General features: G+C 48.0%; 12 protein-coding genes, 3 long non-coding RNA genes and 1 other non-coding gene across 47 annotated transcripts; 8 read left to right on the plus strand and 8 right to left on the minus strand.

The window, feature by feature from the left end:
* Positions 1 to 1489: 1489 nt before the first annotated feature.
* Positions 1490 to 58559, minus strand: LOC135241315 (ecto-NOX disulfide-thiol exchanger 1-like). Its single transcript, XM_064311572.1, has 12 exons — positions 58419 to 58559; positions 19950 to 20084; positions 16831 to 16998; positions 16242 to 16448; positions 15476 to 15709; positions 12668 to 12880; positions 10259 to 10365; positions 8533 to 8671; positions 6715 to 6899; positions 6368 to 6475; positions 2760 to 2859; positions 1490 to 1506 (listed from the first exon to the last, which is right to left on the minus strand). Exons 2-12 carry the CDS (start codon positions 20002 to 20004, stop codon positions 1490 to 1492), a joined length of 1533 nt encoding a protein of 510 aa, XP_064167642.1. The 5' UTR covers positions 20005 to 20084; positions 58419 to 58559.
* Positions 48383 to 57231, plus strand: LOC135240675 (coiled-coil domain-containing protein 122-like). 5 transcript variants are annotated; one of them, XM_064310496.1, is made up of 5 exons: positions 48383 to 48552; positions 54826 to 54938; positions 55304 to 55702; positions 56401 to 56517; positions 57074 to 57231. In XM_064310496.1, the coding sequence occupies exons 3-5, from the start codon at positions 55394 to 55396 to the stop codon at positions 57098 to 57100; spliced, it is 453 nt and encodes a 150-aa protein (XP_064166566.1). In that variant the 5' UTR covers positions 48383 to 48552; positions 54826 to 54938; positions 55304 to 55393; the 3' UTR covers positions 57101 to 57231. The 5 variants fall into 5 exon arrangements, with proteins under 5 accessions (XP_064166566.1, XP_064166565.1, XP_064166564.1 ...); XM_064310495.1 differs by lacking the exon at positions 48383 to 48552 and adding an exon at positions 50632 to 50747; XM_064310494.1 differs by lacking the exon at positions 48383 to 48552 and adding an exon at positions 54178 to 54261 and having other exon boundaries at positions 54797 to 54938.
* On the plus strand, positions 57281 to 64010 carry lacc1 (laccase (multicopper oxidoreductase) domain containing 1). Of its 8 annotated transcripts, XM_064310486.1 has the most exons (7): positions 57281 to 57863; positions 58067 to 58599; positions 59142 to 59320; positions 59656 to 59821; positions 61747 to 61972; positions 62307 to 63317; positions 63517 to 64010. In XM_064310486.1, exons 2-6 carry the CDS (start codon positions 58074 to 58076, stop codon positions 62494 to 62496), a joined length of 1287 nt encoding a protein of 428 aa, XP_064166556.1. In that variant the 5' UTR covers positions 57281 to 57863; positions 58067 to 58073; the 3' UTR covers positions 62497 to 63317; positions 63517 to 64010. The 8 variants fall into 8 exon arrangements, with proteins under 8 accessions (XP_064166556.1, XP_064166554.1, XP_064166555.1 ...); XM_064310484.1 differs by having other exon boundaries at positions 57281 to 58599; positions 63498 to 64010; XM_064310485.1 differs by having other exon boundaries at positions 57281 to 58599; positions 62307 to 63297.
* A 19352-nt stretch (positions 64011 to 83362) lies between these two features.
* On the plus strand, positions 83363 to 87713 carry serp2 (stress-associated endoplasmic reticulum protein family member 2). The gene is made up of 3 exons (XM_064311244.1): positions 83363 to 83618; positions 85801 to 85873; positions 86485 to 87713. The coding sequence occupies exons 1-3, from the start codon at positions 83535 to 83537 to the stop codon at positions 86523 to 86525; spliced, it is 198 nt and encodes a 65-aa protein (XP_064167314.1). The 5' UTR covers positions 83363 to 83534; the 3' UTR covers positions 86526 to 87713.
* A 3579-nt stretch (positions 87714 to 91292) lies between these two features.
* On the minus strand, positions 91293 to 131383 carry LOC135240466 (TSC22 domain family protein 1-like). Of its 11 annotated transcripts, none has more exons than XM_064309936.1 (4): positions 131162 to 131383; positions 128517 to 130665; positions 93940 to 93991; positions 91293 to 92696 (listed from the first exon to the last, which is right to left on the minus strand). In XM_064309936.1, exons 2-4 carry the CDS (start codon positions 130640 to 130642, stop codon positions 92457 to 92459), a joined length of 2418 nt encoding a protein of 805 aa, XP_064166006.1. In that variant the 5' UTR covers positions 130643 to 130665; positions 131162 to 131383; the 3' UTR covers positions 91293 to 92456. The 11 variants fall into 11 exon arrangements, 9 of the variants coding, with proteins under 9 accessions (XP_064166006.1, XP_064166014.1, XP_064166013.1 ...); XM_064309944.1 differs by lacking the exon at positions 131162 to 131383 and adding an exon at positions 120918 to 120985 and having other exon boundaries at positions 128517 to 128652; XM_064309943.1 differs by lacking the exons at positions 128517 to 130665; positions 131162 to 131383 and adding exons at positions 120918 to 120985; positions 121178 to 121295.
* A 3482-nt stretch (positions 131384 to 134865) lies between these two features.
* On the plus strand, positions 134866 to 136107 carry LOC135241316 (adhesive plaque matrix protein-like). Its single transcript, XM_064311573.1, has 2 exons — positions 134866 to 134987; positions 135681 to 136107. The coding sequence occupies exons 1-2, from the start codon at positions 134866 to 134868 to the stop codon at positions 136105 to 136107; spliced, it is 549 nt and encodes a 182-aa protein (XP_064167643.1).
* A 3280-nt stretch (positions 136108 to 139387) lies between these two features.
* On the minus strand, positions 139388 to 149738 carry nufip1 (nuclear FMR1 interacting protein 1). Its single transcript, XM_064310346.1, has 10 exons — positions 149359 to 149738; positions 148839 to 148912; positions 147648 to 147749; positions 147435 to 147497; positions 146455 to 146531; positions 145461 to 145553; positions 144873 to 145033; positions 144225 to 144362; positions 142132 to 142364; positions 139388 to 140533 (listed from the first exon to the last, which is right to left on the minus strand). Exons 1-10 carry the CDS (start codon positions 149585 to 149587, stop codon positions 139550 to 139552), a joined length of 2154 nt encoding a protein of 717 aa, XP_064166416.1. The 5' UTR covers positions 149588 to 149738; the 3' UTR covers positions 139388 to 139549.
* Positions 149739 to 150027: 289 nt separating this feature from the next.
* Positions 150028 to 155942, plus strand: gpalpp1 (GPALPP motifs containing 1). The gene is made up of 8 exons (XM_064310348.1): positions 150028 to 150208; positions 150479 to 150620; positions 150861 to 150977; positions 151181 to 151328; positions 151750 to 151881; positions 152728 to 152892; positions 154304 to 154405; positions 155633 to 155942. The coding sequence occupies exons 1-8, from the start codon at positions 150130 to 150132 to the stop codon at positions 155849 to 155851; spliced, it is 1104 nt and encodes a 367-aa protein (XP_064166418.1). The 5' UTR covers positions 150028 to 150129; the 3' UTR covers positions 155852 to 155942.
* A 59-nt stretch (positions 155943 to 156001) lies between these two features.
* LOC135240737 (uncharacterized) lies at positions 156002 to 158612 on the plus strand. The gene is made up of 2 exons (XR_010325767.1): positions 156002 to 157863; positions 157894 to 158612. It is a non-coding gene; the product is annotated as an uncharacterized LOC135240737 (long non-coding RNA).
* Positions 158613 to 170447: 11835 nt separating this feature from the next.
* Positions 170448 to 173564, minus strand: LOC135241097 (BTB/POZ domain-containing protein KCTD4-like). The gene has a single exon (XM_064311232.1). It carries the CDS (start codon positions 173221 to 173223, stop codon positions 172447 to 172449), a length of 777 nt encoding a protein of 258 aa, XP_064167302.1. The 5' UTR covers positions 173224 to 173564; the 3' UTR covers positions 170448 to 172446.
* Positions 173565 to 187661: 14097 nt separating this feature from the next.
* On the minus strand, positions 187662 to 191871 carry LOC135240732 (uncharacterized). Of its 10 annotated transcripts, XR_010325765.1 has the most exons (6): positions 190286 to 190954; positions 189977 to 190023; positions 189192 to 189376; positions 188758 to 188858; positions 188494 to 188638; positions 187662 to 188124 (listed from the first exon to the last, which is right to left on the minus strand). It is a non-coding gene; the product is annotated as an uncharacterized LOC135240732 (long non-coding RNA). The 10 variants fall into 10 exon arrangements; XR_010325763.1 differs by lacking the exons at positions 189977 to 190023; positions 190286 to 190954 and adding an exon at positions 191634 to 191871 and having other exon boundaries at positions 189192 to 189400; XR_010325759.1 differs by lacking the exons at positions 189977 to 190023; positions 190286 to 190954 and adding an exon at positions 191634 to 191803 and having other exon boundaries at positions 189192 to 189406.
* LOC135241469 (small nucleolar RNA SNORA31) lies at positions 188273 to 188402 on the minus strand. Its single transcript, XR_010326000.1, has one exon. It is a non-coding gene; the product is annotated as a small nucleolar RNA SNORA31 (small nucleolar RNA).
* Positions 191872 to 191978: 107 nt separating the features above from the next.
* LOC135240733 (uncharacterized) lies at positions 191979 to 208927 on the plus strand. Its single transcript, XR_010325766.1, has 5 exons — positions 191979 to 192660; positions 193729 to 193813; positions 202628 to 202815; positions 205572 to 205694; positions 208512 to 208927. It is a non-coding gene; the product is annotated as an uncharacterized LOC135240733 (long non-coding RNA).
* Positions 208928 to 216388: 7461 nt separating this feature from the next.
* Positions 216389 to 223693, minus strand: vgll3 (vestigial-like family member 3). 2 transcript variants are annotated; one of them, XM_064311152.1, is made up of 4 exons: positions 223114 to 223693; positions 221323 to 221644; positions 219664 to 220143; positions 216389 to 217202 (listed from the first exon to the last, which is right to left on the minus strand). In XM_064311152.1, the coding sequence occupies exons 1-4, from the start codon at positions 223231 to 223233 to the stop codon at positions 217162 to 217164; spliced, it is 963 nt and encodes a 320-aa protein (XP_064167222.1). In that variant the 5' UTR covers positions 223234 to 223693; the 3' UTR covers positions 216389 to 217161. The 2 variants fall into 2 exon arrangements, with proteins under 2 accessions (XP_064167222.1, XP_064167223.1); XM_064311153.1 differs by having other exon boundaries at positions 221323 to 221641; positions 223114 to 223688.
* Positions 223694 to 225957: 2264 nt separating this feature from the next.
* LOC135241317 (keratin-associated protein 21-1-like) lies at positions 225958 to 228306 on the minus strand. Its single transcript, XM_064311574.1, has 3 exons — positions 228072 to 228306; positions 227735 to 228021; positions 225958 to 225987 (listed from the first exon to the last, which is right to left on the minus strand). The coding sequence occupies exons 1-3, from the start codon at positions 228304 to 228306 to the stop codon at positions 225958 to 225960; spliced, it is 552 nt and encodes a 183-aa protein (XP_064167644.1).
* A 13799-nt stretch (positions 228307 to 242105) lies between these two features.
* chmp2ba (charged multivesicular body protein 2Ba) lies at positions 242106 to 258531 on the plus strand. The gene is made up of 6 exons (XM_064310614.1): positions 242106 to 242339; positions 247442 to 247533; positions 251225 to 251419; positions 255004 to 255106; positions 255445 to 255551; positions 256201 to 258531. The coding sequence occupies exons 1-6, from the start codon at positions 242306 to 242308 to the stop codon at positions 256312 to 256314; spliced, it is 645 nt and encodes a 214-aa protein (XP_064166684.1). The 5' UTR covers positions 242106 to 242305; the 3' UTR covers positions 256315 to 258531.
* The last annotated feature ends 2194 nt before the right edge of the window (positions 258532 to 260725 follow it).

Here is a 260725-nt window from a genome sequence, read left to right on the forward strand (position 1 = left end):
GCAGGAGTGAAGTCCAGGTCCAACAGCGGAGTTGGTTCTGTTCTGGGCCAGCTCACGGTGGACAGACAGGATCTTCCAAAAGGTCCACATGCACAAGCATGATTGGCTGGTGTATGTAGATTAGCTAAAGCATGATTGGCTGGTGTATGTAGATTAGCTAAAGCATGATTGGCTGGTGTATTTAGATCAGCTGAAGCATGACTGGCTTTCCCGTGAGGGCTTGGTGGGCATAGCGCTTATTGTTCATAATTTTCATAACAAAAACAAGGAAGATGGCTGAAGAAAGGATCAGAAGAGATCTGTTGCTAAGCAACTGATGCACACAGTTTGGCTATTTTAGGGGGATTCAATGCGAAGATTCTCTCTGGTCTTGGAGAATTCACTTCAGATGTCTCAGTGCACTTCAGTGGCTGGCTGGTTGTCAGTGAATTTGGTCTCACGCACCAGTTCAGTACATTACTGTGGTGATAAATATTACAGCATTCCTGTATATTAATGTGTGTACTACTGTGAAAAGTGGCAGAACATGGACCAAAAATACAGCCACAGAAAAGCCAAAACGGCCCCTCTGTACTGCTCTTCTGTGAGCAGCGACTCGTAAGGATATGAATTGAGTGAGAAACTCAGCAAATAGAAGCAGGCACTTCTGCTTTTCCTGCTGTCTCAGTCCAAAGCCCCCGGCTCCAGACCGCACACAGCCATCAGGCTCCAGCCCTGTAATATTACACCACAGCAGGGCATTTAAAGAAATGAGAATCACCCTTTTAAATGTGCCTTTCAAACTCCGAGGCCCAGGGGAAATTTGGCAGTGTTCCTCTTGGTTTTTAGGGACAAGAGCCACACAAGTGAGGTGGATATCAAGGGTCAGACACGGATTTGAAATGGGCCAATGAGAAGCGTACTAGTGCCTGTATCCATAGTGACAATGCATCCATGGGGTCATAGGTCGAACCCGCCTTCCTGAATCACTGGGGGGAAAAGGACAGATGCTCTTTTCCCTCAAAAGAATCTTATTTTTTGAAAAAAATAAACAACTGATTTACCAGCTACTCCAGCTGCTTAAAATAAGCCTAAGAAAGTGAGAGAGACTGACAGAATGTAGACAGTGAAACAGAATATTAATAATTGCATTAATGATAACAGAATGTGTATCGTAAAACCCTCAAACAAAAAAACTGAAAAAACCTTGTCTAAACACTCCTCACATTTGCGTTACGATTGGCTGGATCCCATATACGCTGTGACACGAGTCCAAACAGGCCTGTGTCCTGTCAGGGTAATGAAGACAGAATGGCCGCCAGACCTCTGAGCACATCTGTGCAGTAAATGGCTGCTGGGGGGGGGGGGCTGTCCAGCCAATCGCTGCGGAGGGGGGGTGGCAGTCCAGCCAATCGCTGCGGAGGTGGCCTGATAGTCGCATCACATGGATTCCGTCAGTCTCCAAATGAGAGGCACGCTCGCACCATCTGCGGGACAAAGCCGGCCTTGCTCACCCCGCACACGCCCCTGCCCCAGCCAGAGAGGGGACAATGGGGGGAGGGACCCAGAATGACTCTCCATTTTGTTGTGCAAACTGTCCATTGTGCCGTTCAACAATGCAAAGCCATTCGCCGTTTCAATGGCTTACCAAGATGAATGCTAAAAAAAGAATGCAGAAAAATACTGCACCCGTACCCACAATGCAACTCCACTGCTGCTGGTTACGTTCTCAGCGGGAGTTTGAAATGGGAACGTTACCGCCTCAGCTGCTGACAGACAGACAGTCAGTCCATCACTGACAGACAGACAGAGTCAGTCCATCACTGACGGTAAACCCCCTGCTTCCTGATGATTCGGTTGGCCCCTTTTAAAAAGACTAAAAATATTTTTATTAAGACTCTACTTTAAGGGCGCTTCTTTTCTGAGCCGCTTCAAAATGGAAAAAAGAAAGCACAATGGGGAAAGGCAGAGAGAGGGAAAGAGAGAACGCTCTTGGAGTGAAGGAAACACTTGAACAAACTTTTGCCCAAACCCTTTAGAATGCAGTTCATTTTACAGACACTTAAGTGAATAGAATATTAAAGCCGATAACCATATGAAACAGAACAGCACAGGAGCAGACCAATACAAAGCCATCGGTTCGCCCCGTGCAGTCCTGGGACCTGGGCAGTTACTAGAGCAGCGAGAGGTGTGTGTGTGTGTGTGTGTGTGTGTGTATGTGTATGAATGCGTGTGAGTGAGTGTGTGTGTGTGTGTGTGTGTGTGTGTATGAATGCGTGTGATATTGTGTGGCTGTGTGTGTGTGTATGAATGCGTGTGTGTGTGAGTGAGTGTGTGTGTGTGTATGAATGCGTGTGAGTGTGTGTGTGTGTGTGTGTGTGTGTGTGTGTGCATGAGTGTGAGTGTGTGTGTGTGTGTGTGTGTGTGAGTGAGTGTGAGGTGTGTGTGTGTGTGTGTGTGTGTGTGTGGGGTGATGGTGTGTGTGTATGTATGAGTGTGAGTGTGTGTGTGTTGATGGTGTGAGTGAGTGTGTGTGTGTGTGTGTGTGTGTGTGTGTGATGAGTGTGATGTGTGTGTGTGTGTGTGTGTGCATGTGAGTGAGTGTGATGTGTGTGTGTGTGTGTGTGTGTGTGTGTGTGAATGCGTGTGTGTGTGTGTATGAGTGTGATTGTGTGGTGTGTGTGTGTGTGTGTGTGTGTGTGTATGTATGAGTGTGATTGTGTGTGTGTGAGTGTATGTATGAGTGTGATTGTGTGTGTGTGTGTGTGTGAGTGGTTCACAGGTCAGGTAATTACCCAGCAGCACTGCTTCCTTCTCTGACTGCAGAGGCACCGCCAGCTCTTTACCACCGCGGAGCACCGCTGTGTATCCGTTCAGCCCCTGTAAACACAGAGAGTCATCACACACACACACACACACACACACACACACACACAGTCATCACACACACACACACACACACTCTCACAGAGGCATCACACACACACACACACGCATTCATACACACACACACTCACTCACACGCATTCATACATACACACACACACACACACACACACACACACACAGGCATCACACACACACACACACACAGGCATCCACACAGGCATCACCACACACACACGCACAGACACACACACAAACACACACACACAGGCATCACACACACACACACACACACACTCATCAACACACACACACACAGCATCACACACACACACACAGAGGCATCACACGCACACACACACACACAGGCATCACACGCACACACACACACACACACACACACACACACACACACATACACACACTCTCACAAACACACACACTCGTACACACACACACACTCACAAACACACACACACTCACAAACACACACACACTCACAAACACACTCACAAACACACACACACACTCACACACTCACAAACACACAAACACACTCACAAACACACACACACACACTCACAAACACACACAGACAGGCATCACACGCACACACACACACACACACTCACAAACACACACACACACACTCACACACTCACACACTCACAAACACACACACACTCTCACAAACACACACACACACACACACACACTCGTATACACACACACACACACACACACACACACACTCTCTCACAAACAAACACACACACACAAACACACACACACACAAGGCTAAACTGGTGTGTGTGCATTCTCAGCTGACTCACACACCAGTGAATGAGTTTGACTCCATGGAAACAGAATTCTAAATGATGGCCACTTCAGAAATTCACATTCTTTTGAGAGATCATTCATTTCTACTGGCTCAACATTTATAACAGTGGAAAAATGTAAGACCTGCAACCGAGACGATGGGGCATCATAGCGTTCTAGTATTTCGCAAATATAGACCAGTTGCCTTAATTCACCATTACTTGTGGACAACGGGTAGATTTTAAAAAAAGCAATAATGGGCCTGTTTGTCATTGAGCCCAGGAAATGAGCACAGCCGTATTTCAGCAAAATGAGACATGCTTTTAAAAAATATATTTCTCAAAGCACTGACCCCCCCCCCCCCAAAAAAGTAAATAAATAAATAAATACAGCACCCAACCAACAAAATTCTGAACAGAAAGAGATGGACAGCATCTTGTTGGGTGAACAGATACAGACACAGATAAAGGTCACTGCAAACGCAACTACTGCAATTCATCAAACTTAAATACCACATTCTGCTAGTCTGTCTTTTTTTTCTCTCACCTTTCTCCTGCTTTCTTATCACCATCATCTCTCTCCAGATACCTAATTACTGCTGACCTTTACGTTAACTCTTCCTCTCCACTTCAGCTCAGATCAGTAGTCTTTGTGCACACCCTCGTCACCCTCGTCCCCACAGATTACGATCTCCTGCTAGACGGGCATCCCTTCCCTTCTCTCGGCTGAAACGCATTCTCACCTCAACATACGCCCCTGTGTGGGAATAGAGCACTCATTTAACGCTCTGCTTTGCTGTTAATTATTGATTCGGTTAATAATTAAGGCCAGAGCTGAAACTGCAAGTATTAAAGCAAATACAGTTCTAATGATCTGGTGAACATATATTATTCAGTGCAGACCGGCATATAGCAAACACAGCAGCTGCTGTGATACGCAGTACCTTTCCAGCTGACTTACCCGCTAGTGCTAAATTTGCTAGCTGGTTGTTTGCTAAATATGAAACACAGATACAGAACAGTGTAGACAATCAATTATTTGTTTCCTTTTGAAATATTCCCAAAGATATCAGTCCAGTGTTTCTCATTGGTCACTAAGAGACCGGCCGTTCCCCTGCAGATAGCTGCTGAGGCCTCCTACTGAAGGCTATTAACACCACAGCTCAGTTCTGGCAGCACGGTTATGCTCCTGTTAAACAGAATGCTTATGCTCCTGTTTCTCCCTGGATGGAGACATCCTGCCAAATACAGCCCTGCTCAGTTGTTAGAGAGCAAAAAGTGTAAATATTTTACCAGTAAAAATTTTTGATTGTTGTTTTTGACTGATTTTATGCATCAGTGCTATTTGCAATGTCAGCCCAGCACTGCTTGTGACAACAATCATAAAAGTGACTTAATTAATGCTGTTAAACTTAACAGTCCGCAGGTAAAATCGGTTATGCAGTGCTAGATATGTAGAGAAGGTTGTTATTAGCCTGACTAGTAAAGGGATAAAAGCTCAACCCTGTGTGGATGAGGATGCACTGCATCACCCCCCCCCCCCCCATCCACTCTGCAGACTGCCACTGAGTCTAACAGTGTCCAGCACCCCCACCCCGACCCCCCAGAATAATGTGTGAGAATGCAGAGGGGGTTAATACTGGAGGCCGGACTGAAGCTCTGTCTGCAGGAAGTGAGTTCTCACAGATACAGCTACAGTGGGATACGGGGGAATATCAGCAGGCCCCAGACCCACAGACTCCCTACAGCTGGGATTTCAGGACCCTAATCACCCGGAAACAGACTGCCCGCTCCCCCCCACCCCCCAGCTGCCACCCCCAAGCCCCAAACACCCCCCCCCTGCCCCCAACACTGTGACTGAGCTGTTGCACAGGAAGTGCCTACACTCTAATGTGCAGCCACATCACATTACATTACATTACATTATAGGCATTTAGCAGACGCTCTTATCCAGAGCGACGTACAACAAGTGCATAGGTTTCAAGATGTAGAGGCGCAAAAGAAACACTAGAGTGAAGTAAGGATCGTAGTGCCAGAAGTGACCACATCGATCAGGACTCCAACCCTGTAGGTCGGACTCCAACTCCAACATCACTCAGTAGCTATGAACACACACGCTCGCACTCTCACACACACAGTGTGCACACGCACGCATGCACTCCCTCAGTACAGGAGCAGAAGGGACACACACTCGCACTCTCACACACAGTGTGCACACGCACGCATGCACTCCCTCAGTACAGGAGCAGAAGGGACACACACTCGCACTCTCACACACACAGTGTGCACACACACGCATGCACTCCCTCAGTACAGGAGCAGAAGGGACACACACTCGCACTCTCACACACAGTGTGCACACGCACGCATGCTCTCCCTCAGTACAGGAGCAGAAGGGACACACACTCGCACTCTCTCACACACAGTGTGCACACGCACGCATGCACTCCCTCAGTACAGGAGCAGAAGGGACACACACTCGCACTCTCACACACACAGTGTGCACACGCACGCATGCACTCCCTCAGTACAGGAGCAGAAGGGACACACACTCGCACTCTCTCACACACAGTGTGCACACGCACGCATGCACTCCCTCAGTACAGGAGCAGAAGGGACACACACTCGCACTCTCACACACACAGTGTGCACACGCACGCATGTCTCTCGCCTGCTAGCCTCACCTTCTCCTTCAGCATGAGGAGCTCGGCCTTCAGACTCCTGCTCTCCTCCCGGGCGAGCTCCAGCTCCTGCTCTCTCCTCCTCAGCTCCTCCTGAAGCCTCTGCAGTTGCTACGGAGACGGGAGATGGGGGACAGGGGATGGAGAGAGAGCAGTTGACAACAAAAACAAGCAAGGGCTGCCTGACCTTTGACCCTACAAAAAAGTTATATGGCAGTAACTGTCAGATCTGCTGTCTGATTGACAGAGTTATGCAGCGGTCAGTACTGCTGTCGGTGCTGGCACAGGAGGCACATGAGCAGGAGGTGTGTGAGAAGGTGTATGAGCAGGAGGTGCATAGGCGGCTGTACCTGCTGCATGCTATGCAGGCTCTGCTGCAGGAGGCGCAGAGATGGCTCCTGGACGTGGTTCTCCTCGGGCCGGCAGACCCTCCCCTGCTCCTGCTTCAGCAGCTCCACCTCACTCCGGCAGGCCTCCAGCTGCCAGCGCAGGCTGCCGTTCTCCTCCCTGAGTGCACAGGCCTGCACCGCCAGCACTGCACCAGAGAGAGGCGTTGACTCACACAGAGCACAGCTACACACACACACTCACACACACACACACACTCACAGAGCACAGCCTGCACCGCCAGCACTGCACCAGAGAGAGGCGCTGACTCACACAGAGCTCAGCTACACACGCTCTCACACTCACACACTCACAGAGCACAGCCTGCACCGCCAGCACTGCACCAGTGTGAGGCGCTAACTCACACAGAGCACAGCTACACACGCTCTCACACTCAGAGCACAGCTACACACGCTCTCACACTCACAGAGCACAGCTACACACGCTCTCACACTCACAGAGCACAGCTACACACACACACACACACAGAGAACTGTTACACACGCTCTCACACTCACACACTCACAGAGCACAGCCTGCACCGCCAGCACTGCACCAGAGAGAGGCGCTAACTCACACAGAGCACAGCTACACACGCTCACACTCACACTCAGCACAGCTTCTCTCACTCTCACTCTCACACACACACTCACACAGAGCACAGCTACACACATACACACCTCTCACTCTCACACTCAGAGCACAGACCTGCACCGCCAGCACTGTACCAGTGTGAGGCGCTAACTCACAGAGCACAGCTACACACGCTCTCACACTCACACTCACAGAGCAGAGCTACACACGCTTTCACACTCACACACTCACAGAGCACAGGCCTGCACCGCCAGCACTGTACCAGTGTGAGGCGCTAACTCACAGAGCACAGCTACACACACACACACACACACACACACACACACACACTCACAGAGCAGAGCTATACATACACGTACAAGCACACTCATGCACTCCCACTCCTGATGCTCTCACACACGTATACAGCCCACAAGCACACATTTACAGGTAAAATTCATGGTAAGCCCAACCATGCCATCACAAAAGCAAACCTCACAAACAGTGTACTCTTAACATGCTCCTAAACCCTTTCTACAAAAACCCACTTCCATTTCAACCAAAAATCCTTCCATCAGTTTCCCCACAGGAGTAGGAGTAGGAGGAGGAGGAGGAGGGGGGCATCCCCCCGATCCCCCCGATCCCCCCACCCCCCACCCCCCACCCCCATCCTTTCCATCATCCCCAGAAGCACTGCCAGCATAACTGTCAAAATGGGCCTGAATATCTGTCATTTTATAGGACACAGATATGCGCAGTTTGGGGATTGGGCCAGAATTGATTTGGTGGTCTGCTGTGGATGTTGGCTGCTTGTAGCCAGGCACACAAACACACATCTCAAATGATGGATATCCTTTCTCTGGTTCCTCCTCACAGACTCCACACGTGAGATGAGTCACTGAGCACAGCTCAGCAGAACAGCTCAATAATAATCATCATTTGGAGACCAGCTGGTGAAAATAAGAAAACTAAATCAAACTTTCATTTTAAGTGTGCTTTAAGAAGCTGTTTTTTTAAAACAGTATTATCAGTGTTGAGCTACGCAAGTACAGAAGCACTGAGGCTTGTTGTTTTGTCAGCAGAGTTCCTGTACTCCTGTAATGGTGTTTAATTTAGGGAGCTGAGCTGCATGTGAAGTCAAACACAGTGCATCAGTCAGATGAACCGCGTCACCACGCCGCGCATGGCGACCCAACGTCAGCGCGTACCCGAGTCGTCCGTGCGCGTACCCGAGTCGTCCGTGCGCGTTCTCTTGCGGACGCCTTCCTCAGAGTCGTCGTCGGACATGTCCATCTCCTCCTCCCGGCGTATCCCCATGATCTCCTCACTGTGAGCGTTCCGCAGCTCCTGTGACACCACAACCACAGACAGCGCCCCCTTCAGGTGCTCAGCAATAACTCTGCAAGACCTGCCAGTGCCTGAAATCTTAACTTAAACTCTTTAGGGACAAAACAAAAGAAGAAAAGGACAGCATAATACACAAGTATGGATTATGACCCTAATCCCAAATATGGCTCTAGAAAAATAATGTTCATAAACATAGTGTCTTGTGACAGAATTGTATTACTCTTTGGTATTATTAGTACAAAATAGTAAAAGATCGCACAGCACAATTTTTTAAAGAGCTAGAAGTGCACTCAGAGAGAGCAAGAGAGCTTTTGGCAGTATATATGGAGACATTTGCTGCAATCTCTCCAGAAGAAAAAATAAATCACATGACTCTGACTTCAAACAGCAGCGATGGGCTGATAGGATGAGCTCAGGAGAAATTTAAAGCTGTTGGTGTGAAATCTCTCAGCTCTAATGAAATAAACAGCCGCTGACGCTGCGGCCGGGCCAGCAGGAAAGGCGCGAGGCGGGATTAGTTATCTGTGAATAAAAACACTCTCCCTCTCGACCGGGAGGCGCTTTATTGTTCTGAGCGGTTTCCTGAAAGCCCAGACAGCATTCCGACGTGGTTCGAGCGCTTCGAGCTAACGATCACTTACGCCCACATCTTTATTTCCGAGCGTAAGCTCAATTAAAGCCGGGCAGATAATGTCTAAACGCACAGACAGTTACATCTTTATCACACGTGGAAATAACCCTAAAACCTGCGCCTGAAACGACAGGCCGTTTACTACCCTTTCTTCCATCCCCCCTTCCATCACTTCATTCAGGGAGGCAGGGCTGTACATCGAGCTGAAGCTCAGCATTTAAGGGAAGTTCAGCCACTTCCAGGTTTCCAGGTTAAGCTCATCCTGGAGGACTCTGCCAGTCAGTAAGCTCATCATGGAGGACTCTGCCAGTCAGTAAGCTCATCATGGAGGACTCTGCCAGTCAGTAAGCTCATCCTGGAGGACTCTGCCAGTCAGTAAGCTCATCGTGGAGGACTCTGCCAGTCATTAAGCTCATCGTGGAGGACTCTGATCTTCACCCTGTGAACTGCTGTTGGCATGGCGTTGATTTCCAGGAGGCAGCAGTGAGAGCAGTAGACTCCAGGCAGGCTTTGAAACTCGAGGAGAGACTTTGAGATTTTAATCTGATCCCAGATCAGTTAGAGTGCAAAACACTGCTCTGCCACAGTGATCAATAAGCTGCCTTCTGCTACTGGCCTGGGGGCTGAGGTTGATGCCATTGGTCAGAAGTGTCACTAGCCCACATGCATACATGTAAAAGTCAGCTCACGTACACTTTACACATTACATATTTAATCTGCTGAAATATGGTCCCTCTAACCAGAATAGTAATGAAGATCAGAGTCTGCAGTGGTCCAGTACCTTCATTTACTACAGAACTGAGGCACAGGCACTGGCCCGCTGCAGGTACAGGTACAGGTAGCTGTTAGCCATAAGAGTACTCAGCACTTTCTTTCACATAAACACTTGCTTTATGGGGACCTGACTGAGGAGTCAGGTGACAGGAAATGAAGAGGAAGTGACAGGAAGTACCAACCTCGCACTGCTTTCGCCACATGTCTATGTTCCTGCGCTGTGCTTTTGAGAAATGGTCCCATGCCTTTTGCTTGGCGGAGGCGTTGAAAACGGCCGTTATCTGCTCGACTTTGGTGGATAAGGGGAAGTCAGACAAGACAAGCCATTTATGTAGCGCTCCCGCACACCGCCGGCAGACTGAGAAAGGCGGGAGACGGCGGGAAGCTCAGCGCACAGCGCCATGTCGCTGGGCTTTCCGCGCAGTCCCCGCAGTACAGTACTTACAGATCACCTCCCGCAGGTTCACCCCCCTCAGGACTGAGAGAAGCAACGTTTTACAGAGCCGGGCTCCGGGTCACAGGGACTGCTGCTCTCCTGTGGACTCTTCCTTAACCAGAGTCACTGCGTGCGTTTCATACACTTTTACTTCTATATTTTTAATGTTTTATGTTAGGCTACTAACACTGCACAATTTCAAATGATGATGACTACTGTAAGGATCAATATACAGCATTGGGCCCAGCGAGGAATCAAATGCACCACAGCCAATCCCAGCAAGGAATCAAACGCACCACAGCCAATCCCCGGCCCTACAGCCACACCTCTAGTAAAATGTTGCTTTCCAGATACATAACCGTCTTGATGGCCTTCAGCCAGCATTGAAACTGTTGAGTAATCTTTTGTTTCCAGTAGACTGTGGCCCATTGAAATCAAAATATGTGCTTCCCCCTTTGCCAAATTCTTTTTGCTGGAATAATTTGCCAAACTATCAGCACATTCTCCGCCTCCAAATGTTTAAACACATAATTTTGCCAAACCACTCATGTTCCTGAAAACAAATTGGTCTTAAAAAATGTGCATCAAGTACTCAGAAAATGAACTCTGGCTTACATTCATCATCATGTGTAAAAAAAGAGCTATTTTATTTCAAGCTCTTGCTGGAATTGAAAGCCATTATCTTGCTGTTTTGAAGAGCATTCTGATGAAGCTAAAGTGCGTGCCTCACACGTTACACGTCTCGGAGCACTTCAGCATTCAAATCGCTGTGAAATTGTCAGCATTGTACCCAAGTTTCACTACAACTACATTTGTGCCACAAATTTCCTGTTGCAAATGACAGCGAATTTCATGCATATTACAGATTGCAGAGTTCTACAGAGAAATGTGTGCTAATGGGGTAAGAGTCAGGTCAAAAGAGGGAGAATTAAAATTATATTCATACCTGAGAGAACTGCAGTCCAGGAGGCACCTCTCTCTGTCTCACACATCACCCGGTTAAATTGTACTTACCCCCAACTGAGCACGAGCGTGTGCATGGTGCTGTGGGCTATAGGCCACGCCCCACAGTGCACTAGTGGCCACTCCCACTTTCTGTTATTGACTGCTCGACGGACGTGCCTTACACACTGAGACAGAATCCCCAGGTGGCTTTGTACCTATCCAAGCTGGAACTAAAGTGCGCTGAATGGCGGTGAGCTCTCTGCAGAAGAGTGTGCATGCAATAAACGGGACATGGCTTACCGTTCGGACGCACTGCAGCCGGACTCTTAAAGGGACAGTTCGCTTTCTGGGGTTTTCATGTCCAATGAAGGATATTATATATACTTACAGAATTTCATGGACGAACAGCCAACTTAACAATGGCTGTCATGGGAGAATTCGGAAGTTTGAGGTCCAGAGCAAGTAAATACACGTTAAGTAAAGCAGCTGGCAAGGTGAAGTTATGCTTCCAGAGGCCATACATAAGAACAGATTAATTTAACAGAATTTATTTGCAGTTATAAACATAAATATCAGCTTTTGTACAGTGCCAGGACTTCCTAATGTGCAGCAGTCTCAGGTTGCATGCGCCATGGGAAACAATTCCAACCAAAACTAAGTTTAAACATAATTGTTAATGACCGTTCACATAAATAATCAGGGAGTATCCATGTGCACAATCATATTTTACAGCAGTATATATTTACAGAGTCGCTGTGAAAGCTATTTTGGAGTTACCTGAAACATTTTCTTGCACTAGACCACAAACCCATGAATGGCCCAATACTTTCCATGATAAAGCCAGCCGGCCATCAGAAACTTCTGTTAATGTCCAACGTGTCTTTCATCGCACACAAAATGGACTGGGCGAATCTAAAATTTACACTAAAACTGAAATAATATTTTTTAAATCCCAGAAATCAAACTGTCCCTATGAACAGTCTCCTTGCATTTTTAAAATGGTCGTTCAACAGAAGCAAACCGAGTCGTGACTCAGTTCTGGGCCACACACTGACGGAGCAGGGCTGATTCTGAGTGGAGTGTGCTGGAGGGCGGGGTGGGGGTGGGGGGGCGGGGCGATGGGGGGGGGGGGCTGCCGGTCACGGATCCGCGGCGGTCGCGGTGAAGACGGACGGGCGTGGCGGACGGCGCGGCAGTGGGCGGGGCTTACACTGCGTGAGGATGGCCAGCATGGCGTTTCGGAAGCGCTCTTTGGCGAGCTCCGCCTCCTCCTCGTGCCGCGCCCTCTCGCTCTGCAGCCGCCGCACGTGCCCATTGGCCGCCTGGATCATGGAGTAGAAGAGGTTGGCGGTGCGGCGGCTGACCTCGCCGCGGTCCAGCCAGGCGAGCAGCACCGCCGACGCCGCGCCGAACTGGCCGTCGTCTGCAGGGAGGAAGCAGCAGGGCGCACACGCAGAAATCAGCTTCAGACACCTTTCCAGGACCAACATGCCTTTTCTGTGTGAGTCATTTCTGTGTCATTGATTTGAATGTTACATTACATGCATTTAGCAGACGCTCTTATCCAGAGTGACTTACACGACATTATACATAGCATCCATTTATACAGCTGGATATATACTGAACCAATGCAGGGAAAGTACCTTACTCAAGGATACAAGTGTGTCCAACCTGGGAATTGAACCTGCAACCTTTAGGTAACCAGACCAGCTCCTTACCCATTATACTACACCGCACTGTATGTGAGTGTGCATCCCTGATGATGGGTAGGCTAGCTGAGGACAGTTACAGCTAACCACACATCCTAATGGCTCTTTCCAAGAACACTCTGGAACAATAGGATGGATTAGGAAAGAACTAGGGTGAGGACAACTGTAATCACCACAATATGTTATCAGTCCCTGTCCAAGCTCTGGACTTAGTGATTCTGTCTGAATAACTGTTTTCATGTTTCGCTGGATGAAGTGAGGTTTTTCCCCTCAGTTAGGCACGTCAACTCCTCTTCTCTACATCCTTCCAGAATGTAGTAATGTTTATCAGTACAGGCCAAAGCCAGAGTGTAGTAAAGGCCAAAGCCAGAATGTAGTAATGTTTATCAGTACAGGCCAAAGCCATAGTGTAGTAAAGGCCAAAGCCAGAATGTAGTAATGTTTAAAGGCCAAGGCCAGCAGGGCCATACTCTCAGTGTCTGCTTTGCACGGGTTCATCTCATTAAATTTTAAATCCTCACAGCCTCACTGAGCCACTATACTGTTATAGGCAAAATGAGACAACCCCTCCCCCTCCCTGTCTCTCCAAAATCTGCAGTCATTGCACCAGCTAAACAGCGTGTGTGTGTGTGTGTGTCGGTGTTAGAGCCAGAGACAGAGAGAGAGAGAAAATGAGGATGTGAAGTGGTTAGAGTATCTGCATTAATTTTTCTAATGCAATAAACATTTATGATTATCATTAACACACCAGAGTCACACACAAAAAAGCCCTGCTAACCAGACAGTATTCATATGATTAAGAGCTAAATGACTGCAAACATTCAGAGGACTAAAGGACGCAGTAAAGAGGACTCCCAGAGTAACAGCACAGAATAGATATTAACTTATTTCCTACGAAAAAAACATTGGACCTGAGTCTGAACACAGTTTACTGCACACGTACAGAAGTGAACAGAACTGGCCTGAATCTACAGGTACTGAACTTCATCAGAATTCTGATGCAAGTGCATAGAGAATTAAAGCCTCTTAGCACTAATAATCCTCTCCAAAAACACCGAGCCAAAGCGTTCAGAGGGGTGCTGAAGAATTCATGCTGTTTTGCTTTGTGTTGTTTTTCATTTATGCTGGAGCTGCACTGAACATCGATCCTGGCTCTGAGAAAGAGCTTCTGCAGTACAACACGCTTCACGCCCGCAGATTTCAAACAAGCCGCCTGCCACAGCACTACTCTTCTCCACATGACAGATCATACTGCTGAAGACATTATTCAGATAAATATAATACCATCACACTGGGAAATTGAATAGACAATTAAAAATAATTTTTAAAATGGGGAAATAACATGGAATTAAATTAAATATCTGTGGTATGCACAGAAGGTCCACACATGCTTTAACGAGCCACAGCTGATTAAATCAGTGTGTCTGCATATAAGATCCAGAGTGCTTCTAGCGAACGCACTGTTACGACCCCAGAGCACAGACAGTGGCTTGGGCCTCGAGTTCACAGTCATGTGTTTGTTAGTCTCTATTCAGCGCTACTCAGTGCTCACCCTCACTAAACCGTGAGCAATCCCACAAATCACTCAGGGCTCCTGGATAAATTCTTCATCAATTCACACTGGCTGTAAGCAGCCGAATCTGTCCGCAACGTGTACAGGCTTTGTGCCATTTCTAGATTAGCAACAGCTGACCGGACTCACGTCCCAACATAGCCAGATGCATGCGCTCTCTTTCTCCTGAAAAACACTTCTAACACCCCTATCTTCAACTGCCTCAACAAACGAAAAGATTTACTGAAATCTTAACCCCATACCCTCATACCCTCAATTTATACCCCCATTTTACCCTCATAGCCCCATTTTTACCCCATGCTGCAAGCCACAGCTGGGACAGCACATGTCCCGTTCAGTGTACTGTATAATCACCCTGACGCAGACAGAGGCACCCTGAGAACATGCCTGCTCATCGCCTGCTGGTCTCTGGTGCCCAGACCCCAGCTGCATCACTGCAGCAGACCACAGCTGCTAACGGTCCTCAGAATGCAGGTGCGTTTTCAGCTCCAGTCACGCATGCATGAGTGTGTGTGTGCATGTGTGTCTGTGTGTGTGTGTGTGTGTGTGTGCGTGTGTGTGTGTGAGAGAGAGTGTGTGTGTGCATGTGTGCGTGTATGTATGTGTGTGCGTGTATGTGCGTGTGTGTGCGTGTGTGTGCGTGTGTGTGCGTGTGTGTGCGCGTGTGCGCGCGTGTGTGTTTCTGAGGTGCACTGAGAGAGAGGCTGGCTGCGGTTTTGGGTGAGAGGAGCGCTACCTTTCATCCTTTCCGCCAGAAGCCCCGCCTCATGCTCGGAGTAGTGCATTATGGGAGGAGGCGACGGCGGCCGCAGCTGCTGCTCCTGGACCTGGCGGTGGTGGCGGTTTTCGCGGGCGAGCAGCCGCTGCCTGCACTCCCACTCGTACAGGTCGTCCCGCGCCTGCGCGAAGTCCACGTGCATGCGCCCCGAGTCCTTCTTATCCGCGCTGGAGCCGATCCGCATGCGGTAGCCTGGGCACACACGGACACGCCGCACACGCGCGCCAACACCACACGCACGATCACCAGGTACAGGGCCTTGTCCTACGCCCGACAGGACAGCCTGTCACACGCGCGCACACACACACGCACGAGACAGGTACAGGGCCTTGTCCTACGCGCGCACACACACACGCACACACACACACACACACACACACCAGACAGGTACAGGGCCTTGTCCGCACGCACGCACGCACGCGTACAGGGCCTTGTCCACCACACACACACACAACACACACACACACACTCACCAGACAGGTACAGGGCCTTGTCCACCACACACACACACACTCACCAGACAGGTACAGGGCCTTGTCCACCACACACACACACACACACACACACACACACACACTCACCAGACAGGTACAGGGCCTTGTCCACCACACACATACACACACATACCAACAGTACAGGCTGTCCACCACACACACACACCAGACAGGTACAGGGCCTTGTCCACCACACACACACACGGGCGCGCACACACACTCACACTCACCAGACAGGTACAGGGCCTTGTCCACCATGAACTCCTCGCTGAAGCGGATGTGGCAGAAGTTCTTCTTGCTCTTGCGGACGGCGATGATGTCACCACACGGGTCGAACACCTCCCGGATGATCTCCTCGCTGGCGTTTTCGGGGAGCCCCCCCACAAACACAGTTTTGCACCCTGGGGGCCTCTCCCTGGTGGACGGGGGTGGAAGATCTGCAGGGGGGCAGGAAAGGCATTCCCCTTTCAGCAGTGTCGCCCAGCCACACCTCAAACACTTCACATACAAATTCAAACACAAATACCCACAAGAGCACCAAACAGGGTAAATGGGGTAAACAGGGTAAGGGGGTAAACAGGGTAAATGGGGTAAGGGGGTAAACGGGGTAAACAGGGTAAACAGGGTAAACGGGGTAAACAAGGTAAATGGGGTAAGCGGGGTAAGCGGGGTAAATGGGGTAAGCGGGGTAAATGGGGTAAACAGGGTAAATGAGGTAAATGGGGTAAACAGGGTAAACAGGGTAAATGGGGTAAATGGGGTAAACAGGGTTAACAGGGTAAACGGGGTAAACAGGGTAAACAGGGTAAACAGCCTTACTGGGGTTCTGAGGGAACAGCGTGCAGCTCTCATAGTGAATGATCTCCTTGACAAGCGGGAGCTCTGGGGGTATGGGAGGGGGCGGGGCCAGACTAATCCCCGGCATCATGGCGCTTATAGGAGTGATGATTCCCAGGCTGGGGTCGAATCCTGGGATGCAGATGGAATCTGGGAATGATTGAGAGCGAAGAGGGGCAAAAAAAAGGATCTAATGAGCGGCCATCTACACGTGAAGCTGAACTACTGAGCCACGAAGCAAAGGAATCCTTTAGTGATGGAGCTGTAAGACTTCTGTGTTGGAAAGAGTCTGAAATAAACACATTCTGCCACAGGTTAAAAGATTTGAGCTCAACAAAGGAACGCTGAAAAAAACACAGAAACAGAGCAGTAGGTCGTTGGTTTTTACGCTGTACATCTGCATGAACCCAAGAACCCATGAACTTCTGTGGATAAAAAAAATATTTCACTGGAAAAATATTCCATAACTTGATCTTTGTTCTGAGTTCCTGGATTCAGTGGCATATCAAATTAATGTTCTGGAATTCCTGTTGAAAGAAGACAAATGAAAATGAATCCAGAACCACTCCATGTGTTTGGCACGGGTCATTATCCCTTGGCCATGCTCATCAGGAGTAATGCTATACAGGGAAGGGAGCGGCACATTTTTCAACAGAAATATGAATCCTCGACACACTGGAGGGACTTTCTAATGTAGTGTTCTGGCAAGGTTACCCAACACGACTTCTCACTTCATGGATATAAAATAAATCCTGCAATGTTCAGCCAGATATGAAATTCAATCAGGTTATGTTCCCGGGAGCATTTTAGGAAAAACCTAAGAATGATCTGGTACAGTGTTTGTACCATAATACATAAATGGAGAGAATCCATAACAAAATCCACAGGGGGGAATCATAGGAAATATGAGACACACTGGGTCTTCATAAAACTCATTAAAACTGAAGAGAAACAGCAATAACAAGTCATTTACACATTTAAGCATCTCACATTCATCATTTACTCCAGCAGTGTTTTCAGTGAAAAACTCTGTTCTTCACCTTCAGCCAGTGCAGTCTTAGCCCTCCTCCTGTCTCTCTCTCCCTCCCCCTGTCTCTCTCCCTCTCTCCCTCCCTCCATCTGTCTCTCACTTTTCCCTCTGTCTCTCTCTCCCTCCCCCTGTCTCTGGCCACCGATGGGCGGGGCTCAAGGCCGCAGATGGGCGGGGCTCCAGGCCCCAGGGGAGGGCAACAGACCTCAGTCGCCAGCGTGTGAGCAGCCCAAACCTGATGACTGGTTTTCTGACTCAGGCTCAGTGAATTTTCACTTTTGACTACAGCCCTATTATAGACCTGCCCACATCCTGGTCTACATATATCTCCACCCAGTCACATGTTCTGGTTGATGTACCTAACAAAGACCTTTGAGGTCGAAACGTTGTACTATTAAATCACTTTGGGAGCAGAGAAAATAGTGTGTGGATATACTCTCTCTTATATTTTTTTTTTATTCCCCCAGACTGCATCATTTCGCCTTTAATCAGGCCCTCCTGAAAACAACACACTGCATTTCCCTCAAGAACCAATCAAAATCAGCACGTATCAATCCCTCAAGAACCAATCAAAATTGGCACGTATCAATCCCTCAAGAACCAATTAAAATCTCACATATCAATCCCTGAAGAACCAATCAAAATCAGCACATATCAATCCCTCAAGAACCAATCAAAATCAGCACGTATCAATCCCTCAACAACCAATCAAAATTGGTACGTATCAATCCCTCCCTGAACAAAGGGTCAAAAAGAGCAATCATTCCAAGGACCAAAAAAAAACAAAAACAGGAGGCCTGCTCAGTTTGCACAGATACGACGGCAGCATAAATATGTATGATCTGCCAATCTGCTCATGCATTTTAATCTGCGCCTAATTTGCCCCGATCCTCCGTCACGTCCTCGTCCTGTGCGGGGGTAACAGGAGGCGGTCCCAGCTAAGGGCTAAGACTCTATTTGCATGAATACAGAGACAGAGCAGCGTTAGAATATTCAGACAGACACGTGCAGCTGCACTGCAGGGAGCTCGCTCTGCTGGTCCTGTCTGTCTCTGAACCCCATTCTTTGTCCACAGGCTCATCTCCCACGTCTGTGACAGTGTGTGGAGCAGCGCTAACTAGCAGACCGCGCGCAGCCCAAAGCCCACACGCCAGCAGAACCGAACCGGGACTGACCGTGGCTGTGTGAGAGTCAGACCTGCTGCCATTGCATGAGGGTCACTGCCATGGTGGATGCAATGTGGATTTTTAATTTTTCCTCTTCGTTTGCAGCCCCTCAGACACAAGGGGTCCCAGACAACCGCCCTCGTGTGCTAATCCAATACCCAGCCTGAGTGAAACAGCACAACCAGGGCCAAGGGGGGCTGACATGCCCAGCTTTGCTGTTCTCGTTTGTGTTAGTGTTAAACAGTTTAACCTTCAGGGTCCAAGTTGAACTATGCGGTTGTTCCCTGCACTTGGAACGGTACTTCTCTCTAGGGTTTTTGTCATACTTGTTCCTGGTTATGGTTATACACTGATTGTACGTCGTTCTGGATAAGAGCTTCTGCCAAATGCCTGTAATGTAATGTAATGCTTTGAGTTATAAACTCCCATCAGTCCCTGCGCTAATTTGCATACGAGCCATTCGATAGGCCACTGAAGGCAGCACTGAGAAAACACAGCTGTTCCCGAGCAGCAGCCTCCGGCAATTCCATGAGATTATATGAAGGAAGGCCAAGGTATGTGTAACACACACACACACACACACACACACACACACACACACACACACACACACACACACACACACACACACACACACACACACACACACACACACACACACACAGATGGAGACAGAGACAGACACACACACAGACACAGACAGAGAGAGAGACACACAGACAATTTATAAAATGCTGAAATGGAAAAATTTATCCTCAAATGAGAACCTTGAGGGTGGGGAAGTGTGACAGGCAGTGCTAAATGAAATGAATGAAAGGTATTTTTGGGGTCAGACAGAGGAAAACACCGGAGTGTTACCCCCCCTACAGAGGAGGAGAGGTACTGCACCCAGCGCAGAGGCTCACCTGAGACCAGCGGATGCCCGCTCATGCCCACGGGCACCATGCCCAGGCTGTTCATGGCCGGGACCCAGGCTCCAGAGTCAGCAACGGGCACTGCCAGGTGGGTCTGCTCCTTACCCAATCTGCCTAAACCTCCCGCTACAGAGAGAGAGAGGAAGGGAGTGAGAGAGAGAGCAAGAGGAAGGGAGAGGGAGGGAGTGAGAGAGAAAGAGGGAGGGAGAGGGAAGGAGAGAAGCCAGTGTCAGCAGAGGCACAGCTCAAATCTCACTCCTCGGTCAGGAGGTTGTGGTGTGCAGTGAGGCATGCTGGGATAGCGGTGAGGAGCCGTGGTGCGGATCAGTAGAGCGGGGAGGAAAGGCCGGGCCTAGGTCCTGCTGTACCGCGTTCCCGCCTCCTGCTGGTCTTGTGTTGCGTTTGTAATCAAAGCCCCCCCAACTGTACATCCAGTCTGAAGCCTGGGTTGAGTCCCACTGCCGTCATGAAGTACAAATGCTCCAGGATCTGATTTAGAGCTGAAACCTGTCCAACACCCAGACTTCTGAGTCCATTCCTACAGATCAAAAGGGTTACAGCACAAAGCTGGGACAGGCTTCAGATCAGCCACACTGATCCACAGCACAAAGCCGGGACAGGCTTCAGATCAGCCACGCTGATCCACAGCACAAAGCCAGGACAGGCTTCAGATCAGCCACGCTGATCCACAGCACAAAGCTGGAACAGGCTCCAGATCAGCCACACTGATCCACAGCACAAAGCCAGGACAGGCTTCAGATCAGCCACACTGATCCACAGCACAAAGCCAGGACAGGCTTCAGATCAGCCACACTGATCCACAGCACAAAGCCGGAACAGGCTTCAGATCAGCCACACTGATCCACAGCACAAAGCCGGAACAGGCTTCAGATCAGCCACACTGATCCACAGCACAAAGCCAGGACAGACTTCAGATCAGCCACGCTGATCCACAGCACAAAGCTGGAACAGGCTCCAGATCAGCCACACTGATCCACAGCACAGCCAGACAGGCTTCAGATCAGCAACTGATCCACAGCACAACCAGAGAGGCTTCAGATCAGCACACGATCCACGCACAAGCTGGACAGCTTCAGATCAGCCACACTGATCCACAGCACAAAGCCAGGACAGACTTCAGATCAGCTCTACTGATCCACAGACAGTCATCCGCTTCAGCTGATCAATATGTTTGCACGCACGCACGCACGCACACACGCACAACTGCATTCGTATACTACAAGACACCCACATACTCTGGAGAAGGAAGCAAATGTCATAGAAACAGTACTGGCATAACCTCAGATTGCTGCAAGATACCCTCCCCCCACCCCTCTTAGTGCCCCACTCCCCTCCACTTGGACACCAAACCCTACGGGGCATCTAGAATCACTTTCACACAACATTAATTATTTATTCTGTAATCTGTGAAGTCTCAATCATTCATGAGTGCGTCTGACATCCTCCAAACCCTGTCCTGCACCTCGGGCAAAGGGAGTGGGGCTGGGGGGGGGGCTGCTTCAAATAAGAAAAAACACAAAAACGTTTACCTGCACAAAAGTAAAATGTGTGTGCATACACACGTGCACACACACACACGTGCACACACCCGAGACCTGAGATGATTCCACATGTTCTGGAGATATTTATGGCAAAAACATATCATTCATCATAATAATCCATATGGTTCAAATTCAGTCAGCGTCTCAGGACGATGATCTTTACGCCAGGATCGGGATGCGACCCACAGCATTGCTCAGCGAGACTCCTGTTCTTATCCACCCTGTGAAAATGTTTTCCACTGAACTGGTCATGAGAGCAGCGCAGGTCTCCTCGCCCCTGAAAGCAGGAAACCAGCATTGCAGCAGATACAGCGCCGTTAGTCTATTTACAGCATCACGGCCCTGTTTGTCTCTGTACAGAGGGGCACAGGTTCACACAGCCCTGTCTGTCTCTGTACAGAGGGGCACAGGTTCACACAGCCCTGTCTGTCTCTGTACAGAGGGGCACAGGTTCACACAGACCTGTCTGTCTCTGTACAGAGGGGCACAGGTTCACACAGACCTGTCTGTCTCTGTACAGAGGGGCACAGGTTCACACGGACCTGTCTGTCTCTGTACAGAGGGGCACAGGTTCACACAGACCTGTCTGTCTCTGTACAGAGGGGCACAGGTTCACACAGACCTGTCTGTCTCTGTACAGAGGGGCACAGGTTCACACGGACCTGTCTGTCTCTGTACAGAGGGGCACAGGTTCACACAGCCCTGTCTGTCTCTGTACAGAGGGGCACAGGTTCACACGGACCTGTTAGCCACAGTTTGATTCTGCATTCGGTTTCACAAGCGCAGAGCAATTTGTCTCTCTTATCAGCTGAGTCCCGAGTGTTTCAGGTGAACGAGCGGGGGGGTGCGGTGGGGGGGGGGGGGTAGATCGAGGGAAACGCTTCCCTTGAGTGAAACCAGGGGGGGTCACGACCACATTATCAGTCACTGTTTAAAGAAAACAGCAGCTAATGATGCCTTTGGAAAGGGGCCATTTGACACGTGTTCACTCATGAAGAGAGAGAGAAGTTAACAGCACTGTGGTTCTTCCAGTGCCAGGATTCATTTCAGCACTGCGCTTTGAAGTCCTCTCTGGGCTTGGCTTGCTTTACACCCTGAATAACTAGTTTCAGATACACAAAAAAAACAACTTGTGAATATATAAAACTGCTTTAATCAATATGTCCAGTTCTAAACCTAAATCCTCACCATTTTCTTCATAAGCCATTACAGTGTCTGTACAGAAACCAGTAGCTTCTGGATGACAGGAGATTTAAACTGTGACTAAGCTTTTCAAAAAAGAGAAGAACAGCAGAACTGTTAGCCAGAAGAATGTAACTCAGATCTGATGCAAGTGTTCAGCCAGAAGAACGTAACTCAGATCTGATGCGACAGATTATACACTAGTATTCAGCCTAAATAGTAATTAACACCAATATGACGGGACGCCTAAATTCACAGCTGTGCAGCGCAGCTTTAGAAAAACAGCCATTTCCTCGTTTGGCTTCTGGCGTTTATCACTGGAGAGCTTCCAGCTTCCAGTACGAACTGCGGGGCGAGCGGCGATGGAGCACAGGACTCCTCCACCCCTCCCCTCCCCTCCCCTCCCCCTCCCCCTCCCCCTCCCCCACTGTGAATGCAGGATGCAGCAGTCGGGACTGGAGCGAGAGAACGATTTTGAGTGTGCGGAGGTCTGTGAACGCTAACAGGCTCGTTGTGATTAAGCGTCTGACGGACACGCCTGGCACATGGGCTCACTCACATCGTGGAAGACGCACATTCTGAATTATCTTCTATGGCTCTCCCAAGACTGAATACCTGTACAATCAAACCACATGCTTCATGATTCAGATACAGTGGTTTCAGGCAGGTTTCCTGCAGTCTGTGCAATAATTGTCTTTACGTATTAACCTGTGCGCAGGTTAAATGGACTGTAAAATGGACTGCATTTATATAGCGCTTTTATCCAAAGCGCTTTACAATTGATGCCTCTCATTCGCCAGAGCAGTTAGGGGTTAGGTGTCTTTCTCAAGGACACTTCAACATGCCCAGGGTGGGGTTTGAACCGGCAACCCTCCAACTGCCAGACAATCGGTCTTACCTCCTGAGCTATGTCGCTAGGTTACACATTATGACAATTAGCCAGAAAACACCCAGATCTAAAGACATTAGGGTTAATAAGAAATATCTGTAGTATGGCCATAGATGCAAGCATGATGTGGGAAAAGAAATGCATGTAGAACCAGGGGCAGATGGGGTTATTCTTAAAGGGGCGGGGTTGCTGACAGATGCACATCTCTGATTTGATGATAATGCCGAGTGACAGCACGAGTGACAGAGACCGACGGTGTCTGTGGTGGGACTTCATTATGCGTTTCCCCCAGCAGCCCAAGCTGACAGTGACTGAAGACATCGATGGCAGGTTCTATTCTGCCGCCGTGTAAAATAACGCAGCTGTAAAAATATCTATGAATTTAACACAAACTTAAACTCTGATCGTAATATTTAATGTAACAGTGCGACAACATGACCGAGTATCAGTTGCTGTATTGTCCGTCTAAACTAGCAATCATCTTTCTTTTTAAAATCATATCCAAACAGTGTCTAGTTAATGGCGTAATGATTCAGGATAGTAAATACATTCATCATCTATATTACTGCATTAGAAAAATAAAATAAATGCAGCTTTCATTCATTCACAAAGGACCAACTATCCCATCCCAACCATCCCTTCACCCTGAGGAATACCGTATTTACATAAAAGCAACTGAGAGCTTGTTCTTATCGTAGAATTGCAGACATTTAGCAGACACTCTTACCCAGAGAGATCTACACAGCTCTTGCATTTTTCCTCAGAATCCATTTAAAACATAATGGCTGTGTCCTACTTGGGAAACAAACTCGCAACCTTTGGGTTAAAAGCCCAGTTCACTCACCCTGATACTACACTGCCAGAGAGGGTGGACTGTGGAGTGAGCGGGTTACTCATCGACTCTACAATACAAACTACGAAGGGCCAAGATGCAGTTTAAAAAAAGACTGAAACAGTGACGCTCATCGCAGGCGCTGAGGTTTACTTTGGAGCACGCAGGCAAGCATGTTTCCTCAGAACTACACAAGCTTGGTTCCTCCTCACTCTTCAGTCTGGCGGACTGGGCGATGGGGGGGCCGGTTCTGCACCGGTCCGGCAGGGTGCTGGCCACAGTCGGCATGGGCACGGTCCGGGAGTGACACCAGCCTGTGAGGCCCATTGCATTAGAACAGTGTCTTAACACGATGAGCCACCCAGCAGCCCTAATAAATACTCAGCATAACCGCCTTGCCTCTGTTTTCACAGAGAGCAGCTCAAGGCTACTTATCTTTCAACGCACAGTTCAAAGTTCCTGTTTGGATACAGTTTCAGGGGTTTAAATCCTTCTCAGGGAAAACCAGCCACTCACAGTCATGCTCACCACACAAACAAAACCACAGAATATCAGCGACGCGTTCCAATGCCGCAAGGGCTTGTTTTTGTCACATAAACAACCCGGGAAGACGAGGCCATTAAGGAGCCGATACCGCAGGATGTGAGACTAATTAGCGCGCGTAGCCTAGCGTCTCGGGCTGTGCGGCAGAGAGACAGCGAGCCCAGAGCCAGAGAGCACAGCTGTGGGGCTGTGCGGCAGAGAGACAGCGAGCCCAGAGCCAGAGAGCACAGCTGTGGGGCTGTACGGCAGAGAGACAGCGAGCCCAGAGCCAGAGAGCCAGCTGTGGCTGACGAGCAAGAGACAAGAGCCCAGAGCCAGAGAGCACGCTGGGGCTCTTTTACGCACGCAGAGAAGGAGCCCGACCAAGCACAGCTGTGGGCTGTGCGTCAAGAGACCACGCAGCCCAGAGCCAGAGGCACACTTTTGGGCTGTGCGGTGCAGAAGACAGCGAGCCCAGAGCCAGAGAGCACAGCTGTGGGGCTGTACGGCAGAGAGACAGCGAGCCCAGAGACAGTGAGCCCAGAGCCAGAGAGCACAGCTGTGGGGCTGTACGGCAGAGAGACAGCGAGCCCAGAGCCAGAGAGCACAGCTGTGGGGCTGTCGCAGCAGAAAGCCGCCAGCTTAATGAAGACGAATGAGCCCCACTGTGACACCAGAGACAAAGAGACAAAGAGACGCGCGACAGGAGCCGTCCCACCATTCTCCCCTCCCCCCCCCGCCCCAGTACGCTGCCGCTTAGCGCCTCCCTGTGTACACACGCCCACGTCAGAGAGGGGCTCCTGCCAAACGCCAAGTTCTTTCAGGCTCCGCCTCCACTCATCAATGTCCCCCCCTCCCCATCTGCTCCCACCATCAACTGCCAGCTTTCCTCTCTCTCTCTCACTTTCTCACTCTCCTTCTCTCTGCGGTGTAGCAGGTGAGAAGAAAGAAAAATAAACAGAGAGACAGAAAGTGAGGGAGAGGAAGAGAGAGAGAGTGAGGAAGAGAGAGTGAGAGTGAGGGAGAGAGGGAGAGGATTCTGACCACAAGGTGTTCACAGAATCATGTGTGCGTCCGCTCTACCCAGGCCGTTGGCTCCTCCCACAGGTCCCTGCTTCCGTACCTCAGCTTCCCTCTCGCCCCCTGTCCCAAACCCTAAATTCCCAACCAGGCTCTCTCAACCTGCCACCTAATCATCTCCCAGTTTCATTGGTTAACAATTAATCTCTCCTTCTCCACCTTAGCTCATGTGTGCTGAGCGTTCAGCTGCAAAATGGCTGCCGTGCATCACCCAGGTGGGGGCTACACATCGCTGTAAAGCACTTTGCATTTATATTGTGCTTTTCCTGATGCTCAATGTTTCAGTCATTCATCGACTGCCCGTTTCCCCAAGGCGTTAAACACAGAATGAGAAAAACAAACATTGTTCAGCAGAAACGTGCAGCATCCCACCACACGGAACGATTCCTGGAACACTGCCATTACCTGGCATTACAGTGCCCCAGGGGCACCTCTGCCCTGCTGACAAGACTGCGTACAGTATGGGGGGGGGGTGGACGGGACCAGATGGCAAGACAGCGCCAGTAACCCCACCCCCCTCCCCCCCCGCACTGTGTCTGAAATGCCTGTGCAGTTCAGAAGCAGCCAGGGTTAATTAGCATCTTGCTGAATTTCTCTCACACACACACAGACACACACACACACACCCCACAGTTCTTGCTGTTAATGACATCACCTAAACTCTGGAGGGAAAAGCTAAACCGGTCAGGAAATGATCACCCCTGAAAAAGCTCCAGAAAGCTTTCACCGAGGCCATTTTTCCCTCCCTCGTCTGCCGATTCATGGAAAAGTCGATAGATTTCTGAAACGAACTCTGAGGGAAGGTGGTAGAAATGCTCTACGCAGACACAAAGCCCCATTATTCCAGGCCCAATTCTCTGCCTTGGAAGGGCCAACTCATATTTTTCCCAGGGTTTATTCTTCTGTAGAAGCGGAGTGTTTTTTAAAAGATCTCCGTAAAGCACTGGGCTTGTTGTGGGTCCACACAGCATGATTGTTGCTGAAACAATGAGAAGCGCTTCAGAGAAAAGGGCAACGGCATTGGACCTGCTCAAACGGCGGCTGCAGTGAAAGCGGGGCCCGCTGGCGGTGTTGTGTTTGTGCTGAACAGGCTCCTGACCTGTTAATCGCTCTCGCAGCTGTGCCGACGCGCCGCGCCGCAGCGGGCGAGCGGTGACAGAGCGCCTCTCTCTCCTCGCAGCGCACGTACGCCCCAGCGCTCCAAACGCAGCTGCGCTCTGGAGACTGGCCAATGAGAGGCGAGGAGGGAAGGAGGCCGTTTACCGAGCTCTGCCAGCGCGCTCTCACACCTTCCACATCGCCCTGAGGGAGAAGACCGCATCACAGAGCTGGTAGTACCTGTCCTCTGGCTAACATAAGCCACCGATGCCTCTGGGTAACGTATGCCCCCGATGCCTCTGGGTAACGTATGCCACCGATGCCTCTGGGTAACGTATGCCACCGATGCCTCTGGGTAACGTATGCCCCCGATGCCGGGACAGAGCCTGACTCCAGCACACTGCTCACACACCCACAGTGCAGAGCTGGTACACACCAGGGTACTTACGGTGGGTGTTTCTACACAGTGCTCTGCTGTGGACATGAGCATTATGACTTCAGGTGTGGTAATGCAGAAATATGATCAGCATTATCAGCAGTGCACAGAGCCCGTTTCTCAGCAGGGATTTCTGCTCCCAGGGTTCCCAGCCGTAATAAACACAGTTTAATCCTCTGCCAGCTCAGATCGGAAAGAAACCAGCTCTGACAGCAGCTTTGTACATTGTATGTTATTATGCATATTAAATATTATTTCATCCAACAAAAATTCATGAACATCATATTTGTATTCTACACATGTACATTGCATCAAATACACATTAATAAATGTTCAGTTTTTTTTCTCTGCTTTTCAATCATACTTGCATGTCTACTGGTAAAATACTGGGGGGGGGGAGACGTCATAATTACCATCTAAATGTTCAGTGCTCTGCTACAGATAAGTCCTCAGCCTTCATACTTCATGCTCTGGAGCTCATGGCAAAGACACTAAACCCCTGGGCTGTGCTAGCCTGTGCCACCCACCCAAACGCTGTGCCAGCCTGAGCCACCCACCCAAACGCTGTGCCAGCCTGAGCCACCCACCCAAACGCTGTGCCAGCCTGAGCCACCCACCCAAACGCTGTGCCAGCCTGAGCCACCCACCCAAACGCTGTGCCAGCCTGAGCCACCCACCCAAACGCTGTGCTAGCCTGAGCCACCCGCCCAAACGCTGTGCTAGCCTGAGCCACCCACCCAAACGCTGTGCTAGCCTGAGCCACCCACCCAAATGCTGTCGTACCCAGTAAGAGCCGCCATCTTTACAAGCTCTCGCGCTGGCACCAAAGGCGGTCGATTAGCCGGCGAGCGGTCCGTTAGCCGGTGCACCCTAGCAGACAGTGAAGAGAAGCGTATGTTCGGGAATGCTCTGCAGCTCGTCAAAGCTTCTTTCGCTAGCGCAACCTCTGGAAGTCCACGAGCAGGGAGGGAGACAGGGAGGGAAAGAGGGAGGGAATGAGGGAGGGAGACAGGGAGGGAGACAGAACTGAACTGATGATGTGTGCAGTTGTTTTTCCAGGACCCCTTGGGGAGGGAAAGCTGCTTTCCTTGGAGCGGAGGTTGGGAGGACAGGCTATTCCTGTGTCAATGTTCAGCTCAGAGTGGCTCAATGATTCCAGATGCCAGAATTAATCCTCGCTAAAATTCTCAAAATCCCAAAATCTCAAAAACCCCAAAATCTTCAGCTGACTCCCATACAAATTTCTCAATTTATCCCCCCATACAAATCGCCCCTTTTTAATACCCCTATCATTGACTCACAAACATTTTTTGCTGAAAAACATCCCGGATTCATTTTTAAAATCCCATACATTCAGGGGAGCCTGGCAACCCTGGCATGGCTAGATGTACAACAGGAGCAGGGAAAAGAACTTCTCCCAGGCCCTGGCCGGTGATTGGCCTGCTCAGTTCCTCTCCAGTACAGCCATTTCCTGCAGCATACGAGCTGAACTCTCCAGGTTACACTCCAGCTCCCAGCAGCTGCTCTCATCCAGGCCAGTTCACACAGATCCCGTTTCCACACGCAGCCCGTTTACTCACTGAAGCGGTTCAGGCTCAGCCCGGTGCTCCAGGGCACGACACCCCCCAGCTGGGAACCGAACAAACAGCCTTTCAGTTACGACCAGTTCACCCGCCATTGCTCAACTCTGTTTGGCTTCAGAATTCAGAGAATAAACAAAAAACATAATGCTTATAAGATAAGCATGTGGTTGTTGACCCCCTAAAACAGACAGTCGTCTGTATGGGTCAGTGAAACAACCAATCTACAAATAAATCTGAATTTCAAGTGGAGAGATACAGTTGAACACTAACATTCAGTAACATTCACATTTCTAAATCATTAGGATGTTTATATTTTCTCCGAGCTAGAAGGCGTTAAGCATTTTCTCTCTCCTCCACAACTAGGCACAACAAACTGCCCCAGAGGTTTAAAAAGAACCACTGTTGCACGGAAACACTTACTGTGAAGGCAAACTGTCCATCTGCATGCGGCATTCAACCAATTACACAGAGAATCACTGGGGAAAATAAATGGAGAAACCCGATAAGGGACCTTTATTCCCCTAAATACACAGCTTTGCCTTCATAGAGGCAGCCGCAGGACAACATGGTCTCATTTCCATACCGACAGGGGAATATCAAAGTGCAGCCTGACGCAGAACACAAGCCTTCAGACCGAAACGCAATCATTCAGAGAAGGAACGGAGACTCTGAAGCCCGCTGTGGTCATTATGTTCAGATTACAGCTCAGGAGAGAATGCGTCCTGCAGACGCACCTACAGGAGAGAATGCGTCCTGCAGACGCACCTACAGGAGAGAATGCGTCAGGCCCCGCCCAGGCTAGGAGGGTTAGGGGTTAGGGTTAGAGGGGCAGGACCCCATGCATCTGTATCTGAGCTATCTTCACACTTCTCCTGTGGCACTGCTCACTACATCTCATCCAAAGAAAGACCCAGATATTCAAGGCACATTTCCTTAAGCAGGATTCAGCAGTGTAGTGCAATGGTTAGGGAACTGGGCTTGTGACTGAAAGGGCTGCGGGTTCAGTTTTCAGCTGTGGCACTGCCGCTGTACCCACGAGCAAGATATTTTTTTTTTTTTATTTAACTTTTTTTTAACCAGGAAAAAACCCCACTGGGATCGAAATCTCAATTAGAGGATTTAACCTGAAACGTTTCAGGAAAACTATCCAGAGAGAGAAAGCCACAACTATATTCTAAATAATGAAATGGGACGATTTAAAATGCAGCAGGGGGCTGTTTACAGAACTTGCATCTTTGGAAAGCCCCAGTCTGCCCTCCCTGGGACTGACTCATCAGTTATCATCTGCTTCTGCTAGTCTTCATGTAGACAAGCTTTCAAGGGCCAGTCTCCTCTTCGATGAAAAGAACGATTACATTCCTCTGTTTAAGAAAAAAGGAAAAGCAGTGGGCTGCTGCAGATCAGGGTCAGTGCTGTCATTAAACAAGCCGCCAGAGCAGCGACCTCTGTGAGGTCACAATCAGAGCACGAGCCATCACCAGGGCTGGTCTCCATAGAGCAGTGACCTCTGTGAGGTCACAATCAGAGGTGAGCCATCACCAGGGCTGGTCTCCATAGAGCAGTGACCTCTGTGAGGTCACAATCAGAGCACGAGCCATCATCGGGGCTGGTCTCCATAGAACAGTGACCTCTGTGAGGTCACAATCAGAGCACGAGCCATCGTCAGGGCTGGTCTCTGTACAGCGGTGACCTCTGTGAGGTCACAATCAGAGCACGAGCCGTCATCAGGGCTGGTCTCCATAGAGCAGTGACCTCTGTGAGGTCACAATCAGAGGTGAGCCATCATCAGGGCTGGTCTCCATAGAGCAGTGACCTCTGTGAGGTCACAATCAGAGGTGAGCCTTCGTCAGGGCTGGTCTCTGTACAGCGGTGACCTCTGTGAGGTCACAATCAGAGGAGGAGCCGTCATCAGGGCTGGTCTCCATGGGCAGGAGCTGTCAGAGAAAGCTCAGAACAGAGAACAGAACCTGAGGCTTCAGCAGGGTCTTCTCACAGAGAGAGAGCCCGACTCCGGCTGGAAGAAAGGGTTCTTTAATATACTGACAAAGCCAACACAAGCTCTGTTAGAGGAAGGCTTTAATGTATGGGCAGTTCAATTTATTAGACAAATATTCAGCTCAATGGTGTTTAGCCACAGGTGGGTAGCAGTAGCAGACCTCTCGCTAACTTATGTCTTTCTAACCCATCATTACGGTTGCTAACCCATTCATCATTACGGTTCTGTTCTGCTTTGTGAGGCAGTGCTAAGTTATGCTTTCGTTTGGCTGCATACGAGTCTGTGGATCGATATGAATCACGAGAGGTACCACGCAGGAAAGGGTTATTCACCACAAGGACCACAGCCCAATCAGAGCCAGGCCATGTGACCGGCGGGTGCAGCCAGGCCATGTGACCGGCGGGTGCAGCCAGGCCATGTTCTTCTGCTCTAACAGACCTGGGAGCAAACAATGTCATTCCTCATCCCCCCCACGTGCAGAAAATGCTTTCCCAGGGATATGGGAGCTGGATTTCCCCATGTTGAGCAGGAAAACCCAACAGCAGGGAAACTCTTCACTGCAAGAGCTCAGATTCCTTTCCCCCCCCCCCCGACCCCACCAACCCCCCTCCCCCCCGAACTCGACCGCTGGTTCACAGACAGCGTGCAGAGAACGTCTCCAGACCCCTGAAAGCTGGTCTAGACATGAGGTCATCGGCACAAACCCTGACTGGGTCATTTCCCAGGTGAGGCACTGCCTTGAGTGACGTGCTGAACCTGAACTGAAGATAAGCAGCTCTTTTATAGAGCTTCCACTGCTTGTATTCATTAAATTTGCAATAACAATATAGGCAGTAGAAACCGTGGAAAAAAGCTGCATATGTTCGGTATCTACATATCTGCATGTCTGTTAAATGTAAAGTAATGCAACACCAGAAGGCCACCTGACCATGAGCTTTTAAAAATTATTTAAATCTTAAGTGTGTATGCTTGAGCTTAGACTCTCTTTCTCTCCATCTCTCTCCCGCCCTCCTCCTCTCTCCCTCCCTCTCTCTCCCCCACACGCACACACATTTACACACATATGTAAAGGCTGTTTTGAGCGGCTGGGTTTTCCGCTCTCTCTCTGCATGCCTGTTTCGCGCTGCAGCGGCAGCTCCAGAAGGGGCTCGCGGGGGACCGAATCATGCGAATGATATTCCCGCCCCGGCAGCACCACAAATCACACGCGCCGCGCAGGCAGAGATGGACGAGCTCGCCCCTGACCCCTCGCCCCGCCCTGCACCCTGTCAGTCGCGCTCCCGCGGTCGATGCCGCTCGCTAAAAGCCAGAGGGGCAATGGCAACCGCGCCAGAAAAAACAAGTCATCAAGCGTTTACTCCAGCGCGCGACAGCCGCCCTCTCGCTGTCCCCCGGCGTTTCCACAACACCGCTTTACGTCTGGTCTGCATTTTAACCTCCCTCTTCCCCCGTCTTATCTCTCTCTCCTCCAATATATCAAAAAGATTAAGTGGCCGTAGAGTGACCATCTCGCGGTTTAATAGCGTCCGTAAATCAAAGCAGGTTTAGCGCAGCACAGCCGGGGGAGAAAGCAATTCGTCAGGAGGAGGCTACAAGAGTATCCTCATATATCAAGATGTAAATTCTGAGCCTATTACAGCGTCAACTTTTCCTTGTCCTCTGCGATAAAAAAAGGAAATAAGAAAAGCTGTGTAGCAGTGTAATGAGATGAGGAGTTGGAGAAATATGCGAACAAAACGAAAGCGAGCCAGTCTGCTTTTAAGAGCTCTCTCGCCAGCGACCAGTATCTGCGCGAAAAGTCAAACATCTCAGTCCTGTGGCACGCGGTTCCCGAACGTGTTCAAAAAGCCTCCATTTCTGTGCTGTTTTATTTTGTCCAATTAAGCTGCATCATAAAAGTCTGTGAACCTTTCAAAGACAAACAGCCATGCACAGACAGCTGTGAAATTGCTTTCTGTTGGATGAAATTATTAACGGCTTCATTGGAAAGATGACAACAACCTATATCAATTACAGAGAATGTGACTAAAATCGTGTGACAGTGCTTCTGGGTACTGAAGTGTCATATTCATAGCAACAGGAAAACATATTTCTGAAAAAGCCCAAAATGCAAAAATTTAATAGTCCTGGCATTTCTGGTTTAACATCTGTGTGAAAACATTCCTGGTGGGAGGAACACAACTTCCTGGAGAGAGAAGACAAATTAAAATGTTTATTTTTTTATATAAACTCAACAGATGTTTATAATGAACAAAAATGCTAGTGTTAATCTGGGTCCTTTGGCTGGAGGAGAGTAACACATCAGCCTGTATGATACCTGTGATGTCATCATACTGCTCTAGGACCACAGCCCTCCCTGGGCTGGAGAATTAAAGCTTTAAATGCTTTTTGGATACATTTGAACATTATTCATAGGGTGCATCATGGGCTACACCTCTCAGTAAACGCAAACGGATATCAAACTCAAATATCTGGGGCATGTACAACAAACGGTCTCACCCAGATCTCTGCCTAAGGCCTCAGTCACCAACTACAAACAGACCTGCAGCTAGCAGCTAGGCAATGGTCTGAAGAGAAAAGTGCAGCCCAAACCTTTAAACCCCCGGGTCCCAGTGTACAGGAGGAGAGGGGTCCCAGTGTACAGGAGGAGAGGGGTCCCAGTGTACAGGGGGAGAGGGGTCCCAGTGTACAGGAGGAGAGGGGGAGAGGGGTCCCAGTGTACAGGGGAGAGGGGGAGACGGGTCCCATGTACAGGGAAGGATGAGGGTCCCAGTTCAGGGAGAGGAGAAGGGTCCCATGGTACAGGGAGAGGGAAGGGTCCCAGTGTCGGAGGAGAGGTCCCAGTGTACAGGAGGAGGTCCCAGTGTCAGGGGAGAGGTCCCATGTACGAGAGTGTGGAGGGTTCCCAGTGTCGGAGAGGGAGAGGGCTCCATGTCATGAGGAGAGGGTGAGAGTGTCCCATGTACAGGAGGAGAGAGAGAGGGTCCAGTGTACAGGAGAGAGGAGAGAGTCCCATGACAGGAGGAGAGGTGAAGGTCCCAGTGTATGGAGAGAGGTCATGTACAGAGAGTCCATTGGAAGAGAAGAGGTCCCATGTAGGGAGGAAGGAGGAAGGTCCAGTGTACAGGAGGAGAGGGGACGGGTCCCGTGTATGGGAGAGAGGGTCCCAGTGTCAGGAGAGGTCCCATGTACAGGAGAGAGGAAGGGTCCAGTGTACAGGAGAGAGAGAGTCCCAGTGTACAAGAGAGGGAGAGGGGTCCCAGTGTACGGAAAGGTGAAGAAGTCCCATGTACCCGGGGGAGAGGGTCCAGTACAGGGAAGGTCCGTTTGGAGGAGAGGGGGAAGAGGTCCCATGTACAGGAGGAAGGGGAGGGGTCCCAGTGTACAGGAGGAAGGAGAAGGGTCCCAGGTACAGGAGAGAGAAGAGGGTCCCAGTGTACAGGGAGAGGGGTCCCAGTGTACAGGAGGAGAGGAGAGGTCCAGTACAGGAGGAGAGGGGAGGGTCCAGTGTACAGGAGGAGAGGGGGGCAGATTACAGGGAGAGGGAAGGTCCCAGTGTACATGGGGATAGGGGAAGGGTCCCCATGTACAGAGAGAGAGGAGAGGTCACAGTGTACAGGAGAGAGTAGAGGGTCCAGTGTACAGGAGAAGGAGACGGTCCCAGTGTGGGAGGAGAGGTCCCATGTACAGGGGAGGGGCCCAGTGACAGGAGGAGAGAGAGAGGGCCAGTGTATGGAGGAGAGGGGAGAGGGTCCTGTACAGGAGAGAGGAGAGGGTCCAGTGTATGGGAGGAGAGGGTCCCAGTGTACAGGGGAGAGGGTCCCAGTGTACAGGAAGAAGGGGGGGTCCCAGTGTACAGGAGGAGAGGGGGAGAGGGGTCCCAGTGTACAGGAGGAGAGGGGGAGACGGGTCCCAGTGTACAGGGGAGAGGGGTCCCAGTGTACAGGGGGAGAGGGGTCCCAGTGTATGGGAGGAGAGGGGGAGAGGGGTCCCAGTGTACAGGGGAGAGGAGAGGGGTCCCAGTGTACAGGGAGAGGGAGAGGGTCCCAGTGTACAGGGGGAGAGGGGGTCCCAGTGTACAGGAGGAGAGGGAGAGGGGTCCCAGTGTACAGGGAGGGGAGAGGGTCCCAGTGTACAGGGGGAGAGGGTCCCAGTGTACAGGGGGAGAGAGGGGTCCCAGTGTACAGGGGGAGGAGGGGTCCCAGTGTACAGGGGAGAGGGGGGGGTCCCAGTGTACAGGAGGAGAGGGGGAGAGGGGTCCCAGTGTATGGGAGGAGAGGGGGAGAGGGGTCCCAGTGTACAGGGGGAGAGGGGTCCCAGTGTACAGGGGGAGAGGGGTCCCAGTGTACAGGGGGAGAGGGGTCCCAGTGTACAGGGGGAGAGGGGTCCCAGTGTATGGGAGGAGAGGGGGAGAGGGGTCCCAGTGTACAGGGGGAGAGGGGTCCCAGTGTACAGGGGAGGGAGAGGGGTCCCAGTGTATGGGAGGAGAGGGGTCCCAGTGTACAGGAGGGGGAGGAGAGGGTCCCAGTGTACAGGGGAGAGGGTCCCAGTACGGAGAGGGGGAGAGGGGTCCCAGTGACGGAGAGGGAGAGGGGTCCCAGTGTAGGGGAGGAGAGGAGGAGAGGGGTCCCAGTGTAGGGGAGGAGAGGAGGAGAGGGTTCCCAGTGTAGGGGAGGAGAGGAGGAGAGAGGGGTCCCAGTGCACGGGAGGAGAGGGGTCCCAGTGGAGAGGAGGAGAGGTCCCAGTGTATGGGAGGAGAGGGGTCCCAGTGGAGAGGAGGAGAGGGGGAGAGAAGGGGCCCAGTGTATGGGAGGAAAGGAGGAGAGAGGGGTCCCAGTGTACGGGAGGAGAGGGGTCAGCCTGCAGCGGACGTCCTGGGCGTGGAGGCATTACAGCACTGTGAGAACATCTGACAGCAATTTGAGTTTGGTTATGTGCAGCTGTTTATAACTGCGATATTGAGTTTCACTACAGAATAAATAACAATTATCCAGACTGACTGCTATAAACCAAGATTTAATTTGCTTATAAGTCAACTAGGACGGCATTTTAACAGGACAATTTCTTCCCAAGACAGGATGGCATAGGCATTATCTTAACAGATTTTTTTTTTTGATTGCTGTATTCCAGATTTCACTCTGCTGAAAACCGTCGTAATGTACAAATGGCACTGATGAGCAGAACCTGAAACCACAGGAGAATCAGCCAGAACCTGAACCTGAGCTGCTGATCAATGCGCCGCTTCAGAGTCAGACTGAACCCTGAAGGGATTATTCCAGAGGCTGCCCAGGCTCAGCAGGCAGGGCTTAATCGAACGGGACGGGCGGAAGTGGCTCTCTGGCTGATTAAGACCCGCGCTGGGGACGCGCTGGGGACGTGCTGGGGCGTAAGAATGCAGGCAGGCTCTGTCCTGGGAGACGCGGCGGAGTCGGGGTATTATGGGAGAACAGGTGTAACGGAGGGAGGCGGTGTCAGGGGCAGACCTTACAGATTCGGGAAGGGTGGGACAGCCTGACTGCAGAGCGAGCTGCATCGCAGATATACCAAACGACCTGCGGGACTCCAGACCCCACAGTCCCAACACTGAACCCTACAGTCCCAACACTGAACCCCTACAGTCCCAACACTGAACCCCTACAGTCCCAACACTGAACCCTACAGTCCCAACACTGAACCCCTACAGTCCCAACACTGAACCCTACAGTCCCAACACTGAACCTTACAGAACCAACACTGAACCCTACAGTCCCAACACTGGACCTTACAGAACCGCTACAGTCCCAACACTGAACCTTACAGAACCAACACTGAACCGCTACAGTCCCAACACTGAACCTTACAGAACCAACACTGAACCGCTACAGTCCCACATGAACCTAACCACACTGACCTAGTCACCTGACCCCTACAGTCCCAACGCTGAACGCTACAGTCCCAACACTGAACCCTACAGTCCCAACGCTGAACGCTACAGTCCAACATACCCTGTCCAACCTGAACTCAGTCCCAAAGGGACCCTACAGTCCCACGCTGAACCCTCAGTCCAACGCTGAGCTACAGTCCCAACACTGAACCCTACAGTCCCAACGCTGAACGCTACAGTCCCAACACTGAACCGCTGTACTTTCACTGTCATAACTGTAAAGAGGACCACAGAGCAGTGCAGTGAACTGGCAGTATCAGTGCCAGCTCATAGACACGCACACGCGCGCACGCGCACACTCATTCTAAAATAAACAAATAATTTAATGTTATTACAGAAGACACTGCTGTCTGAATAATGATGATTCACTATAATCAGGAAAAACCCCAAACCTGACATCAGCTATAGGGCCAGCTGTTCTGTGCCCTCCATTTACACCCCCGTGCACCAGTGCCCTTTAACCCCTGATCCTGCCGAAGAGCAGCGTTCTCCAGTCAGGCGCTGTCCTGGTTCAACTGCTCACTGACCTCCCTACAGCAGCAGGGCTTCCACTGCGCTGTGGAGATGGAGGCAGAACCAGTGGCAGCCTTCCAGGAAGAGGGCAAAGAGGATCTCACATCTACACTACAGAGAGGAGAATACACAACTAAACCAGCGAGAGAGAGAGAGAGGCTCATCCCCCTTCTACACTACACTGCATTCTGCACCCTGGCTGTTCATAACCCAGCACCCTGACTGTTCACAACCCAGCATCCTGTCCAACTGAATTCACAAGCCCTGCTTTTCTGCAGTAAGGGGACAGATTTGTTTATAATCAATCAAGTCGTGAGCAGGACAATCTGCACCTTACGGCTCTGATAGTGAACATTGTGTACCCACACCACACCTTTCTGCACTGCCCATTCCTCACTGAGCGTGCATATAAATCACCCGCCCTTCCCGGACCCATTACAGCCCCCGCCCCTCCCTTCCCAGACCCATTACAGCCCATTCCTCACCAAGCGTGCATATAACGCCTGAGGATGAACAGCCCAGTAAGATTCAGACCTCACCCATTCCTCACTGAGCGTGCATATAAATCACCGCCTGAGGATGCAAAGGTTCGTCAGAGGTAAAGACTCATTTAGATCAGGGCTGCCCAACCCTGTTCCAGGAGATCTACTGTCCAGAAGGTTTTAATTTCAACCCTAATTTGGCACATGTAATTTCACTGATTAGCAGCTAAACAAGCTGTTGACACCTCTAGCTGTTGAATGAGGTGCTCTTTGTTAGGGTTGAAGTGAAAACCGGTAGCACAGTAGATCACCAGGAACAGGGCTGGGCAGGCCTGACTTAGATTAATTAGAGTTTGCTGCGGTATTCGTGAAAGGGCAGATAGAACATAGAAAAATGCCACTTGACCAATTACTCAATGTATGTGCCGTTCGTGCAGTTCAGGAAAAGAGTAACTGCTATTTGTCTTGGTACAAGAAAGATGGATCCAGAAAATGAAAGTGGTTTATTTTAAGGATTACTGTCCCATTATAAATCCTCAAATTCACACCAAACAGTAAATAATGGTTCTGAACTTGATGGGTGATATTGTGATTTCAAATAACCGTACATTTCAAACTTCCTTCAGTGATGTTTATGAACATATCACTTTCAATTCAGCTCCTAAAATTTTCCATCCAATGTCCTTTACACAAATGTGCGACACTTCTGGGAAAGCCATCTGCACTCATGTATTTATCTGCTTGGAGAAGCAACAGGAAGCTTGGAACAGGTCAAGCATTATATTTATTCATTTTAAGAATGTTCATCCTGTCAATCAGAAAAAAATTATAGCAATGGGACCAATCTGCTGAAATAGCAGAAAACACCACTGAAGCAACTGTAATTAGCCTCAAACAGGCTTTTTGCTTCACGTGAGCGTGCCAATACAGAAGAGATTGTAAAATAGCACTGAGCCCCGTCAACATTGGGTCCCGGCAGTTCTGCGCCTCTTACACAAACCGTGAGCTCAGTGAGCTCAGCCGACTGGGAACACGTTCTGAACACACGTCCTCTTTTCGTCCTCGTTTCCAGACTTTCATAAGCATTCAAACATAAGGCCGGCATTCAGAGACCGCATTGCCTCATCTTCCCAACATTCACTTCTAATCCCAGATGCGCTGTTTTCAGGCTAAAATCCAAACTATAAAAGATTTGGGACGGGGAGTAACATCTACTCACTGCTGCGGCAGTAAGACTGTTAAACTGGAATCACAAGGCCTTTTTCTGGACGGACTGACTGAAATACCACGCTCTGATTTAGACCTGCAGTAAATCCAGTATGTGCTGGGGAGAGCTGTGCTGCTTCTTCCAAATTTCTTCTTTTCCATTATTGTGGTGCTGCTGATTCCTGCATCCCACAGTTAATTCATGCAGACACAGGCCAGACATCAGTATATCAAAAGCCTTCAGAATCGCTTCATATTTTTCAGCGTTAAAATAGTCTCCAAGATGTCCTTGCACGAGACCCTTTTATCTAGACATGCATGGAACCACGTTTATGCACGCAGCTGAAATAAACGCTTGTTGGAGGATTCGGAATCAGTGCGGGAAAACGTGTTTTAAATATTTCATATCTCAGATCCAGGCCTTAACCCTGGTCTTAACCCTCATCTGATTATCTTTTTATTATAGGTCTCCATCTAGTTCTCCAATCCATAATTCATACAATCAGTTTCAGTTGTCAAATTTTACTTATTCTCACTTGCTGAGCACACATCAAGTAAACACATAAATATGAATATTACTGTAAGTTGAGGTGCTTATTTACCATATCACTTTGGCTAAAAGCTAAATAATCAGATTGTAAATGAACAGGTCTCACATTTATTATTTCTGAAATGTCAAAATATTGAATAAGATGTTGCATAGAAACATGCGCATGGTTTGATTTTATTAAAAATAAACAGAAAGCTTTGTGTGGACGGAGTGTGGCACAGTGGGTAAGGAACTGCGCTTGTAACCGAAAGGTCGCAGGTTCGAATCCCGGGTAAGGACACTGCCGTTGTACCCTTGAGCAAGGTACTTAACCTGCATTGCTTCAGTATATATCCAGCTGTATAAATGGATACAATGTAAAGTGCTATGTAAAAAGTTGTGTAAGTCGCTCTGGATAAGAGCGTCTGCTAAATGCCTGTAATGTAATGTAATGTAATGTGTGATAATGAACCATCATAAAACAATATGAAATCAAGCAGTGATGTAAGCCTCTATGCATCACAGTCATTATTGCTTAACTGGCCATTTGACCACAAGCATTACTATGCCATTGGATGCAATATGTTCAGTCAGTAAAAAACTCCAATGTGACATCAGCCTCAAAACCTCTAACCCGCACAACTGAGCCTCCCAAGCAGCGGTGGGGGTCGGATGCTGAATGTTAAAGATGGCTGTCATAGAGGATGACCTGTGAGAACACATTACATTACATTACAGGCATTTAGCAGACGCTCTTATCCAGAGCGACTTACACAACTTTTTACATAGCATTTTACATTGTATCCATTTATACAGCTGGATATAGCCTATACTGAAGCAATGCAGGTTAAGTACCTTGCTCAAGGGTACAACGGCAGTGTCCTTACCCGGGAATCGAACCTACGACCTTTCGGTTACAAGCCCAGTTCCTTACCCACTGTGCTACACTCCGTCCTCTCTATCCAATAAAGAGGATTATAGATTCTGCCCTGGGCATCCAACTGTTTCCAATAAAATGACTACCTCCTTGCAGAAGCCATTAAAATTTAAACCTTCTTCCTTCGCTGGATATCACCGCACCACTCTGCGTTCATTACAGCCTAAATGAAGGAAAAGCCCATTTCCATCTGTTCCACAGCGTGCTGTCACTATGAGAACATCACGTACCCAGCACTCACACGCACACGGATCCCGCAGAAGTGTGGGGTAACGGACACGCAACCACACGCTAAGACCCGCAGCAGTGTGGGGTAACGGACACGCAACCACACGCTAAGACCCGCAGCAGTGTGGGGTAACGGACACGCAACCACACGCTAAGACCCGCAGCAATGTGGGGTAACGGACACGCAACCACACGCTGAGACCCGCAGCAGTGTGGGGTAACGGACACGCAACCAAACGCTAAGATCCGCAGCAGTGTGGGGTAACGGACACGCAACCACACGCTAAGACCCGCAGCAGTGTGGGGTAACGGACACGCAACCACACGCTAAGACCCGCAGCAGTGGGGTAACGGACATGCAACCACACGCTAAGACCCGCAGCAGTGTGGGGTAACGGACATGCAACCACACGCTGAGACCCGCAGCAGTGTGGGGTAACGGACACGCAACCAAACGCTAAGATCCGCAGCAGTGTGGGGTAACGGACACGCAACCACACGCTAAGACCCGCAGCAGTGTGGGGTAACGGACATGCAACCACACGCTAAGACCCGCAGCAGTGTGGGGTAACGGACATGCAACCACACGCTAAGACCCGCAGCAGTGTGGGGTAACGGACATGCAACCACACGCTAAGACCCGCAGCAGTGTGGGGTAATGGACACGCAACCACACGCTGAGACCCGCAGCAGTGTGGGGTAATGGACACGCAACCACACGCACACGGATCCCGCAGCAGTGTGGGATAATGGACACGCAACCACACGCTAAGACCCGCAGCAGTGTGGGGTAATGGACACGCAACCACACGCTAAGACCCGCAGCAGTGTGGGGTAATGGACACGCAACCACACGCTAAGACCTGCAGCAGTGTGGGGTAATGGACACGCAACCACACGCTAAGACCCGCAGCAGTGTGGGGTAATGGACACGCAACCACACGCTAAGACCCGCAGCAGTGTGGGGTAATGGACACGCAACCACACGCTGAGACCCGCAGCAGTGTGGGATAATGGACACGCAACCACACGCTAAGACCTGCAGCAGTGTGGGGTAATGAACACACAACCACACGCTAAGAGCAGGGGTCCAATCTCATCCAGACAGGGCCGGTGTGGGTGCAGCCTTTACTTCCAGACAAGCAGTTACACGCCTGAATCTATGAATCACTTGTCTGTAATTGGTAGAATCATAAGGCATTACTCCTCTGATGAAACAAAAGCACCCACACCGGCCCGTTCTGGATAAGTCTGAGGACCTCAGGTTTAGAGGGTCCATGTCCTGATGGGGGTGCTGTGGTTCCCAGCAGAAAAGCTCATTGCTTGATCTGCTTCACTATGCATTTAATTGCATGAATGTGGGACTACATCCAATCTAAACTGGTGCAAGTTGCCTTGGAAACGGGTATCTGCAAAGCCAGTCCTTAATACAAATGAATTTCCTGGGCACTGCAAACACTGATATGAACAGTTTCTCCAAACTACAGTATGGCCGCCAGATTACTGCCTTTCTGAGGCTCCCATCCGTCAGCAGGAGGTCCCAACAGTTTGTCACTCTTACACAAGCCACTACTGCAGTCAACTCCGCAGACTCTGAACACATTCGCCTTTCCCACACTTTCATAAACATTTAAACATCAGGCCGGCTTTCAGAGAGCAGACTGCACTGCCTCCAGCTTTAAAAGGAGATGTTTCTCAGTGAAGAACCCCATGGCCATAAACAAGGGAGAGAAGGATCACAGCATACACGACTGAGTATTACTGGGCATGCTGGGTAAACACTGCCAGACACTACGGGCAGCACAACAGGCTTGACCAATCAGACTCTACACAGGCCTGTTATCTGAATCAGCCAAACCAGATAGAGAAGCTCAGTTAACCTCAACAGCTCTGGGGCAGAAAAACTCAACAAAGTAAAGAAATCTCAGGTTTGGACAGAGTTCACGTGGGAACAATTTCACAACTGAAAACACTAGAGATCTGTCCCGACCGCACGTCTCTAAACAGGCAAAAACCCCCGAGATGCACGGACAATGACAACAGCAGGGGGTAGAACAGCTGCAGCAGAAGAGCCCGTTCATGCTTCCCACAGAAACCAGTTTATAAAAGAAAGGAAAGGAGGCAGTCTCTCAGACAGTATTGTCATTTTTAAACGAGCCGGTTTCGCCGATCTGAATCGCTGGAGAAGAATGGCCTGTGTAGTCAGCCACACTTCAGCAGAGCGGGGTTTTACAGAAACACAGTGACTGCCATGCTCACGCCCACCGCCTTCCCCCAGGGCATCTGCCCCATACAGCAGGGAGGTGTGTTACAGAGGGCAGGAGTGCGTCACAGAGGGCAGGAGTGTGTTATAGCGGGTGGGAGTGAGTTACAGAGGGCAGGAGTGCGTCACAGAGGGCAGGAGTGCATTACAGAGGGCAGGAGTGCATTACAGAGGGCAGAAGGGCGTTACAGCGGGTGATGGGTCACTCATGCTTGAAGTGGTCCTAAAAGCACATGTAAATAATGTGATTGGGGCAGATTTGGCTGGGAAACGAACAATCCCTCATCTCATTATTTACAGAGCCTCCAACACTCTCACTGCGTTGCTGCTTCCTGATTGGGCAGATTGTTTTAATGCCACATTAATGCCTATATTCCCCCTTAAAGCTGAAAAGGCCGATCGCATGCCTTAGTTAATGATCCAGTTATCTTCTCTGTATTCTACAGCAGTTGCTAAGCAACTCGTTATTTCTGATATTGCCCTTGCAGTCCGAATTCTGATTGGCAGGCCCGCGTCCTGTCAGCCGCTAATGTGGGAAATGACACGGCGGTTTCAGAGCGCTTCCCGCCATCGTGACCGATTACACACCCGCTCAGTCAGCCCCGCCCCACTGAGGGGGGGCCGGGCAGAGCGCCGCCCATCTCCAGCCCAAAGCAAATTAAGACCCCGACCCGCATTAAAAATCCAATATCCACTGCACATTTCATTTAGGTTCATTTAGTCTCATTGTTAACTTCATTTGGAGTTGCGTAAACACGCACATTGATTTCACAGCCTAGTGTCACAGACTAGCTGCATGCTGAACAGTGCCCAGTCTCGGGCTGTAGATGAGGCTGAGGGAGGCAGGCCTGGGTTAGCGAGGCAGCAGCACACAGGCCACGGCTCTAAGGCCGGCCTCAAACAGAGCGCCCGTCCCGCCCAGCAGGAGCGCGCACTTCTGGTGAATTAGGACAAGTTCTGTTTCACCAAAAGACTGTGCACAAAGACGACCGATTCTGACGGACAGACCGTGTACCTCCTTCACCATGCCGATGTCCATTAGAGGACCAGAACAGCGACAGTCCACCAGTCTACAGAAACAAACAGCATCCCACCAGTCTACAGAAACAAACAGCATCCCACCAGTCTACAGAAACAAACAGCATCCCACCTGGCTCAACCCTGACTCTACAGTACACTACAAAACAGGAAGGGTGCTTAATTTAATCCAGGGGGACAACTCTGACATATTCTGTCCAAAATAATGTGTCAGCTCCCTATTAAGGAAGGGTGGTACTGGGATTATACAAATCTGTCCACTGAAAGGAGTAAAAGCCACAAACACCTTGATTTCCTTTATTTCATTTTTTTAAGGTGCAGCACTGTGATATCTGCAAAGCAGAGGATGCTCAGACTTGCGTTCTCTCAGCGTGCAGCATTTCTGTGTGGCATGTACAGGCATTACCGGGTTATTTCTGTACCAGCAGACACACATCCCGGCAGCGGAGCACGGACACACACACACTCACACACACACACACACACACTCTGCACACACCTTGGTTTTTTATTGTTCTTTTTAAAGAAGCCTCCGGGGGCCAGGTGTAGTGCAGCAGCCTCTCGCTGTAAACACAGCACAGCTCTTCCTCTGCACCCTGCCTGCTGCGCCAGCTCTCACAGGCAGACCCACTTCAGGCAGAGATGTGAAAACACAGCCGGGTCGAAGCTGAAGAGAGAGCACAAAATAACCTCCTTTCCTTTTAATCTGAGCCCATTTACCACCGCCACACAGTCCCGACTCCAGCCTGCAGGGTTAGAGTGAGGCGTGTCAGAGCAATGACCCACGACCCATGACCCACGACCTCTGGTCTCTTCATACCTGCTCTGCTTTGCCTGGACACACCTTGCCCTCTCCCGCTCCTCTTGTACACCACTGACTCCGCCCACTACGTCCACCCACTCCATGACTCAGGAGGGAGAAGGCTGGAATTTATACAGTTTTATTACGGACCGATGAAATACAGCTCAGCCACTCTCAATAACGGACAGGAATGGCAGTGGCTAGCTGCTGTGGGAGAAGCTAAATCAAAAGCTGCAGCCCGACTTCAAAACAACAAACCCTTTTACAGAAGAGATGCCCAACTGATTCACTTCACCGTGAGTTTCTGACTGTTGAGTTTAATGACCCAATCTACAAATAAATCTGCCAACAGATCCCACTGCAGATGATTAAAGCTCTTTAGAAAGACAGGTGTGGGGAAACTGTAAGCGCAATCATACAGCAATGTTAAACATGATCACTGCGATCGTGCGGGGAGATATTAACGCTGCAATAGGATATCCTTTACCTATCAACATCAGAGATGGTTCTGGCTCGATGCTGAACATGAATCATACTGGGAGGATCGTCTGATCGCCATAAAAATGCACATTTCAGGGACACTTGAACATTTCATCCCAGGGCTGGATGACTGGGTTTAACAACCAAAGCAGCATTTCCTACCTCATGGAACAAAGCTGTGTGCAGCAAACGCTGTTCCCCGAGAAACTCTGTTCCCCGAGAAAGTTATACTTCAAAAAAAGGGGGGGGGTGGGAGTGACAGACTGAGCAAAAGAGCGAGGGAGAGAGAGAGAGCAAAAAAAGAGATAGTGAGTGTGAAAGCAAGAACACAGAGAGAGAGGGAGAGAGAGGGAGAGAGAGAGGGAGAGAGAGAGAGAGAGGGAGAGAGAGAGAGAGAGAGAGGGAGAGAGAGAGGGAGAGAGAGATGTCATTCCTCCTTGGCTCCTAATAGGAGTACTGAAGCTGTGCTCCTTATCAGTGATGCGTGGATGCGCCTCCTCGCTCAGATCCTCCTTAAACGGACTCCTCCAGACAAATGAGAAAATAATTGAGGTCATGAGTCAGTTATTCTGGAAGAATTCCATTAGAGCCGCAAGGCCCGTGATTGGCTGGATGATCTGAGCACAACGGCAGAAATTACCGCTGGAGCGGGAAAACACAGCGCTAGCGCTAATACCCAGTGCTAATGCCCAGCGCTAATACCCAGCGCTAATCTGCTGACATTCTCCCCTTAAACAGGATTAGTGTAACAGATTAAATCTGCTCAGTAAATTATGTTCGGCGCATTGCTGAGGTGCATTATTAGGATATATTTTTTTTTTAAAAACTACTTTGTTGAATTGAAAGGCATCAATTTCTGCCACATTTCAAAATTTCCCAGAATGCAGACCTATACATTTACATTTTCAGAGCATTTACAGTCGTCCGTTATGGACTGAAGGAAAGCCAAAAGCCACAGCTGAAAACCCAACCAAGACCCCTGCAGTCACATACCCACCCTACCCACCCCTGCAAATTCACTGTAGGGGTCTCTGCACTCCCAAAAGACCCTTAATGTCACAAGCAAAAAGGGAGAAACACTCCCTTTCAGGCTGCCCATTTCAGTTTAAACAACGTTCTGATGCAACTTTGCAACTCTACCAATGAAATGGTAGAAAAGGCAAAAAAAAGGAAAAGGCAAAAACTGAATGTAAAAATTTCAGCCACTCTTGGGAGAGCGATGGACGTTAAAAAAGCGTTTATTGCAAAACACTTTAAAACAGCAACACACTTGAGCTCGGGGCCTCCTTCAGGGTCATCCTGCGAGAGACTAAAACAGAGACTCTGAAAGGCTCCCGGCTGAAACACTGGTGTTTTAAAGGCTTTTATAACAAATGCATTTTTAAGCATTGCTCTCCAAGAGTGGCTGAAATGTTTAAAAGCCTGAAAATGGCAGCTAAGCCCCACAGTCCCACTGCAACAAAGGGAGTCTTCACATTGTTTACACTTTGAAGTCATCACTGTCTGTCACCCCCCCCCCACACCCACACGGCCCCACCTCCCATCAAAGGGACAAAACACTAAAGCACACATCAGGGAAAATGCCTGGGAGGAAAGCCTTTCATGTGTACCGGCTGAAAGCATGTTTCCACACTGTACAGCAGCGCTGTCATCTCAGCGCGCGATCGGGGGAAACGCGCCTCAGCGCGAGATCGGGGAAACGCGCCTCAGCTCGCGATCGGGGGAAACGCGCCTCAGCTCGCGATCGGGGGAAACGCATCTTCAACATTCTAATGCTGATGTAACAGTCATTACACTTCTTCTAGAACACGTACTTAAATTTTTTTGAAAAAGAACAATGAAAACATTCCAAAAAACCTACTCAAAGGCGAAATGGCACAAAGCAGGTTCCCCCATGTTAAAGCTCTCCTTTCCCAGAGAGAGTGTTGTCATTAAAAATGACAATGCCACCATTCAGTGGTTTGAAGAGCATGACACAGATGTAATCTGTATGTCATTGCCTTACAGGTCATCATCGCTGAGCCCATTCAAGCCTTTACAGGATGTAATGGAATGGCAAGAAAGAGTATTCCAGCTCCATTAACTCTGACTGTGTTCACTAACCTGCTTGTGGAGTAACAGCGTCATTCTCACCCTGCAGAACCCCAGATGCTGGTGCGCTACGCTACGGCTCACGGAGGTTATACTGGTCACTCGCAGGGGTCCAAGAGCATTTCCACTGGTTTTATACAGCTGTTGCCCTTTATATTCACTGCCAGGAGAGAGAACGCACTGTGACCTTGTTTAAAGATGCCTTTCAGTTCTGAAACATTACTCAATGTTTCTTTCACAAGCACGTATGATAGGATTTTACATTTTTGCAGTTTTAATTTGACCTGCATAGGTTTCTGTTCCATTGGTTCGCTGATGTAAATATATAATAATATATAAATAAATGCAAATATATACACTACAGGGCATTTCATTATGTGACTGTTTTATTCAAACAAAGCAGACGGGGAATGGCCTTTCACCTACACAAATAATTCCAGAATAACTGCCGCAATTCAATGTCATGCTGCAAATACATACTGTATGAAAAAATGTAAATGTATGTGTCCAGATCACAATACGCCATAAAGAAAATGATTCTTAGGCATAAGCCATTTCTCCACCAATAATATAGCTGTCCCACATATAGTTTTTTTTTTTACATGCACATTCCCCACAATGTTGATTGTTTTTCCTGCCACCGTGGGCTATGCATGGCAAATTGCGGTCGGTCACTCACGGACGACCTGTGGGACGAATACGCAGGTCGTGCTTCGTTTAGTAGGCGCATGCGCAGGTGCATCTCCCAAAATCACCACTTCGAACGCCACGAGATTTTTAAGCACAGCTTTATAGCCTAACGTTACTTTAGCTAACCCCAACATGTTAGCGTTTCGCCTACTTTAGTTTACCCACTTAGCGCGTACCACCGATACAGATGTATGGACACACGGAGGACAACAAATAGCCTAACGTTACAGAGGTGAGGACATGCCATAGCTAGCTAACTATATAGTTAGCCAAGTTTTACTCATGACACTTTGTACAGGTGTACCGTGGGTCTGTAGAGTTTCGTGCTTGTTTAATAAGATCCTATCTGAAATTGAAAATCAATTTAAAAGAGATCGTTCCCGTTTCATCACTCCATAACCAGCCGCCTCGCGGTTAGTGGCTAGGTCAGCAACATTTTTAATCATTTCAGTCAGAATCCAATTTATAACTCCTTGTAATATGTCAATATCAGCTGGCCTTTGAAGAGATGAAAGGCTTCTGACAGTCCTGACCCCCACACAGTCAGTATACGTTTTTCCATAGCATGCACAGCTGACTGATTTCAAGGATAGTTAATTTTGGGTCCTCGTAAAATTGCACTGCTTTGAAAAATCTCATTATTCGAAGTACAATGCAACGCAAGGTGATTCACGTACAGTGTTAATATTATTAATACAACGTAGATATAAACTAATTCGCTTCATATCTCAGTATTGCTGCTGTTTAAATCTTGCATTTGACCATTTCGGTTATCCATTTTATTCCTAAAAACCACGTTTTACGTTTTCACAGTGAACGTGATGTGTCAGTTACCTGAAGGAGCTGAACCGGATACACATTTTATTTAAATAGCCTGTTTGAGAACTCAGATATTTATCGCTCTACCGCAGGCAGTCCCCTCTCCATGGTGCTGAACCGGTTGCCCAGGTGACGTGATATTAAGGTCACCCACCGCGGAGCAGTGTTTGTCAGCTGGCTCGTTAACCGCAGTGACGTCTCCAGCGAACGATCGCTATATTTTCAAAGACACTTATAAAACCAAATATGAAAAGCTAACCGGCGTCACAGGCATGTAAAGGTGAATACGGTGATGGGAAGTAAACTTTCAATGTTATCCAAATTCTGGAAGAAATACAATTGAGTAAAGCTCAAGCTCACGTTGACATTATAAGAAGAGCTGAACCCATGTGGATAGCACGCAAGTTTGTTTGGTAGAGCAGACTGCGTCCTTTTTTTAAATAGAGATTTTTAACTTTTATGAATAGGAGTCTTCTCATTTTCCCATCCAAATAATGAATACTGGAAAAAAATATTTTAAACAGAGAGGGGAGAAAGTTTGATACAAGCTTATTTTGGATATAGGTAAGACGCCTACGCACAGAACTTCCCATAAATGTTGTAAAAGGCAGTATTCAACACAAAGAACAATGGAGACTTTGAATAATATAGTTTGGCTCTTTAGTGCTTATGATGGCCTTTCCTCAATCTGAAAATGTCATTTATTTTTTAGACTTTTTTTGATCTGCTAAATACCTCTCAGGTAACTACATTCAGATTATAAAGCAATACATTTTTTAAAGTCTTATAAATTTATGGGAAATATTGGTACACTTTCGCAGTTCTGTCATTTATAACGACATTCTTTCTAGTCTACTAAATATTAAACTTTGCGCAAAACCATCTGCACAATATTACTGATCTGAAGTAGCCGATTCAGGTAAGTGCCGATCTGACCAATTAAATTTTTAGAGGCCGGCTACAATGTTCATTCTTGCAAATGCATTCACTTCTACAAGACAATGTGAATGTAAGAAAAAATATGCGCGAATTGGCAGTTGTATTCACATTGTGTCTATCATTTGTTCGCTTTGATATCCACTTTTGCATTGTCTAATCTAACACAAAAGTGAATGTATTATACTCGTGCAAGACGTGCTGAAAGCAGCCTACATTATGTTTTGTGCCTGCTTGATTAAAAATTAGTCAATTTCCCTTCGGCATATAAAGATTGGGGTGTCCCGTCCTTTTAAGTCTTCCCTCGCTGCGCGTATACGGTGTCATTGGCAGAGCCGCCGATAGAATAGGGATTCGGTTAGCCTATACATACCCGGAAAACGTAAACACAACCGCAGAAAAAGAAATTACACTTAACAGCTTCTTACCGATAAGTAGACGTTTTCGGAATTTCCCAAATGAACCACGCGTATACTGCTGTCAGTTATAAAATGTATTCCTTCACTTCACTCGAAAAAAACGAGACCGTTGTTGCCGTCTAACGTCCCTCCGCTCCGTAGCTAGGCGCTTCTCATTTCAGTCGTCTATGACCGACTGAGGCGCGCGACACGGATCATCGTGCACGACCCCGCGGCTGGCGACGGCCTCCTGAAATATGCAGGGACATTCCAGGTGCGTAACACGCCCGGCAAGCTGCGCGACACTGCCTTATATATGAAAGTCGAGCACCAACTGATCACACACCAGTGCATGTTAATTTAATGGAAACCCCGTCTTACCAGCGCGTTTAAAATTGGTGCAAGGTAAATGATTTTGGAAAATCGAAAATTGTTTTATATGTAGACTGAAAGGGACAAGAGAATGTGGTCCTTCTGAGTTTCTAGTTTAAGGACGTTACAAAATGCATCAGGTCATTCTTTCTTTCTTTGCGCTTTCTAATAAACTGTTGTAGCGGAGATGCCAGGAGTGTGCAGCCTTTGTCTTCACCAGTGCAATCATTGCTCAGCCTAGATTCCAGGCATAGTGCAATGCACGAACGCAGTCTATAGGCTACGTCTAACATGTAGCCTAAACTAAACAGGGCTATAGCCTATCAAAGCACGAGAGTTCCGTATATTTTTATAGCCTACATACGAGCAGGTTCGTCCATCAAATCGGATATAGCCTTTGTAAATTTGTTTTGGAACACCGTACGCATTAGTTGTCAACGTTGCCTCTTCTTCAAGCCGAAATTTAAGAGCCAATTGAATGGATTCGAGCGCCTCGCTAGGCACGGTAAATTTTACATGTTCAGTAAATCCTCTAAACATAAAATACACATTTTAAGCCTCGGGGAAATAAGGGGACCGAACTGACCTTCACGAATAACCGATAACAAAAAGGTTGTTTGGTTCATAACTGTATTTTTATATTCAGCCTCTACCCAAGTGTCAACAATATTTTAAAACCGAAAGGTGAGAATACCAATTATGACAATTCTGTTGAACTTTATTGGTGAATTATTAATAACATTGGCCTAATAGTATGTTAGTGTGCGATTGCTGAAACTGGTCAGCTTTCCAAAGCAGTTTGCATTTTATGACAGCTGGTTGAACTTTCCATTTGTCCTCGACTAAGGTCACATGGTGTATTTTGGTATGATTTGTGTGGTCCACATCTAAACGGAATCTACCTGCACTAAAATGACTAACTTGCAAACATCAGAACGAAATACAATGTTTACCTATTTAAATAGCTTACATTAGGCCATTTCAGAAAGAAAGCACATCCGTACTGAGTATGCAGTGATGTTTGAGTTCTGGATGAAAATCTCTCAGGCTTGAAAAACTTTCAAAATTTCATTGCCGAAACTAACAGAATTACTCATGTATACCAAGAAACAATTTTATGGATTCTCTGGGTCCAGTTTGATAACTTTCCGAAAGGCATTCCATATAAAGGAAATGGGATCATTGAAATGCATCTTCTATAATAATCACTGTGCACACTAAGATACCGTGGAAGGATAATGCCATCGTCACATTTCCCAAGTTTAGGAGCATACCTATTTCCATACACCATTACGGAAATGTCTTATTGTCCCAATATTGCGCTCCACACTGTATTTACTTTGATAACATTCATATCATCTTCAAATGTTGCACTCTAGGGCCTGTTAGAGGCCATTAAAACACAAACAGTCAAACATTTTAAGCCTCGGGGAAATAAGGGGACAGAGTTGACCAGCCCGAATAGCCGATATAAAAGGAGATTCTTTGGTTCAGAATCGCATTTTAATATTCAGTCTCTACCGAAGTATAGCTCTGTGAAAGTAGGAGAGATCATGAGTTGCTTCAACAGAATGAAGATTACCTGAGGACATTACCCCCTCTACTGGTGAATTTGGGTAGTTGCGGAGGAAATAAAGATAGCATGTCATGTCATGGAGCACGCTACAAAAACTAAACATGAATAACCTGTTACTTTGGCTGAATTCAAAAACTTGATTCAAAACACTGACTAAGGAGTGTGTATATTTCTAATTCTAAGTGTCAGTTATTTTTTTGTTTGAATGCAGTCTTGTCCTGTTCTTACTCATTGTACAGCTCACGGTCTCTGGGCCAGGACATCCTTTTAAAAGAAATATTAATTTCAAAGGAACTCCTTAGGTAAAACAAAGGATAAATAAATACACAAAACTGTCAGGGGAAGTATTAGTTGGCCTACTGCTTCAATTTCTCAATTACGTTTAAAAAATTCAAATGTTCATGTCAAAGAAGTTGACGGAATAGCGTACATTTCTCAGGTGTAATACATTCGGGCGAAGTTCCGCTTCTTTGTATTCCGTCCTAATAAAACTGGGTCACGTGCAAGGCACAGGAAGCCTCTGACATCACTGATGACATCGACTCTGCGCTCTTCGGTCCGCCGCTGAAGAAAGCAGTTGTGTTTCGTGCACTAGGCGTTACATTTCTCCCCTTAAATCTCTAGAAATAAATCGTCTGGAACTTAAAGAAGGTAGTAAAGTAATCTCTCCAATGTCCCTTCAGAAGATCACGCCTGACTGTCCCTGCAGTAACACACTACAGGAGGTTGCAGATACAGATACAGAAATGCTGAAATGAAGCAAGTGTCATTACTATTAAATTCACTAATTTAATCAATATAAAAAATATTTTAAATGATGCATACTTTTACTTATTACATGCCCCACCTTGGCTTAAATGCATATAAAAAATTAAACAATTCAGCTCTGAAATTTGAATTCCTTGATACTAGTATGAGAATTTTAATGAAAAAAGTGTGTTGATTGAAATATTAAATAAAGTTTACATACAGTCGTAACAAATGCAAAATACCAATAAATATGGAAGCATGTGAAGCTTTCATGACAATAATGTTTTTAGATAAATAAAAATAATAATAAATTTAAATAATTTAAATGTTCTAAAGCATGTTCTATAATGAAATCTGGGCTGGCATAAAGTGGGAAACAGTCACTCAAGCCAAGTTCCCATGTCTAAAGAGGCGATCTCCACAGGACAGCTGCCTTTACCAAGACGAAGGGAAACCAGGAAGTGGAGTTATTAGTGGTGACAGTTCTCAAGGCTTTGGCTCTGTACTTTCCAGTACAGACTCTCAGACTCAGTCATGGACCTAGGCCTTGGTACTTAGGAAGTTTAATTGAACCTTTTGTTACTAAAGTAACACGCTCAGAAAGTGAAGAGTCCCCCCTCGCCCACGCACCCATTCTTCACTATGCATTTTGAATTCACCTCTGAGATGAGGTAATAATTGGTTATCGGAAGTCGTTCAGAGACTTACTTGTCCTCTTCTTACCTTTAGCATATTTTGCCATTAGGTTAGTTTTAGTCCTACTGTTAAAGTGTCCCTGGATGCTCCCGTAATGAGTGCTATATGTACGTCTGGTTTCCATTTGGTAAAATGTATTCTGTATACTAACTGGGTGTCATTAGGCTGTTTTTCTAAGTTGGTGAACCCTTATTTTAGGAGTTGAATAATTTGGAATCCAACTGATAATTAGCCCATGAAAAATTATATCTGTAGTAGGCTACATTTAGTGAACGTTGTTTAAAAGTTCTCTTCTTTATTAACTTTCCTGTCACGTGAAAGGCAAGTCGGCCTAAGGTACGCGCGTGCGTCAGGAGTTACGACTGGCTCGGCGATATGGCCGCGAACACAGAGGGTATTGACTACTAATAAATGGAAGTACACTTAATAATATTATCGGGACTATAATGCTAATTGAATTTAACTTCATTTTACCAGAATTGTCCTGACCAGAATAGCCTATGTTCGCTAAAGCTAACGTTAGGGGAAACAACTTGTCGCAGTCGCAGTCCCTATCGACGATCTGTCCACAAATTAAGAAGCAGCACTACTGCGCCAGTAGCTATATCTAGCACGTATTTGTTAAGTTAGTTAGCCTACAACAGATTCGCCTGTTGGTTAAGTGATGGGTCTAATAGTTGGCTAGATACACTTTAAGGGAATCCCAACAATGAGCTTTGTAGCCCTAATAGTCTACATGCAGGGTCGAAAGATTTGACCTGTTCTTCATTATTGCTGACACATAAATGGAAGAACAGCTATTTACCTAGCATTAGCAAGTTAGCTAGCTAACAGATACCCTTTGAAAATTTAACTAGCCGTTGTACCATGCATCGCACCTGCGTACGGAATGGTTGATGACCTAGTATGTATTGTTCCGTCTTTATCAGCTACCTGCGCACATACCGTTTCTTTACAGAAGGGGAACGACACCAGTTCTGTCTATCGGAATCTTTAGAGGAAGCGACTCAACAGGTTGAAGCCCGGGACATTGAGCTGAAGAGGAACAGGGAAATTCTCTGTGGCCTGCAGGTATTTCATAAATACTTCATCATAAACTGGAATAAACATCGCCGTGTGAAGTTTCTGAAACAAAGCTGTGTTTATTCATCAGAAAATCTGTTTGCTCAAATAGCTCTCACTCTGTACATGGCTATGTATTTAGACGTCCCCTGAGAAAACTATTTGTGATGGGAAAATAACTTGAGTTGCACAAGTGGAAAATAAATTTGTATTGTCAAACTTTTATCAGTGGAACCATTTACAGTAGTTAGCCTATGAAGTTCTCACTCTCATAGTAATTAAAAATCAGCTTTGAATAAATATTCAATGTTAACACAATAAATATTACATTTTGTGGTAGCGTTTAAAGCAAACTTAATTCTTTCCTCCAACAGGCTACGTGTTTGAAAGTAGAGAAGAGTCGTGAGGCCACACAGCTCGAGTTAAACGCTACAGAGAGGGCAATTCAGAGCCTTTCCGACGAAATGATGCAACTGCAACTGCGTGCCAGTGATCTGGAGTCAGATTCACAAGCAATTTACCTGCAAAACATTAAGCTTCAGCACAAAATAGAGGAAGAGGCGGATAACTTTCAGCTGATGCTCAAGAGATACAACATGTACCGGGATAAAATGGAAAAGCACAAGACGGCCATCTTGATGCAAGAAAGCCAAAGCGCAGTTCACAGGGAGCTGGTGGAGAAGAGAGGGCTGATAAACCAGCGAAAAGCGGAGAGAGAGAGACTGCTGGCAGACCTTGAGAATCCAGAGGGAAATGCCATGAGGCAGGCGCAGGTGGGGGTACTTCATTTAGTGATCAAAGGGGTTTTAAGAACGAGAATGAAAAGACTGCAGGTCTGAATTCTTTGAGGGATTTTGCAGTTGTACTTATATGCAGTGGTATCAGATCTGAATCGCAGATAAACATTCAGCCATGCAACCAGGTGATATGTAGACAGAAAATACACATCCACAAGAACATCCACAAGCCACTGCTGCCTAATCTGTTCCATCTGCCTTGTTTACAGTGGAATAATTGGTTCTGCTCACTGAAATGGTCAAATAACACATGTAAATCATAACCACTGGAATTTTTTCTTGATTTGGATCTGTACTCTATAAAAAATTAATGTGGTTTCAAACTGTAGAGCTCTTCCTAAGCCTACCAGGCCCTTTGCGTTTTCTGAGCTCACCAGTGCTTTCGTCTTTATGTTGTAAACGATCGATTTTTCTTCTCCATATTTCTCAGCCTACAATAAAGCCTAGATACTGAAAAGGCTTATACCCTTTGAACTTCATCTACACTTTAACTACATGCAAATTGTTTGATTGCAAATCTAAAATTGTGGGGTACAGAGCCAAATCACGAAAAAAAAAATGTCTTTGTGCCAAACAATATGGAGCTCCCTTTAGTAAACGTATAATAAGATGAAATGGTGCAAAACCATGTGTGGAAAACATCCGTCTGACTTTACTGATTTAAATGTTGGCAGAAAGAAGTTGATGAGCTGAGGGTGCAGATATCTGCCGTGAAGGAGGTGGTTTTCAGTAAAACACAGCTGCTGGTGAAGGAACAGGAGACCCACATGCAGCTGAGAGAGGACATTGAGGTCAGACATTTTTAAAACAATTTACTATTATTTTTTAATTCTGGCACTTTGACTAGGAAAACATTTAAATGAAAATTTTCAAAAAGAGTCTGCATTTCATGCATCTAAACAATGCGAGCGGCAGAATTTTCATAGAGGAAATTGGGATCTTTCGATATGGCGCAACTGCAGTACCAGCCTGCTATCCATTAGTGCGGAGCTTCTCTCAAAGAATAGTCCTTTTCAGAAAATTAATACTAATAATAATAGGTGTTCAGGATTTTGCAAACCTCTACTTCTTCCTGCTGTATTGAATTTGACCATTTGTCACAAATAACAGATTAGCATGAAGGTTAGGGAAGTTGAAAGGTGGTAGGTTTTGGGGTCGATTCCCAGGTGGAGCACAGCCATTGTACCCTTCAGCCAGGTACTTCACGTGAACTGCATCCGTAAATATCCAGCTTAATGTGCAAGACACTCTGGATCAAAGCGTCTAATAAATGCCCATGATGTAAATGTAAACGTCGTCTTGCTGAGGAATTCGTCTTGACAGTCTCGTGTTTTGCTCGCGTCTTAGATTCAGAACGGTGTGAAGCCATCCTGAGGCGCATGCGCTCTCAGTTGCACAAAGCGCAGTCCAATCACAGGCAACTCACGGGGACGTCTGCTGGCTGGAGCAGGAAGCAGCTGACCTCAGGAGGCGCCTACAAATCCAAGAGGGAACCCCAGGAGAATTCTAATTGTTTTGAATTTTTTCCCCAGTGTTTTCAGAGATACAATTAAATTAATCGATCCAAAGTATTAGGCCAAGTGACTAAAACTGGCGTGTGTTTCGTCCGTTTTCGTGTCTAGTTTCATGTTAACTTTCTGTCGGAAACAAAATGTTGCCATTTAAATAAAGGATGTATTGCTTCAGAATAGTTTGATTCTACAGTGCGATTACATGTTTTCTATGCAGCAATTTTGCCGTTTGTAAAAATGCTGACGTTGATGACCACTGACGTTTTGACGGCATGTGATGCATGAACACGTGCACGGTGCAAAAGTACAGTCAGAAAATATTAACTGGAAAACCCTACTTCGATTTCACGCGTTCAGCCGTCACAAACCAGGAAGCAGTCGACAACCTGCAGCCGGAGTTTCTAGGGTTGCGGAATTTACCTGACCTTTCGTGTTTGAATGGGAATCACATGCCTAAACCTAAACATGTCAAACCACTGGCTAGCTCTCGCTATTTAAACTCCAAAACTAGCTCCAGACCTTAGTATTTTCATCGCGGTTCAAGTGCATGTAATTTTGAGCACAGATCACGGTGCCCAGCGTTAAAAAGTGAAATCATATAATAGCCCACGGGTTACCGCTGCTAGGTAAGCTATGCAAAATCATTTCTTTGCAGTTTAATAGGCTACATTAAACTATATTGGCTAACTCCGTGATTAGGCTACAAAATTGATTTGTTGAAAGTTTGACTCTTTAGGCTACGTGAATTTACTTAGGCTGTTGAAGCGTATACATAGGCTATCAAAATAGCTACCACTTTATTTACAAAACGTATTGCACTATTTTGCAGAGACGAAATGTCGGCTGTAGTGATAGTGGACCTCTTTCACAGTCATTGTCTCCAGTACAATGTCTGTCTGCAGAAACGCGTCAAGACGGCAGCAACTTTCATAGGCGAAAGGAAGTACGAACGTGTGTATGTTATGCTTCAAACGCATGACCAAAATAATACGAGCAGCCCAAGAGATACCACGCGAGCCCAACTACAAGAGCTCACACAAATGAATGAAATTACTTGCGTATTGGAGCACGGTTCTGTGGCCGCCTCGCTGTACTTCTTCAAACAAGCAGTGGATGAGCTCGACCAGAGCGCTGTTCTGGTCCTAACATCCACCCGGAGGATAGCTGAACTGAAGGCCTACCAGGAGCGCCTGTTCACCGCGCTGTACACCTTTGAGTACGCCGCGGTCTTCGACGAGTGCCCGTCCAACGCCGCGGAAGCCCACACCGACGCCCAGGTTGAGGAGCAGGTCGCCATTTTCGTGCGCCAGCTGCCGGTCCTGAAAGGGGAGATCTCTGTCCTTCGGTCCTCGTTAATATCAGGTGGGTTGGGGGCGTTTCTGATTATCTTCGTGGTTGCAGTGTGTTGATATACGGGGGTTGGACAAAGCCGAAACACCACATGAAAAAGCTCTGTTCGCTTCGGGCTAATTAACTCACAGACAACGGCACCTGTGCAGGTGAGCCGTATTAAGTTAAATGGCAATTAGCAGTACCTGTCTGAAAGGACCTACATCTCATTTCAACTGTGGGGGCGACAACAAACAGGGAATTTTCTTTTTGATCTTTTTTTGGGAGGGAGGGGGCGGCACAATCCCACCCAATATAACATAACATTGGGGCCATTTGATGTTTCCCACATGGGTCCATGGGTGTCTGAAGCTGAGGGGCTGCCTTACCACCTCATCAGTTACTTGATGTGCACACGTACTGTTAGGAGTTAACATTATTTTGTCCACTTTATTAACATAAAGTATCAACTGTGTGTGCAGTGTAGTGTGCACGGATGGAAGCTTGCGGGGTGTGGGGGTGATGTGTACGTGTGCAGCGCTGTTAATGGCTTACTGTGGCCCACTGTGCTGCAGACTGCTTCTCCCACGGTTTCACCACCAGGACCGGGGGGGTGTCCTGCATCCCCTCCCTCAGCGCGCTCAACCTCTTCTGCAGCTCACGCCGACGGGACCCCAAGGCCGTCGTCGCCGAAAACCTGCGTCGCCTGGGCCTTCACGCTGGCTTCGACCCCGAGAAGTTCCACCTCATAAAGGTAAATTCCACCTCATAAAGGTAAGTGCCATGTGTGAAGAGACGCACACAAGCGCTGGAAGTTCCTGTGCAAGCGTTACACTTTCTTGGCAAAGCCAGTTTGGCGGGGGAATTTTTGAGCCCGTCTCCCTGTGGGCACGGTGTGAGCGCTCCCTCTGGAGGATTCAGATTGCATTACAGTGACTGGACAGATTTTATTATCGAGAGCGACCTACAGTAGTGGAGAATATCTTTACAAAGCTACTGCATCAGGGGGGTCAGGGGAGCCTTGGTGCAATCTGAAGAGGCCAGTCTTTAGTCTGTATGAATGTGCATCAACCTCGCCCTCCCCCCCAGACAGACCACGCCAGCGACGTGTGGGTGATGGGCAAGCCGCCACCGAGCAGCTACGACGGGATCGTGACCAACCGAGTGGGCGTGGTCATCGCGGCGCCTGGCGCGGACTGCATGCCCCTGCTTTTCACCGACCCCGTGGCCAAGGTCATCGGCGTGGCCCACGCAGGTACTCCTTCAGAAGTGATGTCACAGCTAGAACTGCGTCAGAAGTGATGTCACAGCTAGAACTGCGTCAGAAGTGATGTCACAGCTAGAACTGTGTCAGAAGTGATGTCACAGCTAGAACTGTGTCAGAAGTGATGTCACAGCTAGAACTGCGTCAGAAGTGATGTCACAGCTAGAACTGCGTCAGAAGTGATGTCACAGCTAGAACTGCGTCAGAAGTGATGTCACAGCTAGAACTGCGTCAGAAGTGATGTCACAGCTAGAACTGTGTCAGAAGTAAACGGTGTCCCAACAGTGATCACAAAATCCACTGTAGTGTACGTGCATAAAATTAGCTACCGCTTACTGGCTTGTTCACAAAAACTATCAGCATTCCAGGGGTGGCCACCGTGAATCAAATGGTACCAAAAGCCCAGCGTTGTAGGGAGTGTGTATTAGGGTTGTAGGGAGTGTGTATTAGGGTTGTAGGGAGTGTGTATTAGGGTTGTAGGGAGTGTGTATTAGGGTTGTAGGGAGTGTTTATTAGGGTTGTAGGGAGTGTTTATTAGGGTTGTAGGGAGTGTGTATTAGGGTTGTAGGGAGTGTGTATTAGGGTTGTAGGGAGTGTTTATTAGGGTTGTAGGGAGTGTTTATTAGGGTTGTAGGGAGTGTTTATTAGGGTTTTTTACTTTGCTGTTCACTGTGTGTTCTGCCTGTTAAAAACACAGCGTGGACACTCTGAGACAGAGTCGGTGTCCGACCAGGATCGGGTGAGAAGGTGTGAGCGTGTAATGAGCTCTTTCCACACTCTCTTCCTGTTTGGCCTTTTCAGGAAGTCAGAATTGGTTGTCAGCTATGGAATCCAGTCTGTGGAATTTAGATCTTAGCAGTTTTGCCTGAAGTCAGTATCACGCACTTCTCAATCTTCACCCATGCCTAAAAAATCTGATCTTAGTTATCAGCAGTTCTGTAAGTCGGCAGTAATACAAAATTATAGTGAGGAGGAGGAAACGCTGGAGATGCTGTGATGCGGTGTGGTGCCCATCATTGGCTCAGTACTGGCAGCTCCAGTAAGTAGAATGCGTGTGATATTACCTGCCTTTGGGGCGTGTGCAGTACAGGCAGGTGCAGAGGAGTGGGTCCTGAGTCGTTTGTCTGCTGAGCAGGGGGCTGAGGCTATGTTCCAGGAGGAACAGGAAGAGTCTTGGCGCTGGGTTTATTTTGGGCCTGATGATAAAACCTCTGCTGATTAAGGCTTAAAATGGCCATTCAGCCAGATGCTGCTCTCATTTGGTCTGTTTGTCCGACACGGTGGTTTTAAAAGCAATGACACACGTTTCTACTGCGTGGGAATCAGTGCAGATATTTATCTGCGTTTATATGCTGCGTTCCTGCCATCTGTGAGGCAAGCAGTCTATAACAGGGAAAATGGACTAAACTTTGTGGCAATTCATTGAAAGACTTTAGACCTGAACAGAGACTTTAATTACATTACATTACAGGTATTTAGCAGACGCTCTTATCCAGAGCGACTTACACAACTTTTTACATTGTATCCATTTATACAGCTGGATATATACTGAAGCAATTTCGGTTAAGTACCTTGCTCAAGGGTACAACGGCTGTCCTACCCAGGAATCGAACCTGCGACCTTTCGGGTACAAGCGCAGTTGCTTACCCACTGTGCTACACTCCGTCCGTTTAATGAGGTAGTTCTTACTGCAGTGCAGATGCAGCTGGGGTCGATGTCCAGAGATTCTTCACATTAAGCTCAGCTGCGCCTGCGCCTGCTAGGTTTGCCCCTGCAGTGCTTCTGTTTATCCTGCCAGCCAGCAGCACTTAGCCTGCTGTGCCAAAAGAACCACGTCTCCAGCCAACAGGCGAGGCTTGCTGCCTCTTAAACAGTTTAACAGAGTTCGTGTCCTGTTCCTAATCTGATGTATCCAGGGTGGAAAGGTACCTTAATGGGGATTGCCATGGCAACGGTCAGCGCCATGGTGACAGAGTTTGGCAGCAAGGTGACCGACATCGTCGCTGTGATTGGCCCGTCCGTCGGACCCTGCTGCTTTTCATTGGACAAGGAGTCGGCCGAACACTTTCACTCTATCGACCCATCCTGTGTCAGGGGCAGAGGGTCAGCAAAGCCATACATCGACATCAGACTGGCCACGAGGTAAAGGCTGGGCCCTACTGAATGGGCTGAATCCCCATATCGCTAGTAATGCTGGGACTTTGAGTCCAAATGAACGATGCAAACACAAAACGAGAACCAAATTTAGAGCTTAGTCACTGGTTAAGAAATTCATCTCTCAAAAAGCATGATTCTTCTTTACTAAAAGTTTATGATGGGTCAATTTGACAGAACCTGAATACAAGGGTTGAAAGATGGAAGGTTGAAAATCTACATTTGCGTTTCCATAGCAAAGCTAATTTTTGACTAAGGAACATATGATAGTCAAATTATTTTTACTATTTGTTCTACTAAAATGAAAACTTTTACTCCCCAGAATTTTACTCCAGCAAGGTGGCCTCCTCCCCCATCACATCCAGGACGACCGTGTGAGTGATAGGCCCAACCTCACCCTGTGCACTGCCTGCCACCCCGAACAATTTTTCTCCCACGTCCGCGATGGAAACCACTTCGGCACGCAGATCGGCTTCCTGTGGATAAAGGAGCCCAATAACAGCCCTCTGTGAGGTCACTGGTCACATGGCCACTGGACTTCACTCAACATCAACGGCCAAAGGACCAGTCATCAGTTATACAATTGAGTTCATTTTAGTTATTTAAAAAAATTAAACATTCTTTGGATTTTGACTGTGCTAGATAACCCTTTTTTTAAGCTTTAGATGGAGATTTTTAAAAAGTTATTATTGTTCTTATTTTACAATGATGAGAGGTTTCTGGTCTCGTAAAGCCCTTCATTATAGCAAAATAGTGTAATGTAATAATGTAAGGGACCTGGGGTTGTAACATGAAGGTTGGCAGTTTGATTCCCTGGTAGGATGCTGCTGTTGTACCCTTGAGCCAGGTACTTAACCCGCATTGCTTCAGTAAATATCAAGCTGTATAAATGGATGCTATGTTTAAAAAAAAGGAAAAGGTTGTGCAAGTTGCTCTCGATAAGAATGTTGGCATTGCGAAATGGTATTAAGGTAACATAATGTACAGCAAGGGATCCAGGCTCTGTAAAGGGAGGGATCCAGTAAGGCTCTGTAAAGGAAGGGATCCAGTAAGGCTCTGTAAATGGAGGGATCCAGCAAGGCTCTGTAAAGGGAGGGATCCAGTAAGGCTCTGTAAAGGAAGGGATCCATTAAGGCTCTGTAAAGGAAGGGATCCAGTAAGGCTCTGTAAAGGGAGGGATCCAGTAAGGCTCTGTAAAGGGAAGGATCCAGTAAGGCTCTGTAATGGGCAGGGTGAATGTGTAAGAGGACAGGTCAGGTTTAAGGGGGACAGGGCAGGTTTAAGGGGACAGGGCTGGTTTAAGGGTATGGCAGGTTGAAGGGGGACAGGGCTGGTTTAAGGGACAGGTGGTTTAAGGTCGCAGGTTTAAGGGGGACAGGCAGGTTAAGGGGACAGGCTGGTTAGGGACAGGGAGTTTAGGGGACAGGCTGGTTTAGGCCGACAGGTTTAAGGGCAGGCAGGTTTGGGGACAGGGCAGGTTTAAGGGGACAGGGCAGGTTTAAGGGTACGGCAGGTTTAAGGGGACAGGGCAGGTTTAAGGGGGACAGGGCTGGTTTAAGGGGACAGGACTGGTTTAAGGGGGACAGGGCTGGTTTAAGGGGACAGGACTGGTTTAAGGGAACACTGGGAGGCATCAGTCTGCTCAGTCTAAAGTCTCCGTGTGGTCCTGCTGGGATGATTGTGATGCTCTGCAGTCGGCTGAGCCAAGAGTTAGGAGTTCAGTATCAACATTTTCACTTCACCTTTGCTGTGGAAGTATTTGCACCTTTTCTTCCCAACTGTTGGTTAAGTTAGTTTGGCAAATTACTAAATTAATATCTGTGAGGAATGACAAAAAGATCACTCTTGTTTTTGATTGGTCAAATTCAAGGACAAATTCAAGGGTTGAATCCTAGCTATAGTCAGTTGCTAGTTTACAGATGCTATTCACATTGATAAATGTATTCATAAATAAATGTCTGTTCATGCTGTGTATTTTTGGTGAAATATTTGTATATAATGGCAATAAATCATGTTTTTAATCATTCTTAAATCTATATTTTATTTTTTAAGCGTCTTTTCTTTAGGTGTTTTGTTTTGAAATGTAGTTGCAGTGACTAGAAGTGGACACCAGGGGGAGATGGTATAAAGAAAATGCAGCTTCTGTGAGCAAAACAGAAGTATTCTGAAGAGCGGAGTTCTGCTGCATTGCTTTGTTGTAAGCAATATAAACACGCCACCCATCACATATGGGAGGCTTTTTCCCCGAGTAGACAGCGGTGTAAGGTTAGCATTCGTACTGCTTCTGGGAACACAAAACCACTCATTTCACCACAAACACCTCATTAGCCTTGAGAGATCAAAAAACATTACATGAGGTGCTTTAGTGATAAACATCTGGAACTGATGTACAGCTTTGTAATACTGTATTTTAAGAAATCAAAATGGAGTAATTGTTAAGAAACAATAAATAAATTAGCATCCCATTTTCCAGCTGTATATACATATATATGTATGCACATAGCTGGAAAACAGTGTGTGTGTGGGTGCATGTTTGTATGTATATATATGTGTGTGTCTCTCTGTGTGTATTAAGTGGACTACAGTTGCTAAGAGGTTCTTATCAGATCTTGGCAAAGGAATGTTAGAGCTGTGGTTGTAGTTGCTGACATGTACAACAGGGGTAGCTGTTGGCACAGGCAGCCAGGCTTGTTTATTTCAATCGAATGCTGGGAAGTTCAGGCCCTTGTCCAAAAGCAATTTAGACACAAACAGGCTTTTGTCTTATCAGCAATCCTGCGATGTCACACCAGCATCTGAGGCGTTTGGCAGAGCGAGGTGGGGGGGGGGGGGTAGGGTAGGGAGGGGCGATTTCCAACGAAACCACGCAGGTTCAGCTTGCCAGTTCCACCGCGCGGTTGTTACATAATCGAGAGACGGGGGTATGAGTGTGAGCTCCAGTGCAGGTTTCTTTGGGCGGTATAATGTGGCTCTAGTGCAGGTTCTTTGGGGGAGGTATAGTGTGAGCTCTAGTGCAGGTTTCTTTGGGGGGTATGAGTGTGAGCTCTAGTGCAGGTTTCTTTGGGGGGTATAAGTGTGAGCTCTAGTGCAGGTTTCTTTGGGGGTATGAGTGTGAGCTCTAGTGCAGGTTTCTTTGGGGGTATAAGTGTGAGCTCTAGTGCAGGTTTCTTTGGGGGAGGTATAAGTGTGAGCTCTAGTGCAGGTTTCTTTGGGGGAGGTATAAGTGTGAGCTCTAGTGCAGGTTTCTTTGGGGGGTATGAGTGAGCTCTAGTGCAGGTTTTTGGGGGTATGAGTGTGAGCTCTAGTGCAGGTTTCTTTGGGTGCGTATAAGTGTGAGCTCTAGTGCAGGTTTCTTTGGGGGGTATAAGTGTGAGCTCTAGTGCAGGTTTCTTTGGGGGTATAAGTGTGAGCTCTAGTGCAGGTTTCTTTGGGGGAGGTATAAGTGTGAGCTCTAGTGCAGGTTTCTTTGGGGGGTATAAGTGTGAGCTCTAGTGCAGGTTTCTTTGGGGGTATGAGTGTGAGCTCTAGTGCAGGTTTCTTTGGGGGGGTATAAGTGTGAGCTCTAGTGCAGGTTTCTTTGGGGGTATAAGTGTGAGCTCTAGTGCAGGTTTCTTTGGGGGGTATAAGTGTGAGCTCTAGTGCAGGTTTCTTTGGGGAGGTATAAGTGTGAGCTCTAGTGCAGGTTTCTTTGGGGGGTATAAGTGTGAGCTCTATTGCAGGTTTCTTTGGGGGGTGTAAGTGTGAGCTCTAGTGCAGGTTTCTTTGGGGGGTATAAGTGTGAGCTCTAGTGCAGTTTTCTTTGGGGGTATAAGTGTGAGCTCTAGTGCAGGTTTCTTTGGGGGTATAAGTGTGAGCTCTAGTGCAGGTTTCTTTGGGGGAGGTATAGTGTGAGCTGTAGTGCAGGTTTCCTTGGGGGGGTATAGTGTGAGCTCTCATTGCAGGTTTCTTTGGGGGGTGTAAGTGTGAGCTCTAGTGCAGGTTTCTTTGGGGGGTATGAGTGTGAGCTCTATTGCAGGTTTCTTTGGGGGGTGTAAGTGTGAGCTCTAGTGCAGGTTTCTTTGGGGGTATAAGTGTGAGCTCTAGTGCAGTTTTCTTTGGGGGTATAAGTGTGAACTCTAGTGCAGGTTTCTTTGGGGGGTATAAGTGTGAGCTCTGTGCAGGTTTCTTTGGGGGGTATAAGTGTGAGCTCTATTGCAGGTTTCTTTGGGGGGTGTAAGTGTGAGCTCTATGCAGGTTTCTTTGGGGGGTATAAGTGTGAGCTCTAGTGCAGTTTCTTTGGGGGGTATAAGTGTGAACTCTAGTGCAGGTTTCTTTGGGGGGTATAAGTGTGAGCTCTTGTGCAGGTTTTTTGGGGGGTATAAGTGTGAACTCTAGTGCAGGTTTCTTTGGGGGGGGTATAAGTGTGAGCTCTTGTGCAGGTTTCTTTGGGGGGCGGGGGTATAAGTGTGAGCTCTTGTGCAGGGCTTTTAGAGGTGGGGGTCCTCAGCTTTATGTGCAGAAAGAACTTCCCCATCCGGACAGCTTCTCTAAAGGCTGAGATTAACTGAGTAACAATGCAGACAATGCAGTAAGAATGCAGTAAGAATGCAGAACCGTTGACTGTAAGTCAAAGTTAGATAAATGTAAATAGGACGCAGGACTTTTAGGGGATTCCCTGGGATTCCCCGCCCTATTGACCCATCGAACCATGCTCCAGTTTGACTGCATTACAGGTAACCCCTCCCCCCCACCTGAGCAGCGCGGGGCGGAGAGCATTCCTGCGTCAGACACCGTGTGACCCCCCAGGAGACACTGCACGCTGGAGAGCCGAGCCAGCCAGTTATTTACCTCAGATGCGCGTGAGTCACTGCCTCGGATTCTGCCTCATGATTCCTGGAAATGCTCCGCCAGTTTAAACTGGTTTCAGCGGGTGTTTACCCAGAGAGGGCAGGCAGAGATGCTTTCTAGGAAAAGAGTGCGGTCTGGTTTTTGGCTGTGCCGAGTTTGACACACATGGAGGCAGGGAAGGCATTCCAAACCCTAGGAATGGCACGTTGGTGTTACTCACACCTGCGGTGAGCCCTGTGGGCGGTTTGTTTACCAGCAGTGTTTCAGGCGTACCTGCTCAGGTAGTTCCTAGCTCAGGTCGCACCTAGCCCAGGTATTTCCTAGCTCAGGTAGCACCTAGCTCAGGTAGGGCCTAGCTCAGGTAGCTCCTAGCTCAGGTAGCCTGACAGGCAGACCGTGTACTTGACTGAGCTAAGTATGCGCAGACCTCCTCTTACTGAACAGAGGAGCACAGTTCCTTAGTCACTCCTTAGGTAGTAATGCCCTCTTCACACTGATTGGCTTTTGATTGGCTTTCCTTGGTGAAAACATCATCTCAGATCAGATCATGTTTGACACAAGGCTGTTAAGTGAGCCCCCTTAAATACTGCCTTCTCTGCCTAAAAACGGCTTTGGAAAATCTATGTTCAAGAAGGTGCAGCATTCAAGCTGTTACTTTTGGTTTGAAAAATAACAGAAGGAATGACTCGTCTCTTTTTGTAAAGCAGAAGAGAACACCGATCACGCCATAGTATCTTTCATGCGGTCAGAGGAACAAATCAGCGGTTATATTTGAGAGTACCGCTGGAGTCCAGATGGAGTGCTGCTTCCTGCTTTCGCTGAGGGGCGGTAACAGAACGAAAGAGGCTGTTTACCTCACTGTGCGTGTCTGTGGGGGTAACGTGTGGTGAGCGGACACGTAGAGGAGTGGAGTCTGCACGTAAACATGACACTCAGCTCAACCACTCAGGAAACGTGCTAGGGCATCCCAGAATCCTCTCTGCTGACTGTTCTATAACCTGCTTTTGTGCACAATGGAACACATCCATTACACTGCAGCAAGACAATGGGCATGAATACAGGCCAAAAGGGCCTGAGCATGGGGTAGATTGAAATACATTTTGTTGGTTTGACTGGGCTTGTATGTGTGTGAGTGTGTGTGTGAGAGTGTGAGTGTATGTGTGTGAGTGTGAGTGAGTGTGAGTGTGTGTGTGAGAGTGTGGTGATGGGGGCTAGTGTGATGTGGTGAGGTGTGTGTGTGTGTGGTGAGGGTGATGTGAGTAGGGGTATGTGTGAGTGAGTGTGAGTGTGTGATGAGAGTGTGGAGTGTGAGTGGTGTGAGTGAGTTGTGTGTGTGTGTGTAGTGTAGTGGTGTTGATGTGTGTGTGTGAGAGTGTGAGTGTATGTGTGTGTGAGTAGTGAGTGAGTGTGTGGTGTGTTTGAGAGGTGAGTGTATGTGTATGAGTGTGGTGTGGTGAGTGTAGGTAGTGGTGTGTGTGTGTGTGTGTGTAGTGTATGTGGTGTGTGAGGTGAGTGTATGTGTGAGTTGAGTGTGAGTGAGTGTTGTGAGTGTGAGGTGTGTGTGTGTGTGAGTGTAGTGAGTGTGTGGATGTGTATGTGGTGTGATGTGAGTGTGAGTGAGTGTGTGTGTCTGTGTGTGTGTGTGTGTGAGTGTATGTGAGTGTTAGTGTGTGAGTGTGTGTGTGTGTGAGTGTGACTGTGAGTGTGAGTGAGTGTGAATGTGTGAGTGTGTGTGTGTTTGAGTGTGAATGTGTGAGTGTGTGAGTGTGTGTCAGTGTGCGTGCGTGCGTGCGTGTAAGTGTGAGTGTGTGCGTGTCAATGTGCGTGCGTGTAAGTGTGAGTGAGTGAGTGCGTGCGTGCGTGTAAGTGTGAGTGCGTGCGTGTCAGTGTGCATGCATGCATGCGTGTAAGTGTGAGTGCGTGTGTAAGTGTGAGTATGAGTGTGAGTGTGTGAGTGTGTGTGTAAGTGTGAGTGCGTGCATGTAAGTGTGAGTGCGTGCATGTGTGTGTGGAAGTGTGAGTGGTGCGTGTCATGTGGTAGTGAGTGTGAGTGTGAGTGTGGGTGTGGTGTAAGTGTGAGTGGTGCTGTAGTGTGAGTGTGTGTAAGTGTGCGTGGTGTGTAAGTGTGAGTTGGTGTGAGTGTGAGTGGTGTGAGTGTGTGGTGTGTAGTGTGAGTGTGTGATGTGTGTGAAGTGTGAGTGTGTGTGTGAGTGTGAGTGTAGTGTGTGAGGTGTGTGTAGTGTGGTGTGTGTGAGTGTGAGTGTGTTGAGTGTGAGTGTGTGTGTGTGTGTTGTGTGGTGTGTGAGTGTGAGTGTGAGTGTGAGTGTGTGAGTGTGGTGTGAGTGTGTGTGTAAGTGTGAGTGTGAGTGTGTGTGAGTGTGAGTGTGTGTGTGAGGTGTGTGTGAGTGTGTGTGTAAGTGTGAGTGTGTGTGAGTGTGAGTGTGAGTGTGTGTGAGTGTGAGTGTGTGTGTGTGTGAGTGTGTAAGTGTGAGTGTGTGTGTAAGTGTGAGTGTGAGTGTGTGTGTGTGAGTGTGTAAGTGTGAGTGTGTGTGTAAGTGTGAGTGTGTGTGTGTGTGTGTGCGCGATGCTTCACCCCTCGCTCGGCTCCCCTCTGCTCCTCTCTCTCTCTCCTCCTTCCAGCCCCCAGCACTAAAGAGGGGGTTGCTGATTCCCGTTAACAAGCCTTAAAGTCCCAGTGTTCTGCACCTCATCTTCAAAACCCCCTAACCATAACCCTAACCCTAACCTGCTCTAATCTGTTTGCTTTTATACAGAACCTCAACCTTATGAACAACTGAAAATGTAAAATGTTAGCCAATTTAAGCCTTGTGGGTTCACACAAAATGCCAAGTGACACAGCCTGGAAAATAGTGTAAGTAATATTTTATTATGAAAGCATCAGCTCTTTAAACTGCTGGCCTTTCTGGTAAGTTGTAAATGTGGGCGCTCAGTCATTGTTCCAAGGAAATTATCTCTGGCAATGATTAAGCTCTCTTCTGCCAAAATGTGAATTGGGCGTCTTCGAAGCAAAAAAACAAAACACAACCTCACCTCTACACCATGTAATTTCCCCCCCCCCACTCTTCAGACTCAAACTGTTAATCCATAAACATCTTCATAAGCTTTGAAATCATTGCGGGGGGGGGGGGGGTGTTGCTGGGTTATCAAATCCATACACTAGTAAGCACACTGGTTTTGGTGCAGCTTTCAGTTTATACACTAGGACAAAGGGCTGGCACAGTGATGACATCATAATGCTCTATTATGACAGTTTCTTTGAGGCGTGGTCACATCTGAACATTCACAACACGCATTAGTCAGGTGAGTATTTTGAGTATGCAAGATTAGAAAATGCTGTTGCTAATGAAAATGAAGCCCATTGACATAGTAACTGCAATGAAATACACTATTTCCAAATACACGTTCCCAAAAGTATGTGGACACACCTTCTAATTAGTGGTTTTGGCTATTTCAGCCACACCCATTGCTAAGTGGTGCATAAAATCAAGCATACAGCCATGCAGTCTCCATTGACATACATTGGCAGTCAAATGAGTCGTACTGAAGAGCTCAATAAATTTCAATATGACACTGTCATAGGCTGGAACCTTTACAATAAGTCAGTTAGTCACATTTCTGCCCTGCTAGAGCTGCCCCAGTCACCTGTAAGTGCTGTTATTGTGAAGAGGAAATGTCTAGGAGCAACAACAGCTCAGCCGCGAGGCGGTAAACAAGCTCAGAGAAAGAGACCGGCAAGCGCTGAAGCACGTAAAAATCACCTGTCCTCGGTAATAATACTCAGGGCTTCTAACTACCACACAAATAACGTCCGATCAGGAACTGTTCATCAGGAGCTTCATGAAGTGGGTTTCCATGGCTGAGCAGCCGTACACACACACAAGCCTAAGATCACCATGCACAATGTCGAGCGTTGGCTGGAGTGGTGTAAAGCACACCGCCACTGCATGAATTGAAATTACAACTGCGAACCAGGCCTTATAGCCCAACATCAGTGCCCGACCTCACTAATGCTCTTGTGGCTGAATGGAAGCGAATCCCTGCAGCCATGTCCCAAAATCTAGTGGAAAGCTTTCCCAGAAGAGTGGAGGCTGTTACAGCAGCGAAGAGGGGTCCAACTCTATATTAACGCCCATAGATTTGGAATGAGATGGTCAGCATGTGCATATGGGTGCGATGTCCAGGTGTCCACGTACTTTTGGAAATGTAGTGTATGAAGTGTGCATTCACTGTGCACTATTCTGGAACAAAATTGCCATGTCTGCCTATCCCACAATTCTTTGAGCTGAGCTGTTCTCATGGAAACACGCAAGTTGCTTTCTGTCAGACAGAAAACTGACGTCCCAGGTCAGTTTTCCATCTGACGGTAAACCATTTTAGTGCCAACTTGGGCTGCATGTCCCTCCCAGGTCCAAAGCACCACAACCAGCTGCTGAATCTCTAATTCACACAGCAGTGAGACAGATCTCACAGGAATGTGAGCTGGCAGCTGCAGCCAGACCTTCCCCACTCTGCGCTGCGTGAGCTTTGTGAGCTGGCAGCTGCAGCCAGACCTTCCCCGCTCTGCGCGAGCTGTGTGAGCTGGCAGCTGCAGCCAGACCTTCCCCGCTCTGCGCTGCGTGAGCTGTGTGAGCTGGCAGCTGCAGCCAGACCTTCCCCACTCTGCGCTGCGTGAGCTTTGTGAGCTGGCAGCTACAGCCAGACCTTCCCTGTTCTGTGCTGCGTGAGCTGGCAGCTGCAGCCAGACCTTCCTCACTCTGCACTGCGTGAGCTGCGTGAGCTGGCAGCTGCAGCCAGACCTTCCCCACTCTGCACTGCGTGAGCTGTGTGAGCTGGCAGCTGCAGCCAGACTTTCCCCGCTCTGCGCTGCGTGAGCTGTGTGAGCTGGCAGCTGCAGCCAGACCTTCCCCGCTCTGCACTGCGTGAGCTGGCAGCAGCAACCAGACCATCAGCATTCCATCACTAACGTGACCCTGGAGCTCTGAGCAAAACCACCGATGGCTTCCAAAACACCCAACCGGTCTGCGTCTCAGTCTAACGGTAATGGTGACACCCAACACGGTGACACATCACACATCAGGTGCCGTCAGTACGTACTGTAGTGTTTGCAAGGGTTTCATGTTCAGTCAGTTTGTTACGGTCTCCTCTTGTGTTTCTGTCCGTAAACTTGGATCTCCTCCAACTCTAAATGTCAGTTCATGAGTGGAGTGAGTTCAGTGATGGGAATTCAATGGGAAACTGGAGGGATGACAGAGTGGTGAAAAGGGATTTCAGTTCAGCACAGTCCTGCTCCATGTATGAATGGGTTAAATCAGCTCATTCAGCGACGCTGCTCTATGGTAAATGCGTATTTCGTATTGATATTTGAGTTTGTAACAGAAGGCCAGCTGTGGGAATGAGCGTGTGCTTCAGCATGCTCACGGGGGTAAAGAGCAGTTAAAGGCCCCGGGGGGGTGGGGGGGTGGGGGGTGTGGGGGGGGGTGTGTGTAAGACAGCCGATCTGCGCCTTATTGGACAGCTCTGGCACTGCTGTTAATCATTCAGACTCTGAGGTATCAACTCCAAAGGAAGTGGGGCATGCAGGTTTGAATCAAACTATTGTTTGCATTATCTGTGCACTCGCTAACCTAATGCTATTCTGCTCTATATAAAGCACTACTTTACAGTCACTTAGCAGATGCTCTAATTCAGAGACACATGAAGGGAGAACATCAGTGTTAGTCTCAGTGTGTCTGATAACACAAGTGTGTGATATCAGACACAGAAAGCTCATTCATAATCAATAACGGAAATTAACCTCACAAGCAAATAATTAGAATAGTAAGTAAAGGTTAATATCACTACACAGCTAAATTGACCCTTCCACAGCTATAGGTATAGCATTACTCCTACAGAACTGGGTTCAGCAGGAAAGAGGGTGGATACAGAGGGAGAGGGAGCAGGGGTGCAGTCTGAGGAGGATCCTCTGTGTGAAAAACGATGGGGACGGTTTCTGCTGCTCTGATGACTGTGGGACGTACACAAACATGGTGGGTGGGGTGGGGGGGAGAACAGACAGGAGACGTGACAGGGAAGTGCGTGCGTGCAGCGGGGGGGGGGGCTGGGGTTAGCGGCTGCAGAACAGAGAGGTCAGGTTGGTGTGCAGGGTCAGCTGATCTTTCCAGGGCACAATGGAGCGGCCTCTTCAGCGGCCCAATCAGCCAGCACCAGGGCTGTGAGGTCATCAGCCGTCAGTACCCAGGGAACAGAGCCACTGGCACCATTACGATTACCATTTGATTGGTCGATATCATGACCCTTCATACAACAAGCCTGCTGTTTTTGAAATGACGAGGCTCAGCACTTGACCGTGAACAGAAAGTGAAATAAAAAGGCCTTATGCAACAAACCCAACAGGAAGTTCCTTTCTGAGCTCGGTTTGCCGTGGTTTGGTCTCTCCGACAGGGACCCGTTACATAAGAGCCCAGAATCCCTTCCCACCCCCACCATCTTCCCCTGCGCTACACACACACACAGTAATAATAATAATAATAACTACTCACTAGTATAAATAACTCACTCATTCTCCCCGCCACCCTCTCTGGGTAAGAGCCCGTTACTGTGTAAGAATAACACAGCACTAGTTCAGCCTTCTGTCACTGTAATAACCACAGACACAGGCCATAAACTCCAGCTGGGGTTGGAACAGAAGCAAAAAGTGCACATTGAACTAGAGTCCCTCACACTCTCTCTCTAGCTCACATGCTGCAGGTAAAATACACACAGGTGTATGCTTTAATATTGACACCGTCCTCCTCGTTAACTTTTGTTAATCGTCTGTTAATCGCCTGTCAATTAGTCGATGACCTTCTTGCTGTGGGGTGACAGTGCTACCCACTGCACCACCGTGCCGCCTACATTCCCTGTCCAACAGCACACAAAAATTGAAAGAAATAAATAAAGCCACAAGTCTGCATCATGGTGCAGGGTCCAGCCACAAAACTCCTCAGCAAAAGCCTCTCTCCTTCTTCAGCTACAGCAGGCTTATGTAGGGCCATAGGCAGGTGAAGCCAATCAGGCAATCAGCAGCTCATTAAGGAGGAGCACACAGGTGGGGAGAGAGAGAGAGCTAGAGAGAGCTGATCTTTGAACTGATCTTTGCACTTGTGCTCGCGTTGTAAGTTGCATCTGATAAAGAAAGTCTGCGTCTTCACTGAAGCTCAGGCGGGACAGGCTAATTATTAACGGCAGCTCTGCAGAGACGGAGACTGCCTCCCCCCGATGCGTATGCAACATGTCCTATCCACCTGTAGAGACGGAGCAGCACAGAGCGAGAGACGGAATATTTACCTGAGAATTTACCTGAGTCGGGGTGTGGCCTGTTCATGCTCAGTGGCACTCGGGAGAAGAGATATGGGGAAGTGTCCTAAAACCTGAGACACAGCAGAGGGCACAAGGGCTCCTGGACTCCACAGGCTAGTGCCAATCCAAAATGCTCCAAAAACCAATTTACCCCAAAATAAACCAGGGCAACTGAGGAGGGAGGTTGACTCAGATTAATACAATTCCCCTGTCCATCTGCCAAGGGACTGCAACAATTGCTCAAGTGTTTTTTAAAGCATTATTTTAAAGGATATGTTGCTCACTGAAAAAGCATCACACCTGCACCGAACCCGTTTTATTTTTGCCTCCCAGCACAGTGAGCGTACAGAACTGGTGTAAATGTGAATACTGAACGTAGTCGTGCGTCTGCAGGATCACTGATGGGGTAGAGCTCGGCAGGCAGCAGCTGTTTGCAGGTTCAGTTCTGGCCGGTAAACTGACACATAAAGCAGCGTCCAAACCTTTTTTACAGAGTCAGCAGGTTCCCCCATATTCTGTCTGTGCTTTATGCTCTGCAGTCTCTGGGCCAGTAACCCTCAGCTGTGACATTAGGAAAAAAGGCCTGGCACACTTTCAGTGAAGAACGTTTTCTGGGAGGACTAGCCGGTGGAAACATGTAAACTCCACACAGAAAGGCCCTCAGTCGGGGTTTGAACTCAGTACGCTGCTCGCTGCACCACCATGTCCCCCCTCATAAACCCTGTGGTCCTGATACACAGACCCAGCCCAAACATGGAGTGTTGCAGGCAGGAGCTTACAGTAGGAGCCCTGCTAGCTGCTGCTGTTGGAGTACCCTCCCAAAATCACTGCTATTCCTGGCAAGCAGGGAAAGAGAGAGAGAGAGAGATGGATAGAGAGAGGAGAGAGAGATGGAGAGAGAGAGAGAGATGGATAGAGAGAGGAGAGAGGAGAGAGAGAGAGAGATGGAGATAGAGGAGAGGGGGAGAGAGCGAGAGAGAGAGGAGAGAGATGGAGAGAGAGAGAGAGAGGGAGAAAGAGAGATTCAGATTGTCTGAATGGATGGATTCAGGCTCAGTAAAACTGGGTGCTTTGTGCTGAAGCTCTGCTCAGACTCCCAGCAGCTGCTGTGACACGTGTAAACACACACACACTCACACACACACTCACACACACTCGCACTCTCACACACACACACACACAAACACTCCCACTCGCACACACACTCGCACAGTCACACACGCACACTCACATGCACTCACACACACTCACACTCGCACGCTCGCGCTCACTCATGCACACGCACACACACACACTCGCGGGATGTTTTCAATTTTCCACCAGCGGATTTAACGGTGCAGCATGAAAGGGAAATTCAGGCATTCCAGGGTCTGACCCATTTACCTGCCTCCCAGACGGGACCCCCCCCCCTCCCCCGGGCTCACTATAGAGCCATTCTACAGAAGAACCCAGGGGAATTCTGGGTAAACACCGCACGCATTCTCGCGTGAGCCGCGGTGTTTATGTGTGGGTAGTGGGAAACGGGAAACACCTCAGAGAGCAAAACACTGTAAAAGATTTAAAAATACACTGACTGTGTCTGTTTAGACTGGTTCTGTGTCTGTTTGGACTGGTTCTGTGTCTGTTTGGACTGGTTCTGTGCCTGTTTGGACTGGTTCTGTATCTGTTTGGACTGGTTCTGTGCCTGTTTGGACTGGTTCTGTGCCTGTTTGGACTGGTTCTCTCCCTGTTTGGACTAGTTCTGTGCCTGTTTGGACTGGTTCTTTCCCTGTTTGGACTGGTTCTGTGCCTGTTTGGACTGGTTCTCTCCCTGTTTGGACTGGTTCTGTGCCTGTTTGGACTAGTTCTGTGCCTGTTTGGACCGGTTCTGTCCCTGTTTTGACTGGTTCTGTGTGGTTCTGTGCCTGTTTGGACTGGTTCAGCTGGAATCCCTGTTATAATCCTCATTATTTCCACACATGCAGTGATCCAGTCTGAGCGTGCGCTCACAGCCCTCTGCCCCAGAGCAGCTCTCCCCAAGCACTGCAGGGATAAGCCTGGGGTCCCAGTGTGACTGACTGTGTGTGCACCTGCTCAGCCTCTTCACTCATACATGCAGAGGCAGAGGAGGACTATTCTGCAGTGCTGCAGTTCACCTGCAGAAATACACGTTCACACACAAACACACACACACACACACACACACACACACACACTTACACACTTACACACTTACACACACACACACACACACACACACACACTTACACACAGTCACACACACACACACACTTACACACAGTCACATGCGCACACACACACACTTACACACAGTCACACACACACACACACACATACACACACACGCCAGGCCAAAGAGACTAACTGAGCGGCTGACTAGGCGGATAGATGTCAGTATTGGCCACCTGACATCCACACCAAACCACTCTCACCACAGCTGAGAAAACACAACATGAAACCTCTCATTAGGCCATCACAACAAATCCACCAATCAGAGAAAACTAATATTTACTTTGGGAACTGGGCGGCAGCTAATTTGTCTCTGAGTTCTCTTTCATTAGAGAGAGAGAGAGACAAAGAGAGGGAGAGGAAGAGAGATGCAGGATTTGAAGTATATTTTCAAGTCAATAAAATATTGCACGTCAGTAACATTTCCAAAGGTGCACTGAGCCACTCACAGAAGCATGCAGGAGGCTGGGGTTTTAGAGGTGAGATTTCTGGGTCATGTGATCTTTTTTTAGTTCACCAGGCATCATGCCGTCAGCCAGTGATGCTCATAGTCCAGCCCACTGCGACCAGGGACTGGGGGACAGACAGCTGTCTCACCTGTAGAGTAGCCATCGCCAGCAGGACTCAGTTTCCACAAACAGCAGCAGAAACTCAGGCGTTGCCAGAGCAACCGGGGCTCTGCCACCTGCATCACTGGACCATCCTGACGGAGCTTCCAGCAGAACGCACTGAAAGTCATGTTTTTTGGAGCACAGTCAATTTTTTATGGATATGACACCCAATTTTGGCTGACCAGATGTCCTTTTTCCTGGATATTTCTTCTTTTTGAGACAGAAAATATCCGTTTAGGCAGTATTTCTAAAGTCTTAAAAAGGACCAGTTAGGTTTTTCATTTCCAGACCAAAGACACTCACACACACACACTCACACTCACACTCACACTCACACTCACACTCACACTCACACTCACATACACTCACACTGACACACACGCACGCACTCACACTTAAACGCACGCACGCACTCACACTTCCATGCACACATGCACGCACTCACACTTACACGCACACTCACACACTCACACTCACATACACTCACACTGACACGCACGCACTCACACTCACACTCACTCACACACACACACACACACACACACACACACTCACACTCACACTCACACTCACACTCACACCCCCCCCCCCATTGTGGCTCTTTTGTCCCACTGGTGGCCGGCTTGCTGAAGCGGTGCTGGGGCAGCCGAATGGTTTTGCGTGATGCAGCAGCGCGGGACAATGTGGGGGGGGGGGGGGGGGGGGGCGGGGCAGCGCGCAGAGCCGCTAGAAGCGTTTCACAATGAGCAGCGGGCCAGCGGTAATCACGCACCGCGCTGAATAAAGGGGCCTCCCCCCCCCCACCACTGACACAGAAACGACCCCCCCAACCACCCCCACAACCCCCCACCACCCCAAAACCAGCCACCCCCCCCCCAGCCACCCGTTCCCATTTGGCGAGTCTCTGTGCTTGTTATACAACGAGCTGTTTCAGTGCCCTGGCGGGATTTTTACATAACTGTCAGCGAACACATTTCTGGGTTAAACCTTAAACTGAAACATCCGTGTCTTCTGTAAGAGCCAGAAACAGCTGCCAAGCCCCCCCCCCCTTCCTCGCCCCCGCCACCCCCAGCATTAAATATTGATCCCGGCTCTCCTCCTCCGTCTCCAGCTCGGTACAGTACATTCTGTTCCAGACCGGAGTGGCTGTGGGGTTGATAATGTGTAGGAAGAGGGGAAATCCTGCTCTATGATCCCAGCGCCTGTGGCCCCCGCCTTCCAGAACGTTCTCCCAGCTCCCTGGACTGCACCTCAAAATAAGCCCCGACGCTGTCCAATCACAGCGCTTTTCCTCTGGAGGACACCCAGTTCCAGATATATGGTGTCTGCACGTACACACGCTCGCATACACACATGCGTGCACACACACACACACACAAACACGCACACATGCACACACACACTCGCACACAAACGTACACACGCTTGCACACACATGCTCACACACACACACGCCTGCACACTCACAGACACATATGCACACACACACATGCATATGTGCACACACACATGCAAATGCACACTATTACAGATCTTGTTTATAAACTATAGTGTATCTCGCCCCACAGAAAGTTCCATAATGTAAGAAACACACAGCTAACTCAGATCCAGCTCACTGCCCACGTATGTAAACACAAACAGGACAGGCCTTCTGCAGATAGATAGAATAGCTCACGCTTTACCTCCATAGAATGGCTCATGGAATAACTTAAACAGAGCTTTGGCCAGCAGCTTCCTCATTAACCTTCGCAGTCAAACGTGTGAAATCTCCTCCTTGGTTAAAAGAGGCAGAGGGGACTCCAGTGTAGACAGAGTGCAGCAGGGAACATCAGCCTGTTCCCCTCATTTTCCTTTAAGCTCTATAGCACAACACAGCACAGCACAGCCCAGCTACAGCACAGCTATGACAGCACAGCTATAGCACAGTACATCACACTTATAGCACAACACAGCAAAGCACAACACAGCCCAACACAGCACATCACAGCCCAGCTCAACACAGCTACAGCACAGCACAGCACAACTGTCAGGAAAATATCAGTTGATTATTTTTAATTAAGTAACCTACTTTACAATTAATAAAAGAACCCTTCAACAGAACTGTGCTGACGCACATGCAGAAGCCGCCTGTCTGTTGAGGTCAGACGGAACGTCAGGGGCCCTTTATCCAGTCAGGACTCTGCTGTTTTATAATTGTTTGCTGCCACCTTAGCCATTATATATTATCCTGTAATTATTTTACCATTTTGATTCATGGAAAGTTCACAGTATCAAACACACCCACATATGCACACACACACACACCCTCTCACACACACACACACAAACACACGCATACACACCCTCTCTCTCTCTCTCACACACACACACCCTCTCACACACACACAAACACACGCATACACACCCTCTCTCTCTCTCTCTCTCTCACACACACTCACACACATACATGCAAACACACGCGTGCACACACATGCAAGCACAACCACACATGCACACATGCAAGTACACACAGGCACACACACGCACGCACACAAACGTGTACGCACGCATGCACACACCACTAGATGTTTACCTCACATCTGACCTCACATAAAATTAACCTGTTTTTTCTCACATAGCGCTATTTTCATATACCCAGCGGACCCAGTTGTCCCTGACGCACACAAAGCTGACACAGATTTTAAACCGGTGAGCAGCAGCCGGGCACAGCTGCGCAGATGTTAACCCGGTGCGCAGCAGCCAGGCACAGCTGCGTGCTTTAAAGTTTCTTCCATCAGTGCAGAATCTACTGCCGTTTATGTCCCATCGCAGGAGTGCACTACCTCCATTTCAAGCCGCGGCCGAGAGGGGCGTTTCCCGCTCTTGTTGTTGTCCTGCGGACGCCGTCATTACCACGAGCGTGATCGCTCTCCGTGCGTCAGCTGACCAACAGCATTGTTCTGAAGCAGAAATCTCACCAGGTTCGCTTTCGTGTGCCATTTAAACATTTCATCCTCCCACACCCTCTCTCAAATGCTCCCAGCACCATCCTCTTCTGTTGTTGAAAACCTGATAATTAACCTGATTGCTTACCAAACTGGTTCCAGGCTCCGTTAAACGGCGCCCCGCCCTGGGAGCCGGACGTCCGGAGGTGTCACACCTGCGCCCGGGCGCGTTATCAGGCACATGGCGGGCCGATGAAACCGAGCCTGGGAAACACGCTTAATCACCTGAGAGAGCAACAGCACATTCTCTCACTGCCTGTTGCTTGCTACCCGAATGTTTTGATAGCAGTTGAACTTTAGCATTATGCCACTGCTGTCCATCACAAGAAAAAAAAGTCAGTTTTCAGGGAAAACCGAGGAAGAGGAATGTGCACTAAAGCTCAATCTGCTCTTCTTATGTGGTCTGGGACTGTGGTCTTGCGCTCTGTCAGCAAAATAACCAGAAAAACTCTACAGACAAGCCGCTAATATCAAAACACTAATGAGATATCGCTGCAGACAGGCCTGGGTGGAGGAACGGGGGGGATGCAGACAGGCCTGGGTGGAAGAGCGGGGGGGATGCAGACAGGCCTGGGTGGAGAGGGGCTCCTAAAACTCATAACGGTACTATTCCATTTACATATTCTATCCATCTTCACAGCTGGACATTTTACTGAAACGATTCAGGTGAAGTACAGTGGCTGTGCAGCACCTGGTTAATCAAGTCCAGTTCCATATCTAATCTGCCAACTTTCAACACACATACAATACACATCTCAGTGCGCCTCAAATGTGTGCCTGAACACCAGCACTACAGCTAAACAGACCTGAACACCAGCACTACAGCAAAACAGACCTGAACACCAGCACTACAGCAAAACAGACCTGAACACCAGCACGACAGCAAAACAGACCTGAACACCAGCACTACAGCAAAACAGACCTGAACACCAGCACTACAGCAAAACAGACCTGAACACCAGCACTACAGCAAAACAGACCTGAACACCAGCACTACAGCAAAACAGACCTGAACACCAGCACTACAGCAAAACAGACCTGAACACCAGCACTACAGCAAAACAGACCTGAACACCAGCACGACAGCAAAACAGACCTGAACACCAGCACTACAGCAAAACAGACCTGAACACCAGCACGACAGCAAAACAGACCTGAACACCAGCACGACAGCAAAACAGACGATCCTCCTGATTTAGTGAACGGCTCCGGAGGCAGGTAGTAGGACTCAGGTTGTGAGGCTTTCAGGTAAAGGACCTGCACCTGGGAGGGGTTCAGGTAAAGGACCTGCACCTGGGAGGGGTTCAGGTAAAGGACCTGCACCTGGAAGGGGTTCAGGTGAAGGACCTGCACCTCTGAGCACCTGGGAGGGGTTCAGGTAAAGGACCTGCACCTCTGAGCACCTGGGAGGGTTTCAGGTAAAGGACCTGCACCTCTGAGGGGTTCAGGTAAAGGACGTGCACCTCTGAGCACATTTATAAGAGAGGGCAGATCTTCTGGCAGACGGAGGAACTCTGGCCGTCTGCTCCAGTGCTGGTCCAGAGCAGGGAGAGGGAGGTGGGGCCGCAACAGGCTCTTAATTACTAAAGTTAAAAGGTGGATTTATTTCTGTTTATTTAGGAAAGTCATTGTTTCGCTTTGACTTGCACATGGGACGAAGAACTAGACAGTTTTATTCCAGAGAAAAACAAACAGAAACACAGGGCGTAGGTTCCCTGACTCTGTGTGATACATCTGATATCTGGCCAACCTTCCTGCTTACAGAAACACAAACCTCAGCAGTGGATCAAGGTGCGGAGTATAAAGAGAGGGAAACTCACTCGGTGTCCAGCTGTCCCGGAACATTCGCGGCTCTCATATTTGGGGTTGATTCAGGACAGGCTCTTATATTTGGGGTTGATTCAGGACAGGCTCTTATATTTGGGGTTCACTACCTGCACACCTCAATGTCCTCTATCTCATGTTTATATCACAGAACTGTTTCTTCTTAAAACCCCCGGGGAATTTGATCCTACTCTGCAGCTCCAGCAGAATTCCTTCCCTATTTCATGATGGCCATGCTGCAATTGCACTCCATCCGGGCAAGTGTGTTAGATCAAAAACTCACCGCGTTCACACCAAGTGACTAAACACATTTTACGAGCAATATTCTGAGATTCGTGAAATTTGCACTCAAGTTTTCATTGTATGTACATGAATGTCTATTGCATGTCCCAAGACTCAGATAGTATGAATACCCATCAGCCACTGCATGCCTGCACCACTCGCACATGGAATACCCATCAGCCACTGCATGCCTGCACCACTCGCTCATGGAATACCCATCAGCCACTGCATGCCTGCACCACTCGCTCATGCAGCCCACTCCTCACAGCCCCCCAAATGCAGTTGCTAGGCAACCATTCTGATCAGTACTGCCAGTCTTCTGCCAATCGCAAAAGCACAATTCCCTCACACAAAATTGCATGCACTCCTCTCACTCAAAAAGGCGGGCACATATATGCATCACATCATATATGCATTATATACATCACAGAGGCTGAAAAGCTGGCTAAATATAAACAATAAGTAATTAATAAAATTAAATACATAAACTGCAGCAGATTTGAGAAGCCCTGGTTACACATCCATCACAGCGCTTCAGTTGGTTTATACGAGCGTGAGCGTCCACTGCGGCCCAGAATAGCGCCGCTTCGTGCAGAGCGCGCCAGTGATGAAGTAAGTGTCGTTGAAAGCAAAGCTTTCACTGCAAAGGACGCGTAGCCGTTTGCTTTCACTTCCACAGCCGTTCGGTTTTTTTATATTACCTGCCGCGTAGCAGAAGTTAAAGAACTGCCGGATATTCATTTGAGCGGAACTGGCCTGGGGAAGCCGAATTTCATGCTCTGCACTTTCTCATTTTGTAAGGGATCTGAGAATCTACTTTTATGTGCCGAGACAAATGTGTGATGTGGGGCCATGTAATTCCACGCATTTAATTCCTCTGTTTACCTACTAATTAACTCTGGAAATCCAAGAATGAAAATGTTTTCTGTTGACAATTGTCGTGTTAAAAACTAGTTTCCCTGCAGTGTACTTCCTTAAAACTTTTTTAAATTATAGTTTTAAAAAAATATTTTTCTACTGTCATTCGTCCAAATACACCTCTTCATGTCGAAATACGTACGTAGGCCTACCCTATCAATGTTAAGAACTTATATTAACCTATATATAAAAGGGTTTAAATGCCATGTAGTCGTTTCCATTGCACTTGCACTTTTTGTCAAAAAACAAAAAATGAGACAACAAATAATATTATCCTTAGGTGCTTAGTTTCAACACGTCAAACTTACACAGCGGAGAAACGAAGCCGCGAGGTAACGCTGGTGAGACACGCGCAGCGTCTGACGCGCGCTTCCTCAGGCGCGCGCTGGTCGATGGAAGAGCATCAGTCAATTACTCAGGCTTCTCGCGGGTACCGTGTGACGGCCGTGGCGGAATCACCCTCATACCCTTCATAAAACTGCCGGCAATACAGTAATAACTGCATTTCCTCGGAAGATGGTAGCAAAACAGAGGATCCGAATGGCTAACGAGAAACACAGCAAAAATATTACACAGAGGGGTAACGTGGCGAAGACACTGGTAAGCCACGGACTTCCTTCATAGGATGAGTTTGTGTTTATCATGTAAGAAGTAGCCTACAAAAATGTCACGTTATTTAGCCTATTTGATTGGACGATCTGACACACCGGTATAATTATGGATATCAAAAGCGGTAAAATGAATGATGTAGGCTACCAGTAGCCTAATTTATTTGGCGTTTCACATGCTGTCAGACGATATGAAACATTATTCTGTGCGATCTCTGTCAATTTTAATAACTGTGAAACATGCAATTCTATGTTTATTGATGACTACCACGCATCATTTGGCTACAAACAGGGAATGTTATAAAATAACATTTCGAATCGTATTTAGGCTGCTGTTAGGCTACGTCCAGTAGCTTTGCTGCTTCTTAGCCCGATAAAGCGGCCGTGCATTTAAAACGATGCGCGAAATACCTTGAAATGTCTGGAAATTATCGTAGGCTAGGGAATTTATAGCCATGATCACTGTTATTGAAACTGTTTGGGTATCCATTATTGGTTATCTTGTTTTACTAAAAGACGTATTTATATAAATATGCATTTGCAAAATTGCATATCAAATCGGTCACAAATTATCATAATTCATCCATCATGCTTGTCATTACAGGTAAAGATACCGTGTCAAAGACAAGCAGACAAGGATGGACGTCCGTGCGTTTTCCTCTTCGTAGCTCGATGTTGAAGTCTCTGTTCATCGCAATTGTCCACTATCTGTTATCTAGCCTATTTGGCCGAACTGCATCACTGGCCGAATCTAAATTAGGTGAACGTTCTAGTTAATTGAACGCAATACGCCGTGTAAATATGACCAACTGTTTACATCCTGTTATCAGTGTCATTCACTGGAAGTCGGGCACTTTATTCCCTGAAGTAGGCTACATGCAGCTAACAGCATGGTTTCAGATAAGTCTGGATGCATGTAATCACGCATTTGAGTACAATATTAAAGGTTATAAGGTAGTCCCACGGATTGTATTTGGAAAAATGGACACGTGTGGCAGCTGGCGAGATTAGAAAACTATACAATTTCAAATTCAAAACTTGTAAAAAAAAAATTCATTTATCCAGCAGTACCACAGGTTAGCTGAGGCTCATACTCATGAAAATTGATGTCATCAGTTGATTTTCTGTCCAGCGATCACATTTCAGCAATACTGCTGTAGGAAAAACAGACGGGCTCTGACACAGCGGCATAGTAGCAGATCTAGGGGATCCCTCCATATGTGACTATATGGGACCTAAAGGGATGAAGGGATATGCGCTTCTACTTTGAAGTTAAGACTCACTGAGAATGGCCCATAAGGCCGTTATGACAAGGTCCCAGGGCCGGCCCTGCAAGGTCCAGACTGAATTTGAACTCAATTCAGTACAGAAACAGACCCAGTAGATGATGCTTTGGACTGAAGGTCAGCTGACAGTTGAAGTATTTCTGCTTGTTCGTGAGCTTATGAGTTTCCTTTTCTTGAGTGGAAAAACTGTAACGATTATGAAAATTATCATTTAAATGAAGTAGGTGCTGCATACTTATGTGATGAAATTAATTTATCATTGGTATTTGCATATAACATTAACTACCTTAGAAGCAAGGGGAAAAACAATATAAAAGTCATCAACTGTAACTAGCTATGGTAGTTCAATGATTCACACAATTAAAACATAATTCCTGAAAACCAAGATAATTCAAGAACACATTTACCCAGAAGAGCCATTAACCACACTAACAATAAAGACTCAGATAAATTACTTAAAATGACCAGGGGGTACTTCACGAAGCACGATTACTGAGTTTTCTGGATAACTGTGCTCAGTAAAACCCGGAACAGCTCTTTTTACTTCAGTCCATGTTCCAGCTTTGGGAGGGTTTTGGGTTTTACTCAGCCCAATTATCCAGCGAACAGAGTAATCCTGCTTCCTGAAACTGGGCCCAGGAGTCTAGACCCTGATTATATATATATATATATATATATATATATATATTATATATATTCATGACTTCGCTTACCCAGGATAATGCCCCCTGCAGGAATGGCAGGCCTGTTCTCTGGGTAATGAAATGGGCTGAATGGGTTTGAGTTGGGGTAGGGGTTGGGTTGGGGGTGGGTTAAGGGTTGGGTTGGGGGTTGGGTTAGTGGTTGGGTTTCACACGCAGCTGTAATCGCTATGTTTTTGCCTTGCAGCGACCGCAGGAGGAGAAGTACCCCGTGGGCCCCTGGCTTCTGGCGCTCTTCGTATTCGTCGTTTGTGGATCAGGTAAAAAAAACACACCTTCTGATGACCAAAAGCACACAGTCCCCTTCTGATGACCAAAATCACACAGTCCCCATCTGATGACCAAAGGCACACAGTCCCCTTCTGATGACCAAAAGCACACAGTCCCCTCCTGATGACCAAAAGCAGACAGTCCCCTTCTTTTGACCAAAAGCACACAGTCCCCTTCTGATGATCAATAGTACAGTCAACTTCTGATGACCAAAAGTACACAGTCACCTTCTGATGACCAAAAGCACACAGTCCCCCTCTGTTGACCAAAAGCACACAGTCCCCATCTGATGACCAAAAGCACACAGTCACCTTCTGATGACCAAAATCACACAATCACCTTCTGATGACCAAAATCACACAATCACCTTCTGATCACCAAAAGCACACTGTCACCTTCAAATGGCCATCAGATCGCCAAATATCTTTTTTAATGCAAACCATGTGCCCTGTGGTGGTATTTAGAGACAGATTAAAACATTTTCTCCGAGTTGCAGTTTGTTTCTCGGTGCAATGCGTTGTATCCGTAGTGAACTCACCTGGGCTGAATTGGCTGCTCCTGCATCTCAGAGCTGATCTTTCTGTGTGCTGTTCCTTTGCAGCCATCTTTCAGATCATACAGAGCATCAGGATGGGGATGTGAGCCCAACACCGCACGGTACGCTTCCCTCCTGCCACCACCAGGGGGCCGGGCGGCTGAGCAGCAGGACGCAGAGGCTGGACGCTCCTCCCACAAGGACCTGATGCAGGGAGCTAAAGACAGGGGGGCAGGGGCAGGGCCTCGTTCATGCCGCCATTCTTTATTCAGCCTGGGGGGGGGAGAGAATTGACCTAGTCCTGTTTGGGGTTGGGTGGGTGTTGCTCAGTTCACCGCTGTATTAATTCTCCAAAGATTCATTATAGGCACCTTGTTATAATCAGAGAGATGCACCTGTCCATTGTTAGCAATGGCGCTACCACGCTCCTGTAGTGCTCCGCAGGGTGGGGGGGGGCGATGGGGCTCACGATTCTGGGAGCCTGCAGCTGGAGAGGGCCCACAACAATTCCGTCACTTTTTAAAAACAAGAGAAACTAATTTAAGGGGGCGCAGAATTCCACAGCCCTCGTACTCTAGCCTGTGGGGGGAGGGGGGGCTGTCCTTACAGGCCGTAGTCATGGTTTGATATTTGAGGCCCCAGCGCCTGTGTACCGTTATGGCTCGTAACTTCAAATGGGAAGGTGGGCCACAAGAGGCCTTGTGATGGCCATGGCCAGTGAGGACAGCCCCTGTGTGTGTGTGCATGTGAGTGTGTGCATGTGAGTATGTGTGCATGTGTGCGTGTGAGTATGTGTGAGTGTGTATGAGTGTGAGTGTGGCGTGAGAGTATGTGTGAGTGTGTATGAGTGTGAGTGTGTGTGTGCATGTGTATGAGTGTGAGAGTGTGTGTGTGTGTGTGAGTGTGTGTATGAGTGTGTGTGTGTGTGTGTGTGTGTGTGTGTGTGAGTGAGTGTGTGTGTGCATGTGTATGAGCGTGAGAGTGTGTGTGTCTCTTCACTGGCTCTTGGGTAAGTTTATGCACCAGTGGCTTGAGGAGGTTTTGCAGATTCCATGTTGGGGGAGAAAAGGGGAGACATTTTAAAACATCTGTCATGCTGAATACAGACTTTTTCTACCAACTCTTCAGTTATCAGGTTCCACTGACACTCTTTTACACGTTCGGAAGCACTCACCTTGTCCAGTGTCTGCTTACCGAAAATGGAGTTGACCGCTGAATATGTGCCAGACCCTGTTTATATATTTAAGCTTGTCGCAGGAGAAATGTTTTTTAAATAAAGGTTAAATTTTTTGGGATGTGCCTGGAATCAGCCTTTATTTCAGAGGTCATTATCCGCTGCCCTAATAAAGACTGCTAGCACACTGCCACAATGCTCACAGAGAGCGCTAGCACACTGCCACCATGCTCACAGAGAGCGCTAGCACACTGCCACCATGCTCACAGAGAGCACTAGCACACTGCCACCATGCTCACAGAGAGCACTAGCACACTGCCACCATGCTCACAGAGAGCGCTAGCACACTGCCACCATGCTCACAGAGAGCGCTAGCACACTGCCACAATGCTCACAGAGAGCGCTAGCACACTGCCACAATGCTCACAGAGAGCGCTAGCACACTGCCACAATGCTCACAGAGAGCGCTAGCACACTGCCACCATGCTCACAGAGAGCGCTAGCACACTGCCACCATGCTCACAGAGAGCGCTAGCACACTGCCACAATGCTCAGAGAGAGCGCTAGCACACTGCCACAATGCTCAGAGAGAGCGCTAGCACACTGCCACCATGCTCACAGACAGCGCTAGCACACTGCCACAATGCTCACAGAGAGCGCTAGCACACTGCCACCATGCTCACAGAGGGCGCTAGCACACTGCCACCATGCTCACAGAGAGCGCTAGCACACTGCCACCATGCTCACAGGGACGATTATTAAACTCTCAGCTGTGAGCAGCGATTATTATTTACTTAATTACATTACATTACATTCATTTAGCAGACGCTTTTATCCAAAGCGACGTACAAAAGTGCATTTTCTATATGCACTTAATATCAGGCACCTTCACTTTCTCATTATTTAGACTTTATTTTTTAAATGTCAGGCGGGTTATCTGGTGATTAAGCTAGCAGCTACACTACTGCGGCTCAGCGTAATTAAATATAAAATGTGCTGTGGGACGTTCATCTCTGGATGTGGCGTGAAACAGTGACAGTTACTCATCCGCATTGCCCCCCTAAAATCTGCCAAAAAGGACTCACTGGAATTAAGGTCATTGGACGAATGGCGGTAAAGGCCTCCTTTGAGGTTCTAAAACGGGCGCATAATTTGTCAGTCTGAGCAGGGAAGGACCGCACGGTCTGAGCAGGGAAGGACCGTACGGTCTGAGCGGGGAAGGACCGTACGGCTCCAGCTGAGGGAGGAGTCATTCAGGCCACAGTCCTGGCAGAAATGATTACATTTCAGATTAGCTGTTTAATAAGCTTTCCTGTCGCAGTTCTGCAGCCTCGCATTTCAAATGAGACTGTCCCGTGTGCTCGAGGGGGCAGGGGTACTCCTTCTATTGATACGCAGTTAGGGCTAGAACAACGGATCCAAGCCAAGGAAATGCTGAGAGAGAGACACCTGCAAACTTTCGCCTTCACTACCCCTCTCTACAGATGCCCCAGGGGATCAGAATGCCTCTCATTGGTCAGCACAGGTACCCAGAAGCACCTGGAGGACTTTACCTTACATTGCACCCGCATGGTTGATCTTCAGATGGGTTATCCTCATATGAATCAAATCTGGCTATTCACAGAGTCCATTGTATATATGTGCACGTGTGTGTATGCATGTACATAGATGCATATACTTTGTGTGTGTAGGTATATGCAAAAACTGTGTGTGTGTATATGTATATACTGTGTGTGTGTGAGTGTATGTATATGCATATACTGTGTGTGTGCGTGTGTGAGAGTGTGTGCATTTGACTGTGTGTGTGTGTGTGCATGTGCGTGAGCGAGAGTTCAGACGTACTAATGCATGACTGAGCATGAAACACACACACACACACACACATCTCTAACACACATACACACACAACCCCAAAGCACACACATCCCTAACACACACACACAACCCCAAAGCACACACATCCCTAACACATACACACACACAACCCCAAAGCACACACACCCCAAAGCACACACACACACACACAAACACAACCCCAAAGCACACATATCCCTAACACATACACACACACAACCCCAAAGCACACACATCCCTAACACATACACACACACAACCCCAAAGCACACACATCCCTTACACATACACACACTACAACCCAACAAAGCACACACATCCCTACACACCACACATACACACACAACCCAAAGCACACACATCCCTAACACAGCACACAACACCCAAAGCACACACATCCCTAACACATACACACAACACCCCAAAGCACACACATCCTACACATACACACACACCCCAAAGCACACAATCCAACACATACACACACACAACCCCAAAGCACACACATCCCTAACACACACACACAACCCCAAAGCACACACATCCCTAACACATACACACACACAACCCCAAAGCACACACATCCCTAACACATACACACACACCCCAAAGCACACACATCCCTAACACACACACACACAACCCCAAAGCACACACATCCCTAACTACACACACACAACCCCAAAGCACACACATCCCTAACACATACACACACACAACCCCAAAGCACACACACCCCAAAGCACACACACACACACACAAACACAACCCCAAAGCACACACATCCCTTACATATACACACACACCCCAAAGCACACACACACGCACACACACCCCAAAGAACATGCTTCTCTTACAGTGGTTTAAGCCCAACTGCAGACCATTGATCATTCTAGGCAGGGTGGCACTACAGAGCCCAGAGAAAGTCATTCTAGGCAGGGTGGCACTATCAGAGCCCAGAGAAAGTCTTTCTAGGCAGGGTGGCACTATCAGAGCCCAGAGAAAGTCTTTCTAGGCAGGGTGGCACTATCAGAGCCCAGAGAAAGTCTTTCTAGGCAGGGTGGCACTATCAGAGCCCAGAGAAAGTCATTCTAGGCAGGGTGGCACTATCAGAGCCCAGAGAAAGTCATTCTATGCAGGGTGGCACTATCAGAGCCCAGAGAAATCCTTCTAGGCTGGGTGGCACTATCAGAGCCCAGGGTTGCTTTCATAAGGGAAGCAAGCCTGCCGTCCAGATACTGCAAATGAAACCAGGCAGGGCAGCCTTTCTAAAGCTCCAACTGCAGGTTATAATTAACATCCCAAGCTACTGAAACAAATGACAACATATAAATAATTTAACTAAGCTTTAAAAAAATGGCTCCTTTGAACCAGGAAATAAAACAGCCTCCACTCATTTGCTCTGACGTAGTTATGAGCAGATGAGTCATTACGCGGTTAGCTCTCACTTCTTTTTCCTTTTGCAGTCGCTTCAGATCTCACCCAGCAGCAACGATCACCTCATACCGCTGTCGCATCTCATCCTCTGCGGTGCGAGCTCCTTCACCACAGCCAGCGCCCTCATCCACGTGAGGAACAGCGGGGTGGGGGGGGGGGGCGTGCTCATACACGGGCAGCGTGCTCATCCACGTGAGAAACAGGCAGACTCATCATCACCAGGGGGCGGAGAATAGAAATAGCTTCAAAAATCTACCAATCGCAGCTCACGGGCGAGTTATGGCATTAGCATAAACCAATCACACAACTACCCATATGGAGGTGGTTAGGGTGCCAACCTGTTACATCACAGAGAGAAATTTACAAAACGTATGTCCAATACCTGCAGAATCATTTCAACACCACAAAATTTCAATTTCATTTTTCCCCACTTTTATTGAAAGTTGAGAAGTGCAACTGTCAAGTGCATTTGAATTATCTTACAACGTTTTCTCTGTCTGAGTAGCATGCACAGAAGATGGCGTACAGCTCATACGTGCTGTAGAGGAAGATCCATTTCAGGTTTGCATTGTTTCTTATGATATTGAGACTAGGTTTACAGTTGAACATCCGGAGTGCTTCACTGTCAAAAGAAAATGATAAGGATGCGACACTCAAAAATGATTTCAAGTGAAGAAGAGTTCACAGGAGGACTGAATGCAGCCAGGGAAGCGAAAGGCTGTCGCACTGAAGCGAAGCTGCATTTCTGATTTACAGCATTAAAAAGCCCCACAACAGCCCAATAACAGCTCCATGTCAATCTGTACAGCCTAATTACATACAGGATTATTCCCTAATCCTTCTTTCTGTTGTCGCTATTTTACAAGAGTACTTACACTAAATACACAAATGTACACAAGCCGAACCTTCAGTGAAGCTCCGCTGAGCCTCAAACGCGTGCCTCCGTCCCAAAGCGGGACGTCCCAGCAGAAAGGAAGAGGGCAGAATGAGTCTTAAATACTGAAAAAGGCATCCCCTCCCCTGGCAGGCCGACGCCCCCGCGAGGAGAGACTGGTGACAGTGCTGCTAAGATTCTAAACGTCTCCTCCACAGTTCCCATACCAGATGGGAGGTCCTCTGCATCTTCACATCTGTCACCAGGAAAGTGCTTGTTCTGATTTCAGATCACAGCCATGAAAAAAAAAAAAAAAAAAGAGTCCCCACTGATCAACATCGCCTGAAATCCGCTGACACAGGTACGGTGCTTCGGTCCGAAATTATAACCATGATTTCTCAGCAGTCCACAGATTTTGGTAAATGTTCACCTGCCCATGATAATGGTTTCATTACTGAAGACGATTGTCTAAAAGGCGTGTAACGTCCTCCCCCAAAAAAACCGTAATGCTGGTCACATTTTGTGAGTTAAATATGTGCAAAATCTTGTGCAGAAAGCTCCTGTGATTGTGGTGTGTTTGTGTTTGAGCGCAAGTCCGTCTGCTCGCGGTTCTGCTGCCATGGCTACGCGGACGGACCTGCGCTCTGGGAGGTGGGCGGGGCTACGCAGACGGGCCCGTGCTCTGGGAGATGGGCGGGGCTACGCAGACGGGCCTGCGCTCTGGGAGGTGGGCGGGGCTGGGGGCTGCGCAGACGAAGGCGGGGAGCTGCTCTGAACCTGCGCTTGGAACTGCGCCAGCTGCTCGGGGCTGGCCAGGTTCTTCAGCAGGTTGTTCTCCTGCTCCAGCTGCGAGTTCCTCTCGATCAGCTCTTTAATCTGCTCCTTCAGAACCTCCACCTCCTCACGCACCGCGTACATCAGATGACTCTTCACCAGGTCCTGCAGAGGAAGAGCACACATGGTGAGGAAGTGGAGGAGCAGACAAGGAGAGGAAGAGCAGACATGGTGATTAAGAGAGCCTTTATACTTCCCTTTCAAAGAATAAAACTTTGAACAGATGCTGCTGCTGCAACTTCAACTACTATTACTATAATAATAATAGCAATAATAACAATGTATTATTATTGACGTTTATTTTCAACGCTCAACATTGCCTGACTGGCTAGATTGATAGATTCTGTATGCTACACACAGATATGTTATTGTAACCAGATTCAATTTGTAAGCTGAAAGATGGCCAAGATCACCGAGCAGAAACACTAATAAAAGGCGCGGCAATCAGATCCTACTCCTCACACTACAAAGCGTCACCAAAAAATGGCCGGTCTAAACAGAGGAACCAATCAGCAGCCGAGTTATTTATAAGTAGGTGTCAAAGTCTCCCAGTCTGCCTAGCAACAGTCAGTAGAGACAAAATCGCGTGAGTCTCTTTGGGCAGGGATCCAATAACAAACAAAAAAAACAACAACAGTCAAATGGAAAATATAAACCTTCATTTAATTTTTAAATTATTTTTATTTTATTTTATTTTTTTACATCTGGCTTTAGTTTAATATCAAAACGCACACTGGATTTGGCGAAAGTACGTTAAATTGACGCTGAACTTATATTAACGCAGCTGCTTCATATGAGTACACACACTGAATCAGCAAAGACTAGCTCACAGTCGCTCCGCTAGCTAATGTTATCTTCATTGTCACGTTAACGATCCAGTTCATTTTGACAATACTGCTGTTGACAGCGTGCCAGTTCCGTGAAAAAATGCCACATTTCGACTCTTTCATTGTTTCATTAACCGATTTGTAAAAAACCGTCCTTAAAAAAAAATTTGTCCTTAACTGTGTGCTAGACTAGAACATTCTCAATACAATTAGTTTAAAGGGGTGAAAAGTTATTCTAAAATCACATTAGATCAATACCACCGGTCCTAACATCGTGCCTACTGTGTGTTCTCTTATGTGGGGCGTCCCGTTTGGATTTTGGTTACATAAGCGTTCTGTAGATTCGGATTATACAATGCATCTATAGATTACATAGTATTTAAATACTTAATTACTAAAGACACCATTTCAAAGCGGTTAAGCATAAGCAACATATTTTGTCGTTTGTCAGCCAGTGCATTTTCACTGATTCGAAAATGATTACACAATCAATCACCACAGGCGCTCGTAAATTCACTTACCATTGCTTGTTCAATTTTGTTGTCTATGGCTACGACGCTGGCCCCCGAGGAACTGAAAGAGAACACAAATACATGTCTATTAATACGGAACACACCAGGAAAAACCGTTTTCACTCACAACTCATCGCCGCGGCAATGCAGGACAACTTCGTTATCTACTGCAAACCCCGCAAACACCTTTCCGCAGCCGTTTGCGCACCACTGGCTCGCGAACGAGACTGAAGGTGTGCCCGACAATATTCACAAGCATTCAGCCAGCTAAGCATTTTTTCCATCACGCTAAAAAGGACACTCAACAGCCAGATCCCGTTTATCAGAGTACAGTACAGTACACTGACTGACCGTGTAGCGTTTTCAGCAGCATGCACGCTAATGTTACCGCTGAACCACAGCCAGAGCAGCCGAACAGACGGCGCCGTTTGACAGCATCTCACACTCGTTTTGCACGACGCGTAACCTCTCCAGGGCGGTGACATTTTCCCCGATACAGACCGCATCAAAATAAACGAAACAGAAACAGAAACGAAACGGCTGCCACTGCCGTCAGATTTAATAACTATACGTATTAATACGCATAAGACTCGAAGCCGATGCAGGAGTGCATTAACCACGTCAGCAATATATTCCCATCATACAGACTGCATCCAATATCTTCCACATCATTTATCGACACGAAAATATAATTAGCCTACCTATTGTCAAGCCTGACGGGGGAACTTTCTGTACCCAGCAATGACGATAAAAATGATATCGAAAAATTTCTCAGCTGGCAAACACCCAGGTCCATCGCCACAGTGTAGCATGGGGTATTCATGCTAATTCCTCCATGTATACCAAAAAGGAAGGAGATAAAATGTCGTCTTGCGTTGGTTAGAGCATTCTCTCGTCACCGGGCAGGGGCAGGTTTTTTCAGGATTAAGTTCTGTTTCCCAGCAGAAAAAGCTGGCATCGAGGGGAGCTCGTTCATCTACAAGCGCAGCACAAAGAATCTCCAAGGTCAGCTCATCTCCGCTTTGCTGAAAATCTGCAGCCTCCATGATATTTGCATAATTTATCCAAGAAAAACAGCGCACCGCAGCAGCCTATTGGTGGAGAGGAAGACTCATTTGACTAATTTATGTAGCAACGCCCCCACCTGGAGCTCAGCCGACATCCTTAACATAATATATTCAACATGCACCTCAGAAACCGGGGGAAACCGGACAGAATGAGAAAAAACGACTCAACATATTTCAAACGGGGAAAGAAAGGTCTAATGTAACGATTTCCCTCCGTCACAAAAGAGAAAAATAAAATCAATTTAATAGCGTTCATTGTTATTCATCTGAAATAATGTTAGATTAACCATGTATACGGACACATTATGTAGATACAAACGCCAACTCGGAAGAAAAACAAAAGACTTCACTTCACTATCGCCGTAGATGTACATTTTCATTGTTCACAGATCTGATGAAATCACGACCTAACATTGCTCCTGCAGGTGCAGGGAATGCGAGTTACGGGTTTATGTAAGAGTTCCACGCAAAAGTGCTGCCACCTGACGGCCGAAACCAGCACATCACCCTACAGATCAGCCATTTCCAGGAATCACTAGCCCGTGATCGATATGTGGGGCCTTAAATATTACATATCTCGAGTTAAGCGACAGTTTCATACAGTATCAACCTCCCTCAGGCTGTCCCTTAATCAACATTTTGATTGTCCTGTTTCATCACTCAAAACTACTTCCAAAAAGTCATCAAATAAATGACTGTGACGTGATTAAGATGTTTTGTGTACCTGAGGCAAATGGACACAGTCTGCTGGATAGCGCAGCAGAAACCAGACACAGGTCTCAGTGCCTGCGTTACGGAATGAGAGACGGGCCCAGCGGCGAGCTTGGAGAGAGAGCACTGCATGTGAAACCCCAGCAAACGGTCGGGCTGAGGACTAAGCGCACTACAGTCAGGGGCAGAGAGACAGAGGCCAACCTGCAGCCCATTTTACAGATTGCTTGGGGCTTAAACTGGAAATGAGGCAGATGAACGATAAAAGGTTGAGATGAGATTTCGCCGTGGCACCGGATAAAACAGCCGCACCAGAGGAAGAATGGGGCTCCTGGGTCTACAGCAGAGTCATCAGATCCAAGTGCATAATTACACCTAATAAACACCTAATAAACCAAATAAACCTAATAAAACTTAATAAACCTAATAAAAACTGCACGATTCGCCATAACAACAGCTGTGTGAGGAGCAACGCTGCTTCTAGTACCTACAGAGCTGCCTAGGGGCTCCAATCTGAATCAGCTCGTAATCTACAGACCTTTATGAGGTCACTTCAATACAACCAGAACAGTATTCCACTGAAAGACAGGGAACGGTGAACCAACCAATGGCTGCGCTGAGAGAAGTGAGTGAACCAATGGCTGTGCTGAGAGAGGTGAACGAACCAATGGCTGCACTGAGAGAGGTGAATGAACCAATGGCTGCGCTGCTGAGATAAACTGGTAGCTGGAAGAAACCGGTTCAGTCCAGAGGAAAGGGGGCAAAGTAGTGCCAGGGGCTTTGCTGATCACCCTAACCCCATTATCGCATACAAAATGGCCGCCTGCCTTCGAGAGGTACTGGAGAAGTGCACCGCAGTTCCTCAGATGGGGCAAATGGGCTTTGCCCACAACTGGGGAATGGTCGATGTGAAACTGGATCCGATGAGAAAAACGCCTCAAAATGTCAAAGAATCGAACATAAACTGTGTGAGCCGCCCCTCTAGAAGCCCTAAAAATGAATTCTGAGCGCACCTGAGGTTATTTTCTGTTACCCACAAGCATGGCAGAGCCCACACCTGGAGACCTCGCTAACTGCTGAGCTCTGCTACGTCCACAGGAGCACCACGCGGCCATGTGACGCACCTGGGAGGAGGCGGGGCTCAGGCGCTCCAAATAAAGCAGCTCTGTGCGACAGGGCGGTGGACATAGAGAGCTCATCCTAATTAAACAAGCTGGCTTTTCCAAATGCAGCCGAGGATGTGGGTAAGCAGCTCAAAGCGCGCTTATCTGCTCCGGAGCGCTCTCACTGGAAGAGACTTTAGTTATAGGAGCCTCACACACCCCTGGGGTACAGGCCCTGACCTGGCCACAGCCGTATCCCCGGCAACGCCACGCCCAACAACGTCTTAGTGCTGCTTACGCTGATCCTCGAACCCCTGGCCACACGTGGACGCACGCGAGGACTGCTGATCGTTAACAGAGACACACGCCGACTCCTGACCATGTCACACCATCCACCCAGCACCAGACACCCAGCACCATCCACCCAGCACCATCCACCCAGCACCATCCACCCAGCACCAGACACCCAGCACCATCCACCCAGCACCATCCACCCAGCACCATCCACCCAGCACCAGACACCCAGCACCATCCACCCAGCACCAGACACCCAGCACCATCCACCCAGCACCACCACCCAGCACCACACCCAGCACCAGACACCCAGCACCATCCACCCAGCACCAACAGCACCAGCCACCCTGAGCAATCACTCCACCCAGACACCAGGATTCACGCCCAAGAAACACTGCAGGAGGACACATGCAGCGCTCTGCTAAAGAAACACTGCAGAGAGAGATCACTGCACGCTCTGCTAAAGAAACACTGCAGAGAGAGATCACTGCACGCTCTGCTAAAGAAACACTGCAGTGTGAGATCACTGCACGCTCTGCTAAAGAGAGACACTGCAGAGAGAGATCACTGCACGCTCTGCTAAAGAAACACTGCAGAGAGAGATCACTGCACGCTCTGCTAAAGAAACACTGCAGAGAGAGATCACTGCACGCTCTGCTAAAGAAACACTGCAGAGAGAGATCACTGCACGCTCTGCTAAAGAAACACTGCAGAGAGGATCACTGCACGCTCTGCTAAAGAAGACACTGCAGAGAGAGATCACTGCCGCTCTGCTAAAGAAACACTGCAGAGAGTGATCACTGCGCTCTCTGCTAAAGAAACACTGCAGAGAGAGATCGCTGCACGCTCTGCTAAAGAAACACTGCAGAGAGAGATCACTGCACGCTCTGCTAAAGAAACACTGCAGAGAGAGATCACTGCACGCTCTGCTAAAGAAACACTGCAGCCGTTACTGAGCACAGGCCCTTAGCCCTGGGGTTCAGATTCAGCAGAGCCATAATGGACCCGCAGACCTGACGCAGACGGCCAGTTTCCCCTCTGACCACAGGCCTGGACTGTACTCAGGAGGCTGCTCACTGACCTCCGGCTCGGATGTGAAGTTGCAGGTTTGACCGCGTGCAGATTAAGGACATTCTAAAATAAGAGCACCCTGTGGCATCCACACCCACCCCTGCAGGGAGGGGTCACATCCTGCCACTCACCCCCAAAATTAACTCCATCCCCCCGATCTCGGTCTTCCTCCAACACCCACAGCCAATCTACTCTAAACTCGAAAAGCGTCCTACAGCACCCAAAAACCAAGTGCCCACAATCTGAAAAACACCCCAGATATTTTGAAATTATATTTATATATTTTTATTATATTATACTTAGTGGAAAATTTTCAAATGTCCATATAGCACAAATTTACACCACCTTTGTAAAGGTACTGATTTTTTTAAATGAACTTTGGGGAATAAGCTTTGACAGAACGACAGTAGCTCAGTTTTAATAGTGGAGCGGTTCCAGGGGTCACAGTGGGATTCTGCGGGGAGCAGGCAGACCAGCTCAGCAGAGGCCAGGCAAGGCGTGTCTGCAGGAGCGCAGACGGGCGAAGGTCCAGCGTGGTCCAGTGGATCCAGCATGGATCACGTTCCACACATCTCTCCATGCACTCATGCGCTGGTGCTTCAGAGCAGGGAAGAGCTGACTGAAGGCAATCTCACAGATCTGCAGTCTTTTGGGGGGCTATTGTCTGTGGAGGAGGTCCTCTGTAAGGCTACAGAACTGCAGAGGGGAGGGGCTCTAATGACATCACCGCCAGCCACCTCTCTTCAGCATGGAACATTCTGTTCCAGCACGTAACAGCATTCTTACACATTACACTTCATATGCATTCATTTTGCCTATTTATTTACTGTTTTTACACCATCCTCCAGGATAAAACACATTCAGTTCATTTCCAAGATGGTGGTGTGCACTAATATCATTCATTTCAGTCTGGTGGTGTTTTAACAGGCACAGGATTCCCTGAAGAGACTCAGGACTCTGCTAAAAGCACAGTGTGTTCCCACGAAGAAAGGAGATAATGAACGAATCAGGAATACCCGTCTATTCAGGTCTACTCGCTCAATGTTTAACTAAAAATACCGCCTCGCGGTTGTATGCCTCCACCAACCAGTAGCCAGTTTGGATATAAAATGTCATCACTTCATCATTTTATCCTATTAGACATTTGTGTGAAACTTAATGTCATAATTAGCGTATGAATTCTTGAGTTATAGACAAAAACGTGTTCTGTGAGGTCACAGTGATCTTGACCTTTGACCACCAAAATCTAATCAGTTCATCATTGGCCAAGTGGACGTTTGTGCCAAATTTGAAGAAATTCCCTCAAGGCGTTCCTGAGATATCGCGTTCACGAGAATCTGGATGGACGGACGGACAACCCGAAAACATAGTGCCTCTGGCCAAGGCTGTGCCGTCACGGAGGCATAACAACAAACTAGGCGCTGGTGCAATTAACAATCCACTAGAAAACGGGCCTGTATAACCGAACAGAACCTGCTACAGAAAGCTAGCATTAGCATGGGGGTGAATGGACCTGCTACAGAAAGCTAGCATTAGCATGGGGGTGAATGGACCTGCTATAGAAAGTTAGCATTAGCATGGGAGTGAATGGACCTGCTACAGAAAGCTAGCATTAGCATGGGGGTGAATGGACCTGCTGCAGAAAGACAGCATTAGCATAGGGATGAATGGACCTGCTACAGAAAGCTAGCATTAGCATGGGGGTGAATGGACAGGCACAACAGCAGTTCACTACCAGGCTTGTCCATGTTTGGTGCCAAAACTGAATTTGAGTTAAGAAGATGGACTGCCTTTGAGATGAAAGTTTTTCTGCATGACCCAGGATGGCTCTCTAGCAGCTGAAGAGCACCCAGCGCAAACACACAAGGAAAGGAAAGCAGCTAAAACGCAGTAGAGAGGAAACAGAAGAAAACCCTGCTCATTCGCACAGACCCGGCAGGGCAGCTGCTTTACCTCCTCAGATGCTGCTCCAGCTCCCAGAGCAGCAGCTTCAGGGCCATCTTCTCCTGGCCCTGCCCGCCCCGCGCCCTCTCTCTCATTGGTGTGGGCCGGCACTCCGCCTCCGATCACAGAACGCACCCCTCTTTCGGCCGCACGCTGGGGACCCCCCACCCCCTGACAGAAAGCTCACTGCGAGGTCACCCCACGGGCGTAGCGGGGTCTGAGCTGGCTCTCTCCAACGCGCCCGCTGGACGAGTCTTTGTTTTCGCCGTCTTACGAGAACCCTCACGACCGAATGAATGAAAACAAGAGCAGGGGAAAGCCGTGATGTCACAGGCTCCCGGGGTCACGTGACCCTCGCAGTTACATAAGCCATCAGCAGAGATTAGCATCTTTCCGGTGATCGGTGCGCTCAAGCGATCTGCCATTCTCTCTCTCGCTCTCCCTTGCTCGCTCCCTCCCTCCCCACTCTGCCGAAGCCCGTCTGTAGGTCTCCTCCTCCTCCTCCTCCTCCTCCTCCTCTTGCTCCGTGCGGCCCAGCAGAGAGCGCCCCCCCTCCCCCCCCCCGTGTTTGGGCAGAGAGGACAGCCGGGGATTATCCCGTCACGTCTCATCAGCGTCCTGTGAGCAGCGGGCGGAGCTCGCGTGCGCTGCTGAATACCAAACGCACACCGCGCCCGTCCCAACAAAACAGGGATTTCACCTGGACCCGGCCCGCAGATGCCGGGGGGGCGTGGTCAGCCGACCACAGGAGGAAAATGGCCGCCTTCCTCCCCGCCATCGGCCGTGAGAGGCGCTCTCAGGCCAGACGAGCCGAACAGCGGCTCAGGAGCCTAAGAACCCTAACCCTAACCCGCTACGCCAAAAACAAAAGGAAACATTTATGTTGATGCTGTACCAGTGTCAGTGTCTGTAAATGAATAGCGCCAAGGTGCTCTAAACTGCACAGAGACTGCAGTCTGAACAGAGCAGCACAGTCACAGAGCAGAGCAGTCACAGAGCAGCGCAGTCACAGAGCAGAGCAGTCACAGAGCAGCACAGTCACAGAGCAGTCATAGAGCAGCACAGTCACAGAGCAGCGCAGTCACAGAGCAGCTCCTGGTACGCGAGGAGGAGGCACAGAGGCCTTTACACAGATTCCCCTGCATTACTCCTCTCTGTAACACACACACACACACACACTGCACACTCACACACACCGCACACTCTCACACACTGCACACTCTCACACACTGCACACGCACACACACTGCACACACACACACACACACACACACACTGCATACTCACACACACCGCACACTCTCACACACTGCACACGCAACACACTACACACACTACACACACACTGCAAACACACTTCACACTCTCTCTCACACACACACACACACACTTCACACTCTCACACACACACTGCACACTCTCTCACACTACACACACACACACACACACAAATGAGCACATGGTGCTAAAACAAAAGCAATGTGTGGCTGCTCATATTCATATCTGACTGCTTCAGCAGTGATTAATGAAAGCAGGAGCAGGTCTGTGGGGGTAGAAGACAGAGGGGATTCTGGGACGGCGGCTCAGACGTGTCAGATTATGTAAGCGGCACCCGGGCGTGTGAGTAATGTAAAGCGAAGAGCGGCGCTAACTGGATTAGCCCTGAGAGCAGATCAAACACCGCCAGAGAAAAGCAGGGCACCAACGCTCCACCGGACTCCAATACCCCCCCCCCCCCCCCAGAGCGGGCACAGTCAGCGCCCGTGGGCACAGTGTAAACCCCCCCCAGAGCAGGCACAGTGCACAGTGTAAACCCCCCCCCCAGAGCGGGCACAGTGTAAACCCCCCCAGAGCAGGCACAGTCAGCGCCCGTGGGCACAGTGTAAACCCCCCCCCCAGAGCGGGCAGTGTAACCCCCTGCGTGGCAGCCGTGGTACGGAGCGACGGGGGAAAGGTGCCGCGCCCGTCCGCACGCCGGGCACCGTGAGCAGGGGGCAGTGGGCCCCCCACTGCTGTTAAAAACGCTCTGCTCCGCCACAGCCCAAGAGGAAGGGGTGTGGGCCGAGGGGTTCCCGCGCATTCCCACTCCAAAAGCACATCTCGGGGTTTGGGGAAGGGGGGGGTGCCGGGGGCGTGGTGGCGGGGCTGACGGGGGAGGGGAGGGGCGGGTCGTTTGTACTGTACACAGTGTTCTTGGTACAGGACACCACCGAACAGCACGCAATCTGAAGACCTCACTGCACATTTCCCAGACACACCACTGGCTCTCAACTACATTTACTACAAAGAGTGACAACCGTTAGCACAGATACGCTAGCCTTAAAAGACCAACGTCACAAAGAGCAAGCTTTCACACAAACACTACCCTTAAAAGACCAACGTCACAAAGAGCAAGCTTTCACACAAACACTACCCTTAAAAGACCGACTTCATTAAGAGCAAGCTTTCACACAAACACTACCCTTAAAAGACCAACGTCACAAAGAGCAAGCTTTCACACAAACACTAGCCTCAGATTAAAGACCTGAGAAACATTCTGGCGGTCGATCGCTCTGGGTAACTATGGTGGTGGGGGTGCGGGGGGTGTTAAGACCGGCCCCAGAGACGCAGCGCTGAGAGCGGGAGGTGCGAGGCACAGATTGGGCGGTTAATGCGGTGCTGTTTTTGCAGAGAGCGCACAGATGTGGCCCCTGAGGGGAGGGCTGTCTCAGTTCCGTGGCGGAGCTGGAACTGTACAGGCCCCGGGCCCTTACTGCCGCCGCTGCAGGATCCAGTTTGGCGAGAGAGGCTGATCTCTGCTCATTTAAACAGCCGCCATGTTGACTGGGCCCTCCTGCATTTAACTCTCTCACTGCGGCCTAACGCTGCGGACCTGAGCCTCTACTTAAGAGCACGCACACACACACACACATATACACACGCACACACACACACGCACACACACACATACACACACACACACACGCACACACACATACACGTACACGCACAACACACACACACACACACACACACACACGCGCGCACACATACACACACACACACATACACACACACACACACACACACACACACACACACACACACACACACACACACACACACACACACGCACGCACACGCACACACACACACACACACGCACACACACACACACATACACACACACACGCACACACACACACACACACACACACACACGTGCACACACACACACACACACACGCACACACACACACACACACACACACGCACACACACACACACACACACACACACGCACACACACACCCCACACGTGCACACACACACACACACACGCGGCACACATACACACACGCACCACGCACACACGCACCACAGACACACACACACACACCACGCACACACCAACACGCACCACGCACCACACACGCACACACACACACGCGCACACATACACACACACACACACACACGCATACACACCACACACGCACACGCACACGCACACGACACACACACGCACACACACCACGCAGCACACACGCACACACACACACACAGCGCACACATACACACACACCACATGCACACACACACACACACACACACAGCACAACGCAAAACACACGCACACACACACATACACACACACCGCACACATACACACACACGCACTTGCACACACACACGCCACACACAACACACACAGCACATGCACACACACAGACGCACACACACACGCGCACACATACACACACAAACACGCACATACACACGCACACATACACACACACGCACGCGCACACACACACACACACGCACACATACACACACAGCACACATACACACACACGCACACGCACACACACGCGCACACACACACACACGCACGCGCGCACACACACACACACGCACACGCACACATACACATACACACGCACACGCACACATACACACACACACACGCACATACACACACACGCACACGCACACGCACACACACAGTTTACTTGGTAGTACTGGACTAAAAACATTAAAATAACGACAGTTCATTCAAGTATTTAGAAAAGCCCTAAACTGTAAATATCATTCACTCTTCTGGAACATGATGTTCATGAAACATGAAACATGCATCTCTAACACGCTGGAAATGACTAACAGGTGCAACTGAGCTGGAAGGGGGGAGGGGACAGTGACACGCCTCCTTTAGTCTGCCCCCTAAGGGCGGGGCTCCACCAAGACAAAAAGCTCTCACCCACCACACTGCCCTGTTCCAGATCTCACCCACCACACTGCCCAACCGCTCCAGATCTCACCCACCACACTGCCCTGTTCCAGATCTCACCCACCACACTGCCCAACCGCTCCAGATCTCACTGGGTGGTGTGGCGTCGGCATGACACTCTGGCAGCTCTGGTCGTTCACGTGAGGTAGCGATGGTGCTGGTGTGGCTCTGTGCACACGTGAGTAAGCGGTGTGCAGCGTGTGGAGGATGTGGGCTCTGGTGCAGCACTGTGAGGTAGCGATGGTGCGGCACTGGAGGAAAGCATGGTGCGCGGTTGGCTCGTGCAGCACAGTGAGGTAGCGGTGGTTCGGTGTGTGGGCCTCGGTGCAGCACTGTGAGGTAGCGATGTGCGTGTGTGGGCTCTGTGCAGCACTGTGAGGTACGTGGTGCGGTGTGTGGGAGTGTGTGGGCTCTGGCAGCACTGTGTACGTGCGTGTTGGGCTGAGTCTGCGCTCTGCCCCGTTCGCCGCTGAATGAAGCCGTTTCGTGGCGAGATCCAGCCCCCCGAGATCCCAGGGCTTCCCGGTCTCCATGGAGATCGCGTTTCACTGCTCCACAGAGGCACTTCTGTCAGATCTCACCCACCACACTGCCCTGTTCCAGATCTCACCCACCACACTGCCCTGTTCCAGATCTCACCCACCACACTGCCCAACCGCTCCAGATCTCACCCACCACACTGCCCAACCGCTCCAGATCTCACCCACCACACTGCCCTGTTCCAGATCTCACCCACCACACTGCCCAACCGCTCCAGATCTCATGTGGGGGTGTGTGTGGGGGCGTGTGTGGGGGCATGATCAGCTCTGGTGCAGCTCTGGTCGTTTCACTGTGAGGTAAGTGATGGTGTGGCGTGTGTGGGGGAGTGTGTGGTGGCTCTGGTGCAGCTCTGGTCTTTTCACTGTGAGGTAAGTGATGGTGCGGTGTGTGTGGGGGCTCTGGTGCAGCACTGTGAGGTAAGCGATGGTGCAGTGTGTGTGGAGGAGTGTGTGGGGGCTCTGGTGCAGCACTGTGAGGTAAGCGGTGGTGCGGTGTGTGTGGGGGAGTGTGTGGGGGCTCTGGTGCAGCACTGTGAGGTAAGCGGTGGTGCGGCGTGTGTGGGGGCTCTGGTGCAGCACTGTGAGGTACGATGTGCGGTGTGTGGGGCTCTGGTGCAGCACTGTGAGTAAGCGATGGTGCAGTGTGTGTGGGGGCTCTGTGCAGCACTGTGGTAAGCGGTGGTGCGGCGTGTGTGGGGTGTGTGTGGGGCTCTGGTGCAGCTCTGGTCGTTTCACGTCGTTACATTACATTACACGTCGTAAGAGAGGAGCTCGATTTCCCCCCGCCTTTTAGCAGCGCCACTCCCGCCAACACCCTACATCCGCTCTCCTTCTCTCTGTCTCCCTCTCTGTCTCCCTCTCTCTCTCTCCTTCTCTCTGTCTCTCTGTCTCCCTCTCTCTCCTCTGCTCTCTCTCTCTCTCTCCCCCACCCTCTCGCTCACTCTCTCTCTCAACCCACGCTGCTCTGCCCTAGTTCTCAGATGGTTTGTGTCGAGTGTAGACTGGCGGGATCCGGTTTGCGCTGTGCCACAGGGCCCGGGGGAGTGGGGGCAGGTGAGGGCGGGGCTTGGGCTGGGGGCGGGGCTTCAGCACTACACTGATAGAGCGCTCCTCTCGCCAGAGAACCCGCCCTGCTGTACGTAGCACCCACACCCTCCCCCCAGCACACTGACCCAAACAGGGATCCTCCTGAGGAGTCACTCACCTGTGCTCAGGTACGGTCTGGGGCAGGGACGCCCCGCTCTGGGACGGGGTAACGGGACGTGACCCTCTAGGTGGGGCTGCACAGCCCTTTCTAATCCACATCCATCCAGGCGGAACGTGATTGGCTGCCGCGGGTCAGCGTGTGCGCACATATGCTTCCTTATATAAGCACACCATATGGCAGCGAGACGCACATTTCACACACGCCCCCCCCCCGTCCCCTCTTTAGGGCCCTTTGTTACAGCAGGACAGGCTGAGCCTCCCGCACCGCCACACGCCACAGAGACGTGGCCGGCTCCCCCAGCCCCAGCCACTGGCACTGCACAGCTCTTATCCAGACCCATAGTTAAGGTGGTCCCTGTTAGTTATAGGGCACGTTTTAAATCTCTTATCCAGACCCATAGTTAAGACCCTCGCCCGGCCTGCAGGCTCCCCCCCCACCCTCCCAGCTCCCCAGCCCCTCAACGCAGAGTAAGCTCAGGGAAAACACACAGCTCCTTCCCCTCTCATCCCACCATCCCTCAGGAAGGAGCTCTCTCCCTCTCATCCCAGCATCCCTCAGGAAGGAGCTCTCTCCCTCTCATCCCAGCATCCCTCAGGAAGGAGCTCTCTCCTACAACTCGCATGACTCGCGCGCTGGGCTCAGGGTAATCAGCCACCAAAGCAGTTTCATACTCCATCGGACGGACTGGTTCCCTGTGCAGCGCTGGCAGGAGCGTGGCCTGCTCTTCCTGCAGCAGCCATTTCCCTCCATGCTGAACAGCGCTCTGTGCACGTGCTCGCACTCGGAACCCTGCGACAGCGGGCCACGGACTCTGCAAGGCCTCGTTCTGGCATTAGGGCTCAGTGGCGCAGGGTCACTGTGCACAGAGCTGGGCCAGGGACTGAAACACAACCCCCTCCCCAAAGAGGAACTCCTGCCACTTCCTCTCTGCTTCTGATTAGGAGCGAGACTGAGCCGTGCTAATCGAGCGCACTGGCCACAGCGTAAACACTCCTGCCTGACAGCAGAAACAGACACGACTGCAGATTCACTCAGCAGAGTGAAGGCCTTCACAGAGCGAGAGAAGCAGAGAGAGAGAGAGAAAAACCATTACACAAACGGTTTATACAATCAGTTGGCCTAGCGGTGCATACAGTCAGCCTAGTGGCACATATGCTCAGTTAGCCTAGCAGAGTATATACTCAATTAGCTTAGTGGCACATATGCTCAGTTAGCCTAGCAGAGTATATACTCAATTAGCTTAGTGGCATATATGCTCAGTTAGCCTAGCAGAGTATATACTCAATTAGCTTAGTGGCATATATGCTCAGTTAGCCTAGCAGAGTATATACTCAATTAGCTTAGTGGCATATATGCTCAGTTAGCCTAGCAAAGTATATACTCAATTAGCTTAGTGGCATATATGCTCAGTTAGCCTAGCAGAGTATATACTCAATTAGCTTAGTGGCATATATGCTCAGTTAGCCTAGCAGAGTATATACTCAATTAGCTTAGTGGCACATATGCTCAGTTAGCCTAGCAGAGTATATACTCAATTAGCTTAGTGGCACATATGCTCAGTTAGCCTAGCAGAGTATATACTCAATTAGCTTAGTGGGGGATATACTCAGTTAGCCTAGCAGTGCATGTGCTCATTTAGCCTAGCCGAGTATATACTCAGTTAGCTTAGTGGGAGATATAATCAGTTAGCTGAGCATGCATACGCTCATTTAGCCTGGCAGTTCATACGTTTAGTCAGCCTAGCAGTGTATGTGCTCAGTTAGCCTAGCAGTGCATGCGCTCATTTAGCCTGGCGGTGTATATGGTCAGTTAGCCTTGCGGCGCATAAGCTCAGTTAGCTTAGCATGGTATACGCTCAGTTAGCCTAACACAGTATATACACAGTTAGCCTAGCAGAGTATATGCTCAGTTAGCTTAACAGAGTGTAAGCTCAGTTAGCCTAGCTGCGTATATGCTCATAGCCTAACTGTGTATGCGCACAGTCAGCCTAGCTGTGTATAAGCTCAGCTAGCTTAGCACGGTTTACAGCCTAGCTGTGTACTGTATACAGGTAAACTGGGTCAGAGCTCCCTCTGTCCCCCCGCCCCCCCAAACTCCCAGGCCTGTAACTGAACCGGATTGATCTGGCTGGCGGGGGCTCTACGATGCTGGCACTCAGAGACGGAGACGGGACGTCCCACAGAGACCTCGTCACATCGCCCCTTCCTTTCCCCCCCGACTCAGGCTGCTGCCAGCAAACACCACGCAAGAGCATCCCAAAACTGACAAGAACCACACCCACCGGGACCCCAACCTGGTACCCTAACAGAACCCCACCCACCAGGACCCCAACCTGGTACCCTAACAGAACCACACCCACCAGGACCCCAACCTGGTACCCTAACAGAACCACACCCACCAGGACCCCAACCTGGAACCCTAACAGAACCCCACCCACCAGGACCCCAACCTGGTACCCTAACAGAACCCCACCCACCAGGACCCCAACCTGGTACCCTAACAGAACCACACCCACCAGGACCCCAACCTGGAACCCTAACAGAACCACACCCACCAGGACCCCAACCTGGTACCCTAACAGAACCCCACCCACCAGGACCCCAACCTGGTACCCTAACAGAACCCCACCCACCAGGACCCCAACCTGGTACCCTAACAGAACCACACCCACCAGGACCCCAACCTGGTACCCTAACAGAACCTTATACCGAGCAGCCCCGGCCAGTCCGGCTAATTCCACCCACATCTCAAAACAAAACAGGGCTCAATAAAATACATGCAGGAATGGTATATACCCGCATGCACTTTGGCTAGTTTCCAAATGAAAAAGGTGGAAAATTGCAATATGCTACTTGGATTAAAAAAGGTGACCTATATTTGCCAATCAGGAATGAAGAAGCACTGCAGTCAGCGGCTAGGAGCTCTACGGGGGGGGTAAAGGCACACCAGAGTACAGAGCAGCACCATCAAGCACCTAAACCAAGCGTTCAAAGCTTAATCTTCCCCCACAATGCATCAGTGCTTTCCTCATCACTGCAACTACCTAAGACTACACAACAGAACATGACACACTTAATAACAGGAAGGGAATACCAGGCTGTGTTTGATTCACGGTTACATAAGACAGTTACATAAGTTACGTCATCACCGACAGCCCCTCCCTAACATACACGGGGATTCCCTCTGCCACCCGTGCATACACACAGATATGGGATAAACTGCTCATACACACAGATATGGGATAAACTGCTCGTACACACAGATATGGGATAAACTGCTCACACACACAGATATGGGATAAACTGCTCACACACACAGATATGGGATAAACTGCTCATACACACAGATATGGGATAAACTGCTCATACACACAGATATGGGATAAACTGCTCGTACACACAGATATGGGATAAACTGCTCATACACACAGATATGGGATAAACTGCTCATACACACAGATACGGGATAAACTGCTCATACACACAGATATGGGATAAACTGCTCATACACACAGATATGGGATAAACTGCTCATACACACAGATATGGGATAAACTGCTCATACACACAGATATGGGATAAACTGCTCATACACACAGATATGGGATAAACTGCTCATACACACAGATATGGGATAAACTGCTCATACACACAGATATGCGATTAAACTGCTCATACACACAGATATGGGATAAACTGCTCATACACACAGACATGGGATAAACTGCTCATACACACAGATATGGGATAAACTGCTCATACACACAGATATGGGACAGACTGCTCACACACACAGATATAGGATAAACTGCTCATACACACAGATATGAGATAAAATGCTCAGACACACAGATACGGGATAAACTGCTCATACACACGGTACATGTTTATTTTTTATAAATGTTTGTTGGTACAAGTAAACAGAATAAAGGAGACACGGGACAGGGTCAAAAGCACCAAACCCACACTTCATATTTCATTCTCCTCATCTTCTGAATTCACACCAGTGGTAAAATATACACCCTCATAATAAGCACGTCATTCAGCCGAACTGATCTTACCTTCAGAGAGCATCCAGAGCCAGCCAGGAAGCACATGAAAAGAAGCAAGTAACATACAATTAGCCATAAGAAAACCACTACACACCCTGCACTACACACAAAATAACACACACTGCACTACACACATTGCACTACACACCCAGCACAACACACCCTGTACTACATACAAGATAACACACCCTGTACTATATACGCTCTGCACTACACACCCTGTACTACACACAAAATAACACACCCAGCACTACACACCTGCACTACACAGCCAGCACCACACCCTGTACTACACACCCTGTACTACACACTGTCCTAACACACCCTGTATTACACAACCAGCACTACACACCCTTAACACACCCTGTACTACACACCCAGCACTACACTGTCCTAACACACCCTGTATTACACAACCAGCACCACACACCCTTAACACACCCAGTACTACACACTGTCCTAACACACCCTGCACAACACACTCTGTGCTGAGCTCAATCACTGATCATTACACGCCTTCCTACTCTAACAGCTGAGTACTCCTCCACACAGGCCTGATCATTTAGAGTCTGCAGCGCTGCTCCACACAAGCCTGATCATTTAGTCTGCAGCGCTGCTCCACACAAGCCTGATCATTTAGAGTCTGCAGCGCTGCTCCACACAGGCCTGATCATTAGTCTGCAGCGCTGCTCCACACAGGCCTGATCATTTAGTCTGCAGCGCTGCTCCACACAGGCCTGATCATTTAGAGTCTGCAGCGCTGCTCCACACAGGCCTGATCCTTTAGAGTCTGCAGCGCTGCTCCACACAGGCCTGATCATTTAGTCTGCAGCGCTGCTCCACACAGGCCTGATCATTTAAGCTGCAGCTGCTCCACACAGGCCTGATCATTTAGTCTGCAGTGCTGCTCCACACAGGCCTGATAATTTAGTCTGTAGCGCTGCTCCACACAGGCCTGATAATTTAGTCTGTAGCGCTGCTCCACACAGGCCTGATCATTTAGTCTGCAGCGTGCTCACACAGGCCTGATCATTTAGTCTGCAGCGCTGCTCCACACAGCCTGATCATTTAGTCTGCAGCGCTGCTCCACACAGGCCTGATCATTTAGTCTGCAGCGCTGCTCCACACAGGCCTGATCATTTAGAGTCTGCAGCGCTGCTCCACACAGGCCTGATCCTTTAGTCTGCAGCGCTGCTCCACACAGCCTGATCATTTAGTCTGCAGCGCTGCTCCACACAGGCCTGATCCTTTAGAGTCTGCAGCGCTGCTCCACACAAGCCTGATCATTTAGTCTGCAGCGCTGCTCCACACAGGCCTGATCATTTAGAGTCTGCAGCGCTGCTCCACACAGCCTGATCATTTAGTCTGCAGCGCTGCTCCACACAGGCCTGATCATTTAGTCTGCAGCGCTGCTCCACACAGCCTGATCATTTAGTCTGCAGCGCTGCTCCACACAGGCCTGATCATTTAGAGTCTGCAGCGCTGCTCCACACAGGCCTGATCATTTAGAGTCTGCAGCGCTGCTCCACACAGGCCTGATCATTTAGTCTGCAGCGCTGCTCCACACAGGCCTGATCATTTAGTCTGCAGCGCTGCTCCACACAGCCTGATCATTTAGTCTGCAGTGCTGCTCCACACAGGCCTGATAATTTAGTCTGTAGCGCTGCTCCACACAGGCCTGATAATTTAGTCTGTAGCGCTGCTCCACACAGCCTGATCATTTAGTCTGCAGCGCTGCTCCACACAGGCCTGATCATTTAGTCTGTAGCGCTGCTCCACAAGGCCTGGATCATTTAGAGTCTGCAGCGCTGCTCCACACAGGCCTGATCATTTAGATCTGTAGCGCTGCTCCACACAGGCCTGATCATTTAGAGTCTGCAGCGTGCTCCACACAGGCCTGATCATTAGAGTCTGCAGCCTGTCCACACAGGCCTGATCATTTAAGTCTGCAGCGCTGCCACACAGGCCTGATCCTTTAGAGTCTGCAGCGCTGCTCCACACAGGCCTGATCATTTAGTCTGCAGCGCTGCTCCACACAGGCCTGATCATTTAGTCTGCAGCGCTGCTCCACACAGCCTGATCATTTAGAGTCTGCAGCGCTGCTCCACACAGGCCTGATAATTTAGTCTGTAGCGCTGCTCATTTCATTTCAGGAAGAGCAGCGTTTGGCTGCCATGGTAACTGCCAGGGGTCAGAGTCTCAGACTGTGACAGGTGGAGGGGGTGGGGCATTGACTGGATCTTGGTGGGTCAGTAAATATCCAGCTGTGTACACGGGTTGTATTTATAATGCAATCTGTGCGAGCTGCTCTAGATAAGAGCAACTGCCAAATGGGGAACATGTAATGCAACGCTGCACTCAAGTGTCTTGATGCTGCCATCTAGTGGCCATAAGCTGAAAGTACACAGAAAAAACTACTCCGAAAACAGCGCCACCTACTGACATCACCTTGCTGCTGCACACAGCTGCTGAAGGCCCCAAAACCTTCACAGAAAGGACACTAAGGGCACCTCTTACAGCCGTGGCATAATCACAGGCGACTCGGCCTTGTCCAGTGTTCATACACACGGCTCAATGCATGCTGGGACGTTACTTTCCCAATTATTTTCGCTTCACTACTTGTACGTCCATGTCTGTAACATCGAGCAACAAACTAGACGGCCGTCTCCAGACCTCCGTTCAGCCGGCTGAACTATCACTGGTTTCTCAAGACAGACTAATAAATCTAGCAAGACTGTTGTCCCAGCAACATGACAAACGCTGTCAGGTCCATTTCTTTCTCTCAAAGCCATTATGATGTCATCAAAACAACTGGTGTCCTCGCTGCCAGCTGCACCTGACTGACACTGATCTCGCCTGCTCCTGATCTCACCTGACTGTTATTGATCTTACCTGTAACTGATCTCACCTGCTACTGATCTCGCCTGCTCCTGATCTCACCTGACTGTTATTAATCTTACCTGTTACTGATCTCGCCTGCTCCTGATCTCACCTGCCTGTTACTGATCTCATCTGCTACTGATCTCACCTGGCTGCTTATGTGGTCTCATAAAGCATGTTTCCAGACTCACCACCAGGTGGCAGCAAACACTCCTGAGCTAATATCCCTGCTCCCCTTCACAGGGAAATTTGCTAGAACTTTTCAACAGTCATTTGGAAAAAAGTGCCAGAAACTGCCATAAATGTGCTTTTCTATGATTGTACTTCCAAATGTTGACAATATTCCTGAAAGACATTCTGTGTAGTTAGAATACAGATGAACTAAAATGCTTACAATTTAAATATTACATATTCAAAAAAATAACAATGTGCACTCCTATTTGGAGTATTGTACAGACTTCAGAATGAGCTGTTCACATGGTAAAGCACAGGTTACATGGCACATGTACAATAATATTGGAACATTATGACATGTTAATGTGGCCAATGTTGTAGAAATACACCTTCATGAAATGGCACTATACCAGACGTGTGTCCAGTCCCATGTGCTAATAAAGCTCCACAGAGGAACCAAGGCTGTTTGGTGTTTCGCTAGCATGAGACTCAGTCGTTCCTTGTGCTGTTTAAGTGAAACCTGAAGGAGATCAGCCTTACAGGCCACGAAAACGTCAGCGGACTGTGACATCACTTCCTGTGCGCAGGCTGTTAGTGTGGGAGCTGGGAGCTCTGGCCCTTGGGTTTACTCCATCTGAATGGGTCACAGTGCATCACTCATGAGCTTCCAAAGTAACACACTGAGCACTGCAGTGTGAAGCCAGAGAACCTCTGAAACAGAGCAGTCGGCTACTGCAGCAGAGAAGGGGTGTCATTAGAACAAGAGAAATGCACTGTCCAGCTCACGCACACACTCTGTCTACAGGTATGACTCAATGCAAGCACAACACTGTTTACTTGAATAACCCTTGGTTTAGTACTAAGGAGATACAAGCTGCTGTTTACTGTGACCTGTTAAATTTTTGAAGGCTTATATTTATGTCATACGTTCTCATGTCTTTTTAAAATCCTTTGAAGAGCAGGTTTGGAATGTTTCAAGTCAGTGTTCCAGAACTCCACTGCTTTCTGTGACATCAGCGTTAGAATGTTCACTTAACAACATTCTAATCACACATTACACCTTATGGTTAATGTAGGAGTGTTTTCTAAAGTACACTGGATTTATTTTTTTACCGTGGTATCAGATTAGGTATAGAAAATTGTGAAATTTCAGTGGTATTGGCATCGGCATCGACTACCAACATTTTGGCATGGTGACATCCCTACCAGCAGCATTAAGCTCTTCCGGATCTCTTAAGCCTAGTTCAGACCAAAGATTTGCGACGCAACAAAACCATTTAGAATGTTGCTGAGAGGAGTTGCAGCAGAGTTGCAGTCGCCAGTTGCAGCTGGTCGTGTCGCAAATCTTTGGTCTGAACTGGGCATTAGAGTTTACTGTGGACGACCACTAGAGGGCAGCAGAGACAAGCAAACCACCCCATGAGCATGATGGCGGCATTTTGCTGAGTAAGCACTGAAGTGGCTGCTCTACAGCCCCCCCCCCCCCGCCCCCCGCACACCCCCCCGCCCAACCGAAGCTCTGTGCAGGACCAGCTACGAGCCACCAAACACTGCCTGTGAAAGATCAAACTGATCAAAAAACATCTTAAAGATTAGCAGGTCAAATATTTCACATATGTTTTTGAACTCTGAGGATAAGTTGAGGGTAAGCTGTAAGTCAATAAACAGTCGTGTAATGCTGGCTGTAAGAATGAAGAGGCAGGACTCTGATATCGCTGCACACACACGTCCGTCAAACGCTCAATACCTTTACGCCCTTTCCCAAAAGCCTCAGGTGTAAAGGCCCTTTCCTCTGACACACAAAGCTCTAAACCACTCAGATTCCCCAACAGAAACCGGCTGCTTCAGTTCCTTAGCAAACGCTGAGGGTCAGACCAGCCCTGAGCACACAGCCCCACTCCAAGAGCTCTGAGAGAAACACAGAGACAGCAGGGTCGGATCAAAGGTCACTGTCTGCCAGGCAGCAGCTGAAACAGGGCAGACACAGGCACCCATGCAGCTGAAACAGGGCAGACAGGCACTGATGCAGCTGAAACAGGGCAGACAGGCACTGATGCAGCTGAAACAGGGCAGACACAGGCACTGATGCAGCTGAAACAGGGCAGACACAGGCACTGATGCAGCTGAAACAGGGCAGACACAGGCACCCATGCAGCTGAAACAGGGCAGACACAGGCACCCATGCAGCTGAAACAGGGCAGACACAGGCACTGATGCAGCTGAAAAAGGGCAGACACGGGCACTGATGCAGCTGAAACACGGCAGACACGGGCACTGATGCAGCTGAAACAGGGCAGACACAGGCACTGATGCAGCTGAAACAGGGCAGACACAGGCACCCATGCAGCTGAAACAGGGCAGACACAGGCACTGATGCAGCTGAAACAGGTCAGACACAGGCACTGATGCAGCTGAAACAGGGCAGACACAGGCACCCATGCAGCTGAAACAGGGCAGACAGGCACTGATGCAGCTGAAACAGGGCAGACACAGGCACCCATGCAGCTGAAACAGGGCAGACACAGGCACTGATGCAGCTGAAACAGGGCAGACACAGGCACTGATGCAGCTGAAACAGGGCAGACACAGGCACCCATGCAGCTGAAACAGGGCAGACACAGGCACCCATGCAGCTGAAACAGGGCAGACACAGGCTCCCATGCAGCTGAAACAGGGCAGACACAGGCACCCATGCACCTGAAACAGGGCAGACACAGGCACCCATGCAGGGACGAAGCAGGAAGGAGATCTCTGCCACCGACGTGGCCCTGCGATTATGTCACTTCCCTATGTGGCCCTGCAATGATGTCACTGCCCTACATGCCCCCATGATGATGTCACTGCCCTATGTGGCCCAGTGGTGATGTCACTGCCTGATTAGGGCAAGGGAAAGTGCTGCTCAGAGATCAGGGCAGGAGAGAGACCAGCCAGAGCCCAACCCTAAGCATGTATGAAACAACCCAGCCTGTTAGTCCAGCACTACACTGGAACTGCAGCATAAAACAAGCCAGCCTGTTAGTCCAGCACTACACTGGAACTGCAGCATAAAACAACCCAGCCTGTTAGTCCAGCACTACACTGGAACTGCAGCATAAAACAACCCAGCCTGTTACTCCAGCACTACACTGGAACTGCAGCATAAAACAACCCAGCCTGTTAGTCCAGCACTACACTGGAACTGCAGCATAAAACAACCCAGCCTGTTACTCCAGCACTACACTGGAACTGCAGCTTGAAACAACCCAGCCTTTTACTCCAGCACTACACTGGAACTGCAGCATAAAACAACCCAGCCTGTTAGTCCAGCACTACACTGGAACTGCAGCATAAAACAACCCAGCCTGTTACTCCAGCACTATACTGGAACTGCAGCATAAAACAACCCAGCCCGTTAGTCCAGCACTACACTGGAACTACAGCATAAAACAACCCAGCCTGTTAGTCCAGCACTACACTGGAACTGCAGCATAAAACAACCCAGCCTGTTAGTCCAGCACTACACTGGAACTGCAGCATAAAACAACCCAGCCTGTTACTCCAGCACTACACTGGAACTGCAGCTTGAAACAACCCAGCCTGTTACTCCAGCACCACACTGGAACTGCAGCATAAAACAACCCAGCCTGTTACTCCAGCACTACACTGGAACTGTAGCTTGAAACAACCCAGCCTGTTACTCCACACATTCACTCACACACGCACGCACGCACGCACACACACGCACGCACACACACACAGACAGGTGCACGCGTGCATGCATGCGTAGTGTTGTTGATATAGCAGGTGCTCCCGGACTGTGTGTTGTGGTTAAGGCAGTAGCCTGAGCCGGTTCCAGTGTTTGGTAAGAGAGCCCAGCTGAGATACTTAAGTAAATATACAGAGATAAAAATAAGGGCGTTTGTTAAGCAAACTCAGTGTAACCTGACTCTACACACACATGAGCGCTGGGACGCGTCGAGCACGAGCATTCAGCATTCAGCGCCCCCGGCAGAATCAACGGCCTGTGTGGACAGGAGAGAGAGTTCCACATCAATACTGCATGACTGCCACTCATCCGGCACCAGTCATTTACAGTACAGAGAACAGGAGAGGACGGCAGTGTGTGTGTGCGTGTGTGTGTGAGTGTGTGTGTGTGAGCGAGTATGTGTGCGTGGGTGCGTATGTGTGCATGTGTGTGTGTGTGTGCGTGTCTGGGAGAGAGCGAGTAAATGAGTGTATGGTTTATGCATTATATGCTGATCAAAGCCTGTGGCAAGACTTACAAATTTATCAATTTCTCATTTCTAATTTGTAAATACAAAAAAATATATAAAATGAAAATTAATCAATATAATTTCTGCTTTTGGCTTTGACTAAAAGTTAAAAGTTCTCCTCTGCTGAATCAATATTACATATTACATTACATTACATTACAGGCATTTGGCAGACGCTCTTATCCAGAGCGACGTACAACAAAGTGTATAACCATAACCAGGAACAAGTATGACGAAACCCCTAGAGAGAAGTACCGGTCCAAGTACAGGGAACAACCGCATAGTTCAACTTGGACCCTGATGGTTAAACTGATTAACACTAACAACGAGAACGGCAACAACGCAATCTATGGAAAAATAAAAATAAATAAAAATACAAGTAGTCGTTAAGACAGTTGATGCGCCTAAGTCACCTATGAAATAGCTGCCTAGTTACAACCCTAAGTTTAGTCATTTACAGGGGGGTAGGGAGGGATGGGGAGAGGTGCAGCCTGAAGAGGTGGGTCTTCAGTCGTATAAACAAAGGCCTTAAACTTAGGCCATGAAAAACAGGCTGGTGAGTGAGTCTCAGAGCCCAGGTGATCTGTCTCAGACTCAGGTGAGTCTCAGAGCCCAGGAGATCTGTCTCAGACTCAGGTGAGTCTCAGAGCCCAGGAGATCTGTCTCAGACTCAGGTGAGTCTCAGAGCCCAGGTGATCTGTCTCAGACTCAGGTGAGTCTCAGTGCCCAGGTGATCTGTCTCAGACTCAGGTGAGTCTCAGTGCCCAGGAGATCTGTCTCAGACTCAGGTGAGTCTCAGTGCCCAGGTGACTCGGGGCTCATTTTGGGTTTGAGAGGAGGTGGCAGCCTGGTCCAACAGACCTCCGCCCACCCCGCTGCCTCCCCGCAACGCTGACCCATGCGGCCTCCCACAAGCCTCGGCAGGTATGCCCCTCAATTCAGCTGTCAGGAGCAGTCTCCTTAGCATCCTTCACACACGCTGCAGTGCAGCTGCCTGGGGAGCAGGTTCAGCTGATTTATCAGGCAGATTCAGCTGATTTATCAGGCAGATTCAGCAGATTAATCAGGCAGATTCAGCTGATTTATCAGGCAGATTCAGCAGATTAATCAGGCAGATTCAGCTGATTTATCAGGCAGATTCAGCTGGTTTATCAGGCAGACTCAGCTGATTTATCAGGCAGATTCAACTGATTTATCAGGCAGATTCAACTGATTTATCAGGCGATTCAGCAGGTTTATCAGGCAGATTCAGCAGGGCACCAGCGCAGCATGTTGTCACATTACATTACGTCTATTTGGCAGACGCGTTTATCCAAAGCATGAGCGTTAGTGTGTTTGAGGCCTCAGAAAAACGGCGCTCACACACTTTACATAAGCAGCGTTTGCATAGCGCCTGGCTCCACACTGGAGCGGTGTGCAGCGAATGCAGACGATGGAGCCTCAGACAGGGCAGACGATCGGGAGATGGCGGAAGAGGACACGCGCGTCCTGACCGTGGAGCGGCGAGAGCAGTGCTGGTTTCGCGGGTTTGGACCGGGTGCCCAGGACTCAGCAGGAGAGTCGCCCATAACCAGACAGGACCCGTGTGAGGCAGGGACAGCCTCCTGAGGGGGAGGGGGTACCCCAGCGCCCAAACTCGCCAAGCTCACAGAGTCCGCCGTGCCTGCGTGTGAAAGGATCTGGGCTCACCCCTGCGTTGCGCAACACCCACCCCCGTGGCTGCGGGCTGAATTCCACAGGTACTGAACAGGTGCTGACAGTGTTATTACCTCAACGGCTTCGCCGGCGGACATGGCGGATCGTCAAGCGCATACATGCCTCTCTGAAGAGCGCCAGCCCAAACACTCCTCCCCTTCCTGCAGTTCCCCCCTCCACCAGCAGCAGGCTCAGCCAGGCTGGGGGTTTGGACCCGGCCACTATGGCCCTGTACCTGGACAGCTGTCAGTCATCCTGGCTGCATTAATAATAGCTACATATAAATATAAATATATAAATGTGCAGCTTTAGAAAATAACCTGACTACTCAATTGGGCTCCAGCTCAGAGCTCCAGAGACGAACGCTGCTGGCGTAGGACAGTCCCGGAGGCGCACCGAGAGCCGCGGCCACAGAACCAGGGTCTGGACCGCCCCCCGCGGTCGCTATGGCAGCCGGCTGGCCTGAGACAGTGCGGCTAAGCGGAACCGGTAGGTGGAGGGGGACAGACAGGCCTCCAAAAAACACACAAACCATTTAACTACTATCCCCTCCGAGAGACACAGCAGAATAAAAACACTCCACCAAATGGCATGTTTAAGGGTGTTAATGACCATCCAATACAAGCCAGTTATTGGCCGCTGAACAACACAGCAAATCATTATCAAAAAATCCACTGGCAAATGCTTTCAGGGAGGGACTATGGCAACAAGCACATAAGTAATGACCAGTAACTGCAGCAATGAGAAAGCCCACGATTCCCCTACAGATACATCTGGTAAATGGTAAATGGATTTATATAGCGCTTTAATCCAAAGCGCTTTACAATTGATGCCTCTCATTCACCCATTCACACACACACTCACACACCAACGGTGAAAGCCTGCCATGCCAGGTACCAATCAGCTCGTTGGGGTTAGGTGTCTTGCTCAGGGACACTTCAACATGCTCAGGGCGGGGGGATCGAACCAGCAACCCTCCGACTGCCAGACAACCGCTCTTACCTCGTGAGCTATGTCGCCCCTCCTGAGCTATGTCGCCCCACATCTCAAATGAAACTGTTCAGAAACAGGCAAATGAAGAGGCCCGGTGGGCTGAATACTGCTCCTCCTGTACAGCTGGAACCGGCTATAACGGAGAAGCCACAGCATTCAAATAGAGCTGCACGTCACCTGCACCGCTGTGTCACACAGTCATTTTAATATACTGTACATACACTGAGTTTGCATTCATACCAGTAATAACAGCCTCACGTGCCAGTCTTAAAACTTTACAAGCAGTACTACGTCCCCCAGAGAGCTAGGCTCCCAAACGGTGCCTGAGCCAGCTCGCTAAGCTATTCATGCTTAATGAAAGGGTTTTACCCACAAAGAATGTAACAAGCCAGACTCTGTTCTGTTCAAAGCAATTGCCACCCCAACCAATGTCATTAATCTGGATTGTACAACCAAACTATGCTTACATTAAAGACAGTAGCCTACGCTTGCTTTTAAGACAGTAGCATAGGATTACTTTTAAGAAAGGGCAGAGTGGTACCTGCTTTAATGTATCTTGCAGGACACTAATGTTCTTCCAAAATTGCTCCATCACCAACAAAACACGATCCTGGGTGTATGTAGAGAATGCAGGAAGAATACTTATTAAAAAGGGAAAGATTTTCCGCATGGTAGATATTTCCCTGTAGAAACAGAAAGTGCGATTTAACTTAAGGATCTAACGGGACTTCTTACCACAGGACATAGTCGAGGGGCATATCTCATCAAGTTGCAATCTTCACAGATGGTCCCACTCCAGACAGCTTAAGTTCATAAAGACAAGAGACACGTGAGGTGGAAAAGACTGAGATGCGTGTTTTAAATTCATAGTGCATAACAACGTTTAGCTGGCTGCCAATATTCAACTTTAGCAAACTGAGCAGGACATGAGTTGGACCATCCTGGATATCCAGAGTCTACTCGTATGTCAGCCGGTTCTGAGAGGACAACCTCACCTGAGCGACACAGACCCCAGGGCCCGACACCGGCACTCCCCAGGACCCGACACCGGCACTCCCCAGGGCCCGACACCGACACTCCCCAGGGCCCGACACCGGCACTCCCCAGGGCCCGACACCGGCACTCCCCAGGGCCCGACACCGGCACTCCCCAGGGCCCGACACCGGCACTCTCCAGGGCCCGACACCGGCACTCCCCAGGGCCCGACACCGGCACTCCCCAGGGCCCGACACCGGCACTCCCCAGGGCCCGACACCGGCACTCCCCAGGACCCGACACCGGCACTCCCCAGGGCCCGACACCGGCACTCCCCAGGGCCCGACACCGGCACTCCCCAGGGCCCGACACCGGCACTCCCAGGGCCCGACACCGGCACTCCCCAGGACCCGACACCGGCACTCCCCAGGGCCCGACACCGGCACTCCCTAGGGCCCGACACCGGCACTCCCCAGGGCCCGACACCGGCACTCCCCAGGACAGCGCTAAACTGGTTCTGACTGCGTCAGAGGCCCAGCGTTCAGTATCTAACTACCTGGGAACACAGGTATTCAAAGACCTCACTGAACAAGAACTAACAAAGCTGAAGTAAGGAATTCAACAGGTTTCATTCCTGGGCTACCTAACAGAGTACAGGCAAGGAAGGACCAAAACACAGCCTAACAGAGTACAGGTAGGGGAAGACCAAAACACAATCTAACAGAGTACAGGCAAGGAAGGACCAAAACACAGTCTAACAGAGTACAGGCAAGGAAGGACCAAAACACAGTCTAACAGAGTACAGGTAGGGGCAGACCAAAACACAGTCTAACAGAGTACAGGTAGGGGCGGACCAAAATACTGTCTAACAGAGTACAAACTGGGGAGGACCAAAACACAGTCTAACAGAGTACAGGTTGGAGAGGACCAAAACACAGTCTAACAGTGTACAAACTGGGGAGGGCCAAAACACCTTCTAACCGAGTACAGGCTGGGGTGGACCAAAACACAGTCCAACAGAGTACAGGCAGGGGAGGACCAAAAAGCAGTCTAACAGAGCACAGACTGAGGAGGACCAAAAAACATCTCCCGAATCCTTTCGGAGTGGAAGGTCGACAGAGGACAGTGAGGAAGCATCTGGGGACAGGCCAAACGGGGGGTACAGGGTGACCCCAGACCCAGCCCAGCGTGAACACGGCTATCCGTGGCACTGGCTAAAGCATACAGTCTCAGTCATCAGAGCCTCCTCTGTGAAAAGCAGCTCGGTTGAGAGGGCTGGAAGTGCTTCTGAAGCAGAGCTGCAGAAATCAATGTCGGACTATTCTGCATTCCCAGCGAGACCAGCAGAGCCCATCTGTGATGCACGAGATCCATTAGTCCCCTAATTAGTCTGTTTGAAGGATGAGTTGATGGGGGAGGGGCAGGAGCACAATATTACACACAAGACCCACAAGAACCCCTCCTACCCCCACCACTTGCAACATTCCACCCAAGGGACTTTGCCTGAAAGTGGACCGTACCATGGACCAATGGGGGGGGGGGGGGGGTGGCTGTCAAAAAATATTAGAAGTTCGAAAACTATTCAAAAATCTTTTTTTTTTTTTAAATCGAACCTAAATTTGAGCATTCGATATAGTTTTGGTCCCGTTTTGATTCCATGAATAATATGGCTTTAATTTCATCATGTTCATGCACGCAAAGTTCACTTCCTGTGCTAACGTTACTTCCTCTGTCAACAAAAAACGTTCTGCCCTGGATCCAGAGCAAGTGGATCGTCTGGTTTTCCTTGCCAATAACCTCCGGTGATAATTTCAGCTCCATGGACACCTAATGTTACTGGTCAGCTAGCCTCGCGAGCCAGTCTCTTTTTTCACTTCGTTCAACAGATCTGGTCAGCTAACAATTTAGGCTAAATAATGTTCCCATGACAGGCTATGTTTCCTTTCTGTTCTGAAGATTTTGATAAAACTGGATGATGAAAGAAGTTAAACAAACTAAACAGAGTAAGTAATTTATGTTGTTTTAGTACAGGTATTAGCCGTTTGAATAGTTTTTGTGTTAAATAAACAAGGATTGCCTATAAACAATCATTTCCCTATTATTGTGATTAATAAATGCCGAGTTGTGGCAAATTACATCCATGAGAAAGTGCTTCATTCATTTATGCATTAGGCTATAGAAACTGCAGGGGGCTCATTTATAAAATGAACTTGTGTGCATACGCGAAGTGAAGACCTGACGTGGAGCCACAATCGTTTCCAACGGTCAAATCGAGTCATGTTGAAATTTTATAAATCACTACTTTGACATGATTTTCTTCTGTGCGTGTGCGTGACTGCAGGCGTGTGCGTGAGCGTGACTGCAGGCGTGTGCGTGACTGCAGGCGTGTGCGTGAGAGTGACTGCAGGCGTGAGCGTGAGCGTGACTGCAGGCGTGAGCGTGACTGCAGGCGTGTGCGTGAGCGTGACTGCAGGCGTGAGCGTGAGAGTGACTGCAGGCGTGTGCGTGAGAGTGACTGCAGGCGTGTGCGTGAGCGTGACTGCAGGCGTGTGCGTGAGAGTGACTGCAGGCGTGTGCGTGACTGCAGGCGTGTGCGTGAAGTGCTGCAGGCTGTGCTGACTGCAGGCGTGCGCGAGAGTGACTGCAGCGTTGCGATGCAGGCTGCGAGTGACTGCAGCGGTGCGTGACGCAGCGTGCGTGAGAGAGCATGCATGCTACACACCGGAGACACACAGGTGCACAAATTAGCGCTCTGTCACACCACAGCACACGGCTGCCACCAACCCACAGAGGAGAGTCCTGGCCTCTCCCGCATCTACAGCTCCCCCCCCAGCCCCCCTGTCCCCCCTGCCCCCCAGCCCCAGAACACCCCCCCGCCCCCAGGCCTGCCCCCACACAGCCCCTTACATAAAGTCAGCGTTTACACACTGGGCTGTGCATGACGCCTGTGGAGGAGGAGCCCAGAGAAAACACCATTAATCACCCCCCCCCCCCCCCATCCCCACAGCTGCGTGTTTAAGTGAGCTGTCAGCGATGAAGAAACAGGAACTACCTGGAACAGCCAGAGCCGTGGACCGTCACCAAACACTGCACAAGAACACACATCAGCCTCCTCCGCTCCAGCCATGAAAATACCTCCAGCCAGGGACACAGAGACGCTGTGGAAACACATATTCCTGCAGCACCTACAGCACCTACAATACCTACAGATGTGCAGCACCTACAATACCTACAGCACCTACAATACCTACAGATCTGCAGCACCTACAATACCTACAGCACCTACAGATCTGCAGCACCTGCAAAACCTACAGCACCTACAGCACCTGCAGCTGCAGCACAACTCTCCCACAGTAATCAAGCTGTTCTGCCTTTTCCACACTAAGGGCAGAGAAACGTAACCTTATGCACTGCAATGTTCTTTAATGTTCTGCCTTCTGCAGAGAAAACAAAAAAGGCCCCATGAGTCCAACTGAACCCCAGTTCCATGGGCGGGTTCTGCAGGTTCAGAAAGGCCCGTCGTCCCGAGGAACACATGGAGCTGCAGACCCCCTGAACCCAAACGAGCCCTGCACAGGACCCAGCCTGCTTGGCTGCGCCCCGGTTCATGAGTCAGCAGCACTGCACCCCAACCCCCCACTGTCCCATTTACACGTGATGTCATTTCGGAGTTGAGACAAATTGGACCATGTGGTTGCAGAAGGCCACGTAGCGCACAGTACAACACTCAAAGTGTCCCTCCCACATTAGTGCACAATTCACACTCAAAGAGTCCCTCCCACATTAGTGCACAATACACACTCAGAGAATGGTCCACATTAGTGCACACTACACGTTCAAGGAGTCCCTCCCACATTAGTGCACACTACACGCTCAGAGTCCTGCACACATTAGTGCACACTACACTCTCAGAGTCCTGCACACATCAGTGCTCACTACACTCTCAGAGTCCTGCACACATTAGTGCACACTACACGCTCAGAGTCCTGCACACATTAGCTCACACTATACACTCAGAGTCCTGCCCACATTAGTGCACACTACACTCTCAGAGTCCTGCACACATTAGTGCACACTACACACTCAAAGAGTCCTGCACACATTAGTGCACACTACACTCTCAGAGTCCTGCCCACATTAGCCCACACTACACACTCAAAGAGTCCTGCACACATTAGTGCACACTACACTCTCAGAGTCCTGCCCACATTAGCCCACACTACACACTCAAAGAGTCCTGCACACATTAGGTCACACTATACACTCAGAGTCCTGCCCACATTAGTGCACACTACACTCTCAGAGTCCTGCACACATTAGTGCACACTACACTCTCAGAGTCCTGCCCACATTAGCCCACACTACACACTCAAAGAGTCCTGCACACATTAGTGCACACTACACTCTCAGAGTCCTGCCCACATTAGCCCACACTACACACTCAAAGAGTCCTGCACACATTAGTGCACACTACACTCTCAGAGTCCTGCACACATCAGTGCACACTACACGCTCAGAGTCCTGCACACATTAGTGCACACTACACTCTCAGAGTCCTGCCCACATTAGCCACATCCCTGTGGTAAACGCTCACATGATCTTGGCCGCTGTCTTAGTTTCAGCAGCGCTATGATCATAAGTTGCAAGCTTTCAGTTTCAGTGGTCATATATTAATCATGCTCTGGTCTCTGAACACGCGTATTACACTTGGGGAATACTCCTTATTAGTACATAAAGGGATCGTCAATACATCTCTGAGAAGTTCAGGAGAAGGGGTACTACAGCTTACAAATACTCTCACCAGCTCAACCCCTTTCAAACTCTGATTTAAACACCAAACTATTATTATATCCCATCCAGCCACTCAGAGCAACGAGCTGTTTACCATTTGATTAACTGATATAAATGTCCGTTTTACGGTCTGTTCTGTTCGGGCGGGTGAAAAGCGCTTTTTCTACTTGATGTTTTGAGCCGTAGCGTAATTTACGGAAACTTGCGTCTTCTCTCAGGTGAGGAACTCAAACGCTCGTCAGCTGCAGGGCGGGTCAGCTGCAGAACCGGCCCTTAGAGAGACCGCCCCGCCCCAAAGCCCTGCCGTGGAACGCAGGAAGTCTACGGCCCGAGTGAGACCCAGGGCCGGGTCCAGAGGAACTCAGGGCTCAGTGTACGACCTGCCGCAGTTCATTAAAAAACTGATTAAAATTCCTCCACCAGCTAGCTCAAAGCCAGCATTACCGCAGATTAAGACGGCATTCTGCTGCTGTGCTGCTCTCTTTGACCACCAAAAGTCCATTCAAACATGTCACAGGCCTTTAACAGAACACAACACCAGCGTTCACACAGCTGCCAGCTCACTCTTATCACTGAGACCAGCTGCCACCTCACTCTTACCGCTGAGACACACAGCTGCCAGCTCACTCTTACTGCTGAGACCAGCTGCCAGCTCACTCTTACCGCTGAGACACACAGCTGCCAGCTCACTCTTACTGCTGAGACCAGCTGCCAGCTCACTCTTACCACTGAGACCAGCTGCCAGCTCACTCTTACCACTGAGGCACACAGCTGCCAGCTCACTCTTACCGCTGAGACACACAGCTGCCAGCTCACGCTGACCGCTGAGACACACAGCTGCCAGCTCACTCTTACCGCTGAGGCACACAGCTGCCAGCTCACTCTTACCGCTGAGGCACACAGCTGCCAGCTCACTCTTACCGCTGAGGCACACAGCTGCCAGCTCACTCTTACCGCTGAGACCAGCTGCCACCTCACTCTTACCGCTGAGACACACAGCTGGCAGCTTCCTCTTACCGCTGAGACACACAGCTGCCAGCTCACTCTTACCGCTGAGACCAGCTGCCACCTCACTCTTACCGCTGAGACACACAGCTGGCAGCTTCCTCTTACCGCTGAGACACACCAGCGTTCACACAGCTGGATGGGCAATGATGAGGACAGCGCTACAGTCAGGCTACCGACCGTGACCAGGGAGCTGCAGTGTGCTGCCGGGTCACTAGGCAGCACACGCACAGCAGAGGGTTTGGAGTGGGACAGAGACAGAGACCCCACACCGTTAGGGTTCAGAGGAACAGTCGTTCCCTTCACTGGGCTAACGTGCGCCACGGGGGTTCGGCCTGATACTGTCAAGACAAACCAAAAATCAGCACAAGCCTCCAAAGATATGCGCCAACATCGCTGGTGACCAATCAGCGACCGGCTGGGCCAGCCCGCCACCGTCCGTGACATCACGCATAAACAACATAAGCACAAGGTCATTTCTGCACAGACCAGTACAGTTTTACACAAATACTACTCAGAAAAAGTACACCTTTAGATTATCAAGTGAATACATTATCGAGCTTTATTCATTTAAATAAAATAAGAACAGCATCTGTAATAAAAAGTGTGGTAGCCTATGTTTCTGCCTTTGGGACCCTGCAAGTGTTTGAGGAAGGGGAAAAGGAATTTGGATGCCCCACTGACAGGCTCCATTGCGCCGGGGCAGTAATGTGATATAAACACTTCCTCTGATCTTCACGGGGGCACGCTTGGGGCGACCCCTGTCTATATTTAGAAGCCCATCACTGGACAGCTCAGATCCTGACCCGTTCGGAAACACTGACTTCAAAGCAACTGCCGGCTAAAATAACCCAGTGAGTGACTGGGGCCTCAAGCAGAGAACAGCAACCAGAAGCGTTCCTGAGCCGTGTGTGTGCGCTAGCATCAGCATCAGGGCCCTTATCTGAGCTGTGTGCTTTAGAGTCAGGGCCCTTACCTGAGCTGTGTGCTTTAGAGTCAGGGCCCTTACCTGAGCTGTGTGCTTTAGAGTCAGGGCCCTTACCTGAGCTGTGTGCTTTAGAGTCAGGGCCCTTACCTGAGCTGTGTGCTTTAGTGTCAGGGCCCTTACCTGAGCTGTGTGCTTTAGAGTCAGGGCCCTTACCTGAGCTGTGTGCTTTAGAGTCAGGGCCCTTACCTGAGCTGTGTGCTTTAGAGTCAGGGCCCTTACCTGAGCTGTGTGCTTTAGAGTCAGGGCCCTTACCTGAGCTGTGTGCTTTAGAGTCAGGGCCCTTACCTGAGCTGTGTGCTTTAGAGTCAGGGCCCTTACCTGAGCTGTGTGCTTTAGAGTCAGGGCCCTTACCTGAGCTGTATGTACGTTAGCATTAGCGTTAGAGCCCTCATCTGAGCTGTATGTACGTTAGCGCCAGGGCCCACACCTGAGCTGTGTGTGTTAGCGTTAGGGCCCTTACCTGAGCTGTATGTATGTTAGCATTAGCGTTAGGGCCCTTACCTGATCTGTATGTATGTTAGCGTCAGAGCCCTTACCTGAGCTGTGTGTGTTAGCGTTAGCATCAGAGCCCTTACCTGCCCTCCTCTCCATCCATAGGAAGGCTCTTCAGGGGGAAGAGGCTGGCTGACCCGGGTAAGGCGCTGGCGCTGTCCTCGGGCGCCAGGGAGACGGCGTGTTCGGAGGATGCCAGCTTGGGCAGGGAAAACAGGGCCGGGTGCTGGAAGAGCAGCCGCTGGGCGTCCTGCAGCTGGGAGGCAGTAAAGGAGGGCAGGCTGGCGTACAGGGCGCTGGCGGGGGGCAGCGGGCCGGCGCGGGGCCGGGGGTCGGCCGCGGGACGGGGAGCCGCGCTGGGCGGGGCCTGGCTGGGGGCGACCGCAGCGGGAGGCGGCGGCTCCGGGGGGTGCTGCTGGGGGGGCGCCTGAGTCAGGTCCGGTACGTTGCCAGGCAACATCGGTGGAAGAGCGACGCCCTGTGCATGGGGGAGGGGCTGAGCCACGGCAGGGGGCACACAGCCAGGCGCGGGGGGCAGCAGGTGGGATGTCCCGGAGGCAGCGGGTTGGACGACAGGCAGGTGATGCGCAAAGTCGGGGGGCAAGCCGCCCCCCTGGGTGACGGGCAGGACGAGCGCGGGATTGGCTGGGGGGGGTGCTGCAGGCTGCTGGGCAGCAGGGTACCCCACCTGCACTGGAGCCGGCTGCAGGCCCTGGGGGTAGCTCACGGGCTGGGGGTGCCCGGGGCCAGGGGAGGGAGCCGCGCCAGGCTGCTGGAGCGGGGTCATGACTTCCTGGGGCGGGGCTAAGGTCGGGGGCGGACCGGGGGCGGAGACCTGGCCGTAGTCCTGTGCGGGGGGGCCGCCCGTCTCCCCGCTGCCCACGCTCTCGCTGTAGTGGCTGAGCGTGCTGACAATGCTGCCGCTGGCGCTCTCTGGCTCCGAGCACGGCGTGGCGTCGGGGGGCGGGGCAGGGGGCGGGGCCACGGCGCTCTCCTTGTCGTAGAACTCCATGCACGTCCAGCGGCCTTTCCGGAAGGGCTCAGAGCTGGAGTCCAGCTTCACCACCCTGAAACGGGAGCCGGCGGCCATGGGGGCCTGCGATGGGGTCGGGCCGGGGGGGGCGCCCGTCGCCCCAATCTGACCCCCACCCGCCGGGCCCGTCACACCGGAGCTGGCGGTTGGCATGGCAACGCTGGCACTCACTGTCCCACCCGACTGCGGTATTTGGGTGGTGTTTTGGCTGCCGTTCCCTGGCACGGGGGTCATGGGGCTGGGAGAGAGGCCCCCACTGCTGCTGGAGCTGCTGGTCCTCCCCAGGCCAGAGCTCACCGCGCTCACACTTCCAGCACTGGGATTCGCCGCGCTAACATTCGCCCCCACAGCCGCTCCGGCGGGGGCCCCTGGGGGCTGGGTCATGGGTCCGGCTCCGCCCACAGCACAAGCATTCTCCAAAACGGCCCCTGCGCCCGCAGGTAAGGTCTGGGCACCGCTGGGCAAAGCTCCAGAGGTGCAGGGGAGCGTAGCAGGAACGCTAGCACCCCCCACTGGCACCCCAGAGCCAGCAACGGGAGGGGGTCCTGCCCCGGAGTGGGGGGTGGGCACTTGGTGGTGACGGCCATGGTGGTGGTGGTGATGGTGGTGAGGCACAGTCCCGTTCACCATGGCGTTGTGCGTTGGCGGTGGGGCCAGGGGGTGCCGGGGCTGATTGGGGGAGATGGTGCCGGGGGTCTCTGCATCGTGTAAATTACTGAGGGTCTCTTCTGAAGAACTCCTCTCCGGCAGGTCAGTGGCCCGGGACAGCGACACGTCCAGGATCTCGGATGAGGACAGATCCTCCGTGTGGGACTCGTCCAGATCGTCATAACTCTCCGTGTCTTCCGCGATGCTATTGTTGGTGCTGACAGAGATCTGCGCTGGCGTTACACTGGTAATCTGAAAGCCACTCTTCTTCTTAATCTGAGCTCCAGTCGGGGGCAGATTCGCCGGCTGCAGCTGGGACTGGGGTAGCAGGTTAAGACTGTGGGGAGGGTGCTGGGGGCCCGGAGAGGAGGACCCGGCCGGGGGCGGGGGCTGCATCATCACGGGAGACTGGTAATCATCAGTCGGGACAAGATTATTGCCCATGCTCGTACTTGCCACTGTTGTCAACGCGGAGACACCGGTACCGGGGTTGCTACCTCTTCTCGTAAATATTGCCGGGTGCGCCATCTTCCTAGAGCCAGCCGAATCTCCTGCAGAGTCCGGATGATGCATTTTGTAAATTTCCAGGGGTAGTTTCTGACTGAGTTGTAAATACAAGTGACAGCGCAGCTGTTATCGCGGAACCAGGGCTGGCAGCCGGTACCGTTTGCCAAAATATAACACCACCACCACAAAAATTCACAAATCGCTTCGGATATGAACGTAAGCCTCCGCCATTCAACTTTTTTTTTGAAGGTATCCCCTACGATACGACGCCGAATAGCCGTCTGAGAGCCCGCAGTACTTGCAAACGAAGCTCGTCAGTTAGCTAGCTAACAGTTAGCTCCAGGCGCGCTTGTTCTTGCAAGTGGTCTAAACAGAGTCCGACATTTCTTCACCTTAAATATTTCTATTCAAGCTCTGTTGCAAATAACCTTACAACACAAAAACTGCTAATAACACAAATCCGCCGCTAGTGCACCAAGAGACCACCTCCATCACTGCCAGGCGTTGAGTCGCATTATTTTTAAAAAAACGCAAACTTACTAGCTAAATGAATTTAAACAGTCTGCGGGCGATGTGCAGATGTTCTAGGTCAAACGGCTCCTTTAGTTTATGGTACAGATAGTTTAATCCATTCCGTTATATTTATGCTTTAATCCAATGTTTGCTGTATCACCCTCTTCGCTTGAGCTCTCACCCAGCCACCGTCTTGTGGTGTTGCCAGCGAGCTGTGACGAGACGAAGGGGGAGGGAGGGATCGCTAACATGGCGACGGCGCATGCTCATTGGCATCGCTGAGCAGCCAGACATAAAGCCAGTCTGAAAGGGGAGTGGAGCCGAACAAAAGCAAGAATCGGCGGAGGAAACGGAAAATGCCGAGAGGCAGTGACGATGGCAGACGGATTTAAACGAGTCCCCGACGAAACTTGCCGATTTCAAACAGCAGCGGTCGACATTGATTTCACGAGTCTTACAGCACAGTACGTCGATATGGTGAAATGTGCAGCTTGTACGTTGCGATCTGTTTACAGATTTTCAGATGTCATTTTAAATGGAACATAAAACTGGGAGTGTTCCATTGCAATGCTGAATCGTTAACACAATTCATAATTTAATCTGTGCTAACTGCGGATAATGGGCGTTGTCCGTAGTCGCACCTCCACATTGACGTTGGTGTAATATTGTTAGTGCTGTCAGAATGATTATCTAAAGTTAAATTAACGTTCAGGCATTTAAAGAAAAGCGACTTGTAAAACGTGTTAGTGCATTTAACGTTAACGACTTGACAAAATCATTTTACATTTGACGCAGTTTGCTAATTATGTTGGTGTAATATCATGTTAGTATGATAAATTATCCTTGTTTTCTATAAGCTAGTAGGCTATACCGACACAAGGAAAGATCCTATTGACATCCAAGAAAAATGTAGTTTATTATATATGGTACTGCCACTTTGAGTTTGATCATGTTTACATATCCTCTTCCTTGAACAAAGTTCACTGAGAAGCACCTATATACAGTGTAGGAAAAGTATAGAAAATAGGGATATAGTGGGCGTATGCTCATCTGCATTAGTTCTATATTTACAAAACAAAGGAGAAGCAAAGTGGGGCCAGACCTTTCCACAGACAGAACAGAGCACCAGACACACAGGCACACTGCAAGCAGCATACCTCTTGACTGTATTGTTTGGTATGCACTTTCAGGAAAGGTGACTCATCAGCACCCACCAAAGCACTTGGGGAGCCCTCTGTGAACTTTAAAAAATGTTGGTGGGGATATATGCAGATCACTGGCGGGTATGCAGCACAACTAAGATTTGGGGGAAAAAAGTTTAAAACATTTTACATTTCTTCTATTTCCAGTCCAAGGACCTTTTTCATCTCTGAGAACTGTCAACACATCAAACAATAAAAAAATGAGATATTATGCAATGTTTTTGCAAAAATATGCAATTGGGTTTTTGAGACAAAAAGACAGGGCTCATTCGGCTATCGGCTGGTTTCTGCTCTTCCTGTCAGGCTTTCTGCTCTCCATGTGTCACTCTTCTGCTGTCATGACAACACAGTTCAGTCATGGGGTTCAAATGATCACATTGTGATGAGAGTAACACAGTAAAATGTCCAGTGTTAATTCAACTGGGCCAGAACAGGACCATATTTACTGTGTTAGAGTTAAATTAACACTGGACATTTTACTGTGCTCTAGTGATCTCAACCACCAGGCATGTTGCACCTTTACAACACCATCCAAAAACAACATTAATAACAACAACGACAATAATAATAAACATAATATATGCTATTTATAGAGCTGCACAGTGAGGTAAAGCCACAGTACATTTAAGGAATGAAGACAGCACTGTGCTTACAGTTTAGATACTAAACAGAGACAGAGCATCCCTCATGGTCCAGCTTGATGCAGAGCAAGCTCTGGAGGAAATCTTAAAAATTTACTGAAATGTTTACCGAAGAGTCCAAATAGTGTGATATGCTGCAGTCAAACCCAGCAAAGCCTGTCTTGCATCTTTATATTTGTATCACTACTGCTATCCCTCTATAGCGAACTAAATTGCCCCATGAAACCCTGAAACCCTGAAACCAGAAAGACCTCCGGTTCACCTGCTCTGAGCAGCCACATCAGTAATGCCACTGGTGCCATGTCCAACTCACAAAATGTCACAGGAATGATTTTCATAGGAAATCAATAAATATGCAAGCACTATATAGATGACAGTATGCAGATGTCTCTTACTTTTCATACTGATGAATAAGAACTAGGAAAAATAATCTCTGTCAACGTCAGTATCATAATCATACTTGTGTTCTGAGGCGTGGCTTAGATGCAAAAATCACTAAAGAATATGTAATTGTAACCACATGTATTTATATATTATTTCTAACATTTGTTTGAAGAATAGGTTTGGATAATGGACTCATAACCAAGACAAAAATATATAAAAGTAATAAAAAACTGGACCACTTAATTCACAGCTTTACTGAGAATGATAAACCTGGATCAGAAAAGCGACACTTGGGTCCAGGCTTTCAGTACAAAAGAATGCGGTGCAGTGTGTTGTATTTTTCATCTGTTTCACTAATTAGAACCCGCAACTTTAAACTGAATCCTTGTGTTCAGTTTAGGCGAAATTAGCCCCTTTTAAACTTTTAATGAATTAGAAATAGCACTTTTGAGTGAGTAAACCAGTGTAAAATTAGTTCTTGTTTTGTGTTTCTGTTTGTTGTTCATCTTCAGCATTTGCTACATGTCATTTTGCCTAAATGGTTTATTTAAATATAATATGATAAAGATGAAATTGAGTGTCAGTGCAAAACAATAAATATCAATACTTTACTGAATAAAATTTTAATTCACAGATAAACATGATTTATGCCCCCCATGTATTCATCATAGTGGTTTAAAACAATATTTAAATCACATCTTTATCACAAACAAATGACAGTCATTGTTAAATGTGATCTAGTAGAGGTAAATGGCAACCATAAACTACATATATATTATTTTGAATTGAGAATATTTGCATGAATCTTATAAAAATTCCAACAATCTCCTGGATACATTTCATCCAGGTGGCTAACAGCTTCACAGGTGCTAAAAAATGAAGAGAACACGCGTTAAAATGCCATCTCTAGATTTGAGTACGGTCAGGTGCAGCATCGTAATGAAACGTGAGAATCTCTCAGTGTGTGGGTGCGCTCAGAACGGGCTGGAGCCTTGGGTTAGGGTCAGGGTTAGGGCCGGCAGGCAGGCAGGCAGTGTGCAGACCAGCAGGCAGGCAGGCAGTGTGCAGACCAGCAGGCAGGCAGGCAGTGTGCAGACCAGCAGGCAGGCAGGGAGTGTGCAGACACAGCAGCGGGGGTGCGCCGCAGGCAGGAGGCAGTGTAGACCAGCAGGCGGCGGAGGTGCAGACCAGCAGGCAGGCAGGCAGTGTGCAGACCAGCAGGCAGGCAGGCAGTGTGCAGACCAGCAGGCAGGCAGGGAGTGTGCAGACCAGCAGGCAGGCAGGCAGTGTGCAGACCAGCAGGCAGGCAGGCAGTGTGCAGACCAGCAGGCAGGCAGGGAGTGTGCAGACCAGCAGGCAGGCAGGCAGTGTGCAGACCAGCAGGCAGGCAGGCAGTGTGGAGACCAGCAGGCAGGCAGGCAGTGTGCAGACCAGCAGGCAGGCAGGCAGTGTGAGACCGCAGCAGGCAGTGGCAGCGGTCTCAGCCTGTGCTATCACCAGCGACATGAGAGCCAGCAGGCAGGCAGGCAGTGTGCAGACCAGCAGGCAGGCAAGGAGTGTGCAGACCAGAAGGCAGGCAGGCAGTGTGGAGACCAGCAGGCAGGCAGGCAGTGTGGAGACCAGCAGGCAGGCAGGCAGTGTGCAGACCAGCAGGCAGGCAGGCAGTGTGGAGACCAGCAGGCAGGCAGGCAGTGTGGAGACCAGCAGGCAGGCAGGCAGTGTGCAGACCAGCAGGCAGGCAGGCAGTGTGGAGACCAGCAGGCAGGCAGTGTGCAGACCGGCCGTCTCACAGCCTGTGCCTATCCACACAGACGACAGAGTGAGAGCCAGCAGGGCCTGATTGCAATGTAAGCGTCTGGCGCCGTCAGCAGCTTTAAATCACACTGGCACTACACAACAAAAAAACACAGCGCTATTGTGCTCCTGGAACAATAATGGCCAGTTTACACACCGGGGTCTGCTCTCCTTAGATGAACACTCTGGTGCTTGGATGGTTAGATATTTAATGAGTGTAAAAACTGTGATCACGCACTCACCTATGGTGTTCTGTTTAGGAGTAATTCATGCTTGATGAAATGTCAACATCATTTGAGGCAATGAGAGAATTTGGCAATGTGCTGGAATGTTGAGTCTATTGTATGACTGGCTCAGACATGACAACAGTCATATATAGGCCCAGCGAAACAGGCCTTTCGGGGAGTAAATATTCTGTGAGTGGCAAAAAGGGAGCCTGGAGCATCTGCAGCCCGGACCTGGAGGAAGAGCTCCTAAAACAATAAAGGCTTACAGGCCAGAGAAGAGCTCCTCCATCTCCTATAGACCAGAGAAGGGCTCCTCCATCTCCTATAGGCCAGAGAAGAGCTCCTCCATCTCCTATAGGCCAGAGAAGAGCTCCTCCATCTCCTATAGGCCAGAGAAGAGCTCCTCCATCTCCTATAGGCCAGAGAAGAGCTCCTCCATCTCATATAGGACAGAGAAGAGCTCCTCCATCTCCTATAGGCCAGAGAAGAGCTCCTCCATCTCCTATAGGCCAGAGAAGAGCTCCTCTATCTCCTATAGGCCAGAGAAGAGCTCCTCCATCTCCTATAGGCCAGAGAAGAGCTCCTCCATCTCCTACAGGCCAGAGAAGAGCTCCTCCATCTCCTACAGGCCAGAGAACAGCTCCTCCATCTCCAGACAGACAAGCAGGTTTTCTGCTGGCCTGCAGGTCTGGGTCTGGGGCTTGTGTGCACTGCAGCCCCATTGACCTCAGTTGGGGCCAGTGGCAAAAACCGACCCTCAGCCAGAAAACCAGGCTTATTTTCATTGGCCAGCCTACCTAGCGGATAATGTGGGTCTGTTGTGATTGTTCTCTAAATACCGCGTGCTCCTCCCCCCTCTCATTCATACGCTTGTTCGTACGTTCCCTATCCCAGCACACCCACAGCCACTGCCAGGCCGTTGGAAGCTGTCCATAATCAACATGCAGAACAGAGCTGAAACACTGATTTGCCTCATAAGGTTCCTTTAGAACGGACCTGGGAACATTGTCTAGACCGGAGTTGTAGGCCCTGCAAATGCATACTGGATTAAGCAGGTCAGACTGAAAAAGAGAAGTAGTTTAAAATGTCTTTGAAGCTCTAGAAATAAAATACTCACATGGAACCTTCCGTTTTAAAATAGCATGTTTTGTACTGTAAGATAGTCTGCCGACCATAAAAAAATAATTTATTTGAATTTCTAGTTTGACTTTTCTATTTGAATATTTGCAGTAACACTGTTTATGTTCTCTGTGCAGTAAAATGGTTTCCGTCCGAGTGACAAGGCATTTCCAGGTTTGTCATTCATCCATTAACATGATAACATAAAATAATCTTCCAGAATTTCAGGTGCCTAATTCTGGACAAAATGAAGAGGCCCTGGCCTTGCTGGAGGTCCAGACAGAACACTGGGGAGTGTGAGTGATGCTTTCTTTGCTGATACCACCATCATGGGACAGGTGCTCCTTTGCTTTGGCAAGAAATTTGTTTCACATTTTGTTGGAACATAAAACATGAACACCATAGCCATTCTCTGTAATCAAAATAAGGGCAACAATTCCCATTATATTGTTCTAATAATCATACGCTTGCAAGCAAAGAAAATGTTTAATAACCCAAGAACGAGATTGGAAAACAGGGAAGATGTTGTCTTACCTACAGGAAACGAGACGTAAACAGGCAAATCACAACGTTCCACTTAGCAACTGCTCTTATCTAGAGCGACTGCCAATGTGGAGATTTAAACATTCCCCATGCACTCTCCGTGAGACTGGACCTGGCGATGTTTATCACAGGTGACAGGACTGGTCTCCAGGAGTACCTGTCTTCCACCTGGGTGCTCCCACGCCCCTCCCCCGCCCCGGGTGATGAAGAAGTGCTGGATGTTAAGTGGTCGGGACGGGTGAAGTGTCTGAAGAGGGCCAAACCCTTCCTGATGAAACAAGCTGAAGGCCTTCCAGGCAGTCACATCACTTCACATCACAATCACAGCGTTCCAATGAGGAGGAAACCAGGCATTGGGGAAATCGCACGCAAAAGGATCATCTTTAGCAGGGTGTCAAGCTTCAGTCCAACTGAGCATTTACACCTGCGCAAATGATCTTTACAAACGTCTTAAAAATAATTTGAGTTTCATACAAAAATCTTTGCCCTCAATACAACTACGGTCCCACACACTGGCAACGTCCCATGAGTTTAACTGTATGAATACAAATATTTTCTTTTATTTGTTCTATCGTTTCTCCATTTCTTTCTGCAGTATGAAGAATAATATATTTCAATATAATCAATTGTGTTTTTGAATAAGTTTGCTTTTGTTATAATTTGGTTGACTTATTGTCATATGTGATGTTACGAACTTTCAGATATGTGAAATGACGTTTCATTTTGATATTAAATATTAATATTAGCCCAAACCATGTTTCTGCTTGGATGGTTAATTGAAACTTTTGCTTCAATCTAGACTCTACACTACATTTGCAAACAATACCATACTAATCCTCATGCCAAAATGTCCCAACATGAATTCCATACCCATTTAAGTATACTGCATTTATTTTTCTCATGTTTGTACATAACCTGAGAAGGGCATTTTGCTCTGCGGCATGTTTACTGCCGGGGCATAGGCCTGGTCTTTCTCTAGCAAAACGAGGATCTGCAAGCGTTTCTGTTATGTCGGCCTCGGCAGTCAAACCCAGTGGAATGATTCCATAATGAGGTCGATTCACGTGTTATAAATTTGTTTCGCACCATACAACCTGCTCAAAGTCATCTATTCCTCGGTCCTTAATTTCTTTACTTAGGTAATGTACAATTATTCAAGCTGTCATCACGCAGGGAATAGAAACACACTGAGCACGATACCCAAGATAAGAGCATTTGGCAAGCAAATAAGGCAGCTGCATTATGTAAAAACCTGTATAACAGCCTCAGGCCACATTCAATGAAACCCACTTTCAATGTAGCAACCACCACGTGAAGAACATAAGCAAGCAGGCACATTCATACACGGAAGAGTTTGAAACAGGTTCTTTTTAACATTCTTGGCGTTCAGAAAACACTCCTATCCAGAGTAACACAGCTTACATTCTTCAAGTCTGATCCATGTACACAGCCGGCATTACCCCGACATTACGGGCATTTCCTACAGCAGTTCAGGTTTAGTGCTTTACCCGAGGGCCCAACAGCAGTGCCCCACCTCAGAATCAAACCCGCAGCCGCTGATTGTGAGCCAAGTTCTCCAACCAATATGCTACGCTGCACGAAAACCCTTACTGATGCAAGTCAGCACTGAACAAGGCATTATGGGAAATACTTCATTTTTTCCTGCAGCAATCCATGAAAGTAACGCTGTCCTTTCTACTCATCCGGGCAATGGCTGACAGTAATGGAAATGCAAGCTTTGACAAGAGCAGCAGGAGTTGTTTGAAAGGCATTTCCTACTTAGATATCCCAGAGTATACGGAATACAGGCTTCTGCAGAGTTCAGCTACACTCAAAACAAACCCAATCTAAAATGAAAGCACCTGTTCTAACATTAACGAGACTCAAACAACCCTACAAATGAGAGAAAATCCTAGCATGATGCATTCATAAAATTGTGACATGGAAAAACGAACAAATCGGTAAACAAATCCTCTGTCATTTAAAGGTAAGAAATGAAAACATTCTCAAGGTGGACACCACCTGGAGGTGGTTTTCATTGTATCAGTCGAATGGTCATATGGACTCTGCACCTGATTCCGGGGAAGAGAACTCCAGACTTCCCCAGTAAACTTCCCCAGTGGCCATTTTAAGCACAGCCACCACCAAGGTGATGTGATGTGAGAAGCTGCAAGGCTCAACTAAATTCAGGATGGTATATGCAACTACAAAAGCCATCAAAAGCACCAAAAATCACAGGTAAAACAAATGTATACAGGGAAGGCACAAGGAACCACACCCTGAACTCAAAAATAATACACAATATGGTTTTTAAAGCCTTTTTGCTAAAAATAACTGCTCACATTTCCTTTTAACTTTCCTTTATTTGTTTATATTACATACAGAACAGAAAAGAAAATATTCAGGTTCTTCTAAATTTTCACAAATTCAAAACAGAAAATGGGTCCATTTGGAGATGACGTGTCAAAGGTCAGATTCATGTTGACTGATGGAGATGGGAGAACATCACTGACTCTGTAGATAAGCTGCAGGAATCTCCCAGATCTCGTCATCCACAACAGAGCGAGAAGGCTGCTCACTTCCTTGCACATGTTCTGCAAGGCTATCAATTCCACCAATCACAGTATTCTCTGCTGTGCAGTGGCCTTCGTGGGGCCCAGTAGCGTGTGCTGGAGGGCTTCCGTTGCCTTCTGGAAGCTTCTGGCTCTCGTCCGTGTCCAGTGAAAAGCTTGGGTCTCCACCAATCACAGCAGCCCGAGTTCCAGAGCTCTGCTCGTCATCCTGAGGACAGGCTGTTGGTAGGCTGCATTCTGCAGGGGGTGTGTCTACAGCACCCATAGCACTCTGTGCTGCAGTGGGCGTGTCTACAGCACCCACAGGGCCCTCTCCAGCAGGGGGTGTGTCTACACTCACAGAACCCTCTCCTGAAGGGGGCGTGTCTACACTCACAGCACTCTCTCCTGAAGGGGGCGTGTCCACACTCACAGAACCCTCTCCTAGAGAGTCACACCCACCAGTCTGGGGGTTTCCAAGCTGACTGCAGGTGTCTTCTGGGGGGCAGTGTTGAATAATAACCGTGTCCTTAGCTGGGGAGCTCTGGGCTTCTCCCAGATTAGGGCTATCGTCCGCAGGATGGCGGTCTGGATGGCGGTCTACGCCCATCACAGCACTCTCCACCCGGGGTCTCTGCCATCTCTCTTCTATTGGCTCTTTACCGGCAATCACAGCCCCGCCCTCCAGGCCCCGCCCACCACCCTCACAGGCTCCTCCTCCGTGGTGGGTTCCATCAATCACAGCATCGTGTGCCGATGGGTTTCCCGCGGCAACGGAAATTTGATCTTCAGCTCCCGTAGCGGTTCTGTGGCGCCCGCCGTCGGTGGGTTGGCACTCCGGACGCTGGCGGTCCAGTCCGAACAGGGAGTTCCGAACGATGAAGCGGACGCACTGCAGCACCACGTTCCGCTCGCGGCGAATCTCCGGGGCCAGCAGCTGCACCCAAACAAAGACGGCCGTTAGCATTCCCAGACAAAAATAACACAATTCACCGCGCAACACGCTTCATTTGGTCATCAGCTCTGCTTCCAGCCCGGATTAGCTGATCGGCTGCAGCCAACACTGGAAAATGTGACCAGTATTCCTCATTACAGTCAGAGCTACTACAGGCTTACAGGTTGTAACACAGGCCAACTCCCTGCTTCATTTTAGCTTTTCTGAAGGCTGAAAACGCTAAAGAGATACACTAGAACCAAAACCGACGAGCAGTGAACCCATGCCTGTATATGGGACCCATTTTACCCAAAATTAGAAAATTGCTTTCATCACATTCACAGAATGACCATCAATCAGCCTGCAGACAAGAACTGCCATTACTCATCATCTCACTGTTACAGGAAAATGAAGCCACCTTAGCTTCAGCAGCTGGAAGAATTCTGACCTTTTTTATTAAAGAACATAATTAATTCCAGCAGGTTAATGTATGGTGCAGTGAGTGAGTGCAGAATCTCTCCAGCAGATACATCAGAGCCGGACTACCAGCTCTAATGACACCAAGTCTGCCCCATTAAATGGCGACTCTTACAGGAGCACAAACTCCTTTTTCTGGCTCAAGATAATAGGTAAGACCTCACCGAAATCATACAGCTGGGTTCATAGCCTGACAACAGAGTCTGAGATTAAGTCTTCCAGCACAGCACCTCTCAGCGTTTCTATGTGCTGACCGACTGGACACACTCAGGCCACAGAGAGTGCAATCACACAGCGACAGAGAGTGCAATCATCCAATCACACAGTGACAGAGCGCGCAATCAAACAATCACACAGCGACAGAGCGCAATCAGCCAATCACACAGTCACAGAGAGCGCAATCAGCCAATCACACAGCGACAGAGCGCGCAATCAGCCAATCACACAGCGACAGAGCGCAATCAGCCAATCACACAGCGACAGAGCGCAATCAGCCAATCACACAGCGACAGAGAGCGCAATCAGCCAATCACACAGCGACAGAGCGCAAATCACCCAATCACACTGCGACAGAGCGCAATCAGCCAATCACACAGCGACAGAGCGCAATCAGCCAATCACACAGCGACAGAGAGCGCAATCAGCCAATCACACAGCAACAGAGAGCACAATCAGCCAATCACACAGCGACAGTGAACGCAATCAGCCAATCACACAGCGACAGAGAGCGCAATCAGCCAATCACACAGCGACAGAGAGCGCAATCACACAGCACATCTGCTGCACAGCCCTGTCCACGACATCACCCTGACCTCCGGGGGGTCACCCAGCGCAGGTCGTCTAGTGAAGAGCTTATCATCACGGCTCGTGACTCTCAGGACGGCTAACATACTCCATTTAACTTTAGAACAAACTCAAGAAAACAATTCATGTTTCATATTTTCAGGAACAAAAATGTGGCCAAAAATTCCCATAAGAAATGTGGCTGAAAAGATCAGTAAACTGGTTATGTTCAAATCGGGCTTAATTCCACAATTATTTAATTATAATACCAGACAGCGAGGAGGAGCAGGAGGAGGGGCAGGCAGGAGGAAGAGCAGAAGGAGGGGCAGGAGAAGCCTCACCATCTCCAGCAGGGTGGTCCGGCGAGGAGCGGAGACGTTCCTTCCCCTACCCGGCCTACAGGAGGCAGTGTGGGGCCGAGCAGACTGGGGATGGGACTGCTGATGGCACCCCCTGCTGTCGGGATGTGTCACTGCGCCCGGCTGAGCCGCTGAACTCGGGGCCCTGGCAGGCAGTGACCTCAGCAGGGCCTGGTTCTCCTCTAAGGCCTTACTGGTCTTCAGGATGGGCATCGCTGGAACAACAGACAGAACACATTCATGTCCTTTTTCATTTTAATTCATTTTAAACGACACCCACACACATTCCAGCAGTTTCTAAGACAGCCCAATCTTTCCACGGACATTTCCTATTCTGTAATTCACCTATTCTGCAAGGGTCAGCACCGACAGCAGGTCTGAATAATACTGAATACACAAAACAGACCATAAGTTACAGACAGTATGGGTGAGGGCGAAATCAGGGCATTTTAAAGGGCACCATGGCCTCTAATTTCGCACGTAGTTGCGTTCTAAAATGTGCCAATGAGTCGCAAGACCAGGCTGCTAACCGCTAGTAGCATGCACCCTGTTACACACACACACACACACACACACACACACACACACACACACACACACACACACACACACACACACACACACACACACAGCATAGCACACACACACAGCATAGCACACAACAGCACATCACACACACACACACACACACACACACACACACACACACACAACATAGCACACACACACTTCACACACACACACACACACACACACACACAAACACACACAAAGCATAGCACACAGCACATCTCCACACACACACACACACACACACACACACACACACACACACACACACAGCATAGCACACAACAGCACATCACACACAGCATACCTCACAACATCACGTCACACACACACAGCATACCTCACACACACACACACACACACACAAGCACACACACAGCAACACACACACACACATCAGCACACACAACACACACAACACAGCATCACACACACACACACACACTACCTCACACATCACTCACACACCACACACACACACACACACAGCATAGCACACATCACACACACACAGCAACCTCACACACAGCATACCTCACACACACTCACACACACACACACCCAACTCACACACACACACACACACAGCATACACACAACAGCACATCACACACACACACACACACACACACCACAACACACATCACACACAACACAGCACCACAACAGCACATCACACACATACCCACACACATCACACACAGCTACCAAAGCACACTCACACACACACCATACTCACACACTCATACCCCACGTACCTCAGAACACATAACACAGACAGAAATGAGGGACAGATAAACGTGAGGATGTGCCATTGAGGTATGCTGTGTGTGTGTGTGTGTGTGTGTGTGAGAGATGTGCTGTTGAGGTATGCTGTGTGTGTGTGTGTGTGTGTGTGTGAGAGATGTGCTGTTGAGGTATGCTGTGTGTGTGTGTGTGTGTGTGTGATGTGCTGTTGAGGTACGCTGTGTGTGTGTGACGTGATGTTGAGGTATGCTGTGTGTGTGATGTGATGTGTGCTATGCTGTGTGTGTGTGTGTGTGTGATGTGCTGTTGTGAGGTGTCCTGCTTTATGTTTTTTAACTACTATAATTTTTCAACAGTTGATATTAGATAAATAATAAATAACATGCATGCAGCTCGCCCTAGCAGATGCTTTCATCCAAAGCGATGTACAATAAGTCCAACCATTCTCCTACGCTGCCACTCCACTTCATCCACTAACGGTCAAAGACCAACCCCACCCACCAAAAAAAGCATATATAAACGCAACACAGCGTAATAAGTGTTGAATTAGAAGGAGAGAGGTTCAGTGGAAGAGTGGGAACCTTCACAATGCAATCCAGGTCCAAACTTCATCCATTCCATTTCTCATTTCTTGTATGATGAAAAAGGGGCGCATAGTCTATCAGTGATGGAGGCTAACTGGATGAGCAGATAGACAGTGCTGCTCTTAAACAGATAAGCAGAAACCCCCAGGCACGGCAGCCAATCAGCTGACTCACCCACGGGCTCCTGCTCGCTGTCGCTGTCAGAGGCGGAGCCATAGCTGGCCAATAGGGACCCCAGCCCGGAGGTCATGTGTCTCGGGGTCACGGTCAGGCCCTCCTTCTTGCCGTCCGCAGCGCTGTCCTTGTCCGAATCTGCGAGGTCAGAGCAGAGATTTCCACAGGTTTCCGTTAGCTCAGCGCTAACAGGTTTCTGTTAGCTCAGCGCTAGCAGGTTTTCGTTAGCTCATCGCTAACAGGTTTCTGTTAGCTCAGTGCTAGCAGGTTAACGTTAGCTCAGCGCTAGCAGGTTTCCATTAGCTCAGCGCTAGCAGGTTTCCGTTAGCTCAGCGCTAGCAGGTTTCCGTTAGCTCAGCGCTAGCAGGTTTCCGTTAGCTCAGCGCTAGAAGGTTAACATTAGCTCAGCGCTAGCAGGTTTCCGTTAGCTCAGCGCTAGCAGGTTTCCGTTAGCTCAGCGCTAGCAGGTTTCCGTTAGCTCAGCGCTAGCGCCTGCCCTGACAGACGCTCACAGGCATATAAAGATGGTGAAAGACATGCAAGTTCTGAATACGGTACAGCGATCCCCTGGATATCAGAGCATGTTTTTAAAGTGGCCACTCTGTGTGGATTCGGGGCCTCAGAACACAACTCAGTGGGGACACTGACCCGAGTCGCTCTGGGCCAGCACTCCCAGGGGGTCCCGGTTGCTCAGTGTCTGTTTCGGGGTGGCCACTCTCCCCCGCTCATCCTCAGCTCCCGGGTTCGCCCGGTTACTCCTCTCAAACCCGCGCCTCCTGCCAGAGGACATGTGACCTCGTCTCATCTTCCTACGCAGAGAAACAAATACAGCATTCAGCTAAACACAAAACCTTCTAGAGAAATACAGCGTTCAGCTAAACACAAAACCTTCTAGAGAAATACAGTGTTCAGCTAAACACAGAACCTTATAGAGAAATACAGCGTTCAGCTAAACACAGAACCTTATAGAGAAATACAGCGTTCAGCTAAACACAGAACCTTCTAGAGAAATACAGCGTTCAGCTAAACACAGAACCTTCTAGAGAAATACAGCGTTAAGCCTAACACAGAAGCTCTCGCTTACGGCACTGTGGAGTCCAGTAAAGATAACCGTAAGAGTGTGTTCTTTGCACAGTAGTCAAGCTGAACCAAAAGCCAACTCTGAATCAGGGAGATGATGGTCACCCACATAACCTCACTGGCATGCGCCACCACCCCCCATACACATGCGCATACCCAAACTGAGCCGTCTCCAGCACCTCCCCCCTCTCCTCTCGCTCGTCCATCATCTTCATCTTCATCACCACGTTGGACATGGTGGGGTAGTTCCTGCAGCAAGACAACCATCAAACTTAGCTTTTCAACAACATAAAATGGCTGGGCCATTAAAAAATCATAACTGGATGCCAGGTTCCACCAAATCTCTCTGCACCCCATTTCGTGATTTTGCCTGTCCCCACAAGCGTTTGTCTGCATCAGAGTCTATCGATTACATAGAGGAAAAAACGTAAACACCGGAAAATCACAGGGTTGAGGACCAAGCCACACGGTATGGAGGTCACAGAGCTGAAAGCAAGGGGAACAGGGCATCTGGTATATTGATGCAAATCCATTATTAACTGTGTTTAAGGAGGCATGACTGACACTGAATATGACGTATTACTGACACAATCACTGAATACTTCAGCCCTCAAACATGCTCAGTGTTAAATCACTCGAACCGTCAGGAGAAAGTTCTGTTCATACCTAAAGAAAAACATTTACGCCTCACAGTTACAAAGCATTCATTTCAGCCACATTTTATAACGCAGCTCCTCAAAAACATAAATACCTGCCAAATACAGTTCTGTGACACTGCAACACAGGGTGAATTCACAGGTAAAGAGCTCCACCCAGTGGCCAATTACTGCCAATACAAACCCTAGCAGACTCTGCGCCTGGGACTCTGTGCCTGGGACTCTACCTGTGCCTGTACAAGGCTCTGTACCTGGGGCTCTACCTGTACCAGGGACTCTTATTTTCAGGTAGAACTAACAAATTAAATAAAAAAGCAAATCCATAAATCAAGTGAAAATAAAAAATCTCTGCACTCAAGGTCTGCTGACAGACACAAGCTCAGTTCACTCGAGTCGGAGGTTTGCTTTGCCAAGCAGCATCCAAAGAGTGCAGAGCCAGCCCAAGCTGGGTTTGGGGATTCAGACGTTGCTAAGATACACCGTGTTACACTGACTTTCTCCGGTCTTCCCTCCATTTTGCTATTTCTTCCGGAGTGTCCAGCTTGATCCGCTTCGCCCCAGGGGCGTGGTTCTGGGGAGAGAGAGAACGGGTTTTAGAGAGGCCACCGGCCAGAATAACTCTGGACCCCAAAGAAAATCATTCAAACCGATATGAATTCTGATGCTTTTCTACACTGACAGGACATTTAAAAATGTGGTTTCAAATATTAAATCTCAATGAATCTAGAGCATTCTATACCATTATAAAGGCTACACTGAAGAATCTGTCCTGTGTCCTGTGTACACTTACTGCGAGAACTAGACCCGATGGCCACGGATAACTGTTACATAATGAGTATTGAGGCAGAGAAGCCGCAGGTGTGTGTTACTGTTCAGCAAGACTCGGCTGGGATTTGCAATGTACTCTGTTACAACCCCCCCCCCCAAATAACTCGCCAATAACTCAAATTCCATTAAACGTGATAACTGCCAAGTTGTTATATTAGGAAAATAAAATCCTTGCTATGAACTTTCTTCTGTGAAAAAATGGCCAATACAGGCCAGGATTCTGCTAAATTTCCATTTTATTCAAATTGAAAACCTGCCAGAACAAAACATAACAAACACTGGCCTCAGAACCACACCAGTCCAGGCTACATATAAAATGTGCTCAAAATGCATCACCGCAGACCTCTTCAATTAGAAGTACTAAAGCTTGACATAAAATCCAGCGTAACTATTCATTACACCCACTCAACAGCCACTCTCATCCAGAGGGACTCACAAAAGGTGAAAGCATCAGGGCCTCAGGAATACAGAAGTACTAATTCAAACAGTAGATATCACACTTTTCATATACATTTTTCCTCAATTTTATATTGATAGCTTTCTTATGACTGTGTGTATAGAATGTATTCACGTGCTGTAGGCATCACAACTAAAGTATATACTTCACAATTGTGCAACTGAAACCTTGGAAAACTTTAACACTCACATTTTTCCAGTGAAGACTGACCAGCTTCTCATGAGCTGTGAAAGAGCAGTCTTTCACAGAGCACTGAAAAGAGATGAAGGCCACATCTTAAAATCATAACGAGCACAGCAACTCCATACAAGTAAACAGAAAATATATCAGGATGCAAGAATATCACAATAAAACAGAAACTGCTCTGCTTCCTGGACCTGAATAAAGGCCAGAACGCGATACCTTGACGTGCTGTGCCACGTGGTCATCGTACTTCTGTTGGTCTTTAAAGCCTCTGTCACATGTATCACAGAAATGAGTGAACGCCGGTTCCTTTTTCCTCTTCTGGGAGAGAAAAACAACTTACATCAAAATTTTTATGAGCCATTTTCTCAAAGTCAACATGGCCAACACAAAGAGCACTCAAGCAGTGGGATATCTCCGGAGGGCAGCTCTGTTCACAGACAGTGCAGCTACCAGGCCAGTTGTCCACAGGGACACGCAAAGACGTAGCGAAGGTAAGTTTCGGCTGCAAGCGATTTACTTCCTTCATAGCAAATGTTGCTTTTTCCTCCAGCAGAAGTGTCCCAGATGTAGAGAAGTAAAGCAGAACTGCACAGAAGCGATCCTTCGCTTTAGGTCAAAGAACCGATGCATACTGAAACAGTATTTGTCCATTTTTTGCACTCTTTCCACAAGAAATAAATGGATTGACTAAAAAATGATATTTGGTGCACATAAATTACATTTGCAAAGACTGGCTTTTACAGCTAGGTGAACAGTGTTGGACCTTCCTTGATCCCTCATGTAATGATGTAATGAGTCCACTAGGTGGTATACACACCTTTGCCATGAGGCATAGTAGTCTATGACTTTCATGTAGAGTCGGGTCTCAGCCGGGTGCTACAAAGCTATCCGTTTCTGCCAGAGGAGCTGGAGCCTACCACCAGAGATACTGAGTGCAAGTCTGATGCAAAGTCAGGCAAGAATATTTTTGGAAAACAGTTTATTTGCACACACAATTGTGCCCATTCTGCCTCTAATGACCTTTTAGGATGGCTACACACAGGAGAGGTAGAGTAGATCGGTTTATTTCTAAGCAGCTCTCTCCCCTGGACTGAATTTGTAAGACTGACTACCCGTTCAGCTCAGAGCAAGTCTAAAACTCATCTCTTCAGTCTGCATCTTGGCTCCGACCTTATTTACACCCCTAGCGCCCGTGTCATTGTTTAAATGTTGTAATTGAAAGCTTTACGTGGATCTTGGCTTTATAAATCTATGATTAGTATTATGGGTCACGGTAGGAATAAATCAACCTACGTGTAGTGCCTAACTGATTTTGCAGTTATACTCTCTGGTCTGGACAGGAAATATAGGTTTGTCACTGTTAGACAAATAACAGCGGATAAGGGTATCTGATAAATGTAATGTTACCTGTTTACCACAACCGCTCCGGCTCGGTCCATTTTCTAAGCCTCCACGTTGACGTCCGGGATTGTGGTACTGTCCTGCAAACGTTTAAAAAACACGTGACTGGGTTTGTAGTCCAAAAACTAAACAGTGCAAATTATTTCACATCTAGTCAAGCTCTAAACTTACTGCGCGATTACAAGCAAAGTCATTGCCCATGAAGGAAACATTTAGTTAACTTAGCGTTGCTGACGCGACGAGAACTCCAGCACTAACCTTATCTACTGTATGTTTTAATGCGCCTGGTGGTTTACACGGCAATGCAAGTAACTAGCGAGCTAAAGCATCAAACTCACAAAGCTGACGTGACGACAGTACGTTCATACGCAAAGATTATCACATATAATCAGCCTATTTCGCTTATCAACAACATATCGGGGTTATAAAGCAACCTAGCAAGTGTAGCTACCAGCTAGGCTACTGACAGAAGTTATGAAACAGGACAGCGAGACATCTAGTACGTTAACAAGTTATTTAAACAAACCATGCGTGCGGCGAGGCTGAAACCCAGCACTCTGGTATCCCGGTGCGTTGTATTCATTCCCCGCGCTGTTGAAGCCCCATGGACCAGGCGGCGGCTGCCACCAATTCGCGTTCTCCGGATAAAACGTGCCAGGAGCTGGAGGTCGCCAGTTAAACACAGGGGGCCTTATCATCTGCCCTGGAGGTGGGCAGTTAAACACGGGCGGTGGAAAATATCCAGAATTGTGCATGACGATACTATTTTCTCGTAAAAATAAGACTGTTTGCTAAACTGTTTCATGCCACCACACGTGTCCTCCTCCTCCGGGTACGTTGTCGAAAACATGTGCGCGTCCGTAAACTGTACGTCATATCCTGTGATACGACATACGTCAACATGCGTCAGTTGTAGTTTCTTTTATAGAACAAACAGGTCAACAGTTTTTGCCGAAAGTATAATTATTATTATTTGGCATTCATATTTATCCAAGGTGATAAACAGAGCATTTCCTACAGCAAATAAGACACACAAAAAGTGCACTTAAGAAGCCAGGTTTGCTTTATTTCATGCCAGGCATTACACTGAATGAACTGTGACAGTGAAAACCAAGGCTTAAAAAAGGAAAGAAACGACAGTATATCATTAACACCGCTAAGCGGCAGACGCTCTCTCTATTTTTGCCCCATATCCGTTCCATTCCTTATTTACTTCCGGAGGCATTCGGGGTCATGGTATTTGAACATTCAAGCTAACAAGGTGTTATTTCATTTTCTGGTATAAGAACAGATTGCAATGTCAGACGACATAATCGGGCCCGCTCTACCTCCAAGTTTCAGGAAAAGCAGCAATGACGATTCCGACGAGGACACGCGTAAGTTTATTAACTTATTGAGTGAATAGCTAACAGCTAAGTTACATCATAAGCTAGCTAATCATAAATGAACAACGCGTGTGTGATTTGAATACTAGCATTGAACTTTTCTTTCGGTAAACTGTACGTCTGGACTATATCTGCATCGCTAATCAAATTGTTGCGTGTGTCAGTCCTGGGTCATCAGTAGGCGCCCGAAGACCGTAGCGAAAACAGGGCAAGAGGCGCTTCGACCTTATGGTACTGCAGGTTAACCTGCTTTATCTGTAGTTGTAGGTCCGGCGCTGCCTCCGGGTTATACGCCGAGGGATCTGTCGAGTTCCTCTGAGGACAGTGATACGGAAGAGGTGGTGTTCAAGAGAGGAAGACCCAGCGCGGGGAGAAAAGAGAGTGCGGATGGTCCTACGGCAAAGTAAGGTGGACTTGGTTGCTACTTTCCCGAGAGCAAAACTGTCAACCGTGATCGTAATCTTACTTTCTCTGACTATGATCATTCAACCGTAGATTTATTTATCAACTGTCAAGCCAAGTGGAGCACAAAGGTGATTGAATTATGTGAACAACGTATTTTGTATGTCCTTTCACTATAATTGGTTGTGGAAGAATGCTCTAGGAAGAAGGGTCTGGAATTACATGCTTAGTTTCTCCGCAGCAAATTACGCAGGGTAGAAGGAAACGACAAAAGGCCCAGTGCTGCTGAGGATGAAGATGGTTTCTTTGGACCCGCTCTTCCTCCAGGGTATCAGAAGCAGCAGAGCTCACCTGAAAGGTATCGTCGTGTTTATGGACCTGAAAGGTATCGTCGTGTTTATGGCGCACTGTAACAACGGTGAACGTCAGGGGCTGTTTGAGGTGGATCTCTCAGTGATCTGACAGACCCAGTCAGGGGCTGTTTGAGGTGGATCTCTCAGTGATCTGACAGACCCAGTCAGGGGCTGTTTGAGGCTGATCTCTCACGCTGCTCTTTCTCAGACGACCGCTGTTGGGCCCAGCCTTGCCCCCAGGCTTCCGTAGACCCGCGGATGATGAAGATGATGATGATGATGATGAGGTGAGAAATGAGGACAGAGACAGCGGAGGCTTCCCTGGACCAGCACTGCCCCCTGGCTACAGAGCAGAGGTGAGCAGAGCTCAGTGAAATGATGTTTAGTATCACTTTTCTGCTCTTTATTTAAATACACTGCAGTCCCTTCTTTCTTAGAGAGCATCGTTCCTTTGCTCTGTGTGTTCTTACTTGGAGTGGGTATTGCAGTTGTTCACAGAGGAAGTGCTTAAAATCAGACATTTCTGCCTGTCAATGTTCAATGTTCAAATCTCTCACTAGTACAGTTATTGCCATGCAATCTCTGAGAGTTCAGTCTCATATGCAGATGAGAGATTGTAGGTTAGGACCCAGTCCTGTGAGATGTTCCACAGGTTGTGCTGTGGTTCTCACCTGTGCTGTTGTGCTCACCTATGATGCTGTGCTGTGGTACTCACCTGTGAGGCTGTGCTGTGGTCTCACCTGTGCTCCTGTGGTGTGTGTCACCTGTGCTCTGTAGGCCTCCAGCAGCGATGGGGAGGGCGATGACGTCATTGGACCTCTACCTTCCAAAGGGGATGTCCAGAACTCAGTTGCCATGGAGTTTGAGCGCAGGGCAGAGAAGATGAAAGAGAAGCTCATCTGTGGTGATGTAAGCACTGCTCCCCATTTCTAGCGTCGCTTCCTGATTAACTGTCAAGGGCTGCCTCACTGAGAAGGATCTCTGCAGAGCAGCTGATAAAGTAACTGTTCAGAAATGCATCTGATACAGCAGCCAATCAGGAGTGAAGTTCTTGGCCTTTGGTTTTCTCTTTAACAAAACCAGTGTGTGCAAGTCAGTGTGCACCGATGGAATAATATATGAAAAAGATTCAAAATATGATTTCTGAATAAACTGAAACTGAGGGAGTGATGGCAGGTGTGGTGTTGCAGAGTCCTCTTCTTTCCTAAATCAGCTGATCTGCAGACACCAGCAGTGCAATTAACAGTCAATGTCTTAATAGTTTCTTTTCCGTATTGGTACTTTTTTAAACGTTTAGATGGTTTAGATTTTTGCGTCTGTACTGGAGCGTATTGAAGCGTGCAGCTGCTCAGTGCTGTAACATGCATCAGCAGCGTTGGTCAGTGCTGTAACATGCATCAGCAGCGTTGGCAGTGCTGCAACGTCATCAGCATCGTTGTCAGTGCTGTACGCTCAGCAGCATGTCAGTGCTGTACGTGCATCAGCAGCGTTGTCATGCTGTACGCAGCGCTTGGTCATGCTGACCGCATAGCAGCATGGTCAGTGCTGTACCGTGCATCAGCAGTGTTGGTCAGTGCTGTACTGTGCATCAGCAGTGTTGGTCAGTGCTGTAACGTGCATCAGCAGCATTGGTCAGTGCTGTACCGTGCATCAGCAGCGTTGGTCAGTGCTGTAACGTGCATCAGCAGCGTTGGTCAGTGCTGTACCGTGCATCAGCAGCGTTGGTCAGTGTTGATGTTCCCGTGCTGCTTGCAGGACGGCCCGGTGGAGCAGGCCCGGGAGACCTGGATGACAGAACTGCCCCCTGAACTCCAGCACATCGGCCTGGGGGCCCGAACCTTCAAGAAAAGGTCCGGACCGGAGAACAAGGACCGCTCCATCTGGACCGACACTCCCGCTGACCGCCTGCGCAAGGCCAGGGTGCGTGTGTCTGTCGAGCCCTCAGAGTCCTTGGCCTTCCCACGGGCCTCTGGGTCACTGGGTTGAGTGTTTCTGACGGGCCGCTGGGTTGAGTGTTTCCGACGGGCCGCTGGGTTGAGTGTTTCCGACGGGCCGCTGGGTTGAGTGTTTCCGACGGGCCCCTGGGTTGAGTGTTTCCGACGCGCCGCTGGGTTGAGTGTTTCCGACGGGCCGCTGGGTTGAGTGTTTCTGACGGGCCGCTGGGTTGAGTGTTTCTGATGAGTTGCTGGGTTGAGTGTTTCTGACGGGCCGCTGGGTTGAGTGTTTCTGACGAGTTGCTGGGTTGAGTGTTTCTGACGAGTTGCTGGGTTGAGTGTTTCTGATGAGTTGCTGGGTTGAGTGTTTCTGACGATTTGGTGGGTTGAGTGTTTCTGACGAGTTGCTGGGCAGGGTGTTTCTGGCGGGCCGCTGGGTTGAGTGTTTCTGATGAGTTGCTGGGTTGAGTGTTTCTGACGGGCCGCTGGGTTGAGTGTTTCTGACGAGTTGCTGGGTTGAGTGTTTCTGATGAGTTGCTGGGCAGGGTGTTTCTGATGAGTTGCTGGGCAGGGTGTTTTCACTGCTGTGTGTGGACTCCTGGTTCTTCCACATGTAGTAGAATTCTGCTGCTAAGACTTCTTGCCACATTTAACTAAGCCAAACTTGGGATGACTATTTATTATTTTTCTCAGTTTAGTTACTGCCAGTCAATTTGAATGGTAGTATTCCTTACTCTGGAACACATTCCTTGTGTGCTATAGTTAACATGCACATTATAAGTTATATTAATTATGATGATTAATGTATAAACTAATTATCATGGTCTTGATTTATGACTCATCTGACAGGTTTTGAACAGGATCATGAGTTTGAGACCAAGGAAACATTTAACCTGCATTTCAGTTATTGTCCTCAAGGTGTCACTGTAGGGATTCTAATAGCTGTAATTAGTGGTAAACAGTCATAGGAATGTGACAGATTAAACAACTATGTAATGGCTGAAGAGCTGACAACACAAGACTGGCAGTCTCTAATCCAGGGGTGTGCAGTCTTATCTCAAATGGGCCAATGCGGGTGTTTGTTCTAACCCAGGACTGGAGCATGTGCTTTATGGACTGATGAACAGGAGCTGATTAGTTTAATAAGGTGTTGTGGTGCTGAACTGGTACGAAAGCTCTGGAGTTGGGTTGCGCATTGGGAGGGTGCTGGTGTGTGTGTGGGGTTTCGTGGGCTCCGGACGGCGGTGTGATGGGAGGGTGCAGGTGTGTGAGTGGGGTTTCGTGAGGACAGTGGTGTGATGGGATAGGTTTGTGTGTGAGTGGGGTTTTGTGGGGTTTTGTGGGGTCCGGACAGCGGTGTGATTGGACGGGTTTGTGATGTCATTTTCATACCTCAGGAGCGCCTGGAGGGGAAACAGAGTGGCGAGGAGAAGAAGGAGGAGATTCCCTCCGTTTCCCAGAAAGACCTGAAAATGGCCGAGAAGGTGTCCAAGTATAACGTAAGTCTGCGTGACTGTGCAGCGTGACTGTGCTGGTGACTGTGCAGCGTGACTGTGCTGGTGATTGTGCGGGTGACTGTGCTGGTGATTGTGTGGGTGACTGTGCTGGTGATTGTGCGGGTGACTGTGCTGGTGACTGTGCTGTGTGACTGTGCGGGTAAGGACTGTATGCTAAGGGCAGCGCATGTAAATCCAGCTCCACTGTATTATAACCCTAGCTATTCATATTGGTAATAGATGGATTCCAGTGTGGAGACATTGGTCTGCTTTAGTTATTCTTCAATTATTTCTGTTTTCAGCTAAATTGCTCTTTATTTACAGTATTCCTCCCTGTTTTACAAACCAGTGAGCATATGCTTGTGTTTGTAGCTGGTGAAAAAAAACATGACAGAATTAGCAGTTTAGCAAGCAGGCATAGTGTTGCTTGCTAATGAGGCAACATGTTCCAGAGTTTCATTAGACTGGAACAAAGCAGAACAGTTCTGGCACCTTTAGTTGATTGAGCAATTAAAGTATGTTTGGATCTGACTGGTGTGCTGCTCAAATCTGTGCCTTTTATGGCTGCTTTTCTCATGCTGTCCACCGGAAAGGTTTTTCACAGAGTGGATCACACGTCCTCACTTTCACATCTTTAATGAAAGGGACACATTCTCCTCACCTGAAAGGGTTTTAAATGTTTATCAGATTTATTAAAAGAAAATGGCTATGGCTGATTTGACCGCTTACCATCCTGGAGGTTCGGCCATCTAAACTCCCCTTAGTCGGGTTCTTACAGGTTGAACCCCGTTTATGTGGCCAGACACCCCAGCTTCCTCCCAGCCGTCCCGTCAGCACGTTTGTGGAGGTGGAAGCAGAGATTGTGAAGCTGAACCTGCAGAAGCTGTAGATGCTGCTGAATTATATTTCTGATTTTAATGGTCTGTTGTGGGAACTGCATGGGAGCTGGATTTTAGTATGAAACTTGTTAATCTATTTATCCCCAGTCGCACCTTAACCCTCTGATTGGCTCATTGGCCACATCTGGTGAGATATTATTGGCCAGGTGTAAATGAGACTCTCTGATGTCAGATGTGCTCTGCAGTTTTGTGAATGAGTGTTAGCTGAATGTAGATGAATGAGTGTAGATGAATTGATTCATTTGGCCTGAATGGAGCTGAACCAGGTTGTAAGTGTGTGTGATGTGAAGTGTGCTCCGTGGCTGAAATGGTGCGTGTGCGCCCCCTGCAGGATCAGAAGCGCAGCGAGTCTCTCCTCAGCATACACAGCAAGAAGATGAAGAAGCGCGCTGAGGAGGAGGAGGACCGGCCGGTGGAGAGGAGGCCGTTCGACCGGGACATGGACCTGCAGGTGAACCGCTTCGACGAGGCGCAGAAGAAGTCCCTGCTGAAGAGGTCCCAGGAGCTGAACACGCGCTTCTCCCACAGCAAAGACCGCATGTTCCTGTAGGCTGGGGGCTGGGGCGGCCATTTTACTGCTTTACTCCTGTCAGCGGAGCCCAGGTCCCTTCTGGGAGCAGAAGAGATGCAGGTAAAGCCATGGCGCATGCGGTTTCCCCACCCGCCCCCCGAGCCGCGCTCTCGTGTCCCCTCTCAGCCACAGCCTTTATGCCCTTAAAATCCCCCCCAAAACTCGGAGTGCAACACATTTACTTTTCTGGGTTTCAAACCAAAACGGATAGCAGCTGCAGAGTGCCAGCAGTCAGAACAGGTCAGAATAATATGAGTGAGTGCAGAGCACTTGAAATGAGGGCCTGTTCACAGTAAGAGTAACAATGGCCTATAGAAACATTTGTGGCAGAAACATTGTAAACTTGCCAATAGCGTAATTTTTTTCAGATATTTCATTGGCTGAAAAAAAAGAAACTTAAATAAAATAGGCTGCTATAACTGGATCATTTTTCTGATATTGTATGTTTTCTGCTGTTCATTTGACTGGAGCTTAGTGAAATTACATGCTAAAATAAGCGTTTGCTTTCTGGAGAAAAAGCCATTTGGCATTTGCTGGTGACTATGAACAAATGCACCACGTTCTCTGAATTTTCTCTAAAGGCCTGTGATGTGTTTAATACTGTATGAAAGCCAACCAGGGCTTCTCACTGTAAAACAGCGTCTGATTGGGCAGTGTGACAGCCAGGGCTTCGCGCTGTAAAACAGCATCTGATTGGTCAGTGTGAAGCGCTAATATAAGGCTGATTTATTTACATGTTCATTAATCACACATGACTGCCAACGCTGTCCATTTGTCAACCACTCTTTAATGTGTGCCGTTGGTCTCCGACACGTCTGCTTCCGTTCTGCTGGAGGGAAAAGAGCAGAAAGAGATTTTGTACCCCATTTCAGTTCAGCTGAGTAAACCTGGTGTTCAGAGCACAAGGTTTGAAGCACTGGTACTGGTGATGTTTTCAGTGTGAGGTATTTCACCAGAATGTTACTGAAAATGGCACCTTTCACAATTCCTATTTTTATTTTTACTGTATATGTTTCTCACCCTCCTTATAAGAAATAAATTGGTCACTTTTTCCTTATCAGTTTGGGGTAGGCTGTTTGAAATGTTTTTACAGAACTCTTATCTACAATCTCTGTAAAAAAAGAATTTGCTGTGAACAGTCTCACATGGGAATGTTTTTGAGCCATTGTCTCATTTTAGCATATTTAATGACTGTTTCACAAAATGCTTTTCAGAATGTGTGAATCAGGTTATTGGCTACAAGTGAAGTGAGTTTGGTGAATGTGACCTTCTTAGATTATAAAGCAAAATAAAAAGCAAAAAAAACAAAAAAACACCTTTTTCCAAAGACAACGGATTGGCACCATTAGAAGGAGCAGATTTGGGCATCACACCAGCGTGGTCCGTGACACACTTTGGCTGCACGTCCGTTTCTGGCATCATCTTGCCGAAGGCTGAACAGCTTTAGCCTGACAGCCGTCTGAATTCTGTCTCTGGCTTTGCCTGGCCATTGTTGTCTGAGTTGTGTTCCTTGTGTGTCTGTGTGTCTAGGATGGTTTTGCCTGCATTTCTATAGCTGCTAATGCTAAGTGGTTCATTTGAGTGTGGTCATACAATTGTCATACAACATTGCATGTTAGACATTGATGCTTTTGCTACCGTTAATGTTATGTTTAGTTTCTTTGTTATCTCAATAATTCAGTGTCCCAAATTTTACCAATTGTTTTACTGGAATACCCATCTCTGAAATATTGCCATAAAGGACATATATTTTTTTGTTATTAGGATACAATATTCAACCGATAAGCTGCTGCAACAGTCTGTCATTCAGTCAACAGGAAAATGTCATGTGGGGTTCAAGTTTGATTCATCAAATATATTACATATTCAGCCAAACCCAAATACTCATAAAAAGCAGATGAATCTGAAACCCAACACTGAATTCACTACAGCCCTAGAAAAAACCCTGGAGTTTAAATAGATGAGAGCATCAAGTCCTCTATTGGTCACGAGTAGATGAAGAGGGTTAGGGTTAGGGTTAGGGTTATGAAGAGGTCGGCAGCATGTATGGCTGTTTACAGGTGTGCATGCGTCTCACGCAGTTTCAACATTTATTTTTTAAGCTCAGGGAAAGGAGGTGAAAAATTCCCCTTATCCTTTATAAATTACATTTTGTGCCATCAGTATTGTTCCAGTGCAGTGTGCAGTGTGCAGTGTGCAGTGTGCAGTGTGCAGTTTCCGTAAGTATGTTGTTTAATATTTTTGTCGCAAAATATTATATTGCATTTAAACTTTATTTTAACCAAGTATAAACCATTCAAACCCACACTGTTTAATGAAACCAAATGACATTCCCCTACTTCACTAAATATATAGGCTTGCAGAACTGTGTATATAAATGTTCATGTGACTGGATGTCGTATGTGTTGGTTTTTACAATGCTTTACAAATGAGAAAAAGTAATCTGGAATGGAAAATATGTAGAAATACAAACGTCTATACACACAGAAAGACCTGTGAGATTCTGCGTCCAAAATGTGGAGGGCACTCTACATTCCTGTAATATTCTGAAGAAAAAATTGAGATTTAATGTGCAGTGTTGTTAAGGTTGTTGTGATTAATAGGTAACCAGTAGTCATGGTTTGTAGATTAAGCTCAATTTGGACTCTGCTAATGTAGGGAAAACAAAAGTACAGTTTTTTTATTTTATTTTTTACTGAAAGTGCTCCACAAATAAACAGAGAAGCCTATTTGTGTTTTATTCACATGAGTCAGTGTGTTTCTTTGGAGACCTTGGTGCTCCTATTACTGTGTGTACGTTCGTCTGTGAGAGAGAGAGAGGGAGGGAGAGAGGGAGAGAAAGAGAGGGAGGGAGAGGGAGAAAGGGAGTGAGAGGGAGGGAGAGGGAGTGTGAAGGAGTGAGAGGGAGAGAGAGACATTGCGTTATTGAATTGAGCCTCAGGAACTCTCCCCTGGAAAACTTGCTGTTTACAGATCAATCCCAACTCCCCTGTTACATCCTGTAGATTCAGTAAGAGCTGGGTGACCCTAAACACAATATAATCCAACAGAACAGATTGTGATTTTTAAATACTTTTGGAAAGAAGTATTTGTTTTATTTATTTAAGACAGGAATACACATGGAAATTCATTACATTTATTTGGCAGACGCCTTTATCCAAAGCAACGTTCAGTAAGTACATACAGAAGTTCATTGGAGCAACTACAAAACACAGGTCCGATAAGGTACAATACTCATTATGTAAGAATTATTCATAGCCATGTAAGTCCAGTTCTAACAGTAAACATAGGCTTTTTATGGTATGTCAAACTAGGAGGCATGACAATGAGATGCAATATAATTGCTGGATGGAGGTGCAAGTGTAGCATGAAAGTGCTAGAGGAACAAGCTAGAATAAGTGACTGGAATTGCCCTGCAGAGTAGTGGCAGGTAGTCCAGGTACAGTCTGAAGAGATGCGTCTTCAAGCCACAGCGGAAGGTGGGAAATGACCGAGTGGTTCGTAGAGGAACAGAGAGTTTGTTCTACCACTGGGGAGCTAAGGTGGAGAAGCTCCGTGGTTGGGAAATGCATTCAGGGACACTGGAATGTATTTGACAAAACTATTATTACATTTCAATTTTCAATAAAAGATAAAATTTTTTTCATGTATTTGAAAATAGGCTTCGAATGTATTGGTAATTTGGAATAAGCAGCAATACAAGGTTGAATTCGCTCTTCACAGATTTCACTCTGCTGTATGGTAAATCAGTCGGAAATGCGATTGGGAGAAACAGGGAGAGATGCCTCTCGGGGGGGGGGGTGGGGGGAGACAGCTGGAGGGTCAGGGATGCAGTTCTAATGCAGTCCCAGGAGAACACGGAAACCATTTCAGAGCTGCGCTGAGGATGCTAATCATCTCCAAGGTGCCACAGGTGACTGGGAGCTTTAATAGGAAGTCTGAACCGTTGATGCTTAAATCACGCTACACTGGTTGGTCGGGATGGGATTGGTCCATATTGTAATGATTGGTTACGTATCTGGTTGCTAGGCGATTATGGATCATACTTAGTGGACATTTTATATTTAAAACATCTCGTTAGGTTAAATTCCTAACAAGTCCTTTGAGGTGGGAGGTGGGGGGTGGGGGGGGGGGGGGGTTGATGGGAGAAGAAAGGGCATTTTCATGAAACTGCAAACATAAGAGGTGAAAATTATGCGTGGTGCATTAGTAAAATAAGTGGTGTTCGGCGATTAGTTAAAGTGAATAATTAATGACATGTATAGGTGTGTGTTTGTGTGGGTGCTGGTAGCTCCTGCCTCTATGCTTGTGGCTGTGTGGTGAGAGGACTGTGATGTTTTCCAACACTCTCATCAAGGTCAGTCCGGCAGAGAGCTAAAGCGGGGAGTCACAGAGCGGAGTGACAATTAATCATCCGCATGGGCTCCAGCACACAACATCGCATGCACCACAACACCGCAGGCATCACAACATCTCTCACACCACAACACCGCAGGCATCACAACATCGCTCGCAACACAACACCGCAGGCATCACAACACGCTCGTCGCACAACAGCATCACAACATCTCTGCAGCACAACACAGGCATCACAACATCGCTCGCAACACAACACCGCAGGCATCACAACATCGCTCGCACCACAACACGCAGGCATCACAACATCGCTCGCAACACAACACCGCAGGCATCACAACATCTCTGCACACAACACAATCGCAGCATCACAACATCGCTCGCACACAACACCGCAGGATCACAACATCACACATCCGCACAACACCGCAGGCATCACAACATCGCTCGCAACACAACACCGCAGGCATCACAACATCGCTCGCAACACAACACCGCAGGCATCACAACATCGCTCGCAACACAACACCGCAGGCATCACAACATCGCTCGCAACACAACACTGCAGGCATCACAACATCGCCCGCATCACAACATTGCCCGCATCACAACATCGATCGCACGCATCACAACATCGCAAGCATCACAACATCGATCGCACGCATCACAACATCGCACGCATCACAACACCGCACGCATCACAACATCGATCGCACGCATCACAACATTGCACGCATCACAACACCGATCGCATGCATCACAACATCGATCGTATGCATCACAACACCGCGGGCATCACAACATTGATCGCACGCATCACAACATCGATCGCACGCATCACAACATCGATTGCACACATCACAACATCGCACGCATCACAACATCGATCGCACGCATCACAACATCGCACGCATCACAACATCGATAGCAGGCATCACAACATCACATGCGTCACAACATAGATCGCACGCATTACATCGCAGGCATCACAACATCGATCGCACGCATCACAACATCGATCGCAGGCATCACAACATCGCACGCATCACATCACACGCTTCACAACATCACACGCATCACATTGTATGCATCACAACATTACACGCATCACAACATCGTCAAATCATCTCTGTGAGCCGCAGGAAACCATACCATCAGATGCTTAATGCATACACCTGTATCGTATCACAACAATACTATATAGGGTAATGATTCTGTATGGATCCCTGTTGAGCAAAGTATTTGATGATATTTGAAATGTAATTGTGGAAGAAAATGCTTGAATATTTAAACAGCATTTCAGGCAGAATATTCTATTTTTCTTCCAGAATACATGTCTGAAAAATGTTTGAAAATGTCAAATAGAAGTAACAGCTTTGGGGGGTTTTATTTGAAAATATTCTAAAACAAAGAAAATTACCATTTTGAATACAGATAATGAAATGCTGGTGTATTTGTCCAAGGTTGCTGCATCAGCACCATTCCGCTGTGTGAACATTAGCAGCGGCTAGCCTGCTAATACAGACTGAGCACTGCTGTTTAACGGCCTTGGAAATTCGTGCTGTCTGGCAGGTATGGGCAGGTGTGTGTTTGGGTACTCAGGTAGATTCATTCATCAGCAGGCTCAGAGCTCATCTTTATCTTGCTCTCAAGCGTTCTGAGAAAGCTTCGCATCACGCAGGCGAAGGGAAGGCGCTGAAGGAGTTCTTAAGAGATGTATGGTGTCCATGGAAACTTCTCATTGTGTGGGTATCTCATTCCAGATTCCTTTCTGCGTGGCTCCTCTTGGAACACGTCATTGGATAGCTGTTCTTCTCCCAGAATGCCGCTCTCGGCCAAGCTTCAGGGAGGTGTGAAGTGGGCAAGCTCAGAAATGCTGTGCCTTAACATCACTAAGGACGTTTAGTTTGCCGTACATTAAATGGCTGACACTCGCACGGTTGTGCTGCTGTACATGCCCACGCCATGAAAGGTCAACGTTATAATTAAAACTGGAGCCACGACACCCTTGGACGGGAATTGGGTGTTTGAGAATTTCCTGAGGTGTCAAATGTAAAATGTAAAATGGTAGCTTAACTCTAGCAATCTCCCGCGCAGCTGTGGTGCTAAGGGATTCTGTGGAAGGTTTCTGAATTTTTCATGTAATTTTTATTCCATCGCAAATGTAGACAATGTAGAGCAGATGCAGGGGCATGTGCGATGGCGCACCCTCCCACTCATTCATGTATTGTCCACATGATTGACAGCAGAGTCAGGGCAGCTATTTGCATGAAGGTTAGTGGGAGCTCATTTATAGGTGGGTGCTGTGACGTTCGTGCTGATTATGTCCGTTCATGACTCCATTTGTGTGGAAATGTATGGAATGTCAATTGTCCTTTTTAGGTTTTTTTGTCTCTGTGTCGCTGTGGTTTCTGCCTAGTGCTGGCAAGCTGCAGGTATTGATAAAGTTGCTAAGCAACAGGTTTCGCCACAGAAGCTGGCAGTGAATGGAGGGATTGCAGGGATGTTGTGTGCAGTTTTAAGCCCCTGTCTGCCTGCTTGGGGCTTACAGCAGTTTTAGACAGAAAAGCTTCCTCTGTCAGGTTCCCATCATGGTCCACACACATTTCAGGGGTCAGAAGAGAAAAGCGTTTCCCCCCCGGTCATAAAGGTGTAAAGGCTTCTGTTATAAATGGTCACTGTGCTCTTCTGGCACATGATATTAATTTTGGCAAGGCTGCTAAATCAGAAAATAATGCACCACACATATTTATGGAAAATATAATTTTAAAACACGGGGTAGAAGCAGAATGAGCCGGCCGATGGTGCTTTTGTTCTTGTGATACTGCTGCCCACCTAAGCTTAGTCATTTGTTTCTCTGAATTTGCCAGGCGAAAAGTTCTCAGCATGCTGAGCCATTCTCCGGTCTGAGGCTCAGATCTTGGCCGCTGTTCTAATGTAGGTGGAATTTACCGTTCTGTTTGTGAATAACCTTTTACATCACAGGTGTAGGGATGAGCCCATGTGGGCCAAGGCCTCATAACCCTGCCCCTAAGCCTAACCATAACCCTATCCCTAACCCATTCAGCACCCTGCCCCTAACCCTAACCCTATCCCTAACCCATTCAGCACCCTGCCTCTAACCCTAACCCTATCCCTAACCCATTCAGCTTGGCTGAACCACCAAACCCAATTATGTAAACCCACCTAGGTTTTTCAGGCCTACCTACCTCGATACCGGCCCAACCATACAAATATTTTTGGATAAAGTGCTGTTTCTGGAACAGGATTTCTTGCACAGGATCCACTTTAATACATGAACTGGGAGAAAGGCTCTTCATAATTATGATAACCCTGATCCTGTGCAAGTTTTAATGCAGTTATGATGACCCTGATCCTGTGCAAGTTTTAATGCAGTTATGATAACCCTGAACCTGTACTGGCTTTAATGCAGTTATGATGACCCTGATCCTGAGCTGGCTTTAATGCAGTTATAATAAGCTGTTGCTTTGCTAAACTGACCTTTTGCATGAGCAGACCGAGGAACTGATGCAGTATGTTAGCATTATGTGCTCTGGTGTTAGCACCCTGTGATGCGGTTCTTTGCTAATACCATATCCCACAATGCAGTTCTGCTTTGGTGTATCTGGGCCTCTTCGTGATGGTATCCAGTTAGGAGCTGGAGAGGTGGGGGTACTGATCTGAGGGGTTCAGGCTCACAAGTCTGCTGACAGAACATTTGGCACTGAGGCCTATAATTCAGCGGCAGTGTGCGTCCTTACTTATAGTAACCAGACGCCAAACCTGTCCATTTAGCCATCTGACAGCTACTGCCGTTCATGGTCACTTTGTGGCTTTTCAAATGCGGAGCACGTAGACACGTTAGGCCATTGATCTACCGAACGGAGGGCCTGAGTTCAGTCTAACGCTGAGAAGCATTCTATGATGCACACTTTTGAACAAATATAATAGGATTCTTGCTGAATGTTGTTGTGGCAGCGGCAGTAGCAGTAAATGGCCTTTATAGCACACACAGCATGGAATCATCATTTTTAATAGTGTGACAGGTATTGCTTGGAGATGTCAAGATATTTTTGGCATTCATTTATCTTCAGAGAAAACCTGTCCACAATGATCAGTTGGCATACTTCACAGATGAAAGCACAGAGAAGAAAGGGTAGAGTTTTTAACCACCATTTTCTCAAAACCTTCACAGGCCTGCGGGTACTCCAATGTGCCAGTACAGGGCAGGTTTTGGATGAAAGCGACAGATCTTCATCAGAATGGCTTTTAACCCAGGATGAATCCAGGATTAACCCTGGATAAACCCGGGATAAATGCTTGAGCTCCTTTTGCAGCCACAAGGAAGGGGCTTTTTGTAGTGTGGGAAACATGTCCGCTCACACAGGGGTGAGCATGTTCCCCTGCCACGCCCTCCCTTACATTTTGGGCATTTAGCAGAGCAGAGCAAAATGAGAGTTTTTACGTAATATTCATTTATACAGCTGTATGCATGTATAAAACCATTCAGATTAAGGACTCTGCTCAAGTCCAGGTGCTACTGAAATACCCAGCCTGAGAATCAAACCCACGGCCTTTGGATTACAAGCCCAACACCCTCCCGGTTACTCTGCACCCTGCATGCAGGCCCCTAACCCTGATAGTGCACTATCCACTCAGGTGTAAGCAGCTAGTAGGCTCCTAACCCTTATAGTGCACTATCCACGCAGGCGTGAGCAGCTAGTAGGCTCCTAACCCTGATAGTGCACTATCCACGCAGGTGTGAGCGGGTAGTGCTGCTGTGAAAAACAGAGAAGTATAATGTAAAACACTCAGTCCTACAGTAGAAGGGAGACTGATTGGCTCATAAGAGACAGACACTGAGCCCAGATGTTCTTGAGGCAGGGAAGCGCTTGATCTCGCAGGAATGAGTGAGCTTCTGCTCCTGCTCCTGCGCCTGCTCCTGCTCTGGCTCCTGCTCCTGTTCTGGCTCTGGCTCTTACTCCTGCTCCTGCTCCTGCTCCTGCTCCTGCTCTGGCTCCTGCTCCTGCTCCTGCTCTGGTTCCTGTTCCTGCTCCTGCTTCTGCTCCTGCTCCTGCTTCTGCTCCTGCTCTGGTTCCTGTGCCTGCTCCTGCTCCTGCTCCAGCTCCTGCTCCTGCTCCAGCTCCTGCTCCTGCTCCTGCTCCTGCTCTGGCTCCTGCCCCTGCTCTGGCTCCTGCCCCTGCTCCTGCTCCTGCCCCTGCTCCTGCTCCAGCCTGATTTTTGATTTTAGAGTGTTTTCTCCTTAAAGCTGCATGTTTTATCTTGTCCCCACAATAGCGAGTTCACACTGAATATTTGAAAGCCACTTTGCCTTTGGGTGCTGATTGCTCGAAACGTAAGGACCATTAATCAGAGTCTGCTGTGAAATTGCTTAATGAGCGCTCTGGGTCCTCTTTCTTTGTGCAAATCTTTCCTGAGCTTTTGTGTGCCGGCGTTCCCACCCTGAAAGCCTCTGCGTTTCATTCTGCTGTTAACCCTGAGAGCCGCCTGCCGTCGCCCCGCACTGCGCTGGAACCCATAATCAGCGGGTTTAATTCTGTGGGTGCCGCACTGAGCAGAACCAGAAAGCACACTTAGCATCGCTGGCATCACACAGGAGCTTCAGCTGCAATATTGGACTGCACCCAATGATGTGGTGTTGCTTTTGGTTAAAAAATGTACGAATTGTGAATCAAATGCATGCCGTCACATTAGCAGTTTTTCTTGTATTAAAATGTGATGTTTTTTCAGACTATATAGAAGTTCTTGTACAGCGGGGTTTCCTGGATATGAAGTTTAAAGGTCATATAGAGGATCAGACATTTTTCAGCAAAATCTGTTTGTGCTGGAAGCAGTAAGCTAGATGGATTCATAAATCCAATTTCACTGAGATACACAAAAGCTTTATTATCAGAAGGTCCTTGCAGATCCTTTATCACATGACATGTCTTTTTTTTATCTACAAGGTCACTACAGTGCCCTCCAAAATCGCAGTAGAGTGAAATTTGTCATTTTTGCTATTGCTTAAAGCATTTGTATTTGAGATCAAAATATGAATGAGACAAAAGTACAAACAATCAACCTTGATTTCATGGTATTTACGTGCATGTATGCGTTACCATTTTACAGAAACAGTTGTTTTTGTTTTGAATCCCCCATTTTCAGCTGTGCAAAATTAACTTAATTTTAAGTGTGGGGCTGATTTAGCCAGTGCCGGTGTGTGAGGCTGATTTAGCCAGGCCAGTGCCGGTGTGGGGCTGATTTAGCCAGGCCAGTGCCGGTGTGGGGCTGATTTAGCCAGTGCCGGTGTGTGAGGCTGATTTAGCCAGGCCAGTGCCGGTGTGTGGGGCTGAGTTAGCCAGGCCAGTGCCAGTGAGTGGGGTCAATACAGTGTGCTTTAGCTCCCAGTCAGTTTCATCACGGGGCAGTTTTACAGTGCAGACCCAGAGTCAGTGTAGTCCCAGAGTCAGTGCAGTCCCAGAGTCAGTGTGGTCCCAGTCAGTGCAGTCCCAGAGTCAGTGCAGTCCCAGAGTCAGTGCAGTCACAGAGTCAGTGCAGTCACAGAGTCAGTGTAGTCTCAGAGTCAGTGCAGTCCCAGAGTCAGTGCAGTCCCAGAGTCAGTGTAATCCCAGAGTCAATGTAATCCCAGAGTCAGTGTTAGCTTGCGATCAGCTGGTTTCACAGCTCAGTCAGTTGTGTTTATCACAGCTCAGTCAGTTGTGTTTATCACAGCTCAGTCAGTGTATCTTGGCTAAAAATCCTGTCATTCACGGCTCACAAGTCATGGCTTGTATGCACCAATCTGAAAGACGTCAGGATGTAGACCCAGCTGACTCTGGCTCCCTTCCCCCCTCTCACTCGTCTCTCTGATGCTCTCCTTCCCGTCTGACAGTCAGAACGGTGTGGCTGTCGCTTTCTCTGCATCTTCCCCGTCAGTTCAGAGAGTGCAGGCTATCCCACAAGGCAGCCAGGGGCACCGTATGGGGGGGTCAGGATGTTTCCAAGGGCCCTAACTGACAGGGGCCCTCAAAAAACTGTGCTGTAATTGTGCAGGGATGGGATTTTATCCAAATCACATCTTTCTAATATGCTGTCAATATTTTTATTGCGATGCAGTGTACAAATGCTATCCAGATAAAAAAAAATAGCGATTATGGTATATAAATACACCGATGTATGAAAACATAATCGCTCTGAACTTTTACAAATATTGATACCTGCATTTTCTTCCCCCGCCTTTTGGCTTCTCTTTTTCATCAGCAGCTAATGCTTTCCACCGCCCCTTCCTGGTGTCGCCTCTCTCACACTTCTGAGAAAGCTTGCGGGGGAAAGCAAGATTGCAGGCTGTGCTTGTGAATGTCCAGAGAAACACGAGCCATCGTACTGTATGGAAGGGAGAAAACCTGGCAGAGCGTTCAGCGTGGCGCAAGACGGCGGTTTGCCTGGCAACAGACGGATGTGAGAAGGATGCGCGGGTTTGTGGACGCAGACGGGCGGGTTTGGGGACGCAGACGGGTGGGTTTGTGGACGCAGACGGGCGGGTTTGGGGACGCAGACGGGCGGGTTTGTGGACGCAACGGTGGGTTTGTGGACGCAGACGGGCGGGTTTGTGGACGCAGACGCAGACGGGCGGGTTTGTGGACGCAGACGGGCGGGTTTGTGGACGCAGACGGGCGGGTTTGTGGACGCAGACGGGCGGGTTTGTGGACGCAGACGCAGACGGGCTGGTTTGTGGACGCAGACGGGTGGGTTTGTGGACGCAGACGCACACGGGCGGGTTTGTGGACGCAGACGGGCGGGTTTGTGGACGCAGACGGGCGGGTTTGTGGACGCGGACGCAGAGGGGCTGGTTTGTGGACGCAGACGGGTGGGTTTGTGGACGCAGACGCAGACGGGCGAGTTGTGGACGCAGACGGCGGGTTTGTGGACGCAGACGGGCTGGTTTGTGGACGCAGACGGGTGGGTTTGTGGACGCAGACGCACACGGGCGGGTTTGTGGACGCAGACGGGTGAGTTTGGGGACGCAGACGGGTGGGTTTGTGGATGTCTCCTGCCGGTGAGCTGACGGTCCCCCGCTGCCCTCAGGTCTGCACGTCACTCAGACTCCGGGCCTCATCAGTCCTGCCGCTTCCTCATCAAAAATGAATGGGGCTTATCGGCAATTAAAAAGGAGACGCGGAGGTTTGAAGTCTCCCCCGAGCGCGGCTGTATTTGGCAGCCCCCCCCCCCCAGCCCCCCCCCCCCCCCGCCCGACAGAGGCACGATCCTTCAGCGTGATTCACGTCACTGCGCACAAACGGGCGACAGATATAGCCCAAACAGATGGTTTTCCTGCGCGTGGAGCCTCTGCCTGCTCATTAGTAGGTAGGTGCATCTGTACCTTAACGAGAATCTGTGCCGCATCGAGCTCAGGCTGCTGAAAAGAAGAGTTTAACTTATTTAAGAGTAAGAGTTTAAGAGTTTATCTTATTTTTATTCCGATGTGTGTTTTTTTTTTTTTTAGCAAGCTCAGATTTGGATTTGTTTTAACATGTTGTCATTTACTAACCTAATTAAAAGTGAGGCTAGGTGAAGAGACATTTGGCTCAACATGAATCATTTTATCTGTGATGAATGGATGAATGCGATTTTATAAGTGCTGTTCACATTCTGCATATAAGATTGGATTCTGACACCTAGAACAATACATTTTAATCCAAAATCACACCCTGAATAAAAGTGCAGGTAAAAAAGAGCAAATGCTTCCATCAGAGCCCCAATTTATCCGCTGATTTTATTAACTGTGTAATGTTGGTTTTAAATACGTGTATTTCTGCTGTAGGCACCTGATCCACTTACTTTTCCAATCATTGAGAATTTTGACTAGTCTGATCACCGAGAACAACAATTTTACCTTCTGAATGTAGAAATGCTTTCATGCCATAGCCAACTATCCTCATTTCTACATTTGTAACATTAAAAATAAATTTCACTTTATTTGAAAATTTCACTTTATGTGTTGATAACACAAATAAGCTCTTTCATAAACCTTTAATACAACCCTGTGGTCTTCTGAGAGTAGTGCGTTGGTGGTAAGAGGGTTTGTTTTGCAGTCCTTTCACACACATGCCGCAATGGAAATGTTCGAACCATCTAAATGTTCTCAAAGTGATTGAAATGTCATCGCGAGCACTTTTCTCCTGAGATTTATTTTCTTTCACTGGATGGACTAACAAAACCGAACAAAGCAGTTAAAGGTCCAGGAAACTGAAATCTGCGAGTTCTTTGCTGATGTGTTTTTATACTTTTTTGCATTCACTGACGGCCGAGAAATATTTCACAATGATTCTTGCAAAAAAAAAAGAAAAACATATAAAAGCCTGTGCCAAAATTGACTTGCTTTCTCCCTTGGATAAATGCCAGGTTCTCAGTGGGCAGGGTTAACTGGGTGTTAGCTATGTAACAGAAACCTAAAGTCTAGTAAAATCCTTTCTACATGTAATATGTAAATGGTGATCTTGCCATTTTTGTGTGGGTAAGACAAGTTAAGTTGGAAATGCCTAAGCATTGCCCCTTCTCTGGATGCGGAGAGAGCAATACGCTTTTTTCATTCAGAAAAATGAACAGACCTGCAAGAACTGGGTTTTAAATCTGGAGCCCACGGGCATTTTCATGGTGGATTCATAAGTAGGCCTACTGTTAGCTAGCAACAATTAAATAGCTTTCAAGCTTAGACATGTGGAATCAGCTTTATTCAGGTGTAATGTCTGGAGTTTGTGACTGCTATGGAGTCTACTGTTAGTGCATAGTAGCTCAGCGTTACAACGTTATTACACACTGAATGATCTTCAGGTTTAACTATACGATGGTAAAGCCTAGTTTATGTTGCTTTTTTCGTTTTGTCTGGTAGTGTAAGGTTACTGCTCTATCTGGCTATAATCTAGCTAGCGATGAGGAATGCTTCACATATGACATGTCTTGCGGATATGAAACGAGCGCAGGATGCACACCCATCCTATTCTTGTCTGCTGGACAGTTCACAATAATTTAATAGTGTTTATTACAATTTAATGGTTATAATTGGGTTAAAAACTTGAAAGAAATATCAAGAAGACAATCAGTTGTCTCTTCTGGGGAATATAATGACAATTTGAATCCGTTTCCCTGGACCTTTAAGAATAAAAATAAAACTCAGAAAATCTTAGAGAATCAGAAAATAACCCAGCAAAACCAAACAAGGGGATGTACACTGTTGTAATTTAATTCACAATAAAGATTTATACACATGAATGGCAAAGTAATTCAATCCACTTGAGTCCTTCTTTTTACAAATAAATGTAAATTAAATCTGACCACCATTAAGAGAGAAACAGAAAAAAACACCAAAAACAAACAAATACATACTGTAGGAATTCAATGCACAATAAATAAGCACATGGATAGTAGTGCATTTTGAGTAGTAAACTGGAAAATTCATATGCCTTCTAAATGAAATGGGAGAATGTCCAGTATGCGCTATGTATATGTAACATTACTGAAATTGGTATGAAAAAGGCACGGCTCAACTGACATTATTTTTTACAGTAATATCAATGAAGGATGGAGGTGTTGTGCCATAGCAAAAGAGCCTTAGCTTTCATCTTTCACAAGTCTCCTGAGTTCACAAGCAAGACTCCACTGAAGCCAATATCACTGTCACTAAGGAAAGCATATGGTATAGGTGTATGGTACCGGTGTACCCACTTACACATATGGTACCGGTGTACCCACTTACACATATGGTACAGGTGTATGCACTGGCACATATGGTACAGGTGTATGGTACAGGTGTATTCACTAGCACATATGGTACAGGTGTATGGTACAGGTGTACATCTGGCACAGTCACTGTCACATTATCATCATCATTGAGTCCTCTGAACTGCCTCAAGTGGATAACAACCTGATTAGATACTGTAACATGGGTTATGTTAGTAAATCCATTGATTATGCAAGTTGGTATGGGAAAAGCACTGGGCTTCCAGAAGGGCAGCTCTCAGTGTGCCATGAATGCAGGAAATCCAAATTTCAATACAGAGACGACAAAAGGGTCATCTTCTCTAAAGATCTTTCTCTAAATTTCACACGCTGCTGTATTTTCAGAATGATTCCTGCCCTGCAGGGCTGCTCTCTGCCAGGACTGCACGGTTCCCTTGTGGACAGAAACCGGCGCAGTGTAAACAACAGCAGCGTCCGCGGCTGCAATTCAGCCCGTTTCTCACGAACCGTCTGACGAACCTTCTGACGAACCGTCTGACGAACCGTCTGATGAACCGTCTGACAAACCTTCTGACGAACCGTCTGACAAAGCGCACGCTCTGATTGAATGTGCTTCCATTGAGAAAGCCCAGCTCTGTTATTTCAGCAGGCGATTGACAGGCGCACAGATATGGTGGGATTCACAGCTGTTGTGAAAGCAGTTTTACAGGCTCAACAGCATCACGTCGCTAACAGGCAGCTACACATTCTCAAACATCGCCTACAGCTGCAGACTTTATGTCAGATCAAAACAAATGCGGCAGAAATGGCCGGTGCTTTTATTTCATGGAACAGCCCAATCACAGATCATAACAACACGCCATAGGTCACATACAAATCAGGTACAAATCACAAGATGGCTTCAAGTTTAATAATTCACTTTAACGCATGCATTATTAAAAACGTAACCTTTTTAATCCCCACTTACACCTTTCACATGCCATCTGGCTCGGCACACGTGTGTTCTGCAGCTTTATAAATAACAGGCGAGACGTACGCTGCTCCTGCTCCGCCGGCGTCGGGCGTCTGGCGTGCTGTTGTGATGATGTGTGACTGGACGCTGCACAGATTCCTTTTTCTTGATTAGGATGCAGAGGAGGCTCGATGGCAGCGTTTATGTGGCTATAAATCTGAGCCGCTCAGCAGCCTGTTGCGCTAAAGCACATTCTGGAAGTGCTGGAAGCAGCTCGGCTGTGACAGAGCGGTGCACAAACTCCAAACACAGCGGAAACGAACACACAGCGCTCAATATTTCACGCGTACGGCGGCACTTGATTATACCGTACCGGCTTGTTGAATAACGATTAAAAAAAGGAGCAGTGAATAGAAAGGTGTGCTTTGCTTGAAGAGAAAGGAGGGCCCTCTTGGCGGGCCGCGGCGGGCGTCGGGGGGGGGTGCGGTGGGGGGGTGGGGGGCGTGGCCAGACTCCGGAAAGCGTCCTCTCACTTGACGAAGTGCAGCGACTCGCACTGCACCACCGAGCCGCGGTTGCTGTCCAGGCTGGTCAGCAGGCGGTACCCCCCCCTCAGCGCCAGCAGCACGGTCTCCAGCTTCAGGCTCTCCAGCGTGCACACGAAGGTGTTGTCCTCCTTCAGCACCAGCCGCGAGCCCATCTCCGACTTGATGAAGTGGCGGAACTGGATGACGTTGGACGAGACCTCGAACTCCTCGGGGAAGCCGTCCAGCCGGCTCTTGGACACCTGCACCAGGCGGGCCTTCACCTTGTCGATGAAGGAGGCGTCGCTGCAGTACAGCCGCAGGCCCTGCGAGCGCTCGTGGTTTTCGGTGACCTCCAGGAAGGCGGGCTCCTGCCGGGCGCGCCTCCGCCGCTCCCACTCCCGCGCCGCCTGCGCCAGGTCCGCCAGCCGGTAGAACTCCGCCTCCCGCCGCAGCAGCTCCGCCTCCCTGAAGTCCTCGGGCAGCACCAGCTCGCCCAGGCGCAGGAAGTTGAGGACGTGGCGGAACACGGGGCCGTCGCGGTCGATGAAGATGTTTCCCGCGGCGTCCACGTGCTGGACGGGCTTCTTCCCGCTGGCCAGCTCCTCCAGCAGCGAGCCGGGGTGGCGCACCAGCGTCTGGCGCTGCGCGGCATACAGGTACCCCCCCACGTTCAGCGCCACGGTGCCCGACGACAGCTTCTTGAAGCTCTTGCTGGGCTGCAGCAGGTCCGGGTTTATCTGTCTCAGCTCACTGTCCATCCTGCTCAGGTTCCATTCCATACCGCGCCCCACCGCCCTGACCCCTGGAATCTGTGCCTCACCCGCGAGAGAGAGAGAGAGAGAGAGGGAGCGCCGTGGAGGAGAGGAGCGAGAGAGAGAGAGGGAGCGCCAGGGAGGAGAGGAGCGAGAGACAGAGAGAGAGAGAGCGCCGTGGAGGAGAGGAGCGAGAGAGAGAGAGAGAGAGGGAGCGCCGTGGAGGAGAGGAGCGAGAGAGAGAGAGGGAGCGCCAGGGAGGAGAGGAGCGAGAGAGAGAGAGAGGGAGCACCGTGGAGGAGAGGAGCGGGCATCCAAGAGAGAGCGCTGCGAAGACTGCCAGCAGCTTGGAGCGTTTCAGCGTCTCTCCATCGAGAGAGGGGGAGGGAGGGGGGGCTTCACCAGAGGAGGAGCACTCTCTCCATACCTCCACTCCACACGCTCAGATCTTAATCACCTCTCCTCTCTCTCCCTCTCCGCTCACCTCCTCCCGCTCCCCTCGTCCTCTCCTCTCTCTCCCCTCGTCCCCACGCTCACCCTCTCCTCTCTCTCCCCTCATCCCCACGCTCACCGTCTCCTCTCCTCTCTCCCCCATCGTCTCACCCTCTCCTCTCTCTCCCTCATCCCTGTGCTCACCCTCTCCTCTCTCTCCTCCTCATCCCGGCTCACCCTCTCCTCTCTCTCCCCTCTCCCCCGCTCCCTCTCCTCTCCTCTCACTCCCTCATCCCCACGCTCACCCTGCTCCCTCTCCTCTCTCTCCCCTCGTCCCCACGCTCACCTCTCCTCTCCTCTCTCTCCCTCATCCCACGCTCACCGTCTCCTCTCCTCTCTCTCCCCTCATCCCTGTGCTCACCCTCTCCTCTCTCTCCCCTCGTCCCCACGCTCACCCTCTCCTCTCTCTCCCCTCATCCCCACGCTCACCCTCTCTCTCCTCTCTCTCCCCTCATCCCCACGCTCACCCTCTCCTCTCCTCTCTCTCCCCTCGTCCCCACGCTCACCCTCTCCTCTCCTCTCTCTCCCCTCATCCCCACGCTCACCCTCTCCTCTCCTCTCCTCTCTCTCCCTCATCCCCAACGCTCACCCTCCTCTCCTCTCCCTCTCTCTCCCCTCATCCCCACGCTCACCCTCTCCTCTCCTCTCCTCTCTCCCCTCGTCCCCCGCTCACCCTCTCCTCTCCTCTCTCTCCCTCGTCCCCACGCTCACCTCTCCTCTCCTCTCCTCTCTCTCCCTCTCCCCACGCTCATCCCTCTCCTCTCCTCCTCTCCCTCTCCCACGTCACCCTCTCCTCTCCTCTCTCCCCTCGTCCCCCGCTCACCCTCTCCTCTCCTCTCTCTCCCCTCGTCCCCACGCTCACCCTCTCCTCTCCTCTCCTCTCTCTCCCTCGTCCCCCGCTCACCCTCTCCTCTCCTCTCCTCTCCTCCCTCGTCCCCACGCTCACCCTCTCCTCTCCTCTCTCTCCCTCGTCCCCACGCTCACCCTCTCCTCTCCTCTCTCTCCCTCATCCCCACGCTCACCCTCTCCTCTCCTCTCTCTCCCCTCGTCCCCACGCTCACCCTCTCCTCTCCTCTCTCTCCCCTCGTCCCCACGCTCACCCTCTCCTCTCCTCTCTCTCCCCTCGTCCCCACGCTCACCCTCTCCTCTCCTCTCTCTCCCCTCATCCCCACGCTCACCCTCTCCTCTCCTCTCTCTCCCCTCGTTCCCGCGCTCAGGGCTGCTTCACGGGAGTAATTAACGCCGCTCCCGCTGATGAGCTCGACGCTCAGCTGGGGACGAGCGAGGAGCGAGAGGAGAGAGAGGATGGGGAAGGAGCCGGGCTAATGAAGCGCTGGAGGGGGAGCGACAGCCATGTGTTTATACACAGTTACCACTGTCTGTGTGCACTTGTGTGTGTGTGTGTGTGTGCTCCTACAGACAAGCTTCCAGTTTTCAGCTGATTGGCTTTTTTTTCATGTTTTTTTTTGTGAGCCTCAGTTACATTCAGGCAGAAGGATAAGGCGACTGGGCTGGCAGAGGTTTTCATGGGTATGGAAATGATTTTATTTGTGCTGTTGTGCCTCACAGCCATGGACAGCAGTGCAGTATAATGGGTAAGGAGCTGGTCTTGTAACCTAAAGGTCACAGGTTCGATTCCCAGGTATGACACTGCCAATTGTACCCTTGAGCAAGGTACTTAACCTGCATTGCTACTGTACAGTATATCTTTGTGTTGGATTGTATCTTGACACCTTGCACTAAGGCAAATTTCTTGTACATCGTACTTGGCGAATAAATAATTCTGATTCTGATATATGTTCAGCTGTATAAATGTAAGTTGCTCTGATAAGAGTGTTGGCTAAATGCCTGTAATGTAATGTAAACAAGACTAGGAGCTGATCGGTACATTTCATACAGAGGCCTTTTAAGAAAAATAAAAACACTCCTGAGCATTTGGATGAAGTGGCTGAATTATTATCAGCATTTGGAGCGGAAGAGTAGAAGTGAGCCCGTCATTGGGAAGGTAAATGAGCGCACTGGATTGTGGGTAATTGGGTTTCTGAGCTCTCAGGGCACACAGAGGGGGAATGGGAGGGTGCGATGGAGGAACACGTCGCTGTGGGCTGGGTCTCAGATCGATGGGCTTATTTTAGCGTTGTCTGTATCCGGGCTGACAGCTACTGACCGCCCGGCGGAGCTGTGTGCTAACCTGTCACCGAGATCCCAGCAATCAGAAAGATGGCTGCAGAAATACATTTTGCTGAAACTGCAGGGAGGCGCCACGATGCTGCCTGGCTGAAACTGCAGGGAGGCGCTACGATGCTGCCTGGCTGAAACTGCAGGGAGGCGCTACGATGCTGCCTGGCTGAAACTGCAGGGAGGCGCCACGATGCTGCCTGGCTGAAACTGCAGGGAGGCGCTACGATGCTGCCTGGCTGATGCCCCAGGAGGGCCTGCTGCCTCTACAGGAGCGCTCGTTTCCTGGCTAACTGCAGGGTCCGCTCAGTGCTGCCTCTGTCAGGGCGCAGTGCTGTCTGCAGACTGCAGGAGGTCTGTCTGGCAGTCTGCAGGGTACGTCTGTCCTGGCTGATGCCTGATTGTAGTGCCCCAGTCGCGTCCGTCAGTCCATGAGTGTCTGTCTGTCAGTCCATGAGTGTCTGTCTGTCAGTCCGTCAGTGTCTGTCTATCAGTCCATGAGTGTCTGTCTGTCAGTCCGTCAGTGTCTGTCTGTCAGTCCATCAATGTCTGTCAGTCTGTCAGTGTCTGTCCATCAGCCCGTCAGTGTCTGTCCGTCCTCCTCTTGGCTTGGACTGGGATCCGGTCGCTATGGTGAAACATTTCTAGCAACTCTTGCTCCTGTTGTTTTTCTGATATTCAATGGTATATGGACATCACATTTTAAATCAGACCTGTCAGAGAATCATTAATGTCAAATGTGTTGCAATTATAGGCAAATTAGTCTTTGCAATTTTGATAGTAATATATTACACAATATCTTAGTGGATATTAGCCTATCTAGAAAAACTGGTTAAGCCCAACCAGACTGTGTTTAAGAAACATAGTTATGAGAGAGACAAAGATGATAAATAATAGCTAACCATTGGATAACATGCATATATATATATATATATATGTCAAATACAGTAAAATACAATAAGCTACATAATGTTTGGGACAAAGCCATATTCTTTACATTTCAGATACAACTCAATTAAATAGATTAATAATATTATTGATAAATTCAGCTGGAATAAGACCAAACTCATGCCCCTTAATCAGTCAGAATCCTCAGGAATGCAAATACCAAATGTACATATAGAAATAACCTACTTTTAAATATAAAACCAAATCCTATTATGGAAGTAATTTCAATTTTAAAGAAGTGATAAAATAACATGGAAAATAGATGGAAACACATACACACCCTTTAGTGGATTTATTACAACAAAAATGTATTTCTGAAATGAAAATAATCCCACTGTTTTTTAACAAAAGAATAGCTTCATATGTTACAAAAATAATAATCTGCATTTATGTGGAGAGATAAGGTGGCTTAAATCTGTCTAATTTCTTTCATTGCATCACCAGTGGTTTATTAAATGAAAGAATAGAATACGAGCCAATTAACACCCAGGCCGTTTCATTTGGAACGTTTATTACTGTAAAACGTTACCAAAAATGCTCAGTGACACGGCAGCAAATTCTCCTGAATATTTGTCTCAGCGGCCTGAAATGGAGGAATGAAAGACCCAGCTCAGCCGGTTTAAAACCCAGCAGAAGCGGCCTGAGATGGAGGAAAGAAAGACCCAGCTCAGCAGGTTTAAAACCCAACAGAAGCGGCCTGAGATGGAGGAAAGAAAGACCCAGCTCAGCAGGTTTAAAACCCAACAGAAGCGGCCTGAGATGGAGGAAAGAAAGACCCAGCTCAGCAGGTTTAAAACCCAACAGAAGCGGCCTGAAATGGAGGAATGAAAGAAGGCGCCTTGCGGCCGGTCTCTGCTGCATGCAGTGATTTTGAAAGACTTGTTCTTGACCTTCGCCTGCCTCTTGACTGAGCAGCCATGGCTGCCAATAGTACTCAGAACGCCAGCAAATCAGGACTGGGGCTGTGAGTGCTGCAGCTGAACTGTGAAAACAGAAGTTACCTGAGCTGAAGGCTGGATGGGAGTGTGTTTGGCCTTCCATGTTTTGGGATGGATGGGAGTGTGTTTGGCCCTCCATGTTTTGGGATGGATGGGAGTGTGTTTGGCCCTCCATGGTTTGGGCTAGATGGGAGTGTGTTTGGCCCTCCATGTTTTGGGATGGATGGGAGTGTGTTTGGCCCTCCATGTTTTGGGATGGATGGGAGTGTGTTTGGCCTTCCATGTTTTGTGTACCTGCATGAGTCCATGGGCGTGTCTATGGGTGGGCTGGGGTGGGCACTGCCCACCCAGAGGAATTATCTGCCCATCCAATGAAAACTGAAAAAAATCACGGTTATAGCTATTTTTTTTAGCTTCCATAGTTTTCTGTAATTTTGTCATTGGTCATAAAAAATGCACTGCTTTCCTATTGGCCATTTTGAAGGTGTGGGTGTGCTTAGTCAGTGCTGCTCCTTTACATTATCGTCAAACTACGCCACTTCTTCACAAATGCGGTACAGACATGTTTAAGTGAATGGGAAAACCTGTTTGTAGTAGCTGCTATCAGCAATCCAGTTAAAACTGTTAATACCATTTTTCTTTCTTGTTTATTCTTTTCTCTGATTCTTATATTAGTAGTCTTGTATAGTTTCACAGTTGAGTTTGCACGTTTTGCAAGCTGCGTGTTTATTTTAAGTTACCAGCTCACTTGGTGGCAATTGGTTTAGTGATTAGCCAGCTAGCTAGCCAGCATTTTTGTATAGCCGTTTCCGTGGATAAAATCGCATTTATAATTGTTATTTTCTCTTAAAAACATGTAATTCATATTCAGGGAGATAGCCAACTACTGGCAAGTTAGATGACACGTGTAGCCTTTTACTAATACCATCGCACCGTTTCAGGCTGGATAATAATCCGTTAAACCAGAGAAATTGCAGAGTTGTCTTAGAATCTTTATCGCAGCAGGGCTAACGCCGCAACGAAACTTCAAGCATGTCACAATGGGTACAACCATAGACATATACATATATATATGTCTGTGGGTATAACTGCTGTTAGACTGTCATTGCATCGTTTTTGCAGCCCGGATCAAAATCGGCGTGACATTAAAAATGGGACATTTGCATTGGCGTAGGAACCGGGTGGGACGTGTCCCCCTCAATGTTTGTAAAGAATCGAATTGTCCCCTCCAACCATAACTGATCCCTCTCCCATGTAAAGCTTTCATACAGTAAAGGCTGCAACAGCAATAAAAGATGACTTGAAAATTATACGGAAAGGTCTGTAAGGCCTGTAAACATAACGTGAATTCTGGACTCCCCTTTTCACACAGTAACAATGGTTTACCCCCATGGCCACGAAAAGTTTCAGCTTACGAAAGCACAAATGGGATATGTAGTCAACTAGAGGTGATTGCTCAAGCCGATCAGGCTTTCCTTCCCATAACCCTTATAGAAATGAAAATGGTAAGAAGAAATTTTAGAATAGCGCTTTTGATTTTGCTTGTGTCGGAAGTTCTGCGACAGAAACAGCGATAGATTTACCCACTAGCATCTGTCCAAAATGTAAACAAGCAAGGCAGTTTTCACCACAGACAAATATACATAGATACCGCATTGCCTGCATGGCCCGTTGCTGCGATACGTCAACGTCGCCGCCATATTGGACCAGCCAAGACAGGCCTGAAAACAAATACAAGTAAACGGGGGAGCTGCGGTTTTTCGGGATAAAAACCACTATAACGTTTCTCAACCGATTTCAATGAGTCGTTTTTATATTCAAGGGTTTATGATCTATGTGGAGTAGAAAAAAAGTTTTGAAAAGTTTTTTTTCCCTACTCTTCGTAGACCATAAACCACTGAATATAAAAACGACTCATTGAAATCGGTTGAGAAATGTAAACGTTATAGTGCTTTTTATCCAGAAAAACCGCAGCTCTCCGTTTACTTGTATTTGTATCCAATATGGCGGCGACGTTGACGGACGATCCAAAGGGCAATACGGCGTCTATGTATATGTCTATGGTTTTCACGGTCGGGAAAACTTGTATGACAACGTCAGCTAAAGTCAGTGACTCACAGCGGTTGGAATGAACGGTAACGGTAATCTTATATTTGTAACGTTACCTATCAGTATGCCAGCTAACGCCAGTGTTAGCTAGCTACTTGTCAATGAATGAACTATGATATCTGATAGTATGATAAGTAGCTAGCTAATTAATAGCTGTCGGTACACTGTCTGAATGTGATGTTAACTTAACTTAGAAAACTACCTGGCGATAGCTGCACTCGTTTGCTACGCAGCGAATTAACGTGACTCCCCATGTTGCAGTGTTAGTATTTTAGCCAATGTTTTGTGTAACGTTATGGACACATCTTGTAAAATTACAAGTTTGTTTTAGCTATCGATATCTCTTTTTAACGTTAGCTCCCCCTCAATATTTAGAACATGTGCATTTGTCCCCCTGAATTTTGTGTTTTCCTTTACATTTCCACCATAAACTGATGTAGAAAAGGCACAAATTGGTGCATAAAAATTCACCAGAATGCAGGAAATGAAGTGTTTGACGCTCAAAATTTCCTGGGGGAGGACCCCCACACCCCCCTGCTTAATGTGTCCCCCTCAATGTTCAAATGAAACCTACGCCACTGGACATTTGTTTAGTGTTACAAAGTTATTTTTTTTTCTTTTTTCACGGGGTAATGGCCCCCAGACCCCCCTACAAAAAGTGGATGCTATAATTTAATCCTTTTGTCCCCCCCCCTTCTCAAAATTACATACATACCCAATAGGAAAAGCAACATTTTTGTTGTTGCCCACCCAAATAATCCAAATGCCCACCCAAAGATGACATCCTAGTAACACCTCTGCATGAGTCTAGTATCTGACCCCATGAACTCCCACAGTTAACCATAACCGGCTGATGGAATGCTCGTTGTGAATACAATATGCATATAAATTAGCCTGCCATTCCAATGAATTGCCAGCAAGAATTGAGAATTGAGACCTCAGAACAGAAAAGAGAAACTTCACGGGGTGTGAAATCCAGACGCTCGTTTCGGAGGAAGAGGCCAGATGGGCTATATTGTTTGGTGGAAATCAGTTCTGGCATAACCAACAAAATGACACTTTATGGAGTGGCAGCCTGTCAGAGTAAGCTGAAGCATTTCAGAATTTAAAAGAAGAGGTCGGACATTAAAGTGGCACAAAGCGTAAGTGCCTGTGGGAAGAGTGGCATTGTGGGGCAGTGACCTCCCCCAAACGGGCACTTGTGCCCCCCCCCCCCTTCCAAATTTCATAAGGTTAAACTACCACAGCCAGGAATGAATAATAATTGTTGCAATTATTTGAGTCACAGCACTTATCAGTCCATGATGAGACATTATTCAAAAATACAGTACAGTAATACTTTATTCTGATTTTTTGCTCACATGGCACAGATCGGATATGTACTATGTACTATGAACGTGTAAACAGGAAAATAACATGGAATTGAATATTTTCAGGTCTGCTTTGGGCCACATTCATATGTGGAAATAAATCCAATGCGACTGTCATCTAAACGCGTAGATCGGAATCTCCCGGTCATTCTGATTTGCGCGTCATTCAAAGGGCGATATTTTCATGCTTATTTCGCATTTGAATGGCGTGTAACCGATATCACATCCACTCACATCCACAACCACTCTCCGCTGGTAATGGTGAATGTGAAAAAAAGCTAAATGGAGGGCGAAGGCCCAGTTCACTGTTGTTTTGTGTCCATTGTAGATGGCGATATGGCCTTGGTGGTGTGGTTGTTTACATTCGTATCGGTAACCACGCCCTTGTGTGCACATGTGGGTTGTTTCAAGTGTAAACCGTGAGCACTGGTATCGGATATGGGTCACTTTAAAAAGTAGATGTAAACAGGCGGTCAAAAAAATTGGATATAGGCAAAAAATCAGAAGTGGGCATCAAGACTGCAGTGTAACCGTAGCCATAGTTAGAAACATTAATGGTAGATACAAAACATACACACACACACACACACACACACACATACAGATGTGACATCCACCGAAGTATGTCCCTGATTGAACCCCTCACCATGAAACTGAAATAACTCTGTTGGACTTTTCATTCATAGGAAATGAGCCATATTCATGCTGCAAATAACAATAAATAAATGATAAATGATTGATCTAAGGCAAGATGACGTAAAGGAAAACAGGCCTGAACAAACACTATGCAAGCCTATGTCAACGAAACATGAAATAAAGCAAAGTCCTAACATCACACAAACGAATAACCAGGTGACTCTGTGGGGAAATCGCAATGAATGCCATCAGACTGTTGATCGGTTTAATCAGAATGTTTTTAGAGCTTCCAATAAATGCCATCTGGACTGAACCTCCTACTTTCCGCAAAACCCTCTACTTACCCAAATAAGGTCTGGTCCCATTGGTGCTGCAGCAACCTGCCATCACCCCCTTACACCCACCACATCCGTACATGACCGCTTACAGTGTATGTGCCATTACACGCACAAGCACGCACACAGGCACGTGCACATACACATGCACATACTACACACATACTGTACCAGACCTGGGTCAAATACGTATTTGTTTTGCATTCAAACACTTTTCTATGCTTTACTGATCCTGTCTGGCATATTAAAACCAATGAAATTGGCAAACCCCGTCTTCTGGTCATATTGGCAGGCTCAGTTACACCAGGCAAGATCAATAGAGCACAGAAAAGTATATGAATCTGAAACAAATACGTATTTTACCCAGGTCTGTACTGTACACATTATATTACATACACGTACACATGCACATATGCATACACATTCACATTCACATACACATACACATACATGTACACATGCACATACACATACATGTACACATGCACATACAGATACATGTACACATGCACATACATATACATGTATACATGCACATACACATACATATACATGCACACATGCACATACACATACATGTACATATGCACATACACATACTGTACACATGCACATGCACATACACATACATATACATGTACACATGCACATGCACGTGCACATACTTGTACACATGCATATACAGTGGACTCTTTAGTTGTCTCATTCCCAGTACAGAGGTGACATCCATCAGCACCATCAATAAGCACAAACTCATTGACTTTCTCGTGGGAGAATGGTGCCGAATCCTTCCTGCAGACTCCTGGCACTGCCTGGTTCTGTGCTGCAGATACAAGCTGTTCTGGTGACACATGGTGGCCCAACGCCTTACTGAGTGACCTCATGTTGGTGTTTTTGGCTGATAAGTGTTTTTGAAGATAATGCTGTCCCACTCCTCACTGTCAGCAAGCAGCTTTCAGATGAACAGCCAAACAGTGATTCTGGCGCGTAGTGCAGGAATGAAGCTCAGTGCTGATTCAAGCCGCAGCTCAGCTCGGTTTCTCACAATGAGCACTTTTTTCTGAACGAGTGGGCTCCTCCATCGCTCCTCCACAGGTGCTTCTGACCAGAGGCTGAGGGCCAATAAGACTGAGGAATATGAGGAGCCCCTCCCCTCTCCCTCTCTCCCTGCTGGATGCTCATTCAGTTGCGTGGCCTGACCTCTGACCTCTACAGACCTGGATTTGATCTCCTGTAGTAGTGGGCGGGAGGGGAGGGAGGGGGAGGGAGTGGGGGGGGTGGGGTGGATATTCGTAGAGAGAGCCCTTTGGGCATAGCAAGCGTGGGGCTGCTGGGATGGCACAGGGGGGCGGTGACTGACCTCTCCAGCAGCGCAGCAGCCTTCAGCGTTTAAGAACCAGCCGCTCCTCCACTGCCCCCCCGCCACCCCGGCCCCCCCTTGCCCCTCAAACTCCTTGCACTCCAGCTCTCCTGCATAATCCTCCTGTGTCAATTCTGTGTTGTTTTAGCAAGGAAAACATTACCATCCTTACGTAACATTACGCTTCGCATTGAGCCCTGGAAGGCAGAAAGCCACACACGCAGCTCTGCTCTCCCCAAAGGAAAGTAAACAAGAAAAAAAAAAAACGCTAAGCGTGAAGCTGAAATAAGGGTCACGCGTGTGTCAGGCAGGGTTCACGCGTTGGGCCTGACCGCAGCTTGTGCCTTGTGGGTAATTGCGAGGCGAATGGATGCTTCAGTGAAGTTGGACAGCGTTGAGATGCACGTGTAGGCGTGCTCAGGCAGCTATTACGATGAGGGCCGCAGCACTTGTTATATAACTACAGCAGATAATTGTGTTCATTATCAAAACACTAGTGATGGATTTCTGTGAGCGAGAGCTCACTTCTGCCATTGAAATGCTTCAAATGGAAATGACTTACGCACATTTAAACTGGTAAAGCAGAAGGGTGTTATGGATTCATAAAGCAGCCAGCAAACAGAGACCATGAGAAAACCAGGTCTTTTCTTCTCTGTATGATTATTTTTCTGTCTTTGGTCAGGACTTTCAGTAGATTTTGGGCCATGGAAACATCTGCTGCACAATGTGTATAGCTTTACGAAAATAAAATGCATCCTCAACCTGATCATAACATTTGCAACTGTACCCTATTTTATTAATGTAATTAGGAACTGGTTCTGCATTGCCTTCCTAGCCTCTTACCTTTGAGCTGCCAAACATGGCTCTGGAAAATCAATCCAGGGTGACTAAGTCTCCTGGAAATCATTTGCTTGGGGATAATCTGAACCAGTAGTCTTGAGAAAGGCAGGCTTCTAATGGAAGTTGCTTTTGTGGGTCAGTAAGGGGCAATCTTCCACCTGGACCAATCAGACCCTTTCGCACAGTGATGTCATAGAGACACTGGCCTGCATGCCATCCCATTTGCTAAGACATTAAGGTGAGGTTTTGGTCATTAAATGAAACCGCAGGACGTTAACCGGAGTGTCCCGGCCAAACGTACAGTCTGTCTCTCTCCGTCTGCTCTGCTAAGTATTCCTGCCTGCAGTGCACTGGCCGTGTGATTACTTGACCTTGTGTTCCCCATCTGTGAGGGCTGCAGCTTCTGAGGCTTCTAGAGAAAGCAGGGTGTGGCTGTTACTGCGTTCTCACCTGTGCTCATTAGCACTGTTACTGCAATCTCAACTGTGCTCATTAACACTGTTACTGTGTTCTCACCTGTGCTCATTAACAGTTACTGCGTTCTCACCTGTGCTCATTAACACTGTTACTGCGTTCTCACCTGTGCTCATTAACACAGCTACTGTGTTCTCACCTGTGCTCATTAACACTGTTACTGCGTTCTCACCTGTGCTCATTAACACTGTTACTGTGTTCTCACCTGTGCTCATTAACACTGTTACTGCGTTCTCACCTGTGCTCATTAACACTGTTACTGCATTCTCACCTGTGCTCATTAACACTTATTGCGTTCTCACCTGTGCTCATTAACATGTTACTGTGTTCTCACCTGTGCTCATTAACACTGTTACTGCGTTCTCACCTGTGCTCATTAACACTGTTACTTTGTTCTCACCTGTGCTCATTAACACTGTTACCGCGTTCTCACCTGTGCTTATTAACACTGTTACCGTGTTCTCACCTGTGCTCATTAACACTGTTACCGTGTTCTCACCTGTGCTCATTAACACTGCTACTGCGTTCTCACCTGTGCTCATTAACACTGTTACTGCGTTCTCATCTGTGCTCATTAACACTGTTACTGCGTTCTCACCTGTGCTCATTAACACGGTTACTGCATTCTTATCTGTGCTTTTTTCAGCAGTGGATCTGTCAGTATTCTGATCACACGGACTCGTACACACCAACAGGACATTAAACACCATCTGTAGTTTCGCACATTTGCTGAAATTCGTCTATGCGTCAGTAATGATCAGACCATAACGCGCTTGTTATGATAATAACAGTACGGCCCATTACAGGACTTTTATTTATAAATATCATTGCATTAGAACAGTGGTGTCAAACTCGTGCCATGGAGGGCCGTGTGTATGCAGGTTTTCATTCCAGCCTCAGATCTTGATTATATAATTAGTTAAATTATTTGCTGAATTAGGGATGCAGGTTTGTGCACAATGGTGACCCGACGTCTATGGTGACCCACATTGTCTAAATAAAAATTTTCTTATATTCTGTGCTTCAATGCAGTTAAACGCATATGGCTGAATGAGTAATTGGACTCAATTAAGGCAGCATTAATTGGTTGGAATGAAAGCCTGCATACACACGGCCCTCCATGGCACGAGTTTGACACCACTGCATTAGAACAAAGAGTTGAGCTCAGACCGCAAGGGTGATAACTATGATAATCTTTCAATTTTGCATACTGCTTGATATTACTATTAATTAAATAAACGTGAATTGATAGTATAAAGAATCAAAATCACATGGAGAATGGCATACTCAAACACATCACTGCCAAGATGGCTGTTGCGTTTAAAGAACGATCCACAGTGGACACCTAGTGGTCAAGTGCTTGAACTACAGAACATTCACATTTCCATCCATCCATCAATCCTTCATTTATACCTGCTTATCCTGGGCGGGGTTGTGGGGGGTGCTGGATCCCAGCATGCACTGGGCGAGAGGCAGGAAGGAAATTCTAATTTCCCAAAGTGAAATGGTCCACCTGTGATTTCCCAACAGAAGTGTTTTGTTAAAAAATTGTTCAGCTTCACATTGATGGCACCATTTTAAACGTCCTTCCTCTCTTCTTACCCATTTCATTTTTGACCACAAATCACTTCAGGGCCCAGTTTGAAGACGACTGCAATCAGTGGGTGCTAGAGCACATTCTGAGCAGATGTTAACAAGGCTGTTCAAATAGGTTTGAATTGCGTACACAGAGGCATTAAGGCTGCATTTAAGTTTGTAATGAGTTGAAGGTGTTGTGAAGGCACAGTTTAACTGTGCACTGGCCAATCAGAACGCTTAAATCACAGTCCCTGTAAATGAGTGGTGGGGTCATGTGACCTTGTTTTGCATGGGCAGGACATCTCTGTAATCCTTCAACAACCAAACAGCAAAAAAATTACAAATCACACCTTTTTGGTTGTTATCAGCACATATAAAAACCTGTTAAAGGAACAGCTTGGCAGACTCAGGCCACAGAGCCAGGGGTGTCTCCATACAGAGGAAACCTCTTAACCCTAACCCCAACCCAAATGCAGTCGCTCAATGCAGAGGAAACCTTACACCACATTTCTCTGCACCATGGAGTGTAAACCCCTTCAGTTCAGAGGAACCCTTGGCGAATCACAGCTATAGATAGGAGAGACACGCTCATTCATCCAGTGTTGTCTGTGAGGCATGCTGCCTAGCAACCCAGCTGTGGCCCTGGCCTGCTCCAGGAAGTACGAGAGCCAGACAGTGCTGGAGCCCCTGAACATGCTCACACTGCAGAAGGCACATTCAGGATAACCACCATCTATCAATAGCAACTCAGGAGATGATTAATCAACAGTTACAAAAAATCCAAGAAATCAGTTATCATTTAATCATTTCTTTGATTCATTTTTTAGAATTTAATTCAAAGGTATTTGCTTTAGGAGGGACTCTTATCAGAGACTGTTTAGATCACTGAAGCAAGTCAGGTTAAGTCCTTTGCCCTCAGGGTATAATGACAGGGCTCTAACTGAGCCGAGTGACCCTGCTTCCTGAAATAGGGCCCAGGATTTCTGATGTGATTGACTGTATGAATCTACTTCCGTAACAGCATGGAAAGCATTCACTGTAAGAGGATAAATGTCAGCATGCGACTCCTGCAGAGGGTGAAGTTGAGGGTTAGGGTTAGTCAGCCGTCAGTAACCGCATTCGGCACGGAGACCAAGACCCTGATCACGCAGGGGTTTGGCTTTCGGCAATCAGTTCAGACGCAACAAACCAGGCGAGGAGAGTCCGATGTAATAAACTGCTTTAATTGATAAATTGCATTCAGTAACAATGAAAAACCCATAAACTCTGCAAAACCCAGTAGACTGTGGCCCCCATAAGAGCGGGGTTGAGGATCCCCCCCCCCCATAAGAGCGGGGTTGCATGATGCTCAGCAGAAGAGCTCACAGCCACATGCTGAAATTACGGAGTTATTCTAGAACTCCAGGTGATGGAATCCTGAACAAGGCTCTAGGGGGGAGCAGGAGGTAGATCTGAGGTAAACTGAACTGTAGTGTTCTATCGGCAGAGGGGGGAGTGGTGTCCTTTCTGGAGGGGGGGCGGGGGGTTAAAAAATGCAGCCCATAGGCAGTTAAAATAACGCATCCATTCTAAACAGTGCGCGAATCTCAGATGTCCAGTCCGTGGTTTCCAGGGTCAGCACCAGTGAGCAGCAGCCAGCCAAGACTGAATCACCACATCCCGAAGCATCACTGCAAACAAAACAAAAACTAATTACACACTGTTCATTCCTATGAATTACATTTCAGAATCACAAGACTTCATACCAGCTAATAAACACACACTCTGTGGCACGAAGCTGAAGTATGAGTATGTGAGCAGTGAGAGAGCCACTGCTGTGAGTGTTTCCCTTGATGAAACCCACCCTGCCACTCCGGCAGACAGGAGTGCAAGAGGGAGTTGGATCTTGCATCCGGATGCAAACCCAGAAGCCAAAGTGGTCCTGCTTCAGGTCTATCAGGGGATGCGGGGAACAGGGTGAGCTTCGGCTCAGGGGAACGTTTGGGCGGAGCTCCTGGGGGGGGCGGGAGGTGTTTCGGGGGGGTGGGGGGGTGACTCACGCATTTCTCCATCTGCAGCCCGTCCTTGAGGAACATCATGTACGGCACGTGCGTTTCCTTATCGAGCTCCAGCAGGGCCACCATGCCCTCAGCGAGCTCCAGCAGGGCCACCATGCCCTCAGCATTCATCGACTCCCGAGAAAAACTGGGGGGCAGAGAGATCCATCAGTGACGTGGGGCTCGGGGGGTCTTACCTGCCGGAACGTTGGCCCGCACTTCCCCAACACCCCCCACCACAGCTGGGGACAGAAGGGAGCTTCTCACCTGACGGTTCTTCAGCTTCGGCAAAAGCTCTCATCTCAGTTTTGGCTCCTTCCATGCAGGCCTCTACTCTGTCGGGGTTCTCTTTCTCCAGCTTCTCCTTCCTGTAGGAACACAAACCGCCAATCAAATAACCCAGAAGATCCAACTGACTAACAAGCCCAGACAAGCCTCCAAGTTGAGGAAAAACTACTTCATATTGCTTATTTTCCACAAAGCTACATTTGATGAGCACAGATCCAGCTCCTGGCAGTAGTGAGCCCAGCAGCTGTGATGTAATGTCATCCCCTATTCAATCTGAGGCGCTACGGCAAGAGCGCACAGAAAGCGCGGAGACCTTAATGTTGCATCATCGTTAAAAAGACCCGGGGAGCCAATGTCAGAGCTTCGGGCTGTCAAGATGCGAAACGGGGTTGGGGGGGACCAGTGTGACTCACGCCTGCATGTACTCTGATGTAGTTCTTGTAGCCCCCCTTTGAGTAGCTCATCTGCACCAGTTTGTGATTGAGGAGGATGTCCACCCTTTGGACCGAGGTTGATATGGAGCGCTCCTGCATGACCTCCGCAGACATGTCCCGCCGATGACAGAATCATCAATGTCATCCTCCTTCCTGGTGACCATCTGTGGAAGGAACGAGATACAACACTACCACTACAAAAAAGAAACCGGAAATAAGTCCACAATCTTGGAAATTTGACAAGAATGAACTTGCAAGTGTTAGGCAGCGTGCCCTGCACAGTGCGCTCTGTGCCCTGTGCCCTGCGCAGCGTGCCCTGTGCCCTGGAGAGCGTGCTCAGTGCCCTGTGCTCTGCGCCCTGCGCAGTGTTGCTCTGCGCCCTGTGCCCTGCGCAGCGTGCTCTGCGCCCTGTGCCCTACGCAGCGTGCTCTGCGCCCTGTGCCCTACGCAGCGTGCTCTGCGCCCTACGCCCTACGCAGCGTGCTCTGTGCCCTACGCAGCGTGCTCTGTGCCCTACGCAGCGTGCTCTGTGCCCTACGCAGCGTGCTCTGTGCCGTGTGCCCTGTGCCCTGTGCCCTGCGCAGCGTGCGGTGTGCTCTGCGCAGTGTGCTCTGTGCCCTGTGCCCTGCACAGCATGCTTTTGCATGCTGTAACCATACTGCAGTTGCGCAGCAGAGTAGCAGAACCAGCCTTCTAACTGAAAGGTCGCAGGTTTGATTCCCAGGTAGGACACTGCTGTTGTATCCCTGAGCAAGGTACTTAACCTGCACGGCTTCAGTATATATCCAATATCCAACTGTACAAGTTGATTCTATAGCACCTACTAAATGCCACTAAATTAATTTCTGACCTTAAAAACATTGAATTAGTGGTTTAGGATCCAGCTGCGTTGTCCATATTTGCTACCGTTTATAACTTTAAAATTCTGGTTTAACAAGGTCACCTGACGTCATTCAGCAGAGGACACAGAGAAAGCCATTTAAAAGGGGGCTCCGTACAGCGCCACACCAAAAGGTTTCCAATGCCACACATGCGGAAAATTCACCTGAGCGTCTAAGATTATGAAAACGTACCTTTCCCTCAACTACGTACAATATTCCATTCTCCGATTCTTTAATGGAATAAATGTCCGAGAACATTTAAATCTACTGGAAGAAAAACAAAAATGAACAAATCGCTTTGTCGCGAGCTTCTGCAACAGATGTCACAAAAAGAAATTTAAAAAAAAACTAAAAAAAACTAAGTGCTTCATCATGCAGCAACCCGGACTAGTCTAACATTGTGCAGCCAATGTCCGCAAACGGTTATCGCATACGAACGCAATGCAACTACAAAAAATCGGTATAAAACGCAAAATCAAGTTAAATTAGTAAAAACTCACACCTATGTTATTGGCCACGTATCTAACAGCAACAGCTGGCCATCCGACCAACGTGTTATTAGTATTAGGCTACTATGAACGTCACCGTGCCTAAACAATCAAATTCCATTTCAGTAAAATGAACACACTGAAGTTTCAAATTCCATACCTCAAAGTTATTAAATAACTACATCGACACCTCGAGTTCCCCCCAAATTACTTTATCGACTACAAACAGGAACATATGGGTACGCGGAGAAACATGGATTTCTCTAGCTAGGCCGCAATGAACATCACATGGTAGTCTTACAAATAGCGTTTATTTTATGTACCGAGTACTAAACATAGCCTTGTCATAAAATGTGAATCAGAGAAGCAGGGCGGCTCAGCTGAAGCATTCTCACCAGAGATAATGTCCTTGTAGATTCTCATTTTTTGGATTTTAATTAAGCAGTTGACACAATGATGGCTGCAACACCCGACCCGGAGGCTCACGCGGCACAAAAGGAAGGATCTCAGGCTGTTCCCTGAACTTAGATACTCGGAGACACGTGACGTCAGTAAACGGCTAAAGTTAATGCGCCCTCTGGCGGGGACACAGCGCAAGAGAATTCAACTTCCGGTATTACATTACATTCATTTGGCAGACGCTTTTATCCAAAGCGACCTACAAAAAAAGTGCATTTCATGGTCGTAGACAACTGCTAAACACGGGTACACGGTATAGTTCTCAGCGATTGCTATCAAGTCGAAATAAATTTATGATACGTAGGCTTTGTGATAGCAGTATTTTCTGTACATCTGTACAGTATTTTCTGTTAAATTATTTATGCTATTTGTCAAAGGTGTGTGGTATACTGTCCTACTGGGTAAGAAGCAGTTCTTTCTTTAAGTACGAGGATTCAAACCAGTAGCATTGTGCTGAAATCCTAGTCTGCCACAGCACTTAACCACTTCGTATTAATCACATAATTGGAGAATGAACAGAAAACAATACTCATCTAGAATAAACGCTCTCGTTAGTTCCCAGTGTGAAAGTCGCACATGAATATGTCCCTTACGGTAGAGTAGAATGACTAGATTCGCTATTCCAAGACCTCTTCCTGTTATATCATTAGCATGTTTCCTCTTGGTTAGACAGCAATACAAAAAAAAAAACCTATCACCAGAAAATATAAAGAAAGGAAAGAAGACTCCTTTGAATTTCTTGGCTGTGCTTCTGTCCAACAAACACATGTAGAAAGAGCAGGACAGAAAATCTGACTTCATCCGTGGAAACCCAGTCATCTGCTACTCTGGCTTGGAGGCTTTTCCTCCAAGCCAGAGTAGATGGAGGAGACATTTTATTCTTCATGGCATGCACAGCTATTTCTGACATCATTAATTTTAACAAACTGTTAAGTTTTCTTAATTAGGTGCATTTCATGTTTTAGAGCTGGGGTCCCCAATCTTATACAGAAAGGGCCAGTGTGGGTGCACACACCTGATTTTACTCATCAAGGTGCTTAGCAAAGGCTCTTGTGGTTGATTAGTAGAATCAGGTGTGTGCACCCACACTGGCCCTTTCTGTATAAGATTGGGGACCCCAGCTCTAAAACATGAAAAGTACCTATTCAGATGTTTCTCAGAGATTAGCTCGCTATTTTAACATCTATGGAATGCATCTGCATTCATTACTTGTTGTATTTGGGGGATACTTCTGGCCCATGCTAATGACTCACAGGAAGTGTCTGATGCTGGATGTACGGCTTGCTTGTTCAGCTCATTTATAATCTCTAGCTTAGGGGGCAGGAACAGTAATAACTGCTAACTTTACCCATTTACAATTTTATTATTTGAAAAAAACAAAAAAATAAAAAATAAAATAAAAACTGAATTATTGTTCATTAGGTTCTTGTGATTGGTCGTTTACATCGTCACCCTACAGCTAAACTGCAGTTGCAAGTATACCCCAGCAGATGGCAGTGTGGAACAGCAATCCACAGTGAGGAGGCCATTTTCTCTGAGCTGCAGTGATTGGCTTTCTTACTGGATCTGGGAAGGTTTGCCCCAGAGACCCAGTGCTGCTCATGGTGATTTATTTTTATTGTAAGTGCTTACTCCCTCTTGTCCTATCATTTCTTCTGTTGTCCTTCCAAAGTGATACTGTACTACAAGGGTTTTTGTATCATATAATGTGCTGTTATGCAGTACACATTAATTAATGTAGCACTTTATTCTCTCATCTTGGGTGAGATACAATGTATGATACAGTTTTACAGTAAGACATAGACTTACACCATTAATGTTATATTAACGTTATATTTATTCTACTGTATGCATGTGTGTGTCTAATATACATATATATAAATATTGTTTCGCTACTTAACTAATATCAGTTCAATTAAAAATAGTTGAATATAATGTGATACATTTGCTGTAATTTAATATGAAATTTGCACATGGATTCTGTGAGGGGAGGGTAATTGTTTTGCAATTAGACATTTGAAATGAAAATAGACAGTGCTGAAATCAGGAGTAATTATTCATTCAGAAGGGTGTGTGAGCTGGGATTAGCTCTTCTGTGACTGAATTTAATTTTAATTATTTAATTTCTCTTTCCCTGCCGTTACAGTCCGAATGAGACCCCAGACTTTGGGTGTTTAAAATATGAAAGAAATGTGGTCAGGAATATAGACAGTGCCATCACAAGTCATTTTGGAATTATATTATAAAGATTACGAGCCATATATTTCTCCCTGAGCATCAGCCACTGTACAGATCCACATTTCTATTCAAATTTGTTTCTTGTTAAACTAAAATTATGTTGAATTCAGCTGGATGGAAAAATTACACATTTCTAATTTTTCTGTATTTTCCTCGTCTTGCACAATCGGCTTTTGTCTTTTCCAGATTTTCTGGTAATGCAGGGTTATCTTTATAAATGTATTTTCAATTTATTTCAGATTTCACTTTTTTCAGATTTTATAGTAAAACGGGTTTTTCATCAAATGTCTCAAAACACATAGTTTACCATTCATTTCATCATATTTATTAAATGTATTTCAGTCTACATTCATTCAATGGTAAAAATAATTTTAAAATTTTGGATTTTTTCACTAAATTTTAATACATTTTAAAGTTTATTAATTAATTTTTATCTGTGCCCATTTTCAGCCCACCTTGGACATACACAGACCAGATGATCTGTGTCCCAGCTGCTCAGAGCTGATCGATCTCCATGTGGAGACGGTATATGACTGTGAGTATGTATGTGACTGAGCCAGAGATTGTCTCAGTATTTAGGCAAACTGTTGTGTCTCCAAAATTTCAGGAAAAACACACTCTTTTTTTTAAAAGTATTTTTTCTTATCCTTGTCATGTCTGAGAAACCAAAGCCATGGATATACTTTAGTGAAATGTTTGTATTTTTTTGAATATGTAATTTTAAAAATGACTTAAAACTTATGCGATAATAGTAATGGGTCAATTCTCTCATTTTGCCTTTTTCTGTGGTCAAATCTGTGAAAACACTTCCCTCACCTGAAAGTCTCAATCTCCTTAACAGAGAAGCTCTTTAATGGTAGTTACACTTTCATCTTAGAGAAGGCTACAGAAGGCTTCTCTCTCTCTTTTCACCCTCTCTCTCCTTCTCCCTCTCTCTCCCTTTCTGTCTCTCCCTCTCTCTTTCTCTTGCTTTCTTTCTTTCCCTATCTCCTCGCATTTAAAAAGAAACAGAATGAGAAGGAGGTGGTGATCCATAAATGATCCTCCAATTTCCAGATGTTCCCATGTAACACATCCACAGGGCTGCAGGAGATAACAATGAAAGCAATCAAATCTCAGAATTACCAGCATCTCAGCATCTCCTATTACTGATGTAATTATCCTGTCTCTTGGTACTCAGGTTTGTGGAAATTACAACATTTTCATTGCTGTTCATTTATGTCTCTTCAGTGGCATATTTTACATGCAAATGAGTGACTGAGGGGCACCACAGGAAGTCACTAGCAAATGGCCAGTGCAATTAAACTAGAGCAGATGAACAGGCCATAATGGCCCAGTCATTATAATGAAATGACAATGCAAAGACTGATAATGCGGCAGCTTTATGTGCAAGATTACAGTGCAGTTAACACACTCTAGGCTTTATTTAGCAGTTAAATGAAGTCTGCTCACTTAGTGACCACCTTGAGTTTATTCTATGCCCTTAAATTTGCCTGGCTTAACCAATCAGATATCCAGGCCCTCACATCACATTTCTGGCTTGTGATGAATGCTGACTTTTTCCATTCTAAATATTTTGCTGTTCTGTAGAATTGCACCTGCTGCTAAATACAGCTCCTTAAGATATGTATGTTGCCAGGTGAAAATACTTGGGAGGACACATCTGAGTGGTTAAATGTTGTGAAAGGATGTTTTCCAAAAGTTGGACAGGGTGGGAGATTCCTTGTAGCTCTCTGGTGGTACTCAACACAGGAGTCAGGGAAAGCTTCCGTTATGAACTTTGAAACTGGAAAATAAACTCTGGAGCACTTAAGATGAATGAACAGCTTGGGTTTTATATCAACCGATAATAATATTGTCAGATGATATTTATTACATTCATTTGAGCACATTTAATTGGAATATGAATATTTTAGGTTTATTTCGCACCTTGTGGGCCTGAGGGTTCTGTGAAAATGTGAATCTAATTAATGTTTCAGATAAATTTTCTGCTGATTAAAATGGGCAAAGACTATGTATTCTTGGAGGGGAAAAGAACCGTTAAATTAGTCAGATTGTTATTTCCAGATAAAAATACATTTCTGTGGGTTAAAAGCCAATTATTTGCAGCTTCTCATTTGAAATAAGGTCCCCCTTCCAGGCTGCGTCTGTCATGTGACCCTTGAAATGACTGTTGGGAGAGAAGCAGACAGGTCCCGTTCCAATGAAGTGTGTTCTCAAATTAATAAGATCATCTGATTGGCCGTCTCTCAATTAGTCCTTGCACTTATAGAACACACTCTAATGCTGTATGGCATTCAAATTTAATTTCCATGTTTGGTGACAGTACTTTCAGTATTTAACAGTAGACAAAAACATGCAGTTTTATACACAGTGTTTTAAGAATTAATATTTCATGGTGGTTGTCAAGGAAACCCTCTGAATGGTAAAAGATTGTGCTTTCTGCGGCCCGGGAGGGCGTGCCGAGCTTCCCTGTGTTCAGTCCGTATGGCAATCAGTCTTCACCATTCTGGATTTTTCTCTTTAATAAATAAATTGATCTGAGCCTTGACTAATGTATACCTCAGAGAAAAATCCCCCTCTTACCCTCCCATCTCACCCCATACCCCCCCCCCCCAAGTTAAGAATAATTGGTCTGATTGAATTTCATTGTTTTCAGGAAGCTGTCAGTGGAAATGAATGAGGGCCGATCCAGGGGCTGTGAGAGAAACCATGCTTTGTGTGGCCCCGCCCGGTGTGTGCTGTGGCCCCGGGGCCCTATGGCCCCGTCCAGTGTGTGCTGGGGCCTCGGGGTCTATGGCCAGCTTGCTTGGTGTGTGCTGTGGCCCCGGGGCCCTATGGCCCCATCCAGTGTGTGCTGTGGCCCCGGGCTCTGTGGCCCCGTCCAGTGTGTGCTGTGGCCCCGGGCTCTGTGGCCCCGTCCAGTGCGTGCTGTGGTCAGCTCGCTCGGTTTACAGTCTGAGCTCACATAGATCAGCCCTATAAGAGTCTGAGTTCAAATAGAGCAGCCCTAGAAGAGTCTGAGTTCAAATAGAGCAGCCCTAGAAGAGTCTGAGTTCAAATAGAGCAGCCCTAGAAGAGTCTGAGCTCACACAGAGCAACCCTATTGATGGTAAATGGTAAATGGACTGCATTTATATAGCGCTTTTATCCAAAGCGCTTTACAGTTGATGCCTCTCATTCACCAGAGCAGTTAGGGGTTAGGTGTCTTGCTCAGGGACACTTCGACATGCCCAAGGCGGGGATCAAACCGGCAACCCTCCGACTGCCAGACAACCACTCTTACCTTGTTAGCTATGTCGCCCCTATAAGAGTCTGAGCTCACACAGAACAGCCCTATGAGAGTCTGAGCTCACATAGAGCAGCCCTATGAGAGTCTGAGCTCACATAGAGCAGCCCTATGAGAGTCTGAGCTCACATAGAGCAGCCCTATTGATGGTAAATGGTAAATGGACTGCATTTATATAGCGCTTTTATCCAAAGCGCTTTACAGTTGATGCCTCTCATTCACCAGAGCAGTTAGGGGTTAGGTGTCTTGCTCAGGGACACTTCGACACGCCCAGGCCGGGGATCAAACCGGCAACCCTCCGACTGCCAGACAACCACTCTTACCTCGTTAGCTATGTTGCCCCTATAAGAGTCTGAGCTCACACAGAACAGCCCTATGAGAGTCTGAGCTCACATAGAGCAGCCCTATAAGAGTCTGAGCTCACACAGAGCAGCCCTATGAGAGTCTGAGCTCACACAGAACAGCCCTATGAGAGTCTGAGCTCACATAGAGCAGCCCTATAAGAGTCTGAGCTCACACAGAGCAGCCCTATAAGAGTCTGAGCTCACACAGAACAGCCCTATGAGAGTCTGAGCTCACATAGAGCAGCCCTATAAGAGTCTGAGCTCACATAGAGCAGCCCTATAAGAGTCTGAGCTCACACAGAGCAGCCCTATAAGAGTCTGAGCTCACACAGAACAGCCCTATGAGAGTCTGAGCTCACATATAGCAGCCCTATAAGAGTCTGAGCTCACATAGAGCAGCCCTATAAGAGTCTGAGCTCACATAGAGCAGCCCTATAAGAGTCTGAGCTCACATAGAGCAGCCCTATGAGAGTCTGAGCTCACATAGAGCAGCCCTATAAGAGTCTGAGCTAACGCAGAGCAGCCCTATAAGAGTCTGAGCTCTGAACGTGACTCGGGAATGGGATGTGGTATATTTGTTAGTATTTTATCCAGAAGTCTACTGGTACTGACATATCCATGCCTTTCCAGTGTAGCTGTTCTCTGTCAGAGAGGGAGCCCACCAAGCTCTGTGTTCAGTGCAGGTTTCTGTCTGAACTGTTCAGTTACACTGGGCTCAGTTCAGTGCTTCTGATTATGAGGTTTTCTCTGGTTAATGGAAAAGACCCTTATTGGAAAATCAGAGTTTGAGCTGTAGTGGCTATCCTTTGAGCCTGAATGGGTGAGCTGGGGGAGGGGTGGGGGGGGGGGTATGCACATGGGACAGTTTTTGGCTGAGACTGTAAAAAATGTGATCTCACGCTATGTGGGGTGTCCTGAACAAAAAGGCAGTCTAATGCACCTGGGAGCAACTTTGAGCTGTCTCTCTGTTTTATGGCTGAATTATCTTGCAGGGATAATTGTGGCGATAAAGACCAAACATAAAATTAAATTAAAATATTGATTTTAATTAGATTTTCCCGGGATCATTTTGACACTATTTCAGGATTGAGTTAATTGTTCCCCTTGTGGTGGGCTTGGTTTGGAGGAGGCTGTCAAGAGTGCCCCCTGGTGGTAGACAGGAAATAGCTGTGTGTGCATGATGTGGGGATGTATCCATGTTAATGAGGTCATAAAGACGCTTCCTTTTACCTCCGCCTGGGTTCCTCAGTGACCCAGTGTTTTTCCACTGAAATATTATTCCTCATATCTCTTATTCCCTGTTTTATACACACTCAGCTATGCTAGGCATGCTCGTCAGATTTTAATAAAGAGCTAAAAAGTGGCCGAAATTTATGGGCTTAATTAGAGTTCAGCTGTTCAGTATGCATACCACTGCAGCAGGCCTACCTGTTTTATGAGAATGGCCCCTCAAATGCAGTGAAGGAGGTCTGCTTATGTGAGTGCTGATGTAATTCAATTCATGTGCTTACCAACCTGTGTTTGTGTTTACATTCAATAGCATTTAATATATATCAGCTAAATTGATATGGACATGTATATTTGTTAATTTGGAAGTTTTCTTTCAGTTTGCATGTAATGTTGATGATAACGTGTCAGTTCCATTGTAGAGTATCTAAAGTAGTCCAGGCCCCTGGCTGAAATAGTGTGCTGCTGTCTCTGTCCAGTCTGCATGTGGATGTTCTGGTGGAAACGGGCTGGTTTCTCCATGTCCGGTCTGCATGTGGATGTTCTGGGGGAAACGGGCTGGTTTCTCTCTGTCCTCTGTCTGCATGTGGATGTTCTGGGGGAAACGGGCTGGTTTCTCTGTCCTCTGTCTGCATGTGGATGTTCTGGGGGAAACGGGCTGGTTTCTCCATGTCCGGTCTGCATGTGGATGTTCTGGGGGAAACGGGCTGGTTTCTCTCTGTCCTCTGTCTGCATGTGGATGTTCTGGGGGAAACGGGCTGGTTTCTCTCTGTCCAGTCTGCATGTGGATGTTCTGGGGGAAACGGACGGGTTTCTTTCTGTCCAGTCTGCATGTGGATGTTCTGGGGGAAACGGACGGGTTTCTCTCTGTCCAGTCTGCATGTGGATGTTCTGGGGGAAACGGACGGGTTTCTCTCTGTCCAGTCTGCATGTGGATGTTCTGGGGGAAACGGGCTGGTTTCCTGTGTGGGTGCTGCTGCACTTCATGTTGCTCTAATTCCTGGATCGTTGAGTCATCTGAAGCGTCAGGGCCTCCTCGTCTTGACGCCTTATTTGGGAATGCCATGTGGGAGCTGCAGAGCTCTTTCCCGGGAAAACCACGTCCAAGTTGTCTGGAGGCTGTGAAATCTGCAACAGGGAGTGTGTGCAGGGAGCGTGTGCAGGGAGCATGTGCAGGGAGCAGGGAGTGTGTGCAGGGAGCTTGTGCAGGGAGCAGGGAGTGTGTGCAGGGAGAGTGTGCAGGGAGCATGTGCAGGGAGCAGGGAGTGTGTGCAGGGAGAGTGTGCAGGGAGCAGGGAGTGTGTGCAGGGAGCATGTGCAGTAAATGGAGCCTGGACTGGTGCATGTTTCAGGGGCAGTGAGGCAGAGGTTTTCACTGGTAACTGAAGCAAGCTGAATGACCTCACCCGCTTTCCACCGGCTCCATCCCCCCTCTGCTAATGTCCTGTGTGGAGCTCACAGCATGGAGCCACTAGCTCATCATTAGCCTGCGCTAGCTCACTGCTCCGCGAGCACAGAGGAGCTTTAATTTGCATCAGCTTCACTGCCGATAAAAACTCACTTATGCATTTACACACCCACAAGGTACACGCTGGAGACATTCCCAAGTGGGTTCCCAGAAAAACGGCTAATTCCTTTTGTTAATAGCATTCCCACAGCAATAGGTGATACATTTGATTAGATTGAGTTAACCGGTTCCAAGTGCTCCCCCTGGGTCCCCTAAGATTTAATGGGCTGTGAATGTTCATATCCCTCTACATTAGTGTACAGTACCTGGGGAAGAGGACTCTTAACAGTAAATTGGAGGGGGAGGGGGGACAGTTTGGCGAGATCCTGTAAGTTTGATGTTCACAGTAATTGCACAGCGCAGATGAAAACCATATAGTGAGGCGATACCATAAAGATAATTTCCTGCTTTGGGGCGCGTGTTTATGTAAGCGCAGAATTATCTCCCGCGCAGTTTGAGATGACTTTGTCTTCAGGTAACACTCTTTGGATGTATGAAAAACAGAAGGCTGACTGAGAGGCTTTCCGCTGGTGTAGCTTTGGGGCCTGTGTTTGTTTTTCCTGTCTCTGTTCTCCAGATGGTTCTTCCTCCTTCATCAGTGCAGTCCATGTCTGTATTACAGCCCCACTGTTACCTTTTGCCTTCAGGTGCTGAGGAACACCCAGATGCTGAAGAATTACTGATGGGTAATAATTACGGCTCTTAGTCTTCTGGCTGTTCTTTGACACTGGTCTTCCACAAGACTGGGTCTAAGTCAAAGACCAAGTGTTCCCAAAGCATTTATCTTGACAATCTGCACTGTACTCATGTATGAGTGGCAACCGTATCCAATAAGTGCCTGCTTCTGCAGTAAATAAATTTAAAAAAAGAAAAAACCAGCAAGCTCTTCCTGTTGCAGCAGTGCTTCTGTATGATATTGCAAACATTTGGGGCTCGTATAGACAAGGTTGTGGTTACATATTGTTTGTTGCATAAGAACTTGTCTTCTGCATTGTATGTACTTGCAAGTTACATTAAGATATATCCAACCTTTTGAAATCTTTCAGAAACCTCAACATTATTTTATATGAAACTAAAATCATTGAGGCAGATTTTAAGCTTTTTGAGAAGGAGGATTTATTTGAGCTGAAGTGAGGCACTGCGCCAGGGGCCATGTTGCTCCTGTAGCTGCAGCACTACCAGGCTGCGGCTAGGCGGCTTTCAGCCATCGCTGCTCATCTCCTCAAGAGGCTCCTCCAGTCTAATTTCAGCTACACTGCTGTAAACACAATCAGCATCTGAAGTACAACTTCTCTCAGTGAGAAGGATATTCAATTATCCTCACAAAGGATGGTACAGGTCTAGTATGTTTCCAATATAAAACTATCCACAATGAATTGAAATTAAATTTCCAGATAAAAACCTTTCTGGGCCTTGGCAAACAGCCGTGAGCAAATGAACAGATAACTGCAATCAGCTCAATGTAAAGCCCTGAACCCTATGGTTTGAGTGGTATAGTCAGATAATTTCAGATTTAGCACACACTCTAATCCAGAGCAATTTACACAGCTCACAGTCCTAACATTCAGCTCATTTACACAGCTCACAGTCCTTACATTCAGCCCATTTACACAGCTCACAGTCCTTACATCCAGCCCATTTACACAGCTCACAGTCCTAACATTCACCTCATTTACACAGCTCACAGTCCTAACATTCACCATTTACACGCCCGGTCCTACATCAGCCATTTACACAGCTCACAGTCCCTACATTCAGCCCATTTACACAGCTCACAGTCCTAACATTCAGCCCATTTACACAGCTCACAGTCCTAACATTCACCCCATTTACACAGCTCACAGTCCTTACATTCACCCCATTTACACAGCTCACAGTCCTTACATTCAGCCCATTTACACAGCTCACAGTCCTACATTCAGCCCATTTACACAGCTCACAGTCCTAACATTCAGCCCATTTACACAGCTCACAGTCCCTACATTCACCCCATTTACACAGCTCACAGTCCTAACATTCACCCCATTTACACAGCTCACAGTCCTAACATTCACCCCATTTACAGCTGGATATCTCACTGAAGCAGCTTGGGTGATGTGCGGTGCTCCCAGGTACGATGGCAGTACTGTAGCATACCGGGCATGATAGTTAGCCTGAATTACTTCAGTATTTATCCCACTGTATAAATGCACACTACACTAGAAAAAGGAGTGAGTCACCCTGAATAAGGGCATCTACCGAATGCCAATAACTAATAAAACGGAACCTCTAACTTTTGAATCGCAATAGCAGGTCCCTAACCATGATACTCTACTCAAGCCAGCATGGAGCCTTATGACAGCTTTAGCTTAGCATGTGCTCATGTGAAGCTAGCCCCTTGACATGTTGCCACCCCTGTTAGAATTTGTATGTTTCTCAATGTCCCTTAGATCAAATACTGAAATGCAGGTTATCACCTTTAGAATATATTTTGGATCAGGGCTGGCTAAATCCAAGGGCCATCTTTTTTTTTTGATTCTTGATGCAGAAAAAGAATAAAATTGAATCTTTCAAAAGTACAGTAAGGGGCATATTATCTGCCTGTTTTTGCTCAATGAGGCTGGCCTGGGAGCTTGTATTTGTGGGAGAACGTTCCTGCCGTTTGATTGGCTGCGGTGTGAGTCGGCAGCTCAGCGTGCGCTGAATGGGAATGCGGGAGGAATTCCTGCTGGGCTGTGTGTCCAGGGAGGGGGCGGCAGCAGGAATGGCAGCTATGCGGAGCGTTCACAACGCCGTGCGAGTCGGTGACGGGCCGCCACAATGCGGCTCTTCTCTCAGCTGTCAAAGGCGCCATTGTGGCATCAGGCGAGCAGAGCCAACCCGCCAAGTGCCATTATCCGCACGCCGCCCCCCCCCCAGGCCTAACGCTGCCCGCTCCATTCATCCGCTCCCTGTGTCTCACTTTCCCTCTCTTCCTTTATCCCCCCCCCACATGCCTCCTAGCCCCGCCCATCCTGTCATTGGTCTGCGGAAGGTTCCGGAGCCTGCTGACGGTGCGAGGCGGGAAAGAGGCGGTCCTCTGCTGGCATTCAGCCTGTCCGCCCGCACCTGGGGGGGGTGTTGGACGGGTCCCGAGTGAGTGACGCACCGCGGGAACCTGTCACTCACGCGTGAGAACGCACCGGCGACAGGTAGCCATCGCCCCGGGCAGCGCTCAGCTGGGGCGCAATCTCTCTGAGGGTTGGGTTAGAGTTGGGTTAAGGTTGGCATTAGGGTTAGGGCGTAGAGTTAGGGTTAGGGTTGGGTCATCACCAGGCCGAAATAGGCTTATGGGATAATGCCCCCGTCCTGAGGGGACATCAGACAAATTAGCAGCTAATTCCCCTGTCCTACGGCCTCAGGCACTATTGTCCTGCTGTCCAGTTTGATTCTGGCAGCAGGGGGGTTTCTTTTCGGGGGACTCCACGGGCTTGTTTGTTTTGGTGGAGGTGCACCTGTGGAGAGGATGTCCTGACTGGGGCTGGGACGGGTGAAGTGGGGCTGCCACCCGAATCAGGTCCCCTGAGGAGTGAGCCTTAGCATGAGCGCCAGGAACACTGGCCGAATCAGACCCCCCTCAGAACCCCCGTCAGAACCCCCCTGAGATCCCCCCCTCACTCACTATACACACACACACGCTATATATACTGTACAAACACACACACACACACACGCTATATATACTGTACAAACACACACGCACACACACTATATACAAACACACACACACACGCTATATATACTGTACAAACACACACGCGCACACACACACTATATATACTGTACAAACACACACGCACACACACACACTATATATACTGTACAAACACACGCACACACACTATATACAAACACACACACACACGCTATATATACTGTACAAACACACACGCACACACACTATATACAAACACACACACACACGCTATATATACTTACAAACACACACTCAAACACACTATTATACTGTACAAAGCACAGCACACACACAACTATTATACTGTACAAACGCACAACACACTATATACAAACACACACACACACTAATATACGTACAACACACACGCCACACACAACTATATACTGTACAAACACACGCGCACACACTATATACAAACACACACACACATGCTATATATACTGTACAAGCACACACCACACACAACTATGCAAACACACACACTATATATACACACACAAACACGCACACACACACACTATATATTACATTACAATACATCTTAGCAACGCTTTATCCAATCGATACAAAGTGCATTCATGGTCAAAAGCTAAAGTTCATATCAACACACACACTACATACACACACACACGCTATATATACTGTACAAACACACACGCACACGCACACACACACACGCTATATATACTGTACAAACACACGCACGCACACACACACACACACACACACATTATATACAAACACACACACACTATATATACACACACACACACACAAACTATATACTGTACAAAGGCACACACACTATATATACACACTCACACACACACCCTCATTCTGCCCCCCTCTTCATCAGGGCATCTAGGCTGTGGCTGATTGACAGGTGTTTCGGGGGGAGGCTGACAGGAAGACATTTTACATATGGGGCACCGCCCCCCTGTCATGTCCTCCCTCCCACGGTGCCCATTGTGATTCCGGGTGTAGGGAGCAGGTTCAGGACATGGGACAGGGGTGGAAAGGCCTATTCTGAAGCCCCCGGATCAGCCCCAGCGCACTCTGGAATGCCCCCGTACAGGAGGCCGCATTCCTGGCATGTCAGTGGCCAGTGGGGCTGGACCGGCCTTTCAGCCGCCAGCGCGGAGCTCCGACAGAGGTGCATTCCCAGCTGCGCGACCCTGAGGCCTGAGCCCGGAGCTGCCTGAGGCCTGAGCCCGGAGCTGCCTGAGGCCTGAGCCCGGAGCTGCCTGAGCCGTCTGAGCCCTTAGCTGCCTGAGGCCTGAGCCCGGAGCTGCCTGAGGCCTGAGCCCGGAGCTGCCTGAGCCGTCTGAGCCCAGAGCTGCCTGAGGCCTGAGCCCGGAGCTGCCTGAGCCGTCTGAGCCCTTAGCTGCCTGAGGCCTGAGCCCGGAGCTGCCTGAGGCCTGAGCCCGGAGCTGCCTGAGGCCTGAGCCCAGAGCTACCTGAGGCTTGAGCCCGGAGCTGCCTGAGGCCTGAGCCTGGAGCTGCCTGAGCCGTCTGAGCCCTTAGCTGCCTGAGGCCTGAGCTGCCAGCAGTGCAGTGTGTTTAAAGGTGGTTTTAGACCAGCAGTGCAGTGTGTTTAAAGGTGGTTTTAGGCCAGCAGTGCAGTGTTTAAAGCTGGTTTCAGGCCAGCAGTACAGTGTGTTTAAAGCTGGTTTCAGGCCAGCAGTGCAGTGTGTTTAAAGCTGGTTTTAGGCCAGCAGTACAGTGTGTTTAAAGCTGGTTTCAGGCCAGCAGTACAGTGTGTTTAAAGCTGGTTTTAGGCCAGCAGTGCAGTGTGTTTAAAGCTGGTTTTAGGCCAGCAGTACAGTGTTTAACGCTGGTTTTAGGCCAGCAGTACAGTGTGTTTAAAGCTGGTTTTAGGCCGGCAGTACTGTGTGTTTAAAGCTGGTTTTAGACCAGCAGTGCAGTGTGTTTAAAGCTGGTTTTAGGCCAGCAGTACAGTGTTTAACGCTGGTTTTAGGCCGGCAGTACTGTGTGTTTAAAGCTGGTTTTAGACCAGCAGTGCTGTGTGTTTAACACAATCCTGAACATTGAGGCATCCATCCTGTATCTCCAGCTGAGGCAGTGAATTGTATATTTATAAATAAATTAGCCATGTCTCTGGGTACATTTTGACCTCCTTTCCCTCCCCAGTGCGTACCTGAGCGCTCGTTCCTTAGTTCCGCTCTGAACCCTCTATCTGAGGTGCAGCTGAGCTTCTGCTCCAGCATGGCAGGCCAGCAGGAACAGGAGCCTCTCCCACCCTCAGGCAGCCTGTCTCTCCAGAACACCTCATCAGAGTCACTGAAAGCTGCACTGGCCGCTGAACCACTGGTTCCTGAATCTGCCTTCAGTCTTTATTTTTAACAGCAATTTATTTACCAGCAGAAGGAAAGCCTAGCCTTTTCATTTTTGTGGCAATAGCAGTATCTGAAATCCCATTTCTATAAATGTTTATTTTATTAAATTTATACTTTATGTCTCACATTTTACCAATTAATTGGTCCTGTAGATGAAATATTTATGAAATGACTTAACATCCAACATGTCCAACTTTATCCCTTACTCATTTGATAATCAAGCACTGGAAAACTAAATAAATTGTTGTTAGTTCTTTGAAATGCAAAGGATGCACTTTCCTAGTAACTCTTTAAGCTTCTCAGTCTATGATCCATCATAACAATAATTATTGTGTTATTAATAATATAACTGTATTATTATTTATGAATTTATACTTTACACTTCCAACAGTACAGTAAAAAGTGCTTCAGAAAGTAGAGGCAAATGGAGAGAGATAAATAATGGTAAATAATGGTGTTTGTGTGTGTATATATATATATATGTATGTATGTATATATGTATATTTATAATGCTGTTTATGCAGTAGATTGTGGTATTTCTGCTCTGCTGCTCAGCCCCTCTCTGCCCCAGCACACACGGGGATCTCACTGTGAAATCCGCAGGCTTTGCAATGGGGAGACGTGATTGAGCAGCAGGACGTGCCCCACAGATGTGGCGGGGAGGATGTGATTGAGAAGCAGGATGTGCCACACAGATGTGGCGGGGAGGACGTGATTGAGAAGCAGGTCGTGCCACACAGATGTGGCGGGGAGGATGTGATTGAGAAGCAGGACGTGCCACACAGATGTGGCGGGGAGGATGTGATTGAGAAGCAGGACGTGCCACACAGATGTGGCGGGGAGGATGTGATTGAGAAGCAGGACATGCCACACAGATGTGGCGGGGAGGATGTGATTGAGAAGCAGACGCAACAGATTGCAGGAGGATGTGATTGAGAAGCAGGACATGCCACTCAGATGTGGCGGGTGCAGTCTGCCCTCTGGGGTGACGTGGTGGTGCCCGATGCCAGCGCTGAGGCTCTGGAGCAGGTGGAGAGTTCCCCGCTAATCTCTCGTAAGCGGGGAAGCATTTCAGCGACGCACGCTGCAGCCCTGTTATTATAGCCTTGGCTTCAGCTCTCGACATCCAGCAGGAGCACGCTGAGCTGGCACACTGCAGAGAGGGGCATGCTGGGAAACTGGGGGACTTCACTTGAACTGTAATGGAGTTTCTGACAAATGTCCAGCTCGTTCTGTGAAAGCCTTACCAGCGAGCAGGTTATCCGATGCTAACAGCGGTAGCCTCGGTCATTGTAAAAGGGGCTGCACAGACAGTGTGCTGCACAGACAGTGTGCTGCGACAGAAGTGTCTGCGACAGACAGTGTGAAGCGTGCTGTGCACAGACTACTGCTGCACAGCATGACTGCGCACAGACAGTGTGCTGCTGCACAGACAGTGTGCTGCACAGACAGTGTACTGTGGCACAGAAAGTGTGCTGCTGCACAGACAGTACTGCGGCACAGACAGTACTGCTGCACAGACAGTGTGCTGCTGCACAGACAGTGTACTATGGCACAGACAGTGTGCTGCTGCACAGACAGTGTGCTGCTGCACAGACAGTGTACTGTGGCACAGACAGTGTTCTGCTGCACAGACAGTGTGCTGCTGAACCCTGTGCTGCAGGAATCAGAGCCCTTGGCACTTTGTTGGTGCTGTTGGTTGGTGTGTTGAGGCTGTAGGAGTGTTGAGGCTATAGGAGTGTTGAGCCTGTAGGAGTGTTGAGGCTATAGGAGTGTTGAGCCTATAGGAGTGTTGAGGCTGTAGGAGTGTTGAGGTGCTGGTGTATCAGAGGTGTGCAGAATGTCGTATGGAAGGAAGCTATCCAGAGAGGCTGTCAGGACTTGTCTGTCAGTGAGGCTAAGTGTGTTCAGACACAGCGGGAGGAGAGGTGCTGGCTCTGTCGAGGGGAAGGGCCTCCTAATTAATCTCTCCCCCTCATCAAATAACCAAACGGGGCAGTGATTAGGGGCTCTAATGAAAATATTTGGACTTGCATTGAGGAGCGAGGAGGGCCAACTTTGTGGGTGCTCTCTGGCACCTGTGACCGAATCCAGACCCCTGTCTTGGCAGCTGCCGGAGGTGGAGTTCAGACAGGCCGCCTGAACCACGTTCTCCACCCGTCTGCCTCCTGAATGGAGAACTGCAGCTTCACCTGCGAACGAAGTTCCATCACTGGCCACAAAATCACACGCTGCTTTTCCAAAACTGTTGACTCTCAGTGTTCATATATACACAGGGCATGCCAAAGGGCACTGTTCTCTAGTGCACTGTGTCCCATAAGCCTTCTGCTGTCTTTAGCTGAAGGAAACACTGGGTGGTCAATTAGGTGAGAAAAGTTCAAGGCCAGTGTGGCATGGAAATCTACAAGAAAATATGCTTTCAGTGCAAACTGTTTCACAAGACAATAAAAACATCTGTGGAGCAAACGTGCCTTTTTCCAAATCTAGATTTCACAACTTGTTTCAAAGTGTAAAAATCCCCTTAATGTCTTTCTCTGAGGCTCTTTTCAGGTTTTGAATTTCATTTTTCATTTTTGCACCCTGGTTAGATGCCCCTTTTTCAGCATCGCCCGTGGGTAGAATGTCAGTAACTTCCAGAGATAAATAATCGTCACAATTAGACGTTCCTGCTGGGGCGTCTAAATAAAGAGAGTCTGAGTTTCTATTTCTGTCTCAGTGCCAAATTATAATAGATAGAGAGAAGATCTGTTGGACAGCAGCCATCTTGAGAAGGTGTCTCTCGTCTCTACAGGGAACGCTGCTCCCCTTCCAAGGTGACCTGGAGCACCTGAGCACCTGAGCACCTGGGGCGGAGGTGGACCTGAGGAGACACGTCATTTAACTTCAGAGGAGTGGAGTCCCATCGGCGCCTACAGGATTCAGGCTCGGGGGGGGGGGGGGGGGGCTCCTCCAGGTGAAACGAGGGCGGGGCTCTGAGCTCGTATTAACGATCCCTGAACATGCCTGCAGCAGAACTGCGCTAATGAGACATACATCCCCTAAAACATCTCCACATCCAGCCCCACATCCCCTAAAGCATCTCCACATCCAGCCCCACATCCCCTAAAACATCTCCACATCCAGCCCCACATCCCCTAAAGCATCTCCACATCCAGCCCCACATCCCCTAAAACATCTCCACATCCAGCCCCACATCCCCTAAAACATCTCCACATCCAGCCCCACATCCCCTAAAGCATCTCCACATCCAGCCCCACATCCCCTAAAACATCTCCACATCCAGCCCCACATCCCCTAAAACATCTCCACATCCAGCCCCACATCCCCTAAAACATCTCCACATCCAGCCCCACATCCCTAAAACATCTCCACATCCAGCCCCACATCCCCTAAAACATCTCCACATCCAGCCCCACATCCCCTAAAACATCTCCACATCCAGCCCCACATCCCCTAAAACATCTCCACATCCAGCCCCACATCCCCTAAAACATCTCCACATCCAGCCCCACATCCCCTAAAACATCTCCACATCCAGCCCCACATCCCCCTAAAGCATCTCCACATCCAGCCCCACATCCCCTAAAACATCTCCACATCCAGCCCCACATCCCCTAAACATCTCCACATCCAGCCCCACATCCCCTAAAACATCTCCACATCCAGCCCCACATCCCCTAAAGCATCTCCACATCCAGCCCCACATCCCCTAAAACATCTCCACATCCAGCCCCACATCCCCTAAAAGCATCTCCACATCCAGCCCCACATCCCCTAAAACATCTCCACATCCAGCCCACATCCCCTAAAACATCTCCACATCCAGCCCCACATCCCCTAAAACATCTCCACATCCAGCCCCACATCCCCTAAAACATCTCCACATCCAGCCCCACATCCCCTAAACATCTCCACATCCAGCCCCACATCCCCTAAAACATCTCCACATCCAGCCCCACATCCCCTAAACATCTCCACATCCAGCCCCACATCCCCTAAAACATCTCCACATCCAGCCCCACATCCCCTAAAACATCTCCACATCCAGTCCCACATCCCCTAAAACAGCTCATTCAGCCTCACATCCCCTAAATTATCTCCACATCCAGTCCCACATCCCCTAAAACAGCTCATTCAGTCCCACATCCCCTAAATTATCTCCACATCCAGCCCCACATCCCCTAAAACATCTCCACATCCAGTCCCACACCCCCTAAAACAGCTCATCCAGCCTCACATCCCCTAAATTATCTCCACATCCAGGTCATTGGTCAGCCGAGTTATGAAGTGACACCATTGGTCGTCCGGTCCAGCCATATACTAGGTTTTGACCTGGTCGTGTTTATGAATGCATTTTTAAATGTAAAAGAGGCATAATAATGCTCATAATGCTTAGATTTGTGATAAAATATTGCCAGCTCTGTTTAATACATTGTAATGGATTCTTGTGTGAGAGTGTACTTATGGATGTGCTGTACCATGGAGGGTTGGGGGGGGCCATTCAGATTTTTAACACCCTCCTCAGAAGTGCTGTATATACATGTCCCATAAGTGGACTCATGCCAATGCTGCACATTTTCCTCTAGTAAAGGACAAAATAATCATAGTTACCTCTATAACATCACATTATCCTACCACACTGCCACAGCTACTTCCATTTATAATCCATAACAGGCTAGTGCTGTACGGTCAGACCTGTTATTCTCAGAGTTGTTAGAATGACAGAACAGGGCACTGAGAAGATTAATATTTAATATCCTTTCATGTGCCCGTGTCAGGTGAAATGAAGGGACACATTTGATTTGTGAACGCGTTTCTGATGATGTTAAATGGCTTCTCTGATTGAGCCAGAGGGTGGCCGCAGAGCAAGCGGTGCAATCAGTCAGAAAAGCTCACGGTATTAAGATCTCAGCTCACCCAGGCAGCACTAACACCCTGCTGCCACCAACACCCTGGCAGCACTAACGCCCTGCCGCCACTAGCACCCAGGCAGCACTAACACCCTGCCGCCACCAACACCCTGGCAGCACTAACACCCTGCCGCCACTAGCACCCTGGCAGCACTAACACCCTGCTGCCACTAACACACTGGCAGCACTAACGCCCTGGCAGCACTAACGCCCTGCCAACACTAACACCCTGCCAGCACTAACGCCCTGGCAGCACTAACCCCGCGCACCAACACCTGCGCACTAACCCTGGCAGCACTAACGCCCTGCCAACACTAACACCCTGCCAGCACTAACGCCCTGGCAGCACTAACGCCCCGCCGCCACTAACACCCTGCCGGCACTAACACCCTGGCAGCACTAACGCCCGGCCGCCACTAACACCCTGGCAGCACTAACGCCCTGCCGCCACCAACACCCTGGCAGCACTAACACCCTGCTGCCACTAACACCCTGGCAGCACTAACGCCCTGCCGCCACTAACACACCGGCAGCACTAACACCCTGCTGCCATCAACACTCTGGCAGCACTAATACTCTGGCAGCACTAACTCCCTGGCAGCACTAACGCCCTGCCAACACTAACACCCTGGCAGCACTAACGCCCTTCCGCCACTAACACCCTGGCAGCACTAAACCCTGCCGCACTAACACCCTGGCAGCACTAACGCCCTTCCGCCACTAACACCCTGGCAGCACTAACACCCTGCCGGCACTAACACCCTGGCAGCACTAACACCCTGCCGGCACTAACACCCTGGCAGCACTAACACCCTGCCGACACTAACACACTGGCAGCACTAACACCCTGCTGCCACTAACACACTGGCAGCACTAACGCCCTGCCGACACTAACACACTGGCAGCACTAACACCCTGCTGCCACCAACACACTGGCAGCACTAACTCCCTGGCAGCACTAACGCCCTGCCAACACTAACACCCTACCAGCACTAACGCCCTGCCGCCACTAACACCCTGGCAGCACTAACGACCTTCCGCCACTAACACCCTGGCAGCACTAACACCCTGCCGGCACTAACACACTGGCAGCACTAACACCCTGGCAGCACTAACACCCTGCCGGCAATAACACACTGGCAGCACTAACACACTGGCAGCACTAACACCCTGCCGGCACTAACACCCTGGCAGCACTAACACCTTGGCAGCACTAACGCCCTGCTGGCACTAACACACAGGCAGCACTAACACCTTGGCAGCACTAACACCCAGGAAGCACTAACACCCTGCCGGCACTAACACCCAGGAAGCACTAACACCCTGGCAGCACTAACACCCTGGCAGCACTAACACCCAGGCAGCACTAACACCCTGGCAGCACTAACACCCAGGCAGCACTAACACCCTGGCAGCACTAACACCTTGGCAGCACTAACACCCTGGCAGCACTAGCACCCTGGCATCACTAACACCCTGGTTCATTAGGCACACGTGTGTAAATGCGTCGACTCATAACCACTGGACAAAATGGGCCCAGTCTGTAACATTCGAACGGCGTCAGGAAACAGCTTTCCATCTCAACTGTTGGTGCAGGCAGGAGGAAGGCAGTACGTGGGTGTGGGACTGGGACCGTTTGAAGAGTAATGGTTTGGGTTTGGACTGAAGGACTGGGATCTGTTTGGGGTGTGAGGGTTTGAGTTTGGATTGAAGGGCTGGGATCTGTTTGGGGTGTGAGGGTTTGGACTGAAGGACTGGGATCTGTTTGGGGTGTGAGGGTTTGGGTTTGGATTGAAGGACTGAGACCTGTTTGGGGTGTAATGGTATCACCATATGTTTCTAACCCTCCCACCAGTAGAGGCACATGAGGGTAATGAATTAGGGACGAGGACCGTTTATGCAGTTTCACTTTCAAACAGCTGGCATCGCCTTGGCGATTGTTAGGCTAATCAACAACCCAAATTATTCTGGAATGTGCTGAAGAGAAACCAGGGGAAAAAAGTTATGTTATGATAGCTCTGTGCTCTCCACTAATTTTCCCTCAGCAGGAACAGGCAAACCCTGAGCCTGAGTTTTACGCCTTACTGTACACAATGACACCGCAGAGGAGCTAGCAGAAAAATAGGATAGATTGGCTAGTTTTACCTCGTTATTACTGCCTGCCCAGAAACCAGTGTATCAGTGGACCATCACCCCAATCCAGCTCGATTAATACTGCCTGCCCAGAAACCAGTGCATCACAGCTCAGAGAGAGGCTGTGTATGAGGACGTGCTTGGGTCCTTCTCCTCGGTTCTTCTGAATAAAGGAATAAAGGAGTGCATTAGTGACAGGGGCAGGGGAAGCGGTGGGGCAGGTGATGTCCCTCTCTGCTGTTTGGGAGATGCCCATGGTGAGAGTGTGAATGGGGCAGCAGGGGCTGGGGGCGCTCATTAGCATATAAGTGCATTACATGCTAATGCTGAGGGAACACTGTCTACCCTTTGATTCCTGAGCCCCAGGCAGGAGCCCCACTTTTCCAGTGGGTGGTTTCCTGAAGGAGGGATGGAGCCTGGGGAGCAGGCTGTGGGGTGGGGGGTAGGCTGGGGGGGAGGAGGGGCAGGCTGCAGGGGTCTAGGCTGGGTAGTCAGCTGTGTGTGGGGGGGGTAAGAGGGCTGATGGCTGTCGCAGTCAACTTCTGAGTTTCTCTCACTGCTAGCCAGCTGGTTGGAGTGAAAAGTGGGACACCATCCCGCTAACCCCTCCAGGACCAGGAGGCTTCTAAATCCCCCCACCCTTCCTCCCGGTACTACTGTAAGTCTGAAGTACAATAAAGAGATACAATAAAGGAGTACAACCCAGGGAAAGTGTGTGATTGGATGGACCAAACCTTTAGAGGTCAGCTTGGTAAGGCTTGGTGCTTGGCACGTCCAACTGCACACTTTCACTGGGTTTAATTTACTAATACTCCATTTTCCCAGAGATATTCAAGCCAATAACAGTGTCATTTCCGATGTACACGTGGAATGTTAGATGTTAGGAAAACCGTCGACTTACCAGACTACATCCTCAAAGTTCGATTTACGTCTGTTTGGGGCAAATTTACCAGAAAAGCGACTGTAAGAGCAATGCACCTTCAGTCAGGCTTTCATGGTCTGATCCACCATCTTACATAACCTGCGCTTTGACCTGGTGGCATAACGCAGCGGAGTTGGAGATGAACGGCTGAGAGCTTCATCTCTAATCTGTGTGATACAGCTGGGTCCTGCCAGCATTCCCAGTGCACACCACCGCCAAGCATGCAAGACCACACCCAGCATGCAAGACCACCTCGCAGCCTGGCTATTTACAGCACCAAGTGGCAGAAATGACCCTCAGACCGGCCAGCTGCCAATCCTTTACCGCAGGGGGGAGACCAGTGGCTGCAGCGCTCAGGTGTCGTAAATCACTACCTGGTGCTGTGTGTACCTGTGCTGTGTGTACATGGTGCTGTGTGTACCTGTGCTGTGTGTACATGGTGCTGTGTGTACCTGTGCTGTGTGTACATGGCGCTGTGTGTACCTGTGCTGTGTGTACATAGTGCTGTGTGTACCTGTGCTGTGTGTACATGATGCTGTGTGTACCTGTGCTATGTGTACCTGGCAATGTGTGTACCTGTGCTGTGTGTACGTGGCAATGTGTGTACCTGTGCTGTGTGTATCTGCTGTTGTGTGTACTTGGTGCTGTGTGTACCTGTGCTGTGTGTACATGGTGCTGTGTGTACCTGTGCTGTGTGTACATGGTGCTGTGTGTACCTGTGCTGTGTGTACGTGGCAATGTGTGTACCTGTGCTGTGTGTATCTGCTGTTGTGTGTACTTGGTGCTGTGTGTACCTGGTGCTGTGTGTATCTGCTGTTGTGTGTACTTGGTGCTGTGTGTATCTGGTGTTGTGTGTACCTGGTGCTGTGTGTATCTGCTGTTGTGTGTACTTGGTGCTGTGTGTGCTGGTGTGTGTGTACCTGTGCTGTGTGTACTGGTGTGTGTGACTTGTGCTGTGGTGTCTGGCTGTTGTGTGTACTTGTGCTGTTGTACATGGTGCTGTGTGTACCTGTGCTGTGTGTACATGGTGCTGTGTGTACCTGTGCTATGTGTACGTGGCAATGTGTGTACCTGTGCTGTGTGTATCTGCTGTTGTGTGCACTTGGTGCTGTGTGTACCTGGTGCTGTGTGTAACTGCTGTTGTGTGTACTTGGTGCTGTGTGTATCTGGTGTTGTGTGTACCTGGTGCTGTGTGTATCTGCTGTTGTGTGTACTTGGTGCTGTGTGTGTCTGGTGTTGTGTGTACTTGGTGCTGTGTGTGTCTGGTGTTGTGTGTACTTGGTGCTGTGTGTGTCTGGTGTTGTGTGTACTTGGTGTTGTATGTACATGGTGCTGTGTGTACCTGGTGCTGTGTGTACTTGGTGCTGTGTGTACCTGGTGCTGTGTGTGTGTGGTGTTGTGTGTACATGGTGCTGTTTAAAAGCTGTGTGTACCTGGCACTTTAAATATTCCATAAAATGACTAAAAATAACACAGGAAGAGGGGAGTCATGTATTTCTCTCTGATGAGTGAAACAATGCTGTCAGGAATTAAACAGATAGGTGCTCTGCTTATTTTAATTGCTTTGTACTCCAGGCTTTCCTAAAAGGCATCTTAATTAAGAATTCATATTTGACTGATGAATGGCCCCCATGAACAGGCCATTTGCATTTCAGCCATTTATCAGACAACCTGTTCCAAAGCAACTTATATACCTTACATTCATCTTACAAACAGTACAGACATGCAGCTGAAGATTTACTGAAGCAATTCAGGTTAAAATTCCATTCTCAAGGAAAAAATAGTTATATTAAAAAGTTATCGTTATAGACAAAAGGTAAAGGTAACGACAGCATCCCACCTGGCTATCAAACTCATGTGTGAAGCTTAGGATGTGGCTGTATTCATGCTTTCACCTTCATTAAGACGTGGCTGTATTCAAGCGTTCACCTTCATTAAGACGTGGCTGTATTCATGCGTTCACCTTCATTAAGACGTGGCTGTATTCATGCGTTCACCTTCATTAAGACGTGGCTGTATTCATGCATTCACCTTCATCAAGACGTGGCTGTATTCATGCGTTCACCTTCATTAAGACGTGGCTGTATTCATGCGTTCACCTTCATTAAGACGTGGCGGTGCTTACCGGCTGTCTGGCCGCGCTGCTGAATGTGTTTATCGCCTGTAATTGGTTCACTTCCTGCTTCGTCAGGACATGCATTCCTGGCCTGATATTTAAGCCCCATTTTCCATTAGTTGGGAAATATTTAAGTGAAAGATATTATATAACGGAAAATATTTCAAGCATCTGCACTCGTTCAGAAGCTTTTAAAATGTATTTATCGGTGCCAGACATGGGCCCGCAGCATTTCGAGATGTTTTGTGGGGGATAGAAAGCAGAATTTTTGATTTAGCAGTATAAATTCCTGTTACCTCTCTACACACAATGTAAGTGAAGTACACTGCATCCTTGACATCTAAAAGTATTCATGAGCAGCAAATATGATTTTTAACATTTTAGTTCATGGAATCTAATGCTTGTGTAATGTTTTATTTTTACTTGGATGGTAGAAAAATACATTGAACAGATGAGTCTGAGTTTTAATTTTTAGGAGTGAATGAATTATTTTAACAGATGTATACTAAATCAGAACAAGTAACAATGGACAAGTAACAGGACATAGTTTCAGTTTAAGGGAGAAAGAAAACATATCACACAATAGATTTGACTAAAGTATATTTAATATCCAGATTCAATCGGTTCTGAATGCAATTCAAATGATAATACTTGTCAATAGAACTTATTTAAACATTGCTTCTTTAGTTACACTACTTCCACTCATAAGAGAAAAAAGGACCTTTCTATAAACAAAAGCTTTCTCAGTTCACTGAAGCCCAGAAACAAACAGGACAAATCATAAAAAGAAAAAATATAAATTAACAGTTGAAACCACTGCGTAAGATGCATGAAAAATAAAAGCACAGGAACCACACTGTGACGTGCAGACTTGAACAGTTCTTTAAACAGAACTACTGAGGAACAGAGAACAACGGACTCACATTCAGTCAAGATGGACCTCCAAGAAAAGATTTTAAATACACATTATAAATATGCAGTTTAAACTTTATGAAGGGCATGTTGTCTCCTTCACAGTGGCATCCCTCCTGTCTCCTAGGCAACCCAAAATGGAGGCCACAGATGGCAGCGCCAAGGACTGACTGACCAAACACACCACACTGGCAGTGCCCAGGACTGACTGTCCAAACACACCACACTGGCAGTGCCCAGGACTGACTGTCCAAACACACCACACTAGCAGTGCCAAGGACTGACTGTCCAAACACACCACACTGGCAGTGCCCAGGACTGAGTTTTGCCATTTCTGAGTGAATTCCCAGGAAAACTTCTGCTTTATTCCAGGAGTGAACTCCACATGGTGGATTGTGGGTCTTCTCCACACAAGACCATGTCCATAATGAGTCCAAACACGTTCTGTTCAGAACCAAACAGGAGCCTTCGCTTTCGTCTGATCCAGAGCTGGTGGGGAAGGAGAATGTGCCAGTAACACACAGACAGGGTGAGTACTGGTCAGTGAACTGAAATCCATCACTCAGGGGCCCCATGGACAGATCTGACTTTACGGCCCACCACCCCAGGGCACCCCATCCCTGCACAATCACAGCACGATTTTATTAGGGCCCCTGTCAGTCAGGGCCCGCAGAATCGTCCTAGCCCCTCCATACCGCAGCCTTGCCTTATGAGGGCCCCCCCATACCGCACCCCTGCCTTATGAGGGCCCCCCCAATCCGCACTCTGCCTTACTATGGTTCATCAAGTTTAAACACCTGACTGACTGCTACATCTTACATTACAGGCATTAGCAGACCCTTATCCAGACGACTTACACAACTTTACTACACTTACATTGTATCCATTTACAGCAGAATACTGACATGGGTTAGTACCTGCTCAGGTCAAACAGTGTCCTTCGTTAACCTGCGACCTTTGTACAGCAGTCTACACTGGACCTCCGCCACACTTAGTACCTATAAGCTTATTACAGGTTTGAATGTATTTTGAGTATGACAGTGGTGTATGATATAAAGTATGACAGTGGTGTATAATATAGACTAGGATAGTGGTGTATGATAGTGGTGTATGATATAGAGGATATGACAGTGGTGTATGATATAAAGTATGACAGTGGTGTATAATATAGACTAGGATAGTGGTGTATGATAGTGGTGTATGATATAGAGGATATGACAGTGGTGTATGATATAAAGTATGACAGTGGTGTATAATAGAGGATATGACAGTGGTATATGATATAGAGTATTACAGTGGTTATGATATAGAGAATGACAGTGGTGTATGATAGAGGATATGACAGTGGTGTATGATATAGTGTATGACAATGGTGTATGATATAGACTATGACAGTGGTGTATAATATAGAGGATATGACAGTGGTGTATGATACAGAGGATATGACAGTGGTGTATGATAGAGGATATGACAGTGGTGTATGTTATAGAGTATATCAGTGGTGTATGATAGAGGATATGACAGTGGCGTATGATATAGTGTATGATATAGACTATGACAGTGGTGTATGATATAGTGTATGACAGAGGTGTATGATATAGAGGATATTACAGTGGTGTATGATATAGTGTATGACAGAGGTGTATGATACAGAGGATATGACAGTGGTGTATGATAGAGGATATGACAGTGGTGTATGTTATAGAGTATATCAGTGGTGTATGATATAGAGTATGATAGTGGTGTATGATAGAGGATATGACAGTGGTGTATGATACAGAGGATATGACAGTGGTGTATGATAGAGGATATGACAGTGGTGTATGTTATAGAGTATATCAGTGGTGTATGATAGAGGATATGACAGTGGTGTATGATATAGAGTATATCAGTGGTGTATGATATAGAGTATGACGGTGTATGACAGTGGTGTATGATATAGAGCAGTGGTTCTCAACTCGGGCCAGAAAGGGCCAGTGTGGGTGCAGGCTTTTGTTCCAAGCAAGCAGTTACAAACCTGATTCTACTAATCAACCTTTGGAGTCTTTACTAAGGACCTTGATTAGTAGAATCAGGTGTGTAACTGCTTGGTTGGAACAAAAACCTGCACATACACCGGCCCTTTCTGGCCCGAGTTGAGAACCACTGATATAGAGTATGACGGTGTATGATAGTGGTGTATGATATAGAGGATATGACAGTGGTGTATGATATAGAGAATATGACAGTGGTGTATGATGTAGAGAATATGACAGTGGTGTATGATATAGAGTATATGACAGTGGTGTATGATATAGAGGATATGACAGTGGTGTTGATATAAGTATACAGGGGTAGATAAGAGTATGAAGTGGTGTATATGAGATATGAATGGATGTATAGGATATAAGTGGTGTATGATATATGAATGGTGATAGTGACAGTGGTGTATGATATAGAGGATATGACAGTGGTGTATGATATAGAGTATGATAGTGGTGTATGATATAGAGGATATGACAGTGGTGTATGATATAGAGTATATGACAGTGGTGTATGATATAGAGGATATGACAGTGGTGTATGATATAGAGTATGATAATGGTGTATGATATAGAGGATATGACGGTGTATGATATAGAGTATGATAGTGGTGTATGATATAGAGGATATGACAGTGGTGTATGATATAGAGTATGATAGTGGTGTATGATATAGAGTATGATAGTGGTGTATGATATAGAGGATATGACAGTGGTGTATGATATAGAGTATGATAGTGGTGTATGATATAGAGTATGATAGTGGTGTATGATATAGAGGATATGACAGTGGTGTATGATATAGAGTATGATAGTGGTGTATGATATAGAGTATGATAGTGGTGTATGATATAGAGGATATGATAGTGGTGTATGATATAGAGTATGATAGTGGTGTAGAGCAGTCGCGGATCCGCTCCAGTACTCACCCGACTCGTAAATGTCCACTGACCCGTGGAATGAAGCTGGCCAGCCATGTGCAGCGGCGTCCGGCTCGGACCGGCGGCCCTCGCAGGAAGGGGCGGGGCTTCCAGGCGGGCGCACGCCGGGTAGGAGCAGCGGGCCAAATCGAGCCTCCAGGGCGGGGCTGTGCCCGTGGTGCAGCATGTGATGGTGGGCATGGCGGGCGTGCACGTGGGGGTACATGTCGTGCATGTGGGGGTACCCAGCGCCGCCCTGAGGCCCCAGCGAGTAGTGCCAGGAGTCGGCGGGCACGGTGGGCGGAGGGGCAACGCCCGGCTGGGGCGGACCATGCCCCGCCCACGCTGCCGGTTCGGGGGACTGAAAGGCTCTGCTGGGAGAGAACTCGGGATGGAGCGAGGAGAGACGAGGACTGCCCTGGGGGGGGCACGCTGTACCCCAGAGGGGTGATGGGAAACCGCTGCACTGTCCCGACGCCCGTCCTCCCTCTGAAACAGAGACAGAGAGTAAGATACTGAGACACAACATCCACACAACATCCACACAAACCCAACACAACCCCCACACAACCCCACCCAAACCCCACACAACCCCACACAAACCCACCCAAACCCCACACAACCCCACACAAACCCAACACAAACCCACCCAAACCCCACACAAACCCAACACAACCCCCACACAAGCCCCACACAAACCCACCCAAACCCCACACAAACCCCCTATGGTCTACAGTCACTGCAGGGCAGAGAAGCAGAGCCTTCTAGAGGGGTTAGTATTCACAGAACACTGCCCTTCTTATATCACCTACATTTTTTCCACAATCTGAAATGTCAGGTCTTATTTGTGCCATTGCTGCTGCAGCCTCTGCCAGTCCAGCAGAGCAGAGACCAGCATGCGGCTCTTCCTTCACAGTGCTGGAGAAACGAGCAGTAGAGCAGGCAGACTACAGGGCCTGAGTGTCCAAACACACCACACTGGCAGGGCCCCAGTCAGCCAGAGGAGTACACTGAGACAGGGCAGGCCAGCTGCCTGAACCCGCCGTCCCTGGCGATGCTACAGCTACCTGAACCCGCCGTCCCTGGCGATGCTACAGCTACCTGAACCTGCCGTCCCTGGGTACTGCTATAGCTACCTGAACCCACCGTCCCTGGGTACTGCTATAGCTACCTGAACCCACCGTCCCTGGGTACTGCTATAGCTACCTGAACCCACCGTCCCTGGTGATGCTATAGCTACCTGAACCCACCGTCCCTGGGTACTGCTATAGCTACCTGAACCCACCGTCCCTGGTGATGCTATAGCTACCTGAACCCACCGTCCCTGGGTACTGCTATAGCTACCTGAACCCACCGTCCCTGGGTACTGCTATAGCTACCTGAACCTGCCGTCCCTGGGCGATGCTATAGCTACCTGAACCCAACGTCCCTGGTGATGCTATAGCTACCTGAACCCGCCGTCCCTGGCGATGCTACAGCTACCTGAACCTGTCGTCCCTGGGTACTGCTATGGCTACCTGAACCCAACGTCCCTGGTGATAATTATGTGCTATGTGACTATGGCGACGGGCACATGGGCTGTCTCCCACACTGAGCTGGAGGGGCACACTGCCAGCACAGTCAGTACCACCTGCACCCTGAGTCAGAGTCTAAAAGGGGGGGTCTCACCTCTCCAGAGCGCTCCAGGGGGGGCCCGTAGCACGCTCGGCTGGCTCAGAGCTCGGGAGAAGTGCTCATCCACCTCGTCCCCGATGTCCCCCTGGAAGTAGGTGAACAGGACACACCTGGAGCTCAGGTATTCAGCCTCTGCGGGACGCGGCTCCTTGGCCACACCCCTCCGCTCTGCCTGCTCCCTGGCCACGCCCCCCTGCTCCGCCTGCTCCCTGGCCACACCTCTCCGCTCCTCCAGCTCCCTGGCCTGCGTTTGCTTGCCATGCGAACACAGATCTGTAGACTCCTGCATCCTGCTGTGGGAGCAGAGCTTTGTCTGCTCAGAGAGAGAGAGGGAGGGAGGAGAGAGAGAGAGTGGGAGGGAGGAGGGAGGAGAGAGAGAGAGAGAGAGGATGGAGAGAGGGAGGGAGGGAGGGAGGGAGGGATGGAAGGAGGGAGAGAGAGGGAGGGAGGGTAGAGATGGAGGGAGGGAGAGAGAGGAGAGAGATAGAGAGAGGGAGGGAGGGAGGGATGAAGGGAGAAAGAGAGATAGAGAGAGGGAGAGAGAGAGAGAGGGAGGGATGGAAGGAGGGAGAGAGAGGGAGGGAGGGTAGAGATGGAGGGAGGGAGAGAGAGGAGAGAGATAGAGAGAGGGAGGGAGGGAGGGATGAAGGGAGAAAGAGAGATAGAGAGAGGGAGAGAGAGAGAGGGAGGGATGGAAGGAGGGAGAGAGAGGGAGGGAGGGTAGAGATGGAGGGAGGGAGAGAGAGGAGAGAGATAGAGAGAGGGAGGGAGGGAGGGATGAAGGGAGAAAGAAATAGAGAGAGGGATAGAGGGAGGGATGGAGGGAGGGAGAGAGAGTGAATGAGAGAGAGGGAGAGAGAGACGGACAGAGAGAGAGAGAGAGGTCTGAGTGGTGTGACAGGGACAGAGAGTCACCCATCTCTCACAGAAGGGACTCAGCTAGGAGACCCCCCCCCCCCCTCCCACACACACACACACACACACACCTGTTTCCTCCAGGGGTATATCCTCCCCTGGGCCACCACCATAGCAATTTGCCTTTTACAGTTGCTGTTCTCTGATGACACCTGTTCCAAGGGGGGGGGGGGGCTCCCCCTAAACAGTTGCCAGTACTCCAGTACCCTTCAGAGCAGTCAGTGACACCCCCCGCCCCCCACACCAAGGCCCAGGCTGGAACATATGTGCACGTACCACTTTAGCAAACATTTCTCCACAAACGGAACTCTGCGCTGCCCTTGTGGGACAGAGGAACGTTAAGTATCAGACACAGGCTCCATCCCAAGCGCACCCCTGCCCCCTTCCAGATCCCCTCGGCAGCCAGTCCGGTGTTTTAATAATGAACTACGTTAGCTTTTCAACTACGTCAGCTTTTCAACTTTTTAACGCCGTAGTGACGAACAACGCGATTTTAGAGAGTTAATGGTAAATTATTTTGCTTAAGATAGATGTAAAACTACTTTACAAAATCCCAAAATAAGTAGAGTAAGAACTGCTAACACGAATACAGAATAAAGTCATTAAAAGTTAAGTTAGTAAGCTTCCTCTATCCAACCAAGTGCTTCAGTAATACCTACCTTATGCCCATAAAGAAACTTCGCTCACTTGACAGTCCAGTTTTATGGAAACAACCGAAACTGCCGGATATAATTAATTACCTGTTTAACTATTCCATAGCATAAAGAGAGAGACAAAAAAAACTCCCCGAATGGATACAGAGCTTTACAGAGATTCCTTCTCTTTAAATGTAGTTCAGTAACTGAAGTGGGAAGGGAGGTAGGGACCCACCTGCTGCTGACGGTGGAAATACGCCGCGTTGTACGCTACCGCTGCTGCCGCAGCTGATGTCGCCGGCAGATAGCGATGAGCTCCATAACCCTGACGGTACACAACATCCAGACGACTCATGGCACTCTGCTTGTATCTCCGCGCGTTTGTGCAGAAAGATCAGCGCACCTCCGACTGAGACAGACCCGGGTAGGCATCCTCCCTATATAAACCTGAGTATGAACAAAGGCACCGCCGCTTGAAAAAAGAATTATTAGCATAAAAACAAAAGCGAGTCCATCGGATTTCTTCCCAGACCAAGTATCAAAAATAGAAAACGCAAGAGCACGACTACCCGAAACCTTCAAGTTTCCGTTGCCCTCTGATTGGAGGGAAGTTTGCATTTGCAGTAAATACCAATTGGAGAGCTTGCGCCGAGCAGCCGTACGCCCACCACCCGCTACTTCTATCCGCTTCGGAGCGGGCGGAGATGAAGTATGCATTGCGCAGTAACTTCTCAAGATTGTGGTAAACCATGTGTAGTTAAGATGGAAAAGTTACAGCGACATTTGGGCGCGGATTCGAATTCTTATTAGACCGCCGAGATTGCGTCCGGTTGTCCCATTTCAGAATAGGAGGCAAACAACGGGAGCTGAGCGCATACAGTCAAACAGTAGGGGCTTGGTTGGCCTGTTTTGAGACAAATGTAAGAAACTATAAAAGGAATACGTTTTTTGCATGAACGCAAATATTTGCAGAAGATATTTGCAGAAATCCCGTTAAGACTGTATGGTCATATCTCTAGTCTACTGCCCCATTAGGGTAAACATCTTTTTTTGTGTCACTAAGAAGCATAATTATGATTTTATTTGCACCCATTTACGCCATTGTGGACTTCCTCTGTGATTTTTAAAGCGCATATAGTACGGCCACCTGCTACCAACAGGCTGCGGAACCCTGAGCTCGGGTCTGAAAAAGGATTTTTTAAATATGGGATTCATCTTCACACACTGCCATGCTGTCCATTCGAGTCTGTCCTGTGCCAGATATCGAATCTTACTATTCTTAAGTAGAAATTTGTTTGCTCTCTAAAGGAATTTGCCTTTAAAACCGGGATTCACACCATTGCAAACAGAACACATGTATACACCTGTAAACAGTCAACACAATGAATAAATAAATACAACTTTTACAGTTTCAGCCACTTGTTAAGAAGTTTTATGTTTCTTGGAATAAATTCAGCGTTTGTATAGGTGAATGGTGATAAATGATATGAGCTTAATGACGTTTCTCCTAGAAGTTCTTTACTAACGGGAAACATCACTCTTCTTTGAGATAAAGATCTCTCTGTACAGCTCATTTTATATGAATCCATATGATCCATTGAATTTACTAATCTGAAAGTGCGATTTCGACTTGCTCCTAATATGGTATTTCTGCTATATAATTAGACACAACCAATCATTTACTTTGTTGGATCTTACTGTATGCTTATATGTACTAATCATGTACCAATAAGATGTAGAATTATGTATGCTATTGGTATAACACTTTTTTGCTTATGCAAAGCAGGGACTGCACCTGTTTTGTTCTGTTCCTATTCCTTATGTGGATATTCCTCATGGTGCCTGGTTATTATAAGGGGAGAATTTTCTCTGCTCAACAAGAGGTTAGCAGAGGCCTAACCCCTGACTTTATATTATCTTCTGCCGGTTAAAGAGCTTTTAATGTATGTTTGAGTTTTCTTCATTCTCATTGGTGGCATCTCAGCTTAAACACTGTTTCTGCTCTTTTAAAAATATGTTTTTAATAGACTGAGCCCATGAAAACCGGAACATTGGTTCATTTCCAGTGTCTGTCCATCCATCCATTATCTATACCCGCTTATTCCTGGTCTGTCCATCCATCCATTATCTATAACGCTTATTCCTGGTCTGTCCATCCATCCATTATCTATACCTGCTTATTCCTGGTCTGTCCATCCATCCATTATCTATAACGCTTATACCTGCTATGTCCATCCATCCATTATCTATACCTGCTTATTCCTGGTCTGTCCATCCATCCATTATCTATACCTGCTTATTCATGGTCAGGATCAGAGGGAGTGTCCCCATGTCTGTATTTATTTATTTATTTGGTAACACTTTACAATAAGGTCACATGAATTGGCATTAACTAACGTATTAGATACATGATTATTTATACATTAGCAAAACATAGGATAGACTTATAATTAGTGAAATGTTAACAAATACAATAACTGTTTTTTAATTCCAGTATGAATTATTGGTGTACAAATACATTAACAAATCTGTACTGATTAACTTTTCAGTAGTTAGTAGTTAACAACTGCATTAGTTAATGCCAGTTCATGTGAGTGTGTTGTAAAGTGTTACCATTTATATGTTTAGTTTGTGGTCAGATAAGTTACCAGCACACATCATGTTGACAACCCTTTTAATGTTAAACTACTATTAGGCTCTTTTCTTCAGGACACTTTCTCTGCTCTCGGTTTGGTCATATTTCTTAGCTCGATAAAATTATGCTCCTGTTGTCTTTCATTTGGAGAGAGAAGCGGGAGCCTCCTTTTTGGTCAAGCAGCTCAGGGCAAAGTCTTCATCAGACGCGTACGTATTCCATACATATTCATCTTTATTTTATTAGTACTGCACCTGGCCCCGGAACTGTCGCCCTGTTAGTTTTCCCTTCAGCAACACTGGTGCTTTCTCTCATCTCCCTATTTTAAACAAACGAAAAAAACAAAAAGAAGTATTCTTGTCTCAACCAGTTCATGCCATCAGACCAATACACTGTACATTTGGTTGTTGATGGAGACGTAGAAAACAAACACAATGACATTTTTCAGCTGGTGAGGGCCTCTGCTGCCCCCTGCTGCTCAGAGGGCAGAGATGAAAGGTCAGAGGCGCACTGCTGACTCTTGGACAGTGATTCCATCTCAGGAGGGATGTCCTAGTTTAAGCTGCAATGCAAATGTTTTGATGTCAGCTCCTCTGCATGTTCACGTGCATTATGATTCCTGAGAATACAAAAAAAAAAATGCGGTAACTGCCATGGTGCATTGTGGTCCATAGTTTGGGTGACTTTTAACCCCTGCACCTCTGTCTGTACAGCCGGCGGTTCAGTTACCTGCCATGGCTCTTTCTGTCCTCTGCCCCACCTGTCTGTTACCCCCTCTGCTTTTCACCTGTCTGTTACCCCCTCTGCTTTTCACCTGTCTGATCAAAGCAAAAAAGGCATTAAGAAGAATGTTTCTGTGTGCACAGCGTTTATCTTGGGCTGTTGCCTTATTAGTATTATATGCTCAGTACACATGCTGTCGAGGATGAATAGCCTATATCCATTTTATTTGTATAATAGGCACTACAAAATTAAGATTAAGCACCTTGTTCAGTGTTTAAATAAAATTATGTCCAATGGTGGTTGAACTTTTTAAGGGCGACATAGCTCAGGAGGTAAGAGCGGTTGTCTGGCAGTCGGAGGGTTGCCGGTTCGATCCCCACCCTGGGCGTGTCGAAGTATCCCTGAGCAAGACACCTAACCCCTAACTGCTCTGGTGATTGAGAGGCATCAATTGTAAAGCGCTTTCGATAAAAGCGCTATATAAATGCAGTCCATTTACCATTTACCATTTTTAAGCTTACTTTCATGGCCTCTACTTCACATGAATACAATTGCAAATATACACATAAATTAGTACTGTTATTATATGAACCCCAGATGAAGTATTTTTTGTTGTGTCAAGCTCAGTACAAGTAAATGGCCTTTTAAAGGACAGGTTGATAAATGCTTGAAGTGCTTTACCTTTGTTTTAATTTCTCACAGAGCTGCCATATGGGCCCATTTAATGGTGCTGTTGCTTCTGTAGCACACAGAAGTTCAGCATGATCTTTTTTTCTATAATTACAATCTAAGCCTCAGCCTGCAGGCGAGCTCTTCCTGAAGTGGCTCTTACGGGTCCTGATGGCGGCGCAGACCTTAAAGTGCCAGCTCTAATTATATGACTTTTAAAGTGAGAGTCTGTAGAAGATCCAAGGTACCGGTGGGTCCGCTGCACTGCGTGCGCAGGCATGCTCTTAAAAAGCAGTGGCGTAATGTCGGATAATGGCATCATACTGTAGGAGGTTTTATTTACATATTCTCAGGCCCCGGGCCCTTTGAAGCTCTGTTTATAAGTGGCCCTTCAGGGGCCTGTGGAACATCGGCTGGCTGTCCTGACGGCTGGTACCACACAGTGTTTAACTCCTGCTGGGTGAACAGCGTTTGAGGTGAAGTATTATTTAGCATCTTATTAATGAGGCTTTTAAGATGACACTGTGAAGTGTCTGCTTGAATCTCAGATTCTGCTGATATAAACTTTGTGGTTTAAGAGCTATAATTTGTTACAGGCACTGCGAGGTGCATCATTTCAGTCCGCAATGTATGCCGTTTTGATGTGAAAATAATATTTGAAATAATGGGATTGGATGTCTTCGTGCTTCTAGAAATATCCCCTGTTTTTGGTGAAATGGTACACTTCCTAATAGGGGGAATCAGATATTTCATTTAAAGGGTTAATGTCAAACCCCTCAGTATTTGCGTTACGGTTGATACCGCATCTGCACTTGCAGTCAATCCTAGCCTGCATGTAGCCCGCCAGATAGGCCTGCATGTAGCCCGCCGGATAGGCCTGCATGTAGCCCGCCGGATAGGCCTGCATGTAGCCCACCGGATACGCCTGCATGTAGCCCACCGGATAGCCCTGCATGTAGCCCACCGGATAGGCCTGCATGTAGCCCACCGGATAGCCCTGCATGTAGCCCACCGGATGGGCCTGCATGTAGCCCGCCGGATAGCCCTGCATGTAGCCCGCCGGATAGGCCTGCATGTAGCCCGCCGGATAGGCCTGCATGTAGCCCGCCGGATGGCCTGCATGTACGCGGATAGCCTGCATGAGCCCCGGATAGCCTGCATGTAGCCCGCCGGATAGGCCTGCATGTAGCCCGCCGGATAGGCCTGCATGTAGCCCGCCGGATAGGCCTGCATGTAGCCCGCCGGATAGGCCTGCATGTAGCCCGCCGGATAGGCCTGCATGTAGCCCACCGGATAGGCCTGCATGTAGCCCGCCGGATACGCCTGCATGTAGCCCGCCGGATACGCCTGCATGTAGCCCGCCGGATACGCCTGCATGTAGCCCACCAGATAGGCCTGCATGTAGCCCACCGGATAGGCCTGCAGCCCGCCAGATAGACCTGCAATGTCTGGCAATGTTTGAATGAGTGCTAATGATGATGAAAAAGGCTGAGAATAATTATTCAATTCAGTTCATTTCAATTCAAGTATATTTGTATAGCTCTTTTTACAGAGACACTATCACAAAGATGCTTTACAGTGGAAATATAAAAGAAAATTAGGCAAAACAGGCCTGAACTCCCAAAAAGCAAGAAATTGAAGTAAAAAAACAAAAAAAACAATCATCATAGTGCCAAGAAAAAACTTCCAGGAGGAACCGGGCTGTAGAGGGGAGCCCATTCCTGCTGTCCGGCCCGGTGTGGCAGGTAAGATGGAGAGAACGGTCGCAGAACTGTAATGAAGGACCTAGCAGAGCGAATGGGTGGGCAGGTTACAGCACAGTTAGAACAGAGAGTGAAGTACGCAGCGCAGGCAGAGAGGAGTGCAGTAATGTGCAGTTCAGAGGGTGATGCATCAAGGCCTCCAGGACGCTTCATGATGTCCGATAGAACCAGGGGAGGGACAGGGCAGGAGCCCCCTGGAAGAAAACAGAGAAGAAGAATTAGACACTGTATAATTAATTTATGAGTTTAACTGTGGCATATGTAGAGGCCTGAGGGAAAGCTCCAGTGTGGTGTGTTATGGCAGCATGCATAAAATATGGGAAGAAAGGGGTCATACACAAGCATGAGAGTGATCCTGAGCAAGCTGTAACCCCAACACAGGACCGCAGACCTCAGCGTTTACGTGCAGTGGCAGAACAACAGCACCGTGAGCTCAGCCCAGCCCAGCTCAGCCCAGCCCAGCCCAGCTCAGCTCAGCTCAGCTCAGCCCAGCCCAGCTCAGCCCAGCCCAGCTCAGCTCAGCTCAGCTCAGCCCAGCTCAGCCCAGCCCAGCCCAGCCCAGCCCAGCTCAGCTCAGCCCAGCTCAGCCCTGCTCAGCCCAGCTCAGCTCAGCTCAGCTCAGCTCAGCTCAGCCCAGCCCAGCCCAGCCCAGCCCAGCCCAGCCCAGCCCAGCCCAGCCCAGCTCAGCTCGGCCCAGCTTAGCTCAGCTCAGCCCAGCCCAGCTCAGCTCAGCTCAGCTCAGCCCAGCTCAGCCCAGCTCAGCCCAGCCCAGCCCAGCCCAGCTCATATACCAGCTCTATGGTTCTGATTTACCCGTCCCAGACATCTTTAACTGTGAGATTGACTAAAGAGGTGAGTTTTGATCCTAAACTTAAAGACAGAGAGTGTGTCTGAAGCCCAAACTGTAAAAGAAATACAAAATTAAATGACACGAAGCCTGTGGCAGACCACAACGCATAATCCCTGGAAATAAAATGAAAAGTGCTGCAGGATTTCAGTCTAGAGCAGCAGCTTGATGACAGAACTGCAGCTTTCTGTTCTGTATAAACAAGAGGACATGGATCAGGATTACAACAGTAACTCAGAGAAAGAAGAATAAGCTTGCGATGCAAAGAATAGAACTGACTGATGTCTCAGCCGGCTGCAATATCCATGTCATTTGGTTTGGCACCGGTCCGGGGGGATATTCTCTTCGCTTATAGAAGTCATTCATCTGAAACTTGGTGCAGAATAGTTTTCTGTGTCATTAACAGCCTGTTATTTTATTTGGGTTCGACGGGGTGAAAGGGAATTGCGATACTTAGCGTTGATGCGTTAAGAAAGCGTTAATGACGCCTTTATTTCCTGTTTAATTCTCAGACGCGGTGCTAATTGCTGAAGAGAGGAAATCCCCGCAGACGCAGTCCGGATTTGGGCCTGATTGTCAGCCCTCGTTCCTCTCGGGGTGTTGTCTGGCCTGTGGACCGCGGGGCTGTCTGTGCCGCGGCAGGCTGGCGGATGAGCGGGAGTGACCTGCCGCTCGTTTCCTCGCCGCTCGTTAGGCCCAGGAGAGCGAGTGCGCGTGAGATCGCCGGCCGTCGGCGCCGTGCAGGCAGCTGATCACTGGCCGTCGGTGCCGTGCAGGTGGCTGATCGCCGGCCGTCGGCGCCGTGCAGGCAGCTGATCACTGGCCGTCGGTGCCGTGCAGGTGGCTGATCGCCGGCCGTCGGCGCCGTGCAGGTGGCTGATCACCGGCGGGGGAAGCCGCGGCGCTCAGGTGAGCTCCATCCGCTGCTGGTGTCTCCTTCGTCACCTGGCTCGGCGTTTGATAAATTTAGTTCTTTTTAGGCGTTTAAATGCAGATTAGCCAGAAATGATGAGACGCCGTGAATAACAGCTTGAACATTCTCAGCTGGTTCGTACTCTGCGTGAGAGCGTCGAGTTCTGAGTTATTGCATGAAAGAGGAACTGTGAAGTCATTAGGAACCAAATTCAGCTGTTTGAAGTGAACACTCATTTCTCAGTCTTCTTATTTTTAAGGCCTGAGTGATATGAAATAAAACGGTAAATAAATAAATAAAACAACCAGTGGGCAGCTTGACATTCTATATATTTTCAAAAGGATTTTGAAGAAATACCCTGATTTAAATGAGCAGAACTCTGACCTGAGGGGTATGTATGCATATATGTGCTCATAAGTATCCTTATGAATGCAGTTATTGTACTGCAACAAATAATTCAAGTGCCATGCGCAGAGCCAAATTAAATCATATTTGCTGGAGGCTCTGATATTTATGGCTACTTATTCAGCTGTTTGTTTTCAGCCTCTCCAGACTGATGCAGGGGGGCCCAGCGTGGGTGATGCTGGGGGGGGCAGCGTGGGTGATGCTGGGAGGGGCAGCATGGGTTAAAGTCGTTCCTGAGCCTGAGTCTACACTTCACAGGCCTAATTCATTATATGTGTCCCCGTATGCATTTTAATGTCCCTTCATATATTGAGTTGAAGACATAAAAATTTTACTGCACACATTGTCGCCATCCACCCTGATTTGTTTGTGACATATGCAAAACCAAATTTATGTAAAGGCATTTATGTCTTTTCATATGAGGATTTTAAGAAAAAATCCTCATATGAAGAATCTTTTAAATAAATATCTTGAAGGAACATTGCTGAACCACCTTCATTAGAGAATTCTGGGGGATGAGTGAGCTTCATTAGAGTGTTCTCTGGGATGAGTGAGCTTCATTAGAGAATTCTGGGGGATGAGTGAGCTTCATTAGAGTGTTCTCTGGGATGAGTGAGCTTCATTAGAGAATTCTGGGGGATGAGTGAGCTTCATTAGAGAATTCTGGGGGATGAGTGAGCTTCATTAGAGCATTCTGGGGGATGAGTGAGCTTCATTAGAGTGTTCTCGGGGATGAGTGAGCTTCATTAGAGCATTCTGGGGGATGAGTGAGCTTCATTAGAGAATTCTGGGATGAGTGCTCAGAGCTTCTCTGAGTCAGTAGCTTCATAAGCTCGGGATCAGTGAGCTTCATTAGAGAATTCTCTGGGATGAGTGAGCTTCATTAAAGAATTCTCAGGGATGAGTGAGCTTCATTAGAGCATTGTCTGGGATGAGTGAGCTTCATTAGAGAATTCTCTGGGATGAGTGAGCTTCATTAGAGCGTTCTCTGGGATCAGTGAGCTTCATTAGAGAATTCTGGGGGATGAGTGAGCTTCATTAGAGAATTCTGGGGGATGAGTGAGCTTCATTAGAGCATTCTCTGAGATGAGTGAGCTTCATTAGAGAATTCTGGGGGATGAGTGAGCTTCATTAGAGAATTCTGGGGGATGAGTGAGCTTCATTAGAGCATTCTCTGGGATGAGTGAGCTTCATTAGAGCGTTCTGGGGGATGAGTGAGCTTCATTAGAGTGTTCTCAGGGATGAGTGAGTTCTTCATTTTTGTGCTTCATGGAAGCCGATCTGTTCTGGAAGGCTCTGGACTGTTGCGTCACCAGAATCACACTCCTGGCCTGTTTTTCTACCTGTTCATTAGTCCTACAAACTGCAGGACTGTTTGTGTGTGTGTGTGTGTGTGTGCCTGTGCGTGTGCGTGTGTGCCTGTGTGTGTGTGTGTGTGTGTGTGTGTGTGCCTGTGCCTGTGCGTGTGTGTGTGTGTGTGTGTGTGCCTGTGTGTGTGTGTGTGTGTGTGTGTGTGTGTGTGCCTGTGTGTGTGTGTGTGTGTGTGCCTGTGTGTGTGTGTGTGTGTGTGTGTGTGCCTGTGTGTGTGCGTGTGTGTGTGAGTGTGTGTGCATGAGTGTGAGTGTGTGTGTGTGTGCATGTGAGAAAGAGAGAGTGAGAGACAGAAAGAGGGAGAAAGACAGAGAGAAAAGAACAATGGCGATCTTTGCTCATTTGGTGTGCGTAGAGACATGATTGGGACAGAAATAGATAAATGCGTTTTTGGATAATTTTGGGAGTATTTGTTTTGTTCCGGACAAACTGCTTGTGTGGCTCTTTGTGATGAGAAGATGAAAGCACACTCAGCAGTTTGTAAGGTGCTTGAGCTCGTCAGTATCGGACAGAATGAAGTAAATTGAGTGAAGGGGAGCAGGGCAGTAAGAACAGGACACAGCTGAAAGGAAGCCTGTTTGTGGAAGTAGATGTTAATGAGTGAAGGCCTAATGGAGCACTTACGCTCATTAATCATGAATCCCTGGACTGGCGGGGTGACGAACGGTGCGGGGGCCAGTGGGGGGTGGGGGCCGGTGGGGGGCTGGTGGGGGGCCGGTGGGGCATGGGGGCCGGTGGGGAGCTGGTGCGGTGCGGGATGGGGGCTGGTGCGGTGCGGGATGGGGGCTGGTGCAGTGCGGGACAGGGGCTGGTGCAGTCTGGGACGGGGGCTGGTGCAGGGTGTGCGGCGTTGGGGCATGGTGCGGGGGGTGTGGAACGTGGGGTGTGTGGAGGGGGTTGGGGGGGTGTGGTGCATGGTGCGGGGGGGGGGGGCGGGGGGCATGGAGAATGGGGTGTGGGGCGTGTGGAGGGGGGTGGGGGTGGAGGGGTGTGGGGCGTGGGGTGTTCTGAGCTGTGATGCCCTCTGCTTTCTAGAAAAAATAACAGACTGTCTGTTCTCCCTTTTTAAAAGTCCACTGAATGGTAATTGGCAAATAGTCACATTTTGTGATGGTTTAGCACCATTTCACATTTTATCATATTTTGTACTGTGTATTTAACTCTTTCAGACCTCTACAACAGTAAGACTCAATTAATTCTGTTGGATTTATTGAACTCTGTTTGACAGAAAGCTCAATGTGTCCAAACTGAAAGTTGTCAAAAATGAATTTCTCTGATACTGATAATTGACTTGATCATGATAACAATTTGTTGTTTTGTTTTCTGGAAGTTCAAATATGTATTAAACTGAACTCCAGGGAAAATGTTTAATTAGGCATATCATGCACACAGCAAGTCTGTGGACAAGTGATTTATAAATACTTACTGCACGCAACAATATTCCATGTGTTTTAATTTCTTGGAGAAACACCCTGGGTGACTTTTAATGGGTTTGTGTTCCTGTACAACCAGGGAATCGGGACACTGAAGGCTGGAGTTCCTTGAGGGACACAATGCATTCTGGCTTTGGTTCCAGCCAATTAACCAGTGCCTTAATTGTTTTAGCTCACATTTAACTCCTTTTTGTCCGGAAGCCGAGATATTTAATGGAGAAACTATTTCTTCAAAGGCAAATATTATACATTTGCATTTATATTAAATAAAAAGTGATTTAAAATGACACTCGTAGCATTCGTTCTAAAGCGGTTTAATCTTATACCCTGTGTTCCGTGTAAATTGCTGAACAGGAAAAAATTATGATTTTCATTTGTTGGTTTTTCTGATTTTAGTTTTTCCTTGTGTTTTATATAACTTTAACCCTTTAAATAAGCATATTGTGTCACAGTATTGTTTGGTTTAATCTCATTTTAAATTAAACGTTTCCGCTTTTACTGTTACACCAATCATCCATATAAATGTGACTTTTAATTGCATCCGACACACAAAAGAGCCTCATTCCTCTCGCGCTGCTGGTCCAGCCCGCTGCCGTACTCATCTTTAATTGGTCGGCCCTGTTGCTGACCGTCTTAAAGAACTGACCAGGCTATCACAGCTATCAGGCGAAACCGATCAGTCCTGGTCTGTGAACACTGCCTAATTGTGTATCCTGCTTCTAAAAACCTCATTTAGCTGATTTTGCGATAATGCAGGACTGAATCGTGGCTAAATTAATCGTTGGATTTAATTCCAAGGATCCTCTCTGTTTATGCAGAAGGGCACCCGTTTCTGGAATCTTTGCACTTCAATGCAGGCTTATAATTGATGGCATGTATGTCATTTAAAATGGTAGGACAGTAATTGCAGTGTGTTAAATATAGCCCGGGTGAATAAACACGTGCTGTCTTTGTCAGTGGAATGTTCTCATTTTGCGCTTCTGAAAAAGCTGCTTAAAAAAAAGATGATTTGTTCAGCAATGCTTTTCACACCCTGAGAGTAAGACCCCTAGTCTTATTCTCAGAAACATGGAAACATCAGATTTGGATATGCAAGGTTTCTACCTCTTCCATAAAGGACTCAGAGATGTGTGATCGCCCTCTCATCCCGTCTGGAGGACTCAGACTCAGAGATGTGCGATCGCGCCCTCGTCCTGTCTGGAGGACTCAGACTCAGAGATGTGCGATCGCGCCCTCGTCCTGTCTGGAGGACTCAGAGATGTGCGATCGCGCCCTCGTCCTGTCTGGAGGACTCAGAGATGTGTGATCGCCCCCCTCGTCCTGTCTGGAGGACTCAGAGATGTGTGATCGCCCCCCTCGTCCTGTCTGGAGGACTCAGACTCAGAGATGTGTGATCGCGCCCTCGTCCTGTCTGGAGGACTCAGACTCAGAGATGTGCGATCGCGCCCTCGTCCTGTCTGGAGGACTCAGACTCAGAGATGTGCGATCGCCCCCCTCGTCCTGTCTGGAGGACTCAGACTCAGAGATGTGCGATCGCGCCCTCGTCCTGTCTGGAGGACTCAGAGATGTGCGATCGCCCCCCTCGTCCTGTCTGGAGGACTCAGAGATGTGCGATCGCGCCCTCGTCCTGTCTGGAGGACTCAGACTCAGAGATGTGTGATCGCCCCCCTCGTCCTGTCTGGAGGACTCAGAGATGTGTGATCGCGCCCTCGTCCTGTCTGGAGGACTCAGAGATGTGTGATCGCCCCCCTCGTCCCGTCTGGAGGACTCAGACTCAGAGATGTGCGATCGCGCCCTCGTCCTGTCTGGAGGACTCAGAGATGTGTGATCGCCCCCCTCGTCCCATTTGGGATAGCAGGGCACCGGCCCAAATTATATCTGTTCAGCAGGTCCCTGGGGTCCGGCTGAAGGACTCGTCCTCCAAACGTCCTTTTCACTTTAATAATTCCAATTCCCAATGCAAATAAAATTCATTTGCCACGGTTGAATAATGCTGGCTTCTGTTTAACCCTGGGGCTGCAGTTACTGAGGCTCAGGAGAAGCGCTACAGACTGCCCTGCTGGCTGTGTGGGAAAAGCACCTTGCCGATACTGCGGTCGCTGGACAAAGATCACCTGCGCATATCATGCTGTCATCCTTTCCTCAGTCTTCACCTGTTTACTGGCCACCATTTTCTGTGGATGAATTCTTTTAAAAACAAACCCAGCCATAGCCATTAATACCACCTCATTTAAAATCCAGCCCATTAATTGTGATGTCAATGTACCAAAAAATAAACAGGATGTGATGTCTTAAGTAGTCAAATGGAAAATAAAATTATCTTAACATGAAATTAATATCAAATGAAACAGAGCAGGGACAAGTGAACTCGTGATTAATCTAATTTAATGTCCTTTTGTGATTCGTCTCTAATGGAATAATGTAATTGGCATACACGCTGAACCAGCAATTTGGTTATTTCACTGGTGAATAATTAGAACTGGGTGATTCATTAGAAATGAATCAGGTTTCTAACTGTGTACATATTTAGTACTCAAAGAAATGCAGACGATGTTATCTGCCACAGCAGCAGCAATATGCAGGACGGAGGGAATGGGGAGAGACATGCCGGATCTCCACAGGGGTGATAATCTCTCATTACCCACAATCCCCTGCTGGCCCCTAAGAGCGCGGTGTGTGACCATCCTGCGTTTGATTCTTCCCAGGGGCTGTAGAAGTGGAGTCACTCACTCGATATATTACCTCCTCGCCCCTCCGCCCTCCGCTCAGCCGAGGCGAAGGCATCCATCTCGCAGAGAAAGCAGTCCCTGCTCTGCCCTTCATCCGGATGCATCTCTGTCTCCTTTACAGCCGCGTATGACAATAACTCAGCCTTATTGCATAATAATAACGCGCCTCTAATGCTGCCCTCCTGAGAGTTAACTGCAGCACTGAACGCTCCTCAGATCATTCATCATGATATGTATTTTTACACATATTAGATTTTATTTCAATCTGTTGCAATGTAAAGATAAACAAAGGCGTTATTTTTCTAGAAATATCCCTACCATGCAATCTCTTCTGAATCACATTTAAATTAAAATTACAATTACAATTAAAAAAGAAACAATGGACAGGTTTTTCCAGTGCAACCTTTCATGCCCTCACACACACACACAAACACACACAGGCACACACACCCACACACACACACACACGCACACAGGCACACACACACACGCACGCACACAGGCACACACACACACACACGCACACGCACACACGCACGCACACAGGCACACACACACACAAACACACACAGGCACACACACACACACACATGGCTTAACTCTGAGCATTACAGCGCTGTGCAGAAGGACACCACTGCCCTCCACATCTCAGATCCCTGCTGACAGATCAGGCTGATCCAGTCAGGGTCTACTGAAGACCACAAAACTGTGAAACAGGCAAACTGTGAGCCAGGACAGCAGACCAGTCACAGTCACTGGGAATAGTGGCAGTACCCCAGTCTCCTGCCCCAGGAAGCTGCAGATGTCCCTGGCCCTGGGGGTGGGGGGTGCATCCCTGCATGTGTTTTTGTGAAACTCCCCATGACATTGCATCGCATTGCATTAATTTAGCAGATCCTCTTATCCAGAGTGTCTATAAACACAGGAGACACATAAGTGCATTCAGCTGATTGATGTGAGCAGTACTGTCAGATCTGAAGAGCTTTCAAATATTATTTTTCTTTGGGAAATTATGAAACTGTAGCTGGTCCTGGGGACTCCCTGTGTATCCTGATCCTGGGGACCTCCTGTGTATGCTGGTCTGTGTATGCTGGTCCTGTGTATGCTAGTCTGTGTATGCTGGTCCTGTGTATGCTGGTCTGTATATGCTGGTCCTGTGTATACTGGTCTGTGTATGCTGGTCCTGTATATGCTGGTCTGTGTATGGTGGTCTGTATATGCTGGTCCTGTGTATACTGGTCTGTGTATGCTGGTCCTGTATATGCTGGTCTGTGTATGCTGGTCTGTATATTGTCTGTTATACTGGTCTGTGTATGCTGGTGCGTCCTGTATATGCTGTGTGGCTGTGTGTATTATTGGTCTGTGCGGGTCGTATGCTGGTCTGTGTGTGCGATTGCTGGTCCATGTGTGTATGCTGGTGGTCGTATGTGGCTGTGATGTGGTCTGGCTGCGGTCATGTGTATGCTGGTCTGTGCATGCTGGTCCTGTGTATGCTGGTCTGTGTATGGTGGTCGGTGTATGCTGGTCTGTGTATGCTGGTCGGTGTATGCTGGTCTGTGTATGCTGGTCTGTGTATGGTGGCCGGTGTATGCTGGGCTATGCCAGAGTAGTCAGCCAGCAGTGCGGTAGCTGCGGTCTCGTCAGGCACTTCCTGAAACTAATAAGCTCTGTTTGGTAATACTCATCTGAGTGTCCCGGGGCAGTACTAAAGGACCCTCCTTGGGTTCTCTGTGCTGTGTTTTCCTCCTGATTCCTCACTGTGCTCAGTCAGAGTCAGTAATAGTCTATATAAATAGTTTGAGTAGCCGAGACAAATCAACCTAGTGATGTCACAACGTATCTTATTCCAAGATGGCTGTACCCTAGTGCTAGTAGCTGTAAAAATGGAAACTTCATTTTTTCTGGCAAATATGTGTCAATTTCAGATTTGAATGCAGGGCCATATCTTATCTCAGGTGAAAGGTCCACAAACCAGAGTCATGTTACCAAGTGCTTCACATCCCCTTTAAGGAAAAAAAAAGAAAGAACTTCAGCATGTGTGTTAAATATTTTATATATATTTGACACGCATATAATACAAATAAATTGCAGTTTGTGTCATTTCATATGTATTAATTGAATTATCTGCAAATACAATGAAAATGAAAATGTCAACTGTCATTCAATTATTAAAATAGATTATTCTTTATCTGGCGTAGCCCATATTAAGCTACATGCTGTGATATAAAAGACAAAGTGTTCAATCAGTTAAAACAGAAATTAATTTCAAGCACAGGTGGATATCAGTGGATGGCCCAACATTATTAGGATTTAGAAGTTTCTCTAGATTCATGCTCTAAATTTGATGGGGTTGTTGCATAGTTAGCACGTTAGCACATTAGCAGTAAACATCTGATAGCTGCAGGCTGACTCCATGTGAGGAGAGCAGCAGATAAATGTTTTAAAAATGCCGCAGTGGGAATTCTCCCAATTCGCTCAACAGATTTGCACCATTATGAGATGTAGATTTTTAATATGCTTTGAAGACACCCTCTATTGCAAATAAAACATGGTTTAGTCTCATTACAGCGCTGTGAAAATGGCCCGTGTGCTTGGGGCAAGATTTATCACCACTGGGGTTGTTATCATTACAGGAACACTTAGCAGTGGTCCCCACTGCCAGCCCTGCTGATTATACCAAAACATCTCCCTAATAACCTTAACAAGAATAATGCCCCAGGATGTTCCTTTGGGTCCTCTGAGAACAGCCTCTGTGTGCCGTCAGTGGCATCCCCCCCCCAATGTCACCCAGAGCCTGTTCTCCTCCTGCCTGTCCCTCTACTCTTGCTGCAAGACCATGTTATCTGTTGAACTGTGTTCTCTTACTGTAGGACCATGTTCTCTTGTTGTAGAACCATGTTCTATTACTGTAGAACCATGTTCTCTTACTGTAGGACCACGTTGTCTTACTGTAGGGCCATGTTCCCATTATAGAACCTGTAGAACCATGCTCTCATACTGTAGGGCCATGTTCTCTTACTGTAGAACCATGTTCTCATACTGTAGGGCCATGTTCTCTTACTGTAGAACCATGTTCTCTTACTGTAGGACCATGTTCTCTTACTGTAGAACCATGTTCTCTTACTGTATGACCATGTTCTCTTACTGTAGAACCATGTTCTCTTACTGTAGGACCATGTTCTCTTACTGTAGAACCATGGTCTCTTACTGTAGGACCATGTTCTCATTATAGAACCTGTAGAACCATGTTCTCTTACTGTAGAACCATGTTCTCATACTGTAGAACCATGTTCTCTTACTGTAGGACCATGTTCTCTTACTGTAGAACCATGTTCTCTTACTGTAGGACCATGTTCTCTTACTGTAGGACCATGTTCTCTTACTGTAGAACCATGGTCTCTTACTGTAGGACCATGTTCTCTTACTGTAGAACCATGTTCTCTTACTGTAGGACCATGTTCTCATACTGTAGGGCCATGTTCTCTTACTGTAGGAACCATGTTCTCTTACTGTAGAACCATGTTCTCTTACTGTAGGACCATGTTCTCTTACTGTAGGACCATGTTCTCTTACTGTAGAACCATGGTCTCTTACTGTAGGACCATGTTCTCATTATAGAACCTGTAGAACCATGTTCTCTTACTGTAGAACCATGTTCTCATACTGTAGGGCCATGTTCTCATACTGTAGGGCCATGTTCTCTTACTGTAGAACCATGTTCTCTTACTGTAGGACCATGTTCTCTTACTGTAGAACCATGTTCTCATACTGTAGGGCCATGTTCTCTTACTGTAGAACCATGTTCTCTTACTGTAGGACCATGTTCTCTTACTGTAGAACCATGTTCTCATACTGTAGAACCATGTTCTCATACTGTAGGGCCATGTTCTTTTACTGTAGAACCATGTTCTCTTACTGTATGACCATGTTCTCTTACTGTAGAACCATGGTCTCTTACTGTAGGGCCATGTTCTCTTGCCATTCTTACTGTATCTATCTCTCTCTGCAGTTTCTTCTGTCTGTCAGCCCAGTGTGGAGCATTTGAGACCATACAGATAGACATGGCTGCCAGTTCTTTGTCTGGTTGGGTTGTTCTGGCCCAAATAGAAGAACTTTTCCAGCATGGGTGGCTCATGTGGTTTGAGCTCATTCCAATTTCTATCACATCAAACCATTTGATGAGCAAGTACATCTACCACATGTGCACCAGCAGGAAGCCAATTTACTGTGGTGCCAAAATACCTGTGATAGTTTTATTTTTGGTATAGGAGACTGGGTTTGCCAGCAGGATTAAATATTTGTTAGTATTTGTTCCATGAATAACGCTGTGCCCTTTCCGATCAGACACAGCGAGAATGATGGAACAGATAACGCATCATGCAGAACTGTCACTGCTGCTCTAAATGTCGACAGTACAGAGCAAAAACAGAATCAGCTTTTCCTAGTTTAATCTCCTCTAGAGGAGACCCATCACAAAAATTTAAAATTAAAATAAAAATGAAGCTTTCACGTTGCTCCATTAACATGTCACTTTCAGCAACAAGACTAATTTGGCCTAGCTTTTGCTCTGGCATTTGCGACTTGTTAAACTAATGATTTGATCGGTCAAATGTTACATTTTAAATTAGCCACATTCATTACTAAGAGGAAAGAAAATGCATAGATTGTTTTTGATCAATGTTTAAATTGTTGGAAAAACTCACTTCTCGCTGATGAATTATATCAGTTGTTTTTCCTCCTGTTAAAAATGATATGCCTTCTTCTGTTCCCACAATGCAGTTCAGTGGAGGCCAGTGACCAATAAACAGTGAAACTACTCCACTTATCAACACATAATAATGTATAAATAAAAATGTATAAAATGGAATATTTTCCCACACATGATATGGTTCCATGCACGCATGTGGGCACATGCAAGCACACACTTAAAGCCAGACACACTTCACACTTATAGCCAAACACATTTCAGTGACTTGGAATTCCATACATTTTGACCCTTTAGAAAAATGTTAATTTTGGAGGAGCAGTAAATATAATTTTAAATTGTATTCAGAATATATCATGTAATGCTGCATTATACTAAATTTGATCTCTACACTACTCAAAAAAAGTACACTTTCCGAAAATGGTTTTCTCTTGCCAATTTACTAATCTACTGAAACAGATTGCCCTGAACCCATTGAGTAGGGCAACTTAATCTGTTCAGGTATTTGTTTGTCTTTAACTCTTTGGTAAATTTTTTTGTAATTGGGTTGTAATGATTTATTCCAATTTTTTATGCATAATATCATTTTTTTCAATTTATAAAAATTGCATTTTGGATTTACAGTTTACTTTTTGCTTTTGATGATGCCATTTTATCTCACTAGTATCATAATTATTTTAATTTGTCTGATTACTTTCTATCTAAATATGTTTTCAAAAGACAAAGTCCTCTTCATATTATCTATACCATAAAATGGTTTATATGGCGGGGCTATCATACTAGTAATTGTACTTGTAACAATTTGAATGCAATAATCCATAAATATGGTGTACATAAGGTCTCAACCACTGGGGGTACGGGAATAAAACAGGTGCGGATTATTACTTGTACAATTATCCAGCTGCACCCGCCGTCTGAGCAGGGAAATCAACACGCAAATGGAGATGTGATTATTAGTGCCCCCTAGGGGAACATGAGCGAGCAGCGCTCGAGATCCATAATGACGTCAAATCCGAAATGACTCTGAGCTGTCATGTGTAAGATAGGGGCGCCAGTTCCTGCTCGGCAACAAACCAGGAAATCAAGCGGGTTAAAGTAAGTTAGAAAAGCAGGCGGAAAGCTGCTGGCAGCAGGGGGACCTACCCAAAGTTTTAATTTGTATTTTAAATAGTTTGCTCCCTTACTTAATTACTGAGTTTATAGTTGTATTAGTGGCTACGTAACATTTGTAGCCATGGCATCTCTATTCAAGAAGAAGACGGTAGACGGTGAGTTCATTTTGCCGGTTTATTACTTTTAGATGTACTGAGATTTTACTGTCGCCGATTGGTTTGGCGTTTGTTGCCAGCGACCGGTTTTACCCGTTTCTCTGGATTACAATGGACAGCTTGTCAGCTAACCGGCGCTATATATTGCTGTACCTTCAAAAATGAACACTAGTAAACTAACGTTACAATTCATAAATGCCTAGGATGTTGCCAAGTTTCCTTGGGAGCAAATCAATTAAATTGTTTATACCTAAAACAAATTGAAAAGCACTGTGAAAACACCAATTTGATAGGTAATCAGTTTGTTAACGTTACTAACCAGTGAATGTTCTGTGGAACATAAGCTAACTCAACAATAAAGCAGTGTAGCCTATAACTTGGCTTCATTGCTTGGTGTTTTGTAAATGAACAATAGGTGTTCGCTGCAGAAACGTTAGCTGACATTTAGTTACTAATATATGGCTATATATCGGTGTCAAGAGGTGACATGGATTTGTTTTAAATAGGCGCTTTGCTAGTTTACTGAAATGTTTGACATGTTCGTGCCAGCCAGCTACAAGTTTTTTCCTCCCTAAAAAATGTGCAGCTAAATTAATGTGGACACATACGCAGAAACCTCGTCTAATAGCGTGGCTAGTAGTATAAATAAAGCCCAACCTTAAATCTCGGCAGATGAGCTTACAATGAAAAGTAAACTCTTCATCAAATAAAGGGGTTTCTTTTAGGTATTTTTTTATTTTTTATTTTTACAAATGTCAAGGGAATATAAACTTATAATCACCTGCTATTTTTACGACCTACTTGGATAACAATGTAATATAATAACGCGAAAATGATATTGGTCAGGAAAAGTTTTGCTGCGGTAACTGGTCCCGTACAGCGTGGATGAACTGGAAACAAAGAACAAGTGGTTAGCATGAAGCGGCTATCGAGATGCTCTTTGCCTTGTCATTCTTTCACGTGCCCGTCCCCGCCCTGCCCAGAGCCCGCACGTATCGGCTTATCTGTGATCTTACTGCAAGAATCGATTAATCACTTATTTACAGTGCATCACTCATGTTCTTGTAAATAGTGCAACAACATAAATTCTAGTAAGATCACCACAAGATTTAGAAAATAAATAAATGAATAAATAAATAAAATAAAACATTTCAACCTTCATATTCAGTTATTATTTTCAGTTTGTAACAGTCTTGTTCAGGCTATTGTGGTAGTATATATTTTCATAAATATTGTGAATAAAACAGTCCAGAAGTAAGCATTTAATTATTTATTGAGAACCTACTGGTACTGTATAAATCAGGTAATGGAAACACCATCAGATTTCTGGTTTTGCGTTCTCAGTGACAGCACCACCACAGGGCTTTGCCGTTCTTTGACTCATATTTCCAATCCCCCTCACGCAAAGTGAAATTTCACCCTCCACCCCCCAAAAATACCTAAAAATATATCCATGTGTCTCAGCAATCAATTATGGAATAAAAATGTGACCAGCATGGTGTAATCATGCAGAGCCATTTTGTGTGTCCAGATATTACCTTTGCCGCATGCCGTTGGTGTCCTGGTTTTTCTGGCGCTCAGGTTTTTGGGGGTGCTCAGGTTTTCGGGGGTGCTCAGTCTGGCAGTTGTACTGTATTCCAGTGTTGGCTGCAGGTACGAGTCAGATTGCCAGAGTATCCTCCGGTATTCGGTGTGAAGGTGGAGTGGGGTTTGCTGGTGGAGTTTTGTTGAGGATATCCCTCCCTCTCTAACACGTCGCTCAACACGTCACTGTGCACGCGTGTAGGCCACGTGTTGCTCACGCAAAGGGGTATTAGGATTCTCATATCCATTGGGTGGGCATGGGGGGCTGGGGGGGGGGGGGGGCGCGTAGTATGAAATATTTTATAAAGCTTTATTTAAATATTTTCTGTAGTCTTAATCTTGGGTCATACATTCATATTTTCCTTAAGAACCTGTTTTTGCACTCAGTCAGGTGAAAATGAGGTTTTATTTTAAGTTTGAGCAGTTTTCTATGGTCTGCAGCCAGACTGGTTTGACTGGTGTGGTGGTTTAGGGAATGCTCCTGTACCTGCTAACGGGAGTTTACGGATTAGTTTTGATCTTTTTTCTGGATTTTCCTCTCAAAACATCAAATTCTGCTGATCCTCTGCCTGGTTAGATCATTTTTATTACATAAAATAAAAATGTAATATTAGGGAAATTAACCAGCTTTCCTCCACTTTCTCATTCTCTCAGTGGGGACATAATTATAAAGACCGCTTTGGGAGTTTTGGTCTGTTATGTGTTTTCAGTGGCGGAAATGGTCTTCAGGTCTGCTGAAGTAAGACTGGGACAGGAGTAGTGTGTGTGTGTGTGTGTGTGTGTGTGGCTGTGCTTAGTGCTGTTAGAGGGTGCTGGGTGCACTGGGACAGGTAGTTGTGTGTGTGTGTGTGTGTGGCTGTGCTTAGTGCTGGTAGGGATGCTGGGTACACTGGGACGGAGTAGTTTTGTGTGTGTGTGTTTGTGTGTGTTGCTGTGCTTAGTGCTGTAGTAGGGTGCTGGGTGCACTGGGACAGGAGTAGTGTGTGTGTGTGTGGTGTGTGTGGTGTGTGTGTGTGGCTGTGCTTAGTGCTGGTAGAGGGTGCTGGTACACTGGGACAGGAGTATGTGTGTGTGTGTGTGTGTGTGTGGCTGTGCTTAGTGCTGTTAGAGGGTGCTGGGTGCACTGGGACAGGAGTAGGGTGTGTGTGTGTGTGTGTGGCTGTGCTTAGTGCTGGTAGAGGGTGCTGGGTACACTGGGACAGGAGTAGTGTGTGTGTGTGTGTGTGTGTGTGTGTGTGTGTGTGTGTGGCTGTGCTTAGTGCTGGTAGAGGGTGCTGGGTACACTGGGACAGGAGTAGTGTGTGTGTGTGTGTGTGTGTGGCTGTGCTTAGTGCTGGTAGAGGGTGCTGGGTGCACTGGGACAGGAGTAGTGTGTGTGTGTGTGTGTGTGGCTGTGCTTAGTGCTGGTAGAGGGTGCTGGGTACACTGGGACAGGAGTAGTGTGTGTGTGTGTGTGTGTGGCTGTGCTTAGTGCTGGTAGAGGGTGCTGGGTGCACTGGGACAGGAGTAGTGTGTGTGTGTGGCTGTGCTTAGTGCTGTTAGGGGGGAGCAGGGGTGGGGTTGGTGGTAGAGTGGGGGGGAGACTGCTGCGCTTAAGTTGTTTGGAAGAGTTGTCTTGGAGTGTTTGTCAGATTCAGTCACAATGCCTGAGAGATTAGATTAGGGTGGAATGGGGAGGGGGGGTCCATGTTAATGTAGTAATGAGGACAGACAGGGTCACTGGCAAGAAAAGAGCCCGGGGGAAGGGGGGGGGGGGCAGAGAGTTGTGAGACTGTCTGTGAGCGCTGTGTCTGTGAATGTTTGGCTGTGTGTCTGTGAGCATAAAGCTGTATGTCTGAGCATTTAGCCTACCTGTGTCTGTGAGTGTTTAGCTGTGTTTGAGAGTGTTTAGCTATGTCTGTGAGCGTTTAGCTGTGTCTGTGAGCGTTGAGCTTTGACTGTGAACGTTTAGCTATGTCTGTGAGCATAAAGCTGTGTGTCTGAGCGTTTAGCTGTGACTGTGAGTGTTTAGCTGTGTGTGTGAACATTTAGCTGTGTTTGAGAGTGTTAAGCTGTGTCTGTGAGCGTTTAGCTGTGTCTGTGAGCATTTAGCTGTGTCTGTTCTGAAAAGTGCGTGGTGTTTTTCCATTGCTTTACCTCACTGTGGAATTTTCAGTTATTGGAGATTTAAAAAATGTTACGTGTTATTTCTTGGCTGTGTAAGAGGTATTGCACAAGGTCAATACTGAACCAAGCTCTGGAGCTAAGATTTCAAATCCAGGTCATAATTAGCAAGTGCGCAAAATGAATTTATCCGCCTGAGGGGCTGCCGTTACTGGAGCTCCCTGTAAATTGTGAGAATTTGTAACGCAGTGAGAGGGAAATCGCAGCCTGGAATTGATCTGGAAATATGCGCGTTGTTCTTTAGCCTGTGACTAATTTCTGTGTATAAGTGTCTAATTTCAATTGCCTCAGAAAATGGGTTTAGAACTGTATGTAGAGGGAAGACAATATGAGGGGTAGCGATGTTAAAACATAATGAAACATTTAAATGCAGGATTTTACCCATTCCAAACCCTAGCCTAAAAGATAGCTATTATATTGCGATTATGCAGGGTAAAGTTAGGGTCATTAAAATACACGCGTGGTTACTGGGCTGAATAGCAGTAAACTGCTCCTTCCACTGATAAAATAAAATGATGGAGAAACTCCAGTACCAGTGAAAAGATGAGAACAGGAATAAATTAACTCCATTCCTGCCTGTGGCACTGGGTTTGCTGACATGATGTCCCCCACAGACCAGAGAAGGAGAATGAGATATGACAGCGATGTGCCCACTTTGCAAGATTTTCACTCTGCAATATTATCGTTTAAATCTCTGAAAAGAGGGTTTTTAAAAATGTTTTTTCCAAATCCTAATCAGTGTTCTAGAACTCCTCTGCTTTCAGTCACCAGCATTGACTGTGACATCAGCATTAGAATGTTCAGTTAACAGCATTCTATTCACACGTGTGATCTCACACGTTAATGGGTTCATTGGTAAACAGTGACCAGCCGTAGTAAAGGGTCAGATGAGCCTGAAGAGATCTTAGCTGAGCTGAAAAAATAATATTGCTGTCACAGAGAGCTCAGATAATGCAGATGTGGTAAATGACATTTTTACTCTCGAGACAGTGTCATTCTCATTTGCAGATGACTGGGTCCGAGTTGCTGATTCAGTCTGGCATGCAGGCGCTGTGTGATAAGCTCTCTGTGCAGGGTCTGTCGGCGCAGCCGGACGGGAATCCCAGCCGGACGGGAATCCCAGCCGTTTCACGGTCTGGTGGAATTCTGCTCTCGCTTAGTTGTCAAACAAGCAAATGATCACGTTATTGCGTCAGCTTTGCTCTGTGGCTGATCCATTTCACACCCTGAATCAGCCAATTCAGGGGCCCCTGAAACCCATGTGTGGGGGTGTGGTAAGGATGGGGGTGGGCGGGCGGGCGGTGCAGGAGGTGTGTTTTTGGCATAACTCCCCTCTCTCTCCTGTCCTGTCCCAGACGTGATTAAGGAGCAGAATAAGGAGCTGAGGGGAACACAGAGGCAGATCACCCGCGACCGAACAGCGCTGGAGCGGCAGGAGAAGCAAATGGTGAGAGAGCCCCCCCCACACCCCCCCCCCTCCATACCCTCCCCCCACACACCCCCCCCTCTATACCCTCCCCCCACACTCCCCCACACCCACACCCTCCCCCCACACTCTCCCACCCTCCCCCACATGCCCCCACACGCCCCCACACCCCCACACTCACCACACACCCCCACACCCCCCCCACACTCCCCCACACGCTCCCACCCCCTACACTCCCCCACTCCCCCACACCCCCACACCCCCACACTCCGCCATACTCCCCATGCTCCCCCACACCTCCACACCCCCACACTCCCCCACATGCCCACACACCCCCACACCCCTCCACACGCCCCCACAACCAACCCTGGGTCTCCAGTCCCGAACCTGAAGCCAAGCCTGCCGCCCTTCCTCATCCACCACTGTGGACTGTCCTACCTGACCTGAACCCCCAATGTGAGAGTGGTTTGTTCCTGTAACCCCCCGATCTGAGAGTGGTCTGCTCCTGCTGTAACTGCCCCCCCCCCCCACCCACTTGTGTGAGAGTGGTCTGTCCTGTAACTCTCCCCCTGTCTGAGAGTGATCTGTCCCTGTAACTCCCCCCCTCCCCCCCCTGTCTGAGAGTGATCTGTCCCTGTAACTCTCCCCCCTGTCTGAGAGTGATCTGTCCCTGTAACTCTCCCCCCTGTCTGAGAGTGGTCTGTCCCTGTAACTCTCCCCCCCCCCCGTCTGAGAGTGGTCTGTCCCTGTAACTCTCCCCCCCCTGTCTGAGAGTGATCTGTCCCTGTAACTCTCCCCCCCCCTGTCTGAGAGTGGTCTGTTCCGCTCTCAATCTGCGCTGAGGTTTTATAACTTGACAAGTCAGAAAGTTCTGTTCTGCAGTTTGTGAGCAGAGTTAAAGGAAAGGCTTAACAGTCTTTATATTTGACCTCTCTCTGAAGACTGAAGATGAGGTTGAGTGCTTCAGTAGTTTTTTAGAAGGCAGCTTAAAGACTGAAGCCTGACCCTTCTCTGTGTGTAAGGGAAAGCTGCCAGCCATGCACAGCCGGTTCAGGGCGGCACAGAAATCCGGAACATTCCCCCATATTCATCGCTTTTAATCATTAAAGCAGAGAGATGCGAAGCGGCGCTGTTTTTAAAGTCAACATTGTCACGTGCGTATAATTACCCCTCCTGGGGAGCCTAATTTTTTCTTCATTAGTCTTTCTTCTCATGAATCCGGCTATGTCTCTGTTGTGGTTTTTTAAAAAAGAAGAGTAATTTGTGAAAAACAGAAGTGACCTATATTGGAGCAGTTTAGCATGTCTGTGCGAAGCAGCTTCTCGCTTTGGCAGTTCTGCCATAGGTTCCACTTTCAGACGCCTGTCTTTCATTTGAAGAGTTTATGCGAGAGACTGGTTCTGTCTTCACAATTGTTCTGCATTTCATTTCGAATTACAGTTTGTTTTTTTAACTGTTAAATTTACAGTTTGTGTCGCTGAACTTAATTTGTGCCCCTGCTGTGTGTTTTCCTATATCTGAGCTGTTGAAGTCATCAGCATATGTGATGTGTATGCTGTATGTATGTTCATTTGAGCTGTCATGGAATTCGCTTGAACATTATGACGGCCATATACTCTGAAGGGGAGCTCAGGACACTGAATATGTATGTAGTGTGGAAATGCTGAACGATGGATGATGATCAGCCCGTGATGGACGGAGGAGGATCTCATTTCTGTGATGAAAAGCCTTCTGTGGTGTGAGCTCATTAATGCGGACGCATTCGCCAGTCTCCCCCTCGCCCGCTCGCCCCGTCAGCCTGTTCACTGCGGCGTGGCCCTGCGAATATTAAACACCTCAAGGGCCCCGCGTTCAGTCTGTCACTGAGTGCACTTCTCCTGCACACTGCAGTGTGCGTCTGTCACTGAGTGCACTTCTCCTGCACACTGCAGTGTGCGTCTGTCACTGAGTGCACTTCTGCCTGTAAGTGCACGTCTCCCATCACTGCACAGCACCATTAATAAGCTGCATTTAATATACAATGTTCCATCACGTGCATAATTCTTAAATATTATTTCTGACATTTTATTAACTGTTAACCTTGCTATAAAAAAGGGGCAGTCGCAATGCATGGATTCTCATTCTGCACGTTCCTGTGGTCGTGTCGGAGAGAGTATAAGAAGAAAAGTGCCACAGTCAGCACATGAGCTTCTGTCCTGCAGGGGAGCGGTGCTTCTGAAAGTTTCTCTCTGAGCAGAGCTGTAGTTTTCTCCTGATTTCCTGTTCCCGGCTGCGCCTCTTGGGCGAAGGCGAAGGGCTGCCTGTAGCACCTGCTTCACGTGCCTGACATTATCTTCTCCTCTGTGGGTAATTAGCTCATTCAGCTTCTGCAGCGGCCTGCACCTCCACTTAAGGAAGGTTTATGAGGAGTGGTGTGTCAGGTTTTGCTGAGTGTTTTATTTAAGTGCGATTAGCATTAGCGTAGGTAGCGCACGTGTTCTGCTAATGGCAGTGTAACCTGCGTGCGGTTTGAAGCAGTGGGGGGGTGGGGGATGTCTTCTCCATTCGGGTGAATTGGGGGATTATTATTGCTGATGTGTCTCTCGGATGTGCTGCACAAGCCATTATTTAAAGAGCACTGAGATCTGCTCTCTGGAGCAGCAGTGGCAGTTGCACTACCTAAGCACTTATAAACAGACATTGTATCAATTAGCATGTGCTTGGTAAGTCCAACCAAAAACATTCTATAGGGTTTTGAATGTATTTTTAAAAATCTAAATTACATTTTTAATTATAAACATTTTTTTTTTTTTCGAAGTCAGTTTCCAGTTGGAATAATCATCTTACTGGCTCCCGGGATGCTAAATGATTGAATTATTTTTTTGTATTTATTTATTTGTGGAGAGCAACTCTAAATTTGGTTTAAATTAAACTGTGGGTAATTGAAGTAGTATTCTCTTTGAATCCTTTTAGATTTCTGTTTATTTTTAATTATATCACCTCATTGTGTGCTTTTTTCAGCCTCTTCTTGATTACCTTGAAAACCTTCAACAAGAAGGTTAATAATTAATAATGTTCTAAAAAGGTTCAAAGAAAATATTGGCCTTCAAACATCAGCGTTAACTTATTTAAGGGGTAGCTAAAGTGAGTGGTATGCACTGAATATTCAGTAATATAGTAAAATGAGTGAATATTACAGTGCATAGTAATCTTCACCTTTACAGCTGTTCCCCTTGCTGTTGGGTATGCGTATACACCTTTATGGCTGTTCTCCTTTCTGTTGGGTATGAGTAAAGAGCTTGCTCTGTGAGCATTGTGCTCTGTAATGGAGGCGATGTTAGCGCTTAGCCGCAGAAAGCTCGGTGTCTCGGGGAGAGGCTGTTTGCACACTGCTGCACTCACTGTGCTGCAGCTCCCTGTGGAGATGGACTTTTCTCTCATTTAACAGCGTAAATACGCTCAGACCTCTGATTTCCCCGTGTGTGTGTGAGTGTGAGTGTGAAAGTGAGCGTGAGCGTGTGTGTACCAGCAGTGTTCCTTTCTGAGTGTGAGTGTGTGTATGTAGCAACAGCAGTGTTCAGGGCTCACACCGGTTACATGTGCTAAGCTGTAGGGCACAAAGTCACAAAGGACTTGAGCCTGCAACCCAGGGGGACAAAGCCAGCCCATTACCTTTACACTACACCACCAGCATTACTGACCATGTGTCAATCACTCAATTTTCTTCACACAGGAAATGGAGATCAAGAAAATGGCCAAGACGGGGAACAGGGAGGCCTGTAAGATCCTGGCCAAGCAGCTGGTTCAGCTGAGGAAGCAGAAGAACCGCACCTACGCCGTCAGTTCAAAGGTCACATCAATGTCCACCCAGACGAAGGTGATGAACTCGCAGATGAAGATGGCGGGCGCCATGTCCACCACGGCCAAAGTAAGGTTTCTGCGTCTCTGCGCTCCCTGCCGACCACGTTCAGTCCACGCTGTAATCAGCTAGTTTAGGCGCTGTTACACTTCTTGGTTTCTTGCTCTATATTATTTGGGAGTTGCTGATGTGATAAGCAAAGAATGAAATATCTTTTTAACGTATTAAGAACAGAGCCTATTTTTCTGCTATATCTGGGTCAGATAAATTATGTTTTTGTTTCTTTTTGTCTAATGGGGCTGAAACTCGCCTCCCTGAGAGAAAGAAGGAATCCAAATCCCGATACAAACCGCTACTTCAAAAGAATATTTAAGCAGGGATGGTAATTAGCATGTTGTGGGGGCGTTTTTGCGTGAGTGCCTTGTTCCACGCGTGAAGGGGGGGGGGGGCTCCTCCTCAGCCGGTTACTCCTTCTCTGCGCTCTACGCACACACCACAGATGCAGGGATCAGTTGCCATGGCAATGCATGGCTCTGCAGACGCAGGGATCAGAGTCGCCATGGCGGGTGTGGGGCAGTGTGTGTGTGATCAGTGTGGTGTGTGTGTGACGGGTGTGGAGTGTGTGTGATGGGTGAGTGGCAGTGTGTGTGATGGGTGTGATGTGTGTGTGTGTGTGTGACGGGTGTGATGGGTGTGGGGCAGTGGGTGTGTGATGGGTGTGGTGTGTGTTTACGGGTATGGGGCAGTGTGTGTGTGACGGGTGTGGGGTAGTGTGTGTGTGATGGGTGTGGTTTGTGTGTGAGGGGTGTGGGGTAGTGTGTGTGTGATGGGTGTGGTTTGTGTGTGATGGGTGTGGGGTAGTGTGTGTGTGATGGGTGTGGTGTGTGTGAGGGGTGTGGGGTAGTGTGTGTGTGATGGGTGTGGTGTATGTGTGAGGGGTGTGGGGTAGTGTGTGTGTAATGGGTGTGGTGTGTGTGAGGGGTATGGGGTAGTGTGTGTGTGATGGGTGTGGTTTGTGTGTGACGGGTGTGGGGTAGTGTGTGTGATGGGTGTGGTATGTGTGTGAGGGGTGTGGTGCATGTGTGATGTTCTGTTTCTCACATGGTACCATGAGATGGCAGTCTCTTCCTCAGTGTAGCACGGCTCAGTGGATAAGCCAGTATCTAACAGGGGAGGTTTGTTTCCTTTTCAGCCATAAGTCTACATGCTTTACATAATTAAGCATCAGCTGTCAGCTGAACATTATTAAAGGGGAAGTCAGGCAAAAAATGAAAGTTTAATAGCATTTTCCTTCTGTTTGTTAGAAAGCTTCACTCTGTGACTGTCCTGGGTTTGTTGTTTTAGCAGCTTGAAATTTCTGTTTGATGTGAGTTAAAGCATTCATATTTACTGGAGGCCTTTCTACTGTGTTCACTGCTGAAGAAAGAGAGAGAGAAAATATGAAGCCAACATTACATTTGTGTTCTGCTTCAAGAAATATATAATTGGCCAATTTTTTAAAATTATGCATTGAAGATCACATTTTCACTTTTTGTTGGTTTAGCTTTAAATGGCATTTTCAGTGGAGAAAAGAGCATCGTTTTGAACATGACCTTGTTTTTTGACAGAATCATTTTTTGCTTGAGCATTAATTTATTATGAGAAATCAGTATCAGTGCTGAATTATAGCCTTTTCTTCTTTGCATTAATTTGCTGATCAGACATTTCCGGAGTTTTATTAATTTGAGCTCATTTACAGAGCTGAGTATTTGCTGAAGCTGTGGGTGGGTGCCTTGCTCTGTAATGGGACAGTCCTGCTGGATACAGCTTTTACCACAGCTCCACAATGCGTCCTGAAATCCCCTTTATGGAGAGTGTTTATGGGCGTGCAGTGAATTCTGGTAATGCAGCAGTAATGCTGGACATACACTGTAATGGTGGACGTATGCAGTAATGGTGGACGTATGCAGTAATGGTGGACGTATGCGGTAATGGTGGACGTATGCAGTAATGGTGGACGTATGCAGTAATGGTGGACGTATGCGGTTATGGCGGACGTATGCAGTAATGGCGGACGTATGCAGTGATGGTGGACGTATGCAATAATGGTGGACGTACGCAGTAATGGTGGACGTATGCGGTAATGGTGGACGTATGCAGTAATGGTGGACGTATGCAGTGATGGTGGACCAATGTAGTGATGGTGGACGTACACGGTTATGGCAGACGTACGCTGTAATGGTGGACGTACACGGTTATGGCGGACGTACGCAGTAATGGTGGACGTATGCAGTGATGGCGGACGTACACGGTTATGGCAGACGTATGCAGTAATGACTGACGTATGCGGGAGGCGATAATGGGCTCATTGTAGTCCATTAACGGCGGGGAGAAGTGGGGATAACTGTACCTGTATAATCAGGTCATACGCGCATTATTACTTATGAAACTAACTATTCCAAGTAGACTTGCATTGAAATTGCTGAAACATTTTTTTTTTACATTTTCCTTCTTTGAGGGCTTTGAGAGAAATCTTGTGCTAAGCCTGGTAAATTTGAAGCAGTCTGTTGCCCAACCTGAGGCCTTTCTCTGTGCTGAGACACTCCTCATTCCTTATATGGGTCACATTTGCATTGACACACTTGGCTGTACTTTAGAATGACAGGCTCTTACAGTAGTTTTTTTGCTGTGGTGAGGCACCATGGGAGTTGTAGTCTGTCTGGGTGAATGGAAGGAGCTTGAGCAGTAAATAAAGAGGAGGGTCCTGACACGGGGACGGGAGGCATGTCTCAGCCCCGGTGTTATGGAGCCTTTAAATTATTCTCTGTGCTCAGTTGTGATGTGTTTATTTAGCCTGCCATGCCTTCCCTGCACGTATACCCTGCAGGCCTGTAAAACTTTATTCATTTCGCCAGTGCCAGAATTTTATTTTGCCCCAGTTATCTGCAGAGAGACACACATTTGGATTTTTTGCAGAATGTGCTGCAGAGAGATGCGTCCAGATGTTGGGTTTTTTATTATAGTGGGGTGTGAGGTGCATGTGGCAAGTGTGTCCACTGCCATTATAAAGCCTCAGCGACTGAGGAGCCCATGCGCTGGTATATTGGGTCCCTGAGGAGCCCATGCACTGGTATATTGAGTCCCTGAGGAGCCTGGGCTCTGGTGTGTTGGGTCCCTGAGGGGCCTGGGCTCTGGTGTGTTGGGTCCCTGAGGGTCCTGGGCTCTGGTGTGTTGGGTCCCTGAGGAGCCCATGCTCTGGTGTGTTGGGTCTCTGAGGGGCACATGCTCTGGTGTGTTGGGTTCCTGAGGGGCCTATGCTCTGGTGTGTTGGGTCCCTGAGGGGACCATGGGCTGGTGTGTTGGGTCCCTGAATGGCCCATGTGCTGGTGTGTTGGGTTCCTGAGGGGCGGATGTTTTGGGTCCCTGAGGGGCCCATGGGCTGATGTGTTGGGTCCCTGAGGGGCCCATGTGCTGGTGTGTTGGGTTCCTGAGGGGCGGATGTTTTGGGTCCCTGAGGGGCCCATGGGCTGCTGTGTTGGGTTCCTGAGGGGCGGATGTTTTGAGTCCCTGAGGGGCCCATAGGCTGGTGGGTTGGGTCCCTGAGGGGCCCATATTCTGGTGTGTTGGGTTCCTGAGGGGCCCATAGGCTGATGTGCTTGTAAACTCTCCTCCAGACCATGCAGGCAGTGAACAAGAAGATGGACCCACAGAAGACCCTGCAGACTATGCAGGACTTCCAGAAGGAGAACATGAAGATGGGGATGACCGAGGAGATGAGTAAGACCTAGCAGAGATATTTCCCACAGATGCTCCAGACCTGGGTGCTGGACTGTGTATTAGTGGAAATTCCCATATAAATAGTTCTGAAGCATTTCCAGAGGTGCTTCACTCTCAGCCAGTGGTTACGGTTGTCAGATATGGGATGTGATTGTATTTATCAAATCTATCCCAGTGTCATATGGTCCGTATATTATTATGATACTATATACGGTATATGACTGTAGTTCAGACTGCCTACAATCTGTGCCGACCTGGCTCTAGGAAGCATGGTTTCTGATGGACTTTCCTGTTGATCATTCTGTTTTACGAGCCTTTTGTTCCCCCCCCCCCCCCAGTCAATGACACCTTGGATGAGATCTTTGACGAGTCTGGGGACGAGGAGGAATCTCAGGACATCGTGAACCAGGTGCTGGATGAGATCGGCATCGAGATCTCGGGAAAGGTGAGTGAGAGATCGAGCCGTGCATACCCCAAAACCCTGCATACCCCAAAACCTCTGCGTACCCCAAAACCTCTGCGTAACCCAAAACCTCTGTGTACCCCAAAACCTCTGCGTACCCCAAAACCTCTGCATACCCCAAAACCTCTGCGTAACCCAAAGCCTCTGCGTACCCCAAAACCTATGCGTACCCCAAAACCTCTGCATACCCCAAAACTTCTGTGCACCCCAAAACCCTGCATACCCCAAAACCTCAGATGGGCCCAGCGCCCTGCAGCCAGCCCGCTGTTCAGCCACAGCTGTCGTTTGAGCTGCTCGCTGCCGCTGCCGTCTCCGTGGTGATGTGAGGGGACAGCAGTGGTAAATCTGGCGACCCTGGGGCGCTGCTCGCCCCGTCTCTCTTCCTGTAGCGCTCATTAGAGCCGCTGCACTGCCACGCATTCAATCACACGCAGTCATGGGGTGTGCGGAGCGACGGGTTCCAATCCCTCCTGCGGGACAGTGTTCACTGTGACCCCCCCCGCGGGGCTTCAGATTGTATGCAGGCTGTAAACACAGGTTCACAGCGCACTGCTCCAGACGGGGGGGGGGGGTGGCGGCGTGTCTGTGCCAGCAGAGAACGGGACCCAACGGTGGCGCTAATGTTCCGCAGATGGTGAGGGCCCCATCGGCGGGAAAGAGCCTGCCCAGCGCGTCCCCCGCCAAAGCCACCGGCATCTCCGACGAGGAGATAGAGAGACAGCTCCGGGCCCTGGGAGTGGACTAGGCTGGACTGCCATCCAGCCACCACCGGGCCGCCATCCAGCCGCCACCGGGACAGCGACTGAGCCGCTACCCAGCCTGCGTCTCCGTCTTCACTGTGGGTTTGGGGGGAGGGGGTGGGCACGTGGGTGGGGGGCGACTAGTTGAGCGGTCATGAAGAAAATGTGATACAGAGCGGGGTCTTTTTAAGGGGGGGGGTTTGTATTGTGCCCTGATCTGAACTTCACAGGACAAGGTGAGGTCACTTAGGGTGGGGGTGGGGGCCGGGCATAGATCACTATTTGTCTGGAAGGAAATCTGTAGACAACACTTCCAAAGTTAATGAAGGATTTGCATTAAATGCACAAGCAATCCACTGTGACCTCCCAGCACCAGAAGCCTCTTAACTGGTGTGCTTGAGTGCATATTTGATACCCAACCACTCTGTTCCTTTTTAAAGTGCTCGAGCACAAAGCTCTTGGATGTTTAGCCCTGGGCTGAGAGTGATGCTAGGTGCCTGAGGGCTCACAGTACTAGTCAGACCTCCCTTTACTGGACTTTGCTGGGATTGATCAGGTACCTGTATTTATTATTTGTGTTTTAATACTGTTTCCGGTACTGTGAACAAGGGCACTGATATAACTGTAATATTTCTCTCACTCCAATAACATTGAACCTCATGAACCATAGACTACGGTAAAGGTTTGTCTTTTCATTAAAAAATGTTTTGCATGCAGATCTGCCTTGCCTTAATAGGTTGGGCTGTACATCACACACAAGCAGTTCTGTATAAATACCTGGTGCAAAATGGCAATGTAGAATACTGTTAATGAGCACACTCATTGTATACATGTTAATTTGAGGTTATATTTTTAAGTTTATAGAATTGTGGAAATTAGAATAGGAAATAATGCTGTGTGGGACAGCCCGCTCTGCTTGCAGAGTTAACTGCTTGTGTACATAAGGATTTTACTGTTTCCATTTCGCTGCATGACTTTTTCTGCAGTGAGAAATGATTTTATATATTATGGCTGCATCCATGTGACCCTACAGATACAGACAGACGCAGCACACACACACACACACCCAAACACACACACACACACTAGCACACACACACACAAACACACACACACACAACACACACACTGCAGCACACACACACAACACACACACTGCAGCACACACACAAACACACAACACACACACTGCAGCACACACACACAACACACACACTGCAGCACACACACGCAGCACACACACACAGCACATGCACATGAACACACTGCGAGTAAAGCAGGAGTATGTGCTTCAAGGCCAAAAAGCACTAACAACGTTATGTTCCCAGAGGTTGTGCATATTAACAATTAATTTCAGAGATTATTTAAAATTATAAATATAAATACCAGTTTTCATTTCCTGATGGTAGTTCTTTCAGGCTGTCATAGGTAATGGTTCCAACTAAAAATAATATTAAAAGTAATTTTTCAAGACTAATCAGGTAATGTACTCAATATACAACCTCTGGAGGCATAATATCTAAGTGACTGTGGTGTATGTTCTTACTTTAGACCACAAACTCGGAATTCCCAGATGCCCTCCATTGTCAGATATTCTTTATCAGACACAAGCAAAACTGTCTGAGCCAATTGAAAACATGCACTGAAGCCAAACTAATATCAGAAACCCCAAAGTGAATTATCCCTTTAAGAGTCATGTGGTGATCACTGTGCGTTTACACTGTAAATGAGCCGACACATGACTCTTCATTGTGAGCAGCCCTGGCCATTAGTTGGTATTATTTACTCATCGTGAGTAATTCCTTGTCTTCCATTTTCTCATTCCTAAAGGGTAAAAACAGGAGGATAGCTTTCTCTCCAGGGTGTAAATACAGTAAGTGCTAATCCTTTCATGTAAATCACTTTTGGACAGTTCTACTGTACTGGTGTCTCCATGGTGACTGGTTACCCTGGTGAGTAGGTGTCTACCTGTCTCTCCCTGTGCAGGTAAACTACACACACATGGGCAGTACTGGTACCATTATTCTGTGTTATGTAGATGAGTTTACCTCTGCTTTGTATTTGCTAATGGGTTTAAATAAGGAACTTGGTGATTTGGTATGTTGGTTTTTTTTTTGCTTGATGGTGTGGTCTTTGATTTTTTTACTTTTTTAAATGAAATGTACAGCATTCTTATTTGTTTTTGGTAATTGCCATGAATAAAATACCTTTTTCAACTGAAACCTGCTGATGTGTGGTCTTCAAAATTTCCGAAATTACACAAGACTATTGGAAATGACCCATAAGCACCTTTAATATCAGTTGATATGAAGAATTGCATGATGATTAGCATAACTAGAGTGATATTGCTAGTCATTAGCCTCCCGTATGGATGATTCTGGTGGCTGTCATGTAGTCCTTTATGGCTGGTCTATGGAGGGCCTTTATAGAGCTGCTGTGCTGCATGTGTAGAGGCCTTTAGAGCTCTGCATGTGTAGAGGCCTTTATAGAGCTGCTGCGTGCTGCGATGTGTAGAGGCCTTTATAGAGCTGCTGGTGCTGCATGTGTAGAGGCCTTTATAGAGCTGCTGCATGTGTAGAGGCATTTATAGATCTGATGCTGCTGCATGTGTAGAGGCCTTTATAGAGCTGCTGGTGCTGCATGTGTAGAGGCCTTTATAGAGCTGCTGGTGCTGCATGTGTAGATGCCTTTATAGAGCTAATGCTGCTGCTGCTGCATGTGTAGAGGCCTTTATAGAGCTGCTGGTGCTGCATGTGTAGATGCCTTTATAGAGCTAATGCTGCTGCTGCTGCATGTGTAGAGGCCTTTATAGAGCTGCTGGTGCTGCATGTGTAGAGGCTTTATAGAGCTGCTGGTGCTGCATGTGTAGAGGCCTTTATAGATCTGATCTGCTGCTGCTGCATGTGTAGAGGCATTTATAGAGCTGCTGATGTGTAGAGGCATTATGAGCTGCTGGTGCTGCATGTGTAGAGGCCTTTATAGAGCTGTGTGCTGCATGTGTAGAGGCCTTTATAGATCTGATGCTGCTGCTGCTGCATGTGTAGAGCTTTATAGAGCTGCTGCATGTGTAGAGGCATTTATAGAGCTGCTGCTGCATGTGTAGAGGACCTTTATAGAGCTGCTGGTAAGGCCTTTTAGCTGCTGCATGTGTAGAGGCCTTTATAGAGCTGCTGGTGCTGCATGTGTAGAGGCCTTTATAGGTGGGTCTGTGTGAGGGCTATAGAGCTGCTGGTGCTGCATGTGTAGAGGCCTTTATAGAGCTGCTGGTGCTGCATGTGTAGAGGCCTTTATAGATCTGATGCTGCTGCTGCTGCATGTGTAGAGGCATTTATAGAGCTGCTGCATGTGTAGAGGCATTTATAGAGCTGCTGGTGCTGCATGTGTAGAGGCCTTTATAGAGCTGCTGGTGCTGCATGTGTAGAGGCCTTTATAGATCTGATGCTGCTGCTGCTGCATGTGTAGAGGCATTTATAGAGCTGCTGCATGTGTAGAGGCATTTATAGAGCTGCTGCTGCTGCATGTGTAGAGACCTTTATAGAGCTGCTGCATGTGTAGAGGCCTTTATAGAGCTGCTGCATGTGTAGAGGCCTTTATAGAGCTGCTGTTGCTGCATGTGTAGAGGCCTTTATAGAGCTGCTGGTGCTGCATGTGTAGAGGCCTTTATAGAGCTGCTGGTGCTGCATGTGTAGAGGCCTTTATAGAGCTGCTGGTGCTGCATGTGTAGATGCCTTTATAGAGCTAATGCTGCTGCTGCTGCATGTGTAGAGGCCTTTATAGAGCTGCTGGTGCTGCATGTGTAGAGGCCTTTATAGAGCTGCTGGTGCTGCATGTGTAGAGGCCTTTATAGATCTGATGCTGCTGCTGCTGCATGTGTAGAGGCATTTATAGAGCTGCTGCATGTGTAGAGGCATTTATAGAGCTGCTGGTGCTGCATGTGTAGAGGCCTTTATAGAGCTGCTGGTGCTGCATGTGTAGAGGCCTTTATAGATCTGATGCTGCTGCTGCTGCATGTGTAGAGGCATTTATAGAGCTGCTGCATGTGTAGAGGCATTTATAGAGCTGCTGCTGCTGCATGTGTAGAGACCTTTATAGAGCTGCTGCATGTGTAGAGGCCTTTATAGAGCTGCTGCATGTGTAGAGGCCTTTATAGAGCTGCTGTTGCTGCATGTGTAGAGGCCTTTATAGAGCTGCTGGTGCTGCATGTGTAGAGGCCTTTATAGAGCTGCTGGTGCTGCATGTGTAGAGGCCTTTATAGAGCTGCTGCATGTGCAGATGCCTTTATAGAGCTGCTGCTGCTGCATGTTAAAGGAGGTGTGCCAGGTCACAGTACTGCTGGTACATTTAACGCATGAGCCTCCGTTTCACAGACGGATGTAAATCAAACCACTTTAAAGAGCTGATCATTCTGCAGCTGGG

This window comes from Anguilla rostrata, chromosome 15 (genome assembly GCF_018555375.3).
Source record: "Anguilla rostrata isolate EN2019 chromosome 15, ASM1855537v3, whole genome shotgun sequence".
Classification (NCBI taxonomy): Eukaryota; Metazoa; Chordata; class Actinopteri; order Anguilliformes; family Anguillidae; genus Anguilla; species Anguilla rostrata.

Excerpts from the sequence above, each read along its gene's own strand:
- LOC135241315 (XM_064311572.1), bottom strand. The coding sequence starts at position 20,004 with ATGAACAGCCTGGGCATGGTGCCCGTGGGCATGAGCGGGCATCCGCTG. Across the intron at positions 16,999-19,949 it reads CGGGCATCCGCTGGTCTCAG|ATTCCATCTGCATCCCAGGA; the intron begins GTGAGCCTCTGC and ends AATCATTCCCAG. Across the intron at positions 2,860-6,367 it reads TCCTCATGCTGAAGGAGAAG|GGGCTGAACGGATACACAGC; the intron begins GTGAGGCTAGCA and ends CTGTGTTTACAG.
- LOC135240675 (XM_064310492.1), top strand. The coding sequence starts at position 54,774 with ATGTATTGTTCCGTCTTTATCAGCTACCTGCGCACATACCGTTTCTTT. Across the intron at positions 54,939-55,303 it reads AAATTCTCTGTGGCCTGCAG|GCTACGTGTTTGAAAGTAGA; the intron begins GTATTTCATAAA and ends TTCCTCCAACAG. Across the intron at positions 55,703-56,400 it reads ATGCCATGAGGCAGGCGCAG|AAAGAAGTTGATGAGCTGAG; the intron begins GTGGGGGTACTT and ends AAATGTTGGCAG.
- lacc1 (XM_064310484.1), top strand. The coding sequence starts at position 58,074 with ATGTCGGCTGTAGTGATAGTGGACCTCTTTCACAGTCATTGTCTCCAG. Across the intron at positions 59,321-59,655 it reads AGAAGTTCCACCTCATAAAG|ACAGACCACGCCAGCGACGT; the intron begins GTAAATTCCACC and ends CCTCCCCCCCAG. Across the intron at positions 61,973-62,306 it reads GACATCAGACTGGCCACGAG|AATTTTACTCCAGCAAGGTG; the intron begins GTAAAGGCTGGG and ends TTTACTCCCCAG.
- serp2 (XM_064311244.1), top strand. The coding sequence starts at position 83,535 with ATGGTAGCAAAACAGAGGATCCGAATGGCTAACGAGAAACACAGCAAA. Across the intron at positions 83,619-85,800 it reads GTAACGTGGCGAAGACACTG|CGACCGCAGGAGGAGAAGTA; the intron begins GTAAGCCACGGA and ends TTTGCCTTGCAG. Across the intron at positions 85,874-86,484 it reads ATTCGTCGTTTGTGGATCAG|CCATCTTTCAGATCATACAG; the intron begins GTAAAAAAAACA and ends GTTCCTTTGCAG.
- LOC135240466 (XM_064309935.1), bottom strand. The coding sequence starts at position 130,687 with ATGCATCATCCGGACTCTGCAGGAGATTCGGCTGGCTCTAGGAAGATG. Across the intron at positions 93,992-128,516 it reads ATGGATGGAGAGGAGGGCAG|TTCCTCGGGGGCCAGCGTCG; the intron begins GTAAGGGCTCTG and ends GTTCTCTTTCAG. Across the intron at positions 92,697-93,939 it reads ACAAAATTGAACAAGCAATG|GACCTGGTGAAGAGTCATCT; the intron begins GTAAGTGAATTT and ends CTTCCTCTGCAG.
- LOC135241316 (XM_064311573.1), top strand. The coding sequence starts at position 134,866 with ATGAGAGCCAGCAGGCAGGCAGGCAGTGTGCAGACCAGCAGGCAGGCA. Across the intron at positions 134,988-135,680 it reads GGCAGTGTGGAGACCAGCAG|ACCAGAGAAGGGCTCCTCCA; the intron begins GCAGGCAGGCAG and ends CATCTCCTATAG.
- nufip1 (XM_064310346.1), bottom strand. The coding sequence starts at position 149,587 with ATGCACAATTCTGGATATTTTCCACCGCCCGTGTTTAACTGCCCACCT. Across the intron at positions 147,750-148,838 it reads GGAGCGGTTGTGGTAAACAG|AAGAGGAAAAAGGAACCGGC; the intron begins GTAACATTACAT and ends TTTCTCTCCCAG. Across the intron at positions 145,554-146,454 it reads TGGAGGGAAGACCGGAGAAA|GAACTACCCCACCATGTCCA; the intron begins GTCAGTGTAACA and ends GTCTTGCTGCAG.
- gpalpp1 (XM_064310348.1), top strand. The coding sequence starts at position 150,130 with ATGTCAGACGACATAATCGGGCCCGCTCTACCTCCAAGTTTCAGGAAA. Across the intron at positions 150,621-150,860 it reads GCGGATGGTCCTACGGCAAA|CAAATTACGCAGGGTAGAAG; the intron begins GTAAGGTGGACT and ends GTTTCTCCGCAG. Across the intron at positions 151,882-152,727 it reads AGAAGCTCATCTGTGGTGAT|GACGGCCCGGTGGAGCAGGC; the intron begins GTAAGCACTGCT and ends TGCTGCTTGCAG.
- LOC135241097 (XM_064311232.1), bottom strand. The coding sequence starts at position 173,223 with ATGGAATGGAACCTGAGCAGGATGGACAGTGAGCTGAGACAGATAAAC.
- vgll3 (XM_064311152.1), bottom strand. The coding sequence starts at position 223,233 with ATGAGTCGTCTGGATGTTGTGTACCGTCAGGGTTATGGAGCTCATCGC. Across the intron at positions 221,645-223,113 it reads ATTTCCACCGTCAGCAGCAG|CAGACAAAGCTCTGCTCCCA; the intron begins GTGGGTCCCTAC and ends TCTCTCTCTGAG. Across the intron at positions 217,203-219,663 it reads AGTGGACATTTACGAGTCGG|CTCTGGATCAGACGAAAGCG; the intron begins GTGAGTACTGGA and ends CTTCCCCACCAG.
- LOC135241317 (XM_064311574.1), bottom strand. The coding sequence starts at position 228,306 with ATGCAGGCCTATCTGGTGGGCTACATGCAGGCGTATCCGGCGGGCTAC. Across the intron at positions 228,022-228,071 it reads CATGCAGGCCTATCCGGCGG|GCCATCCGGCGGGCTACATG; the intron begins GCTACATGCAGG and ends GCGTACATGCAG. Across the intron at positions 225,988-227,734 it reads ATCTGGCGGGCTACATGCAG|CAGGGGGCAGCAGAGGCCCT; the intron begins GCTAGGATTGAC and ends CCCTCTGAGCAG.
- chmp2ba (XM_064310614.1), top strand. The coding sequence starts at position 242,306 with ATGGCATCTCTATTCAAGAAGAAGACGGTAGACG. Across the intron at positions 247,534-251,224 it reads AGCGGCAGGAGAAGCAAATG|GAAATGGAGATCAAGAAAAT; the intron begins GTGAGAGAGCCC and ends TTCTTCACACAG. Across the intron at positions 251,420-255,003 it reads CCATGTCCACCACGGCCAAA|ACCATGCAGGCAGTGAACAA; the intron begins GTAAGGTTTCTG and ends ACTCTCCTCCAG.